Genomic DNA, 288,358 nt, shown 5'->3' with positions numbered 1-288,358 from the left:
CATCCCAACCAGCAAGGAATGAGAGTTACACTTGCTCTACATTCTTCTCAGCACTTAGTACTGTCAGTTTTTATTTTAGTCATGCTAATATGTATGTAGTGGTGTCTCATTATGGCTTTTGTTTGCATTCATCTAATGGTTAATGATGGTAAGCATCTATTTAGCAAGCTTATTTGCTATCCATTTGTCTTCTGTGGTGAAGTGTTTCTTCAAATCGTTCGATCATTTTTTAAAATTGCGTAGTGTATCTTCTGATTTTTGAGTTTGAGGAGTTCTGTATTCTATATATAAGTACTTCGTCAGATATATGTTTTGCAACTATTTTCTCCAAATCTGTGGCTGGATTTTCCATTTTCTTAACAATGTCTTTCAAAGAGCAAAAATTCTTAATTCTCATTAGTGCAATTTATTGATTTTATTTATTTATTTTTTATGATTCATGCTTTCTCTGTTTATATAAGAAAGCTTTGCCTGAACCAGAGTAATAAAAATTTTCTTATACATTTTCTCACAGATATTTTGTGGGTGTAACACTTATACTTAGCTCTATGATCTATTTTGAGTTAATCTGTATGTTGTGTAAGGTAAGGGCCAAGTTCCATTCCTTCATCTATAGATTTCCAGCTGTCTCAGTACCATTTGTTAAAAAGACTACACATTACCCATTAAATTATGTTGGCACCTTTATCAAAATTGTTTGACTATATGTATGTGGGTTTATTTCAAGTGACTTTATTCTATTCTGTTAATCTATAGGTCTATCTTTATGCCAATATCACATTGTCTGGAACACCATAGTTTTAAAATGTCTTAAATCAGTTTTCTAACTTTGTGCTTCCTTTTCCAAATAATGTTTGGCTATTCTAAGTCCTTTGCATTTCTATATAAAAGGCAAAAATCAGCTTTTGGGATTTTGATTGGGATAGTATTAAGTCTATGTATCAATTTGAGAGAATTGACATCTTAACAATATTGAATTTTCCCATCCATGAACATTATTTAAGTCTTCTTTAATTTCAGCAGTATTTAGTAGTTCTCTAGGTACAAGTCTTGTAATATTTTGTTAAATTTTCCCTATTTCATTTTTTAAATAATATTGAACATGATTTTTTATTTCAATGCCCAGTTGTTTTTATTTTATTTTATTTTATTTTTAAGATTTATTTATTTATTTCTCTCCCCTTCCCCCCCACCCCGGTTGTCTGTTCTCTGTGTCTATTTGCTGCATCTTCTTTGTCTGCTTCTGTTGTTGTCAGAGGCACAGGAATCTGTGTCTCTTTTTGTTGCGTCATCTTGTTGTGTCAGTTCTCTGTTGTGTGCGGCACTATTCCTGGGCAGGCTCACTTTCTTTTGCATTGGGCAGCTCTCCTTATGGGGCGCACTCCTTGCCCATGGGGCTCCCCTACGCGGGGGACACCCCTGCATGGCAGGCACTCCTTGCGTTCATCAGCACTGCGCGTGGGCCAGCTCCACACGGGTCAAGGAGGCCCGGGGTTTGAACCGTGGACCTCCCATGTGGGAGACGGACGCCCTAACCACTGGGGCCAAGAACGCCGCCCCCAGTTATTTTTATTGACTTTATATCCTGTGACCTTGATAAACTCACTTATTAGTTCTAGCAGCCTTATTTGTAGATTTTTATGGATTTTTATGTAAACCATCATGTCATTTATGAATAAAGACAGTATTATTCTTCTTATAAAATCTGTATGTATTTTACATTATTTTCTTGCCTCAGTGCTCCAGCCAGGGCTTCTAATACAATATTGAGTAGACGTGATGAGAACTGACATCCTTGTCTTGTTTTCATTCTCAATGGTAGAATATTCAATCTTTCACCACTAAACATGATGTTACCTATAGGTTTTTTGTAATGCCCCTAATCAGATTGAGAAAGTTACCTTCTACTCCTACTTTCCTGAGAGATTTTATCACAAGTTGATATTAAATTTTGTAATATTCCTTTCCTGTATCTATTGAAATAACCATATGGTTTTATTTTCTCATCTATCAATATGGTGAATTCCATTGGTTGACTTTCAAAAGTTGAAAGAACTTTGCATTCCTGGTGCAACCCCATTCATGATGAACATATTGCTTTACTTTTTTTCCTAATATTATATTAAGGATTTTTTGCATCTATGTTCATGAGAAATATTGATGAGTACTTATTTTTCTATAATATTTTGTCTTGTTTTGTTATTGAGGTAATACTGGCCAATTTTTGGAAGAGTTTATGTAGAATTGGTATCAATTTCTTTCTTAAATGTCTGCTAAAATTCACCATTGAAACCATCTGAATCTGTAGTTTTCTTAACTACAAATCCAATTTCTTTCATTCAATTTATTTAATTGAATGCTATTTAGATAAGCTATTTCTTTTTAAATAAGCTTTAGTTGTTTGTGTCATTCAAGGAATGGGTCCATTTAATCTAAATTATCAGATTTATTGGTGTATTTTGATGAAGTACCATTTATCCCTTTTTTTCATTTATTGCTTTTTTTTTTTTCATTTAAGAAACCATTGCCTAACACAAGGTCCTAAAGATGCTTTCCTAGGTTTGCTTCTAGGATTTTTATAGTGTGGGTTCTTATATTTAAGTCTTTGGTCATTTTTTAGTTAATCTTTGCATATGGTGTGAGATAGGGGTCCTCTTTCACTCTTCTGTGTATAGATATTTGATTCTCCCAGCACCATTTGTTGAAGAGACTGTTCTTTCCCACTGAATGGACTTGACACCCTTGTCAAAAAACAATTGCCAGAAGTGGCTGTAGCTCAGCAGTTGAGTACCTGCTTCCCACGTATGAGGTCCTGGGTTCAATCCCCAAAACCTCCTAAAAAAAAAATCAATTGCCCAACTTGCAATAAATCACCTTCTCACTAAAAAAAAGAAGAAGAAGAAGAAAGAAAGAAAAGGAAAAGAAAAGACAAGACTTGCCCATAGTTGCAAGGGTTTATTTCTGAAATCTCAATTCAATTCCATTGGTCTATACATCTGTCCTTGTGCCAGGGCAATGCTGTTATGATTACTGTAGCTTTGTAATAAAATTTGGGAAGTGTGACTCCAACTTTGTTCTTTTTTAAGATGGTTTTGGCTGTTTGGAGGCCCCTTACACTTCCATATGTTTTTGTTTTTGTTTTTGTTTTGAGATATTGTGACCGGTGATTGAACCAGGACCTCACATATAGGAAACCAGCACTCAACTATTGAGCCACATCAGCTCCCCTGAGTTGTTTTTTTCATTTGTTTGCATGTTGTTTGTTTTTGTTGTTGTTTTTAGGAGGCACCAGTGACCAAACCCGGGACCTCCCATGTGGGAAGCAGGTGTTCAACTGCTTGAACCATATCCACTCCCTCCATATGAATTTGATAACTGGCTTTTCCATTTCTATGAACAGGGGAAGTTTTACTTCTTCCTTTCTAATTTATATGCCTTTTATTTATTTTTCTTGCCTTATTGCTCTGGTTAGAACTTCCAGTACAATGTTGAATGATAAATAGTGCTGATAGTGGCCAACCTTGTCTTGTTCCTGATCTTAGAGGGAAAGTTTTCAATCTTTCACCATTGGGTATGATGTCAGTTATGAGTTTTTCATATATGCCCTTTATCATGTTGAGGAAATTTCCTTCTATTCCTATTTTTCAAAGTGTTTTTATCAAGAACAGGTGCTGGACTTTGTCAAAGGCCTTTTCTGTGTCAATTGAGATGAACATGGGTCTTTTTCCTTTATTCTAATCTATGGTTTATTAAATTAATTGATTTTCTTATGTTGAACCACTCTTGCATTCTTGGATTAAATCCCCCTTGATCATGGTATATAATTCTTTTAATGTGTCATTGGATTCAGTTTGCTAGTATTTTGTTTAGAATTATTGCATCTATGCTCATAAGGGATTCTGGTCTTTAGTCTTACCTAATTTGTTGGAATAAAGTTATTTATAGCATCCTCTTAAACTCATTTTTATTTCTGTAGGATCAAGAGTGATGCAACCCCCTTACATTTCTGATTTTTGTTATTTGAGTTCTCTCTTTTTCATTGCCAAACTAAAGGTTTGTTCATTTTATGATCTTTTCAAAGAACCAACTTTGGTTCTTTGGTTTTGTTGATTTTCTTTATTGTTTTTATGCTCTATTTCATTTATTTCCACTCTTTTAAAAAATATTCTTTTTTGTTTGTTTTTTCTCTTTATTATTTTTATTCCTTTTTTGTATTTCCACTCTTACCTTTGTTATTTTCTTCCTTCTGCTCACTTTGTGTTTAGTTTGCTCCTCTTTTTCTAGACCCCCTAGTTGTGAAGTTAGGGCTCTGATTTGATAGTCCTCTACTTTTTTTTAAAATGTAAGCTATATTATACATTTATATTTATATTTTTTATATATAAAAATATTTTTATATTTTTAGAGCTATAAATTTCCCTCTCAACACTGCCTTTGCTACATGCCATCAGTTTTGGCATTTTTGTTTTTATTTTTATTTTCATTTGCCTCAAGATATTTCCTAATTTCCCTTGTCATTTCTTCTTTGATCCATTGGTTTAGAGTACATTGGTTAATTTCCACATGTTTGTGAATATTCCAGTTCTCCCTCTGTTACTGATTCCTAGTTTCATTCAATTGTAGTCAGAGAAGATGGCAATGTACAATTTGGTATATTTTTTAATTTATTGAGACTTGTTTTGTGATCTAACATGGTCTCTCCTGAAGAATCCATGTGCACTAAAGAACAGTTGTATTCTGCTGCTCTTGGGTGAAGTGTTCTATATAAGTTTGGTATAGCATCATTCAAGTCTTTTATTTCCTTACTGGTATTATGTCTAGATTGTCAATCCATTATTGAAAGTGGTATATTGGGATCTCCTACTAATAATGTGGTACGTCTATTTCTCTTTTCAGATCTGTCAATATTTGCTTCATATATTTCAGGGCTCTGCAATTAGGTGCATGTATATTTATAATTGTTATGTGTTCTTGTTTAATTGACCCCTTTTTCAGTATAGTGACTTTCTTTGTCCCTTGTAACAGTTTTTATTTAAAGTCTTTTTTATTTCATACAAGTATAGCTACCCAGCTTTCTTTTGGTTACTACTTGCGTGGTATATTTTTTTCCATCCTTTCACTTTTGTCAGCTTGTGTCTTTGAATTTAAGGTAAAACAGCATATAGTTGGGTCAAGCCATTTTATGACCTTTTGACTAGACAATTTAATCCTTGAATTTAGAATAACTACTGATAATGCAAGACTTTCTTCAGCCATATTGGTCTTTATAAGTCTTATTATACATTTTTTTATCCCCCAATTTTTCTGTTAATGCTTACTTTCATGCTTATTTGAATTTTGTAATGTACCTTTTTGAGTATCTTCTCATTTCTTTTTCAGTACATATATTTTCATATATTTTCTTTTGGTTACCATGGAGCTTTAATTTAACATAATAAATCTATAACAATCACATATTTGATACCAACTTAATTTCTATAGCATATACATATCCTGTTCCTGTATCCCTCAACTCCCTGCCTTTTTTATACCATTTACAAATTATATCTTTACACATTGTATTCCAGAATTGTAGATTTATCATTACTTTTTATGCATTTGCATATTAGAACCTATGAGAAGTAAAACAAATGGAGTCACATGACAAACAATATCACAGTATTAGCACTTATAGTTATTCATATAGCTACCTTTACCAGAGGTCTTTATTTCTTTATGCCACTTGCTCCACTTTCTACTGCCTTTTCTTGTCTGTCTGAAGAACCCCTTTTAGCATTGCTTGTGTAAGGCAGGTCTAATGGTGAAAACTCCTTAAACCTTCATTTATCTGGGAATGAATTAATCTATCCCTCAATTTTGAAAGACAGTCTTGCCAAATATAAAATTCTTGATTGGCAATTGTTTTCTTTCAGCACTTTAAATATTCCAATCCACTGCCTTCCTGTCTCCATGGTTTCTGATGCAAAATTGGCACTTAATATTATTGGGGCTCCCTTATACATAATTTGTTGCTTTTATCTTACAGCTTTCAGAGCTCTCTTGGCATTTAACAGTTTGACTACTATGTGTCTGGGCATGGTTCTCTTTGAGTATATCCTGTTTGGAGTTCATTTGACTTCTTGAGTGTGTATATTCATGACTTTCATTAGATTCTGGATATTTTCTGCCATAATTACTTTGGATATGCCTTCTGCCCCTTTCTCTCTTTCTTTTCCTTCTGGACTTTCATAATACATATATTGATACACTTGATGGTGTCCCACAGAACTCTTAGGCTTTGCTCACTTTTTTTCATCCTTTTTTCTTTCTGATCTTCAGCCTGAAGCATTTCACTTGTCTTGTCTTTGAATTCACTGAATATATTTTTTCCCCTGTCAGGTCCAATCTTTTATTGCAACCTTACAAGGCATTTTACATTTCCATTCTTGTGGTCTTAAACTCCAGTATGTGTTTGGTTCCTTTTTGAAATTTCTATCTCTTTATTGAGATTCTCATATTGTTCATTCATTGTTTTTCTAATAGGCTTTAGTTATTATATTTCTCTGTGTTTTTGTTTATCTCCTGGAGCATATTGAGGATCTTTTTTTTTTTTAAAGATTTATTTATGTATTTAATTCCCTCCCCTCCCCCGGTTGTCTGTTCTCTGTGTCTATTTGCTGCGTCTTGTTTCTTTGTCTGCTTCTGTTGTCGTCAGCGTCAGCGGCACGGGAAGTGTGGGCGGCACCATTCCTGGGCAGGCTGCACTTTCTTTTGCGCTAGGCGGCTCTCCTTATGGGTGCACTCCTTGCACGTGGGGCTCCCCTATGTGGGGGACACCCCTGTGTGGCGCGGCACTCCTTGCGCGCATCAGCACTGCGCATGGGCCAGCTCCACACGGGTCAAGGAAGCCCAGGGTTTGAACCGCGGACCTCCCATGTGGTAGACGGATGCCCTAACCACTGGGCCAAGTCCACTTCCCTTTTTTTTTTAAGTCTTTGGTAAGTCCAAAGTCTGGTCTTCTTCACTGATGGTTTCTAGATTTTTATCTTGTTCCTTGGATGTACTATCACATTTCCTGTTTCTTTGTCTTATAATCTTTTCTTGCACATTGTATATTTTAATATTTTAAAATGTTAACTCTGGGATTTAGTCCCTGAACTCTCTATTTCTTAAGTGTATAATAAACAAGCAAAAGAAATGAGTCAATTTTAGTATTAAATAAATAATATTACAGAGACAAAATAGATATAATGAAAATTTGAAGGTGGTGTGCAAATAGATGTTGTGGAAACACTGCTGACAAGATGAAGTTTGGCCTTATCCGCAGGACACACGGGGTGCTTACCTCTCCAACTTCATTTCTTGCCCCTCCTTGCCTAGCATTTATGCTTCAGCAACAAACACCCAAATTCTAGTGGTTTTCTACTCCCCAGTTGGGTCTTGCCTTCCTATGCCTACTCTTTTCTTCTCACCTACCCTCTTAAATTCAAATTATCCATTTTTGAAACAAAAAATAAGTAATATATTTAATTTTTTAATAAACTGGACATCAAACTTAGTTCTAGAGGATGGAAAGAAATTATAAAGACAGAGAAAAAAATCCAGATGAAAAAAATATAGGCACATTAGCAGGATTACCAATGAAGAAAACCAGATGGCTCAATCAGGGCTGTCCAAATAGAATCTTCTGTGCTGATGGAAAGGTTGCACATCTGCACTGCCCAGTACTAGCGCCTCTGGCTATTGGGCACTTGATATGTGGCTAATACAACCGAGGACCTGAATTTTTATTTTCTTTACTTTTAATTAATTTAAATAGCTACACGTGACCTGCACATATGATCTAGTGGCAGCCCAGGCCATTAGCTCAAAAGGTTCACACGAGTGAATAATGTAGAACAGGACGTAGCAAGGTTTTTCTGTAAAGGACCAGATAGTAATACCAAATTATCCTTTAAGGCAGTTGTCAGGCAGATTCCAGGAAGCCTTCCCTGAGCACTCTTCCCTTCAAGTAGACTAAACCCCTACACCTTCATGCTCCCCTAGCCCTGTACATCTGCTACAGTTGCACCTACCATAAGGTATGGGACTATTGGTTTGCATGTTTTTTAATCCATGGGACTATGAGCTCTTCAGGGGAAGGGCTGCCTTACTCATCTTTGTCTGCCCAGTACAAGCACAATAATTATTAACTCAAAATTTGCTTGCATGAAAGCTAGAGTTGGTGTGGAAAATGGTTAGTCATAAAATGTTGGTGCACTTATTGAATCTCATTTATATTTGAGGCACTATACTAGAGAATAGAGACCAAAAATAAGTAAAAAGAAACTGCATCAACACCTACTCTCCAGTTCATTGGACTCACCCAGGACAACTAACAAGAAGATGATGATGGACAACGACCATCCCAAGATACACAGTGCCTGCAACTATAAGCAACATAGTTCCATCCATCTGCCCCATGGGATCTAAGACCCGTCTCAGTTAGATGCAGAATGGGCATCACCATCTCCAAATCCTCAAGACTGGGGAATGAATGATGGACTAGAGTAGACTATTATTATTCTACTATAGATTTATTATTCTAGCAATGAAAAAACTTTTATCATTGAAATAAAGTCAGTGGCCACCAGAGGTTCTGAGGGAAAGGAGAAGGAAGAATAGGTATACTGTAGAGGCATTTTGGGGACATGAGAATTGTCCTGGATGACACTGAAATGACGGACACAGGCCATTGTATATTTTGTCATAACCTAAAAAATTCTGTGGACAGAGTGTAAACTGTAGTCCGTGGTTAGTAGCAATGCTACAATATGTGTTCAGCAATTGTAACAAATGTACCACACTAATGAAGGATGTTGTTAATGTGGGAAAGTGTGAGGGGTGAGGGAGAGGGATATCCCCTTTATTTTTTATGTAACATTTATGTAATCTAAAACTTCTTTAAAATTAAAAAAAAATAATTTAAAAAAGATAGATGGACACATACAGAGATAGTGGATGGATACATACAGAAATAGAAAGATGATAGTGTTTTGATAGAAATGATATACAAATGTAGCAAAATGTTAAATTGGTGGATTTGTTTATGTGGGTTAAAAGGAATATGTTTCAGTCTTCTGTATATGGTGTTTGTATTTTTGCAAATATTCTGTAAGTTTGAACGCATTTCGAAATAATGCACTTAAAAGGAATGAAATTAACTTAATAACAGATATTTAAAATTTTTTAAAAAGAAATTGCTTCAGGAAGTTTATAATGATCTCATTTGATCCTCAGAATAATCTCACAAATTAGGAATTATTATCTGTCTTACATACAGAGAATTTAAGGCGCAGAGTGGCAACAATGTGCATAATGAAAGAGAAGACTCTATCTTCCAATCCATCGATAGCCATGGAACTCTGTGCCATTCATCCTCTCCAAATCTTGGTTTTCTCTTCTGTCAAATGGAAGAAAATAATGACTGTCTCTTAGGAATAAATGAGATAACGTAAACAAGACACTTAGAACAGTGCCTGGTACATTGTATATGCATATTATAAAGGCTATAATTTATAGAAATATAAAAAGATTAAGTTGGGCTGCTTCATGGTCTGTCTTAAAAATAGAAGACATAAACAAATTATACCACAAAATAAGTTAAAAGCATATCTTTCTATCATTTCAGAAAGTGCCATAAGGCTTTCATTCAGAACACACAGAGAAATGTCTTTAGTATCCTCTTCAATCAGCATTTATCTTCCCAAAGGCCTACTGATCACAGCATGCAACGGCAGGCTTTTTCTTCTTGCTTTTCTCATCTCACCTGCCAAATCCATTCTTTCTTTTCTCCAAGTAACTTTCTGCCCTTTCTACTGTAAAACACACTACCTGAGACTCATCTTGAAGTGCTGAGGAAGGACAAGTTACCAAGGTGGCAAAGACAGGCATCCTCAGGAGGCAGGAGAGAAGACGATGGAAATGCTTCTTTCACCTTTCGTGTCTCCTTAAGTTAACCTCCCCAAATCACATAGCGGGTAGTGGAGAAGGCATTTCTACCTGACTCTGAAGCCTGCAATCTTTGCAAACTCCATGAGGATAAAAGATGAGATTATTCAAAGCAAAGCTACCTCTATAGTCACGGAGAATAGATCAGTAGTTGCCCCAGTTAGGGACCAGGAAGGGTATGACTACAGAGGGACAGCACGGGGAGTTTGCGTGGTGACGTAATGCTTCATGTTCTGATTGTGGTGGTAGTTACATGAATTTATGCATATGTTAAAATTCATACAATATATGCCCCCCAAAAGTCTATTTTACTGTATGATAATTTTCTTTTAAAGTAGGGCTGTTTCAACACTTAGAAATTTTCTTCTATAAAATGAGGATAAAATTGAAATGGACCTGAATTTTTTTTAAAATTAGGTTATCTTTCCTCCTTTAGAAGAGCTTCACTGGAGGTCAGTGCTAGGCAAAGCTATGACCTTAGCAAAGGCTCCCTTTCCCTTCCATCCTCCTTTCTGAGCACCTGCGTTCCTCTCTCGATCATCTCCCAACCCTGCAGAGTACCTATGGGCTCACATAGCCCTCCCCACAAATGCACAGGCCCACTGTGCCCCAATCCATTAATAATTAATTAATTAACTCACCCTTTTAAAGTGTACCTACAATTCAGTATTTTTAGTAAATTCACAAAGTTGTACAACCATCTATCTATTTTCAGAACATTTTCATCATCAAACCCTCAAGAAAAAAGCCCTGAGGTCATTAGCAGCCACCCCCATTTGTCTTTAGTTTGGGTCCTCCTAAACGACTATTCATATTATTCAATCACGTCTTGCCAGTTAAGAGGTTTATCTGCCTTCCTTGAAGATACAAACTATCCTAATTGCACTCATTTTTTTTCAACTTTTTTTTAAAAATTTCTCTCCTCTTCCTCCCCGCCCCAGTTGTCTGCTCTCTGTGTGCATTCGCTGTGTGTTCTGTGACTGCTTCTATCCTTATCAGCGGCACAGGAATCTGTGTCTCTCTTTGTTGTGTCATCTTGCTGCGTGAGCTCTCCATGTGTGTGGCGCCATTCTTGGGCAGGCTGCACTTTCTTTCGTGCTGGGCGGCTCTCCTTACGGGGCGCACTCCTTGCGTGTGGGACTCCCCTACGTGGGGGTCACTCCTGCGTGGCAGGGCACTCCTTGTGCGCATCAGCACTGCGCATGGGCCAGCTCCACACGGGTCAAGGAGGCCCGGGGTTTGAACCGCGGACCTCCCATGTGGTAGACGGACGCCCTAACCACTGGGCCAAGTCTGCTTCCCTTCACTCTCTCTTAAAGTATCAAAAACATGAGCACATTCTAATTCTTGTTCAGTAGCATCACTCCTGAGAATTTATCCAAAGATAAAATTTCAAAGAATGGGGGTGAAATCAAACTGTTTACTGCAGCATGATCTGTAAAAGGAAAAAACTGGAAACACCTTTTGTCCATTGTGGGGGATTAACTAAATCATGGCATATTTATGCATATACTAAAGACTAAATAGCAGCAATGAAAAAGTCTGGCATAATATTAAACATAAAAGCAGAATGTAAAATTAGCTTCTTCAACTATGTAAAATATGTACATATGAATAAGGATCGAAAGGAAATGTAGGAAAATGAGAACAGTTGCTGCAACAGGATGTTGGAACTATGAATTATTTTCATTCTTCTGAGTACCTTCATTATTGTCAAAATGTGGTCTTTATAATAAGTTAGAATTGTTGGGAACTATGCATATATTTACTCTTGCCAGTAAAACTTCTCATTCATAAGGGAAGGAAGTATAACAGGCAGCCTTTCTAGGAGCAAGGACTTTGGAGTCACATGAACTTGGATTTCACTCGGGCTCAAGCACTTCTGAGATGTGACCTTGGGAAATAACCTCACCTTGGTAAGTCACGTTTCCCACAGCTAATAACAGAGGGTAATAACAACAGCTGCCTCAACGGCTGCCGTGAGGACTGCATGAGAGGGTGGTGCCTACACCAGTTGATAAACGATAGCTCCTGCTAATTTTGTCGTGTAAGTTATGTTGGTGGGAGTGATGTTGGGTGTGGTTCTGGCAAGGAGACAGTGGACAGGGGCTTTTGTTTGTGAAAACACCACAAACACTGAAAAACTTGAATGGCAATGTAATTTATATTGAATACACAGAGAGGGTATTTTCCATCATTCCTATAAATTGATGACTCCAGTCCAGACCCTAGATTGGAGTTAGAATTGAGGGCTTTTTTTTTTCTTCATTGAAGATTTTAAAAAATCTGTACCTACAAGATACGCATTGATTTCTCTTTGAAAACTTCGTAGAAACTTAAGCACTGCTGAATTTGTTGTGACTCATTTTATTAATGAACCCAGAGTTCTACTAACTATTCCCATTGTTGTAATTGTTTATAGTTTCACCATCGTTAATAAAGATTCAGCGTGGCATGTTACCCAAGTCCTAGTGAGCCTCTACTCCAAGGCCCATCCCTCCCCTCCCCCACAGGATACCAGCCTTTCCTGCCCCCTCAAGGACTTTCGGTCAGTCCCGCTTACTCTTGTATCAATTTGTCCTCTTCCTTAATTGCATATAATTATATGGTATATAAATATACTGTATCCATCCTGCTCAATGAAAAACAAATATCCTCCTTGATCCCATATCCCCTTCCGGGTACATCCTGTTTCTCTGTCCCCCTTACAGCAAAACTCCTTGAATTAGAACAGCAGAATGCTGATAATGAAGCTGGGTGATGGGAATATAGATGTTATAGTTTTCTTGCTACTTTTTTTCATTAGAAGGCTTTATTGAACTAAATTAACATATAATTTATTGCACTGTAGTTAACAGAATAAACTACATATTTCCTATGTACAATTTAGATACAGTCGACATATGTACATACCCACGAAACCATCACTGCTTCAGGATAAGGAACGTATCCGTCACCCTCAATTTTCCTCATTACTTCATATCCCATTGAAATCACACCCTTCCACCCCTCCTCTCCAGGACACCACCGATCTGCATTCTGTCACTACACAATTGTTTGCATTTCCTAGAATTTTTATAAATGAAATCATACAATACGTACATTTTTTTGTCTGGTTTTTTTCACACAACTTAATAATTTTAATATTCGTCTATGTTGCAGCATGTACAATAGTTCCTTTTTATTGCTGAGTATTATTTATACCACAGATTTATTCATCCACTTGTTGATGGACACTTGGACTATTTCCAGTTTAAGACAATTAAAAATAAAGCTGCTATGAGCATCCGTGTACAAGTCATTGTATGAAAATATGATTTCATTTATCCTGGGTAAATACCTAGGAAAGGGAAACCTGGATCATATTGTAGGTGTACGTTTAAATTTTAAGAAACTGCAAAACTGTTTTCCAAAAGTGTTTTCCAATTTACATTCTCACCAGCAATATATGAGAATTCTAGATCTTCCACAGCCTGCTTAACACTTGTTATGTAGCCAGGTATTTTATTTTTACTATTAAAATAGGTGAGGCTTCAATTTTGCATTTCCCTACTGACTAATGAAGTTGAGCATCTTTTCTTGTGTTTATTGGCCATCTACAAACACTTTGGTGACATGTCTGTTCAAATCGTTTGCCCATTTTTTAATTGGGTTGTTTCCTTGTTGGTGAATTTTGAGAGACTTTATGTTCTGGATACAAATCCTCTACCAGATATATGATTTGCAAATATTTTCTCCTGGTCTGTGGCTTTCTTTTCATTATCTTAACAGTATCTTTTGAAAAGCAGAGGTTCTAAATTTTGGTAAGTCGAAGTCATCAATTTGTTTTTTATGGATAGTGCTTTTGGTGTTCTATCTAAGAAATCTTTGCCAAACCCAAGGTCAAATATTTTCCCCTATGCTTTCTCAGAGAAGTTTCAAAGTTGTAGGTTTTATAGTTTAGATCTATAATCCATTTTTAATTAATTATTGCATATGGTGTGAAGTATAGATGAAAGTTCTGTTTTTGTTTTTGTTTAGCATATGGATATCTCATGGGTTGAAAAGACTATCCTTTCTCCCCTGAATTGCTTTTGCACCTTTGTCAAAAATCATTTGTACGTATGTGTGTGTGTGTCTGATATTTCTGGTCTCTTTTTTTTCTGTTCCACTGATCTATTTGTCTGTCTTTAAGCCAATATCACACTGCCCTAAGTATTGGACCTCTGTAATAACGCTGGATATTAAAAAGTGTTAGCTCTCCAACTTTATTCTTCTTTTTAAACGTTGTTTTGGATCTTGTAGGTCCTTTACATTTCCATATGAAATTTAGAGTTTTTCAATTTCTACAAAATTTCTACAATGCCTTATTGTACAACAGGTTTTTCACATCTTTGTAAGATTTATTCCAAAAAAAAATTTTTTATGCAATTGCAAATGTGACTGTTATTTTACCCTTCTATTTTTGATTATCTGTTTTTATATAGAAATAAAAATAGATTTTTTTATATTGGTCTTTTATCCTGCAACATTTCTAAACTTACTAGTTCTTGCAACTTTTTTGTAGATTCCAGTGGATTGTCTGCATAAACCAAGGATAAGCAAACTGCGGCCCATGGACCAAATATGGTCTGATGCTGTTTTTTAAGTAAAGTTTTACTGGAACAGAGCCAAGTCCATTTAGTTATATACTTTCTACAGTGCTTCCAGACCACCATGGCAAAGTTTAATAATTACAATAGAGACCACATAACCTGTGAAGCCTAAAATATTTACTATCTGACCCATTTACAGAAAGTTTGCCAACCTCTGACACAGATGATTACGTCATCAGCAAATTTTATGTCTACAATCATCAGTACAATACTGAATAGAAGTGCTGAGTGTAAACATCCTTGTCTTGTTCCCGATCTTAGTGGGAAAACATTCAGTCTTTCACCAATAAGTATGATGATGGTGTAGAATTTTTGTAAATGTCCCTCTATTAGTAGTTTGCTGAGAGCTTACTCACATCAGGAATGGATGTGGGATTTTTTCAAATGTTTTTTATGTCTACTAGTATTAAGTTTCTTTTTTTAGTTTGTTGAAAGGTAAATTACATTGATTTTGAACGTTAAACCAACCTTGTATTCGTGATAAATTAAGTTGGTCACGATGTATTATCTTTTTTATATGTTCTTGGATGCAGTTTGCTAAAAATTGGTTTAGAATTTTTATATTTATCTTCATGAGGGATATTGTACTGTAGTTTCCTTTTCTTGTAAGGTCTTTGGTTTGGACGTCAAGGTAATGCTGGCCTCACAGAATGAGTTGAAAAGTAGTTTCAACTTTTCCAATGTTCTGGAAAAGTTTGTGTAGAATTGGTATTATTTCTTCTTTAAGTGTTTGGTAAAATTCACCAGTGAAGTAGTTTGGGCCTGGAATTTTCTTTGTAAGAAGATTTTTAACTACAGATTAAATTTCCTCCATGCATATAGTACTATTCAGGTTATCTATTTCTTCTTAAGTGAGCTTTTGTCATTTGTGACTTTCAAGGAAATACTACTTCAACTAACTTGTTGACTTTATGGCATAAAATTGTTCTGGCATTGTTCTCTTGTCATCCTTTCAATATCTGTAGAATATGTAGCAATGCCACCACTCTCACTCCTGATATTGTTAATTTGTGCCTTCTCTCTTTTTTATCCTGATCAGTCTAACTTAAAAAATATATACCAATTTTTATTGATCTTTTCCTTGATTTGTTCTGTTGTTTCTTCTGTTTTATATTTTATTGACTTCTGCTCTTTTATTTATATTTTTATTCAACTTTCTTTGCGTGTAATTTCCTCTTCTTTTTCTAATTTCTAAGGTAGAATCTCAGGTCATTCATTTTAGATCTTTCTTCTTTTCCAATATAGGCATTTAGTTCCATAAATTTCCTCCCAGAATGTTAGTGGCATCTTACACATTTGAATAGAATTTTTTTTAGTTCAAAATACTTATTTTATTTTTTATTTAGTTCAAAATACTATTTCATTTCCCTATTTGGAATTGTTTTATGGGTCAGGATATTGTCTATGCTGTTGTAATGTTCCATGGGCAACTTGGAACTTAAGAATGTATATTCTGCTGTGGTCAGGTTAAATATTCTATGGATGTTGATAGAATATTAGTTAGGTAATATTGGGTAATTAGGTAAGGGCAAGAACGCACATCAGAGTGTCCCTGGGATTTGGCAGCAATCTTAGGAATTCAATTCCAAATTTACTGATAAAGTAACCTCAGCTGGCACATTTCAGGAACGAAAAGATTAACGTATAAATAGGATCTGATCTTCTTTCCCCCGTTTAAGAAAAATCAGGGCTTCCTCCATGAAAAAGCTTCAATTTGATGGGATTGTCTGGTACGAGGTCTGAGACTGTGAAACAATGTTAAAAACAGAAGGTGAAGCTTCCCTCTCTGCCAGATACTTTAATATAAGACAGGATACAGATTTGGAAATCTCATCTCTAAAATGAAACAAAAAAAGTAAAGCGTGGGTTCTGCTCAATTTTATTCTAGGCTATTCTATCAGGAGAGAACTTAAGATATTTTGATGTTTTGGACAAGATATGAATCAGGCATACTTATATATTTATTTACTTATTTTTGAGATACTGGGGGCTGAAGATTGAACCCAGGACCTCATATGTAGGAAGCCTGTGCTAAACCACATGGGCTCCCCTGGACTGGTTTTTTTTTTCATTTGTTTGCTATTTGTTTGTTTGTTTGTTTTTAGGAGACACCAAGAAGAAAACCCGGGACCTCCTATGTTGGAAGCAGGCACTCAAACGCTTGAGCCACATCCACTCCCTAGGTATACTCTTGATTTGAAAATAATAAACTTGAAATTACTCTTTTAATTCTTTATTATGAATATCTAAAAGGAAATATATAAAAGAGCATGAAGTAATTATATTTAAATCTCCATTTTTCCTGTTTGGTGCCTTCTTAAAACAGTACAGAATGTAGTGATCCTTTCGTGATCCCATCCATAACATTTAGGCCAGAAACTATCTTGTAATCTTGGAGGAAGGTCAAAGTGACCACTATTCCCCATCAAAGTACTGTCAACAAATTGGATGACACTCAAAAAAAAAAAAAAAAATTACTCCAAATTTTACAATTTTCTCTATGTGAAGAAATGGCCATGGATCAAAAAAGAACTGCTGAAAGAACCTATCATTTTTAAACTATGGCCTTCCATATGATTTATTTCTCATAACAACAGAGCAAAGCAAAAATCAAGAAGCAAAAACGGCTCAGAGGGCTACAGCCAATTGTCTGTTTTTTCAGGATCTGTCCACACCATAAATAAACATGAAACATTATAACTAGTTTAGTTTTCTTTAGTCAGAGTCTACCGGAAACAGACCATAAGAAAAAACGCAAGCATCCAGCCATCATTTTTCTTCTATATGAAATCTACTTTTTTTTGTGACTATAAGTATCTTTTCACAAGAGGTTAAAACCAGGCATGGTGTCATGGAACGACCAGATCCACACTATCCCTTCTGCATTCGTATTTTTCTAATTCATAACAGAACATTAACAACTTTTATCAGAGGGACAAAATAGTATAAAGTCTGTTTGCATTGATATGAAAGCAATGGAACACGATTTTAAAAATCTCTTTTGCTGTGTTTGGTAACAATTATGGTGGAATCGCGTCAGGGTAGTTAACGAAATTTTGTTGAAATCTAACATCTCCTTTGTTATCCAACGCAACAACTTCAGGAGAAAACAGAGTGCACATTTTCTCTCATGTGTCCATAGGAAGCAAATGACTGGAGCCTGTAATCGGGAACCAATTAAGCCTACATTTAAAATGGCAACTTGGGACAAACTGAAAGGTTGACATCTATTACTTTTGCTTTCTGGGCTATATATGCTGAAAGATTTTCATTCTATGTTGAAATAAAGTTAGACACGTTCTTACCATCCTGAAGCTTAGAGCTGAGTGAGAGATACTGCTTTTGGACCCCATCCTCTCCCAGATTCTTGGCCTTTCCTAGATGCACTTACTTTACTTTTAGCCTTGACCCCATGGTCATAGGTTTCAGCTTTTAAAAAATTGGCATTCCTATGTGGCCTGGCCTTTAATTACACTTACTACATTTATTACTATTATTCCCAATTAACTCTTGGGTTCACATACTTTATTTTGAATTACCTTTATAAAAACTGTGAAATGAGAAGGACAAGCAATATCATCTCCCTAATACAGATGAAGAAACTGAGAGTCAAGAGGTTAACTAGCCTGCATGAGACTACAGACTTAACAGCTCAACTGCATCTTAAGCCACCACATCATCTTTCTCTTCAACAATAAAACTTTTGAAAAAGTAGTTTACGATCACTTCTAATTTTCCACTTCCCATTCGCCACTCACTCTTAACCCATTTCACCACCCACTCTTCAAGGAGTGACATTACCCTCACTCGCTGAATGCAAAGATTTCACTTTTTTTTTGAGGGTGTGTGGCCACCAATTGCGTTCTCGATTGCGACCGTCAGTCACAAGCACGGCTAAGCCTTCCTTGATGCTACTTTACTGTCGAGTATGTATTCAAGCTTTAGCTGGTTCTTCTTTCTCCAACTGTCCTTTAAATGTTATTTCCCCAGGAGTTCTCTTCAGAACACATTAACAAACCATTTGGGAAAAAATCATAAAAATGGGGATCCCAGGCCTGTTAGCAAAGTATATACCTAGGAACAATCTTTGGTGCGTATGAGTTTCCAGCGTAAAATATCTGATTTACAGCCCACTAAAATGCCCGTGAAAACAAAAGAATGCACCTCAATAGAAACCGGGATTGGCAGCCCACCCTCCCATTCCGGAAGGGATTTCTGACAACTCCAAGGCCGATTTTGACCAAATGATCTAGAGCGGCCGCGCACTTCCCGTGTGGTGCTTGCCTGAAGCGAGGTGCAAAGACCCTTCTTCCGGCCCAAAAAAGAGAAGTGTGCACCCCAGAAAAACTAAGCAGCCATCTCTCTGGCGTGGGCCTACTGTTTTGGGGGAACAACAACAACAAAAAGTGAAGCGATGCCCAGTCCCTCCCTCGCCAGCCGCAGGTGCCCGCCGCCCCCCACTGCTCCCAGGACTCGGCCGCGACAGAGCGCTCAGGAGACGCCCCGCACGGAGCGGGGCGGGGCTAGCGGCAGCCCGGCGCCTCCTGGGAGACGGCGTCCGCGTCGGAGTGCGCACGTGCAGGGGGCGGGGCGAGGCAGCCCGGCGCCTCCTGGGACACGGCGCTCGCGTCGGAATGCGCACGTGCAGGGGGCGGGGCGAGGCTCCCCGAGGCCTCCTGGGAGACGGCGCCCGCGTCGGAGTGCGCACGTGCAGGGCTGCCGGGAGCCGAGCAGCCGCGGGGCTGTCGTTTCTCGGGAATGACGGCTGTTGAGGGTGGCGGGAAGCGGCGGTTGGCTAGCCGACTGCTCTCTTCAGACAGCTAGCGTCTTCTCCATGTTGAGCCTCGGTCTGGAAACGGTCTGCCACGGCCTCGTCCCGCTGTGGATAGGAGATGACGATGGATTTAGATAGCCCCCAAGCGGTCGGAGAGGAACGGAGAACACGCACGCGGTCTGTTTGCAAACAAGATTGTGGAACAATAAGAAAATAGTGTAGGATCAAGAGAGGGAAGCCGCCCCAAAGTCTCAGTGAAAGAAGAGACCTCAGGATCATGCATCTCACGAATCAGAAGAACATCTTTGAAAAAGTTTGGCCTCTTCAAAAAAGATACCCCCAAAATCCTGTATATGGCATGTAGGCCAAGGAAATAGGGCGCAGTCAGGTATATACAGCAAAATGCTAAGACTTTTTTTCTGTATGGGAGCCCACTTTTTTAAAAAAAGCACTTTTATGTATGTAATGTTTACAGTGACTCAAGCGTCCTTTTTTAGTACAAAATAATTCTTAAAGTATAAAGTATAGAGCAATATATTTAACAACCTGGTAACTAGCACACAGCTTTACCATCTTTACCAGGTCCTTCCTACTACTTCCCTCCCTCCATTCCCTTCTTCCTTCTTTCCTTCCTCCTCCCTCTCTCATTTTTCTAAATGTGTGTATGTGTATACATAGCGTCTAAACTTCAGAAAATGGTGTCATACTTACTATACGTATCATGAATTTGCTTTTTTCACTACTCTGTACCCTGTTTTTGAAAAATTTCCAAGAACAGGTTCGTGTTCATATTCATTCATTTTAACTGCTATGTTCTGTGGCATTCATTATTTGACAATGACAATTTTTTCTGATAAGGGATATTTAGGTTGTTATGAGCATACTTAAACCTATGTGCAAGAGTTTCTCTTGGGTATTTATCTGTTAGTAAAGTTAGGTCTTGGAAGTATACATATATTCAGCTTCACGAGATGCTGCTAAATTGGTCTGTAAAGTGGTTGTACCCGTTTTCACTCTGTCAAAAGTGATTGCGAGTTTCCTGTGGTCCAAATGCTTGCCTTCATTAAGTGTCGTTATAACTTCCTTATTGTCTGCTGGACAGATTTAAAATAGTATCTTACGTAATTTTAATTTGCGTTTCCCTGATTATTAGTTAGAATTTTTAAAATTTGAAAATGCAGTTTTATTGATTTCGTTTTTTAAACCTATGTATGGTAATTTTTCTTCAAGAATCATGTATTATTTGTATTGTAAAATTTATTTTAGATTTGATTGGGTTTAGATAATAATGACTAAGTTTTAATACTTTCTTATTTCTATATTTTAATTATTTCAATTACACCATTTACCAATATCCTTCTTTATGTATGCCAAAGATTAAGAAACATTTTTCTGACTGTGTAGAGACGATCACCTTTCTAAGGAATTCCACCTAAGACTGCCTTTAAGGTTTTTGCTACTATGGCAACAAACACAGCATTCAATTCATATAGCACTTGTGTAACACTGAAAGCCCGAGGTCTTTTTCTCCTCAATGTCTTCTCATCACAAACTAGCTTTTCTTATTTTTCTTCACTGTTAGCTTTTCCGATTATTTATCTCATTATCTGTCCTTTGGCTTTGCCTGTTTGCTGCTAAACCAATTCATTCTTCCTTTCAACATTTTAAATCATTGATTTGTATCTTGCTGTCATATATAACATTTTGGTAGGTCGGGTTTATTGAGGTATAATTTACCCACAATAAAAGTCACTTTTTATGTATACTTATATGAGTTTTGAAAACTCAACATAGTGATATAACCACCGCCATAATTAAGATAGAGAACAGAGCCATCATTCCAAAATATTCCTTTGTGCTCCATTGCAGGCAACTCCTCCAATCTGAGGTCCAGGGAACCACTTTCCTGTTTTCTGTTCCTATAGTTTTATCTCTTTTGAGACTGCTAATGAATGGAATCATACAGTATGTAACTTTTTAAATCCCAGCATAATGCATTTAACATTCAATCACGTTATTGCATGTATCAGTAGATTTTTCCTTTTTTTTTTCCACCAGTAGTATATGGATAGATATACTGCAGTTTGTTCATCTATTCACCAGTTGAGAGAATGTATGTGTCTATTCTTTCACCAATGCCTGGTATTTCTTACTGTATTTTCATAGTAATATTTGAAATCAAGCAGTGTCTGTTCTCTTGCTTTGTCTATTGTAGTTCCTTTGCTTTCCATATACATTTTAGAATCAACTTGTCAGTTTCTACAAAATTTTTTGCTGAGATTTTGATTGGGATTGTGTTGAATCTATAGGTGAATCCAAGGAGAACTGACTGTTAGCAACAGTGTGGTCTTTGAGTTAATGAGGAAATTCTAACTATGGACAGCAGCTTCTACCTGCGCCCATGGAGTTCCATCCTGCTCTTGATCTTACTTTTCCTCACTGCCTGTGGACAGTAGCTTTGGTCTGTACTCTTTGGTACTTGCCATCTGTGATTCTTTCCATCTTGATTGCCATTTCTAGGGAATTTGGACTTGCTTAGCTACAGACCCCACAATCACATAATCCATTTCTCAGAAAATCTCCTCCTCTTCTGAGAGAGATACTTTTCTCCCTATTGATACAGATATAAAGATTTTATACTCTCCATTTATTTAGGTTTTCTTGGATTTTTTAAAGTAGTGTTATGTTTTCAGCATAGGGAACTTGCACAAATTTTGTTAGGTTTATACTTAAGTATTTCATGGTTTTGGGCCTATTGGTAATTTTCACAAAATTTTAATGTCCAGTTATTTGTTTTTAAAATGTAAAAATACTCTTGATATTTGATATTAACCTTGTAGCCCATGACCTTGCTAAACTCATTTATTATTTCTGGTAGATTTTTATAGATTCTTAGCATCTTTTTTTTTTTTTTTTTTTTTTTAATTTTTTTATTTTTTATTGACTTTGTAATAATATTACATTAAAAATATATATGTGAGGTCCCATTCAACCCCACCCCCCCACCCCCCCTCTCCCCCCCCCAACAACACTCGTTCCCATCATCATGACACATCCATTGGATTTGGTAAGTACATCTTTGGGCACCTCTGCACCTCATATACATTGGTTCACATCATGGCCCATACTCTCCTCTATTCCATCAAGTAGGCCCTGTGAGGATTTACAATGTCCGGTGATTACCTCTGAAGCACCATCCAGGGCAGCTCCATGTCCCGAAGACGCCTCCACCTCTCATCTCTTCCTGCCTTTCCCCATACCCTTTGTCCATTATGTCCCCTTTTCCCAATCCAATGCCACCTCTTCTATGTGGACACTGGATTGGTTGTGTCCGCATCTTTTTTTTTTACATGAACAATAATATCATCTGCAAATGGAGTCAGTTAATTTCTTTCTTTCCAATGTGTCTTTTTTCTTGCCTTATTGCAGTGGCTAGGACAACTTGTTTATTACTGAATAGGAGTGGTAGGAGTGGACATCCTTAGCTTGTTCCTATGATTTAAGGGGGAGGGATTCAGTCTTTCACAACTAAGTATAATATTAACTATAGGTTCTTATAGGTGCAAATTGAGTGTGTTCTATTCTATTCCTAGATTACTGGGAATTTTTATCATGAATGACTTGAGTTTTGCCAAATGTTTTATTGGCATCTATTGAAATGATCTTATAGTTTTTCTTCTTTTGTTTGTTGATGTGGTGAATTACATTGCTTTATTTTCAAATAGCAAGCTCTCCTTATATTACCAGGATAGACCCTATTTAGTCATAATGTATTATCCTTTTGATTTTTTTTGCTAATATTCTGAGAGAATTTTTATGTCTTTGTTCATGAGGAATATTGTTTGATAGTTTTTTTTTAATGTAAGGGCTTCATCTAATATGGGTATCAGGGTAATGTTATCCTCATAATATGAGTTAGAAAGTGTTCCCTTCTCTTCTATTTTCTGCAAGAGTTTATGTAAAATTGACATTATTTTTTACCAGTGAAGCCTTCTAAGGCTGGAACTTTCTTTGTAGGAAGGTTTTAAACTATGAATTGAATTTCTTTAATATTTATAGAAACAATCATTATTTTTTCTTGAGTGTACATTGATAGTTTATTTCTCTTAAGAAATGTGTCCTTTCATTTACATTAAGGAAATTATTAGAATAAAGGTGTTTACTTATTATCCAGTTAATCTCTATAGGTTCTTTAGAAATATCTCCAATTTCATTCCTGATATTGATGATTTGTATCTTCTCTCTCTTGTTGTTTTTTTTTTCCCTAGTCAGTCTGGCCAAACCTTTTTTTATTTCTTTAAAGAACCACTTTTGGTTTCATTGATTTTTATGTTTTATTCTGTTTCTCTTTTATCAATTTCTGCTCTTTATTGTTTCTTTTCTTCTGTTTATTTTGGTTGAATTTTACTCTTCTTTTTCTAGTTTCTTTAGATGGATGCTGGCATCATTGGTTTGAAACCTATCCCCTTTCTAAAATAAGGATTTAATGCTATCAGTTTCCCTTTAAGTACTGCTTTCAGGGCATCGCATACATTTTGATATGTTGCATTTACATTTTCATTCAATTAAAAATATTTTCCAATGTCACTTATGACTTTCACTTTAACCCAAGGGCTAGTTAGATGTGCTATTTAAATTCTAAATATTCAGGGATTTTTTTTTGGCTCCATTTTATATTCTTAAATCTATTTGCTACAGTTTAGCTTACCCTAATAAATTTATTTCTCTTTTTTTTAAGTTATCTCTTCAGTTGTTGGATTAAATCCTCAAGTTTTTTGAAGATTATGTGTGTTATATTTCCAGAGACCTTGCATTTAAGAGTAAATTTGCATAATCTTTACATATATTTTACTTTAGTAGAAATTTTTTTTGGAGTTTTCTGTTATGAAGTAGAAGCCTAAGGCCTGTCTGAGTTTTATTCATTTGTAAATACAGCTTTTCTTTTTTTCTTCTGTCAGTGCTTTTAGGATACTTTTCTTTATTCTTAAAATGCAAACATTTCACTGGTATATATGAAAATAGAGTTCTCTATCATTAATTTTTCATGGAAAACTGCCTGGCCTTTTGATATGTAAGATTGTGTGTTTTTTCAAATCATCTGTCATATCCTTAATTTTTACTTCTCCTCCACTATTTTGGGGGTCCTCAATAATTTTTTTTTCACTTTGGCTTCATCATTTAATAATTTCCCAACTGCTAAAACAAAATACCATATAGTGGGTTGGCTGTTAAGCCAGTTGTTAAACTGGAATTTATTGGCTCATGGTTTCAGAGGCTAGAAGGCTTGCTTTCTCCTGGAGTGAGTATTTTCTGGCTGGTTGGCACATGGTGGTGTCTTTGTTCTCTTTTGCGTTCTTGACTTTCAGCTCCCTGTCTTCTCTGTCTATGATCTTCTATATAAGGCCTTGACAAATAGGATTAAGATCCATCTTGATTCAGTTGAGCAACACATTAACTAAACTACCTTCATCAAAATGTCCTGTTACAATGGATTCACACCATATGGATAAGTTAAGAATAAGAACATGTTTTTCTAGGGTGCATATCTCCAAGCCACCACAGGGTTCTTCCTCCATGTTATTGGAGAGTTTCTCAAGCTTACGGTCTGTGTGGTTGATTAAATACTTTCCAGTGTGGATTCTGCTCTTTACATAATGTACTCTTTCCCTTTTTATTTACTTTTTTATTGAGATTACACACAGTAGAGGACATAAGGATTTTTTACATACATCCATGCAATTCCTACATATATCACAATATGAAAACTTCCAGCCTGCAGAAGGCTCCCCAATGCCTTTCTTAGTGAACCCCCAGCCACTCCCCTGCTCACCAAGGACATGACTTTTGGCCACTATCACCTTATATTTGCTTTTCCTGTTCTTGAACTTTATGGAGTCAAATAATACATATTCTTCGCGTGCCTTGCTTCATTGTTCAATATTATATTTGTAGGAGTCTTCTAAGTAGTTACATACAGCTTTAATTCATTTTCATTGCTGTGTAGCATTCCATTATATGAAAAAACCACAATACATTTATGTTCTACTCTTAGAAGACACTTAGGTTGTTTCTAGTTCTTGGTTATTTTGAATAAATATGAACATTCTGTATATACCTCTTGGTGAATATAAGTGCTCATTCCTATTGAGTAAATACCCAATAATGAAATTGCTGAATCATAGCATATACCTAATGCAACTTTTAAGTTTTTCTTATTTTAAGTTTTACTTCCTTACATTCTTATAAGATTTCAGCCTGTTTTTATCTGGGCCCACAGATTTGTTTCAAGGATCACTAAATGTAAGTTGCCAAATTTTTTGGAAATTCTTTTCATATTTAGTGAAAAATTCCTCACAGATTTTAACAAGTGATGGTTTGCTATGTTTTGTTTCAGTAATTTTTGCATCTTCCTGTGAACGTTCAGTGTTACTGTAATAGGATGTTGGGAGATGGTAACTGGACCATCTTAAACCAGAAGTCAAATTTTGGTTTACTCTGTCCTATAAATAGTTATTCTTTCTAGTGTTTCCTCCTTCCTCCCTTCTCCTTGCTTTCCCCATGGGCATCCTCAACCACTCCCTTGATTTTTGCTGAACACTGATGACCTTTTACTCATTAGCTCCCACCCAGACCTCATTCCTGTTTTTCTTCCTTGTATAGCTATCAAGGCACCCACTACACATTTCTAAAGTTTGCCCCGTTTACCAGACCAAAGTCATTATCTTCATCCCTGTGTTTCCTTTCTGTGATTGACCCCATTCATGAAAACCAGTCATCCAAACCATTAATCCAAGAAACATTCTAAGCTTCTCCCTTTCACAATTCACAATCATTAACTTCTGTGAATTCCATATCTTAAATAACTCTTGATAGTCTCCCTTTTTTTTATGTGTTCCACTATCACTGCCTTAGCACAGAACTTACATTACTGCACTGGCCCATTTACTAATCTCCCTACCTGAAACTATCTCAGAAGCTCAGTAACATCCTTGCTGGGTGTATCTCTAACCTGCATGCCTCTTTAGCTACCTCTTGCAGTCTTGCTTACTTTATTTCATGTGTCCAGGCACATGTAACTGCTAGCAGTTCTTGAACAAATTATGTTGCTGAAATTCCATGTCATTGCATATGCTGCACACACTGCCCTGAGTGCCCCCTATCCTGGCCATCTCATTACCAGTAGGTAAATTCATATGCCTTCACAGTTTCCTTCTTCTATGTTACCATCAAATTGTAATTGATTTAAAGATTTAATCTTTTAAACTTGTCTTTTATTTATTAGCCTGAGGAGCCCAGTATTTTTAATCAGTGTCTGAATTCCAGTGACTGGAATTCTAGAATTGTGAAAAAAGTTTCATATTATGTTAAAGTTTGTAAAAATATTTAAATGCACTATAATTACTGTATGAGTTGTTTCTTTAATGTCTTGCAAAAATACTATAACCAATCATAGTATCCATCTGAAAAATCAAAAGTTGTTCTTTTTGTTTTGGCTTTTATAACTTTTTGGAAAACAAAGATAAAAAAGGAAATATATTGGTGTCACCACTTATACCTTATAAGAAAAATATTAATCACACATTTCATAAGCTCATATAATCCTACAAAGACATATTTCATTACTCCAACTCTTTTAAGTTTTCACTGAAGATTACATTGCTGAAGATGTGAAGGTCTTAATCAATTTTGGCAAGATCTTTCTTTGCTTAAATAGAAGGATATCACAAAAGAAAAAACCTACTACTTGAATAGAATATAGATAAATTGTCTTTTTGGGGTTGTACTTTAACTTAATCAGCTGTTTGCAATTATTTATTTTGATTTCAATGTTTCTATCATGTAGAAGTAAACCCTTTTACTGTAAAACATCTATACAAATGAGATATCTCTAGATTCAGAGAGACTATTACATTACCATTACATCTCTGTGCAAGATCCTTCATGTTGATTAGATAACATGGCAACTTGCATAATTTCTTTATTCCAAATTTTTTCTTAATGAAAGGAAGACTTTTTTAAAAGTCCAAAAAAAAAGTAGGCATTCAAGAGCTAATAATAAGTGGGTAAATGAATGAATTACCATGTTGATTTTTTATTTGTAAATTCTAGTTTACTGGAAATCCCCTGGGAGGGAGCAAGGTGGGTAATGACTGGAGGAGATACAAGGTGAGCTTCTGAGGTGTGAGTCATGGTCCGTTTCTTGATATAGGTGGTGGATGTTCACTCTGTGATCATTCATAGAATGATGCATTTATGTCCTGTGTCCTTTTTTTATATTGCTGTTCTCCACCATAGGAAAAAACTTTTTAAAAAACTAAGGCATTTTCCCCCCTTTATTAGAGAAGTTGTGGACAGAACAATCATGCATAAAATACAGGATTCCCTTATACCACCCCACAACCAACAGCATGCATTGCTGTGAAACATTTGTTATAATTAATGATAACACAGTTTTATAATTGTATTATTAATTAAAAGTCCATGGTTTAACTTTGGTTCACTGTGTGTAGGGCAGTTCCATGAATTTTTTAAAGAAGTTTTATGTATAAGTATATAGTCTAACATTTCTCCTTTTAATCATTTTTAGATATATATATGTCAGTGCTGTCTGAGTTCACAATGTTATACTACCATCACCATCATCCATTACCAAAGCATTTCCATTATTCCAAATAGGAACCCTGTACAATTTAAGCCTTAATTTCCCATTCCCTATCCCCACTCCATCGTCTGGTAACATATATTCTAGATTCTGACTCTCCAAGTTTGCTTATTCTAATTGTTTCAAATCAGTGAGATCATACAATATTTGTCCTTTTATATCTATTTATTTCACTTAACATAATGTCTTTAAGGTTCATCCTTTTTACAGCTGAATAATATTTCATTATATGGATATACCACATTTTATTTATCTTTCATTGGTTGATGGCACTTGGTTTACTTCCATCTTTTGGCAGGTGTGAATAATGCTGCTATGAAAGTGGTGTGTAGCTATTTGTTCAATCCCAGCTTTCAATTCTTTTGTGTATATCCCTAGTAGTAGATTGCTGGGTCATATGGTAGTCCTATACTTAGCTTTCTGAGGAACAACCAAGCTGTCTTCCACAGTGGCTTCACCGTTTCACTTTCTCACGTTAATGTGTAAGTGTTCCTATTTTCCTGCATTGTCTCTAACCCTTGCCGTGTTCCATCTTTTTCAATAGCAGCCATTCTAACGGGTGTAAAATGGTATCTCATTGTGGTTTTGATTTGCATTTCCCTGTCAGCTAATGATGTTGACAGTCTTGTCCACTTGCTTATCTTCTTTGGAGAGATGTTTATTCAAATCGTTTGCCTTTTTTTTTTTTTAAAGATTTATTTATTTATTTAATTTCCCCCCCTCCCCCGGTTGTCTGTTCTTGGTGTCTATTTGCTGCGTCTTCTTTCTTTGTCCGCTTCTGTTGTCAGCGGCAGGGGAAGTGTGGGCGGCTCCATTCCTGGGCAGGCTGCACTCTCCTTTCATGCTGGGCGGCTCTCCTCACGGGCGTGCTCCTTGCGCGTGGGGCTCCCCCACGTGGGGGCCACCCCTGCATGGCAGGGCACTCCCCGCGCGCATCAGCGCCGCGCATGGCCAGCTCCACACGGGTCAAGGAGGCCTGGGGTTTGAACCGTGGACCTCCCATATGGTAGACGGACGCCCTAACCACTGGGCCAAAGTCCGTTTCCCTCGTTTGCCCATTTTTAAGTTTCATTGTTTGTCTCTTTGTTGTTAAGTTGAAGGATTTCTTTATATATACTGGAGATTGAGCCTTTATCGGATATGTAGTTTCCAAATATTTTCTCATATTGTGTAGGTTGTCTTTTTATTTTCGTGATAAAGTTCTTTGAGAAACAAGTTTGTGATTTTGATGAAGTCCCATTTATCTATTTTTTTCTTTTATTGTTTGTGCTTTGGGTGTAAAATCTAAAAAATAATTGCCTAACACAAGATCCTGAAGATGCTTCCCAACATTTTCTTCTAGGAGTTTTATAGTTCTAGCTCTTACATTTAGGTCTTTGATCCATTTAGAGTTGATTTTTCTATTTGTATGAGATAGGGATGCTTTTTTTTTTTTTTTTTTGCAAATATAAATTCAATTTTCCCAGCACCATTTGGTGCATAGATTATTCTTTCCCATTTGAGTAATCTTTGCTACCTTGTCAAAAACCAGATGGCCCTATATGTAAGTGTTGATTTCTGAGCTTTCAGTTTTATTCCATTAATCTATATATCTGTCCTTGAGCCAATACCATGCTGTTTTGATTACTGTGGCTTTGTAATAAGCTTTAAGATTGGGAAATTTGAGTTCTCCAAATTCATTCTTTTTCAAGATAGCTTTAGCTATTTGGGGCATCTTACCTTTCCATATAAGTTTGATGATTGACTTTTCCATTTCTGCAAAGAAGGTTTTTGGAATTTTTTTAAAAAAAGATTTCTTTATCCCTCCCTCATTATTTGTGCTCACTGTGTCTGTTTGTTGTGTGCTCATTTTCTTTTTAGGAGCACTGGAACCGAACCCAGGACCTCTCGTGTGGTAGGTGGGAGCTCAACCACTTGAGCCACATCTGCTTCCCATGTTGGAATTTTTTATTGGAATTGCATAGAATCTATAAATGGCTTTGGGTGGTATTGGATCTTTATCAATAGTCTTCTAATCCATCAACACAGAATATCCTTCCATTTATTTAGGTCTTCTTTAATTTCTTTGAGCAATGTTTTATAGTTTTCTGTGTATAAGTTCTTTACATCCTTGGTTAGTTTTATTCCTAGATATTTGATTCTTTTAGTTGCTATTGTGAATAGAATTTTTTCTTGTTCTGATTCTTCATTGCTTGTGTATAGAAACACTCCTGATTTCTGAGTGTTGATCTTGTTCCCTGCCACTTTTCGTTAATTCATTTGTTAGCTCTAGGAGCTTTTTTGTGAATTTTTCAGGATTTTCTGTATATAGGTCATATCATATTTATATAGTTCCTTTGTCTTTGAATATTCAGTAAACATTTATTGAACACCTACTATGGAGAGTAGCATTATGTGCTAAGTGCTAAGGAAATGCAATTCCCATGCAGTACCTCTCAGCTGCTTTTGTAAGGGGCTGGAAAATCTTCCTTGCAAGTGTATTGATTTTATCAGTTAATGGATACTTAGAGGACAAATATTTCCTGCTCACATGACTATTTTATTTTTAAAGGGGTCTTCTCAAAAATGCTGTGGATCACAAGAATGAACAGGGTGTGATTCCTTTCCTTGGGAGCACATCATCTACTAACATATATTCTGATTATCAAAATAATGCTATTTAGTTAGTAAGTACATCAGGAATTGTCATTCCTATCTAACAAAAGAGAAAACAGAGATGCAGAGAGGTTAACTAACTTTTCCAGTATAATATAAATTATCTTTAAATCAAAGGCTAAGAGCCTGTTCTCCTAACTTTTACGTCTAGTTTCTTTCCTCCCACTAAACTCTTCAGCATCTTGAGTCCATGGTATCTTTTTTACCTAAGCAATCAAAGCAGTTTGGCCACATTATTCAAGTTTTTAATCTGCACCTAGTTACATTTTAATTATTTTCTCAGTTCATGGGTTCCAAAAATAATTTTTATCCCAAACCTTCATTTTTAGTGTATTTTATAATATAATATATGCCACTTAATTGACTCACCAGGTTGACCTATAATACTACTCAGGAAATACCTGATCCATGTAATTGTGAACTTTATTCTTCAAAAATTGAAACTTAGTTGTTACTGTAAGTTCTGAGGGGGGGAGGAGGGAAGAATAGAATAGATGGAACATTGGGCTTTTTTAGGTCATTGGAATTATTCTGCATGATCTCACAATGACAGATACTGGCTATTATAAATTTTGTCAAAACCTATGAAAGCATACACTGCAAAATGTAATCCATAATGAAAACCATTTTGACCATGGTTAGTAGCAGTGCTTCAATATTTGTTTATCATTTACAACAAATGTTCCATACTCATAAGATGTTATCAATAGAAGAAAATGTGAGAAGGGGAGGGAGTGGGATAAAAGGGATCCCCTATATTTTCTATGTGACTTTTCTGTAACCTAAAGCTTCTTTGAAAATAAAGTGAAAAAAATAAGACATTGGGGGAATATGCAAAAGAAATCATCACTGTATATAAAAAGTGACATATCTTATGGTGATGAAAGACAGTGAAAAAATTATTTTTTTATTTTTGTATTTCATTTTTAATTATATTCTTATTATTTTTATTCATTTATATTTTGGCTTTGTTTTGGGATAGTTTTGGATTGCAGAAAAATTGCAACTGTGGCAGGGGAGGATCACTGGTGTGGAATGTTAGTGATAGGGGTATGTATGGGGAGGGATGCACCTGGAGCATGCTTCTGTGGAATATGAAAATGTTCAGATGTTCATGGGGTACTGTCTGGGTCAGTGGAGAGCCACACAATAACCAAAAGAATATTGAGGGAAGCGGACTTGGACCAGTGGTTAGGGCGTCCGTCTACCACATGGGAAGTCCATGGTTCAAACCCCGGGCCTCCTTGACTCATGTGGAGCTGGCCCACACACAGTGCTGATGCATGCAAGGAGTGCCGTGCCACACGGGTGCCCCCACATAGGGGAGCCCCACGTGCAAGGAGTGCGCCCCGTAAGGAGAGCCACCCGGCGCGAAAGTAAGTCCAGCCTGCCCAGGAGTGGCGCTGCACACATGGAGAGCTGACACAACAAGATGACGCAACAAAAAGAAACACAGATTCCTGTGCTGCTGACAAGAACAGAAGCAGACAAAGAAGAACATGCAACAAATAGACACAGAGAACAGACAACTGCGGGGGGGGGGGGGGGTGAGGGGGTGGGGAGGAAGGGGAGAGAAATAAATAAAATAAAATAAATATTGAATTCCCATCCTGGGAAGTCCTGCTACATTCTCTATTAATAGAGCAGCAAGAATCCCTAGAGTATATGGGTAATGCCTAGCAAAGGAGGACAGACCAATATACCAGGCCCTTGGCATTGATGGTTGTATTTAATGAACCTTGTTCATGTAAAATTGAAACTTAGCTTAGTATTATATATTGCCTAAGAATTTCCTCCTGAAAGCCTCCTTGTTGCTCAGATGTGGCCTCTCTATACCAAATGCATTATATAAACATACTACCTTTCACCCGTCATGCGACATGACTCCCAGGGATGAGCCTCCCTGGCACTAAGGGAATGTGGAGAAATGACCAGAGGTTAAAATGTTTCCATGATGGGCCAGAGATTAGAATGTTTCATGATGCAAATGAGAGTACAGACCTTAGAACATTAGGTCCTTTCAAGATGGAACACTATCCTGAACAACCCATAACTTTGCAGAAAGAAACATTTGAGCCTTGCACAGCATGGGAAAGATACGGACATGATTACTCTGGCAAAATATTACCAAAGGAATAAAAAAGTAACTATACTCCCATCCCTGAACTATTCAATAAATACGATGTGGAAGCTTGGGTCAAGGCTCTTAGTCCTTGAGACTCTGAATCCCCTGTTCCCATCTTTTCCTACTTCTTATGTCTCTTAAGTTCTGCAATGCCTTTTAATTGAGCATTCCTTATGTATATTACCAAGTGCCAATTAGCAATGCATTTGGAAAAAGACTTTACCAAAAGGGGGAAATATTAAATATAAATGAATTTTTATGGCTGAGATTTCAAAGTGAGTCAGGAGGTCATTCCAGAAGTCACACTTATGCACATCTCAGCAGGATTTCATTGACTATTACAATAAACAGTGCCTCAAATATTGGGGCTCCTGAGGGTACTAGAGACATCTAGATGATAGGCAAGGCAGATAGGCTCTGCAATTCAGTACGTTGTCAGTGGGCTGTATACTCAGGAGACCTGAAACTCTGGACTGTCCATGTGACAGCCAGGCCCTGAGCCTCAGCAGGCTTGCAAGTCCTACTGTCTGGTTGCTTGGACTTACCCTGGCCAGCCAACAGGGAGGTGAAGAAGATCAACCACCACACTAGGGAGCCAAGAGTGCCTACAGCTGCAAGCAGGAGAATTGCATCCATCATCTATGTGGAATCTAAGCCCCCTCTTGATATAGAGGGGGAGTGGACATAACCATCCCAGGGTCTACAGAATGAGGAATAGTGTATGGATTAGAGTGGACTTACTGATATCCTACTATGGAACCATTGTGATTAGTAAAGGAAGAAATTGTAGCATTGATGTGGAGAAAGTGACCATGGTAGCTGCTGAGGATAGGGAGAGGGAAGAAGAGATATGATGGGGCATTTTCAGGACTTGGAGTTGTCCTGGGTGGTATTGCAGGGACAGTTGCTGGACATCGTATGTCCTGCCATGGCCCACTGGGTGGACTGGGGGAGAGTGTAAACTACAATGTAAACCACTATCCATGTAGTGCAGCAGTGCTCCAAAATGTATTCACCAAATGCGGTGAATGTGCCACGATGATGAAAGAGGTTGTTGATGTGGGAGTGGGGTGAGGGGGGTTGGGGGTATATGGGGACTTCATATTTTTTTAATGTAACATTTTAAAAAAGAAAAAAAACTATAAAAATATGTGATGCAAAGTGTAAACTAATGTAAACTATAGACCATGGTTAGTAGCAGTGCTTCAATATGTGTTCATCAATTGTAACAAATGTACCACACTAATGAAAGATGTTGTTAATGGGGAAAAATGAGGAAGAGGGAGGGAGTGGGGCTTATGGGAATTATCCTATATTTTCAATATATCATTTATGTAATCTAATGCTCCTATAAAAAGAAAAAGAAAATATCTGACTGGTGCCATTGGAAGGTGGAAGCATCACTCTAGTATGCCACCTTCCATCCCCTTCCATTAATTGAGATGTTGGCTTTCCACAGTCATTTGTGGTTGTCCTCAAAGTTATAGGTCCCAGTTATGTTTATTATTACCATGTAATTAAATTTTACATGAAGAAAACATAAGTCCAGAAAGAATAACTCTTTGTTCCTGTTTCTAATATAAACCAAATTGAGTAGTTTGAAAAAATGCAATAAAGGTTAGTGGCTAAGAAATGCTGTTGAATTCGACTCCACTCAGAATGCTTTGCAAGTATACTTAAGTCTTCAATCCACTTTAAAGAAACAGACACTGGAAAGTGGACATGGCTCAACTGCCTACCATATGGAGGGTCCAGGTTTTGATACCCAGGGTCTCCTGACCCATGTGGTAAACTGGCCCATGCTCAGTGCTGCCATGCGCAAAAAGTACCATGCCATGCAGGGGCACCCCCATGTAGGCCCCACATGAAAAAAGTGCAACCTGCCCAGGAGTGGCACTGCACACATGGAGAGCCAGTGCAGCTAGATGACACAACAAAAAGAGAAACAGTTTCCTGGTGCCACCTGACAATACAAGTGGACGCAGAAGAACACACAGTGAATGGACACAGGGAGCAGACAATGGGTGGGAAGGGGAGATAAATAAATAAAAAATCATTTTTTAAAAAGTAAGTATCTCAGAGTAGATCTATTTGGATTTGTTCTGTTTGGGGTACATTTTCCTTCTTGGATATTGATATTAATATCTTTCATAAAAGTTGGGAAATTTTTGGTCATTATTTCCTCAAATGTTTTTTCTGCCCTTTCCCATTCTCTTCTCCTTCTGGGACACCTATAGCACATGTTTGGGCAAGCAGATGTGGTTCAAGTATTGAGTTCCCACCTAACATATGGGAGGTCCCAGTTCAGTTCCTGGTGCCTCTAGAAGGGGACAAGCAGGATAGTGAGCTACCATGATAGGGAGGCACAGCTAGCTGACACAACAAGGTGACACAAGAAAGGAGATACGAAGAGGAAATACAATGAGAGCCACAACAAAAGCAGCGAACTGAGGTGGCTCAAGTGATTGAGTGCTTCTCTCCCATATGGGAGGTCCCAAGTTTGGTTCCTGGTGCCTCCTAAAGAGAAGAGGAGAAGACACAGCACACAGCGAATGGACACAGAGAGCAGACAGCAAGTGCAAACAACCAAGTGGGGGAGAATAAATAAAATAAATCTAAAAAAAAAAAATCCACATATGTTTGTGTTTGTGCATTTCAAGTTGTCATTCAGTTCCCTGAGATCCTGTTCCATTTTTTCCATTCTTTTTCTCTTCTCCTATCTTTTCAAGTTCAGATGCTCTGTCCTCCAGTTCACTTCTTCTGTCCTCAACCAATTCAGATCTGCTATTTTATTCTCTAATACATTATTTTATTTTTATTTTTTCTAATACATTTTTAATCTCATCCATTGTGCCTTTCATTCCCATAAGCTGTTACTTTTCTTTTCAGGCTTTCAAATTGTTCTTTATGCTCACCCCTGTCTTATTAATATCTTTTATCTCTTTAGCCATATTTTCCTTTAACTCCTTGAATTTATTTAGGAGATTTGTGTGAACATCATTGATTGGTTCTCTTAAGTCCTCTGTCTTATCAGGATTTTAAATTTTGTCCTTTGGCTGGGCCATGCCTTCCTGTTTCTTAGTATGGCTTGTAAATTTTTGCCATTGTCTAGGCATCTAGACAATAGAATTTACTCTAATGGTCAATTTCCCTCTCTTGCCTTGTGGTTTTGTTTCATGGCATTTATTTGATTTTTGCCTTAACTTATTCTAACTCTTTAAGATTGCCCAGCTTAAGTTATCAAAACAGATCCAGGGATCCACTTTCATTGCTTTATGGTTGTAGTCATGAAATTCTGAAAACAACCTAAAAATCTGTCAATAGGAAATATTTGAATAAATTATGGCACAACTATAGAATGAAATATATTGTAGCAATTGAAAAGACTAATGCTCTTGATGATGTGCCATTTACGAGGGGGGCAAGGGAAAACAATCTGTGGAATAAAATACATAGTTTTTTTGTATGGTTTATGGTTTATGTCATCATTTATATTTCAAAAAATATTTGTATGAACAAAAATAATTTTGTATGAAAATGCACTGGAAAAGGTCTGGAAGAATGCATTTCCAACTGGTAACAGTGTCTAGCTCCAGGGAGAGAATTAGGATTAGAGTTGGTGGTCAAAACAGATTTGCTTTTCCTCATTGTTTGATTTTTAAAACTGGAATATCTTCAAGTATTACTGATATATTTTTTTACTGATAACATTTTAAAAATTTATAAAATAAAAAGGATGAGGAGGAAAAGGCAAAACACTCAAAACTGGTGAAGCACAAAAGGTGAAATATAAATGGGAAAAGGTGTGAAAAAAAGTCTGAAGTTTTTTTTTAAGAAAATGTATCAAATTAATAATGGATTTCTTTGGATGATAAAAATGATTCATTTTTATCTTCTCTTTCCATTTTTCTGTATATTTCAGATTTTCTATAATGGAAATACATATATAAGAAATGTTTAAAGGACTAAGGAATGGCTTCTTAGTACCAACTGGCATACTGCCACTTTTAATTCTTACTCTGGTAGTGTATTAGTCAGAGTTCTCTAGGGAAACAGAACCAATAGGAGATATCTGTAAATGTTATGAGATTTTATAAAATTGTCTCATGCAACTGTGGGGATGCACAAGTCCAACTTCCATGGGGTAGGCTGCAAGCTAGGAACTCTGATGAAGATTTACAGTGAGTTCCCTAGGGAGAAGCTGGCAGGCTGAAGAAGAGATGAAAATTCTCTCATCTGACTACTGAAATAATCACTTCTCCTTTTAAGCCTTCAACTGATTGGGTGAGATGTCTCTCATTGCTGAAGACAATCTCCTCATTTGATTGCATATGTAATCAGCCATTGATGCAATCCACTTACTGATGATTTAAATCCATGAAATGTCCTTACAGTGACTATTAAGCCAGTACTGTCTTGACCAAACATCTGGGCACCATGACCTGGCCAAGTTGACACATGAACCTAACCATCACAGTCCACCCATTGTTAAGTTGACAGCGATACACATCACCCTAAAACATACTTAATCTCTAAGTAAAAAACAATAACAGATATACTTTTCACCTAACAATACTCAACTCTACTGCATACAATGGGAAACACACTAAATCTCTCCAGTATAGGGTGCAAGTCCTTGGATAATATTCACTCTTAAACTTGATAACCTATAACTTAAATACTATGACAGGAAGCTAATGCAATTTACGTTATATGATAAGGCATAAGAGGGAAGAAAACAGATACTTGTTTTATGTACATATACGAACATACTCATAACAAAATAAGAAATATTCATAACCATTACAGTCCTCATTTCTGTAACTGGTCATGTGGTCATAGTTCATATTTATCACTACTTTCTTGCAGTACCCATTCCATGTTCCCTTTACTCTTAGTAAGCACTTAAGCTGGCCCTGATGATTTGCCTGGTGGGGTGACCCAAACCTTCATTCCTGAAGTTTCTAAGACATTGACAGTCCTTCCTGGATTGGGTTGATGCAGTTTTCCATTGACTTTAATCACAGGGCATGGTAAGTACTAAAAGATGCCCTAGGAGACCTCTGTATTCCAGGCAAATTCTTCTTTGCCTCCATTGTGTAGGTGCAGTCTATTTCCCCCTGATAGTCAGGATCGATCATCCCAGCCAGTGCAATAATTCCCTTGTTTGCCTGTTGACTTTTAGGAGCCCAAAATGGCCAGGTGGCAGTCCTAACTTCCAGTTCAGTGGAATCATTGTTCTGTTCCATGGTAGAAGCACTCCTCCTTTTGGAACTAAGATGTGTAGACTAGCAGCACTTAAGTTTGCAGGAAGGGGAAGCAAAAATTTTGCTAGTGGATCACTAGGCATAATAGTGAGTGGTGCCACTCCCATTTCCACCCCTTGATTCCTAGATATGTGAATTCTGGTTATGAAACAAACAGCACCATAAAGAGGATACTGATTAAGAGAATAGATAGCCTTTTAGAGAACATTGCCCCAGCCCTGCAATGTATTGCCACCTAGTTAGTGCCGTAATTGTGCCCAAAGGCCATTCCACCATTCTATCAACCCACATGCTTCAAGATAATAGGGAATATGGTAAGACCAGTAAATTTCAAGACTGTCGTGCCTATTCCTGCACATCATTTTCTGTGAAATGGATTCTTTGATCAAAACCAAAGCTGTGTGGAATAGAACCATGATGGTGGATAAGGTATACTGTAGGTCCAAGGTGTTGAGGGAAGGCAAACCCATATATGGAGTATGTGTCTACTCCCATTAGAACAAACCACTGTCTCTTCCTTGATGGAACAGGTCCAGTGTAATAAACCAGGTAGCAGGTTGATCACCTCTGGGAATGGTGCCATGTCAGAGGCTGAATGTGGGTCTCTGCTGCTGGTGATTGGGCATTCAGCAGTGGTTGTATCCAGTTCAGCCATGGTGAGTGGATGTCCATGTTGCTGAGTGCAGGAATAATCTCCATCCCTACCACCTTGGCCACCTTGTTCATTAACCCATTTGTTCAATTTCCCATTTGGCTATGGAAAGAGGCCAACTGGCATCCACAGAATGGGTCATCTTATCCGCTTGATTATTAAAATATTCCTCTGATGAAGTCACTTTGATGAGCATTCACGTGGGACACAAATATCTTCATATTTTTTGCTCACTCAGGAAAGTTTATCTACATACCTCTTCCCCAGACCTCTTTGCCACCAATTTTCCAATCATGTTCCTTCCAAGTCCCTAACCATCCAGCCAAACCAGTATACAAATCAATATATAAACACACCTTGGGTGAACAATGAGGTATACTGCTCAAAGTTCCACCCACTGGGGGATATCCCCTCACCAGTATCCTCAAAGGATGTACCAGAAAGTGCTGCAGCTGTCCACTTTTGGCTGGTGCTTGCATATTGTACAGAACCATGTCTAAATCAGGCCCAAGTTTTCTCTTCCTCAGTCATCTGATTGTAAGGAATTCACCAAGAGGCCATAGCTGTGGACTAAGAAAGAGAAGGTAATGTGGCAGCAGCAGGGGCGATGGACATTTGGACCACTTCCTCATGTAACCTGCTTGTGCTTTCAGGACCCACTTGAGCCTCATATATTCAACTTCCATTTTATGATGAAGTGCTGCTGTGCATGCCCAACTTTATAGTTTTGTGGATGAGGCAACACCTAGCTCATAATAGGCAACTTGGGTCTTGCGGTAATTTGATGGCCCATGGTTAAACATTCAGTCTCTCCTAAGGCCTAGTAGCAAGCCAAAAGCTGTATCTCAAAAGGACAGTATTATCTGCAGAGGATGGCAAAATTTGCTCCAAAATTCTAAGGGTTTGCATGGTGATTCTCCAATAGGTGCCTACCAAAGGCTCCAGAGAACATCTCTGTTTGCCATAGACACTTCCAGCACCATTGGATCTACTAGATCATATGGCCCCAGTGACAGAGCACCTTGTACATCAGCCTAGACCTGTTACAGAGTCTCCTCTTGTTCCAGTCCCCAATCAAAACTAGCAGCTTTTCAGGTCATTTGGTAAATAGGCTGGAGTAGTACACCCCAACGAGCAATGTGTTGTCTCCAAAATCCAAAGAGAACAATTAAACATTGTACATTTTTTTTTGGTTGTAGGAAGGGCCAGATGCAATAGCTTATCCTTTACTTTAGAAGGAATATCTCAACATGCCACACACCACTGGACACCTAGAAATTTCATTGACATGGAAGGCCCCTGTATTTTTGTTGGATTTATCTCCCATCCTCTCTCATGCAAATGCTTTATTAATAAATCTGAACTCTTCACTACTTCTTGCTCACTAGGTCCTATCAACATGATATCATTAATATAATGGACCAGTGTGATGTCTTGTGGCAGGGAGAGATGATCAAGATCCCTGCGAACAATATTATTACATAGGGCTGGAGAGTTGATATACCCCAGAGGCAGGACAGTGAAGGTATATTGCTGGCCTTGCCAGCTGAAAGCAAACTGTTTCTGGTGGTCCTTCATAATGGCAATTGAGAAAAAAGCATTTTCCAGATCAAGAGCTGCATACCAGGTACCAGGAGATGTAATGATTTGCTCAAAGCAATGATACCACATCAGGGACAGCAGCTGCAATTGGAGTCACCACCTAGTTAAGTTTCTAATAATCTACTCCATGATCCATCTATTTCTGCACAGGCCAAAAAGGAGAGTTGAATGGGAATGTGGTGGGAATCACCACCCCTGCATCCTTCAGACCCTTGATGGTGGCACTAATCTCTGCAGTCCCTCCAGGAATCCAGTATTGCTTTTGATTTACTATTTTTCTAGGCAGGGGCAGATCTAGTGCCTTCCACTTGGCTTTTCCTATCATAATAGCCCTCAGTCCACAATTCAGGAACCAGTGTGGGGCTTCTGCTAGTTGCTGAGTATGTCTATTTCAATTATGTATTCTGGAATGGAGGAAATAACTACTGAATGAGTCTGGGGGCCCACTGGACCCACTGTGAGAGAGATCTGAGCTGAAACTCTATAAATCACCTGACCTCTATAAGCTCCTACTCTGACTGGTGGACCACAGTGACATTTTGGGTCTCAGGGAATTAATGTCACTTCTAAGCCAGTGTCTAATAATCCCCCAAATATCTGGTCATTTTCTTTTCCCCAATGCATACTTAGCCTGGTAAAAGGCCATAGGTATGTTTGAAGAAGGCTGGAAGACTTAACAGCATAAATTTTTGGCAGTGTAACAGGGTCCTTCCCCAAGGGGGCCCGACCGACTGTCTCAAGTCTGGGAATTAATTAAGGGTCCTTGACTATCTGTTTTTGTAATTCAAGTTAGACTTTTGTTCACTTGACCTAGAACTCTTCCGCTTATATGAATCAAGTAAGATTTTAGTAGACTGAACATCTATGATCTGCTAGACAACACCATAGTTCTCTGTGACTCAGACTATTTTGATTGCTATTTTGAATCTGCTGTGCATTATAGTGGCCATTCCCACCTTGTCTTTGGTGACTAAGTGCTGCTACTTGGCTTCTGCCAACTTGGGATCCAGTCATCCCCTTTGTGTCATGGATCCCAGCTAAGTGACAGAAGTTACCACGGTAATGCCTGACCTACAGAGAAGAGCAACAACAGAGCTCTTCAGGGAAGATGGTGTTAGTCTCACAAATTTATTCCTCACAGTCTTGCTGAAAGGTGTGTCCTCTGGACATTCCTGGGGTGGGTGAGCAGGTCTCACATGACATATACATTCTAACGTTCTCATTTCTCTAAGCCTCTGGATCACCTCATCTACATTATACCAGTTCTGGCATTTTCTCTTCAGGTAATGTTGGCCATCTTTCAGTCCATATTTCAGCCAAACACTAGAACAAACTATTAGAGCCCTTTCTAACCCCAAGAGCTAAAACACTGAATCCAGAATTTCTAGTTAGTGGGTCCATATCAACAAATTTTGCCTTATACAACTTCATATTCCTTCTACCATTATCCCATACTCTTAATATTTATCCACACACATATTCCACTGATTCCTGTCTGTAGAAATTGGAAAACTCATGCAGTTCTTTTGGAGTACAGCATATCTCCTTTTGGGTCATACTTTGTTCCTCATCTTTTGGGGCCTGTTGGTACTTCAGTCTAGTTATAGGTCTGGAAGAAAAGAGGGATGGTGGGGGTGGTTAGCAAGAGGAATTGGAAGTGCCTAGGAAGCAAATTACCTCAGGGCATTCTGTTGCAGTATCACTAGTGAAACAATTAATTTCTTCAGACAGAGAAGTGAGGGCTGTTTGCTTAAGGGAGGTGATTACAGGTTTTCAGGCAAAGACTTAGCAGAATCTAAGGTTTCAGTATCCCCATGACCATCATTAGCAATCCATATGCCCCAACTGCAATTTTTCAGGATCCTTTCCAATCAGTGCCCTCAGTTTAACATCAGACACCCTGCAAGGTTAAGAGTTTAGTTTTATATTGTAACTCTACCACTCACACAGTGAGACTCTGGGTCTGGTTTACAGAGATCGTAAGTCTGTAGCTACATGCAGTAAGATTTTCTTTCAGGACACATGTAGAAGCTTTCATATCCTTCACACAGTGCTTAAGTTGTAAATTTGAAGCCTTCAGCTCATTCCTTTCTTTTATAACTGTATCCAGCATATTTAGGAACACGGCCAACATCTTTATACCTTTTAACTCCACAAAACTCTGTTAAAGTATCAAAAACAGCCTCACTTAGAGCCTTGCCTCTCATAAGCATGTTAGTAGCTGTATCCACTGGTGACATTTTGTGCGGCGGCTTGCTCGGTCGGTAGAGGTGGGGTCTGGCTGCGGACGAGGGGTCGGTCCAGCTCTGGATGAGGGGTCGGTCCAGCTCTGGACGAGGGGAGGGGTCGGTCCCACTTGGGACGAGGGGTCGGTACGGCAGCAGATGAGGGATCGGTCTCACAAGGGGTTGCGCGGTTCGGCTGAAAGGGGTCGCCCGGAGAAGCCGGCGACGAAGGGGTCACCCGGAGAAGCAGGCGATGAATTGGGGACAAGGGAGGCCAGGCCCTTGTCGGGGGCTCTCAGGACTGGAGGGCGCACGGCAGAAGAACTACCGCGGAGACAAGGTAAACACCCAAGTCCACTTTGTTGAGGGAGAGGCAACAGTTTTATAGGGGCTGGGGAAGGCTGATTGGTCGAAGCCATGCCCTGTTCTGATTGGTTGCCGGAGACAGGTCAGTGGGAGGTACTGGACGGAGGAGGGGTGGTGGTTAGGGATTGGCTGTCGCTGTTGCTGGGGGAAGTGGCAGGATTTAGTGATTGGTGGCTGCTGTTGCTGGGGTGGAGGGCAGACTTGAGTTTCCCGCCCACGCCTGGCTGTTGCTGCTGTCGGGGGAAGGGAAAAGGCAGACTGGAATTTTCCGCCCTGCGCCTGCGCAGGGAGAAAAAAGAAGAAGGGTGTTGCCTCATAAGGCATCGTGTGGCGCTATCCGGGAGGAGGGGCGGCCGCGGAAGCATGGCTGCCGAGAAGGGGAGACCCGAGGGCACTCTGCGCCCATGCCGAGCTCCCTTCAGGGGTGGCGGTGAGTCCGACCAGCCACCCTATGATGGGGGCAGCGGCTTGGATTTAGGCCTACTGCGGCTGCTCCCCCGCCAGGCCAGCAAACCACACTTCAGCCCGAGGGGTGACCGCAGATTGTGGCTCAAGCAGTTGAGCACCTGCTTCCTACATGGGAAGTCCTGGGTTCAGTTTCTGGTGCCTCCTGAAAAAAAACAAAAAACAACTAACAACAAGCAAACAAACAAAAACAACCAACTGTGGCTCAGTAGTTGAATGTCTTCTTCCCACTTGAGAGGTCCTGGATTAAATCCCAAGCCCCAGTACCACACATGCACAAACACAAATTGCCCAGCTTAAATTATCAAAATCAGAACAGGGACTCACTAATGGGGCACAGATTTTTTTCCCAGGAGTTTGGGTTATGAGACCAAAAAGCAATTTTTCTCTGTGTAATTCCCAGCCCAGTCAGTGGATGACACTCATTGGTGTATCTTTCCACAGAGATGTTTCTTTCTTTCTTTTTTTTTTTGGCTTAAACAATGGGAGTTTATTAGCTTACAGTTTGAGGCTGAGAAAATGTCCAAATCAAGGCATGATCAAAGCGATGCTTTCTTCCTGAAGACTGGCTGCTGGCATTCCTGGGCCCGCTGTCACATGGCAAGGCACATGGGAGCATCTACTGAGCTCTCTCTTCTCTTCTGATTGCCATTGATTTCACCTTCTTCTCTGGTTTTCTCTCTCTCTGTATTTATTCCTGTGGCGTTTGAGGCTGAGAAAATGTTGCAATCAAGGCATCACATCAAGGCGATGCTTTCTCCCCAAAGGCCGGTTGTCAGTGAGCCCTGCCTCCTCTGCAAATGGCAGGCACAGGATGGTGTTGGCTGGTCTCTACTGTCTCTTTGAGGTTGTTGATTTCATCTTCTTGCTTCCATGGCTTTCGAGATGTTTCTTTCAATCTTGGCTTTCCTGTGCTTTGTTCTGGCCGGAGCTGAGATTCACAGCAGGCTCTGCTGGCTGAATTTACTGAAGAGAAGCCCTCCAACTTCCCCTCCCTTTTTCCTTGTGACAGCTGACAGAGAGGAACACATCTGTTCCCCGCACATGTGGCTGCAGTGAGCCAGGGGTTTCATCCAGGCTTATTATCTTTAGGGTGGGGGAGGGAAGCCCTTCCCAGCTGCTGCAGGGATTTGGTAACTCACGTTTGTTGTTTCAGGTTCTTCGTCTCTCTGTTGCTTGCCCTCCTGGCAGTTGTGTAGTACTGCCCTGGTCTGCTGACCCACAAAGCAGGTCCCTTGGACAGCTTTTGACTCTTTCTCCATTGTTTGTGTGAAAGAGTTGAGCTGCCCTGGCCTACTCTGACACCATATTCCTTAAATTGTGTTTTGGACTTGGTTTCCAGCACAGAAATGTGGTCTGCTACATGACATTAGGAGGTATCAACTCAACTCAAATACCACTCTTCCATAGGGGGCTTTTTTATCATAAATTTGGATATACTTCAAATGGCATATACCTTCCGTACCTGTAATGGTTAGGCTTATGTATCAACTTGGCCAGGTAATGGTGCCCAATTGTTTAGTCAAGGAAGCACTGGCCTAATTGTTACTGTGAGGACATTTTGTGGACTTAAATCACCAGTTACTTGATTTCATCTCTGGCTGTTTATATATGCAATCAAATGAGGAGATTGCCTCAGCAATGAGAGACATGTCATACGATCAGTTGAAAGCCTTAAGAGGAGAAGTGATTATTTCAGCAGTCAAATGAGATTTTCATCTCTACTTCAGTCAGCCAACTTTTCCTGGGGAGTTTATTGAAAATTTTCACTGGGTTGCCAGCTTGCAGCCTGCCCTATGGAATTTGGACTTGTGCATTCCCACAGTTGCATTAGACAATCTTAAAAAAAACTCATAATATTTGCAGGTTATCTCCTGTTGGTTCTGTTTCCCTAGAGAACATTGACTAATACAGTTTTGGTATCAAGAGTGGTTCCTGAGATACAGAATCTTAAAAATGGGATTTCTAAATTGGTTCTGGGGTTTCTGCAATTGACTCTCTACTCTGATTCAAAGGCACTAATGACTCTATTTCCAATAATCGAGGTGGCACTGATAGTCCATAGTGTGCTCTGGCAATAGAGATACACAAAATTGCGGTCACCCCTCGGGCTGAAGTGTGGTTTGCTGGCCTGGCAGGGGAGCAGCCACGGTAGGCCAAGCCGCTGCCCCCATAATAAGGTGGCTGGTCGGGCCCACCGCCACCCCTGAAGGGAGCTCGGCATGGGTGCAGAGTGCCCTCGGGTCTCCCCTTCTCGGCAGCCATGCTTCTGTGGCCACCCCTCCTCCCGGATAGCACCACACGACACCTTCTTTCTCCCTGCGCAGGCGCAGGGCGGAAAATTCCAGTCTGCCTTTTCCTCCCCCCGAACAGCAGCAACAGCCAGGCACAAGGCGGGAAACTCAAGTCTGCCCTCCACCCCAGCAACAGCAGCCACCAATCCCTAAACCCTGCCACTTCCCCCAGCAACAGCAGCCACCAATCACTAAACCCTGCCACTTCCCCCAGCAACAGCAACAGCCAATCCCTAATCACCACCCCTCCCCCGTCCAGTACCTCCCACTGACCTGTCTCCGGCAACCAATCAGAACAGGGCGTGGCTTCGACCAATCAGCCTTCCCCAGCCCCTATAAAACTGTTGCCTCTCCCTCAATAAAGTTGGACTTGCGTGTTTACCTTGTCTCCACGGTAGTTCTCCAGTCCTGAGAGCCCCCGACAAGGGCCTGGCCTCCCTTGTCCCCAGTTCATCGCCTGCTTCTCCGGGCGACCCCCTCGTCGCCGGCTTCGCCGGGCGACCCCGTCAGCTGAACCGCGCAACCCCTGTGAGACCGCCCCTCGTCTGCTGCCGGACCGATCCCTCGTCCCAAGTGGGACCGACCCCTCATCTGCTGCCGGACCGACCCCTCGTCCAAAGCTGGACCGACCCCTCGTCCGCAGCCAGACCCCACCTCTACCGACCGAGCAAACCGTCGCAACAATCCACTCCCCAAGTTGGGCAATTTTAAAGACTTAGAATAAGTTGAACCAAATACCAAAGAAGAGCTATGGGAAAAGAAAATAAAACAAAAATAGGCAAGAGAGACAAATTGGCCATCAGAGTAAATTCACCAACATATTCAGATGCCTAGACATCAGCAAAAAAAATATAAACCGTACTAGGAAATAGGCAGAGATGGCCAAGCCAAAGGAACAAACAAAATATCCTGAAGAGATATAAGAGTTAAGACAATTAATCAATGGTAAGCACACAGCAGTCCTAAATCAATTCAAAGAATTGAAGGAAAATATAACTAACGAGATAAAGAATATTGAGAAGAAACTGGGTGGGCATAAAGAACAATTTGAAAGCCTGCAAAGAAAAATAACAGAGCTTATGGAAATGAGACATGATGGATGAGATTAAAAATACATTAACAAATACATTAGAGGCACATAAGAGCAGATATGAATTACTCAAAGACAGAATTCGTGATTTTGAAGACGGAACATCCAAACTGGAAAAGGAGAACAGAAGGAGAAGAGAATAAAAAAAGAAAAAGAAAAAAAGGAACAGGTTCTCAGGGATTGAATGACAATATATGAAGCACACAAACATACACATTTTCAGTGTCCCAGAAGGAGAAGAGAATGGAAAAGGGGCAGAAAGAATATTTGGGGAAATAACTGAAAACTTCCCAACCCTTATGAAAGACATAAATATTAATATTCAAGAAGTACAATGTACCCCAAACAGAATAAATCCAAATAGACCTACCCTGAGATGCCTACTATTCAGAATGACAAATATCAGAGATAAAGAAAGGATTCTGAAAGCAGCAGCAAGAGAAAAGCAAAGCATCACATACAAGAGAAATTCGATAAGATTAAGTGGTGACCTCTTATCAGAAACCATGGAGGTGGGAGGAAATAGTAATCATACTACTATTTAAGGCTCTGAAAGTGAAAATTGCCAGCCAAGAATTCTGTATCCAGCAAAACTCACCTACAAAATGAGGTGAGTTCAAAGTCTTCAGAGACAAACAAAAACTGATAGACTATTTTTCCAAATGACCAGAATTACAAGAGATACTGAAGGCGGTGCTGCAGCCTGAAAGGGAAAAAGAGGGTGGGAGACTTGGAGAAGAGTATAGAAATGAAGATTATTAAGAAGGGTAAATTAAAGGGTTAAAAGACAGACAATAATAAGCAATGACAACAGAAAGCCAAAAGGCAAAATGATGAACAAAGTAATGCCTTTATAGTAATAATATTGAATATTAATGGCTTGAACTCCCGAATCAAAAGACAGATTGATAGGATGGATTTTTAAAAATAAGCCATCTATATCTATCTACAAGAGACATCTCAGACATAAGGACCCAACCAGGCTAAAAGTGAAAGGTTGGCCATGTGCAGCTGGCCCATGTGAAGTGCTGATACACACAAGGAGTGCCCTGCCACGCAGGGGTGTCCCCACGTAGGGGAGCCCCACGCACAAGGAGTGCGCCCCATAAGGAGAGCCGCCCAGAGTGAAAGAAAGTGCAGCCTGACCAGGAATGACGCCGCACACACGGAGAGCTGACACAACAAGATGACCCAACAAAAAGAGACACAGATTCCCATGCCGCTGACAACAACAAAAGTGGACAAAGAAGATGCAGCAAATAGACACAGAGAACAGACAACCAGGGTGGCGGTGGGGTGGGGGGTGGGGAGTGGGAGAAAGGGAGAGAAATAAATGAATAAATAAATCTTAAAAAAAAAAAAGTGAAAAGTTAGAAAAAGATATTCCATGCAAATAGTAACCAAAAAAGAGCTGAAGTAGAAATACTAATATTGGACAAAGTAGATTTCAAATGCAAAACTGTTATAAGGGATGGAGAAGTTCATTATATATTAATAAAAGGAGCCATTCAAGAAGAAATAACTGTACTAAATATTTATGCACCTAACCTGAGTGCCCCAAGATACATGGGGCACACCCTGGCAAAACTGAAGGGAGAAATAGATGTCTCTGCAGTAATAATTGGAGACTTCAATACACCGCTCTCAATATTGGATAGAACATCTGGACAGAGCATAAATAAACAGAGAGCTTGAATAATATGATAAATGAACTAGACCTAATAGGCATGTATAGAGCATTGCACACCAAAACAGCAGGATACACATTTTTTTTCAAGTGTTCATGGATCCTTCTCCAGGATAGACCATATGTTGGTCACAAGACAAAACCCAATAAATTTTATAAGATTGAAATTATACAGAACACTTTCCCTGATTATAAAGGGATGAAACTGGAAATCAATAATGGATAGAAAAAGGGGAAATTCATAAATATATGGAGATTAAACAATACACTCTTAAATAATCAGTGGGTCAAAGAAGAAATTGAAAGAGAATTCTGCAAATATCTTGAGAGGAATGAAAATGAGAACACAACATATTAAAACCTGTGGTGGGGTATATCAGAACCTCTTATATTTTTTAATGTAACATTTTGTGTGATCTATGTATCTTAAAGAAAAAGAATGTCCTTTCATGAATTATAGCAAATGTTGACACTAATACAAGTGTGAATAATAGGGTGGTATATGGGAAAAATATTCCTAATGCAAATTATGGACTATTATTAATAGTACTATTTTAATATTATTTCATCAAATAAAAAAAAGGTACCACAATAATGGCAAGTGTCAATAATGGGGGTATAGGTAAACACTGTTTTTTTTCATGAAATTTCTGTAAATCTACAACTTCTTTAATAAAAAAATTAATAGTAATAATAATAAACCTATGGGACACTGCAAAGCAGTGCTGAGAGAGAAATTTATAGCCCTCAATGTTTACATCAAAAAAGTAGAAAGAGCTAAGATTGAAGATTTACCTAAACACCTGGAAGAACTAGGAAAAGAACAGCAAACTAATCCCAAACCAAGCAAAGGAAAGAAATAGTAAAGATCAGAGCAGAAATAAATGAAACCAGTAACAAAAAAATAATGAGAAAGTCAACAAAACCAAAAGTTGCTTCTTTGTGATCAAGAAAATCGACAAACCCTTAGCTAGACTGACAGAAAAAAAGAGAGAAGACTCTAATAAAATCAGAAATAGAGGTGGGCATTACCGCTGACCCCATAACCCGTAAGAGGGTACTATGAACAACGGTATGCAAATAAAACTAGAAAATGTAGACAAGATGGACAAATTCCTAGAATCACACAAACCCCCTGCACTGACCCAGAAGGAACAGAAGACCTCAACAAACCAGTCATGAGTAAAGACACTGAGAGAGTCCTCAACAACCTCCCAAAGATGAAAAGCCCAGGGCCAGATGGCTCCAGAGGTGCATTCTACCTATCATTCAAAGACAACCTGATACCAATCGTGCTCAAAGTCTTCCAAAAAATGGAACAGGAAAGAATGCTACCAAACTCATTATATGAAGGCCAGCATCTCCCTAATACCAAAACTAGATAAAGATACTACAAAAAAAGAAAATTACAGACCAATTTCTCTAGCGAATATAGATGCAAAAATCCTCAACAAAATGCTTGCAAACCAAATTTAAAAGCACATTAAAAGAATTATATACCACAGTCAAGTGAGTTTTAACCCAGATATGCAAGGGTGGTTCAACACAAGAAAATCAGTTAGTATAATAAACCACATTGATAAATTGAAGAGGAATTTATGATCCTCTCTATTGATGTGAAAAAGGCATTTGACAAATTATACTACCCTTTTTTGATAAAAAACATGATCCTCTCTATTGATGTAAAAAACCATTTGACAAATTACACTACTCTTTCTTGATAAAAAACAGTCCAAGAGACAGGAATAGAAGAAAGGTTTCTCAATACGGTAAAATGCATATATGAAAAACCTACAGCTAGCATTGTACTCAATGGTGAAAGACTGAAAGCTTTTCTGCTGAGATCAGGAACTGTAACTGTCGCCACTATTATTCAATATTGTTCTAGAAGTTCTAGCTAGAGCAATTAGGCTAGACAAAGAAATAAAAGGGACCCAAATAGGCAAGGAAGAAGTAAAACTTGTACTATTCACTGGTGATATGATCCTATATCTAGAAAATCTGAATAAACACACAACAATGCTACTAGAATTAATAGATGAGTTCAGCAAAGTGGCAAGATTCAAGATTAATGAGCAAAAGTCAATAGTGTTTCTATACACTACTGATATGCAATCTGAGGAGGAAATCAGAAAAAAGTTCCATTTATGATAGTGACGAAAAGAATCATACATTTAGGAATAGACATACCCAAGGAATAAAGGGACCATATTAGGAAACTACAAAACATTGCTAAAAGAAACTGAAGAAGACCTAAATAAGTGGGAGGACATGCCATGTTCATGAATTGGAAGGCTAACTATCGCTAAGATGTCAATTCTACTCAAACAGATTTACAGATTCAAAGAAATCCCAATAAAAATCCCAAGAGTAATTTTTGCAGAAATGGAAAAGCCAATTGTCAAATGTATTTGGAAGAGTAAGGGGCTCCAAATAGCCATAAATGTCTTTTAAAAATGAAGAATAATAATGGAGAACTCTTTCTTCCCTATTTTAAAGCATATTACTTAGTTACAGTGGAAAAACGCAGCTTGATACTGGCATAAAGATAGACAGATTGACCAATGGAATAAAATTGAACATTTAGAAAGAGATCATCAAATTTACAGAAAGTGATTTAAGAAAGGAGGACCCCTATCTCACACCTTATACAAAAATTAACTCAATATGGATCAAAGACCTAAATATAAAAGCAACAACCATAAAACTCCTAAAAGAAACATTAGGGATACATTTTCAAGTTCTTATGGTAAGCAGTGGTGTCTTAAACCTACACCCAAGAAACAAGCAACAAAGAAAAAAGTAGATAAACGTGACCTCCTCAAACTTAGACAGTTTTGTGTTTCAATGGACTTTATCAAAGGGTGAAAAGGCAGCCAACTCAATGGGAGAAAATATTTGGCCAGAGTTTAATATCCATGATACATCAAGAGATGCTACAACTCAACAATAAAAAGACAAACGACCCAATTAAAAAATGGGCAAAATTTTCAATAGATATTTGTCCAAAGAAGAAATACAAATGGCAAAAAAAAAAAAAAAAAACCATGAAAAAATTTTCAACATCACTAGCAATTAGGAAAATGGAATTCAAAACTACAATGAGATATCATTTCATACCTACTAGAATGGCCACTATTAAAAGGTCAGAAAACTACAAATGTTGGAGAGGATGTGAAGAGTTAAATAGGAATGCTTATTCACTATTGGTGAGTATGTAGAATGGTACAGCCACTGTGGAGAACTGTTTAGCATTTCCCAAGGAAATCGAATATAGATTTGCTGTGTGACCCAGCAATACCACTACTGGGTATATACCCAGAAGAACTGAGAGCAGAGACGCAGACAGACATCTGCACACCAGTGTTCACAGCGGCATTATTCCAACTGTCAAAAATTGGAGACAACCCAAGTGTCCATCAACTGATGACTGGATAAACAAACTGTGGTACATACACACATTGGAATATTATTCATTGCTAAGAAGTAATGAAGTCGTGAAGCATATGACAACATGGATGAACCTGGAGGACATTATGTTGAATGAAGCAAGCCAGACACAAAAGGACAAATATGGTATGATTGCACTACTATGAACTAATCACATTGTGAAAACTCATGGAATTAATAATTAGAATATAGGACCCCAGAAAACAGAATGAGGGTAGAGAAGAAAGCTGATGGTTGATCTGTGCAGAATTGGTAAAAAGGATGTTTGTAAATCTTTGGAAATGAATAGAAATGGTGAAAGTATATCATAGTATTTGTGCCTAGCAGAACTATTACATGGGTGTGACTGGTTGAAAGGGTAAGTCGAAGGTCATGCACATCACTAGAAGGAGGCTAAAAAAATTAGCATGGCACTGTATAGCATAGTGAAACCTCATGTAAAATATGAATATGGGTAATATTGTATATATAAGACTGTTTTTGCAAAATTATAAATACAAATAAACTAGGGAGAGGGAAACAGAATACCAGCTATGTAGGACAGGGGAAGCATAGAGAGATTGAGAGGTGATGAGTTTTTAATTTGTTTTATTATTATTATTATTATTGGAATAATGAAAATGCTATAAAATTATTGAAGTGAGAATGCATAACTATGTGATTATACCAAATACCATTGATTGTACACTTTATTAATATATATCAATAAAACTAATTTGTTGAAAAAAATTGGGTGACTGAAAACAACTTACCCATATTTCCCATCATTTCTAGAATAAAGTTGATACTTCTTAAAGAAAAAAAAATTTAAACAGCTCTGATTTCTAGCATTGCCGATATCCATGGTGTAAAAATTTCCATCACAGCCAGCCAAGATGAGTGCATTGAAAGAGAGCTGGGAAGGGCTGCACGGTAAATGATCCTGAGTCCACGCAAGCTGCCCCAGCACACCTCGAACAGCATGACGTAGGTTTGAGACCCTCAGTGTGGAATTATCATCAGCTGACATTCCTATTTTCTATGCATTTTACCTTTTTAAATCTCCATGTTGGGTTCAAGAAGTACATTAAACTTACTCGTTTCTAGAGATGCAAATGAGATCACAAATGTGAAATCTGGTAACTACTCAAAATCAATGACTGCTGTTAATTATGTTCACACTGAATTATGTATTTGAATGTGACTGAAAGGGGAAATTTTAGCTTGTACATATAATAGCTTGTATATATATAAAAATAAAAAATTTAAAAACAAACATAATACTGTAAATACAAACACAGAATCCTAATTTATACCATGGACTATAGTAAATTATAATATTCTTCCATCATTCGTAATAGATGTACCACACTAATGCAAGGTATTAATAATAGCAGGGGTATGTAGAAATTTATATTTTCTGCAGGAATTTTCTGTAAACCTACAACATCTCTAATAAAAAAAAATCAGTGACAACACGAAGAAATACAGTTCAGTTTACTCAATAGAGACAAATCCCTTGAATATTCAGATTGATTCAGACAGGAGTTTTAAAGCCACGCAGCATGGCTATATCCTAGGTCAAGAGAGACAGCGCCATGGGGCACTGGAAAACCTCTCTCCTCGCCATCCCCAGCAGAAGAACTGGGACTTGGGAGTTAGTCAGCTCTGAGTTCACATCCCAGTTTCTAAGACTTATGTGACCGGAGACAAATTACTTAACCTTAAAAGCCTCAGTTTCGTCATCTGTGAAAAAAAAGAAATGGTGATAATGATACTTGAATGGGCTCGGGAGCTCTGGCCTTGCAGGGAGGCCTCGGCCTGCCGCGCTCCTGGCCAGGCTGCTCCGGCTGCTGCCCGCTCAGCCTCCGCGCAGCCCACGGAGCCTCTTCAGGACTCCCTGACCCCCCCAGGCAGACTTCTTCCACACTCACTTTGCACTTCGTTGATATCTCTGTTATAATATTTATCTATTCTTATTACAATTGTTTGTGTTTTTCCCACCCAGAAGAGGTCAACTTCCTAAACACAGGTGATTTCTTTTTCTTTTTGTACCCTGAGTGCTTGGCACTATTTGCGTTTCGTATTTAATGAGAACCCATCATTTATTAGGTGATTGGCAGTTTTATTTCTTCTGATATTTGAAATAGCTCAGTTTTTACCTCTCATTAGCTATTATCATCACTGCATTCATTTCGCAAATGAGGAAGTTGAAGTCAGGGAGAGTAAGTAACTTGGCTTAAGCTGTTCAGCTGCGAGGTGGTCAAGTTAGGGCTTGACGCTTGGGCTCTTCTGACTGCAGAGAAGAGGTATTGAATGAGCAGCCTAAGAATGGAAACCTCGGCAGTCTAGAAAGCACATCATATCTTTTTTTTTTTCCCCTCTCCCCTTCCCAGCCCTCCCCCCCCAGTGGTCTGCTCTCTGTGTCCATTCGCTGTGCGTTCTTCTGTCGCTGTGTGTTCTTCTGTCACTGCTTCTATCCTTATCAGCGGCACTGGGAATCTGTGTTTCTCTTTGTTGCGTCATTTTGCTGTGTCAGCTCTCCGTGTGTGCGGCACCATTCCTGGGCAGGCTGCGCTTTCTTTCACGCAGGGCAGCTCTCCTTATGGGGCGCACTCCTTGCGCGTGGGGCTCCCCTACGTAGGGGACACCTCTGAGTGGCAGGGCACTCCTTGTGCGCATCAGCACTGCGCATGGGCCAGCTCATCACACAGGTCAGGAGGCCCTTGGTTTGAACCCTGAACTTTCCATGCGGTAGGCGGATGCTCTATCCATTGAACCAAATCTGCTTCCCACATCATATCTTTTTAATTTCTGCCCTGTCAAGGGAGTTAGAGGACCTGGGGACTGAGGCCTCACTAGGTTTAGCATTTTTAAACCTTACTGGACCTTGGTTTTCTCTTTTATGAAATGAAGAAGTTAGACTAAAGTGATTCTCAGCTATTCAATATTTTATGTCCACTAATATTTCTAATCCAGAGATTTCCAGACTTTCTTGATTCGTGACATTCCTAGTCCAAAGGAAATACCTATGAGTTCTCTTTATGAAATAGTTAGGTCCAAACAACTTAGGAGCAGTTTGTGTGGCATCCAACTGATATCTGTTTGGGTTTTATTTTTATTTTTATCATTATTTTTACCCTCCCCCCCCGATGACTCCCTTGTCTATCTGCTTGTTGTCTTGCTCTTCTTTTAGGAGGCACCGGGACCTCCCATGTGGGAGGCAAGTGCCCAACCACTTGAGCCACTTCCACTCCCTGCTGGTTGCGACGTCTGCTGGTTGTGGTGTCTGCTTGTCTTCTTTAGGAGGCACCAGGAACTGAACCCGGGACCTCCCACACAGGAGGCAGGCACCCAGCCACTTGAGCCACATCTGCTTCCCTGGTATCTGTTTTGCTTGAAAATTTAAATAACTCTCAGTGCGGTGAGTTTGCTGTGGCATCCTGGAGTACCGCAGCACACAATTGGAAATCCCAGTTCTAATAAAGGAAACTAGGCTCTATTCTGACAGAAATAAATATGCTCCATTTTAGAGAAGGACGTTTATATTATAATTATTTAAGTTTTAAAGACAAACATTATGACGATATTTTTGAGTGTATATTTTTAATGCCATAGTTTTAAAACACAGGTAATTCTAATAGTAGTCTTGAACATTGTAAAAATATTGCTGAGAATGTATTTTACTGATACCATCATTCTAGAGAATAAAACAGATTCTGATACTAACATTAGGAATATTTTGTTCTAGCACATGAGTATAAAAATTATTCTACTAGAAATTAAAGTTGGAATAGTACTATCAACAATCACTCTTACAGCTATCACTATAAATTCAAAGATGAAATAATTTCATCATCAGAAAACATATAATATTAATAATTATTTAACCTTATTGTTAAGAAGCCTGTAGTTGCACTTCATTGAATAATAGCATAATCAGTTCTTGGGATAAAATTTGAAACAGCAACTGGAAAAACTGCTTTAAGTTTAAAATAGTTTTATTTTTAGACTTGTCATGGTATAAAAGCAACCCTTATATAGCTAAATTGTTGGAAATTGTCTGTTTTGCGAAAGTTTTTTATTAATTGTTCCATGTTGTCCCTACTTTAAACCCAAACATCTGCAAACTCTTAATAAGCTGTTTTAATGCTGGTTCACATAATAAATTAATAAAACTCCCCTTCCTTAAAATTCTAAACCACAAAACATTTGTGTCACTGCTACTATGGATAAATGGACTTGGATGGGCCACCCAAAGATTGTCCTATTCCAGGATCATCTACCAAAAAAATAAATAAAAATCAATTTAATTGTGTTTCCTGCTACTCTGGGTCAATAGCTACCAACTCCGAGAGGTCCGACCCCACAGAGACGGAGCCTAGCGCGGGGCAGAGCGCAGGCGGCGGGGGGCGCGCGGGGCTGACAGGGGGCAGCGCGGTCCGCGGGACGTCTGGCCCTTTTCTCCAGTCCATGTGTATTGGGACGGGAACCGTGATTGATCCTGCAGGCTTACTGTGGTCCATCTGGCCCTTGGCCTTTGGCCCTCCGCTTGCCCTTGGCCTTCGGCCCTCCGCTGGCCCTTGGCCTTTGGCCCTCCGCTTGCGCTCTGCCTTCGGCCCTCCGCTGGCCCTTGGCCTTTGGCCCTCCGCTTGCGCTCTGCCTTTGGCCCTCCGCCTGCCCTTGGCCTTTGGCCCTCCGCTTGCGCTCTGCCTTTGGCCCTCCGCCTGCCCTTGGCCTTTGGCCCTCTGCTTGCGCTCTGCCTTTGGCCCTCCGCTTGCGCTCTGCCTTTGGCCCTCCGCCTGCCCTTGGCCTTTGGCCCTCTGCTTGCGCTCTGCCTTTGGCCCTCCGCTTGTGCTCTGCCTTTGGCCCTCCGCTTGCGCTCTGCCTTTGGCCCTCCGCCTGCCCTTGGCCTTTGGCCCTCTGCTTGTGCTCTGCCTTTGGCCCTCCGCTTGCGCTCTGCCTTTGGCCCTCCGCCTGCCCTTGGCCTTTGGCCCTCTGCTTGCGCTCTGCCTTTGGCCCTCCGCTTGCGCTCTGCCTTTGGCCCTCCGCTTGCGCTCTGCCTTTGGCCCTCCGCTGGCCCTTGGCCTTTGGCCCTCCGCTTGCGCTCTGCCTTTGGCCCTCCGCTGGCCCTTGGCCTTTGGCCCTCCGCTTGCGCTCTGCCTTCGGCCCTCCGCTGGCCCTTGGCCTTTGGCCCTCCGCTGGCCTCTGCAGCCCGCATGCCTAAGAGCAGCGAGCGCACGGTGGAGTCTGCTCCCTCTGCGGGCTGGGGAGCTGGCTGCGTGAGGGTCCAGCCGGCACCCGCGGAGCTCTAGCAGGACGACCCCCGTCCTCGCGGAGCCCGGCCGCAGCAAGGCCCTCGGCCTGCGTAGCCCGTTTCCTCCCGCCGTGGTCCTCCCCGACTCAGGACACGGGCCCTGGAGGATCTGGAGCCCGCGCTAGCCCCGCGCTCCTCATCTCCAGGCGTTCCTGCTGAGAACGCGCCCCGCTCCTGCACTGCGAGAGCCAAGTCCTCTCCAGGGCGCGGACCCGAGCTGCTGCACAAACGTGGGCTTTGCCGGCAGAGGAGGCGGCGGCGTGGCCGGCAGGGACCACGCGCATCCAGAGGGTCCCGTCACCCTCCTGAACGCGCTTTCCTCGCCAGTGCTCTGCGCAGGTGGGAAATGTTCCCACCGAGGACAGGATGCGCAGCCTGGCGTGCCTTCTCGTCTCTGCCCTGGTCGAGAAGGAGCTTCTGCGCGGACTCCTCGCTGGAGCAGTGCGCGCTGGCCACTGGAGAGAGCCTGGAGCCGCGCGGAGGCCGCTCAGCAGCAGGGGGCTCTGCACCTGCGCGGCCCCCAGGGGCAGTGCCCCTCCCTCCAGGGCAGGAGTGGGGCAATGGGTAGGCGCAGGGGGCCTTAGGTGTGGAAAAAGCTCAACGTGGTATTTGCTTTTAAAGATTTACTTTTTATTTATTTCTCTCCCCTCCCCCAGTTGTCTGCTCTCTGTGTCCATTTGCTGTGTGTTCTTCTGTGAGCTTCTATCCTTATCAGCGGCACGGGAATCTGTGTTTCTTTTTGTTGCATCATCTTGCTGTGTCAGCTCTCCGTGTGTGCCGCCCACTCCTGGGCAGGCTGCACTTTCTCTCGTGCTGGGCGGCTCTCCTTATGGGCGCACTCCTTGCACGTGGGGCTCCCCTACGCGGGGGACACCCCTGCTGGCATGGCACTCCCTGCGCGCATCAGCACTGCGCATGGCCAGCTCCACACGGGTCAAGGAGGCCCGGGGTTTGAACCCTGGACCTCCCATATGGTAGGTGGACGCCCTAACCACTGGGCCAAGTCCACTTCCTGGTATTCACTTTAAATATTAGCCAGCAAAAATGAATCATGACACCTTGAAACCTGGGGGATTTACTAAAATCAGTCTGTTGTAGAGCATCTGTGACTTGTAAATTTTTTTTTCTTTTACCAAAACGTCCATGTAGTCAACATGATTGAGACTGGGAAAGTTGTGCCAGCCTAGTGACTTGTCCCAGTCTCTGGATTGGGAATTTCAGCCAAATGTCCATAAAGTAACTATGTCCAACTTTTATAAAGTGTTAAAAGGTAAAATCTCTGACTTCCTGTCTTTGACCCTGCACCATAAAAATGTGTCTTTCCTGCCTCTTTCTCACAGTTAGTCCAGAAGCTTTATCTTAAAACTCAATTTGCAGGGGAGCAGATGTAGCTCAGTGGTTGAGCGCCTGCTTCCCGCGTACATGGTCCTGCGTTCAATCCCAGGTTCCTCCTAAAAAACAATTGTGGGTCGCCTCCAGGTCATTGGCCTTGCTCTGTGGTCTGTGGCTGCTGGAGGGTGGTCAGGAGAGCAGGTGCCTCTGCGCAGCTTCCCTGTGGCGGGAAGCCCCTTCTCCATAGGACATCGGCGCAAGCCTGAGTAAGAAAAACCATCTCTTCCTCCAAAGCTATGTCACATCAGTTATACAGAAATACCACCTTGGGAAACAGTCTTCAGGAGAGCCTAGACGAGCTCACACAGGCTCAGCAGATCACCCCCCACTTGCCCTTCTGTTCTACTCCAGTTTCATAAGGCTATAAACTCATCATTGGCTCAGAGGGTCAGGAACAGAGTTTCAGGAGCTGTCTAAAGATGTGCAGATTATGTAATAATGTGTGGACTTTTGCATTGAATAATGTTGAATTAAGAGAGGTGACAGAGCTTATTTAAGTGGATAAAGTGAAAATTTTAGCCTGTGATAGTAAAAATACTGACTCAGATACTACAGAAAGAACAGGAAAGAAATGGCTTTTTTATGTCATCTTTTGTTATTATTCATTGCTCTTTGAAGAGAAGCACAGAGGAGACTTTTCAATTATTCAAGCAATGCAGAAATGGCTACATAGTGCTCTACTATCAGAGAACTCCAGTAGAAAGAAACTTATAGCTGTGTGGCCTCTTAATTGTATTCATTATATGGCATGAAGAAACATAACTTTTTAGTGACAAATCAGAAGCTGTTGCCTTCCTAAGGACATTCTTTAATAAACTAACTTAAAAAAAAATTTTTGTGTCCCTTTTTATTTGAATCAGAGCCAAGATCTCTGGAGGGAAAGCAATAACTAAGCAGCTCTTAAAAATGGAAAAAATTATAAATGTTGGCCTTTGTTTACAATAAAAAGCAAGCATACCACAAACAGTAAAAATGAATGATAATAAATCATATTGCATGCAAGTGAGTTCACCAGAAATTTTTACTGCTATTTTTACAATATTTAACAAAGGAAAAAAATAGGTGTGGTGCTATAGTTCCCATTTTACAGATAGAAAACTTTATAACATTCTTCCCAAAGTCATACTGTTAAAAGCAAATTGAACTAAATACAAATAGACAATGCAATGTGAAAAATGGGCAAAGAACTTGAATAGGCATTCTCTAAAGAAAAACATACCAATGGACAATAAGCACATGAAGAGATGTTCAATATCATTAGTCATAAGGGAAATGTAAGTCAAAATACAATAAGATGCTATATCACATACACTAGGATGTCTACTAAAAACAAACCAACAAAACAGAAAGTAACTGTGGCGAGGGCGCAGAGGGATTGTGCTGGGAATGTGCAATGGTGAAGCCACTGTGCAGTACAGTTTGGCAGTTACTCAGAGAGCTAAGTATAAAATTACCGTATGATTCAACAATCTCACTTCTGGGCACAGCCACAAAGAAATTGAAAGCAGAGACTCAGACTGATACTTCAACACTGATATTCACAGCTGCATTATTTACAAGAGCCAAAGAGGCGAACAACCCTGTCCATCCACAGATGGATGGATAAACAAAGGTATTATGTCCATTCAGTAGGATATTATTCAGCCATAAAGGAATGAAGCAGTTCTGATACATGCTAAAACATGGGCGAACCTTAAAAACATCATGCTAAGTGAAATAAGCCAGATACAAAAGCACATTGTACGATTCCACTGATATGCCATATCTAGAATAAGCACATTCATAGAGACATAAAATAGATGAGAGATTACCAGGGTGCAGGCTGGGCAGGGATGGGGAATTATTGCTTAATAGCTACAGTGTTTCTGTTTGGGGTGCTGAAAAAGTTTTGTTAGTGATTGTTGATAATGGTAGCGCAACATTTCTGAATGTATTCAATACTATTGAATTGGACACTTAAAAATGATTATAAAGAGAAATTTTGTTATGTATGTATTACCACATAATTTTAAAAAATAAAAAACAAAGCAAAACAAATTGATTGCTTTGATATTATATAATTTTTGGAAGTCTATGGAGAATAAATAAATAAGTAAAGAAACAACCCTGTTTGTGGAAGCTAAGTCTTCTGACTTCAGATCAGATTCAGCTTAAAAATGCTATTGTTTTTACATATGCTTCAGTCTTCATGTCAAAATTTAGATGCACGTTGAGTTTCAACAAATTAATTGCTGTTTCATGCTGATTACAGGTTTATGACTCATTCATCTTTGAAAATCTTATCTACTTGTTCAAGTCAGTTGGTTTCCCTGAAACCTTGCCTTATAGTCACCGTTTATTTTCTTTCCCCTTCCTTCCTTCCTTCCTTCCTTCCTTCCTTCCTTCCTTCCTTCCTTCCTTCCTTCCTTCCTTCCTTCCTTCCTTCCTTCCTTCCTTCCTTCCTTCCTTCCTTCCTTCCTTCCTTCCTTCCTTCCTTCCTTCCTTCCTTCCTTCCTTCCTTCCTTCCTTCCTTCCTTCCTTCCTTCCTTTTTTCCTTCCCTCCCTTCCTTCTACTTCAAGAGATAGCAGAGAAAATTACATCAGTATTTTAGGGAGGGTGGGTTGTATTTGCCCTTATATAAACATTATCTATTTTTGTTCATCCCAATAGTTTTTTCATCCCAAATAGAACTAGCAAACTCCATAGCAATTCGAATTTATTTCTACTTAATTACACCATACTAGGTTCATCTTAAAGAAACTTCATAGCTTTCTTCAGTTGAGATTAGACTATCACAAATCTCTAGACTGAGTAGTAGAATACCCGCTATTCAAATGAAACAAATTACTGTAATGTTGTTGCACTTCCAAGGACTAAAAGTAGACTCTCGGATGTTAAGTTGAGATACATAGAGCAGTATTACTACTTATTAGGTTACGTATTCTCCTGAGTCACAACTTCCTCATGTGTAAAATGGAGATTAGCACCTCATGTTAGGGTTGATGGGATGTTTTGGTTTGCTAGGCTGCTGAATGCTGATGCCATGAAATACTGAGTTGGCTTAATGGTCATTTATTTGCTTAGAGTTAAAGTCCAGGAAAATGTGCAAATCAAGGTGTCATCAAGGCGCCGCTTTCTTCCTGAAGACTGGCTGCTGGTGATCCTTGACTCCTCTGCCACGTGACAAGGTGCATGGAGGTTTCTGCTGTCTCTCCCTTCTCTTCTGCGTTTCACTGCTTTCTGTCTCTTGGCTCCATGGCTTCTCTCTCTCTCCCACTCTACGCCCCACATGTGTATATTCATCTGGTTTTTAAAGGACTCCAGTAGTAGGATTAAGACTCACCCTGAATGAGATGTGTCACAGCTTAAGTGAAGTAGCCTTGACAAAAGGTCCTGCTTCACAAGGGGTCCACACCCACAGGAATGGATTCGATTTAAGGACGTGGTTTTCTGGGATCCATACAGCTTCAACCCACAGCAAGAGCCAGCCCCAAATACCATGGCAGTGACTGCCCCATAGAGCACGTGACATTCAGCAAATGTTAGTCTCCTTCCTGCCTTCTCTTTGTACTACAAAATTGGAAATAGGCAGCTATTAAAAGTAGTCTTGGAAGAGACTGAATTGGAAACTTAGGTATGAAAAAAGGGGTTGGAATGATGTCAGATTTTGTGACATGAAGATTTGTTGGCATATACTTGGAGGTTTATTCCTATGAGATGTTTGTAGAAGCTTAACAGCTTTAAGATGATGGATTACTTGCCATCTTCTTTTCAACTATAGAACTTTCTCCCTTTTCTGAAATTCCTGGATACTACCCTTTATAGCCCTAATAATGCAATTATCTCCCTATTTTGGACTATTTTAATAGTTACAAAATGGTATTTCACCAGCAGGTGCTACCACAGATTATATGAAGACTACAAACTGAAAACTCCCCTAAGACTATATTATGGGTTTTGGAGGAAAGACAGAGGAAATACTTTAAGTTTAAAATTCTATGAAATAAGTTTATAGAAAAATGAAGATTACTTGCTACATGTATCTGTCACACTATATTGTATTCAAAAACACATTAATTTCTTATATTAGATTTAGATAATATAAGGGCAGAGACTATATCATACATTTCCTGCACTCTCGACACCTAGCTCAACAGATGTTACACAGTAGATACTCAATAAATATTTGACTAAAAAATGTACAGGGTGACTTGGAGTTTTATACCCCAGAGAAACATGCTTACAATCTTAATCCGTTTCCATGGGTGTGAACACTTTTGACAAAGTGATTTCAGTTAAGGTGAGACCCAACTGAGTCAGGATGGTCGTAATTCTATTAGTGGGGGCCTTATAAAGAAGGCCGCAGAGAGAGAAGCTACAAGGAGCAGCCAGTCTGAAAGTCAACAGAACTTGGAAGTGAAAAGAGAAAAGGCCCCCATGTGCATCGCCACGTGAAAGAAGAGCCAAGACAAGGATCACCAGCAGTGCGCTCCACAACACACAGTCTCAGGGGAGAAAGCATCTCCTCACTGGTGCCCTGACTTTGGACTTCTCCTGGCCTCAAAACCATGAGCCAATAAATTCCCATTGGTTAAGCCAACCCACTGTGTGGTATTTGCTTTAGCAACTAGGAAACGAAAACAAGTTGCTAGGAATAAATCTTGGTAGACATAAAAATATGTGTGAGTACAGTCTGCTGGCATGGCCAGAACCTCACAATTCAAAATCACGCCCATCTTTTGAGGCTCAGCCTGGGAGGAATGGGACTTCTCTGAAACGCTCCATTCATTCCACAGCCAGAAATAATCTTCCCCAATTTTAAATTCTCATAGCACTTTATGCCTATGTCAGAATATTTGTTACTTTCTGCCTAATTATAATATGTTTAGTGACTTAAGCATAAATTATTATTAACCCTGTCTATTCATTTTGTGTCTTCCTAAGTCTCCCACAGTACCAACAGACAGTGGGTACTCAGGAAATGCTGTGAATTTTCTCACCCCTTTTCAACTAAACTTGAAATCTTAAAATTAAAAAGAAAGTATGTAGCTTCAAGCCTTTTGGAAATAGACATACTCATAACAAAGTAAATATTATAGAATAGCAGGATACTTCCTGGATTTGCTTCTGTGCTCCATCATGTATTCGCTGTTCAACCATGGTCAAGCGCCTTTGTGTCTCAATTCCTTCATCTATAAAAATGGGAACGATAATAAAATCTAACACATAAGATTGTACTGAGGATTAAATGAGACAATATGTGTAAATACCTTTAAAGAGAGGCTGCCACGTAGTGAGCCATCAGTAATGACCAGCTGCTATTAATGATGATGATGATGATGATGATGTTGATGTTGAGGATAGTAATAATAATGCATGACTCAAAGATGTCTACTTGGATCCAGATTCTCAAAAAAATGAGAGAGGTGAAAGGAAACTTTAATCTTCAATGGCATTGAGATATATTTTTAAGTTGCTAGATTAGGTCTTTCTCTTTACCATTTAATTTCCACGGTCCCCACTCCAACCACCGCCCCCCCACAGTCCACCATTTTTTCCTTCTTCCCCTCCCCCTTCCCCTCCCTGCTGTTTTTGCTGTCTGTGTCCCTTCACTGTGGGATCTTCTGCATCTATTTATCTTTTTGCCTTCTCTTCTTGTCTTTCTCCTCTAGAATTCACAGGGATTTGATCCTGGGGACCTCTGATGTGGAGAGAGGTTCCCTGTCAATTGCACCACCTCTGTTCCTGGTCTCTGCTGCACTTCACCTTGACTCTTCCCTTCATCTCTCTTGTGTTGCATCATCGTCTTGCTGTGCGACTCACTTGACGGGCACTGGCTTGCCATGCGGGCACTCGCGTGGGCACTTGGCTCGCCATGCAGGCACTCAGCTTGCCACACGGGCACTGGCTCACTGCACAGGCATGTTTTCTCTTCTTGTTTTTCAACAGGAGAGCTCAGGGATTGAACCAGGGTCCTCCCATATGGTAGGCGGAGGCCTTATCACTTGAGCCATATCCGCATCCATACGCCATTTTTTTTTCCTGCTAAAATTTTTGTCTTCTCATAAAATTGACCTTGGCCCATAGCAGGGCCCATTTCTTCTATCTTCCCTCCCACATTCCTTAGTGCCCCAGATAAGCGTTGCTGCTGGCACCCTCCTGCCCTACCTTCAGCCAGCACTGAGTGAGCAGCAAGAATTTCATACTTAAAATGCTGGGATTCAAACTTCAGGTAATAATTCTCTTTCTTTTAGTCACTCATATCCTTTGTTCACAGAAACTCTGAATCTAGTGCATCCTAACTGCTGACCTAAATAATATCTCTTGATTTTTTTAAAGTTTATTTTAGTAACAAACATGAGTCATTACAGAAGCTACTGGACTTGGGAATTCTATGAAAACATCCAAGCATATAAAGGCTATTTTCCAAGGTCCCTTTTTCTTAGTCAAGGCCACAGAAATTGGAACACAGAGGAACTTGACTTTCAGCCCACATTTGTATATGTCTAAGCAATTACAAGCTATATACCAAGCAAAAAAATTGTCAAATAAAATACATTCTGTTTCCCTACCTTGACAGGTATTCCTCCATAACAACTTAGAAGGCCAAGGTCAAATTTAGAATTCACTGACGTAGAATTATTACAGCAATGTGGTGACAGAGAGCCAGTCCCAGACCCCCTCCCCTTTCCTTTCGTCCAAGCCCTGTCCCTCATGATGGGGGCTTTCCATAATCCCCTGTGGGTTCCCGGGACCCCCATTCAAGCTCCACCCGCACACCCTCGGCCTCCTCCAAGAGCAGCACCTTGGGTACTCTTCGGGCAAACACAGATGTCCTTTGAGGGTAGATCTAGGAAAGAGGCCCATGAAGGTCCTGGAAGCTGGCCTGGCAGGGACAGGTTACCCACAGTATGGTCTAAAAGAGAGGGCGTGATTTTCATGCAAGCATGTCTCTGTCTCTGGAACCCCTTGCCCCATGGCAATGCTCAACATCATTAGCCACCAGAGAAATGCAAATTAAAACCACAATGAGATACCATTTCACACCATAAGGACTGCTATTAAAAACAAAAAGAGTTGGCAAGGCTGTAGAGAAATAGGAACCCTTGTATTTTGCTGGTGGGAAGGTAAGTGATACAGCCACTGTGGAAAACAGTGATTCCTCAGAAAGTATGACCCGGAAATCCCATATCTAGGCATATACCAGAAATAACTGAAAAAAGTCACTCGACAGCTTTATTCACAATAGCCGAAAGGTGGACATAAACCAAGTTTCCATTACAGATGAATGAATAAATATAATATAATGTGGTATATACATGCAACAGAATATTATTCAGCCACAAAAAGGAATGAAGTTCTGATACATGTGACAACATGGATGAATCCTGAAGACAACATGTTGAGTGAAATAAGCCAGAAACAAAATGACAAATATTGTATGATTTCTCTTATGAAATCCTTAGAGTAAGCATCATAGAGGCAGAGGGCAGCACAGTGGCTACCAGGGGCTGGGGCAGGGATGGGGGATGCTAAGCTGTAGCTTATTGGGTAAAATTTTCTGTTTGGGATAATGAAAATGTTCTGGAAAGTTATGCAACGTTGTGAATGTACTAAATGTCAGACACTCGTACACTTAAAAATGTTAAAATGATCTTTATATGATGTATCTCTTAGGGACCAGGGCAGGCGCCCTGTTGCTGAACTCTATGGGTGGAACTGCTCAACCCGATGGCACTGTGGTAGCCACCCCTGGTGCCTGCCTCTTGTCTTCTCAGTCCTTAAATTTCAGCCTCAGCCACAGTGGACAGGTCCACTGAAGCTAAGACTTTCTTTGTGCAGCCAGCATCCCACCTCGCGCTCAAACTGAACTTTCTGCCCCAGGGCCATCTCCAACATTGCAGGAGTTTGCCACAAACAAGTGCATTACCCAAAATTACTCGGAAGTTAACTTCCTTAGGGAGAGGGAGGACTCAGCTAATGCAGGACAGGAATTAGTGGGCAAATGCTCAAGCTTCCCATTGTTTCAGGTAGACAACTCTGGACAATTTGTGTGAGCGTCTCAGGACTTCTTGGTAGAAACAAGCCTATTGCTCACAGCAGTGACTTCAGAAGCATCCCCTTATTTTGGTTCCTTCACTGTCTCATTCTCCTTGCTCCCTCCCTCCCTCTTCCTGGCATCAGCTCCCCAATAAATAACTCTTCAGGCTCTGCTTATAGCGGTAATCAAAGGAAGGTAGGGACAAATCCAGTCCATTAAAAATACAGCCATCCTATCAATGCAGTTCACTGAGGTCTTTGTCCACAACTTCTAAGAACTCTCCTAGGGTGAAGGTAAACTAAGCTCCTATTAAAATGCTTTTAGTTTTTGTGTTTTTTGGAGGGGGAGAACCTTTGTTCTTTTCCTCTGTATTAATGTCTAAATCCCTTTCTATGGAATCTCACTTTCATGGTTAAAATTTCCTGAATTGACTATGCCCTGTTGGGAGGCAAGGTGTAGGAAACCACTTATAGAAACTGAATGAGGAAGGAATGGACCAGAAGCTGTTGACTAATTCTGACATCAGGAATTTCCTAGACAAGTTCCAATTTCAAATGTTTTTGATCTATTATCTGTAAATTCTCTCTTTTGTGGCTTGTCTCTGAGCCAAACTCAAGCTCACTGCCTAGCCCCACCTCCCAGGGATGTCCACCTCCCATAGGACATGTCTCCCAGGGATGGGCCTTCCTGGCGCTGAGGGATTATTACCAAGTGCCAACTAGTGATGCATCTGGGAAAAGACCTTCATCTAAAGGGGGAAATGGTAGATACAAATGAGTTTTTTTGGCTAAGAGATGTCAACGTGAGTCAGGAGGTCATTCAGAGGTTATGCTTATGCAACATCTCCGGAGGCTCTCACTGATGCCACAGTAAACAGTCCCTCAAGCAGGAGTGCTCCTGAGGGCTCTAGAGACACCTAGGCACCATAGGCAGAGCAGACAATACCAGGAAATCAGCATCCTGTCGGAGGGCCTTACCTTGGAATACATGATAGCCTATTTCCCCAATGTTTCAGAATTAGACTCGGTTATGATTTTCCTACACATGGTTCTTCTGCCCTTTTATTTGAGCCTATAATTAGTGCTAAACCCATTAAATATATATGTCCCAGAGACTTAAATATTTCAACTGTTCATCTGCTAGCTGAGCCCTGAATCTCAGCAGAGTTGCAGCCAACACTTCATGGTACCCAGGACAATTACACAAAAAGATGATGACGAACAATGCCCATCCCAAAAAACAGAGCATCTGCAACTGCAAGCAAGACAGCTCCATCCATCTGCCCCGTGGGATCTAAGCCCCCTCTCAATCGGAAGCAGAGAGGGCATCACCACCCCCAAATCCTCAAGATGAAGAATGAACAAACATAAGGGGAAATGCAACTATGGACTACAGTAGACTTGTTATTATTCTAGTAATGAAAGAACTTGTAGCTTTGATAGAAAGACAGTGGTCACCAGAGGTTCTGAGGGGAGGAAGTGGGGTGCAACATGGGACATTTTGGGGACATTGGAATTATTCTGCATGATATTGCAATGATGGATATACAGGCCATTATACATTTTGTCAAAACCTATAAAATTGTATGGTGCAAGGTAAAAAACCATAATGTAAACTGTAGACCATGTTAGTAGCAATGCTTCAATATGTGTTCATCAATTGTCACAAATGTGCCACACTAATTAAAGATTAGTTGTTAATGGGGGAAAATGTGAGAGGGAAGAAGTAGGGTATATGGGAATCCCCCATATTTTTGATGTAGCATTTATGTAATCCAAAACTTATTTAAAATAAAGAAGAAAAAAAAAACACACAGTAAGGATGGGGTTGGGTGACTGAGAGAGGGTCAACCTGAAAAATCATAAACCTTAGACTAACCCCTGTTTTAACAGATGACACTCTGTCTCTAAATGTATTGGGCTTTTCTGTAGATTTGGGGCAATCATTCCTAAAAGAGTCATATGTACTAGAACCATTTGCTGTTTAATAATATTTACTACAGACAAAATACAGTATTTTGTACTGTGATTTGGCTGGAGGGATTCTGCAAGCTGTGCACTTAGGGGGTTGATTTCCTTATCTGTGCTGACCCCCAGTGGTGGAAGTAAAGACGGCAACCTAGGGTGGGGCACTGGTGCATCCGGGAAACAGACATTTACAGACGAGAGAACAGTAGATCATTGCTGTGGAGAAAGTGGCCGTGGTGGCTGCGGGGGTAGGGAGTGGAAGGAAGAGATGAGATGTGGGAGCATTTTCGGGACTTGGAGTTGTCCTGGGTGGTGCTGCAGGGACAGTTACCGGACATTGTATATGTCCTCCCATGGCCCACTGGGTGGACTGGGGGAGAGTGTGGGCTATGGTGTGGACCATTGACCATGAGGTGCAGTAGTGCTCAGAGATGTACTCACCAAGTACAATGAATGTCTCATGATGATGGAGGAGGTTGTCGTTATGGGGGGAGGAGTGGGAAGAGGGGGGTGGGGGGTATCTGGGACCTCATACTTTTTAAATATAGCATTAAAAAAATAAAGACCCAAAAAAATAGATCATTACCAGTCCTTGTAGTCAGTGCTACAATAACCTTATAGATTTGGCCCTCCTTTTCAGAAATTAGCATGCCACCCCTGTGGTTCCGAATAAGCACCCTTCATGTACAAGCACTGGCAAGTCGAATTTGAACCTGCAGATAAAAGGCCATAGAAAGGTAATTTAATGTACCATGCGTTATTCAGCATCCTGAAACCAACCGTGGGCCGGGGACTGTTCCAGGGTGTGGGAACCGACAGATCAACTACACGGGGCCTTTGTCTGGAGGAACTCAGTACGTGACCTGGAATGAACAGTAAACAAATCATAGCGCTATTGTGTGCACTGAAATAGACATATTATATTGATCTCTTACTTCTGCGTATTTTTCCCCAAGACAACAAAGTATAAATGGAGGAGAATTAGAGGTACTCAGTGCCCTCCCCCAACACCTACAACAGACCGTGAAAGCCTTTCCAGACTCCTCTTTTGAGATGCAAATACCTGATGAAGGATGTGTTTATCAATCCTCTGCTTTTTCTTACCTGAGGGCAACCTAAGGTCACAGAATGAAACTTTTACCAGATAACCTTGCCTGCCCCATTCTCCATAAACCTTTAAATTTATTCTATGAAAGGCTGTGAAGACAAGACAAAATCAACAACAAAATCCTATTATTTATGTTTGTAAAAATACCTATTCCTCTCATCACTTTATTCTCCAGAGCCAGTGAAGAAATAATAAATTGGCTTTTACACTAATATAATTCACAGCTATTAATATCAGGAACATCAGGAAAGAAAAAAAAAACCTTGATGACTATAGGTTAGTCAGAACAAAACAATAGAAAGGGGAAACTTTGGAAACAGCTAAATTCATAAGAAAATGATAGAAAGTATGACCATGAAGTAAATAGAAAATACTTAGTGAGCAAAATTATGAAAAGGAAACAAACACTGTGATCTCGATACTGAGCAAAAGTGAGTTCTTTTCTCCTGATGTGTCTTATTTTTAGTAGCAATGCTTCAATACTTATTCATCAATTGTAACAAACGTATCATCCAATCGTAAGATGATGTTAATTGGGGAAGATGTGGGGGGCGAGGGACGAGGTAGAAGAGAATCCTTTATACCTTTGATGTAAGTTTTTTGTAATCTAAAACCTTTTAAAATGTTTATTTTTTTAAAAAAAAAGAACCTAGAAGCCTCCTTTGCCCACTCTCCCACCATGATGAAGCCCTTGAGTCAGAGGTGATGCCGCTTTTTTTTTTAAAGATTTATTTTGTTTCTGTCCCCACCCCTCCCCGTTCCCCCCATTGTCTGCTCTCTGTGTCCATTCGCTGTGTGTTCTTCTGTGTCTGCTGTTTTCTCATTAGGCAGATCTGGGAACCGATCCTGGGACCTTCTGGAGTGGGAGAGAGGTGATTACTCTCTTGTGCCTCCTCAACTCCCTGTTCTGCTGTCTTCTTATTTTCTCTCCTCTGTGTCTCTTGTTGTGTCATCTTGCTGTGCCAGCCCTCTGCATCAGCTGGCACTCCTGTGCGGGCGGCTTTCCCTCATTGGGCGGCATTCAAACACAGGGCAGCATTCCACACGGGCCAGCACGCCGCGTGGGCCAGCTCGCTGCATGGGCCAACTTACGCTCACCAGGAGGCCTTGGGCATCGAACCCTGGATCTCTTTTGTGGTAGATGGGAGCCCACTTGGTTGAGCCACATCCATTTCCCCAGAGGTGACTTCTGATTACAGATGTGACTAAGGGGACTTGCACACAAGTATGAAATCAGCCAAGGAAGATACAGACATTTTTCATTTTTTGTTTTTCGAAGAGTTCTTTTATTTGTTTATTTCTCCCAACCCCTTCATTGTTTGCATTTGCTGTATCTGTTCATTATGCGCTCATCTTCCTTTTAGGAGGTATGGGGATGGAATTAGGGACTGAACTGGGGACTGTTAGGAACTGAACTGGGGACTGAACCAGGAACCTGCCATGTGGCAGGGAGGCACCTAATTGCTTGAGTCACCTCCGCTCCCTGCTTTGTTGTGATCTCATGTTTTCCTCCTTGTGTCTCTTGTTTCATCATCTTCTTGTGTCAGCTCGCCGCATCAGCTTGTTGTGTCAGCTTGCTGTCTTGCTCCTCTTCTTTAGGAGGCACCAGCAACTGAACACAGGACCTCCCATGTCGTAGGCAGGAACTCAGTTGCTTGAGCCACATCTGCTTCCCAGATGTTTTTATTGGCCACCCATTCCCCAGAGGGTACACTGCTTCTGTTGCCTCAACACCTCAGAACTTGGGTGTTGGTCCCAGATACCACTTTGCCATCCTCAGACCTGTGAATGGTGGTCTTTTGGGTGGCTTGCATGGAGGTGATGCTGTCCAGAGCTTGAAGTCCTCCCCGTCTTTCAGCAGGCAGCGGTAGCTGGTGCTCTCAGCCTCTGCTCGACCTTGATCTTCAGCAGGGTCTCACACTCTTGGGCTGGGCGCCGCCCCTCTTCTTCAGTCTGTACCAGCTCTGATCCCTGGTGCACCAGCACCCCACTGAGGTGCTCCATCCGCAGGGTATGGTGGGCTTCTGTCCCCACAGGCTGTTCTCCAAGCAGGCCTCCAGATTTTTCATGGAGTCCAGGTCGGTTTCCAAGGACCGTGCTGTCTGTCCCAACCCTGCGAGCATCATCTCAGCAGCCTCTATCTCAGTGGACTGAGAGATGACCACTGTGGTGATCTCTTCGGCCTGCTGAGACCAGTACTTGTCCAGCTCCTCTTGGTTCTTCTGAGCCAACTTGTCATTTTGGGCCTAGACATTTGCCATCCTCTTGCTGAGGTCCTGAGATTGGGGGCGTCCAATTCCACAGCCAGCCCGTAGCTGGCAATCTGGGCATACAAACCTTTTAGTTCCTCTTCACGGTTCTTCTTGAAGAGCAGCTTCTCCTTGAGAGCCTTGAGCTCAGTCTCCAGCTGCAGTTGGGTGACACTGATGTCATCAATGACCTTGTTGAGCCCATGCCGTGCTGTCATCATGACCTTGCAGAGCCCATGGGTGTCACTCTCCGCAGACTGGAGTATGGCTAGCTCAGTCTCATACTCGACTCTGAAGTCGCCAGCAGCCAGCTGGGCTTTGTTGATCTGCAGAATGATGTAAGCGTTGTCTACAGAACTTGCAAAGATCTGAGCCTACGATTCCCAATGGTCGTGAAGTAATGACCCCAGTCTCTGACCTGGGGCCCCTTCTTCTCCAAGTGTTCCCAAATTTTGCCTTCCAGTCTCTGATTCTCAGTCTCCAGGCTCCTCACTCTGCCCAGGTAGGAGGTCCAGTACTTGCATGGTCTCCTTCTTGCCCTGGGTGCTCCCCATTCCTGCTAGACCCCCAGCCATCCCAGTGGCCAGGCCACTGGACCGCAGCCGCCCTGGGAGCTAGAGGAGCAGGACCCTGAGATCCAGTAAACTGAGCCCCCAACAACCACGCAGACGCTGGACCCGTGGCTAGGCATCTGGACGTAGCCCAGCGACCGGGAGTTGGTGAGTAGGTGGTGGGTGGTGACGCTCATGTTGTCTTGGGGGAAGGCAAGAGGCCAAGACTCAGAATACAGCTGCAGATCCCTCATGTGCCTTTAAAGTCGATTCCTTTAAGTAAAGATACTGAGCTTTCAAAGAGAGAAAGTTTATTTGGTTGCACAAGCAAAAGGGCAGAGTAGGCCTCATGACACAAAACTGCCTCTCTGATTTGCAGAAATGCTAGTATTTTATAATATCAGGATGCTAATGAGTAATTGGGGTGCAGATAGGTGTTTCTAAAAAGGACCAAAAATGATAGTCTTTACTATTTAAAAAAAACAGAAGACTTTTCAGGAAAGATGACAGAATGAAACTACATAAACAGCTCCTCTTCCCTCCATAACTACCACAACAGAAGCAACAACTCACCTGGAACAACCAAAGAAAAGCATACAATGCCAGGATATAAACTTCAGAAGGAGGTGACGGGGAAGCAGATGTGGCTCAACCAATTGGGTGCCCGCCTACCACAAGGGAGTTCCCAGGTTTGGGTCCCAGGGCCTAAAGAAGAAAACGAGCAGATGCTGCACCTGCTGCAACAAGCAGATGCCACAAGCCAGCAGATGCTGCAGGCTGCTCGGGCCATTGGGCACTCACCTTCCATGAGGGAGGTCCCAGGTTCAGTTCCTGGTGCCTCCTGGAGAAGGTGAGCAAACAACGGGCAGACAGATGAGAGAATCACCTGTGGGGGGGGGGATAAATTTTTAAAAATTAATTAATTTAAAAAGAAGATGATGACCAATGAAAAAGAAAGGAAATGTTGGCAAGGGTCTGCCGGGTGCCAAACCCACTCCCACCAACAAAATGACTCTAGAACCCCCACTGGGCAGTATAGGTGCAGCGCTTGGGACTAGGAAAACCTCCCCAAATACTGCAGAACTGAAAAAAAAGTTACTGTTGCAAAATGAAAAACTAATTATAAAAATTAATAAAATTTGCAATGTTGTATTAAAAATTATTTCAAACATTTTATAAGTAAATTGTATTTAATGTATGATCACTTTAATATGTTTGATATGATAAGGAGTGAGGAGTTTCTAAAAACATGGGCATCCTTGGCCCATTATTTTTAAATGGCATTGCTATTAGGTACCAACATGAAGAGAAGTGGGCTGAGGGGTAAGCTTTATCCTGTCATGGAGTGAAAATTTATAATTTCTTTAAAATTCAGACCTGATTTCATTTTCTGTTATTTTTTTTTCTGTTAAATTCAAACAAAATACAACAACAAACTAAAACTTGCTGGATGGAATCAATAGTAGAGATGACACAAGATGAAAGCCCTGACTTGAACCTAAGGACAGTAAATAGAAATTACCCAATCTGAGCAACAGAGTAAAAACAGACTGGAAAAAAAAAAAAAAAAATGAACAGAGCCTCAGAGACCTGTAAAACAACAACAAAAGTTCTAATGTTTGTATCATTATAACCTCAGAAGGAAAGGAGAAACAAAGTGGGGGTTGAAGAAATGGTTGAAGAAATAATGGCTGAAAACTCCCCAAATTTGGTGAAAGACATTATTCAAAAAGCTGAATGAACCCCAAATAGAATAAAAAGTAATCCATGCCAAGTTGTATCACAATGAAACTTCTGAAAACTAAAGACAAAGACAAAAGTCCTAAAAGCAACCAGAGAGAAAAATACCTATAGGGGAACATGACTATGAGTGACAGCCTTTTTATTATCTGAAACCATGGAGGCCAGATGAAGTGGCACAGCATTTTTCATGTGCTTAAACAATAGAATTTTCAGATGTGAATTCTGTATCTGGAGAAACTATCCTTCAGGAAGGAAGGGGAAATAAAAACATATTCTAACAAAAGAAAACTAAAAGAATTTATCACTGGCAAACCTACCATTAAAGAATGGTCAAAGAAAGTTCTCCATATAGAAAGGAAATGAAAACAGAAGAAAGCTTGGCACTTCTAAAAGGAAAGGAGAACAATCGAAAGGGTATAAAATTGGAGCAAATACAGTAGACCACCTCTCATGAGATTCTTATATTTGGTGGTTGAATAAAAAATTATATCATTTCTTGCTGTGCTCAGTATATTTAGAGGGAGTGCCTGAGACAATTATATTTTAACATGGGGAGAAAAATGGGATCGAAATGGAAGTAATTTTTCCAGCACTGCCCTCAAAGTAGTAAAACATCAGAACAAGTAGAATGTGATAAGTTATCTATGTATATTGTCATACCTAGCAACTACTGAAAAAACTATATAAAATAATATGCTCAAAAACAGTTTAAATGAAACAAGATGGAATTCTTAGAAATGATTTTTAAAAACTCACAGGAAGGCAAGTGTTATGGGTTGAATTGTGTTCTCTCCAAAAGATGCTGAACTCCTGACCCCCAGGACCTGTGACCGTGACCTTATTTGGAAATAGGGTTTTTGTGGATATAACCATTTAACATGAGCTCATACTAAGCTGGGATGGATCGTAATGCAATATACCTGGTGTCCTTAGAGGAGGAGGAGAGGATAAGGACACAGAGAGAGGGAAGAAAGCCATGCGAAGGTGGAGGAGAGATGAATTACATCGCTAAAAGAACATGGAATGCCAAAGAGAGTTGGCCACCACCAGAAGCAAGGAAGAGACAAAGAAGGATTCTCCCCCAGAGCCATCAGCGAGAGCATGCCCACACCTTGACTGCGGACTTCAAGTCTCCAGAAATGTGGGAGAATAAATTATTATTCTGTGTTAACAATGATTAACTCTAGATAGTGGAGTTTGGATTGGCTCTTTATCTTCTTTGTCTTTTATTATATTACTTGAATTTTTAGATGAACATCTTTTAATTTCAGAAAGTCATAAAATAAGTGATTCAAGTAAAATAACCTACATCGAGTCTAATGTTTAAACTTTTTTTTGGCATTTCGAATTAGATGTTGCAACTCAGAAAGTAGATATTTCAACTTAGGTCAACTGTGTATTTGCCTGTGGTTTAGTTTCAGCAATATAATTTGTGAAAGGACAAAAAAATCCAACCAGATTTTTAAAATATATAAATGTTTATTAATATAATTAAAATGAAAGCGTGTCAAACTTTTCATTTGAATAAAAGATGAGTAGCCCACTCTCTGTTCTGGAACATGATGTGTTATGGAGAGTGGAGATACTGATCCCCTCAGCCATCAGGAAATCTCAGTAGGGCCTGAGCAGCTGGAGCCCTTGGCCACTTGCCTCTGGCCACAAGTACCACTGTCCATTTACCCCAATATGCTTTGTAAATATTATTTTCTGTACATCCTGTGATGCAAAATAGGAATTAGGAGATTTGTTACACACTTATAGCTATTATATCCATAAATGAAGGTATAAGGTCTTCTGGCTTAACTAAGAAATCTGGAAATATTTTCAAAAAATAGAGATGCCAATTTAAATGTTATTAAACAGAGTGACCAATTATTAAGTTAGACAACTGTGGTGACTTGAAGCTTTATGTACCCCAGAGAAAGCATGTTCTTAAGTCTAATCCATTCATGTGGTGTGGACCCAGTGTACGCAGGACCTTTCAATGACCCGCCTCACTCAGGATGGGCCCTCTGATGGAGTCCTTTATAAATGGATGAAGAGAGAGAGAGAGAGAGATGGTGCCATGAAAGCAAGAAGCTGAAAGTGACAAAAGCAAGAAGAGAAGGGAGAGACCAGCAGACACTGCCACAAGCTTGCCATGTGGCTGAGGAGTCAAGCATTACCAGCAACCAGTCCTTGGGAAGAAAGCATAACCTTGATGATGCCTTTATTTGGACATTTTCCTGGACTGTAACTGTAAGCTAACAAATTCCCACTGTTAAGCCAACTCATTTCATGGTATCCGCTTTCAGCAGCCTAGCAAATTAAGACAACAATCACTTAGAATTGCACAATTGTAGGGGTTATATGTTATATTTCATAGAACATAGCAATAGTCTTTTGTCTAGGTGTCTTAAAAGACCCGATTGTTAAACAAGATAGACAAACTAACCAATGAAACTAACTAGTTGGAAAACAGATGTCCACATAGGTGGTCTATCATAGATAGCAATGGCGTGGCAGATCAGCAAAGAAATGAGGGACTTTTCAATAAATATAATTGGGGAAAAAATAGCTACTCATATAAGGAAAAATAAAATCATATCCTTACCTCGCCCTATATACAAAAAATTCTAGAGGAATCAACTTAAATGTCAGAAGAAATACTTTAAAGTATTTAGTAGAATGGGAAGTGCATTTGGCTCAGCTGATAGAGTGTCCGCCTACCATATGAAGGGTCCAGGGTTTGATACCCAGGGCCTCCTGACCCACCATCTCCTGGTGAGCTGGCCCACGTGCAGTGCTGATGCGCACAAGGAGTGCCCTGCCACGTGGGGGTGTCCCCCGCATAGGGGAGCCCCATGTGCAAGGAGTGTGCCCCACAAAGAGAGCCGCCCCTTGTGAAAAAAGTGCAGCCTGCCCAGAAGTGGTGCCACACACACGGAGAATTGACACAGCAAGATGACGCAACAAAAAAAAGAGACACAGATTCCTGGTGCCACTGACAAGAATGCGAGCAGACACAGAAGAACACACAGTTAATGGACACAGAGAGCAGATAATGGGGGAGAAGGGGAGAAATAAATAAAATTAATCTTAAAAAAAAAGTATTTAGTAGAAAACATAAGTGAATGAGAAAGAACCATTTAGCCATTAAAAAGCTTGGGGGGGGGGGTGGTAGACTTGGCCCAGTGGTTAGGGCGTCCGTCTACCACATGGGAGGTCCATGGTTCAAACCCCGGGCCTCCTTGACCCGTGTGGAGCTGGCCCATGCGCAGTGCTGATGCGCGCAAGGAGTGCGCCCTGTAAGGAGAGCCGCCCAGCGTGAAAGAAAGTGCAGCCTGCCCAGGAATGGTGCCGCCCACATGGAGAGCTGACACAATAAGATGATGCAGCAAAACGAAACACAGATTCCCGTGCTGCTGACAACAACAGAAGTGGACAAAGAAGATGCAGCAAATCGACACAGAGAACAGACAACCAGGGTGGGGGAAGGGGAGAGAAATAAATAAATAAATAAATCTTTTTAAAAAAAGTTTAGGGGAATGGATGTGACTCAAGCAATTGAGCACCTGCCTCCCACATGGGAGGTCCCAGGTTCGGTTCCTGGTGCCTCCTAAAGAAAAACTAGCAGACAACAAGCAGATGTTGAGCAAAAACAATGAGCAGACAACAAGCAAGCAATGAGCAAATGAGCAAAGAGATGACAGAGCCAACTTGGGATCCAATGTGGCTCAGTGGCTGAGCACCGGCCTCCCACATACAAGGTTGTGGGTTCAATCCATGGTCCTGGTACACCCCCCAAAAAATTAAAAAAATTTTTCTATACCAAAATTAAGAACTTCTATCATCAAACACACCTTAAAGAAAAGTGAAAAGACAAACTGTAAAGTGGAATAATATATTTACAAAATGTTAAATTGACAAAACATTAATATCAACAGATTAATATCAACAGAGACAGAATAATGGCCTCCCAAAGATGTCTATGCCCCAATCCCCAGGACCTGCAAGTACGTTACCTTACATGGCAAAGGGACTTTGCAGGTGTGATTAAAGAAAGACTTTTTATGTAGTGAGATTATTCTGCATGACCTAGGTAAGCCCAACATAATCACAAGGATCCTTATAAAAGGAGGCTATACTAGTCAACCAAAGAGGTGCTGATGCAAAATACCAGAAATCTGTTGGCTTTTATAAAGGGTATTTATTTGGGGTGGAAGCTTACAGTTACCAGGCCATAAGGCATAAATTATTTCCCTCACCAAAGACTGTTGCCCCGTGTAGGAGCAAGATGGCTACTGACATCTGCCAGGAGTTCAGGCTTCCCGGGGTCCTCTCTTTGCAAGGTCTGTTTCTCTCCAAGCTCAGCTGCTCTGCTCCTCTGTGTGCTTACTTCCTAGGCTCCAGCTCAAAATTCCTAACTCTGTCCTTTGCCCTGTTTTTCTCTGTGAGTCCTGCCCACCAAGGGGTGGGGACTCAATGCCCTACTGATGTGGCCAAATCAAAGTCCTAATCATAATTTAATCAGTTGAAAGTGATACCTCCAACAGACCAGTTCACAAACATAATCCAAGAACTGTTTTTGGAATTCATAAACAATGGCCAAACTGCTATACTCCACCCTCTGAATTCCAAAAAACTTTATAATACTCAAAAAATCTTAAATCAGTAATAATGGAAGTACAAAATCAATATATCACAATCAACTTAAAGAAATACAGTTTGTTTTGGGGCAAAGTCCCATCTGCTGAAGACCTCTGAAACCCACAAAACAATTTATCTGCTTCCAATACACAAATGGATGGAAAAGGATACACATTCTCTTTACAATAAGGAGAAATTGGGAGAGAAACATGAGTCATAGGTCCTCTACAGTTCAGTAAACCTGCAGGATATACTTCATTAGATGTCAAAATCTGAGTGTCCTTAAGACGAGGGTTCCTTCCTCACTGTTGCTGCGAACACATTCCAGACAGGCTTCCGACCGAGAGGGCTGCCAAAGACCACCGCCAGCCGGTTCCCAGAAAGTGCATGTGAGGAAATTAAAAGTAAATGAATAAAAGGCTTTTTCAGGCCTTCACAGCCTCCCACCCCAAGGCCCTTGGAAGCAAGTCTACAATACATTACTGGATCCATTGCCAGGATTTGAGCAACAGGGACAATTCCTAAAGAGCTAGAATAGGTTGAACCTAGAGTCAAAGGATGGCAGTAAAAGATGCCCTTCTGACACTAACTCTCTATGCAGGAATGAGAAATTAAGCATCAGAGTAAACTTACCATCACAACCAGATGCCTAGACATCAGCAAAAAATTATAAGCCATGCTGAAAAATGGAAGATATGACCCAAGCAAAGGAATATATCAAAACCCCAGGTGAAACACAGGATTTGAGAAAACTAATCAACAGGGTTCATACAAATTTCCTAAATAAAACCAATGAATTGAAAGACAATATGACTAAAGAGATAAAGAACATTAAGAGGACACTGGGCAAGCACAAAGAAGAATTTAAAAGCCTGAATAGAAAAATAACAGAGCATATGGGAATGAAAGACACAATAGGTGAGATAAAACTATATTAGAGGGAAACGAACTTTGGCCCAGTGGTTAGGGCGTCCGTCTACCACATGGGAGGTCCGCGGTTCAAACCCCGGGCCTCCTTGACCCGTGTGGAGCTGGCCATGCACAGTGCTGATGCGCGCAAGGAGTGCCATGCCATGCAAAGGTGTCCCCCGCGTGGGGGAGCCCCACGCGCAAGGAGTGCGCCCGTGAGGAAAGCCGCCCAGCGCGAAAGAAAGAGCAGCCTGCCCAGGAATGGCGCCGCCCACACTTCCCGTGCCGCTGACGACAACAGAAGCGGACAAAGAAACAAGACGCAGCAAATAGACACCAAGAACAGACAACCAGGGGAGGGGGGGAAATTAAAGAAATAAATAAATCTTAAAAAAAAAAAAACATATTAGAGGCACACAACAGCACACTCAAAATGACAGAAGAAGGAATAAGTGATACAGAAGACAGAACAGCTGAAATTGAAGAGAGAGAACAGGAAGAATAGAGAATGGAAAAAGTGAGCAGGGCCTCAGGGAGTTGAATGACAAAATGAAGTACAACAACACGCCTGTCATGGGAGTTCCAGGAAGGAGAGGAAAAGGGAAAAGGGGCAGAAAGAGTATTTGAGGAAATAATGGCTGAAGATTTCCCAACTCATGAAAGAAATGAATTTATATGTCCAAGAAGCACCCAATGAGAATAAATCCAAATGTACATACCCCCAGACACATAATACTCAGAATGTCAACATAAAGGATAAAGAGAAAATTCTGAGAGGAGCATGGGAGAAGCAACCATCACATACAAGGGATACCCAGTAAGACTTAGAAACTATGGAGGCAAGAAGACAGTGGTAGGATATGTTAGGATACTGGGGAAAAAAAATTGCCAGCCAAGAATTCTCTACTATGCAAAATTGTACTTCAAATATGAAGGTGAGTTTAAAATATGAAAAAATAAACAGAAACTAAGAGAATTTATAAAACAAATCTGGCTTTGGTGGAAGCATTATGGGGAGCCTTCCAGCCTGAAAGAAAAAAACAGGAGAGAGTCTTGGAGGAGATTGTAGAAGGGAGGACTCTCAGAAAGGATAACCAAAAGAGTAAAAAGACAGATGAAAGTAAGAAATGACATATGAAAGCCAAAGGATAAAATGGTGGAAGTAAATAATGCATTTACAGTAGTATCATTGAATGTGAATGGATTCAACACCCCACTCAAAAGATACAGACTGAGAGAATGGATAAAAACATGAGCCGTCCATCCATATTCTGCCTACAAGACTCTCACCTTAGATCCAGGGATACAAATTGGCTGAAAGTGAAAGGTTGGAAAAAGATACTCCATGCAAATAATAACCAAAAAAAGAGGAAGGGTAGCTATACAACTGATGAACAAAACATACTTTACATGCAAAAAAAAAGTTACAAGAGATGCAGAAAGCCATAATGTATTAATAAAAGGGACAGTCCACCAGGGAGTTGTAACAGTCATAAATATCTACGCACCTAACCAGGGTGCCCCAAAATATATGAGGCAAACTTTGGCAAAACTGAAGGGAGAAATAGACATCTCTCCAATAATCATTGGAGACTTCAGCACACACACACATCATTAGATAGAACAACTAGACAGAAGATCAACAAGGAAACAGAGAACTTGAACAATATGATAAACGAGTTTAACCCAACAGACATATACAGAATGCTGCATCCAAATTTAGCAGGTTATACATTCTTCTCAAGTGCTCATGAATCTTTCTCAAGGATAGGGCACAATGCAGCTCTTAAAAAATTACAAAAAGATTGGAATTATACAAAGCACCTTCTCAGATCATAATGGAATGAAGCCATAAATCAGTAATAGACGGGAAAGGGGAAATTTGCATTGCATGGAGGCTAAACAACACACTCCTGAAAAATCAGTGGGTCAAAGAAGAGATTGTATAAGAGAAATTAGTAAATATCTTGAGACGAATGAAAATGAGGACACATCTTATAAAAACTTATGGAATACAGGGAAGCAGATGTGGCTCCACAACTTGGGTGCCTGCCTATCACATGGGAGGTCCCGGGTTCAGGTCCCGGTGCCTCCTAAAAGAAGACAAGCAGATGCTGCCTCCCACTGCGACAGAGCCAGACGCTGTCTCCTGCCACAACGAGCTAGACTCTGTCCCGCTGCAACAAGCAGAGGCCACAGGCCAGCAAATGCAGTAGCCCCTGGGGAGCGGATGTGGTTCAGTCTGTTGGGTACTTGCCTCTCATGTGGGAGGTCCCAAGTTCAATTTCTGGTGTCTCCTGGAGAAGCTGAGCAGACAATGAGCAGACAGATGAGCAAACCATCTGGGAAAGGAGGGATAAATAAAGAAAAATAAAAAGTAAATGAAAAAATAAATCTTAAAAAAAAAATTATGGAATACAGCAAAGGCAGTGCTGAGAAGGAAATTTATAGCCCTAAATGCCTATATTAAAAATTAGAGCTAAAATCAAAGCCTTAACTAAACAACTGGCAGAACTAGAAAAAGAACAGTGAACCAATCCCAAAGCAAACAGAAGGAGAGAAATAACAAGATTAGAACAGAAATAACTGGAATTAAGAACAAAATTACAGTAGGGAAAATCAACAAAACCAAGAGCTGGATCATTGAGAAGAGCAGTAAAACTGACAAACCCCTAGCTAGACCAACAAAGAAAAAAGAAGAGAAGATGCAAATAAATAAAATCAGAAATGAAAGGGGGGATGCTATGACTGACCCACAGAAAATAAAAAGGATCATAAGGGGATACGATGAAAAATTGCCAACAAATTAGACAACGTAGATGAAATTGACAAATTCCTAGAAATGCACAAGCACTTACATTGACTGTACAAGAAATACAAGAACTCAACAAACCATATTAAAAGAAATTGGGGAACAGATGTAGCTCCGTGGTTGAGCGCCTGCTTCCCATGTACCTCCTAAAAAAGAGTGAGAGAGAGATTGAACTGGTTATCAAAAATCTCTCAACAAAGAAAGTGCAGGACCAGATGGCTTTGCAGGTGAATTCTACCAAGTATTTCTAGAAGAATTAACACCAATCCTGTTTAAACTCTTCAAAAAAATTGAAAAGAAGGGAAAATTACTCAACATATTTTTGGAGCTAACTTCACCCTTATACCAATCCAGATAGAGATACTACAAGAAAAGAAAATTACAGACCAATCTCTAATGAACATAGATGCAAAAATTCCAAAAATTCATGACAAAATACTTGTAAATAGAATCCAACAGCACATTGAAAGAAATATCACCATGACCAAGTGGGATTTATTCCTGTTATGCAAGGGTGGTTCAACACACAAAAATCAACTAAGGTAATGTAGCAGTTTGATATGGTTATGAATTCCAAAAATAGATATTGGATTATACTTGCAAACTGATCTGTACCTGGGCATGATTGAGATATGATTAGGGTGATGAGTCCCCACCCCTTGGTGGGTGGGGACTCACAGATAAAAGGCATGGCAAAGGACAGAGTTGAGAGTTTTTCTGTTGTTTGAATTTTGATGTTGGAATTTGATGCTGAAGACTGAAGCTGGAGGCCCGGGAAGTAAGCTCACAGAGGAAAAAGAAGCCAGCCCCAGGAAGAAACCTTGGACCCAGAGAAAAGCAAGCCCCAGGAACATGGGAACTCAAGAAGCCTGAACACTCGCAGACTTGGCAGCCATCTTGCTCGAAATAGACTTTGGTGAAGTAACTTATGCTTTATGGCCTGGTATCTGTAAGCTCCTACCCTAAATAAATACCTCTTATAAAAACCAACCAATTTCTGGTAGTTTGCATCAGCACACCTTTGGCTGACTAATAAAGGTAATAAACCACATTAACAAATTGAAGGGGAAAATAAAACTATCTCGATCGATGCAGAAAAGGCATTCAACAAAATCCAGCATCCATTCTTGATAAAAAACCCTTCAAAAGAAAGGAATAGAAGGAAAGTTCCTCAATTTGATGAAAAACCCACAGCCAATATCATACTCAATGGGAAAAAGTTGAACACTTTAGCTCTCAGATTCGAGAAGAGGACAAGTATGCCCAATGCCACCACAATTATTTAAAATGTTGCTTGACGTTCTAGCTAGAGCAATTATAGAAGAAGAAAAAAGGTGGGGGTGGGGGGGATCCAAATAGGGAAAGAGGATATAAAACTCACTATTCACAGATGACATGATCCTATATTTAGAAAATTCCCAAAATGTCTACGACAAAGCCAATCGAGTTAAATGAGTTCAGCAAAGTGACAGGATACTAGATCAACATGCTAAAATCAGTAATGCTTCTGTTCACTAGTACTGAAAAATCTGAGGAGGTAATCAGATTCCTGTTATGCAAATTCCATTTACAATAGCAATACGAAGACCCAAATACCTAGGAGTCTAATTAACCAAAGTTATACAGGAACTATATTCAGAAAACTACAAAACACTGCTAACAGAAATCAAAGAAGACCTAAACAAATGGAAGGACATTCTGTGTTCATAGATTGGAAGACTAAATACTGTGAAAATGTAAATCCTACCCAAACTGATTTATAGATTCAATGCAATACCAATCAAAATTCCAACAGCCTACTTTACAGAAATTTAAATGGCAATTACCAAATTTATTTGGCAGGGAAAGGGCACCTGAATAGCCAAAAACATCCTAAAAAAGAAGAGTGATGTGGGAGAACTCTCACTGCCTGACCTTGAAACATATTACAAAGCTACAGTGGTCAAAACAGCATGGTATTGGCATAAAGGTAGACACATTGATTGGTGGAATAGAATTCAGAGTCCAGAAATAGCAACTCTCACCTCTATGGCCAACTGGTTTTTCACAAACCTACCAAGTCCATGTTACTGGAACAAAATGGTCTCTTCAACAAATGGTGCAGGGAGAATTGTGTATCCACAACCAAAAGAAGTTAAGAGGATCCCTGTCTTACACTCTATGCAAGAATCAACTCAGAAAGCAGATTTGGCTCAACCTCCCACATAGGAGGTTCAGGGTTCAAACCCAGGGCTCTTGTGGTGAGCTGGCCCACACGCAGTGCTGATGCGCGCAAGGAGTGCCATGCAGGGGTGCCCCCCGCGTAGGGGAGCCCCATGCGCAAGGAGTGCACCCCATAAGGAGAGCTGCCCCATGTGAAAAAAAGCACAGCCTGCCCAGGAGTGGCGCCGCACACACGGAGAACTGATGCAGCAAGATGATGCAACAAAAAGAAACAGATTCCCAGTGCTGCTGACAAAAATGCAGGCAGACACAGAAGAACATGCAGCAAATGGACACAGAGAGCAGACAACGGGGGTGGGGAGGTGAGGGGAGAGAAATAAATAAAATAAATGAATCTTTAAAAAGAGGAATCAACTCAAAATGTTATCAAAGCCCTAACATAAAAGTCAGGACCATAAACCTGCTAGAAGAAAATGTAAGGAAACATCTTCAAGCCCTTGTGGTAGGTGGTGACTTCTTGGCTCTTACACTCAAAACAAGAGGAAAAAAAAAGATAAATGGGAACCCCTCAAAATTCAACACTTCTGCACCTGAAAGGACTTTGTCAAAAGGGTGAAAATGCAGCTTTCTCATTTCCAATGGGAGAAAATATTTGGAAATCACGTATCCAAGTGGTTTAATACCTATGAAATATAAAGAAATGCTACAACTCAACAATAAGAAGACAAACAACCCAATTTTACAATGAGCAAAAGACTTGAATAAACATTTGTCCAAAGAAGAAATAAAAATGGTGAAAAAACACATGAAAAAAATGTTAAGTATCACTAGCGATTGGGGAAATGCAAATGAAAGTTACAATGAGATATCATTTCACACCTATTAGAATGGCCACTATTAAAAAGTCAGAGAACTACAAGTGTTGGAGAGGACGTGGAGAGATAGGAACATTATTCACTGTTGGTGGGAAGTAGAATGGTACAGCCACTGCGGAGGTCTGTTTGGCAGTTCCTAAAGAAGTTGAACATGGATTTGCCATGTGACCCTGCAATACCACTGCTGGGTATATACCCAGAAGAACTGAGAGCAGTGACTCGGACAGACATCTGCACACCAATGTTCATAGCAGCATTATTCATGATTGCCAAAGTTGGAAACAAACTTGGTGTCCATTAACCTGTGAATGGATAAACAAATTGTGGTGTATACACATGATGGAATATTATGCAGTGTTAAGAAGAAATGAAGGCATGAAGCACATGACAACATGGATGAACCTGAAGGACATCATGTTCAGTGAAGCAAGCCAGACACAAAAGGACAAATACTATATGATCGTGCTATTGTTAACCAAATATATGGTATAAATTCGTAGAGTTAATAATTAGAATATAGGTCATGAGAAAATAGAATGACGTTGGAGAATGGAAAGCTGAAGGTTAATCTGTGCAGAATTCATAAAAAAAGGTTGTTTTGTAAATCTTTGAAAATGTATAGAAACAGTAAAAGCATATCATAGTGTTTGTAACTAACAGTGCTAATATATGGAAACGACAGATTGAAAGGGAACATCTAAGTCATGTATATTATTAGAAGGAAAGCTAAAAAATGTAACATGGGACTGTATAGCATAGGAAATCTGATGTGAAATATGAATGTGGGTAATATTACATATATAAGTCTGTTTTTCTTTGAAACTGAACAAATGTACATTAATGTCACAAGATATTAATATCAGGCAAAAATACAATCAAAACAAAATATGGACAATAGTGCATAGTAATGTATTAATAATCTTCCATTAAGGGTAAAAATTATACTAAGTGAAAGAAACTAGACAAAAGATACTATATATTGCTTGACTTCATCTATACAAAATATAAATACAAATAAATTAGAAAGATGGAAACAGAATATCAGCTTTGTACAGCAGACGAAGCACAGAGAGATTGATTGGAGTTTATTAAGGGGTAGGGCTTTTTTTAAATCTGTTTTTTGTTTATTATTATTATTAGAATAATGAAAATGCTTTAATAATAATTTAAGTGATGAAGGCAGAACTATATGTTCAGTACTAGATACCACTGATTGTACCCTTTAGATCAATGTATTGTATGCTTTATTAACATGTATCAATAAAATTACTAAAAAAAAAAAGCTGATGGAGTTACCACATTACCACTAGACCTACCTTATAGGATATGCTGAAGGGAATCCTTCATGTTGAAAGAAAGGACCATAGACATTAACTCAAAGCTGTATGAAGAAATAAAGACCTCCAGTGTCAAGGTACAGGGCTAACAATTAACAACAAAATAAAACAGTATTGATGCATTTTTCTCATTTATAATACTGCATTTATTATATTGCTTAAAACTCAAATTCAGGGAGCAGATGTGGCTCAAGCAGTTGAGCACCTGCCTCCCCCACAGGAGGTCCCAGGTTAGGTTCCTGGTACCTCCCAAAGAAGACAAACGAACAACGAGCACACATTGAGCAAAACAATGAGCAGACAATGAGCAAAAACAATGAACAAACAGATGAGAGAGCCATCTTGGTGGGGCGGGGAGAATTCAAATTCATTAAAATAAACAAGCATAAACCTTTGTTCCTGGACACACAATGTATGAAGATGTAATCTGTGACAAGAACAGCATAAAAAGAAGGGACAGAGGGATATAAGAACAGAGTATGTTTATGCTATTGAAATTAAATTGATACCAAGAGAAACTAAATTGTAATAGACCTAGGATGTTAAATGTCATCCCCATGGACAAAATATCTAAAAGTTCTTCACAAAAGGAAATGAGAGGAGATCCAAACTCGCTGAGCATAAAAGATCATTTTAAAAAAAGGAAGGCAGTGATGGAGGAAAGGAGGGACAAAAGGAAGTATAAGACTTACAAAAAACAATGAGCAAAATGATAGAAGGCATGCTGTAGCAGTTTGATATAGTTATGAATTCCAAAAATACATATTGGATTATGTTTGTAAACTTGTCTGTTCCTGGGTGTGATTATGATTATGATTTTGATTGGGCCATGTCAGTAGGGTGTTGAGTCCCTGCCCCTTAGTGGGTGGGGACTCATAGATAAAAGACATGGCAAAGGACAGAATTGGAGTTTTGATGGTGGAATCTTGAGCTGGAGCCCCAGGAAGTAAGCACACAGAGGAGCTTGGTTGTGAGGAAAGAGAAGCAAGCCCTGGGAAGAAAGGAACCCTGAGCCTAGAGAGAATTGAGCCTGGAGAGAATCAAGCCCCAGGAAGAGAGGAAAAGACTTTGATGAGGGAAGTAACTTACACTTTATGGCCTGGTAACCCTTTATAAAAGCCGATCGATTTCTGGTATTTTGCATCAGCAACTCTTTGGCTGACTAATACTCATGTCTTATCAGTAAATTTTAAATGTAAATGGACTAAACTCTCCATCAACAGGCAGAGATTGGCAGAATGGATAAAGAAAAATGATCCAACTATAAGTCTGTTTACAAGAGACCCATCTTAGATGTAAAGATACGAAGAGGTTGAAAGTGAAAAAAACATTCATCCAATAGTAACCAAAAGAGAGCTGAGGTAGCCATGTTAGAATCAGACAAAATATATTTTGAGAAAAAACTGTTACAAGATGTATTGTATGGTGTGTGAATAAAAGTACTTTAAAAAACATGAGATAACACTTCATACACACAAGGATGGCTATTATTAATAAAAATGGAGAATAACAAGTGCTGGAGGGGATTTTGAGATATTGGAACTCTTGTGCATTATTGGTGGGAATGGAAAATGGTGAAATGACTGTGGAAAGCAGTATGATGGTTCCTCAAAAAGTTAAACTGAGAATTACCATATGACTCAGCAATTCTACTTCTAGGAATATACCTAACAAAAGGGAGAACAGAGTCTCGGGTACACCAATGTTTATAGCAGAACTATTCATAATAGCCAAAAGGTGGAAACAACCCAAATGCCCATTACAAATGACACGATCTTCAAAATGTGGTACCTACACACAATGGAATATTATTTGGCTATAAGAAAGAATGAAGTTATGAGACACACTGCAACAAGGAAGAACCTTGAAAACATTATGCTCAGTGAAACAAGCAAGGTACACAGGAATAAATATTATATGATATCACTCATGAGAGATGGCTAGAAATAGCAAATTTTCAAAGGCAGAAAGTAGATTCGAGGTTACCAGGTGATGGGGGGAGGGTGGTAAAGCAGTGTTTGTTTCAGGGGTGGTGGGATGGGAAACAGTGGTCACTATTTATTAGTACCCAGCTGAGAAATTTCATATTTCATTCTTTAAAGCATTCAGTTTCTGCAACATATTGTATGTGTTATCATTTCATAATAATAATCACAATTGTGATTGTTATCTAAAAGCAAAGGGGCATTATGCTCTGCAAATGTTAGGGTTAATTTTTAGTGTATGGTTAAATGGTGGTCCCGAGCAACAGATTCATCAATGGTTTAGACACTAATCTAAGACATCGGTTGTAGGTATCTCTGTTTTTCCACTGAGCTGGAAAGTGAAAGCTCCATTTCTGTAAAGTTAGACCACTAGTCATACTCATAACATTTAGGGACTTTGTTTCTTTAACCTCTAGCGGCTTAACTGTCACACATAGCCTCTCAGGTGTCAGGCACTGGTGTAACGGGGGATTTCCCCCAGTGCTCTGGGCAACATGGGAGCAGACCCTTCATTTAGAAGCATTTACGTCTTTCGTATGTCAAAGAAAGAGAAAGAAACTACCGTTGTATCTTTTAGTCAAGCTACAATAGACAAGACAAGAGCATAGTGACCATCACCGGCTCAGGGCTGGCGCTCGCGTCTGTCCTGGTCTCTGGCGTGAATCCCCTCTACCTCTCTGCCCTGACGCACTGACCAGACCACAAAGTGCAGGTGCAGCGAGGCAGCAGCGAGCCACCCCGCGGTGCGCGCACCGCCGCGCGCTGCTGGGCTTGTCGGCAGGCTGGTCTTGTGCACAGGTAGGTTGATGATCTCCTTGGAGATTTTCTCGAGTCTTTCCAATTGTAGCAGGGTGAACTTCTGAGAGTTCAGAAAGATTGTTGGACAAATAGGAACCCAGCTTGAATTTTGCTTGTTTAGAGGGACGCCTGAGTTAGAGCAGCAGCGTGGCTGTTTGTCCTTGGAGCTGGAGGCCACTCTCAGGACACATACCACTGCTCATTTGGAGATTGTGAAGAGTTGGTTGCTAATCCCTGCTTCTAGAGAGACTAAGAAATTAATAGCAAAAGGTTTCAAAATGAGTGGAACTGATCTCTGCTTGGGGGAGGAGGGGGCTTAAGACATAAGAGTAACTTCGTACTGACACCTATCATAGTAGTTAGCAGAACTTGATATAACACTTGATACTGAGGTTTAAGCAATGTTTTCCACTAATAAAACCCAATGTGAAACCAACATTATGTTGTTGTAGAAGTCGAGAGAGGTTCAATTATTTGCATATAGAAAGGCCAGGACTCAGGAATAATTTTGGGAAGGAAAAGAAAGATTTATTTACCGCGGACTGGACTCAGGAGGTTTCTGTTCTAAATCCCAAGCCTCGAACAAGATTTTCAAGTTCCTTTTATACTGGGTGGAGAGTCAAATGGTGCTTTTATCAAAGAAACTACTTTCTTTGTTAGTTAACTGCTTGTCCAGTACCAGATAGGTTTTGAATGAACATATCGCCCGCATTCCGTCTGGATGCAACCTGGAATACACATCCTTTCTGAGCATTAAAAGTCTAAAGGGCCTATGTTACTTAATTGGATTTCTAGGCACACTTGGACACAGAATTAGATGATTTTGAATTTATGCACAGGCTATGTTATATTCCCCATGCGAGGCCAAGGCCAAGTCCCCTTAAGCTTCGGCATCACCACCGTCAGAGCCTCCCTGGACTGCCTGGTATGTGTACAGAGTTTGCATTGCTAAATGGCCCCCCCGGGACTGGAGTCGTTGCCATGGTCACCAAGGGAGGACTGCAGCCTCTCACTGTCCCACACCCACAGCCCAGGACACATAGAGTTTAGGTTAACTACGAAGAGACGAACAGCCTCCCACCCACAACCCACATCAATGTCATGACACTGATCATCCAGATTAACTGGCAGAGCCTTTCTTACTTATGAATAAAATGTTACATCTCATATACATTGCGTTATAATTCAACACAACACCAATTAGCACATGTATATTCTGCCAGAAGTGCTCAGAAGACTCAAAGTCCTACAAATTAATATTTCCTATGGAAAGAGTGCCAGTCAGTCTCTTATAAGCCGCAGATTTCACATATATATATAAGAGCTATGGGGGAGCTGGTGTAACCAGCTTCCTGCATACGAGGTCCAGGGCTCAATGCCCAGCCCTGGTACCTAAAAAAAAAAAGCTATGGGCAGGATATCTGGCCATAATAGCCAAGTTTTAACATATATCATGGCAAGTTTGTTTCTCAAAATGCCATTTTGATGCTTAACGCTTGCTATTCAGTCTGGTTGGACCGGGGACGGGGAGTGGAAGCCTTGTTGATTCCACAGGAATTTCTTTAAACGCCTTGTTTACACTGTCCTGTAACAAGTCCCTTCCCTCTTCATGCAAAAGGCGGTTCAAACACTGGGATAAAGACTTTTACCACTTGTTGACAGTCATTGTGTCAGTGTTTGCAAATGAATTGCTCCAACCCATTTTGAAAAGATACCATTTTTATTTGAATGAAGTCGAAATAAGTATAAATGTCCTCAAGGAGAAGACAAACTGCTTTCTTTGTCTCTAAACTTTTCCTCACACTCTGGGCCTAAAAACAGGGCAGTTCTTAGAGTACTATTGGGCCACACTGGAAAAATGTGGAGCATCTTACTCATGTCTGATTAATTCTTAAAATCCCGTCATTGTTCCTGTGTGTCAGGCCATGGTTACATTAGTGAGAAGTGGAAGTAAATCCTTTGGCAAAATGCCAAAGAGAATTTGGGTAAAAAGTCACCCTGTTTCCAAAGCATTTTCCCCCTGGATTTGGGGTTTTCAAAGAAAACTAGATATTTTTTAAAAACCAAGAGTCCAATCTAAAAATAAAGGATAATGAAATCATGTATGAGATAGCTAGCAATACAAATTGTTTCAAAATTGTAGCAGCAGTAATATTCGCATATATTTGGCCTTTTGGATACATTAGCTCTTCCAGAATGAAGCACCCTTATGGATTTCTAATTGTCAATAGCTGTACATTACCCTCAAAGAGTAGCCAGTCATTGTAAAGAGCAGTTTTTCTTAGTGAAGCAGTACCCACTTGAGGAAAAACAAATTCTCCCTTGGGGTTCCTTTGCTGACAGGGGTGGGGTGGGCCAGGTTTTTCCATGGGGTCTGGAGTAGGGTGATTATTGCCAAAAAGTTTTCTGTCTTGCTAGGATGCACCATTCCTGGTCCTTTGGCTAAAGCGAGCAGGTTTTTCCTGGACTTCTTGGTGTCTGCACCCATTTGCATTTCCAGGCTGCCAACTCCTCCAGCACCCAATCTGGGTACACGAAACGGAAGGAAAACTTAGAAAATTCAGCATGTCTTTGCTTGGATCTCAAGGTCCCTACCTGGTCTGCTTCTTTCAGATAGACCTTTCAGAGTCTCCAGAGTTCATATCTTTGTTTTATATATAATGGCTAGAGTTTTGGTCTACACTTAGGAGGAATAGAGAGAAATGTATCTCTTCCAAATGGTCCTGATAGTGTTTTTTTCTTTTAAACGTTTATTTTATTTATCTCCCCTTCCCCCCACCCACCCCAGGCCACTTGCACTCGCTCTCTGCCTTGTGTCTATTTGCTGTATATTCTTCTATGTCTGCTTGTCTCCTCTTCTCGTCTTCTCTTTAGGAGGAACCAGGAACCAATCCTGGACCTTCCAATGTGGGAGAGAGGTGCTCAGTCACTTGAGCCACCTCAGCTCCCTGGTTTGTTGTGTCTCTCACTGTCTTTCCTCTGTGTCTCTTTTTTGTTGTGTCAGCTTGTTGCATCAGCTCTCCATGCACCTGGGAATTGGACCCGGGACCTCCTATATGTTTGACAGGAGTCCAATCACTTGAGCCACTTCTGCTTCCCCTGACAGTGTTTTTATGTCAATTAACAGGCTTTTCCCCTGGAACTGAGAAACACAGCACAAATCTTAGATGTCTCTAGAGCCATCTAAAAGCATTCTAGATCAATGTTTTCTCTAGTAGAAACCCTGCACAGGGACCATTTTTAAAAAATCAACTTTATCAAGGCTTAATATTCATACAATAATGGGTATTTTACCAAAAATAAAATGTATTTATATTAAGATGTCAGTTTGATGAGTTTGAAAAATGTATGCACTTCTGCAGATATAACCACCATCAAGACACAGAGCATTTCCTTTGCAACAAAAGTCATCCTTCACAGTGGAAATGCCCCAATCCCTGTCCCAGGCAAGTACTAATCTGCTTTCTCTCACTAGAGTTTAGTTATTGCCTGTTCTAAACCTTAATATAAACAGAAGTGTTAGTACCTACTCTTCTGTGTCTGGCTTCTTTCACTCAGCAAGATGCTTCTGAAATTCATCCATGCTGTTTGTATTGGTAGTTTATTCTTTTATTGGTGAATATAATTCTATTGTATGACTCTTCACGGATATTTGTGTTTTTTCCATTTGGGACCATTATGAAGAAATGTGCTATGAGCTTATGAACATGTACACGTATTTTGTGGACATATGTTTTCATTTCTCTTGAATAAACACCGAGAAGTGAAATGACTGGGTTGTGTGGTAAGTGGATATTTAACTTTAAAAGAAAACGCCAAAACAATTTCCTAAGTGGCTGTCCAATTTTGCATTCCTAGCAGTAATGCGTGAGAATTCTAGTTACTTCACATCCTGTGGCTGGGGTTCGTGACAATCCCTCCCAAGCCTGCAAGTTTCAGCCAAAAGGTTTTCACTAAAGCTGACCCCACTTCCCACTGTTCCAGCCCCTTAAACTCCCTGGCACTGGAGCGGGTCGGCAGCCTCGGGGCTCTGCCCCTGCACGCGCCCAGCATTTGACACTTGACTTCTGTGGCTGAGTCCCCAAGCCTTTCTCAAGTCTAGCCCCCATGTTTGGCAGAAAGGGAGGATCCTTCCTTATGGGAAAATTTCACAAAGTTTCTACTGACGGGTTACACTGAGAAGCTTAGGCTGCAAGAGATGTGAAAATCAGTTGGAGGGGCAAGGGTAGCGGAGACAGTCACGTGCCAGGAACCTGGGTGTAGGGTAATGAACGAGATAACTTTGTGGCCGTTTTAATCCTAATTGAACCTGAAAGACTTTCAAAATGCATATTATCTAAAGTAGACTTAATATAAACGCAAGGTTTTTTGGTCTTAATGCAAATGAGATAAAGGTCTTTATACAAAAAAAAATTTCCTCAATTCACTTAATTTGAAAACAATTTTTAGTCATCTCTTTCTCTTTACAATAGCAGTCACGAAGGAATTTAACTTTATTTTTTAAATGCCCCAACGCACCCACACTGGCTAGTACTTTCTGCATTTTCTAGATGTCAGTTACTATTAGACCCTGTCAGGATGCCTAATCAATTGATATGTCTTTCCTTTGACAGCCAGATCCAACCAGTCCAGGGAAATCTTGTTCAAGATAGCACTGCAAGAGCCCCAGAGCATGGGGCTAGAGGAGTTTGAGATTGTCTCAGCCTTAGTTTCCCCATATCTAGATTGAGGGTATTTCCAAAAGATAACAGGTTGTCTTAGTTTCGAGGGTCTCTGTGACAAATATTACAAACCAGCTGGCTTAAACTTCATGAATTTATTGTCTCACAGTTTGGGAGGTTAGAAGTTGAAAATCAAGGTCTTGACCGGCCATGCTTCCTCTGAGTCTGCAGCATTCTAGTAATGGCTTGTTGGCATCTTGGGGTTCCTTGACTTGTAGTTGCCTTTCTGCCTCTGTCACATGGAGCGCTCTCTCTCCTTCTCTGACTTCCTCGTTCCTGCCCAATTTTCTTTGCTTATAAGAACTTCAGCCTATGGGATTCAGGCCCACCTCATTCAGCTTGGCCACATCCTGACTGACAACAGGTTCAAAGGTCCTATTTATAAATGGGTTCACACCACAGCACTGGGGTTAGTATTTGAGCCTGTCTTTTGTGGTAACATGATTCAATTCCCAACACAAACCATGAAGCCTGCTCTGTAGGACAAACAAAGAGAATGGAAAGGGGAGATGGAAGGAGATGAGTCCTCCAGCGAATAACATTTCCCAGAAGGAAATGTTCCGACAGGGTATGTTTGAATTTTTGCTGAGATTCTGTGGAATATGTGTTTGTCAATAAGGAAATTCACCTAGTGAATTTCCAAGTGAGTCAGGAGCTGATTCACAAGGTTCCTACCAAGAGCCACTCCCCGCTTGTGAAGGCTCTGCCCTCAGTCTTCCCTGGAAGCTGGGGTGACTCAGCAGGGTAGGTGGGCAGAATGCCTCTCGTTCTCTGCAGCAATGGCTTGCAGCTTGATTTCCCGGCACTAGCACAGTGCCTTGCACGTAGTAGGACACTGAGTCCAAGCTGTTATGAGTTCTAAGAATCTGATGAACACCATGGAGGATCCCTTAGGAAATAAATGAGCGTGGCTGCAGCAAAGAAGCTATCGCTTTTCAAGCCCTAAGCTGTACACTTTATACATATCATCTCTAATCTTCACAACTACTCTCCAAAGATGATCTTATTTATGACGATCGTTTTCCAGATAAGAAAACCGAAGTTCATAGAAGTCAAGGAAAGTGCCCAAGGTCATGTAGTTAATGAATGAAGAAGTCAGGGTTCAAAGACAAATCTTGCTGACCCCAAAGTCCATGAATTTTCCCTTGTACAATACTGCCTCCTCTTTCTCTCTGAATTCATTTTAGAAAGAGTTCCTAAGATCACCACAATCACTAAGTCTCTGGCATGTCAAAGCCTGCTGCAAGCTCATGTAGTTACTCCCTGCCCAGTGCAATGCTTGTAGCTAAAACTCTCCTCTTTGCTCTTCTTGCTCTGTGTTTACTGGTACCTACACACTTTAGTTCTGTTGCTTCTTAAGTTTCTGGATTCTAAGGTGACAGATACATAAGAGAAGAATAGAGTTGGACAGAAAATCACGAGGAAAGTGAAAAAGAAATCTATGGTGTTTTGGCCTGCCTTCCTCCCTCCCTCCCTCCCTCCTTCCTTCTTTCCTTCCTTCCTCCCTCCCTCCTTCCCTCCTGATTTATTTATTATTTATCCACCCCCCTCGTTGTCTGCTCTCTGTGTCCATTCACTTTGTGTTCTTCTGTGTCTGCTTGTCTTCTCTTTAGGCAGTGCTGGAAACCAATTCTGGGACCTTCTGAAGTGGGAGAGAGGTACTCAATTTCTTATACCACCCCAGCAACCTGGTCTACAGTGTCTCTTATTGTGTTTCCTCTGTGTCTCTTTTTGTTGTGTCATCTTGCTGCGCCAGCTCTCTGCTCGGGCCAGCTTGCCACATGGGCTGGCACTCCTGCATGGGCCAGCACTCCATGTGGCCCAGCACTTCGGGTGGCCCAGCACTTGGCATGGGCCAGTTCTCCACTCAGGCCACCTTGCCACGCAGGCCAACTTGTCTTCACCAGGAGGCCCTGGGAATTGAACCCAGGACCTCCGATATGGTAGATGGGAGACCAATTGCTTGAGCCGCATCCATTTCTTTAAATGATTCAGTAAAGCACAGTTCTTGACCATCTTGAAGGTAGATCTGGAAAAGTGAGTCTCTGCCACTTGTTCAGATTGTTTTTAAGGACCTGAGATCTGTGCTTCTCTCTTGCCTCCAGCTACTCCCAAGGAGAGGCCAAGGTCTGGTCCTTTCTGTCTTCTTCAGTTTGATGGACACTCCCCACGTGCTGCCTTGATAGCTCAGCAGGAAGAACCAGGAGTGAGGTGGCTGTACGGACGCTTGCTCTCTGCTGTATCCTGGATCATGCTTTGGCTTCTGCTTTATCTTTGGTAGCCTTTAAGGAAGCAAGCACTGGGGAGTAATGAAAACAGCAGAGTTGAGAGTCCGAAATACCTGGACTTACACTCAGGCACCACCACCTAGGCTGTATGACCTAGGCAAGTTGTTTAGCCTCTGAGCCTTCATTTCCTCTGTCGTAAAATTGGGATAATAAAACCTGCTTCATAAGGTTCTTATGAGAATTAAGGGCTGTGATGTTTTTTAAGTGGTTGGGATAGAGAAATTACATAATAAGAGTACATAGCCCTGCCTCCTCCACCACTGCCACCTTCTTCTGTGGCTCCTATTGCTTCTTCTTTTTTTTTAAAGATTTCATTTATTTCTCTCCCCTGCCCCCACCCCACCCCAGTTGTCTGTTTTCTGTATCTATTTGCTGCGTCGTCTTCTTTGTCTGCTTCTGTTGTCAGTGGCACAGGAATCTGTATTACTTTTTGTTGCGTCATCTTGTGTCAGCTCTCCGTGTGTGCGGCACCATTCCTGGGCAGGCTGCACTTTCTTTTGCGCTGGGTGGCTCTCCTTGTGTGTGGGGCTCCCCTACGTGGGGGACACTAGCCCTCAACTTACTGGATCAGAATCCCAGAGCATGGCGTGCTTCCATTTCTACCTTGGTGACTAAGATGCATGCTCAAAATTTTTTGTATAGAGATTTGTATTGAGACAATTCTATGCCATTTCTAGTCATTGCTGCTTCTTACTGCCCAAGTGTCACAGTGAAGGAAAATTTAAGAATAAAAATTTATTTCAAGTGTCAAGTTAAATTTTGTTTTAATGAACTAGAGTAATACTTCCTAAAAGCTAGCTCAAGGACCATTTCAACCTGCAAGAGGTTTGGTCCCGGCAACTGAGTAAGTTAAGGATAATGGAGTGTATTTATGTGTGTGTGTGTTTACAGTCATAAGCAAACTACCCTTCCTTGGGAAGGATTATGTGCCTTCATACTTTGGAGTTGAGTGGGAAATTAAAAGTCTCTTCTTTTATCAATAATACTAATAGGTGGCAGCTTAAAAAATGTTATTTGGCAAAAAGAAAAGATGGATTTTTTAAATTCATAAAAGTCAAAGGCTTGTAAACACATCTAAAGTTTATCACATTTTCTTATTGCTACACTCCCACATAATGAAGCCCATTTCAACAAGAAATCAACGCCCATAAGGTGGACATAGCCGGCATTCTCGCCTTAGTTTCAAGACCTCATTTTCAAGTCCTTTTCATGCTACTTCATCCTTCTTCAGTAGCATTTTTTTCATGCCCAAATTTGCCCCACCTCCAAATTTGGCTAGTCCCAAGAATATTCACGTTTTCCGTGTACTGCAGGTGATTCTCATGCTGTTGTTTCAAGGACCACACTTGGGAGAAACTCTGTTGGGCGTCTGTTTCACCCATGAGTCAAATGCCAAAGGGAAGCCATGGCCAAATCACTTTTCTGCTACACTTGGGTGACAGGAAATAAGTTCTGGAGAGCAGGCAGTCCCAGTCCCGCCCAGTCCAGTGGAGGATGTGATTCAGAAAGGCCTCACCTTGAGAGCAGGGGCCTGAGCTCCAGAAGCCATTCATAAATATCCAGTGAACCAATGCCTGATTGCTTTTTGGAACGGAAAGCAAGAGTGGTGATGAGGACAAACCACAAAGTGCTTGCCCAATAAATGACAGCTATTATTAATATTATTGTACTATTATAAAGAACATAATGGAAGCTGGAGGAAGCTAGAGGGTTGGAGGTATCTGGTCCCCCTTTTTCATAGGACCCACTGGTTTCTGCTGAGACACGTGCCATTCCATTTGGTCGCCCTCATCACCTCTCCTCTCTGGTATCCACTGAGGAATATGCATTCCCATCTCGTTTCTGGCCTTTCCGTCCACTCTTCAGCCTCTCTATACCCCTTAGTCCAATGATAAGGCCCCTCAAAGTCTGACGGGTCTTGGACCATGAAGAACAATTGTTGAGCTGCTTCCTGAGATCTGCTGGGCAAACATAGTGTCTGTGCGGCTACCTCAAGCTCACTCCCAAGTAGCCTATTCTGGCCTCTCAGGCCACCACAGTGGGGAGAGTTCCAAGCAGGGAATGGAGCCCCAGTCCCTTTCAATACGCAGAACCCCAAGTCCAGGGAGTTGGAGGGAGAGGCCCTTCTCAGAGGCCCTTCTTCGTGACTCCCTTCCACGCTCCCCTCACCAGTTCTCCTCTCGTCCCCAGCTTGGAGAACTTTACGCTAATGGTAGGGAGGGCCAGGATGGGAAGAACCAGCTCTGCCTTGTCTTTCTATGTCACACCTCACCTTCAGCCGATAAACTTCAGAACCTAAGAACTGAATGCCCTTGTTCTCTAGTTCTGCTGTGGCCGTTCTGGGGCCATGAAGGCCTCCTGTCCAGTTGAAAGTGTGGGACAGGGGGTGGTAATAGGGTAAAAGGAAGTAGGGAGGGGAGACAGACAATGGGGACGTACCAATTAATGTTTCCTAATATCATTTTGCCACATCTGCTTATAACACTACTTGCTCTTTTTCTAAACCAACACACAGAAAAAAGAAAACAAGAAGTTTATTTAAACAGCAATACACTTGAAGGAAAAACTATTTAGGATTAATTTCTTTTAGGGTAATTTATCCCCACTTAAAGGCACATTGCCCTACATGTAACCGTTTCATTTACAAAGGTAATAAAATTGGCCTGGGCTTTACAATGATAAGTGAAAAATATTAAAATTCCCCAATCAAACAAATATGCCAGGAATTTTTTTTTTTTAATTTATTTAATTCCCCTCCCCTCCCCCGGTTGTCTGTTTTCTGTGTCTTTTTGCTGCGTCTTGTTTCTTTGGCCGCTTCTGTTGACGTCAGCGGCACAGGAAGTGTGGGCAGCGCCATTCCTGGGCAGGCTGCTCCCTCCTTCGTGCTGGGCGGCTCTCCTTACGGGGCGCACTCCTTGCGCGTGGGGCTGCCCTACACGGGGGACACCCCTGCGGGGCGCGGCACTCCTTGCGCGCATCAGCACTGCGCATGGCCAGCTCCACACGGGTCAAGGAGGCCCGGGGTTTGAACCGCGGACCTCCCATGTGGTAGACGGACGCCCTAACCACTGGGCCAAAGTCCGTTTCCCAGGAATTTTTTTTTATGTTGTTCGTTTTTGTTAAGCAGTGAGAGCAAAATAATTTACTGGAATATAAAGATAAGACTTGAATGTGTATTATGGAAAATGGGGATGTTTTCATCTCTATTTGATGTCAAATCATAGCATTGGCCGTTTAGTAAAAAAAAAGAGAGAAAAGAAAAGCAATATGCTTATGCACATATACCAGTTACTTTACGTTCAAAAAGGAATGAGGAAGGGGGAAATGGCAGAGCAGAGAAAACTATATTATAGTAGTCAGGGTATGGTGGAACCAAATTTCAGTTTTTCTCATTGGAAATGTATTCTTGGTCTGTAGGAACAGATTTCTGGAGTAAAGTAGTAGGCTCCCTTTTTAGTAGGCACCTTCTGTCTGTTGCCGGAACATATCAATTGCGTCTTCATCCTACAATTCCAACTGTGCAGGTGTGTGTGTTTCATTGATTGGCTGCAAATCGGAATCTGATCCGCCTCATTGACAGACCCTGTCATTCACCATAGACCTTCTTGGTGCTTCGTGGTGCTTCCCTCAGTTGTAAACTGCATTACAGAGCCATCCTGCCCTGCCATCTACACATTTCATCATTGTTCTCAAGCTCGACTCTCTCCTTTTTTTTTTTTAACTATGTTTCATTTTATTTTATTTCTTTAAAGATTTATTTTATTTATTTATCCCCCCCTCCCCCACTGTTTGGACTCACTATCTGCTCATCTTCTCTTTAGGAGGCACCAGGAACTGAACGTGGGACCTCCCATGTGGGAGAGAGGCTCTCAATCACCTGAGCCACCTCTGCTCCAGGCTTTGTTGTCTCTCTCATTGTGTTTCCTTTTTGTGTCTCCCTGTTGTGTCATCTTGTAGCATCAGCTCATCGTGCCTGCCTGTCGCACCAGCTCACTGTCTTGCTCATCTTCTCCAGGAGGCACCGAGAACCAAACCAGGACCTCCCATGTGGTGGGTGGGAGCCTAATCGCCCGAGCCACATCCACTTCCCCTTCCTTGGGTTTATTTTGGCCGTGATGAGAGCTGGAATCTCCTCAGCTGCCACTTCACAAAAGAGGTGTCAGGTCCACATGGAAGGAGACACAAGAAGCAATAGGAGGGCAGCGAACTTGGCCCACCTCCAAATGACTAATGCAGAGAACCCGTTCTCTTACCATGATCTCCCGTCATGTTAGTCTTCTTGCTCCACTGTTATTACAAGGGATTTTCAGCTTCATCAGGGCCACCAAGTCGTCAACCACTGTTCTTATTTCCTATCATTAGCAACTTCCGTTGTCATGTTCTTCCCTATCCAGTTTACATTCCATGATACGTCCACTCAGTAACTCATTTTGCAGCATCTGGAATCTTTGGCTCCTGGCCTTTTTTTTTTCTGGGTGGTACTGGGGATTGAACCCGGGACTTCATACATGGGAAGCAGGCACTCAACCACTGAGCGACACCCGCTCCTGGCTCCTGTCCTTTTGTTACAAATGTCGGCAAAAGCCCAAAGCTGGATAAACCCAACCCTTTCAATGTCCATGCCATGTTCGGTAATAGATAAAAACTACCCTACGGAGCAGATTGGCACCACAGCTGACTGATGGGCATCAGTTTCCACTGGACTCTCAGCACTGCCCAGCAATGTTAATAAACCTCTCTGGTCAACTCTCTGTCTTGACAAGGATTGTCCCAAACTTTTTTACTCTTCTAAAATCCTTGATACCACTATCATCTCCCTAACTTTAAGCAGGGCCCCTGTCTTTTACATCACAGAAAATAAAACAAAACAAAAGCTATCATAAGGGAAAGTCCTCAACTTCCTGTCACAAAAACGACAAACCTAGTTTTATTTGCCCCCGGCCTCTCGTCCTTTCCCCCACAGGGAAAAAGGTGCCCCCCCACCCCCAACTTACTCTCTGATTCCTCTTCTCCCATGTTTTTTCAACACAATCTTTTCAATGTCTTTTAACTGGATGCTTTCCATCAGCATTTCAACATCCTGAAATCTTTCCCCATTAAAAAAATTTTTCTTTTAACTCACATACCCCTCAAAGCTGCTCCCTCTTCTCTCCTCCCATCCTTCAAAGTCAAATTTTTCCAGGTTTCGTATACTTTTTATTTATTTCCATTTCTTCACTTTTCAACTCTTTATCAATCTATTCTAAGCTGCCTTCTGCCTCAATATTTGTACAAAATCCCTCGTCAGAGACACCTCTACCCTTCCATCACAAAATCAATGCATATTTTAAATTTTTTTTCTCTGAACTTTCAGTAGCTTGTCACAAACGATCACTTTTTTTTTTTTTGAGGTACTGGGGCTGGGGATTGAACCTAAGACCTTGTATGTGGGAAGTTTTGGCGCTCAGCTCCACCAGAGTCACATCGGCAATGCTGAATTGGTTTTTTCGTTTGTTTTGCTTGTTGTTTGCTTGTTGTTTGTTTTTAGGCGGCCCTGGGAACCAAACCTGGGACCTCCCGTGTGGGAAGCAGGTGCTCAACTGCTTGAGCCACATCCACTCCCTGGTCGCTTCTTATAATGGATTCGTTCTCTTGGCTGATTTCCCCATCACCCTAACAGTCTTGTTCCATCCCTTTTCCCAGGTCCTTAAATGTTGGAGCCTCTTCTCTTTCCACCCATCCTTTCTCACCTAAGTGAGATTTCTAGATGTGGAATCTACAAGAAAGGCCCTGCGTGACCTGGCCCCTCTCTGACCTCATGTACTCTCCCTCCAAACCTACCAGGCAGAAAGGAGTCTTTGGAAATATTTTGGTAAAATTAGTGAACTAGCTTTCAACAAATTGACCTGCTTCCTCTAAGGGAACTGTAGTGTTATTAGATTCCTGAGTTTACATTTAAGTTGCCCCAAAACATAGAGCATAATGAAGTAGATTGGACAATGGATTCTCTCAGCTCAAACAGGCCCCGTAAGAGCTTTTACACCGAGTTTAAATTTGGCAAAGGCATCTTCTTAAAAGGGTGATGGATGCTTTTTCTGAACATCATTCCTAAAAATGTCAGCTTATCAGTTCATTATCAATGTGATAACAGTAGTTATTTTGTGCAGGAAAATTCTTGTGTGGCTATTTGTTGGCCTGCTCGTGAGGTAATAACTTAGTATAACCAATTTGCAAGGGATAAAGATGGAAGGGAGAATGAATTAAGAAACTAATATGAATATTATGTTTAGTTTGCAACGTCAACTAAAAAAGCTAATACTTATAATTACTTTAGGTTCAAGTTCTAGTAATATACATGCCATGATTTCTCAATATTTACAGTAGTATTAAAGTAAACAAGCCAAACAAACCCTCATAATACAACTATTTGAAAGTTTATGGTACCTTCTCCACGTCTACACTCTTTAGTAATCCATTTTTTTTCATTAGTAAGTTAGTTTTGTCCCCCTCATTTTAATCCCATCTTTTAAGTCAGGCAAGACATTGACATGGTTTAAAAAAAAATAAAAATGATAAAGAAAGGTAAACACTGAAAAGTCTCACTTTCATCTCTGTTTCATCTACCTTTTACATTTTATCTTTTCTTTTATTCTTTTGGTATTTCTTTATGCAAATATCTATTACCCCCAACTGCCCACTTTTACAGAAAATACCATGTACTATGCCTCATTTCTACCCACATAACCACGTGTTGGAGGCCTTTCCGTATCAGTTGAAAAGGATCCTCCTTATTCCTTTTTATAGCAGGATTGTGCTCCATTGAATGGATAATACCATAAATACCATAGGGTATTTAAACTATTTTCTTGACAGTTGGGTTGCTGTCATTTTCTTGACCATTAAAACAATGTTGCAATGAATAAGCTTCTATGTATTTTGTACATGTGCAGGTACATAGGTGTTGGGAGTGGTCAATACGAGTATACACTGAGTTCAGCAATGCCGGCAACATGGCCACCAGAGCAGAGCCCACTTCCTTGTTCTTCTCCCTCCCTGCTCCTTTGTTCTCCGTTTCCCGCCACTGCCCAGACTGATAAGATAGTGCAAGGCACAAAACTAAGGTCTGCCTCCCACCCCGGCCGCGACAGCAACAACCAATCCTTAGCCTCTACTACCTCACTCCCCGCTCCTCCCCCACCCGAGGGCATATATACTTTGCCCCCTTTAATAAAGTTGCAGTTTGATCAGAACTCTGTCTTGCTGTCATTCTTTGTGTCTCTTGTCCCACCATTCTTTCTCGGCAGGTTTCGGGTCTCCGTTGCCGTCCCGCGGGCCGGGGCACATAGGTAGTTGGATTCCAATAAATGAGATCACTATCTCAACGCAGTTAATAATTTGATAGGTATTGTCAGATTCCCTTCCACAGGAAATTATACCATTTAGCACTCCCGCCAATGCATGAGAGTACTCATTTCCCCAGAGCCTTGCCAACAGAATATGCCATTAAACTCTTGGATTTTTGCCAGTATGAAAGCTGACATTTGATATACCTTAGTTTTAACTTGCATGTCATTTATTACAAGGAGGATGTGCCCCTTTACCTGAGTTTAAAGGGTACGTGTGTTAACTTTGACCCATTTTTCTATTGGATTATTGGGTTTATTTTTTTAATATTACATTCAAAAAATATGAGGTCCCCATATACCCCCACCCCCTTACCCCCGTCCTCCCCCCATAACAACAACCTCCTCCATCATCATGAGACATTCATTACACTTGGCGAATACATCTCTGAGCACTGCTGCACCTCATGGTCAATGGTCCACACCATAGCCCACACTCTCCCACATTCCACCCAGTGGGCCATGGGAGGACATACAATGTCTGGTAACTGTCCTTGCAGCACCACCCAGGACAACTCCAACCCCCGAAAATGCCCCCACATCTCATCTCTTCCTCCCACTCCCTGCCCCCAGCAGCCACCATGGCCACTTTCTCCACACCAATGCCACATTTTCTTCGATTACTAATCACAATAGTTCATGAATAGAATATCAGCAAGTCCACTCTAATTCATACTCTGGTCTTTTCTTTTTAATACCCAAAACTTCTTTATATAGTAGGGAGATAGACTGAGCTGGATTTTCTCCATCTATTACTTAACCATAGTTTTAAAAGATACATTAACGGCCTATTGCATTCTCTTTAACCCTTCCAAACTGAGCTCTTGGTAAAAAACATTTCCAGTTAGTAGCACGATATCAAAAACAACAAGGGCAAAACACTTGAACACACTGGTAATTTTAAGTTAAATTTGTATTTTGCAATAAAAATTCAAAATAAAACTTTACAAAATGGTCACACAGGAGCAGACTTTACTATACATGCCACATTTACTTAGAAAAAGTTACAGAACTAATCAAAATGAATAGATGTCATTTATAAATGTGCGTTCCTTTTTTTGAGCAAGAAGAAAGCTCACCTCAAATGTCAGACCAAAAGCCATGAGCCATCAAGGGGCAGAGAGAAGAGGCTTGGGGTCTGTCTTCCCTGGCTGTGTTTCCTTCTGCTTCACCTCTCTGGCCTTCAGCTTCCCCATGCTCCAAAGGAGAGACTCGATTGGGTGATTTCTGAAAGCCTGCATGCCATAGTCTTTTCATTTCAGAGAACAGTATAAAATTTTACCGCTATTTTCCTTTGATTACAAACTTCAACAGAAAGTAACATAATTAAACATCTCACTACAGAGAGCACTAGGATTTTCACTGTGACTCTGACCACCTTTGGGGCGGTTCCTTTCCCAAGGTCTCTGATTTGGTCACTTTCTCACTTGGAGATTCCTGCCTGGGGGCATCCTCCACAGTTGCCAGCAGGTATGAAGAAACAGGCTGACAGTCCTTTTTCCAAGCCGTAGTCTATGACTCTGCCTTCTTTGCATATGCTGTGCCATGTCTCTCTTCAGGATCAAATCACTTTTTCTCTAATTAGGGACTGCCCAGATGACTGATTTAGTCTACTTTCCTTACATTCTACTTATGTTATACAAGTTGTCCTTCAGTGTGTCCTTATACAATTTCTTCATCCACTAGGGCTATAATCAACCACTGAGGTTTTTCCATGACAGCTCTTAAAGTATTTTGCTGGTATCTGAAGTCCAAATGATTTGTATAGAGACGAATGAGGCTACTCATGCCAGTGGCCTTCTAGCACCTTATTATTTGTAACTCTATCCCTCTATTAATGTTGCATTTGGCCTTAAAAGAGTCAACTCAGTTTGCTTACAACCTTCTTTCAAATAAAATTTCTAGCTCCTTTTTCAATACTAAAAATGATTTTTTTACAACAAAGACATGCTTGGGGACAAAACACAAAACCATGAGCTCAGATAAAACATAGTTGACTTATCTCCAAATACCATTTCTTTGTTTTTTACTATTTTTTAGGCTGTATCGGGGTTTGAACCCAGGACCTTATACATGCAAAACAGGTGCTCAGCTACTGAACTACACCTGTTCCCTCCAAATGCCAACTTTAAAGGTAAAGGTTTTTGAGCCTCAATAATGCCCATGGATCCCCAAGTTCTAGGATACAGCATTCCACATCATCATTTCTATAGTTTGGCAAAAACTAGAATGCATAGTCTTAATATTTTAATATTACATTCAAAAAATATGAGGTCCCCATATACCCCCACCCCCTTACCCCCGTCCTCCCCCCATAACAACAACCTCCTCCATCATCATGAGACATTCATTACACTTGGCATATCATTGAAATTCATTAATGCAATTTTAGCTTTTTTCATAATTTTTGACAATTCACAGCATAGTATCACTAAAACTTGCTAATTATGAAAGTTGAAATTTACAATAATTTCCTCTCATAATGATTCTAACATTGTCCATTTTTTCATTCCTAATTTAAGTTCAATTTCAACTACCAGATTTTCAGTCTGAGGTAGTTTTACAGTGATTCTATTGCATGAAAATGGTCTGTTACAAAGTATTTCTGAAGTCCTTAGGCTACATTTAAATGACAGAGGAAAATATTGTATCAAACATTTTCACACTTGGCATACAAATTAAAAAAAAACAAACATTTCTTTAGTGATAAAAATACAGTTCCTTTGTGAGCATGGACACAATACATGGAATCTGCTTCTTTGCATGAAAAGAAGAGTCAAGGCAATAGGACTCAAATTCTATTGCTACCTTTCGATTAACCCGGGTAAGGATGTGCATAAGTTCAAGCTTGTGAGCGTACAGTTTCAGCATAGCACAAAGTGACTGGATAAACCAGGATCCATCCTTTGAATTTCGCCAGGAATAGTAACCTAAAAGCAAATTATAAGCAAAACACCATGGTTTTCTGATTTTAACTGATTCTACAGATTATTACATTATCACAAAGGTAAAAATAAGTATGAACTTCCACAGGTCTTAAAAGCCATAAATAATAAATAAATAAATAACTGAAACCTTTGGTTTCAGGGGGGATGATGCCAAAGAGAAAATAAAAAATGTGTGCATCTACCTCTACTTTCAGTAAGAAAGAAGGACCATTCAATTAGTGGGGGGTTCTACTTTTCTGGCTCCCCTTCCAAAAGATAAGAACAGGTAAACATACAGAAGATAGTAAGATGCAAAAGCAAAGATCAATAAAAAGGAACTACAAGTTGCATGGTATTTCACTCAGATTTACTCTTATTTAAATATTAGCTTATCCAAGAAATAAATTGCACATGTATGCACAAATTTGAGTGTCCTTAATTTGTCTACAAAGGAACTAGGAAAAGTGTATTAAATATATTGCAGAGTATCTAAAAAGTCCAAAAAGGGAAGACTGTATTTACTGAATTTTTTTCAGATTAACTCTTAGACTCATTGCTTTAAATTCAGGAAGTACTTCACACCTGCTGGAAACCATACTAAGCTTATTTGAAAATGTAACACAACAGTTCAAAAATATACTTAGCCTACATTTCTAAACTTTGTGACAACCTACACTAGTTGTATTATAAATAAGTAGTTTGAGGGGGGAAGCAGACTTGGCCCAGTGGTTAGGGGTCCGTCTACCACATGGGAGGTCTGTAGTTCAAACCCCGGGCCTCCTTGACCCGTGTGGAGCTGGCCCATGTGCAGTGCTGATGCACGCAAGGAGTGCCGTGCCATGCAGGGGTGTCCCCTGCGTAGGGGAGCCCCACACGCAAGGAGTGCGCCCCGTAAGGAGAGCCGCCCAGCGTGAAAGAAAGTGCAGCCTGCCCAGGAATGGTGTTGCACACATGGAGAGCTGACACAAAGTGACACAACAAAAAGAAACACAGATTCCCGTGCTGCTGACAACAGAAGTGTACAAAGAAGAACACGCAGCAATAGACACAGAGAACAGACAAGTGGGGCGGGGGGGGGGGGGGGGGGGGAAGGGGAGAGAAAATAAATTAATCTTAAAAAATAAATAAATAAAAATTAAAATAGGGAAACGGACTTTGGACCAGTGGTTAGGGCGTCCGTCTACCACATGGGAGGCCCGCGGTTTAAGCCCCGGGCCCTCCTTGACCCGTGTGGAGCTGGCCCATGCGCAGTGCTGATGCGCGCAAGGAGTGCCGTGCCACACAGGGGTGTCCCCCGCGTAGGGGAGCCCCACGCGCAAGGAGTGCACCCATAAGGAGAGCCGCCCAGCGCGAAGGAGGGAGCAGCCTGCCCAGGAATGGCGCCGCCCACACTTCCCGTGCTGCTGCCGACAACAGAAGCGGACAAAGAAACAAGAAACAAGACGCAGCAAAAAGACACAGAAAACAGACAACCGGGGGAGGGGAGGGGAAATAAATAAATAAAAATAAATCTTTAAAAAAAAAAAAATTAAAATAAATAAGTGGCTCAAGTGATTGAGCTCCTGCCTGGCACATGGGAGGTCCGGGTTCAGTTCCCAGTGCCTCCTAAAGAAGACGAGCAAGACAGTGAGCTGATGCAATGGGCTGGTGATAAGCTGACACAATAAGGTGATGTGTAACAAGAGACACATAGAGGAAACCATAATGAAGACACAACAAAGTAAGGAGCGGCACCTCCCTCCCAACTGGGAGGTCCCAGGTTCAGTTCCTGGTGCCTCCTAAAAAAAAAAAAAAAGACTAGCACACAACAAACAGACACAGCAAATGCAAACAATGAGGGGGTGAGGAAAAATAAGTAAATAAAATAAATCTTAAAAAAAAAGCTGTATGATTGAAAAATATTTATTTATATGCATTCATATACAACTGGTAATACAATCACACAAAGGTGGAGGTTATAAACTATTAATATTTTTTTACCTTCGTTATTTTCCCCCCATTCTATTTCTATCCTCTCCTGTACTATTCATTTCTATTTCTGAGAAATGTAAAGGCCGCATAAAAATTAGGATGAATCTTTTCGCTGTAAGTCTAAAATTAAAATTTATTCCAAGAAGCAGATGTGGCTCAAGTGGCTGAGTGCCTGCTTCCTACACCGCAAGTCCCAGGTTCAGGTCCTGGTGTCTCCTAAGCAATAACAAAACAAACAACAAGCAAAACAAACAAAAAACCAACTCAGTAGAGCTGATGTGGCTCAGTGGTTTAGCACTGGATCCCCACATACGAGGTCCTGGGTTCAATCCCCCAGCCCTGGTACCTCAGGAAAAAAAAAATTCCATAGTTTTTAAGTGGTGGTTTAAATGGATAAAAAAGTAACAATAGTGCAGTAACCTTGGGAGAAAAAAAATAAATCCTTTCACTAATTCATAATTGAGTAAATTAATCTCTGATCAATCTCCAAGAAACAAGGTGACTTTAGCTCATTTATACATTACCTGAAAAATGAAGTTTGGGTTTCCCAGTTAGACTTCTACAATTATCCCTTCTGAAGAAAGTTTTATTTCCTATCTGCCAAAGGATGCTGGAAAACACCTCTCTCCTGTTCCTAGAAGTGGGCAAAGCTCTGACCTGCCTACATATATGCAGTCCATCTGGCATTAGGCTCATGAATGACACTGCTAGTAAGCTCACATCTACCCATCTAACTACATGAAGTTTTCTAGCCAAACTTTTGCCAAAGGCAACTATTTGAAACTTCTCTCTGTGGTTAAGGTGCCCTAAAATCCAGGAAGTTGGCTGTTCTTCAGGAACATCAAATCTTGACAGCCTTTCTAACACTCTTCATTGTTTAATTCTACAATCAGTCTAAATATAACTAATTTAAAATTGACATAAAAAATTGTGTGTGACTTTCTTACCAGGTGCTGTAGAATATGCATACAAGAAGTCTGCCTCAACTGGTATTTTCTGACAGGCCATGTCCTCATCAGTACCACTGTCTGTCTCAATGCCACAGTCCAATTCTGTACCTCTGCAGGCCTGGGTATTAGAAAACAAACTTTTATTTAAAAAAATACATGTATATACAACTTGGTGTTATTTCTGAGAAATGTAAAGCCTGCATAAAAATTATGCTGAATCTTTTTAAGTCTAAAATTAAAATTAAAATTCATTTCATAATTCTTAAGTGGTGTTTTAAATGAATTAAAAAGTAACAATAGTACAGTAGCCTCATGAGAAAAAAAATCCTTTCACTTATTCATAATTGAGTAAATTAATCTCTCATTAATCTTCAATAAACAAGTTGAGTTCAGCTCATTTATACATTACCTGAATAATGAAAAGTTTGGGTTTCCCAGTTAGACTTCTACAATTATCCCCTCTGAAGAAACTTGTTAATTTTTTCAGGTCAATAGGTCCATCTGTTCCAAAAATTATTCCTTCCTCACCATGGCTTAGAATCACACAAATAAAACTGCTCCTTTTGCTATGATCTTCTTTAGAAACTTAAAAGACATTTACAAATAAGAAAAAAAAGGTAACTTTACTCAAGAATCTCAGATATATTGTATAGTGATGAAGAAATCAAGGCTAGAACTAAGAGATAATCTAAACCAAATATGAGGCAGAGCAAAATACCTCAAACTATTTTAGGGACTTGGTGTGAATAAGTTTTTTTAAATTCCTACCAATATTTGTAAGCTGAGGATTATGTACAGTATAATTCTACTTTTCATACTTTGCTATATCCATAATTATAGCTAAACTAATATAAAATTGGACAACAAAGATTAAATTATTTCTTACCATTGCGTAACAATTCCATAATTTCTTCACGTGTAAGATCATTTTTATTCCTGACTTGATAATTCAAGTTACCGAACGTTTGCCTGAGGTTTGCTGCATCTACATCTGTACCAGACCGAGATGCCATTCCTTGGAACAGAAATAATTGCTTTTAACTGCAACAGACGCAACCCACAAAAAATGCATCCTTTTAAATGCTAAGAAAATTCTAATTATTTTGCTCATGGTGACTGAAAGTCTCTTTAATTTCTTAGGCATATAAGACAGTTGATAAACTTTATCAGTGTTATAGCCACACAAGGGTGTCTTCCACAGTTGCTTAGATAATGGAAAACAGAAACAGCTTAAATGCTAAACCATGGGCATTTGGTTAAATAAATTATGATTCATTCATATAATGGAATACTATATTGACATTAAAATCTTATAGGTAGATTAAATTTTGTCATGGAAAACAATGGCCACTATTTAAAAAACAAAACAAAACAAAACCAGAAAATGTGATCCTATTTTTGTTAAAATCCATATATAGAGAAACTCCATTTCCTTGAGTCTAAAAGCTCCTCACCACTTTCATAATACTCTTTTCAAGGGAAAGAAAAACCTACCACATTAAAACTGTCCACAGCAGACATTTGGCTATGAGCAGCCTCCGTTAATTCTTCTAATCACAAGATAGTTATCACTGCCTTATTTGTGGAGATGTGAGAAATGTAGCACAGAGGAGTGAAGATACTTGTCCCTTAGAGCTGCATCCAAGGATCCTGTGCATTGTATCACTACAAAGTACCTTCCCGATAAATGTACATATTAATTACATGATGTTCCCACATCTCAAAAATGCCAAGATGTGAGGGAAACACACCTTAGAACGAAGTAAATTTATTATGTATGAATATAAAATAGACCAGATGTCTACACCTCAAAAATATTACTGATTATTTCTGCGTAGGTGGCTTTCCCTTTTTTCCATCTTGTTAATCTATAATTTCAGAAGTTTCTATAAGGGACCTATGTTGTCTTTTTATAAAATTAAAGTAAGCTCACTGAGGCTTTGACATGGAAAAGCGGAGGACACCACACTGACCAGGTGACTGACTTCTGCTGCAGTGAGCCACACCTACGGCTGCCAGGAATTTCAAGCCAGAAAAGGAGCTCAATCTAAGGCAAATGCTTATCTTTCCACTATAATCCAGCTTTTTGCCATTTTTATTACCTGGAACTCCTCTTCTTTCCTGGATTCCTTAAGAAGCCTTCTAAACTGGATCCAGTTTGTATAATTAAAAATTCATTCTAATACTATTAAGATACCAATTCAAAGAATTACCACGGCATCAATTTAAAAATGAAAACCAGTGAAACAGCCAAAATGCTCACTCATATAATAAATTATGTAAAGTAAGCAAATGGTATATTTCCAGAATGGAGTATGATATAATGATTAAAATAACAGATACACATGCAGCAACATGGAAACATGCGATAAATTGAACAGGCAAGATATAATACTGATTGCACATTAAGAATAAAAGTAAGTTAAAAAAACTGACAAGGCAAAAATATTTGGTAGAAAGACATGAAATACATCAAAATGTTATTAGGGATTGTGAGACATTTTATTTTCTATATTTTCTAGAAAAATAATCTGAAATGTATAATTAGATTAAAATCTTATATAGTATAGAGACTGAGGAGATTTGGCAATCAGACCACGGTGAATTTAAACAGCAGTTTTAAGGAAGCACACTTGGCCCAATGGATAGGGCGTCCGTCTGCCACATGGGAGGTCCCCGTTTCAAACCCCGGGCCTCCTTGACCCGTGTGGAGCTGGCCCATGCGCAGTGCTGATGCGCGCAAGGAGTGCCGTGCCACGCAGGGGTGTCCCCACGTAGGGGAGCCCCATGCGCAAGGAGTGCGCCCTGTATGGAAAGCCACCCAGGGCGAAAGAAAAGTGCAGCCTGCCCAAGAATGGCGCTGCACACATGAAGAAGCTGACACAACAAGATGACGCACCAAAGGGAAACACAGATTCCCGGTGCCACTGATAAGGATAGAAGCAGTCACAGAAGAACACACAGCGAATGGACACAGAGGACAGACAACTGGGGGCGGGGAGGGGAGAGAAATAAATTAAAAAAATAAATCTTAAAAAAATAAACAGCAGTTTTAATAATGTAGGAAAGGTAGAACACAAAAAACAGGTTCAAGAGGGAATGAAGGGAAGCGGACTTGGCCCAGTGGTTAGGGCGTCTGTCTACCACATGGGAGGTCCACGGTTCAAACCCCAAGACCTCCAGGGATAGAAGCAGTCACAGAAGAACATGCAGCAAAATAAACACAGAGAACAGACAACTGGGGGTGGGGGAAGGGGAGAGAAATAAGAGAAATAAATTAAAAAAAAAAAAGAGGGAATGAAAAATGAAGATGACAAGATTAAACAATAGGTATTCAAAATTTAGGGAATAAAAGAAGGTGACAAAAATCAGGTTAAGAGTTTAAGAAGAAGAGTAAATGAAAAGTTACTTTAAGATGGGGGATTGGTCTTTGCCATCTTTATAAGGTAAGAGACAGATTGAGGTTTAAATCCCAGCTTTGCTACTAAATTATCTGTGTGATGCTGCAAGGTTTTTAGCCTTTCAGCATCTAATAGCAGCTACTTTTTTTTTTTTAATAGTAGCTACTTTTGAATGTCATTGCAAAAATTAAATGAGACAAAAACTGTGACTGTCTCGCACAGATCCTGAAAAGTAAAACTATTACTTGTATTTGTTGAGAACCTTCCATTAGCGAAAAGGAGGGATGAGGAGAATAAAGAAGTGAGATTACAGGGAAGCCAGCACAGAGGAGATCAGGCATTCAGATAGGAGGAGAGCTCTTGGGAGAGGGGGAGATTTAAACAGGTAGAAGAGGTAAGAGTTCACACTGTACTATGTGACCTGCATGGTCCGACCCTGTCTTTCCCTCACGGTTATTCTGTCATAGTTTTCTGACAAATAATATATCTTTTAGGGAGTGGAGGTGGCTCAAGCGATTGAGCAACTCTCTTCCACATGCGAGGTCCCGGGTTCAGTTCCCAGTGCCTCCTAAAGAGAAGACGAACAGACAGAGAGAGCAGAGAGCAAGCATAAGCAACAAAGTGGGGAGACGTGAATAAAACAAAATAAAAAACAAACACATACTAACATACTAACAGCTTATATGATACAAAAATTTGAAAAGGACTAAAAATTTTCTAAGATACATACCAGTGCTTTTGTGAAAGTTTTTGTTATTAATTATTATACACAAACCCATTTCAGGGTAATCCATTTTGTAACTACTATCCAAGGATATTCCAGAGTCCACTGATTTGCTTCCAAGTGAGATTTTTCTGTTTGGAAAGTTCACAAAGGTAGGAATGATCAATACTATCATTCACATTAATAAAACTGAAAAGAACAGCTAGTATTTGTTGAATATTAGGTGTGATAGCATGCTGAAGAATTTTCCTCATTTTATTTCACAATGACCCAATTTACAAACGAGGAGGAAACGACCTTCTGCAGGGCCATGCTGAAGGTTAAGCAGACACTAAGCACGGGAGCCAAGGCTGAAAGCATCTCTTGGGCTTTAGAACTCTGACTTGTGACCTCTATAGCTTGTATTTTCCTCTAAATTTTAGTACATCTTCAAATAGATTTTATATTTTAATAATTTCTTATCTTTGTGAAGTAGTTTAACCTTTAAGGTAAATCTTAAAAAATACTCTGAAATTAGAGGAATAAAAAAAATGCAAATATGACTAAAAGTACAATATCTATCAAAATTCCTAACTACTCCTTAAACTCTGAGCTGAACAAATTAATAACCTATTAATATTAATATATAGAAACAGTATTGTAAATAATTCAAAGTAGCTGACTAGAGTCACTTATCTAAAAATCTGCTCTCTAGACTAGGGGTCAGCAAACTTTTTCTAGGAGGGTCAGATAGTAAGTATTTTAGGCTTGTAAATCATATGGTTTCAGTTGTAGCTAATCCCTTCTGTTGTGAAAACAGCCCTGGGCAATGTGTAAATAAAGGGACACAGCTATGTTCCAATAAAACTTTATAAAAACTGACAAAAGCCTAATCCCAGACCTAGACCAAGAATCAAGAAACAGAATGTGTAGTAACAGCCAAACACCAATATTCTAAGTCCATGTACTCATGTACTTAACCTAAGCATGTTTCATATTATACAAAATTGTTGGACCAAAATTAAAAGTAGTAAATTAAAGAGCCCAGGTTGTAAAATAAAGATGACATTTAACTAGAGGTGAGGATCAACACATTTTATGGGAGAGAAAATTAAAACTCTGTAAGGTGAGTGAGTTGATGAAGGTCATATAGATAATGGATCACAGAGGTGTCACTCCCTTTCCCAACTCCCTCTTGCTGCCTTCTTAGCAGGCAGGGACACAGAGCCAGACTGTGTGTGGATGAACCTAATAAAGAACAGAGATCAAAATGCTTAGTGGGGAGCGAATGTGGCTCAAGTGTTTGAGCGCCAGCTTCTTATCTGGGAGGTCCTGGGTTCAATACCCAGTGCCTATTACAAAAACAGAAACAGAAACAAACAAACAAAAAAAAAACAAACAACAAGCAAACAAATGAAAAAACCAATTCAGGGAGCAGATGTAGCTCAGTGTTTCCCATTATATGAGGTCCTGGGCTCAATTCCCAGCCTGGAAGCTCCCCCGCCCCCACCCCACCCAAAAAAAAAAAAAAAAAAAAAAAAAAGGGGAAAAAGAGAATGTGAGGGCAATTTATCCTAGGACCAATATAGTCCTAGACCTGTTTTGGGCTCTTATGAGATTTGCTATTTAAATGATGCTCTGTATGATATAAAAATGGGTAAATCACTTTAAAAGGGTTAAAAAATATGTTTTAAAATGGAGTTGTATTCCAAACATTTAATTTCTAGGAAAATTCCTTTGCCTGTAACCTAAAGGTGATATTTAAATGAAATAGTGCTAAATCTTTATTGTTAAGTACTAAACTTAGTTTGTAATTCCTGGGAGGGCCCAGAAGAAAAATGCTGAAGAAACTTTTAAAATTAACAGTATCAGGAGCAATACAAATTGCACTATAAAAGTCATGAATTAAATTAAGAGTGTTTGAGTTTTATTGTTTTCGTTCTCTAAATACTAGTTAGTAGAAGCATTAATAAGTAGAATACTCTAAAAAGGAAGGCAGGAGAAAAAAAAAGGATAAAATACAATCTTTAACTAGAAAATTGTTCCTCTGAATAATGGAAAACTGGTATTTCATTTTAGTCTGAAAACTCAAAACTCCCCCTAAACCCAAAACCTCTAATCTTCTGTGGAACAATTTGGGAAGGGACAGAAGCACCTGAATTCGTGAGCTCTGCCTCTCCTGGGCATCCTTCTGGCTCTAGGAATGGGTTTTTTACTATGGGTCAGATTCTGTGCTGGGTCTTTCTAGAAGCTTCCCTTAATCCTCCCCAGAATCCCTTGAAAGTTTTATCATCTCCGTTTTAAAGATGACATGCCGAGAGGTTAAGTTAACTGGAAGCCACACAAGAGTGATCAGAACTTGATGTTTTTGGCTTGAAAGCCCATTATTTCTCCTGCTTCCCCAGTCCTCAAACTTTGCTTTATTAAACATATCGCTTTTTCTTTAATTATCCAGGATTCCACATAAACACTCACGTTTCTGAATTTTTAATGGATTTCGAATCCACTGAGTTTTCAATGTTCTCCATGGATACTCTTATCAACTAGAATATAAAGAAAACAGAATTAATCAAACCCATCAGTACAAAACCACTGCATTATATTCATTATCCCAGTCGTTATTTCTCCAAAATAATTCTTTATATGGTATTTTCATATTAGCATTACCACCCCTCCCCCAGCACTGCCTCTAATGTTAAAGGTTTCTATGAGTTAAATCTAGCAACAACAATCCTTTGTAAAGTATGTACAATGTAGTCCATATGTCTTCCTTTCTCTCTCTCTCAACTGTGATTTGCACTGTGTGTAGGGAAGTATATAAAGTGTACAAATAAGAAGTGTGCGGCTGGACTATGTTTTACATTTGAATACCTCTACCCAGACCAAGATAGTTTCTCTTACATTAGATTGTCATTTGCAAGAATACAGCTCTCCAACTCAACATAGTTCCTTATGTCATTTTCATCTTGTTAAAACCAAAGTAAAAAAACTCCCCCCCAAAACGTGGTATACCTCACAAAATACTATTCTACAGCACTTAGATTCCCAAGAGGTAAGAAACAGCATTATGAAGTTCCAACTCACCATATAACTTTTGTTCTTAAACTGGGCTTTGGAAACCCAACTTCTCATTTAGGGTAGGGGAATGGCCTAGTAAAATCTAGAAGAAAAAACTAAAGTTTCTGCTCTCATTCTTCCAGTAAGTAGACAGTTATATTCTGTCTCACACAGAATAAACCTTATCATGAAGTAGCTACCACTTATTGAGAACTTACTACATACAATATACTGTGCTTGGCAGCATACTCTTTAATCTTCCCAATAATCCTAAAAGCCAGGAAACCCAACTCCTACTGATTAAGTTAGCTTTGTCCGCAATTAGAGCTAAGTGATAGAGGCCCAGGGCCTTCTCTCACTCTGTTATTTGGCTTCTGAAGAAGCCACTCCTTACTACTTGTTTTTGGAGTTCTCCCAAATCTTCTTTAAGCTTCCAGAAGCAAAGGTATTTTCTATAGTAACCTACCACCTTAAAGAAGAGAGAAAAGCAAGGGCAACGATGAAACAAAAACAAGAACAATAAAAAATCTTGAATGATGTTCTCCAGCCTCTACAAGTCTGGGCTACCTCAAAAGTTCCAATCCAAGTGACTTTAACCTAACTCCTACACTAAAATTAGAAAACCTAAAAGAATACACAACCCTCCCAACAGGACTCATTCAGCTACAAAAGCCTATATATATAAACTCCTAAACCCCTCTTTGCAGTGTCTCCTGGAAAACATAATCTCTTCTCTTTTCCAAAGCCAACGTGCCTCCTCCTCTCCTCTTAGTCTTGAGTGCACCTTGATGGATGAGGAGAGCAAGAGGAGGGCAAGGTTCCCTACTGCTGCTCAACAGGGAGCAGGGCCACCTTCCACCTCATCTCAAAGCCAGGCTATATTTTTGCATTTCTATTAAGACTCTTTGTTTTTCTACTATTTTACTTCCTGTAGGCTTTCTAGAAAACCAAGGGAGGTTGGTAAGTACAATTGAGATGTATCACCTTTTAGTCATTAAGCAAATCTTTAGTGAGCAAATGCTACTTGCCAGGTACTGGTTCTAGGCACTAGAACAGAAGACAAGATAAAATCCCTACTTTCAAGGCACTTTCTTTCCACAGAGGAAGAACAATTATGGATATAAGCTTTCAGATCCTGATGGGAGCTATGAAGAAAATAAAGTATACTAATGTAATAGATACTGGGGGTGTGAGCTAAAAAGCAAAAGTGGTCATGGAATTTGAGTTGAGATCTAAATGATGACAAGGAGGCTGCTGACAGAAGATGGGGTGGGGGAAATACCAGGAAGTACAAAGGCCCTGGAAAAGTCAGTGTCTTCATGGAGCAGAAAGAATACCAGTGCGATCAGTGTATAGTAAAAGTGAGATGAAGTAGCAAAGGCAAGATCACATAGGGCTTTATGAGCCCAGGAGAGTTTTTATTTTATCCTAATTGTAATGAAAAACCACTGAGGGTTTTAAGTAGAGGAGAAAGTATGCTTTAAAAAGATCACTGTGGCTGCTGGGTGGAGAAAGAACTGTACAAAGTCAGAGTGGAAGCATGTAGGCCAATGAGAAGCCTTGCAACAATCCAGGCAAAAGATGATGGTAGCTTGGACGAGAGATGAGCAGTGGGCCCATAGGTAGCCAAGAGTCTGGAACCAGGGGAGAGGTCAGGGCTGGAGATCTATTAGGGCACTATGATATTTAGAGTGTTACTAGCTAGACAAGTGGAGCCAGCAAAGGAGACTCAAGAGAAATGAGTGAAGTGGTGGGGAAACCAGAGGAGTGTGGTGTACCAAAATGTACTTTCAGAAGTCTTTCAAGGATGACATTCGACCTTTTCAAATCTTGCTGAGAGGTCAGTTCAAGTGAGGACAGAGAACTGACCACTAGTTTTGTTAAGAAGGTCATTGGTATAGTGGGGAGTGCTGCAAGTAGGACTTGCAAATGGGCAAAAGAGATGACCGGGCTTCCTTTCATTGCAGTGCGGGGCATTTTCTACAGGAGTCCCAGGGGTTCTGACTAAATGCCTCAAGACTACTTCTCTCACAGGAAGTATAGGAAATTAAGGCATTGAAAATGGATTGTTATGCAAATGATTCTCAATAGCAATGAAAAAGGCATTTTGTTTTGTTAGGATCCAACTGATTTACACTCCATAGAAAAGATGATACCCCTCCCCAAATTACAATTTTTGTCCCATAGTATACTAACAGATTTTGCATTTATTAGCAAATTCATTTCATCATACTGTTTTCTACACATACCTCTTCTTCAAATTCTCCATTGAATTTGTCTTATTGGTTCTATTAACTAATTAACTGAATAAATAAAATATTTGATATGTGTTCATTTTATATTTTCATAACAGTCAACTTTTTAACATTTTAGAAGAACCAATATTATTGTTCCTACTGCTGTGAACTGAGAAGAGAATCCCAGTACAAAAAAGTGAGAAGTAACTCTTCCAGGTTTTGCTAAGAAGGGGATAGGGAAAGGAGAAATGGGAGGAGACAAAGGGCCATGGTTTCCTGCTTTGTTTTAAAGACTGGTCCTATGAAGGCATATTTATATGTTGACGAGAATGGTCCAGTGAAAAGGAAGAAATGAATAAGGGAAGAGAGAAAGGAAATAATTTTAAGAGTGAAATTCTAACAGGGATGGAAACAGTTTGGCAACCCAGCTCCCACAAAGAGAGGCATTAGCTTCAGATAAGAAAAGGGGAAGGAAGGCAAAGTATTGTGGCACAACACAGGAAGGATGGTGAATTTGATAGAGGTAGGTTAAGGTACTGCACCTATTTTCTATATATCTATAAAATAAATGAGACAAGAATCCCAATAGCCTCTATTTACAATTTCTTGTGTACTTACCCATATTTTAATCAAGAAATACCAAAAACTAATCATGCACAATGCTAGCAAAAATGCATGAGATAAACACTTTCATACATTATTGGAAGGGCTATAAATTGGAATAAATCTCTTGAAAGCATTTGACAATATGTCCCCCTCACGCCCGAAAGGCTTTTAAATTTGACATAGTGAAATTATACTTCTAAGAATACAGCCTAAGCAGCATAGCCAGGGGTGGGGTAGCATGGGGTGGGTTGCAGGTTATATTTATTAAAAAATTGAGAATTTGAGAACAGAGAAATAGTTACGTTACGGAGCTACAAAAATTTTTAAAAGAACTTAATGGGAAAATGCTCACAATAGAAGGCTCTGTGTAAATAGGCTATAAGGTTATATAAAATGCTATGATCTCAATTAAAATATACACAAGAAAAAAGACTGAAAATAGAACCTTTACACATTAATATATTAATACTGACTGAGTGATCAGATTACCAGCAATTTATATACCCCTTAATATTCCTCTATATTTTCTAATTTTTCTGTAACATCTTTGTTTTTAAAGTTAGAAAATAGTAAAAAAAGATTATTTTATGAAATAATATGTTCACTAGCAAGCAACATCAACCAGCATTATAGTTTCAGCTCTCAGCTCTGTTTTTAGAGTGACAAAAAGAGGGACACTTTCCTATGATGAAAGTAGCAAGCCTCTGCCTACTCTACACTACGTCCCAGTCTATCTACCTTTTTCTTTTTCTTTCATTTATTAGGTTCAAGGAAATCGCAAACTTCATTCAACCACAAATATCACAGAGACAAACTTGCCCCTGTACACATCAATCTGAAGTGGGCAGACTTATAAGCCAAAATAATTATTCATCTATGGTTGAGAAACCAGGCTGGGGTTAACTTGATTAACTGAGAGAACAGTCTGCTAACAAGTATGGAAACACAGGTAAATATATGATAAATGGCTTATTGATATTATATTACAATCCATGAGAAAATATTACCTATGTTTCCACACTTTATTGCAAGCCTGTAGAAATCAGTGGAAAATAAGACTTAAAAATAAATTCTGAAGTGTAACTTGGCACTCTTGCCAGTGCCGTTCCTGGTACCATGGTTTGCCCCGCACTGGCCCTTTTAAATGAGTCTGACAATGTAGGTCACAGTATGTGTTCAGGAACCCCCTAAACATTAAAAGATTCCCATCAATAATCAGGGCCCTAAAAATCTCTTATCAAACACTTTCTTTTGCAAACAGTGCAATACTCTTGGACTGAAATAGTCTTACATCTTTGCTAGCAATAAAGCTGTGGGGTAAAGCTATTCTCCTTGCAACTGGTAATAGAAGGTTTAGATTTAAATAGTGGCCAGCTTTCCAGAGTTTTAAAATATTTACTTTTTTTCTAGACCAATGTAAGATTTCATTGAAATAAGTGACTTTTATAGTCATTTCATTTTTATACTGTAAATAAATTTTCTCTAAAACAATCAGTTCTTAAAAGTTAAAAATAACTTTAGAGTAGTCTTAATTGAAATAATTATTATTTAATCATGTCTGATATTTGGCATCAGATAGATATTTTATTTCAGTAAATGAGTGGGTGGCTGGAAGGAAAAAACATGAATTCTTTTAGAATAGGATTTTTAAACTGAGGTGTCTTGGTGTTTGATAAGAATTTCTCAGGGAAAAAATGCCATACTATAGTGTCCTTCATTATTAGTATCTGGATAATATGAATCACAAATAATAGTTGACCTTGATATACTAAAATTTTTCTATATTGGTAAAATTCTCATAGCAGCAGACATCTGCACATTTGCTTGCCACTTGTCACCACCTGCTTTTTCCACGTGAAAGCACCAAATTCAAATTCTTGAAAGCAGAGCTTTGGTTCTTGAAGAATCATTAAAGTGTTAAACTAAGCATTACCTCACCTCCATTAGATAAAAAGCCCAGCTGAATAACATATTATTCTGGGGATGGTGATCTCATCTTAGAAGGATTAAAAAAAAAAAAAGGATCTTCTAAGGGAAATATATGTAACAGCTCTAACTTATAAGAGGAGTTTAGGTTCTTTGATAATATTCATTTGACAAAACATAAAGAGGGAAAAGAAACGATGGGGGTGTTAAAATATATATCCTGCCGAGGCTATGGACTTAACACTAATTGTTTCTTTTGTACTGCATATATGTAAATCTTTGTAACATTTCAAGATGCTGATAACAGAGTAAATTTTTGATATTAGGTCTTGGGGAAGTTCTAGTAGACCAACTGGATGGCAATGTGGAGCTCGGGTGTTATAATCACTTCTCTAGTCCTAGATCCCTTTACCTCGTCATTGAAGCTACAACAGTCAGATCTTGAAAAGTTAAAAAAAGCACACATTGGGAAGTGGACTTGGCCCAATGGATAGCGCGTCCACCTACCACATGGGAGGTTCAAACCCCGGGCCTCCTTGACCCGTGTGGAGCTGGCCCACATGCAGTGCTGATGTGCGCAAGGAGTGCCATGCCATACAGGGGTGTCCCCCACGTAGGAGTGCGCCCCGTAAGGAGAGCCGCCCAGCGCGAAAGAAAGTGCAGCCTGCCCAGGAATGGCGCCGCACACATGGAGAGCTGGCACAACAAGATGACACACCAAAAAGAAACAGATTCCTAGTGCTGCTGACAAGGATAGAAGCAGTCAAAGAACACACAGCGAATAGACACTGAGAGCAGACAATTGGGGGGGGGGCTAGGGGCGGGGAAGAGAAATAAGAAAAAAATCTTTAAAAAACAAACAAACAAACAGTCAATATAAATTTGCTGTCACTCTATTTCAATTGGATTCAAACCAGGATCTGTCTAACTTCATAGGGCAGACTCCCACTATTGTATATGGCTTTGTATCAGACAGGAGTGATATATACTGGATATGATTTCAAGAAACAAAACAAAAATCTATAAACCTCAGAAACTCTAAGATGAAACAAAGAGCCTTAATAAGATGACAGAAACTGACAACAGAGACAATGAAACAGTATAAATGTACTTATGCTAAGTGATGAAGTAGATGGGAGTGATGGTTATAGTGTGGCTGATACCACTAGGTAATTCATTTCTAAGAGTAAAAGTAATTGGTTTCACATTAAGCCTTCAGTATAAATCAATAAAACAAATTTTCTATACCTCTAGTTGCCTCTAAAGGAAAGGTGAAGCCTTTTCAGGATGACTGTCTTTGGGATATTTTCTTCAGTCAAAGAACCTGAAAAGTATCAGGATTGTATTTATTACCTGTCAGGACAAAGTCTCAAAAGCAGTCATATTTTCAAATTTAACAAGTGATACAGAAAAAACATCCTATTCGCAACAGTTTGGATAAGAAAAGATTTCAGCTGACATCTTTTCCCATCTGGTCTCTTCTTTTGGGACGTCCAAGAATTACGAAACTGGATATTGTCAGAGGCATGGTGAAGTCAGTCTTTCCTTTTTATGTAATTAAGGTAAAAACATGTGAAGGGGAAATTAAAATCAAACAAAAAGTTCAGTTATGCCATAAGAACAAATAAAACCCTTCCTTTTCCCAGCATGGGCCACATAACCAACAAAGACAAGCTGGCATGCTCCCCACTTCAAAACCCCTGAGTCTATACCTCAAGCCAGAAAAAGGACAGTACTTACTTATGTGCAAAAGATCTGTCTGTGCTTCCCCCAACTCAAGTCTGAAGATGACTTTCTGGAGGAACAAAAGGAAGAAAGAGATAAGTCCTTACAGCCCTACATAGTTTATATAAAAGAAATCTGGATGCTTTTGTAAGCTACAGTAACCTATAAATTCTCCTTCCTCCTATTGAGAATCACTGCCCTGTAGAATCGGATTTGGGTTTATAACCATCAGATTAAAAATGTCCTGCCTGCCAGAAGAGCTTTAAAACTGCCAAGAGTCAAAGGTCAGTAGCATTTATTCATTTCACTTTTGTGCCATAATAATTGACTGAACACCTACTGGGTACAGAGTACTATATTAGACTCCATGTAAATAATGATTGAAACAAAGTCCCCAATCACCATGCAGGGCTTATATCAATAGTCATTGATTATTCAAAAGTGGCTCAAAAAAAGCAGATGCCCAACAATCCACATCAGGTAATTTTTATCTTCCTCTACCCTAATTCAGGAACTTATTAAGCTTATATTCTATAAGCAACATTTGAAGACAAGAAAAAATAACATTATATAGTTTCACCTTTGTAGATATTACCTCATGGATTCTTACAACAGTCTTGTGAGGTATATTTATATACCAATTAATGAATGACTTAGTAAGTTGTCCTTGGGACTTGGTCTCAGGTTGTCTGACAGAGTATGTTTTCCCCTCCATTATAGTTCTATTTGTTAAGTTGTACAAAGCCCCCCCCCCCAAAAATCACCAAAAACCAAAAACATAGCTAAGAGTCTAAGAATTCCCACAATTTTTTTAAAGGCCCAAACAGTAGTGATTCCCATTTGCAGTAGAGCTTAAAGAACGATCTATTACTGGGCATGAGAATTAATATAAATGCCATTCATGAAAATAAAGATTGCCCTGTAGCATCAGAAGGGAGAGGAAGCAGTAGGAGATTGTGTTAAATTAGGTTTGAAAGCAAAATAGTAAAGAAAGATTGTAATTGCCTAAGTCAGATGAGATGTCAGTCTAAAATGGCTGGAGGCAAGGTTTTATTTCAGGATAGTAAAAACGAGCCTGATTTAATTAGGTACAATGTTTCATTTCTTTTACTTGGAACCAGGTCCTATTGCCACTCTGTAGTAGAAGTACTCATTCATTCTTGACAACACATTTTCACTTTCAAAAGCCTTCATTTGCAAAAGAGCAGAGCAAAATCAAAGTTCAAACACCAGGCTGTTAATAGGGATGGTTTAAATTTTACATTCATTCTTGCAGATCATGTCACCACACATTCAAAGTGCCTGAGTACATTCTGATACAGACTGGCCTAACCACCTTGCTTAGCACTTCTGCTATCTTGAATATTCATACTGTTACTGTGACTCCAAATTTCACCTCTACCAGTCCTTTCTTAATCCACATCTTTTAAATGTTAATTTCCTGTGTAATCCTAAAACTATTGATTTTTTCTAGGTAGGGCATAATTGTTATTAAGCATGATACTGTAGTAACAACACAAACAGATGGGCATTCACTGAGACAATCATTAGTGGGAGGCCCTGGATATAGTAAAAGACAATGAGGAACACCAAGATAAGCAGTCCCTGCCCGCGTGGACTTTGCAAACAATCTAGTAGGAAAGACAGGTTGAGAGAGAAGTGGTGGATAGGCGAGAAACACAAGCAAGAACAGAGCAGGACGACGTGACCTTTATTTAACTACACAAGGCTACGCAAAAGTGAGGGGGGAAAGAAGAGAATGCAAGTCACCAGCAAAGAAAAAGTATGAGTGAAACAGTGCAATCATAAAACAAGGCAAGGGCCAATCTGCGCTTGGCTTTGTTGACATGCTACAGGGCTCGGATTTATCCTAAGGACAACGGAACAAAGGCATGGCTTCCCAGAATTTCATGTTTAAAGATCCCTGTGCCAGGAAGAATGGATCAAAGAGGGGGAAGCGGGGAGACCAGTCAGGGGGCTGCTCTATCGAGGACAGGCTTACGGCGGCAGCTCTCAGATGAGGAGCGAAGGACAGACGTGGCAGGCTGCGGCTAGGGAAGGCCTGGAGCGGGTGAAAGGCAGCAAGAGAAAGAGGTCTGGGTTCCTCCCTGGGTTCCGCCTACTGAGAATGGAGCCAGAGGCAGCTTGGGAAGCAAGGCTAGAGAAGGGGTCTCACCGAGTAAGGAGTGTCCAGTATTCTGAGAAAGGCAGTCTTATTCAACGTATGTCCGGAGGGTATTTCAGAGCAGCTCCTAAGTGACCGGCCAACGAGCCGCAGGCAGAGGAAGGAGCAGGAGAGCCTTCGTTCTGAAAAGGAATTTGAGTTGAATGCTCTAGGTAACCTCTCTGGAAACGCTAAGCCATAGTCAGCACGGGAAGAGCCAGGTTCCAAACTCCCAAGGCAGCACAGGCCAGCCCAGGTCCGCGCAGGCGCCACCGTCCCCGGGCGCCCGCCCTCGCTCACCTCCCGCTCGGACCCAGGACTCGGCCCCGAAACCCCGCGCAGCCCCGCCGCCCAGACCGCGCGCACCCCGCCGCCGCACCAGACAAAGGACCCGAGCCCGGCCGGCGCGGCCAACGCCGGCTCGGCGAGCGGCGGCGCGCGCGGGACCCCGGGCGGGCGCCGGGGAGCGGCGCGGGCTCGGGCCGAGGCGTCGCGGAGGGAACCCGCGAGGCCGACACTCACCGCGCAGCTGCCACAGCCGGCCCCACGGCGCTCTGCGCTCAGTCTCGGGCTAGCTCGGCTTCCGCGGACGCGGCGAGAGGAGGCGACCGCTGAGGAGGACCCGCCGCTGCTGAGGAGGACCCGCCGCTGAGGAGGACCCGCGCCCGCAGCCCCGCCCCTCCGGGCCTCCCGAGGTGCCCTGCGGAAGCCCCGCCCCCTGCAGAACGCCCCGCCCCTCCGGGCCTCCAGAGGTACCCTGCGGCCGCCCCGCCCCTCCAGGCCTCCCCGCATCGCGGCGGCCCGCCCCGCCCCCCTGTGGAACATCCCGCCCCTCCAGGCCTCCCGGCTCCCTGCGGCCCGCTCCGCCCCCCGGTGGAACGCCCCGCCCCTTCAGGCCTCCCGAGGTGCCCTGCGGCCGCCCCGCATCCCGGCGGAACGCCGCTCCCCCTGCGGAACACCCCGTCCCTCCAGGCCTCCCCCGGCTCCCTGCGGCTCCCTGCGGCCGCCCCGCATCCCGGCGGAACGCCGCTCCCCCTGCGGAACGCCCCGCCCCTCCGGGCCTCCCCGCTCTCCTGCGGCCCGCCCCGCCCCCTGCGGAACGCCCCGCCCCTCCGGGCCTCCCGAGCTCCCCTGCGGCCCGCCCCGCCCCTGCGGAACGCCCCGCCCCTCCGGGCCTCCCGAGCTCCCCTGCGGCCCGCCCCGCCCCTGCGGAACGCCCCGCCCCTCCGGGCCTCCCGAGCTCCCCTGCGGCCCGCCCCGCCCCCTGCGGCCCGCCCCGCCCCTCCGGGCCTCCCGAGCTCCCCTGCGGCCCGCCCCGCCCCCTGCGGAACGCCCCGCCCCTCCGGGCCTCCCCGCTCTCCTGCGCCGTACCCAGTGCTCCCGACCCGCCCGCCTCGCGCGCTCCGCTCCGGCCGTGCCTACGGCTGGTGCGCCTGGGCTCCGCCGCCAGCCCTTCCTCCCACCCCGCCGCGCCCCGCGCTGAGGCCCCGTCCCCGCGCCCGGTTTGAAGTCTTGATCCCGCCTCTGCGGCAGGTCCCGCCCTCCCCCGGGATCCCGCGGCTTCCCACGCGAGCGCGCGACTCGGGAGGTGAACTGAGGGAGACCTGCAGGCCGGTTCCCGCCCAGGGGCAGAGAGAAGGGGGCCCGGGCCGGGCCTTCGGGAGGAGGGGGAGCAGGCCGGGGCCGCACTCGTAATCTCTCTTTTTCCACGGGTGACCCGAGGCCTTCCCGTAGGTTGCCCCCAATTCCCTGTCTCTAATTCAAAAGCCTTAACTGCCGTCCTGGTTCCCGAGCGATTTTCATTTCAGACCTTGAGGCAAATCATGAATAGATTTCCTCGAAGAATTTAGTAACACACATGAAATGTGCGCGAAATTGTGCACAACCTTTCAGAAAGTTCCTGGCAGCCCGACGCCAAGTCGAGGACCTCGCGTTAAGAACTAGCGTACCACCAACACTTTGCCCATTCGGGTGTGAGTAAGGGGCTGTATTCTGTACATAAATATGCCTTGCTATATATTTGACTGCCATTTGTTGAGTGCTTATGCCATGCTCTTGTATTTTCGTGATTTTCTTATTTTTCAGCAGCCCTTCGAGGTAGGCATTCCATTCCCAGGCTTAAAGAGATTAAATAGTTTGCATTTGATCATAGCACAGGCACATGTATTAAACTAAGATCCCATGAATAGACTGTTATCTGTCCCCAACCAAGCGCAAACCCGTGTTTTGCAATCCTTTTTCCGCCATAAAAAAGCTTGAGAAATAGGACACACTTTCAACCTTAAGCGTGGTTCAGGGTGGTAGTAAGCTCAAGAGATGAACAGTATAAAGTCCTCACTCCGATCCATTCTCATGCCCAAACCCCTTCCTTGCTAAACGTGCTTCCCAACGGAAAGCAGTTTTCTGTTTTCATGGAGGTTATACTAATTTACTAAGTCTAGGAACATTTAAATTACTACCAAATAGTGGGTTGGAGGTAATGTCTTCTGAGTGATCCAGTAATTTCTCTTTACAGGTGGCAGAACTTGATCTAGACCTTGAAGCAGAAGATTCTGGGAAAGGAAACCTGGGGCATTCCAGGTGAGAGAAATATTTGCAAGAGGGCTCTTGGATTGGGCCAGGAGCAAAGAGTAGTCATTATCGTTTATTTGGTGAGCAATGGGAAATAAAATGAGTAAGTGATTTAGGGCCAGATTTTGGAGGGGGATTTCTACTCCATGAGGTAAACTATAGTGTGTCTTGAGTGATGCTATGAGTCATTAATAAGTGTTCTTATGAAAAGTTATGAAAATGGTTTTAAGGATTGGTCTGAGAGTTATCTGGTTGGGATGGGAGATCCTGTGGGAACGGGAGATAGGAGGAACTGGAAAAGAACAATATATTGCTGTATGTTTCTTTTCCCTTTTGGTAGGTTTTTGGGAAATTGAAATATTTGTGTTCAAGCATAGACAAGCAAATTGAAATGGGAAAAAAATTAATATTGCTTATTCATCTGGAAAGTAAACTGATTTTTACTATAAAATGAGTTTTTAAAATGTTTATTTTAAAAAGATACTTAGATTACGTAAAAAAAATATAGGGAAGCGGACTTGGCCCAGTGGTTAGGGCGTCTGTCTACCACATGGGAGGTCTGTGGTTCAAACTCCGGGCCTCCTTGACCCGTGTGGAGCTGGCCCATGCACAGTGCTGATGCGTGCAAGGAGTGCCCTGCCACGCAGGGGTGTCCCCAGTGTAGGGGAGCCCCACGCACAAGGAGTGCGCCCCGTAAGGAGAGCCGCCCAGTGCAAAAGAAAGTGCAGCCTGCCTAAGAATGGCACCGCCCACACAAAGAGCTGACACAACAAGAGGACGGAACAAAAAGAAACACAGATTCCCGTGCAGCTGACAACAACAGAAGCGGACAAAGACGCAGCAAAATAGACACAGAACAGACAACTGGGGGGAGAGGGGAGAGAAATAAATCTTTAAAAATATATATATATATAAGGGATTCCCATATGTCCCACTCCCCACACCTCCCACCTGTCCCCATGTTGTGTGGTACAGTCCTTGCAATTGATGAACACATTTTGGAGGATTGCCACACAGCATGGATTATAGTTTACATTGTAATATAAATGAGTTTTAATTACATACTTTACCATGAAAACTTTACCAATAGTTAAATAGTTTCAATGCATTCCAAGAGACCAGTAAACAGATAAAACATAAAATTAAGAAATCATTGCCAAATACCAGAACAGAACATGTAACATCAGAAAATACAAAATACTGGTGACTGTAATTTTGGGGCAGAGGGAGAAGTTGTAATTGGGAATAGGAATTGATCAGTGATGAGCTAAGTAGAAGGAAGCCAGGAGAAGTAGGCTAAGGACAAGGCATGCTTCAGATCTCCCTAGAAGCCAGTGATTGTGAAGAAGATACCCCCTTGTCCAGCTGCCTGGGAACAGATCATCAAATGTTATTGTTGGGCAAGCCTGGGTATAAACCCAGGGATGAGGAATGTAATAGTCACAAACCAGAATATGATCTGTGATCCTGTTCTCATTTCCTTTTTTTTTTTTTTTAAGCCATCCAGTTCCCCCTGCTCACATAGTTCAAGCCCCAGTTGTCTTCTAAGCCTCACTCCAGCTGTTTAAATTTTTCAAGCTGTGCAACAGAACATAGCGACATGATATATACTAAACTTTTCTTTCCCTTCTGTTGAGGTCCATGGTTTCCCCGTTGCAGTGATTCTTAAACTGGTTTTCCATTGTGACTCCACAATTTTCATGACACGTTCCCATAGTCATGTCTAGATTTTTATAAAATCCTGGTATGATTTTAGTGTCATAAGTGTAATCATCTATGTGGTTAGTCCTAGTTAGTCATTGGTGAGATACCACTTTTGCTTTGTATCTGATTATATTTTGTGTTTATTTTCTTCATTAAGTTATCAGTGGACTTTGTTAAAAGTTAATATACATCATAAAGGAATGTGAACATCTCAGATTTATCTAAATGTAGAGGACTTTTATCTTTAGGTTAAGCAGATTAAAAGTAACTGGAATACTCTATCTAGCAAGAAGGAGCCATATCTCTGCATTGAAAGCAGTTTTGTTTTTTTTTCAATTGCTTCATTTCCTCAATCCTATGAAATTATATTCCTTTTCCAGGTATATCTGTTAAGAAATTTATATTGATACATTTAGAATTTCTATTTCTTGGTTTATAATTTTCATGTGGATTATGGGTGACTCTCAAAGGATAATCATTCCTAAATGTTATGGTTGAAGTCAGACTTGAAATCTATGGATAATATTGGGAACTGAGTGATGACCCCCACAAGAGATCAGGGCCCAAACCCTAGTTCCCTGGTATGAACCCCTTTGTAAATAGGGCCCTTGAAGACGTTATCAGTTTGGGTGTGCTCAAAGTGAAGGAAGGTGGGCCTGGATCCTGTATGACCAAGTTGGAAGCAAAGGAAGTTGGACAGAGAAGCCATGGGGAGCAGCCAGAGTCTGGAAGTCAACAGAATGCAGAAGAGAAAGGAGATGATGTGATGGAAAAGCCGAGGATCCTGGATTGCCACTCGCCAGCCCCAGAATGCCTCATTCTTTGGAGAGAAAGCATGGCCTTGCTGATTCCTTGCTTTTGCACTTCTCCTCCCACAAGCCATGAGCCAATAAATTCCTATTGTTTAAAACAGCCAACTCATTTTATGGTGTGTGTTTTAGCAGCTAAGAAACCAAAAAAGGTAATATACCTTTTTAGAAAACAAAACAAAACACAACACTTACCATGTTATTCCTACACTCTTTCAATCTTTTAAGATGATTTTATTTTTCCTTCCAGGAAATATATCATTCGCAGTAAGTTTGTTGTTGCCTCAAAGTTTATACTGAACTATTTCCCACATTTATCAACTTGATAAACACAGGTACTATAAAAGCATTGCCTAAGGTAAGTAGGAATTTACTCTCAAATGCTTTAGTATATATATATTTATTTCACTTTAAAAAACCTAATGTATCTGTTTCCACATAGACGAATTATGACATAGATGCTATTAATAAAAAGGGAAATTTTATCAGTTGTCTATTTCTGTGCAAAAGCCAGCTCAAAACTTACTGGCTTAAAAATAGCTGAGCAGTTCTTCTGCAGGTCTCACCAGGATGTGCTGGCTGTTCATGCAGTTGCGTTCAGATGCTGGCTGGATGATCCAGGTGGCCTAACTCCTATATCTGTCAGGTGGCACTGGCTGTTAGCTGGGTGCTCGGTTCCTTCGTACTCTGTGAGGCTACAGTAAGACAGTCTCAGGGCAGACTTCCAGATTTGCAAAATCTGATGCAAAGGGACTTATTTAATCTCTGTTTTGTTTACACTTGTCAGTGTTCTGTTGGCCATAGCAAGTCATGTGGCTAAGACCAGAGTTGTCATGGGAGTAAGTTCAAACTGCATTACTTAATGGGAAGAAAGATGAGGAATTTGTGGCTTTAAAAATTTTTTTTCATTAGGGAATTTGTGAGTTCACAGAGCAGTCATGCATAAAATATAGGATGCCCATATACCACCTCAACACCAATACCTTGCATAACTGTCAAAAATTTGTTATAACTGATGATAGCACAATTTTATAGTTGTACTATTGACTGAAGTCTATGATTTAACTTAGGGTTCTTTGTTTATGTAGTGTGGTTCTATGGATTTTTTTTTTAATTCATTCTGTTACCATATAAACAATCTAAGATTTTCCCCTTTAGTCATATTCAGATACATATTCAGTGCAGTTAATTGCATTCACAAGGTTGTGCTACCACCAACATTACCAATGGTAAACATTTCCATTGTTTCAAATAGGAACACTGTTCATTTTAAGCCTTAACTTCCCATTCCCTATTCCTACACCAACCTCTGGTAACCTATTTTTGAGCTCCTGACTCTTTGAGTTTGCTTATTCTAATTGTTACAAACCAGTGAGATCATAGAATATTTGCCCTTTTGTGTCTGGCTTATTTCACTCAACATAATATCTTCAGGGTTCATCCATGTTCTTGCATGTATCAGGACCCCATTCCTTTTCATGGCTAAATATTCCAGAGATAGGTATACCATATTTTATTTATCCACTCATTGGTTGGTAGACATTTGGGTTGCTTCCATCGTTTGGCAATTGTGAATAATGCCTCTGAATATGAATGCAAATATCTTTTCCAGTCTCTGCTTTCAGTTCTTTCGGGTATATACCTAGTAGTGAGATTGCCAATCATATGGTAGTTCTGTTCAGCTTTCTGAGGAACCGACAAATTGTTTTCCACAACAGCTGCACCATTTTACATTGCCACCAGAATGAAAGGGTGTTCCTATTCCTCTACATCCTCTCCAGCACTTATTTTCCAGTTTTTTAATAGTAGCCATTCTAGTGGATTTAAAATGGTTTCTCATTTTGGTTTTGATTTGCATTTCCCTGATGGCTAATGATGTTTTTGGGTGCTTTCTGGCCATTTGTATAACTTTTTGGGAGTGATACCTATTCAGATCTTTAACCCACTTTTTAATTGAGTTGTTTATCTTTTTGTTGTTAAATTGAAGGATTTCTTTATATATTTTGAATAGTCAAATGTAGTCAGATGTAGTTTCCAAATATTTTTTTCTTATTGTATAGGTTGCATGTTACTTTCATGATAAAGTCCCTTGAAGAACAAAAGTTTTAAATTTTAATGTGGTTCCGTTTATCTATTTTTTTCTTTTGTTGCTTGTGCTTTGGGTGTAAAGTCTAAGAAACCATTGCCTACATAGAGTCCTGGAGATGTTTTTATACATTTTCTTCTAGGAAATGTTCTGGCTCTTATATTTAGGTCTTTGATCCATTTTGAGTTAATTTTTATGTACGGTGTGAGGTAGGGATCCACTTACATTCTTTTGGATATGGATATCTAGTTCCCCCAGCACTGTTTGTTGAAGAGTTATTGCTTCCCAATTGAGTGGTCTTTACCCCCTTGTTGAAAGTCATGTGGCCATAAATGTGAAGGTTAGTGCGTGAGCTGTCAGTTCAATTCCATTGGTCTGTATGTCTGTCTTTGTGCCAGTAACATGGTGTTTTGATATTTCTGTGGCTTTGTAATAAGTTTTAATATCAGGAAGTGTGACTCTTCAAACTTCATGCTTTTTCAAGATGACTTTAGCTATTCAGGGCCATTTACCTTTCTATATAAATTTAATGATTGGTTTTTCCTTTTCTGCAAAGAAGGTTTTTGGAATTTTGATTGGAATTGCATTGAATGTATAAATCACTTTGGGTAGTATTGACATCTTAATGGTATTTAGCTTCCCAGTCCATGAACACAGAATGGCCTTCTGTTTATATATAGGTTTTCTTTGATTTCTTTTAGCAATGTTTTGTAGTTTTCTGTGTACAAGTCGTTTACATCTTTGATTAGATTTATTCTTAGGTATTTGATTCTTTTAGTTGCTATTGGAGTGGAATTTTCTTCTTGATTTCTTGTTCTGATTAGTCATTGCTTGTATATAGAAACACAACTGATTTTTGGGTGTTGATCTTGTCCCCACCACTTTGCTGAATTCATTTATTAGCTCTAGGAGCATTGTGGTTTTTTCAGCATGTTCTGTATATAGAAACAAACCATCTGCAAATAGGGAAGGTTTTACTTCTTCATTTCAATTTGTTTTGTTTTTTTTGCTTGTACTGTATGGGCATCTGGTTAGGACTGTTTCTTTTTTTATTTTTCTCCCCTTCCCTGCCCCACCCCCCACAGTTATTTGCTCTGTATGTCCATTCGCTGTGTGTTCTTCTGTGTCCACTTGTGTTCTTGTCAGTGGCACCAGGAATCTGTCTCTTTTTTTGTGTGTCATCTTGCTGCATCAGCTCTCTGTGTGTGCAGCACCACTCCTGGGCAGGCTGTACTTTTTTTTTTTTCACGCTGGGCGGCTCTCCTTACAGAGCGCACTCCTTCTGCATGGGGCTCCCCTATGCAGGGGACACCCCCTGCGTGGCTTGGCACTCCTTGCGTACATCAGCACTGTGCGTGGGCCAGGTCATCACACAGGTCAGGAGGCCCTGGGTTTGAACCCTGGACCTCCCATGTGGTAGGTGGATGCTCTGTCTGTTGAGCCAAATCCGCTTCCCTCATTTCCAATTTGGATGCCTTTTTTTTTTGGCCTCATTGCTCTGGGAAGAATTTCCAGTACAGTGTTGAATACCAGTGGTGACAGTGGGCATCAGTGTCTTGTGCCTGATCTTAGAGGGAAAGCTTTCAGTCTTTCACCATTGGGTAAAATGTTAGCTGTGGGCTTTTATTTGCCCTTTATCATGGTGAGGAAGTTTCCTTCTATTCCTCGTGTTCTAATTTTATCAAGAATGGCTGCTCTGTTTGTCACATGCCTTTTCTGCATCAATTGAGATAATCATGTGGGTTTTTCTTCTTCCATTCTGTTAATGTTGAATATTGCATTAATTGATTTTCTTGTGTTGAACTACCCTTGCATCCCAGGGGTAAATCCTACTTGATCATGGCAAATAATTCTTTTAGTATACTGTTGGATTTGGTTTGCTAGTATTTTGCTGAGGATTTTTATATCTATATTCATAAGAGATATTGGTGTGCAGTTTTCTTTAGTTGTGGTATCTTTATTTGACTTTGTTATGAGGGTGATGTCAGCCATTTGCAATGAATTTGGGAGTGTTCCTTTCTCTTCAGCTTTTTAGAAGCGCTTGAGCAGAATTGCAGTTGTCTTCTTGGAATGTTATGTAGAATTCCCCTGTGAGGCAATCTAGTCCTGGGTTGTTTTTATTGTTGTCGGGAGGCTTTTCATTACTAATTGGTTTGCTGAGATCGTCTCTTTCTTTTGGAGTCAATGCAGATAGTTTGTGTGTTTCTAAGAATTTGTCCATTTCATCTAGGTTATCTAATATATTGGTGTACAGTTGTTCATAGTATAGTCTTATAGGCCTTTTTATTTCAGCAGTGTCAGTAGAAATATCCCCATTTTCGTTTCTGATTTTGGTTATTTGTATCCTCTCTTTTTTTCTTTATCAGTCTAGATAATAGTTTTAACTGTTCTTTTCAAAGAACAAACTTTTGGTTTTGTTGATTCTATTTTTTATTTTCTATTTCATTTATCTCTGCTCTAATCTTTGCTATTTCCTTCTGCTTGCTTTGAGTTTAGTTTTCTCTTTTTCTAGTTCTTCCAGTTGTTTTTTTTTGAGGTATGGGTGCTAGGAATTTAACCTGGGACCTCATATGTAGGAAGCCAGACACATCAGCTCCTCTGAGTTGTTTTTAGAAGGCACGGGAACCGAACCTGGGACATCCCTTGAAGGAAGCAGGTGCTCAACTGCTTGAGTCACATCCACTCCCAAGTTCTTCCAGCTTTGAGGATAGGTCTCTAATTTGAACTTTTCCTTCTTTTTTAATGTAAGCATTTAGAGTTATAAATTTTCCTCTCAGCATTGTCTTTGCTGCATCCCATAGTTTTGGTATGCTGTATTTTCATTTTCATTTGCCTTAAGATATTTCTTAGGAAATTTCCTTCTGATTTCATTGTTAACCCACTGGTTGTATAAGAGTAGTTGTTTTAATTTCCACAGATTTCTGCATTTATCATTTCTCCTTCCTCTTGATTTCTAGCTTCATTCAGTTGTGGTTAGAGAATATGCCTTGTGCAATTTCAGTTCTTTTGAATTTATTGTGACTTGTTTTCTGACCCAGCATCCTGGAGGATGATCCATGTGGATTTGAAAGAAATTTGTATTCTGTTTTTGTTGGGTGAAATGTTCTATACATGTCTGTTAGGTCTAGTTGGTTTAGAGTATCATTCAAGTCTTGTGCTTCCTTTTTGAATTACTGACTAGATGTCCTATCCATTATTGATAGTGGTATATTAAAGTCTCCTACTGTTAATACAGCACCATCAATTTATTTCTTCAAATCTGCCAGTATTTGCTTCACAGTTCTGCTCTTAGGTGCATATATATTTATAATTGTTACATCTTCCTGATGAATTCTGTTACTTACCAGTATATAATAACCATCTTTGTCCCTCTTAAGTGTTTTCGACTTAAAGTCTATTTTATCTGATATTAGTGTAGTCATCACTACACTACACTACAGCTTTCTTTTGGCTACTACAGGTAGCAGTTTGATGTTATTTATGAATTCAGAAAAAGATATTTGATTATGTTTGTAAACTGATCTGTTTCTCTGGGCATGATACCCTTTGATTGTATTAGATTCAGCTGAGATGGCTTTGATTAAATTATGTTAAGGTTAGGGAGGCAAATGTGGCTCGTGTAATTGAGTGTCTACCATATGTACAAATATATAAGTCTACCATGTACAAATATATAAATATATGTGCAAATATATAAAATAACAAGTACCAAAAAAAAAAAAAGTGAGGGGACAGAGGGGTATAGAAAAAGTATACATGTATGCTGTTGAAGTTACATTGGATTCAATTCCTGGGGCCTCCTGCTGAAAGCATGCTGGCCCATGCGGCTAGCTGGCCTGAGCTGAGAGCTGGCGCAGTGCGATGATGCAACAAAAAGAGACACAGAGGAGAGACAATAAGAGATACAGCACACCAGGGAGCTGAGTTGGCATAAGAAGGTCCCAGGATCCAGTTCCTGGTGCTGGCTAAAGAAAAGACAAGCAGACACAGAAGAACATAAGTGAATGGACACAGAGAGCAGACAACAAGGAGGCGGGGGAGGAGGGATAAATAAATAAATCTTTTTAAAAATTATGTTAAGATTAGGGCTTTAATTAGACCACTTCATTAAGGCGACTCAGTTTGAGTCTCTGTCCCCTTTGTGGGCTATTTAAACAGACAATCAAGGAGACACACAGAGAATTAGATGTGCAGAAAAAGACATGGCAGGGGAGAGAACTTGGTTTTGACGCTGGAGCCCAGGGGTGAGATGAGCCATTTGCTGGTAGATTACAACTGACTTTATGAAGAGACCAGCAGCTGAGAAGCCCTGAGAGACTAGCCTTATGCCAGCCTATAGCTGAGATGAGAAGAAGCTGAGCACACAGAGTCTGAAGAAGAGCAGGAAGACTGAGCCCTTGTAGAGATCAGCAACCATCTTGCTCTAACATGTGGCAGCAGACTTTGGTGGGGGAGTACCTTTTATGGTACCTTAAGCTGGACTCTTTGGGGCTTTGCTTTTACCCCAAATAAGCACCCTTTATAACAGCCAGTAGATTTCTGGTACTTTGCATCAGCACCCATTTGGCTGGCTAATACATTATGCATGGTATATTTTTTTCCACCCTTCCACCCTCATACTTCTTGTATTTTTAAATTTAAAGTGAGTCTCCTCCAGACAACATATAGGACAACTATGCTTTTTTCCCATTCTGTCAATCTCTGCCTTTTGACTGAAGAGTATAATCCATTTGCTTTTTTTGTTTTGTTTTTTTAATTGTTTTTCTTTTTTCCCATTTACTTTTTTTTTTTTTAATATTTATTTATTTATTTAATTCCCCCCTCCCCTGGTTGTCTATTCTCTGTGTCTATTTGCTGCGTCTTGTTTCTTTGGCCGCTTCTGTTGACGTCAGCGGCACAGGAAGTGTGGGCAGCGCCATTCCTGGGCAGGCTGCACTTTCTTTTGCGCTGGGCGGCTCTCCTTACAGGGCACACTCCTTGCGCATGGGGCTCCCCTACGCGGGGGACACCCCTGCGTGGCAGGGCACTCCTTGCGCACATCAGCACTGCGCATGGGCCAGCTCCACACGGGTCAAGGAGGCCCGGGGTTTGAACAGGGGACCTCCCATGTGGTAGACGGACGCCCTAACCACTGGGCCATGTCCGTTTCCCCCCATTTACTTTTAAAGTAACTAGTGAAAATACAGGACTTCTGCTGTTTTGCTATTTAGCCTTTGTAGGTCTTATACATCTTTTTTGTCACTCACTTTTATATTTAATTTTTTTGTGTTGTACCATATTGAGTGCCTTCTCATTTCAATCTCGATATATTTTTATCTATTTTCTTTTTCTTACCATGGGGTTAAAATTTAATATCCTAAATATGTGACAGTCATATTTAGTTTGATATCAACCTAACTTCAATAGCATACATATATACTTTTCCTATACCCCTCTGGCCCCTTACTTTTTTTTTGGTACTTGTTACCATTTATATATTTGAACATTTTATGACCAAAAACATAGATTTCTTTTTATTCATTTGTATTTTAGCACTTGTAGGAAGTGGATTTATGTACCAAACAATACACTATAATTATACCGGCATTTATAAATACAGAAATGGTAATCTTTACTGCAAGTCTATTTCTTTGTGCCACTTTAAACCACTGTCTAGTGTCCATTCCATTAAGCCTTAAGAACTCCCTTTAGCATTGCTCATAGGGCAGAGAATGTCTTAATCTCTCATTTTTTAAAAAATTGTTTGCTTCTGCCCCCACCCCCCAATGGCTCCCTCCTCTGTCTGCTCATTGTCTGCTCATCTTCTTTAGGAGGCACCAGGAACTGAACCTGGAACCTCCTGTGGTAGGCAGGCACCCAATTTCTTTTGAGCCACATTTGCTCCCTCTCCCTCATTTTTCTTTTATAACTGCTTTATTGAGGTATAATTAACATACCATAAAATTCACACATTTAAAATATATAATCCAGTGTTTTTTATAATTACAGAGTTGTGCAACTTCATCACTTTTGAAGTGATGATGCCCCCCCAAAAATTCCATACCAATTACCAATCAATCCCCGTCTCCCTTGCTACTCTGCTCATGGCAGCCTCTAATTTACCTTCTGTCTCTATGGATTTGCCTATTCTGAACATTTTCTATAAATGGAATCACATATAATTTTTTTTGCGTATGACTGATTTCTTTTACTCGACAATGTTTTCAAGATTCATTATACATACTGTAGCATATATCAGTATTTCACTTATTTTTATTGCCAAATAATATTCCATTGTTTAGATACATTACATTCATAAGTTGATGGGCATTTTGGGTTGTTTCCACTTTTGTACTATTAAGAATAATGCTTGAGATTCCTGATCAAACTTTCGTGTAGACATATGTTTTACTTTTTCTTGATTATATAATTAAAAGTGGGATTGCTGAGCCATACGGTAACTCTATTTTTAACACTTTGAGGAGCTGCCAAACTATTTTCCAAAGTGGTTACCTTATTTTATAATCGCACCAGTAATGTACTATGGTCAAATATTTCACATCCTCACCAATTCTTGTTATTGCAGGGTTCTATTATTTTTTTGTTTATGCCTCATTTTTTGAAAGGAAGTTTCGCCCGATATAAAATTATTGACTGGCACTTGTTTTCTTTCAGAACTTTAAGTATTTCACCCCACAGCCTTCTTGCCTCTGTAATTTCTGATGAGAAGTAGGCACTCAGTCTAATTGGGACTCCCTTGTATGTAACACCTTGCTTTTGTCTTGCAACTTTTAGAGCTCTCTCCTTTTCCTTTGAATTCAGTAGCATGATCAATATATGACAGGGTGTATTTTTCTTCATGTGTATCCTATTTGGTGTTCTCTGAGCTTCTTGAATGTGTATATTCACATCTTTTGCAAAGTTTGGAAAGTTCTCTGTCATTATTTAACTATTTCTTCTGCCCTTTTCTCTCTTTCATCTCTGTCTGGAGCTCCCATTATGCATATATTGGTGAGCTTGATGGTGTCTTATAGCTATCTTAGGCTCTTTTCACTTTTTTTTATTTTTACTACTATTGGAATAATGAAAATGCTCTAAAAATAATTGGAGTGATAAATGCACAACTATGTGATTATACCAAATACCATTGATTGTACACTTTGGGTGGACTTATGCTTTATGATTATATATCAATAAAATTGTTAAAGTGATCTCCAAGGGTCAGTGTTTTGAGGTTATGTAAATTAGCATAAATATTCAGAAAATGGGATCCTCTCCATGTCTGCAGTATTCTTCCATTTCCTCATTTCCTGTAACCTATATGTCATTATAAACAAAAGCCCCTTGTCAACAAAAATTATTTTCACTTTTAATAATTCTTTTTTCTTTCTGCTCCTCAGCCTGACTCATTTCACGTGTCTTCAGGTTCACTGATTCTTCTTCCAGCTCCCATATGCTCTTTTTTTTTAACTTGAGAAGTTGTGTTTATAAAACAATCATACATACCATACCCCACCACCAACACCTTATATTGTTGTGACACATTTGTTACCACTGATGAAAACATCATCATACTATTACTGCTATCTATGGCCCATAGCTTATATTTGGTATATTATTGCCACAAACTATCTATTTTAGTTTGTCAGAGGGCTGCAGATGTAAAGTAACAGAAATGTGTTCGCTTTTATAAAGGGTATTTATTTGGGGTAAAAGCTTACAGTTCCAAGGCCATAAAAAGTCAAACTCAAGGCACCGTAAGAGGTGCTTTCTTACCCAAGTCAGCTGACACGAGTTGAAGTAAGATGTCAGGCATTTCTGCCTGGTCTCTTCCTTCCCCCTCCAGGCTGTACCATTTCCCAGAGCTCCACAGTAGACAACCAGGCACAGGGCTTGTCTCTTACTGGGCCTTCTCTCTCAGGCTCAGCTACTACACTTTCTTTCCAATTTCAACTGCGAGCTCTCAGGCATATGGCTCATCTTCCCCAGGGCCTCAGCTCTTTGAGCCTCTCCTTTCTCTCACATGCCAGGATCAAAAATGGCAGAGCTCTTTTTCCCGATATGTCTCTGATTTCTATTAGACCCAGCAAGAGGGTGGACCCTCAATGTGAGTTATGCCTCATTGAGGTAGTCCAGTTGAAAAGGTCCCACACCCACAGGAGTGGACTAGCCCAGAAACATCATTTTTCTCTTTTTGGGATTCAGAGAATAATTTCACCCCCTCCCCCATGCTATTATTAACACTATGTTTTAGTGTTGTATATTTGTATAGTCAGTGAGTGAATGTTCTCGTATTTGTACTGTTAACTACAGCCCATCATTCAGCATGGGGCTCACTCTGATAGGTGGTCCCCTTCCTTGTACAATCTGTCCACTGTGTACTTGCAGGGTCTCTCAGCTTCACCACAGAGATGTGCCGTCATCAGCTCATTGCACCTCTGAACGCTTTCATTACTCCAGAAAGAAAAACCCCATACTTCTTAAACACCCCCACTGTAGACCTTAGCATTGATATGCTACCTTCTTTGCCACTGCTGTAAAAATATTATAGTATTACTACTAAATATAGTCTATACAAATATAGTCTATACAACTATACAAATAAGTTGTATTTTTCCATGTATCTCCATATTCTTAACACCTTGTAATAGAGGAAAATTCTTTTGTTTATACTCTTAACCACAGTCATCATCCACTACTGAAGTCATTATATTATATAGTCACTAGATTATCCTCAAGCATTCTTTCAATTGACATTAACCTCCCTAGACTACTGCATTATACTCACTGTAGTGTGTTACCATCAACTCTATCTGTTTCCCCACATTTACAATCTACTTATTAAACATTCTACGTACATTCAGCATCAGCTCCCCCTCTCAGCCTACATTCTTTTTTTTTTTTTTTATTGACTTTGTAATAATATTACATTAAAAATATATATGTGAGGTCCCATTCAACCCCACCCCCCCACCCCCCCTCTCCCCCCCCAGCAACACTCGTTCCCATCATCATGACACATCCATTGGATTTGGTAAGTACATCTTTGGGCACCTCTGCACCTCATAGACAATGGTCCACATCATGGCCCATACTCTCCTCCATTCCATCCAGTGGGCCCTGTGAGGATCCACGATGTCCGGTGATCACCCCCAAGGCGCCATCCAGGGCAGCTCCACGTCCCAAATACGCCCCCACCTCTCATCTCTTCCTGCCCTTCCCCATACCCATCGTCCACCATGTCCACTTTTCCCAATCCAATGCCACCTCTTCTATGTGGACATTGGATTGGTTGTGTCCATTGCACCTCTATGTCAAGAGGAGGCTCAGATTCCACATGGATGCTGGCTGCCATCCTCCCATTTTCAGTTGTAATCACTCTAGGCTCCATGGTGTGGTGATTGTCCTTCTTCAACTCCATCTTAGCTGAGTGTGGTAAGTCCAATAAATCAGATTGTAGGTGCTGGAGTCTGTTGAGGCTCAGGACCTGGCTATCACATTATCAGTCCAGAGATTCAAATCCCCTAACTATATCTTAAACCCCAACGTTAACTGCACCTCCAGCAGATTAGTATGAAAGTCTTATGAAGGGAGATCCCATCTGAGTCCAGATTCATCACACATAAACACCATTTCCAGAGAGGGGCCATCTGCCCTGGTAGTAAACCCCATCGGCCATGACCATAACTCTCATGGGTCTCTTTAGCCTTCATAGGAACCAATATCTGGGGGTTGTATCTGCTTTATCTGTCTCTCTGACTCTGCTCAGTTGTGCATGAGGGCAATCCTTCTGCCAGCCTCCAGACTCTTTTTTAGAAACTCGTAGCCATATAAACTCATTTCTCCTTTCCATTTCCCCCTTACTTTAGGTCAAACAGCATTTTAAAGTCATGTTATTTTATGTAGACATGGATATTCTGCTGATCAGCCTACATTCTATCTCCTAGTAACCTATACTCTAAAATTTAACTCTATGAGTATGCTTACCATAATGAGATCATTTTAATGAGACCATACAGTATTTGTCCTTCTGTGTCTGGCTTATTTAAATCAGCATAATGTCTTCAGGGTTCATCCATGTTGTCATATGCCTCCTGACGTCATTGCTTCACAGAGGCTGCACAATTTTTCATTGCCACCAACAGCGAAGGAGTGTTCTGATTTCTCAGCATCCTCTCCAGTACTTGTAGTTTTCATTTTTTTCCCATAATGCCCATTTTGTAAGGTGTGAAATGATATCTCATTGTACTTTTTTTAAACAAATCTTATTGATACATATTAATAAAGCATAAATCCATTCAAAGTATACAATCTGGTATTTGGTATAATCATATAGTTGTGCATTCATCACTTCAATTATTTTTAGAGCATTTTCCTTTTTCCAGTAATAATAATAAATAAAAACAAACAAAACCTCATCACCTCTCAATCTCTCTATGCTTTGCCGTATACAGCTGCTATTCTGTTTCCTTCTCTTTAGTATATTTTTATTTATGTTTTGTCAGTCTTATATGCAGTACCAACTGTATTCATATTTTAAATGAGTTTCACTGTTATACAGTCCCATGTTACATTTTTTAGCTTTCTTTCTAATACATGTCCTCAGACTTTCCCTTTTGACCATTGTCATACCCATTTAATAGCTTTGCTAGTCAGAAACACCATAATGTGCTCTCTCCATTTCCATTCATTTCCAAAGATTTGCAAGCAGTCTTTTAACCAGTTGTGTACAGATCAACTGTCAGCTTTCCATTCTCTGCCCTCCTTCTATTTTCTGGTGACCTAGATTCTAATTATTGATTCCATGACTTTACATCATGTATTTAGTTCATAATAGCGTAGTCATACAGTATTTGTCCTTTTGTGTCTGGCTTGCTTTACTCAACATAATGTCCTCCAGGTTCATCCTTGTTGTCATATGCTTCACGATTTCACTTCTTACTGATGCATAACATTCCATCGTGAATACACCACAATTTCTTTATCCCTTCATTGGTTGATGGGCACCTGGGTTGTTTCCAACTTTTGGCAATTATGAAAACGCTGCTATGACATCGATGTGCAGATGTCTGTTTGTGTCTCTGCTCTCAGTTCTTCTGGGTATATACCCAGTAATGGTATTTCTGGGGCCCATGGTAAGTCTATATTTGACTTCCTTAGAAACTGCCAAACAGTCCTCCACAGTGACTACCATTCTACCTTCCCACCAACAGTGAATAAGGATTCTTAACTCTTCACCTATTTCTCCACATCTTCTTTAACATTTACAGTTTTCCAGCTTAATAGGGGCCAGTCTAATAGGTATGAAATACCTCATTGTAGATTTGATTTGATTTGATTTGCTAGCGATATTGAACATTTTTAAATGTGTTTTTTGCCATTTGTATTTCTTCTTTGGACAATTGTCTTTTCAAGTCTTTAGCCAATTTTTTAACTGGGTAGTTTGTCTTTTTATTGTTGAGTTGTTGATCTCTTTGTATATCATGGATATTAAACCCTTATCAGATATGTGATTGCCAAATATTTTCTTCTACTGAGTCAGCTGCCATTTCACCCTTTTGACAGAGTCCTTTGAGATACAAAAGGGTTTAATTTTGAGAGGGCCTCCCATTTATCTATTTTTTCTTTTGTTGCTTGTGCTTTGGGTCCAACGTTTAAGAAATGCCGCCTCCCACAAGATTTTGAAGATGTTTCCCTACATTTTCTTCTAGGACTTTTATGGTGGTTGCTTTTATATTTAGGTCCTTGATCCATTTTTACTTAATTTTTGTATGAGATATGAGCTAGGGGTCCTCTTTTTTTCTTTCGTATGTGGCTATCCAGTTCTCCCAGCGCCATTTGTTGTGGGCTGTTCGGGCCCACCTGGGAAGGCTTGATTGCCTTGTCAAAAACCACTTGACTGTAGATGAGAAGGTCTGTTTCTTAGTTCTCAATTCAGTTCCATTGTTCAGTCTGTCTATCTTACTGCCCATACCATGCTGTTTTTACCACTGTAGCTAAGTAGTATGTTACAGTAATATGCTACAAAATGGGAGTCCTCCAGCTTTGTTCTTTTTTATGATATTTTTCGTTATCTGGGGCCCCTTACCCTTTCAAATAAATTTTGAAGACAGAACATCTGAATTGGTAAAGACAGGAGAATAGAAAGAGAAGAGAATGGAAAAAATGGAACAGGGTCTCGGGGATTTGAATGACAACAGAAAATGCACAAACATACACATTGTTGCTGTCCCAGGAGAAGAAGAGAATGGAACAGGGGCAGAAAGAATATTTGAGGAAATGATGACTAAAAACTTCCCAACCCTTATGAAAGATATAAATATCTCATTGTACTTTTGATCTGATTTCCCTAATAGCTAGTTGTATTGAGCATCTTTTCATGTGCTTTTTGGCCATTTGTATTTCTTCTATGGAAAAATGTCTGTTCAGGTCTTCTGCCATTTTTTAATTGGATTGCTTGTCTTTTTATTGTTAAATAGTATGATTTCTTTATATATTGTGGAGATCAAACTCTTACTGGATATGTGGTTTCTGAAAATTTTCTCTCATTGAATGACTCCTTTTTACCTACTAAACAAAGTTGAAGCATAAAAGTTTTTAATTTTGAGGAGGTTCCATTTATCTGTTTTTTCTTTCATTTCTCATGCTTTCTGTAAGCTTTAAGAAACCACCATCTACTACAAGACCTTGAAGATGTTTCTCTACATTTTCTTCTAGGAGTTTTATAGTTATAGCTTTTATATTTAGGTCTTTGATCCCTTGTTATTTAATTTTTGTAGAGGCTGTGAGATAGGGAGTCTTCTTTCTTTCTTTTAGCTATGGATATATGGGTCTTCCAGCACCATTGTTGAATAGACTGTTCAGGAGAAATTTCACTGCCTGACCTTGAAACATTACAAAGCTACAGTGGTCAAAACAGCATGGTACCTGCATAAAGATAGATACATCGATCAGTAGAATAGAATTGAGAATCCAGAAATGAACCATCACCTCTACGGTCAACTTGTTTTTGACAAACCTACCAAATCCATCTTAATGGGACAAAACAATCTCTTCAACAAATGGTGCTGGGAGAACCGGATATCTATAACCAAAAGAATGAAAGAGGACCTCTGTCTCACTCTCTATTGAGTCAACTAAAAATGGATCAAATTGGGCAAAAGACTTGAATAGACATTTGTCCAAATAAGAAATACAAATGGCAAAAAAAATACATGAAAAAATGTTCAGCATCACTAATGATTGGGGAAATACAAATCAAAACTAAAGTGAGATATTTCACACTTATCAGAATGGTCACTGTTAAAAAGACAGGGAACTACAAGTGTTGGAGAGGATGTGGGGTGATAGGAACACTTATTCACTGTTGGTGGGAATGCAGAATGGTACAGCCACTGTGGAGGACTGTTTGGCAGTTCCTAAAGAAGCTTAAAGACTGGCCATGTGACCCTGCAATACCACTGCTGTGTATATACCCAGAAGAACTGAGAACAGTGACAAACGTTTGCACACCAATGTTCATAGTGGCATTATTCATGATTGCCAAAAGATGGAAATAATCCAGGTATCCATGAACAAATGAATGGGTAAACAAACTGTGCTGTATTCACATGTTGGAATATTATGCAGCTGTGAGAAGAAGTGAAGTCATAAAGCACACGACAACATGGATCAATTTGGAGAACATTATGTTGAACGAAGCAAGACAAACACAAAAGGACAAATACTGTGTGATTGTGTTACTATGAACCAAATATATTGTGTAACGTATTGTATGATTAAAAAATTCATATGTATCCAGTACTCTTAATTGAGAAATGTATATTTTTATTCAACTGTGTTTTGTTTTTCTTTTTTTTTTTAAAGATTTATTTATTTATTTAATTTCCCCCCCCTCCCCTGGTTGTCTGTTCTTGGTGTCTATTTGCTGCGTCTTGTTTCTTTGTCCGCTTCTGTTGTCGTCAGCAGCACGGGAAGTGTGGGCGGCGCCATTCCTGGGCAGGCTGCTCTTTCTTTTCACGCTGGGCGGCTTTTCCTCATGGGCGCACTCCTTGCGCGTGGGGCTCCCCCACGCGGGGGACACCCTTGCGTGGCACGGCACTCCTTGCACGCATCAGCACTGCACGTGGGCCAGCTCCACACGGGTCAAGGAGGCCCGGGGTTTGAACCACGGACCTCCCATATGGTAGACAGACGCCCTAACCACTGGGCCAAAGTCCGTTTCCCTTGTTTTTCTTATTAAATTATATTTTCAATTATTAAATGTACAAAATAAAGTTTAAAAAAAAGAAAACTGTTCAGAGCCAGCTTATCAAAAATCACTTGACTGTAGATGTGAGGGTGTATTTTCGGTATCATGCTGTTTTTACCACTGTAGCTACATAATATGCTTTAAAATCAAGGAGTTTTAAAGACTTTTTTGCTATTTGGGGTCCCTTACTTTTCCAAATAAATATGGTAATTGGCTTTTCCAGTTTTGCAAAAAGGCTTTTGGAATTTTTATTAGGATTACTTTGAATCTGTAAATCTGTTTGAGTCTGGATAGAATTGACATCTTAATGATATTTAGTTTTCCAGTCCCTGAACACAGAATGTCCTTGCATTTATGTATGTCTTCTTGATTTCTTTTAGCAATGTTTTGTAGTTTTCTGAGTATAGGTTTTTTTTGTTCTTGGTTACATTTATTCTTAAATAATTATTTCTTTGAGACACTATTACAAATAGAATTTTTTTTCTGACTTCCTCCTCAGGTTACTAATTAGTAGTATATAGAAATATTATTGATTTTTGTGTGTTTATCTTGTATCCTGCCACGTTTCTGAGCTTGTCTGTTGGTTTAGCAAATAACTGAGCTTTATTGTGGATTTTTCAGGATTTTCTAGGTATTCTATATTATCAGTGAATAGGGAAAGTTTACTTCGTCCATTCCTGTGGGATACCTTTTACTTTTTTGCTTGCCTAATTGCTCTAGCTAGAACCTCTAGCAAAATATTGAATAACAGTGTTGACATTGGGCTTCCTTGTCTTGTTCTTGATCTCAGAGGGAAGCTTTCAGTGTTTTATCATTGAATAAAAGGTTTGCTGTGGGCTTCTCATATATGTAGTTTAATATTGAGAAAGCCCTTCCAAAAAACTGAACAGGAAAGAATGCTACCAAACTCATTCTATGAAGTCAAAATCACCCTAACACCCAAATTAGATAAAGCTGGTATGAAAAAAGAAAATTACAGACCAATATCTGTAATGAATATAAATGCAAAAATCCCCAACAAAATACTTGCAAACCGAATCCAAAAGCATATTAAAAGAATTAAACACCATGATCAAGGGTCTTTTATCCCATGTATACAAGTTTTTCCAACACAAGAAAATCAATTAGTGTGATAAACCACATTAATTATTTTGAAGAAGAAAAATCAAATGTTCTCTTGATTGATGCAGAAAAGGTGTTTGACAAAATACAGCATACTTTCTTGATAAAAACCTTCAAAAGATAGAAATAGAAAGAAGCTTTGTCGATATGGTAAAGTGCATATATCAAACCCACAATTAACATTATATTAGTGGTCTCCTGCTGAGATCAGGAATAAGCCAAGGATACCTGTTGTCACCAGTGTCATTCAGTATTTTGCTAGAAGTTCTAGCTAGAGCAATTAGGCAAGATACAGAAATAAAAGGCACCCAAGTAGGAAAGGAAGTAAAACTTTATTTGCTGTTGATATGATCCTATATCTAGAAAGTCCTGAAAAATCCACAACAAAGATATTAAAACTAATAGATGAGTTCAGCAAAGTGGTTTTAACAAGATTAATACACAAAAATCAATACAGTTTCTGAGCACTATTGATGAGCAGTCTGAGGAGGAAATCAGAAAAAAAAATGGATATATTTTAGTGACTAAAAGAGTGAAATATTGGAACATAACCAAGAACATAAAAGACCTATATTCAGAAACCTAAAAAACATTGCTAAAAGTAACCGAAGAAGACTTAAATAAGTGGAAGGACATTCTGTGTTCAGGGATTTGAAGACTAAATATTGTTAAGGTGTCAATTCTACCCAGACTGATTTACAGATTCAATGCAATCCCAATAAATTTCCCAACAGCCTCTTTTGCAGAAATGGAAAAGCCAATTATCAAATTTATTTGGAGAGGAATGGGGCCCAAATAGCAAAAAATGACTTTTATTTTTATTTTTTTTAAAGATTTATTTTATTTATTTCTCTCCCCTTCCCCCCATTGTCTGCTCTCTGTGTCCATTCACTGTGTGTTCTTCTGCATCCACTTGCATTATCCGGCGGAACTGGGAAACTGCGTCTCTTTTTTGTTGCATCATCTTGCTGTGTCAGCTCTCCATGTGTGTGGCACCATTCCTGGGCGGGCTGCGCTTTTTTCACATGGGGCGGCTCTCCTTGTGGCACGGACTCCTTGCATGTGGGGTACCCCTACGTGGGGGCGCCCCTGCATGGCACAGCACTCCTTGCGTGTGGCAGCACTGCGTGTGGGCCAGCTCACCACATGGGTCAGGAGGCCCTGGACTCTCCATATGGTAGATGGATGCTCTATCAGTTGAGCCACGTCCGCTTCCCAAAAAATGACTGTAAAAAGTATGACCTTGGAGGGCTCTCACTCCCTGACTTTAAAGGATATTACTTAGCTACAATGGTAAAAATGGCATGGTACTGGCATAAAGATAGATAAATTGACCAATGAAACCGAACTGAGAACTCGGAAATAGACCCTCACATCTACAGTCAAGTGATATTTCAGAAGGCTGTTAATTAAGCCCACCCAGCTGCATTAAGAACAGTCTGCTCAATAAGTGGTCCTGCGAGAACCAGATAGCCTTATCCAAAGGAAAGAAAGAGTCCCCCTATCTCACACCTTATGCAAAAATCATATAAAATGGATCAACGCCTTGCAGTTCTCTTTTTAATTACGACTTTTTTTGTTTGTTTTCATTTTTGCGGCTATTCTAATAAGTGTGAAGTGGTATCTCATTGTAGTTTTGATTTGCATTTCCCTAGTCACTAGTGATATTGACTTGTACAAAATTGGTAAAAAGAATGTTTATTAATCTATGGAAATGAATAGAAAATGTGAAAGTCCAACATGATGTCTGTGACTAGCAATTCTATTATGTGGGCATGTGGGTTTAAAAGGAAAGACCAAGGTCATGTATATTACTAAAAGGAGAGAAAAAATATATAACATGGAACTGTATAGCATAGTAAAACCACATGTGAAATATGAATATGGGTAAAATTGCGTATATAAGACTGTTTTTCTTTGAAATTGAACAAATATATGTTAATACTACAAAATGTTAATATCAGAGGAAAAAGCCATTATGCTAAGTGAAAGAAACCAGATACAAAGTACTACAATTGTATGATTCCATTTATATGAAATGTAATTATAAATCAATTTATAAAGAAGTTAGATCAGTGGTTATGTAGTGCTGGGGAAGGACTGCTAAGGGATGTGGAGTTTTTCTTTTTGGAATAGTGAAATTATTCTAAAATTTTTTTGTAGGGATGAATACATAACCTTGTGATTATACTGAAAGGCATTGATTATACACTTTGGCTAGATCATATGGTATATGAATATATCTCAATAAAACTGCTTAATAAAAAATAAGTGATTGTGCAAAAATAGGCTAAAATAACCACTGTGTACAGCAGGGGAAGCATAGAGAGATTGAGGGGTGAAGAATTTTCTTGTTAGTTTTTTTATGTAGTTTTTAGAATTATTATTGAAATAATGAAAATGCTCTAATGATGATTGATGATGAATGCACAACTGGCTGATCATACCAAATACCATCTAATGTACACTTTGGCTCAATTGTGTGCTTTAGTAATATGTATCAATAAAATTGATTTATTAAAAAAAATGGGTGAAAGACCACAATAAAATATCTACAACCATAAAACTCCTAAAAGAAAATGTAGGAAAGAAAGAGAACCCCTATCTCACACCTTATAGAAAAATCAAATAAAAATGGATCAAGATGTAGGAAAACATTGTCAAGATCTTGTGGTATGCAGTAGTTTCTTAAACTTTACATCCAAAGCATGAACAACAAAAGAAAAAATAGGTAAATGGGACCTCCTCAAAATTAAACACTTGTTCTTCAAAAGACTTTGCCAAGAGTAAAAATGCAACCTACTCAATGGGAGAAAATATTTGGAAACCACATACCTGATAATGGTTTGATATCCGTGTTTATAAAGAGATCATAAAACTCAATGATTAAAAGAAGCAACCCAATTAAGAAATGGGCAAAGTACTTGAATAGGCATTTCACCAAAGAGGAAATACAAATGAATGATAAAAAAGCATATGAAAAAATGTTCAACATCACTAGCTGTTAGGAAAGTACAGATGAAAACTACAATGAGATACCATTTCACTCCTTATAGAATAGTCTTTATTTAAAAAAACAAAAACAGAAAACTACAAGTAGTGGAAAGGATGTGGAGAAACAGGAGCACTCCTTCACTGTTGATGGGAGTGTAGAATGGTGCACTTGGTGGAACACAGTTTGGCAGTACTTCAAGAAGCTGAATATAGAACTGCCATATGATCCAGCAATCCTGTTACTAGCAATATTCTAAGAAGTGAAAGCAAGGATGCAAGCAGACATTTGCACACCTATGTTCATAGCAGCATTATTCACAGTTGCTAAAAAATGGAAACAACCCAAGTATCAACTAATGAATAAACAAAATGTGGTATACACACTAGTGGGATACTTATTTAGCTGTAAGAAGAAATGAAATTGGGATGTATATGGCACCGTGGATAAATGTAGAGGATATTATGTTGGAATGAAGTAAGCCTGACGCAAAAGGACAAATGTTGTATGGTCTCACTAATATGAACTAAATATGAGTAAACTCATGAGGTAAACTCTGGAGTGTAGGTTACTGGGAAATAGAAGGTGGATTGAGAATGGGAGGAGATGCTTAATGTATGTAGCATTATTAAGAAGGTTAATTGTAAAAGTGTGAAGTGCTGGAGTTGGTGTATACCCAGGAGACCTGAATCTCTGGACTGTCCATGTAACAGCCAGGCCCTAAGACTTAGCAGACTTGTAACTCTTACCCTCTGGTTTATTGGACTTACCCAGCCAGGTAACAGGGAGGTGAAGAAGATCAACCACCACACCAAGGAGTCAAGAGTACCTACAACTGCAAGCAGGAGAATTGCTTCCATCATCCATGTGGAATCTAAGCCCCCTCTTGATATAGAGGTGGAGTGGACATCACCATCCCAGGGTCCACAGGATGGAGGAATAGAGTATGGATTAGAGTGGACTTACTGATATTCTATTCTGAAACTATTGTGATTAGTAATGGAAGAAATTGTAGTATTGATGTGGAGAATGTGACCACAATAGCTGCTGAGGTTAGGGAGAGGGAAGAAGAGATATGATGTGGGGGCATTTTCAGGACTTGGAGTTGTCCTGGGTGGTACTGCAGGGACAGACGCTGGACATTGTGTGTCCTGCCATGGCCAACTGGGTGGACTGGGGGAGAGTGTAAACTACAATGTAAACCACTATCCATGTGGTGCAGCAGTGTTCCAAAATGTATTCACCAAATGCAATGACTGTGCCATGATGATGAAAGAGGTTGTTGATGTAGGAGGGGTGGGGTGAGGGGAGTAGAGGGTATATGGGGATCTCTTATATTTTTTGAATATAACATTTTAAAAAAATAGAGAAGAAAATTGTGAAAGTGTAGAATGAATATAGAGTTGAGAGTAACACATTATAATGACTATAACGCTGCTAATTTATAGATGTGATTGTTGGTGAAAGGGGTAGTCTGTAGATATAAATGTTAATTGAAAGGAAACTAGAGAATAATCTAGGGTATGTATAAGAGTGATATCAGTGGTGCATGAAGATTGTGGTTAACAGTATAAATATGAGAATGTTCTTTTACAAAGTGCTAAGAATAAGGTGATACATGGGAAAATTACAACTGATGGTAACTTATGGATGACGGTTAACAGTAATGTAGTAGTCTGCAGCAATGGCAAGAAGATATTTTTTCAATACTAAGGGACAACAACGGTGGTTGTATAAGGGAGTATGAGATTTTTCCCATTGGAATAATAAAGACTTTGTAAAACCGACTGAGGTGATGACGGCACAACTCTGGATGAAAATGAAAGCCACTGAGTGTGCATTTTGAATATATTGTACAAAGTAGGGAACTTCTTAACATAGGAAAGCCAGTGGTGGATGGTGGACTGAAATTAACAGGATAAATATGAAAACGTTTTCTCCTGAATGATAGCAAATATGTAATACTAATCTAGGATGTTAATAATTGGGTGGGTTAGAGAAAAATACACCAAATGTAAGATATGGGCTATAGTAATATTTTCACAATGCTTTTTCATAGTTTGTAACAAATGTTTGACAACAGTTCAACTTGGTGGTAGGGAGATATATGGGCACCTTGTAAGATGATATGCATATTTGTTTTGTAAATGCACAAATTTTACTATACATTTATTGTTAATGTATGCTCATGTATGAACGATATACTTCAATAAAATTTTATTTAAAAAAGATAACTACATGGCCTATTTAAGATGATATTAAACTTCCATTTTGAGATTAATTAAACTGAGATTTAGGGAGCTTCATTAACCTCTCCAAGGTTATAGCACTGTTAGATGAATATGTCAGAGTCTAAGAATTTCTAATAACCAGCCCTGCTCTCTTTCTACAGTACAGCTTTGTGAAGGAATAAAAAAAAAGCAAACAATAAAATAAGCTTTGAATTTTGAAATTTTGTTAAAATATATTCTAAACATGAAATTGATGTCATATTTGTTTTTTTTATTTGTAGTATTTGATAGAAATCTTGCATGGAATAGGATTTGTTCTTCCCATACTTCTGAGCCAATGGAAAAATGGAAAGCAAAACTAAAGCAAGTTGAAGAACGAGCATCCCATTATGAGAGGACACCTTTGTCCTCTGTGTATAGACCAAGGTTGTCTAAGCCTGAAGAACCACCCTCCATCTGGAAATTATTTTATCGACAAACTCAAGCTTTTAATTTTGTTAAAAGCTGTAAGGAGGTAATTGTCTTATCCCTATCCTTTTTTTTTTAAAGTTACTATAATTTAAAAACTCTTAAAGATCTATTATATGTCTTTACTTTCATACCATGTACAGGAGAATTTCATTGCAGTCTTAATATCACATGAATTAGGAAAAAAAATCCCTATAAATCATTAACCATTTAATTTATATTAATCATGAAGAAGAATGACATATCTAGTGCCAATTATTTTTAAAAATTTATAATGCTGTTGAAGTGAAGCTGTGCTTAAAGAAAGTGACCATATTTATGGAATGAAAAATAATAGAATGACTAAGTGAAAGAGTAAAACTAAAATAATAACCACAGAAATATGAGGAAATGAGTGAGTACAGTATGAGGTTTTTAGGAAGTAATTAGGGAAAACAGAATTGAATTTAAGAGGTAGGAAAAGAAAATGCCTCAATATTAATAGCTTAGAAGTACCCTAGAACCTAAATCATAGTGCCAAAACAGACTTGTTTTTCTTTCTACTGTTTCCTTTGTGTTTTATAGTAGTAAGTGGATTTATCATCATAATTGCCAACACATTAGGCAAGTGGGAGAAAGAAGTGCTTGCTATCTGCCAGCATAACACAGGTCATTGTGCTAAATAATAAATTAAAAGATATGTATGGTACATCATTTTTTGGTCGCTATGAAGAACATAAAGAAGTATAATGAAAAGATGCATATATGAAATCTAATATAAATGTATTATGATTCTGTTCATTGATGCTATATAAAAGCTATAGTGCTCTTTCCCTAATAAAGAGTTGTTCACTCAAATCTCATCAAAATAGTTTGGAAAATATAAGAAAATCTTTTCTTACTCATTTTGTGTAAATCTATTTCAGGCATCAGAAATTAAAATATTGACAGAAATCTGATTCATTTTAAACTGAATTTTAAAAAAGACTCAAGAGTGTGATTGTTGGACTTGCCGAATATTAATCTATAATGGTTTTTTTTTTAATAAGACCAGGCAACTGAGTCCTCCTACGGTTTTTCATATGGAAAGGGGAGTTTAGTTCCTTCGTATGCTCAATAGCTACCTTTAAGTGGAAACAAAAAGAATTTGTGTTTGTATTCCTTTATTAGAAGAAACGTTTCACAGGAGACACCAATAATTATATTTAATCAAGTATTGTAGTAATTAACCTTTAAAAAATTGGTTCCCACATGTATTTTCATATGTACTAGAGAATTTCTTTAATTAATCTTAGCCCAAACAATTTATAATAATGCTTAGGTTTTTTGAAAAATAAGTTTAATGCCATAAAAACTAGCAAGTAAAACTATAACTATAAAAAAAAAGTCAAATGAGTAAATGAATTACAAGTGGTTATCTTTTTTTAACCTCTTTTTAAAATCTGCATATTCTGATTTCTTCTTCCTTGAACATGTATTACTTGAGTGATTAAAAATAAATACATTTAAATAATTAGGTTTTTATTTTCATAGTGATTATTCTAGTGATTATTTTCTTGGTACCAGTGGTCAGATTTCTAGAATTTGGTAAAATTCTTTGTGAACATTGAATAGCAGCAGTTGAATTTTGTTTTGCATTTTCTTAATTTTAAAATATATTTTTGATTTTATAAAGGAAGTTCATGTATTTGCTTTGGAATGCAAAGTGGGAGATGGACAACGTATTTACCTCGTAACAACCTATGCTCAACTTTGGTTTTACTATAAATCCCGGTGGGTATTTTGTTATGGAAGAACTACACATCAAGCTAAAGTTACATTTCCTCTGTCTAGTAATTTTTGTGAAATTTATACTGACTGAATTGATTTTCACATTTCTTGACCACAAAATTAATTAATTCTTTGCAATTAGAATTCCCTTGTTATAGCAACTTTGAATTATCTCACCTGATGTTAGAAGAAAACCATATATAGTCAATTATACTTACGTGGTAATTATGTTCTAATTTAGAATACTGAACCATTGTCCCTAGGGGAAAAACAGGGTTAGATTTCTCAGAGACCCAGGCCACATTTCCTCAACTGATCAATACATAATCTTGTTTAGGTGTGTTTTTGTTTTAAGACACCTTATATATTTTTTGCTTCTTTTTTAAATTTGCACACAATTACTTCAGAAATTTTGTTCCACCAGCCTTTTAGAGACTGCTCCCATTTAATTCTATCTGAAAACAGTTATCATTGCACTCAGAAGATTTAGAGCAACATTTAAATAAAGGTGAACATAAATTTAAGCAAGTTTAGTCATAAATTGTATTGGGGCACAGGGAATTGGGACTCATTAAATAAGATGTTAATTTTTGCACATCGAACTCAGCCGGAGCAAAGCTTATCTATCATACCTATTTTCTCTGGACGGCGTATCATAGCTACTTATCCTTAGGAACAATGGGCCATTTAAAGCAGTGAAATTACCATCAGAAAGCATGAAAATGTGAAAAACCTGGTTACAAAATATACCATGAAAAGGACACTTGGTTATAGTATGAGAGTTGAAGCAAGAAGGCAGAACATTACTTGCCTTGTTTGATTTCAAATGGAAAAGTGCATTTTGGGCAACTGAAATTTTTGCTGCTCTGTGCATGTCTGTGAATCACTATGAAAGCACCACAAGAATTGAGTTTGAAGTTATGAATTAATTTTAGTGAGCAGGTGAATTCACAAATATAGAATCTGCAACTGAGTAAATGTATATATTTATTTATCCCCCCATTACCCAAAGAGAAGTCTAAAGATTGTCTAAAAAGACAATCTAAAGAGAAGTCTAAAGAGAAGTCTTTTGTAAAAAAATATTGAATTATACTATTAATCACAAGTGAATACTTACATTGTTAATTCTCCAATAATAAAAAAAGGTGCTTAATCTTATCCAGTCAAGTAATTCTCAGATTTGTGTAATAGGTGATAAAAGGTAAGAAATTAATATGGATGTCATGTATTGACTTAAAATATTGTTATTATAATGTTGCCTAAGTAGCTTCAAATATAAAACTAGGCTTGCTTACATTTATTTACGTGCAGTGCCATTTAGAGTTGAATTAAAATCATTAAAAATGTGACAGATGATGTTTTGCTGAAACTAATTCTTACATTGCTATATAAATATGGGACTTGGGAAGCAACTGTGGCCCAAGCACTTGAGCTCCCGTTTACCATATGGAGGACCTGGGTTCAATCCCTGGGACCTCCTGGTAAAAAGAGAAAAAAGGCATCCCAGACCTGCATGGAGAAGTGTAGGCCTCCACATGGCGAGCAATGCACAAAGAAAAGGGTAACTAAACCTCATAGGAAAAAAAAATGGGATAGACTGCTGCAGGGCATGCGTGCATAAGTGTGTGTGTGTGTGCATGTGTGTTTTGTTTTCTTGCACTAACTGTACCAGATGTTGATGCAGTTCCCCCACCACTTTTCCTTGTTGAAATTACTACAAACCCTTTATTTGTATAGAATGCCATTGTCATTTGTATATTAAGTCAGCATGGGTTTTTTCCAAGTTTTTTAACAAATCAATTGTATTGATACATATTAATAAAGCATAAATCCATTCAAAGTGTACAAATCAGTGGTGTTCAGTCTAATCACATAGTTGTGCATTCATCATTTCATTTTTAGAGCATTTTCATTATTCCAGTAATGAAACCTATATTAACCTATATCAAAGGCATACCTCTTGAACAAGGTTGTAACTGCCAACATGAGCAGTAAAAGCTCATGGAAGTCAGGTGATTCAGATTATTTTTTTACCCATTAGAAAAATATCTTTCCAATGAAAACACATTTTAAAATTCTCAAAGAAAATTCATGTAACCTCAGGAATATGTGATCCTAAAATGACAATTTGAGAAAGACATTTCTTTTCTCAAACAAAATTTGTTTCATGGTAACAACAAAAATAAATATAGAGCTGTTAACATGCAATCACAGTCATCTGTGTTTTTCATGTTACCATGTTTTTCAGTTAAATAATGCTAAGAGAATATGACTATTATGTTTTGTTTGAGTAAAACCCTTACTACTTTGAACCAAAAGCCTTTGGTGAATGGTTGTTCTTTTTCATGTCTTTTTTTTAAAAATTTATTTCTCTCCCCGTTCCCGCTCCCCAGTTGTCTGCTCTCTGTGCCCATTTGCTTTGTGTTCTTCTGTGTCCACTTGTATTCTTGCAAGTGGCACCGGGAATCTGTGTCTCTTTTTGTTGAGTCATCTTGCTGCTTCAGCTCTCCACGTGTGCGGTGCCACCCTGGGCAGATTTCACTTTTTTTTCTCTCCTTACAGGGTGCACTCCTTGTGCTTAGGGCTCCCATATTGCAGGGGACACCCCTGCGTGAAACAGCACTCCTTGCACACATCAGCACTGCGCTGGGCCAGCTCATCATATGGGTCAGGAGGCCCTGGGTTTGAACCCTGGAACTCCCATGTGGTAGGCGGATGTGCTATCTGTTGATCCAAACCCGCTTCCCAATCATGTCTTTGTTAAGGCATAATTAACACAGTATCTCTTGAGATATAAGATCAACTTGTATGATTTAAAATATAGAAGGTACACATCTAACAATCTTGAATTATTTAATTTAGCAAAACTCTCTTGCACTGCTATGAAGTTATTCCTGAAAATGCTGTATGCAAGCTTTATTTTGATTTGGAATTTAACAAACTTGCCAATCCAGTAGCTGATGGGCAACAGATGGTTGCATTACTCATTGAGGTAAGTTACAGACTCAAGTTTTTCACCTTATTTCTATCTATATATCTTTTCAGTCACTCTTTCATTAAGTGAATCCAACCTATGTAGATATGGCACTGTATTTCTCCTCCTTTTTCTTGCTACTCCTTCTTTTGCCTTTTTTCCCTTAATATCACTTCTATGAATAAACTGTTTAAACTGTGAAAAGGAGGGAAGGTTCACTTTATGTCCACATATTTTGTAATATTGCCACATCTGCTAGAAAGCTTTGGGAAAGATATCAATTTGGCAATTTTCTGTTTTTTTAAAATTATGTATTAATTATTTGACCTCCATTACAAATAGTTAGCTCTGGTAAAGGGTGGTAAGCTAGTTTTCCTGTAAAAATTGGGTACTGAAATGAACCTTAAGAAAACTTTTTTTTTTTAGATTTATTTTGTTTATTTCTCCCTGCCCCCTTATTGTTTGCATTTGCTATGTCTGTTTTTTTGTTGTTGTTGTGTGCTGGTCTTTTTTTTTTAGGAGGCACTGGGAACCACACCTAGGGCCCCCAACATGGGAGGGAGGTGCCTAATCGCTTGGGCCACCTCCACTCCCTGCTTTAGTTGTGTCTCTCACTATGTTTTCCTCCATGTGTCTCTTGTTGCATCATCTTGCCACACCAGCCTGTCGCGTCAGCTTGCTGTCTTGCTTGTCTTGTTTAGGAGGCACTGGGAACTGAACCCGGACCTCCCATGTGGCAGGCGGGAGCTCAGTCACTTGAGCCACATCTGCTTCCCTCAAGAAAACTTTTGATGACAATAGTATTGAAATTTTTGAGTTGGCAAGAATTTTGGAAATTATTTTATCTCACACCTTCATAAATGAAGAAACTAAGGCCTGAAGACAGTAATTCCTACCCTAGTCCTATAGCTAATTATTGGCAAAACCTGGTCTAGAAATAGAATTATGACTGTTTTCAATGAAGAGAAAAGTAGTATAGTTCTCATATATATTTTTTATTTGACAGTGCCAACTAGGAAGCTACTTCACAAAAGGAATGATGTGGGCTTGTACAATTCAAGGTCTACATAGAGTTTTCGCTATCAACATTTTGCATTAGAGTGGGTACCTTTGTTAAAATTGATGAAGCAATATTATTATAATTATACTATTAACTATATTCTGTAGTTTACATTAGGGTTTACTCTTTGTGTTGTAATTTCCATGTTGGGCTTATTTTTATTTTTTACTTGTATTCTGGTAACATATAACCCAAAATTTCCCATTTTAACTACTTTCAAATATACAATTCAGTGGTGTTAATTCCATTAAAATGTGGTGCTACCAACACCATCATCCATTACCAAAACTTTCCCTTCATCCCAAACATAAACTCTGTACCCAATAAGCATTAACTCATCATTCCCCATCCCCACTCCAACCCCTGGTAACCCTGTATTGTAATTTCTGACTATCAGTTTGCATACTCTCATTTCATATAATGATGTCATAAAATATTTGTCCTTAAACAGTCATTTATTTTTAACTTCTGGATTTTATAACTTTATTTAAATACCTTAAATTTTCATTTAAAGTTTAACTTCATAAAGAGTACTTAGATGAGTGTGTTAATCTTATATAAAGTCATTAAATTTATTCTCTGTAGCTCCAGAGTACAGAACTAGACTTTATTCATTTTTTCAAACATCTACTAAGTGCCAGTGCTAGGAATACAATGATGAGCCCCAAGAGACATGGTTTTTGCTCCATAGAATTTAATTTATAATTTAATGGAGAATAGAAATTAGGATAGATTCAGCTGCCATAATAAAAACCCCAAATTAAAGTGGCTTAAACCAGATGGAAACTTGTTTCTCTCTCATATGATATCCAAATGTTGCTGCATTGTATTATAGAGTAGGCTCCTTTTCTCTTGTTGTTTTGCTGTCTCTAATACATCGCCTTATTTACATTGTCAGAGATGTTTTACCACCACTATGCATTCTGATCAGTGGAAATTGGAGACAGAGAGGGTATGTTCCTTGCCATTAGAGTATAAAAGTGGGAAGTGGATGTGGCTCAAGCGATTGGGTGCCTGTCTACCGTATGGAGGGTCCTGGTTCGATTCCCAGGCCTCCTGGTGAAAAGCAAGCAGGCCTGTGCGGAGAGCTGGTGCAACAAGATGACACGACAAAAAGACGTGGAGGAGAGACAGAGAGAGACACAACAAACCCGGGATCTGAGGTGGCTTGGGCGATTGAGTGCCTCTTTCCCACTTTGGAAGGTCCTGGATCAGTTTCCAGTGCCTCCTAAAGAGAAGACAGGCAGACACAGAAGAATGCGTAGCAAATGGACACAGAGCAGACAGCGAGCACAAGCGGCAGGGGTGGGGCATGGGATAAATAAATTTTAAAGGAAGAATAATACTTGGAAATGACATACTTTCCTTTTGGTCATATCTCATTGGCCAGAACTTAGTCACATGACCACACCTAGCTTCAAAGGGGTCTGGGAATATAATCTTTTTTCTGAATGGCCATGAATCTAGCTAAAATTCATGGTTCTGTTTATGCACTAGAAGGAGAGAACAGTATACTTGGGAATAACCTCTGTAATACAGAGGAAGCATGGCAAAATAATCACAAAAATTAATGTAAAATTGCAGATATTTAAGTACTGCAAAAGGAGAGAGTATATGGGGTAAATTTAATGTAGATAAAGAAGTTGAGAAAGCATTCTTTGAGAAAGAGAATTTACTGAAGAAGAGTAGGATTGGAGAGCTTAAGAGGAGTATGGTGCCATAATTATGCCAACAATTATGTTAATAATAAATAAAATTTATTGCATAACTGTGGTTACGTAAGTGCTTGGCAATTTACAAACATTTTTGCTGATCTCGAGATAACCCTGAATGATAGTTCTTTGTAGCCTGAGGGTTAAGGAGAGATGACTTGTCTTAAGGCTTCATAGCTAATATTTTAAAGCAGTTACATGTGCCAGGTACTGTGCTAACTCTTTAATTTCATTTTCTCATTTACTACTTACAACAACCCCAAGAGGTTAGGTTCTGTTATTGTTTCCTCATTTTTCAGTTGAGGAAAATAAGGCTTAGATTTGACCAAAGTTACAGAACTGGTAGGTTGCAAAACCAGGACTCAAACGTGGGTCTGTCCCCAGACCTCGTGCTCCTAACCATTGTGCTTCCTTCCTTGCTCTGTGCACGGCTGCCTTCAGTGTGAGTGTCATCTAGCCACAGAGGCCATATTCTTGGAGCTATGTTTTTGGATTAATATAAATGAGGAATTTTCTGATAATTAGAACTATTCGAAAGTAGAATTAGTGATTTTTTCAATTCATGGATAAAAGGTGCTTAAAAAATATTTTTATTTGAATGTAGAAGATATTAATATATGAGGTAAATTGATGTCTAAGGTGAATTTAATTTTAAAAACCTATGAACTTTTGAACATACACGTGTAATAAATGATATTTCAATTCATAAGTACTTTGGTAAAATACGTTGTAAATATTCTAAGAGTTAACCCAAAATTTAAAAAAGCATTCATTGGACTTACTTGTATTAAGATATCTGAATACACTTTGTTCATGGGAAAATTTTTAAGTAAATTTTAAAATATAAGTTATTTGCATTTTACTTGTGTTTTTAGTATGTTTGTAAAGCACTTCAAGAATTTTACAATGTTAATTGTTCAGCTGAAGATGTTTTCAACTTGGATTCTAGCACTGATGAAAAATTTAGCCGCCATTTAATATTTCAGCTCCATGATGTGGCATTTAAAGATAACATCCATGTTGGTAAGTACCCAGTTTTTAGAAAACACAAACAAAACAAAACATGAAATTATATTAAAAACTCATTTTCCTTTTTCTCTTGAAATTTTGTAAATACTTTGTAAATAGTTGGTTTTTCATGTCTTCAGAGTTTGCCCTTAGCTCTGGACCTACCTTCCTATTCTAGACACAGTTAACCTGTTCAGGATATCCTTGGCATGATCACCTCTCACCATAGATACTATGATGGCCATTGATGCTCTGCTACTGGTTTCTCTTCCAGTTGAGTCGTTCCAGAAATTTTCTGGATAATATGTGAGAGGCCTCTCCCTTTCATGTCTTATCTTTGGTACTTCATATCTGAATTCTGACCTTTCTTTCAGCCTTGCCTTATCTTTTAGTACATAAGGACTGGAACTTGGGTCCATGCCATATCAAGGAAGGCTTGTTTATTGTGTCAGGTAGAACTTCAGGGGTGGGAAGAAGTCTAGATGTGTAAACCTGAAAATGTTACCAGAGTCTTGGTCCAGGATGGGGCATTTAGAGATAGAGGCCCAGGTATAAAACTGAAAAGTCAGTCCAAGGAGAAAACAAATAGGCAGAATGAAAATACTAAAAAATTGGTCTAAATAGAATCCAATCCAGAGTGTTTATCAAAGTAGGTTAGGGCAAATATTCCGTGTAAGTACAAATAGCAGGTGCCTGACTGAAGTTCAGGAAGTAGGTTATCAGTGTCAGAGCTGCAAGTGTTCTGCAGTTTCCAGGGCACTATGAGTGAGAGGCTTGAACGTGGTCACTGAAGGACTGGCATGAAAGGTAATTGCTGAATGAGGGTGTAACACTGAGACACAGAAGGCACGATTCCTTATTATCTCCCTGTTTTCTTTTTAACTGACCATTCCTTCTCTGTCTTTTTCCATCATTCCATAGACATTACTAATCCTAGACCCATCCTTGACCTTCTTCTCACTCTGTCCTTACCCTCGGTGATCATTCCTGTGCTTCGGTCATAAGCTACCTGTTACTGACCCTCAAACCTTTATCTACAGCCCAGATTATTCTCTGAGATTCAGATCCATAGAGCCAACTACCTACTCAACATCCCAAGCAGGTACTTTAGACTCAGCATGACTTAGATCAAGCTCCTCATCCTATACTCAAAACTTGTTCTTCCTTCTGTGATGTCAGTATCAGTGGTGGTCTCACTCTCCATTCAGTTATCCAGGTAGAAATGTTGATGTGTTGTCTTTGTCTCTATATCTCTCTCAACTTATTAATTTAGTCAGCTAGCGAGGGTGAGTGTACCACTTGTGTACCTCCAACCTTTAGTGATTATTCATACCTGCAGGAAAAAGCCCAGATGTCATAGCATACTAAATGAGGCCTGATTTCTTAGCATTCTGCCTTTCTTTCTCAATCTTTTAGTTAGTTCCCTCTGTAGGCATTTTCTTATGATGCTGCTGTCTGAATAGACATTCTTTCACTTCATCTGGAAAGGCCTTGCTGATCTAAGACTCAGTGGAGATGTCAAGTCATCTGAGAAGGCTCTTCTGTCACATCCCAAACTCTAAGACATTAGGTCATTTCCTCTGGGTTGCAGATAGCACCCAGTGCTTATTGTGTCAGTGCACTTAACCACTTCCTAAGATAAGTTCCTGTTGTTTTTTTCCTTCTTCTTCTTCTCTCTTCTACTTAATGTTTCTTTACAGAAAGGACTGTTTATCATTCACCATTGTAGTTCCAGAATTTAGTACCTAATATTTCCAGTAATGATATTCTCAATATAGCAGCAATAAGTAAAGTAGACATTTAATAAATATTTGCTGAATGAATGACTGAATGTAAAGTAGGTTCCACTAGTCAGGCTGTAGAAGCAGATTTCCAAGCAAGACTTTTGATTCCTAATTAATGTTTTTGTTTGTTCTATGACTCAGCCACACAGCTAAAAATTAGGAATCTGTTGCTAGGGAAAGAAGAGAGAATAGAAAATTGGTGGGTAACTAGCAGTCTGCTGCAGATATTTTCCGAAAACAGATAATATTTGAACTGGGCTTTGAAGAAAACCGTGTAGACAAAGGTAAAGTCTTGACCGTTAGAGGGAAAAGCATGAGCAGAAGTATAGAAATAGGAGTTTGAGGTTAATTTGGGGAGCAGTACATAGTCTAGTATGTCTAGAGGGAAAGTTATAATCAGACCTGAGAAGCGGAATATCTTTCCTCTAAAGTTATAACCAGAACCAGAGATGCAGAGACCATGTAGTGGTCCACATTTCCCCTCACTCCCCTCCTCCAAACCCCTTGACTGCATTTCTAGATCCTGTTGTCAGCCTTTCAGAAAGGAATCAGGGTAAGCGTGCAAGAGCACAGAATGGCAGCAAAATGTACACATTTGTTTTGCCTTAAAATACTCTTCTGCCAGCCTACTATATATAGTACCTGAAATTTCTATGATTGTCCCATTGATTATTCCTAGCCCAAGAAGACAGTCCGGTATTAATGACTAATGACGGAGGTGGTGGTGATAAGATTGGGGAAGGGAAAGAGAAAACAGTAGTTTCGCTGGGGGCCAGTGTGTATTACACAGCTTGACTATCATATCCTGTACCCACTAGCTCCCTTTTTGTTTGCCCTGTGAGAGCTTTCCCTGCCTCCTCAGCGCTGCCATTAAAACTGGCAAACATACTCTCACTTCTCTTGCTGGCTACTGTCAAGGAAATGCAATTTTAAGTTTCCTGGAAAATTAACTGTATCAGGTTATGTTTGTATTGCTTTGCCATGATTTCTTTTCAGTCATTATTTACCTTATCCCCTACTTCCAAAGATAATCATCTCTATATAACATAGCAAATCAAATGCTTTTGCTTCATTTTGATATTTATTGTTTTATAAGAAATTGGATTTGTTTCTTTGAGTAGGCAAGCAACTAAGTCTAAGTTGAAGAAAGAGAATTTTGAATTTAGATCATGGTATCTTATGATTTAAGGGTTCAAGCCTGTCCAATAGATAAAGTTACTAATAAACCCAGACTATAGATTCTAGAGATTAAAATTAAGTTTTCCTTATATTATTGCATTTCTCCAGTATCATTTTATATGAAGCAACTTAATAACTAAATTATTACTTGAGTTTATGATATAAATAATGTGAGTTTAAAGAACTTGCAGATTGTCTTACCAACTTTTCAGTGTAAAGCAAGGACCACCAATATTTGGAGCTCTTAGGATAAACATTTGAAATACAATAAACAAATGTATTGAATCTCTTTTAAATAATCATTAAAAGCCAATTTTTTTTTAACAGAAAAGATGACAGTAACCTATTGAAATATAAATTTATAATAATAGTAGTACTTATTGGGTCTGTGCTGAGTGCTTCACCTACATTATCTTTAATCCTTACAACTACCCTACACAGTTACTGTCTAATGTTGCACATAAGGAAACTGAGGCTCAGACACATTAAGTAATTTGTCCAGGTTTACACAACTGGTTAGTGGTAAAAGAGGAAATTGAATTCAAAGACCTTACTCTTTTTATTACACTGCATCGTAATTATTATTAAATATATTTTGCAAAAGGTACACTGTAGGATACTTGTACTAGTCAGATTTTCTTCTCCTCTTTCATTGTTAGCACCGATTTATCTTCTCCAAACTATCTTCAACCTCCCTTAGCTGGTAACCCTCTCACCCAATTTCTTCCACTCCAACTGTCCTTCCTGACAACTGTACCTTCCCAATCTGACTGTTAGTGACTTGAGTGTTAAGAAACCCAATGCTTAGTGCTGTGCTTCCTTGACGCTGGAAGAGGCTGAATGGAACAGAAGGTGGGCCTCAGTTACAGGCCTTGACCCACCTGGGCCCACCAGCCAGAGGGAGAGTCAGGAGTAGCAGCAGCCTTGGAGCGGATGGCGAATGCCAGCCAGGGCTGTTAAGGCACCTGGCAGACCCCGGGAGGGAGCAGGCTTCTGAGAAATGCTGATGCTTGACCCGAGGAGGGTGTGGCAGAGGCTGTCTGTATCTGTGCATCATGATGGCAGCAGACTGTTTACTCATATAAATCCTACATTCTTTAATCAGGGACTGTGGAAGATAATTCTACTCAATTCCCATTTGTAAAAATAGTGTTTTTTTTTTCCTTTCCCTTTTTGCTTTTGGTGATAGTACCCTGGGCTCAGGTCTAAACTAGTAACATTGACACCTCTTAAATTAGTATTCCTATCTAAAATGATTTGTTTACAAGTGACATCAAGTTCTCTTGTCAGTTGGAGTTGAAAAAGTTAAAGATTGCACAAGAGGAAGGAAGTAATAGGAGAAGCATGTTACAGTTTATCTAGATCTGTAGAATAACGACTTAATTTTTTTAACTATAAAGAAGTTTTAGATTCAGAAAAGTTACATAAAAAATATAGGGGATTTCCCTATATACTGCCCCCACCCCTCTCACATTTTCCCCTATTAATAACATATTACATTACTGTGGTACTTTTGTTACAACTGATGAACAAAGATTGAGGCATTGCTACTAACCATGGCCTATAGTTTACATTATGGTTTACACTTTGCATCGTATAGTATTACAGGTTTTGACAAAATGAATAATGGCCTGTATCTATCATTGTAATATTATACAGAATAATTCCAGTGCCGTTTGTTTCTACTATTCTTCCCTCTCCCACCCCTTAGAACCTCTGGTAACCATTATCTTTATATCAATGTTACAAGTTCTTCCACCACTACAATAATAATTGTCTACTTTGGTCCGTGGTTACATTCCTTCCGTATGTTTGTTCATTTCTCAATCTTGAGGATTTTGTGTGGCGATGCCCACTCTGCTTCAGATACAACTCAATTTTAAGACCAAAAAAATCAAGAAAGAAACCTTACTGTGTAAAGTCATTGTGTGTAGATTTATGTATGGACCTGGGCCCTTGTATGTGGGAAACTGACTCAACCACTGAGCCACTTCGGCTTCCCTGAGTTGGCTTTTTCATTTGTTTTGCTTCTTGTTTGTTTTTTGTTTTTTCAGGGAGCACTGGGAACTGAATCTGGGATCTCCAAAGTGCAGGCAGGAGCTCAACCACTCAAGCCACATCCAGTACCCCTGAGCCTAGATCTTAGTTATAGTTTACATAAAAGAAGAATTAAATTAATTCTAATGCCTTTTTCCCTTAGGTAATTTTGTGAGAAAAATTTTGCAACCTGCTCTTACATTAATTGATCATGAAGATGATTTGATTCCAGAGACAAGAAGCAATGGAATTTCCCATTTTTCTGAAGCAGCAATAAAACAAGCAATTTCCTTTAATAAAATGTCCACAGATAAGAATATAGGACAGAGCTCAACATTGGATTCAAAGAAACTGGAGAGGTTGGAATCAGCTAAGCAAAGCAGTTCTGATCTTTCATTTTTAGTTGTGAAGAATAGCATAGGAAAAAAGCATCTTTTTGTAGATCTAGGTAAGTAAAATTGAAAGCTCTATTAGACTGTTCCTATGTACTTTTGTAAGAGACCAGGCGGTGCCCACTTGGTCGCTGTGCTCAAGGTTCTTGCTGCCACCACTGCTCTACAGTGACAGTGGAAGTCACTTGCAGGATATGATTAATGCGCTCAGGTCTAGGAATCTACTTCAGAGTGTTTAGAGTGGTTCCCGTGACATGTAAAACCAGGCTGGCCTGAGTGCCAAAAGAGAATAGTGTATCTAGCTTCTGCACTGAAATACCCGAAGGATTCATGAGAGGGGACCATTGGGCCATCATTCTACAAAACTGCTAACAGGTTAGATTAGATTTACTAAATTTAATAGAATGACACAATATACAAACAGCCCTCTTCAGTGGCAGAGCATGGCTGGGTCTTTTCTTCACTGCAAGCTGTGTGGTCGTGGCAGGCTTGTGTGGCAGGGCCGTTTCATCAGTTTCTCTGATGCGATCCAGTCGGTGACTTCTACTGTACTCCTTTCTCTTCTGGTTTGTTCTGCTTTTTGAGCCTGAGGATAGGAAGCACGGGGCTGTCAAGCCTGCAGCCTTTGTTAGTTAACACACAGGCCAGTCAGGACCCCTAGTCCAACAGCTGCAGTGTGGTGAACTAAACCGCATTTTTATGCTCATGTGCTAGCTTGCGATTTGAAGTGTCATAAGAGCAGCGCTTTGATTGGCTCCTTAAGCACCTCATCGAGCTTCAGTGTCTAAAGGTGAAGGAAAGTCATTTTAAACTACAGACAAGATAGCTAGGCCTGCAGTGGTACCAAGAGTAGGCAAGCATTGTATGTCTTTCTAGCACTCCTGACAACCAAGTGCCAGAATTTGGAAATATATTCAGTAAGTACAGTGTACTAGTGTGGGTAAGCAGTCCTATGAGTTATGAGTAGAAGATCATTCTTATAAATGACAAATTTTGTTTTATTAGTAGAACATCCTCTCCAGGTAGAACTGTCCTGCAATGAACTAGTAAAATTGTGTAATAGGAGGTTATAAGGGAGAGTAGTAGTAGCCAATGACTATGCTCTACCTGTATGCAAGTAGAGAAATGGAATACCCCAATTCCTGCCAGTTAGCCTTGAAAGTTAGGTTACTGGAGAAACAAGAAAATACCCCTGATTTTCTTGAAAGAAATACTTAAATAGAATGTTCAGATTTATTTATGTACCGAAAGAGGGTGGAGAGAAGAAGCTGATCCTTGAATTCAAATAGAATTACAAGAGGCCCTGAATAGCTAAAACAATTTTGAAAAAGAAAACTAAAGTTGGAGGGCCCAACAGTTCCCTATTTCAAAACTCACTATAAAGCTACAGTAATCAAAACAGTGTGATATACTAGCTTAAAGATAGGTAGACCAGTGAAATAGAATTAAAGTCCAGAAACAGATTCTTACATCTGTGGCCCATTGATTTTTGACAAGGGTGCCAAATCCTTTCAATTGGGAAAGAACAGTCTCTTCAACAAAAGGTGCTGGGACGATTGGAAAATGATATACAAATGAGTGAGCTTGGACTCCTTCCTAATAACACATATAAAATTAATGCAAAATAGATCAGCTACTGTAGCAGTTAGGCATTGTTTATGAATTTCAGAAATAGATATTGGATTATGTTTGTAAACTGTGGGCCTGTGAGATTGTATTAACCTCAGAGGTTTCACTTTTGCTTGATTAAATTATGATTAAGGCTTTGATTGGGACATGCCAGTAGGACAAGGAAATAGCACGGCAGAGGAGGATTAATGCTGGAGCTCCGGGATGTAAATACACAGAAGTAGAAACGTGAGGAAAGAGGGAAGACTCCATGAGACATGGCAGAGGCCCTGGGTGTTCACCTGATGGTTTCCAGCTGGCCTTGTGGAGAGAGCAGAGCAGCTGAGCCTGGAGAGAAACTAGCCACCTTACAGCTGATCTTGGAAGAAGCTGGCTTGTCCATCCAACGATTGACTTGCAGACACAAGCAGCTTGTGCACAGCTAAAGCAGTGTAAGAAACACTTAAATCAAAGCAGCTTAGGACAAAGGATTACTGGCTTCAACAAATACAATCCAGTGCCCTGGAGGAGGAGGTAGGGAGTCTATTTCATAGGGACTGTAAACGGGAATTCCTAAAGCTACCAGTGCAAGCTCAGGACAAGACATATTCTCAGAAAAGACAGAAGAACCCTGCCCTTCACTTTTGCCTTAGGCTAATCTTGCTAGGAGGGGTAAACTCTGTAGTTCTGTAGGAGAGAACCACACAGAGCCACTTTGCGAAGACTGAAGGGTGTCTTGTATTGGTTTGTGGTTTTTTGGTGGATTGTTTTTTATTTTTTTTCCCAGCTCCTGGCCCTCAAGGAAATTTTTGTCATGTCACTAGTGGTATACAGACTTAAGGAACAGGGAGCCCACAGACCAAATCCCAGAGTTAACCCATGTGTAGCAAAAAATTAAAAGAGAAGCAGGGGTGGTGCAACAAAAGAAAATCAAGTAAGGTAATACAACAAATTAATAGAGAAAAAGGGGGAAAATCATAGCATTTGACACAAAAAATTCCTTTGACAAGATCCAGCACCACTTCTTGATAAAAACAAATATAAAATTAGGAGAAGGAAACATCCTCAACATCATAAAGATATATATGAAAAACCCACAGTTACCATCATACTCAGTGGTGAAAGACTAGCTTTCCTTCTAAGATCAGGAACAAGAAAAAAAAAAAGAAAAAGCCATCCAAATTGGAAAGGACAAAGTAAAACTTTCACTATTTGCAGATGACATCATCCTATAGAAAATACAAAAAAATCTACCACCAAGCTTCTAGAGGTAATGAGTGAATTCAGCAAGGGGGCAGGGCACAATGTGAATTGCAGAAATCATTAGGGTTTCTATATACACTAGTAATGAAGATTCTGCAGAGAAAATCAAGAAAAAGATTCCATTTATAACAGCAACTAAAAGAATCAAATATCTGGGAATAAATTTAACCAGGTTTTAAAGGACTTATACACAGAAAACTACAAAACATTGTTGAAAACATCAAAGAAGACCTATAGAAATGGAAGGACATTTCATGTTCACAGATTGTAAGACTAAATTTTATTAAAATGTAATTTCTACCCAAAATGATTTATAGATTCTATGTAATTCCAGCCAAAATTCCAATAGACTTCTTTGCAGAAATAAAAAAGTCATCAGATTTCAGTGGAAAGGTACATGGCTCCAATAGGCAAAACCATCTTGAAAAACAACGAAGTTGGTGGATTCACATGCCCTGATTTTAAAACTTAGCACAAAGCTACAGTAATCAACATAGCTTGGTGCTGGCACAAGGACAGACAGACCAATGGAATTGAATTGAAGGTTCAGAAATAAACCCCTACAGCTACGGCTGTGTGGTTTCTGACAAAGTGCCAGGTTCACTCAGCGGGGAAAGAATTGTCCCTTTAACCGATGGTGCTAGGAAAACTGAGAATCCAGATGGAGAAGCATGAAGGTGCTCCCCACTCACACCACGGCTGTGGAGCTGGGCTGCTTCCAGTCTTAAATCTACCTCCAGTAATGCTGCAGTGGGGTTCTCGTACGTGTTTCATACATGCACATGTGCATGTCTGTTGGGTATTTTGGAGTTGAATTGCCGGGTCACAGAATATGCATACGGATACCACCAAATGAGTGAGTGTACTGATTTATGTCCTCACAGTAGAGGATGTGAGAGCTCCAAGTGTTTCCTATCTTCACCTGTTAGTGTCAGTTTTTTAAAAGAAATTTTAGTCATTCTGGTGGGTACTTAATGATAATTTGCCTTGTCCTGATAAGTTTGAGCACTTTTTCATATGTTTATTACCCATATAGGTGTTCCCTTCTGTCAATGCCTGTTAGATCTTTGGGCCATTTTTAGTAACTTGTCTTTTTACTTGCTGATCTGGAAGAGTTCATGAAATACCCTGGAGATGAGCCCTTTGTCACTCAATATGTTGCACCTATCTTCTCCTAGTTTGTGGCTTGCCGTTTCCCATCCTTAATGGTGTCTTTGTTGAATAGAAGCTATTAGCTTTAATACTAAGCAGCTAATTTATCACTGTTTGCCTTTGTGGTTAGTGTTTCTTTTATCTTTAATTTTAATTTTAATTTTATTTTTTAGGAGGTACCAGAGATTGAACCCAGTACCTCAGACATGGGAAGCACTGAACTAATCCGCTTCCCACTGAGAGTTGGTGGTGTCATTTGTTTTATACCAGGAATCGAACCCATGACCTCATACATGGGAAGCAAGCACCAACCACTTGAGCTACATTGGCTCCTCTTTTGTGTCTTTTTAAAGAAATTCTTCCCTGTCGCACAGTCAAGAAGATCTATTTATCTTCTGTAAGCCTTATTGCCTACTTTTAATATTTAGGTCTACAATCCAGTTGGTATTCATTTTTGCATATTGGGTGAAGAGGGGTCCCAAATCAGGTTTTCCCTTTGTGGGTGTCCGTTTGTCCCCGCATCATTTGTTGAAATGACTGTTCTTTCCCTACTGTTCTGCAGTGTATCCTTTTTTGTAAACCAAGCATCCATGTATGTGCCAGTCTCTCTGTTCTGTTCCGTAGGTCTGCTGACCTATTCTGGTGCCATACCATCCTGCTTCAATTAATTAATACAGTTTTAGCCTGAGTCTTGATATCCAATAGAGTAAGCCCTCCATCTTTTTCCTTTGAAATTTCTTAGCTGGTCTTGGCCCTTTGCACTTCCATTTACATTTTAGAACCAACTTGTCAGTTTACACACACACTTCCGCTCTAACTTTGATTTGGATTGCACTGAATCTGTAGGTGAACTTGGGGAGAATGTTTGTAATGTTGAGCCTGCTAAACCATGATCATGCTGTGCTTATTTACTTGGGTGTTCTCCGAACAATGTTTCATGATTTTTTGAATAGAGATCTTACATATCACATGATAGGTTTTTAAAAAGTATTTGATATTTATTGATGCTGCTTCTCTCTTTTTGGGATTTTGATACCAAAAACCTCCCTGCTTTGGAAGCTTTTCATTAGTCTCAAATAGTTTTTTCTTTTTAATACATTTGGCCACCTTTTCTAGTTGTTTTCAAGGGAAGGATTGCTTCAAAGTAATCTAGCGTGCCATTTCTGGGTATGGTATTCTTCCATGCCAATGTTAACATATTTTTTATTTATGTGTTCTTTTCTTTACAGTCTTATATAGAAGTAATTGTTTCTTCTAATAATGCCTTACTAAACTAATTCAATATTTGCTGACTATAAAAGCCAATCAGGATAAATATACATTCATATTTTTTCCCTTAATCTCTGATGTAGGAGTGTATACAAGAAATAGAAACTTTCGGCTCTATAAATCATCAAAAATAGGAAAACATGTGGCTTTCGAGGTTGCTGAAGATAACAAATTTTTTCCTAAACAGTCAAAAAATATTTCTGAAGAAAAGCAGCATTTCCTCTCTTCTTTGGTCAGCAATATCAGGTATATAGTACCAGAATTAAATAATTGTATATTCGTTAATATAATAATAAGCAGTGAATGGTATAGCACATTACAAAAGTATGAGCTGTGTAAATTCTTCTATCTTGAAAAAATGGTCTTAAAATTCTAGGTTAATGCTTCTTTTTTCTCCACTAACTGAAAAATAATTGCAAAAGGTATTTTTTAACCACATAGTTTTCTCTCTGTGTCTTTTTATGGTTATATTTCATGAAATTTTCCAATTTTTCTAGAATTTTTCAGAACTATCTGAATTGCATTTGGAAATATAATTACTGTTAATGTGTCATTTTCTTTTCATGTATATATATGTGTAATTTATATAGCTCCTTCATTCAGAAACTGTTTCTTGAGATCATTATGTATATGATTATATCACCTGTTCTTTATGCAACATTATTCTGTAAATATTTTCCCAGGTTAATTTGCCACCAATTAATTATAAATGCAACTTCTAATGCCTATATAATTTTCCATTATATGGATATATTCTATTGTCGGTTTTATTGTTAAAGTATTAGACTCCCAGGTTTGGGTCATTAAAAAATGTTATGAAAAACATCTTTCATCAGAAATATTTGCCTTCAATCCTGTTGATTTTAAGCTGGGATTTTATGAGTTCAAAACGTATAATTAAGGAGTAGTCTAAATTGCTGTTAATTTACTATAATTATTTTCCCTTCTATTTTAAGTAAAAATGCCGTAAATAGCAATTTTAATAAATCTGTAAACTACATTGTGATTGGGAAAGTTGTATCAGGATATATACACTTGTTAGTGGTTACCCAGGAGGGTGGAAGATGGATTATTTTTCTTTCATACATCTTTGGACTGTTTGAGTTAATTTCATATCATAAATCAGAGGGAAGTTCCAAGTCTTAGTTTCCTCACCTTTAAAATGGAAATAATAACACCTATCACATGTGAGTATTTAAACTGAATATGTAGAGCATTTAGCAAAGTGCCTGCCACATTGTATCTGTTCAGTAAATGTTCATTAGTAGTGGTGGTAATAAAAGCAGTAGTAGTAGAGTTATAAAAATTGTATGACCTTCTTGCCCACAGTTTTCGACACTAGAATTTAAAAGCCACATTTTTTCTATCACATGTGCAAGCAACATGGCTGGTCTGTAGAAGAAAACTCTCCTGATTACCAATTCCCATTTCTTTTACTGTCTGAATATTAATCTCACTGAAATGCAGCATTCTTCTACTGAATAAAGTTACCTTGACAATTGCCTTTAATGTATCCACATAAATGCCAGATATTTTTCTTCCTGGAATAAAGATGTTGATTGTTCATCATCTTTCAGTTACCTTTAATCCATTTTCCCCTTTACTCTCATCCATCTTTCCTTCTTCATTTCATTCTATTATTCACTTCTTTTAAATTATGCAACAGATATTTCAAAGGCTCTGTATGTTTGGGAAATCGAATTATACTTGTCTCTAGCTTAGCATCCTGGAGTCTTCTGGTTCACTTGGTAATTGAGGAAAGTATTGTAAACAATCACAAACCTATTCTTTTGGGGGGGAAGGAGGTTAGGATTGGTGCTTTTGTGGGCAAATGTGGCATGAATTCCAGAACAGTTAGCTGCTGAGTAAAGGAGTTTAGTAGGGAGCAATTTGGAAGTTTTCCCTTTTTTGTAGCCATGCCTTGTTATTTCTAATACAACGTATTTTCTTCTCCAGATTCTCCGATACTTTACAAATTCTTACATGTAACACATCTGAGAGTAAACAAATACGAGGTGAATATTCTGTCAGTACCAGCACTTCAGGTAATTTTAAGAAAACAATTTCCTATCAGAATTTAAGGATACAAAATCTGTCTTAAAATTTTTTAAACTTGAAGTATTCCTTTCCTCTTCCTTTAAAAGTATTCCTTTAAAACTACCTCTAGGTTTCTATCCCAAATGGAGACAGTGTAAAAAAGATGTTTATTAAAGCATTATTCATTGATTTTCAGTGATGTGATTTTTTTAAAAATACAAAAACAATGTTGACTGTTGGTAAAAATTAAGAATATATATATACTAAAGTAAACACTGAAAGTTCCTCTTCACCCCTCTGCCTTCAATCAGAGGGTTAGCCACTATTAATAATTTTCTGTGTAGTCCAGCAGAGCTTTTCCTGTTTCTCCAATATACAGATATCTTTATTCTTTTAATGGCTGCAGAGTTTTTTATGGTATGGCTCTATCGTAATTTACCTGTTCCTGTATTAAAAAGCATGTAAGTTTTTTTTGCTAAGATTTCATACATAAATGCTACAGTAAACATTTTTATACATGTATTTTGTAAGTATTATATATAATAGTGAAAAACTGAAAATTTAATTGTACAACAAAATGAGATTGGTGGCATACTATGAAATACTATGTAGCCATTAAAATTAAACTTATCAAGACTATATACTAACAGGAAAAATGCATAGTCATGATGTTATGAGAAAAAGATAGGCTCTAAAATTATGTGTTTGAGGAGAGCAGTTGTAGCTCAGTGGCTGAGCTCCTGCTTCCTATGTATGAGGTTCTGGGGTCAATCCCTGTTATCGCCTTAAAAAAATAAAAAATAAAATTATATATTTGGTATAATTACAAGTTTATTTTTAAAATGGAAAACATATTTTCCTCTGTTTCTTCTGGTTGTTTAACAATTATTATTTCTTGGCATTGACTTGGAGTTTCTTTCCTTTATATTTTAACTTATTTTCCAGAATCCTCCACTTACATTTATTACTTTTAGAAGTGTAATATAGACCTTATTTTAAGAAAACTGGGTTATTTTGTCTTTAAAATTTAAGCGAGACTTTAAATAAATTATTCTGAATTATTACAGTAGATTGTTAAATACAAAATATGTTGACTTTTGAGTGCCCTCCAGCTAGAGGCACTGGAGAACATATCCATGTTTGAGCAAGCCGGGTCTGTCACTTGTGGCAGTGGGGAGAACACATTCCAGGGAGCACTGTGGGGCATTTCAGTAAGAGGACCTTATTAAGGACTTAGTACAGAATTTGGGCATTGGTTAGATGATTTGGGGGCATGTCCATGGAATTGGGGATTTGCTCTGGATTGGGTCCAATCATGGACATTTCTGTGATTATCTTAAATTTTACCTAAAAGGATGGCAGAGTAGAGAGAGACTAACGCTATTACTGGTAAAGAAGCAGCGGTCGCTCACATTAGCTAGGATAAGAAGCGTTTGGTCTTTTTTTTGGTTTGGATAATGTTCATGTTTTGCGTATGTTCAGATGTGATTATGAAGTCTTCTTCCTTTTTGTCTTTCTCCATCATCACCACAAAGTGGCCTTGTCTGATGTTAAAATTCTGTGAAGTAATTTATCTTCAACAAAAGAACACCAGGTCCATGTGAAGTACTAGGCTAGCAAGGGGTGACTTTTCTTTCTCAGAGTGAAGAAAGCAGTTGAAATTCATTTCAAATGCTTTTTATTAAGTTACTTAACATGTCAACTAATTGAGAGATTTGAATTTTTTTAAACATATCAATTTTATTGATACATATTAATAAAGCATACAATTTATCCAAAGTGTACAATCAGTGGTGTTTGGTATAATTTCATAGTTGCACATTCATCACTTTAATCATTATTAAAGCCTTTTCCTTATTTCAATAATAATAGTAAACAAAAAACAGACAAAGTTCCTCATTCCCCAATCTTTCTGTTTTCCTTGCTATACATTGCTGCTATTTCTGGCTATTCTTATACAATTATTTATTTTTTTATTAAGCAGTCTTATTGAGATAGTCACATGTTGTATGATCTTTCCAAAGAGTATAATCAATGAATTTTTTTAAAGCCTTTTTTTAAAAGTCCTTTATTGTAAAATTGTAAAATAAATAGAATAATAGATTGAAATTACAAATTTTAAAAAAGAGTGCAGGCCAGGTTAGATTTAATATAATCAATTATAAAAAACGGGTAGCATAGCAGCAAACATTTATAAATGTAAATAGTATTTCAAATATAATAGAAATTAATAATGATTCTGATTTTTATATATATATATATTTTTTTAAAGATTTATTTATTTATTTAATTTCCCCCCCCTCTCCCCTGGTTGTCTGTTCTTGGTGTCTATTTGCTGCGTCTTGTTTCTTTGTCTGCTTCTGTTGTCGTCAGCGGCACGGGAAGTGTGGGCGGCGCCATTCCTGGGCAGGCTGCTCTTTCTTTTCACGCTGGGCGGCTTTCCTCATAGGCGCACTCCTTGCGCGTGGGGCTCCCCCACGCGGGGGACACCCTTGCGTGGCACGGCACTCCTTGCGTGCATCAGTGCTGCGCATGGCCAGCTCCACACGGGTCAAGGAGGCCCGGGGTTTGAACCGCGGACCTCCCATATGGTAGACGGACGCCCTAACCACTGGGCCAAAGTCCGTTTCCCATGATTTTTATATTATATTACAGATCTAACTATTAGACATAATAATCTCTAAGAATAAAATGAATTACTGGTTTAGTTACTTATTTTCCATTTAGGCCATAATTCTTTCTAGATAATCAAATTCCTACATGGGAATTCTTCACATTTTATTGGAATGAAGTACAGCAGATAACAATTTGCCAAGTCATAATTTTATGAGACAGAAGAACTTAAAATTTTGTTCAACAGTAGTCATGCTAAATCATTATTGATCCAGATAGATTATTTTAATTAAAGAGTATGAATAAGGGGAAGAGGATTTGGCTCAACTGAAAGAGTGTCCAGGGTTCCAACCCAGGGCCTCCTGGCCTGTGTGATGAGCTGGCCCATGCGCAGTGCTGATGCGCACAAGGAGTGCCCTGCCACGCAGGGGTGTCCCCCGCATAGGGGAGCCCCCATGTGCAAGGAGTGCGCTCATAAGGAGAGCTGCCCCGTGCAAATAAAGTGCAGCCTGCCAGGAGTGGCACCGCGCACGCAGAGAGAATGGACACAGAACAGACAACGGGTGGGGGGGCAGGGAAGAGAAATTTTTAAAAAAATCTTAAAAAAAAAAAAAAGAGTATGAATAAGGGTTAAAGAAAAATGAAGTATCAAAAAATATCTCTCTTCTCCAGTCCTCCTCAATTAAAAGCAATCATTTATTTTGTATGAAAAAAAATTCAGAATACTGACAGGAACAATTTGCCAGTTGCACTGAGTATTTATTGTTCATATGTTATAATGTTATTTTACATTTATCTGGTCTACTCCAGCTCTTTTTTGGTTACTATTTGCATGTAATACCTTTTTCCAACTTTTCATTTTTAATCTGGTTGTGTCCTTAAGTCTGAGGTGGCTCTCTAACAGACAACATATAGATGGCTCATATTTTTTATCCATTCTGTCAGTCTATGTCTTTCGATTGGGAAGGTCAATCCATTAACTTTCAGTGTTATTACTGTCAAGGCATGACTTACTTCATCCATTTTGTCCTTTGGCTCTCTGTTGTCATATCATTTTATTGTCTGTCTTCGTATCCTTTAGTTTACCCATCCTAATAATCTTCATTTCTAAACTGTTCTCCAGATCTCTCACCCTTGTTTTTCCCTTTCAGGCTGCAGCACCCCCTTTGCAAATCTGGTCCTTTTGGTGACATATTCTATCAGTTTTTGTTTGTCTGCGAAGACTTTGAACTTACCCTCAATTTTGAAGGACAGCTGTGCCAGATACAGAATTCTAGGCTGGCAGTTTTTCTCTTTTAGTACCTTAAATACATCATACCACTTTCTTCTCTCCTCCATGGTTTCTGTGAGATCAGCACTTAATCTTATCAGGTTTCCCTTATATGTGATGCTTTGCTTTTTTCTTGCTGCTTTCAGAATCCTCTCTTTAGCTCTTATATTTGTCACTCTGACAAATATATTTGTCTTGGGGTAGGTCTGTTCAGGTTTATTCTGTTTGGGGTGTGTTGTGATATTGATATTTATGTCCTTTATAAGGTTTGTGAAGTTTTCAGTCATTTCCTCAAATATTCATTCTGCCCCATTTCCATTCTCTTCTCCTTCTGGGACTCCAATAATGTGAATGTTTGTGTGTTTCATGTTGTCATTCAATTCCCTGAGACTCTTTTCCATTTTTTTCATTCTCGTCTCTTTCTGTTCTCCTCTCTTCTCCAGTTCAGATGTTTTGTCTTCGAAATTACTAATTCTGTCTTCAAGCAGTTCATATCCACTCTTATGTGCCTCTAATGCATTTGTAATCTCATCCATGTCTTATATTTCCATAAAGTCTGTTTCTTTTCTTTGTAGGCTTTCAAATTGTTCTTTATGCTGTCCCAGTGTCTTCTCAATGTCCTTTATTTCTTTAGTCATATTTTATTTAAATCTTTTGAAGTGATTTAGGAGAGTTTTGTGATTATCACTGATTAATTTTATTAAATCTTGTATCTCTTCAGGATATTTGGTTTGTTCCTTTGACTGGGTCATCTCTCCTGTATCCTAGTATGGCTTGTAATTTTTTCTGGATGTCTAAGCATCTGAATATGTTGGTGAATTTACTCTAATGGCTAATTTCTCTCCTTGCCTATTTTTTGTGTTTTTTTCCACAGCTCTTCTTTGATATTTGGCTCAACCTAAAATCGCCCAGTCAAAAAAACCCAAAACAAAACAAAACAAAATTCCCCAACTTAAATTTTCAAAATCAGGCCAGGGACTCATTAGTGGGGTGCACATTTTCTGTATCCACCCAGAGAGCTGGGAGGACAGCTTTTGTTCCTGCAGTTTCCAGCCTAGCCAGCAGATGGCACTAGGCAGCACACTTTTCCACCGGGGTTCCTGTGTTGACTCTCCAGACTGGAGATTCCAAGTGGGCTCTGCTGGCCGAATTCCCTGCAGAAAACCACACTGGCCTCCCGCCCTTTCCCCTGGAAGCAGCGGATGTGCAGGAAGGTGCCTGCCCTCCTCTCCGCCAGCTGCAGCGAGCCGGGGTCTTACTCCAGCGTGAAGTCTTGGGAGTGGGGGAGGCGAGCCCGTCCCTGCACCGCAGGGCTTGGTGACTCGTGCTTGTCATTCCAGCCTCTTCGTCTCTCTGTCCCTCACCCTCCTGGGAGTTGTGTAGCACGGTCCTGGTCTCCTGACCCCAAAGCAAGGTCCCTCAGATAGCTTCTGGCTCTTTCTCTGTTGTTTATGTGAGAGAATTCAGCTCTGCCTGTTAGTCTGTTGCCATCTTCCCACAGTCCTCCAAGAGATTTGAATTTTTTCTGCTTCCTTGTGGGGTAAAAAGAATCCACGAAAAGGCTGAAAAGAAAAAAAGAAGAAAAAAAACCCTGGGGGATTGGTATGTATATGGGCCAAAGATGGTCCCTGTAATTTTTTCAATAAAAAGTTAATAATGATAATACGAATCCAACTCTGTTGACAGCAAATTATAATAATTACCCATTATCAGTACTACTTTGTGGATATTAAATGATAATGATTACCTAGTAATTTTGGGATTAGTTGTTTAGTTGTAAATCTCTCTAAATGAATGATCATCATTCAGCTCACAAATTTTCATATGTTCTTCACAAGGATCTCATGATAGACTTCTGAACCAGCTGATCTTTTTTATGGTTGGTAAAAGACCAGAATATCATGGTATTTACTGAATTTTTCTTTCAAAAAGATTCCTGGCCTTCATGTAAGCAAATAAAACTTTAGATTTTTCATTGACTATAGAAGAGTTGATGGGGAAACCATATCACAGTGTACATTTACCATCTTACTGGATTTTTTTTTTTTTTTTTAATTTAAAATCCTGATCAAAGCACCTTGCTTTAAAGAAAGTGCAGAACTCATCCCTCTGGAGGTATTTACTGTGCAATCTAGAAGAGTTCCACAGGAAAATTGACTGTACAACCTTCCTCCCTCCCATCCTGTTCTCGCTCTGGCAGTTTCGATGGTGTGTGGTGCTCGTTAGAGGGAGTCTTTGAACTGAAGAGATGCAGTCAGGCCTGACTCTGTAGTCAGTGTAGTCCTCTTCCTCCTGGGGCTTCACCCATACATAAATACATTATCATTATCTCTCTCAGATCAAGGCACATGCAGAGCCATCCACAAGTGAACTCTTGGTCTCCTTAAGTTTAGCCAAAGGCTTTTTTTAAATCAGATGGAGGGTGCCAGCTTTTTTTTTTTTTTTAATTTCTCTTCCCTTCCCTGCTCTCCCCCCGCCCCCCCAGTTGTCTGCTCTCTGTGTCCATTTGCTGAGTGTTCTTCTGTGTCTGCTTATATTCTTGTCAGGTGGCACCAGGAATCTGTGTCTCTTTTTGTTGCGTCATCTTGCTGCACCAGTTCTCTGTGTGTGCGTCGCCACTCCTGGGCAGGCTGTACTTTATTCGCGCTGGGCAGCTCTCCTTACAGGGCGCAATCCTTGCACATGGGCTCTCCTACGCAGGGGACAGCCCTGCGTGGCACGGCACTCCTTTCATATATCAACACTGCGCATGGGCCAGCTCATCACATGGGTCAGGAGACCCTGGGTTTGAACCCTGGACCTCCCGTGTTGTAGGTGGACGCTCTATCTGTTGAGCCAAATCTGATTCCCTAGCCAAAGACTCTTGAACACATTCCCCTGCATCTACTACAAAAGACATTGACAGCTCCCTTGTGCAGGCTTGTTTTTTTAAATTATTGGTTCTTTTTTTTATTAGAGAAGTTGTAAGTTTACAAAACAATTATGCATGAAAATACCAGAGTCCCATACACCACGCCACCACCAACTGCATTGGTGTGAAATGTTTGTTACTGTTGATGATAGCGCTTTTTAAAGTAATCATAGTATTTTTATAAACAGTCATCACCTTCATTACAATTAATGAAAGGCTGTTAAAATAGTTCTAATGTTCATTATTTATATTAGGTGTATTCTTCCCAAATGCCACCCTATTGCTACCACCTTTTATTAGTATTCTACCTTAGTTCTAATCCATGAAAAACATTCCTATACTTGTACTATTCCTATACTTCCTATACTTGTACTATACTCTATAGTCCATCATCTCCCAAAGGGTTCACTGTGTTGTACAGTCCTATGTTTTATCTTTTAATTTTTGTTCTAGTAATATATACATCCTAAAGTTACCTCCCTTAACCACATTGACCTATACAGTTCAGTGCTCTTTGTTAACCTCACTGCCTTCCATTTCCAAAACTTTACCATTACCTAAATAGAAATTCTGTACAAGTTAAGCATCCGTTTTCCATTCTCTAGGCCCAGTCTATCTCCTGGTAACTTACATTCTGGACTCTAACTCTATGAGTTTGCTTATTATAGTTAGTTCATAGAGTGAAATCATATAATATTTGTCTTTTTGTGTCTGGCTTATTTCACTCAACATAATTTCCTCAAGGTTTGTCCATGTTGTCACATGCATCAGGACTTCATTACTTTTTACAGCGAATAATGTTCCATTGTATGTTCTTACCACATTTTTGTTTATCTGTTCTTCAGTTGATGGGCACTTGGGTTGCTTCCATCTTTTGGCAGTTGTCCGTAATGCTGCTCTGAACATCAGTGTGCAAATATCTGTACAAATCCCTGCTTTAAGTTCTGTGTGTATACCTAGTAGTGGGATTGCTGGATCATATGGTAATTCTGTACCTAGCTTTCTGAGGAACTGCCAATCTGTTTTCCACAGTGGCAGCACCATTTTACATTGCCACCAACAATGAATGAGTGTTCTTATTTTTCCACATCCTTCAACACTTGTGTGAAGTTTTCTGTTTTTGTTTTTTTTTAAAATAGTGGCCAATTTTAGTAGGTGTGAAATGATGTTGTGGTTTTGATTTGTATTTCCCTAGTAGCTAGTGACGTAGAGCATCTTTTCATGTGCTTTTTAGCTATTCATCTTTGGAGAAATGTCTTTTCAACTCTTTTGTTCATTTTTTAATTGGGTTGTTTTTTTATCATTGAGTTGTATGGTTTTTAAAATATATTCTGGACACTAAACCCTTATTGAATATATGGTTTCCAAATATTTTCTCCCATTGAGTAGGTTGTTTTTCACTTTCTGACAAAGTCCTTTGATGCTCAAAAGTTCTTAATTTTTGAGGAGGTATGATTTATCTATTCTTTTGTTTGTTGCTTGTGCTTTGGGTATATAAAGTCTAAGAAACTATTGCCTAACACAATATCTTGAAGATGTTTCCCTATGTTTTCTTCTTGCAGGTTTATATTATACTTCTTGTTCTTGTATTTAGGTCTTTGGTTCATTTTGAGTTAATGGTGTGAAATAGGGGTACTCTTCATTCTTTTGCATATGTACATATGTATAATTCACTATATCCATTTCTCCTACCAGGTTTGTTGAAGAAACTGTTCTTTACTAGTTGACTGGGCGTGGCAGCCTTATCAAAAATCAGTTGACTGTAGATGTGAAAACAGTCTATTTCTGAAGTCTCAATTGGATTTATTGGTCATTATATCTGTCCTTATGCTAGTACCATGCTCTTTTGACCGCTGTATCTTTGTAATGTGCTTTAAAGTCAGGAAGTATGAGTCCTCCAACTTCATTCTTCTTTTTAAGGATGTTTTTGCCTATCAGGGCCCCCTTACCCTTCCAAATAATTTTGGTAATTGGCTTTTACATTCTTGCAAAGTAGGCTCTTGGAATTTTGATTAGGACTGCTTTGAATCTGTAAATAAATTTGGGTAGAACTGATATGTTAATGATACTTAGTCTTCCAATCCATGAACACTGAATATCCTTCCATTTATTTAGATCTTTGATTTCTTTCAACAGTGTTTTATAGTTTTCTGTGTAAAAGTCCTTTACATCCTTAGCTAAATTTATTCCTAGATTTTTTAATTCCTTAGATGCCATTGTAAATGGAATTTTTTTCTTAATTTCCTTCTCAGTTTGTTCATTACTAGTGTATAAAAACAGTGCTGAGTTTTTCATGTTTATCTTGTATCCTGCTACTTTGCTGAACTGTAGTTCAGCAAATTAGCTCTAGTAGCTTTGCTGTAGATTTTTCAGGACCTTCTATAATATATATAGGATCATGTCATCTGCAAAGAGTGACAGTATTTCTTCTTCCTTTTCAATTTGGATGTCTTTAATTTCTTTTTCTTGCCTAACTATTCTGGCTAGAACTCCTAACACAATGTTGAATAGTGTTATTTAGTATTGGTGACGGTGGGTATTCTTATCTTGTTCCCAATTTTAGAAGGAAAGCTTTCAGTGTTTCACCACTGAGTACAATGAGAGCTGCAGATTTTTCATATATGCCCTTATCATGTTGAGAAAGTTTCCTTCTATTCCTGTTTTTTGAAGTTTTTAAATCAAGTAAGGATTCTGGATTTTCTCAAATCTTTTTCTGCATCAATTGAGATGGGTCATGTGGTTTCCCCCCTTCATTTTGTTATCGTGTATTGCATTAATTGATTTTCTTGTGTTGAACCACCCTTGCATATCTGGGGTAAAACCCACTTGACCTTGTATGTAATTCTTTTAATGTACTGTTGCAATCAATTTGCAAGTATTTGTTGAAAATTTTTACATGTATATTCATATGAGAAATTGGTCTGTAATTTTTTCCTGTAGTATCTTCTTTATCTGGCTTTATTATTAGGGTAATGTTGGTCTCATAGAATGAGTTAGGAGTGTTCTCCCAGGTTTTTGGAAGAGTTTGAGCAGGATTGGTATTGATTTTTCTTGGAATGATTGGTAGCATTCACCCGTGAAGCCATCTGGTCCTGCACTTTTATTTTTTGGGAGATTTTTGATGACTGATTCGATTTTGTTACTTGTAATTGGTCTCTTCTCTTTCTTCTTAGAGTGAGTGTACACTGTTTATGTGTTTCTAGGAATTTGTTCTTTTAATCTAAGTTGTCTAATATGTTGGCATACAGTTGTTCATAGCATCTTCTTATGAACCTTTCTATTTCTGTGTGGTCAGTTGGAATGTTCCCCCTCTCATTTCTGATTTAATTTGCATCTTCTCTCTATTTTTTGTCAGGTTCATAAGGGGTTCTCAATTTTATTGATCTCCAAGAACCACCTTTTGGTTTTATTAATTCTCTCTGTTGTCTTTTTAATTCTCAATTTCATTTCTTTCTGCTCAAATCTTTGTTATTTCTTTCCTTTTGCTTGCTTTGGGTTAGTTGTTCTTTTTCTAGTTCCTCCAGGTATGCAGTTAGGTCAGGTCTTTGATTTTAGCTCTTTTTTTTTCTCTTAAATTTTTTTTCTTCTTTTTTAATAAAAGCATTGAGGGCTATAAATTGCCCTCTCAGCACTGCCTTTACTGCATCCCATAAATTTTGAAATGCTGTTTCTCAGTTTCATTCATCATGAGATATTTACTGATTTCCCTTGCAATTTCCTCTTTGACCCACTGATTATGTGTTAATTTCTACATATTTTTTAATTTTCTAGTTTTCCACCTGTTATTAATTTCCAGTTTCATTCCATTATGGTCAGAGAGAATGCTTTGTATAATTTCAGTCATTTTAAATTTATTGAGACTTGTTTTGTGACCCAACATGTGATCTATCCTGGAAAATGATCCATGAGCACTTGAGAAGAATGTATACCCTGCTCTTTTGGGGTATGTGTATGTATCTGTTAGTTTTAGTTCATTTGTCATATTATTCAAGTTCTCTATTTCCTTATTGATTCTGTCCAGATGTTGTATCTATTGATGACAGCGATTTATTGAAGTCTCCAAAAATTACTGTAGAGATGCCTATTTCTCCCTTCAGTTTTGCTACTGTTTGCTTCACATATTTTTGGGTACCCAGGTTGGGAGCATAAATATTTATGATTGTTCTTTCTTCTTGGTGGATTGCCCCTTTAATATTAAATAGTGTCCTTCTTTGTCTCTTATAAACAGTTTTGCATTTAAAGTCTATTTTGTTCATTATTAGTATAGAGTCCCCAGCTCATTTTTCATTACTATTTGCGTGGGATCTCTTTTTCCAACTTTTCACTTTTAACCTATTTTTGTCTTTGCATCAAAGGTAAGTTTCTTGTAAACAGCGTATAATTGAATCATACTTTTTTTAACTACACTGCCAGTCTGTGTCTTTTGATTGGTGAGTTTAATCCATTAACATTCACTGTTTCTTTTTATTTCTTTTTATTTATTCCCTCCCTTTCTCCCCACCCACCCCCCTCCCTGGGATGACTCTCCTGTCTGTCTGCTTGTTGTCTGCTCATCTTCTTTAGGAGGCACAGGGAAACAAAACTGGGAACTCCCATGTGGAAGGCAGGCACTCAGTTGCTTGACGCGCATCTGCTTCCCAGCATTCACTGTTACTATTTTAAAGGCAATACTTCAGCCATTTTATCTTTTTGTTTTTATGGGGTTTGTTTGTTTGTTTGTTTGTTTGTGGCTCTCTTTTTACCCTTTTTGTTCCTCTTAACTGTTCATCTTCATTTCATCACTCTACTCCCAGCCCCTCTCTCTTCTCTTTTCCTTTCAACCTGCAGAACTCCATTTAGTATTTCTTGTAGGGCAGGTCTCGTGGTGACCAACTCTCTCAGTTCCTGTTATCTGTGACTATTTTAAACTCTCCCTGTTTTTAAGGAGTGATTTTGCTGAATAAAAGATTTTTATCTGGCACTTTCTCTCGTTCAGTGTATTAAAATATATCATGCCACTGCCTTCTTGCCTCCATCGTTTCTGGCACTCAGTCTTATTGAGGATCCCTTGTATGTGATAAATCGCTTTTCTCTTGCTTCTTTCAGGATTCTCTGTTTATCATTTGACATTTTGATTAGTCTGTGTTTTAGAGTAGCTGTATTAGGACTTATTCTGTTTGGAGTACCTTGTGTTTCTTGAACATATTTATTTATGGCTTTCATAAGAATTGGGAAATTTTCAGCCATTATTTCCTCATATTCTTTCTCCCTTTTTCCCTTCTCTTCTTCTTCTAGGACACCCATGACAAATACACTTGTGCACTTTGTGCTGTCATTCAATTCCGAGACACTGCTCAATTTCTTCCATTCTATTTGTTATCTGTTCTTCTGTCTGTATGATTTTGATTGTCCTGACTTCTTGTTCACTGATTCTTTTTCTGTCTGTTCAGCAGATTTGAATGTATTTTTTTTTCTTAGTTAAGCAATGACTTTATTTTCTAAGTACAAAGACACATTTATATAACCAGGGCAGAGGCTATAGGTGATTCATATTTCTAATTGGAAGGGAGAGCTCATTTATTTGTTTGATTGCTTATTTTTCAGATATAGCAGAGATTGAAACTGGGACCTCATATATGGGAAGCAGGTGCTAAAACATTTGAGCTACATCTGCTCCTCTCTAATGTATTTTTAATCTCTTTTATTGTGCCTTTTATCCTCATAATTTGTTTCTTTTTATGCTTTCAAATTCTTCTTTATGCTCGGTCTCTTCTTAATATCTTTTATCTCTTTAGCCATATTTTCCTTCATCTCCTTGAATTGATTTAGGAAATTTGTTTGAACTTCTTTGATTAGTTGTTCCAAACTCTGTCTCCTCTGAAGTTTTAATTTGTTCCCTTGACTGGCCCATATCTCCCTGTTTCTTAATATGGTTTGTAATTTTTTGCTTATATCCAGTCAACTGATTATCTTCATAAGTTTATTCTGAAGGTCAGTTTCTCTCTCTTGCCTAGGGTTTTATTGTTGATTATCTTTGTGTTAAGGCTCTTCATTGATGCTTGGTTCAATTTATTCTAGACCTTTAAAATAGGCCATGTTTAACTGATCAGATTTTTTCTGCTCTTCTTCATCTGGTTCTTGCCCTGGATATGTGGTCCAATTTTTTTTTTTCAATACTTGTGAAATTTTTTATTTTAAAGATTTATTTTATTATTTCTCCCTCCCCTCTCGCTGTTTGCGTTCGCTGTTTGTCTTCTTTTTAGGAGGCACTAGGAACCAAATGCGGACTTCCCATGTGGGAGGGAGGCACCCAGTTTCTTGAGCCACCACTGCTCCCACATTTGTAAGATTGCATTTTTCGTGCAATTGTTTTACCTTCAAGAGATATCTTCCTTTCCTCTTTTCCTTCTCCAGAAATCTTGATCTGTTCTGTTCATTTTTGTTTTGCTCAACAGTTTTCTGACACTCCTTTTGTTGTCTCCAGCTGCTTTTGCCTGGAGACCAAATTTTGGGAGAAGGGTCATCCAGGAGAGGGCTTGCCCAAGTCAGTATTTCCTGGCCAAAACAGGTCAGGGACTCATAAAGGGAGCACAAATCAGCTCCAGAGTCCCCTGGGGAGGCTCAGGAAGGACACCAAAAGCCTTTTTGAGGGTTCTCTAAAGCTGTGGTTTCCTGGCCTGCCCAGAAGATGGCACCCGTTAGCAAATGTCCCTTCAGCCCCGAGGAGGTCCTGTGTCTTTAAATGTCTATCACCACCACCCTGTCTGGGCAGAGTTAAAACAGTGGCGGCCATCACCTCTATCGGGGGAGTTTGAAACAGTAGCTTACAGCTGGGACTCAGCATCCAATTCACCAATCAAAGCCAAAGCCATGATCAAAGAGAAGTAGGTGATCGGTGCTCAGCTGTGTCCACCCCTTTTCTTGGGGAAAAAGATTTTTATGTCCATTTTTGTCTGCAGCAGCTGTCCAGGGACTGGACCCCAAGGCAGTCTGCCACAAAAGTGAGGGATGGGCGCCAGCAGCACCAGAGAGAGCACTCCTCACTGTTCTCTATCGTAGTTTACCTATCTCTTGCTTTCCCCCAGACACTGCACAGCATTCTTCTCACCTCCAGAGTCCCAGAACAGTTGTTTTAGACAGTTGTTGCCTGTCCAGCAGCCATCTTGGTGGAAAGACTAAGTCCTGTAGGTCCCTGCTCTCCGTCTTCCCTGGAAGTCTAGCCCCTGTATACTGACCCCTATGTTGTTTACTTCTTTATGGGTGGACTAGGCACCCACAGGTGCCAAACACAAATTCTTACACATCCAGTTGTTTTAAATAGAGCCCAGATAAGTATATCTTTAGCCTTTTAGAGCTTGGGTACTTTTCATACCTTGCAAAACTGCATCCAACATTTGCTAGCCATAGATAAGACAAACCCTGGAGCTATACATGATCCCAAACTTCTGCTGCCCTTCAGGCCTCTCTGACCCATACTTCTCTCTGTGGTGCTGAGTGATACCAGCATTTAAACCCTGAGTCCTCTCCTTCCAGACCCCCTTGCCCTGTTCCCTTTCTGCATGGTGGCCTTGTGTCATTATGGGAAGGTCCCCTGCTAGAGGGACTGTCTCTCCAAGTTGCACCCATATAAAACTAGTGTGCTCCTGTCATCTCAAGGTCATGCCATTTCTTTAACCAACCCAAAACCGTAATGGTACTAAACAACTTCAAATGTAAGCCCTCAATTTTTAACCATTATAATTTATATATAATACTTCTTTCTGTTGCAGTGAAATCCATTGAAGGTTTTCAGTGTTCACCCTACCCTGAAATTGATCATTTTGTTCTTTCTTTGGTGAATAAAAATGGCATTGAAGGAGGTAAAGATACTCTTATATTCTTTATTAGCTCTTATATGATAAGGTAATAGAACCTTTAGAAAATATTTGCTTTTTAGGAATTCGGCGTTGGAACTACTTTTTCCCAGAAGAATTATTGGTTTATGATATTTGTAAATATCGCTGGTGTGAAAACATTGGAAGAGCCCACAAGAGTAATAATATTATGTAAGTAGTATCATTTATTAATAAGGTCTATGCATTTAACCAGTATTACATTTCAAATGTTTACAATCTTTAATAACATTGAGAAGATAAAAATGATTTTTTGGTAATAAATTTAGTTGTAATTCATTTTATGTTTGGGTTTGATGATATTTGAGTATCTTTATTATCACAGTACCCCAGCACTGACCAGCTTTGTTTGTACTTTATTTGGTAAAACAACCCCTTAGGTAGTATAGTCTGGAGAATATAGAGTATGGAATTGACATGGCCTGGGAGAACGGAGAGGCTTGAGGCAGCCATCTCAGCAGTGGTGGGAAGATCTGCCTCCCCTTCTGTGCCTCTGGCCCTTGACATCTTGAGAAGGCTAAGTCTAAGTTGGCAGCTTTGGGCAAGAAGGACATTTTGCTCAGTGTTAGGAGATGGAGGTCAAGACAAAGAATGGGCATTAAAAGGAACCAGTATTTATTGAATGCTTGTTGTCTATGTCAGGCCCTTTTTTAGGAGTTTTCTTTAAAATGCTCCTGGCAAAAGGAGTGGAAGTAAAGGATGAAATAAAGCCAGGAACTGAATTTTAAATAATATAGGGGTATGATTAGAATAGGGAGAAAACAGAAACCCAGTGGTTATCAGTTGATAGAAATTTTGTTTTATATTTAATGCCTATGATGAGATTTCTGTATAGTGAAGCGTATATAGCACATATGCCAGACCTAAGAACATGATCCTGAAGCTTTTGCTGGAAAGCTGAAAAAAGATGTCAGAAAACATGTTTAAATGCTATACTTGTTCTAATTATCTTAATTAATGGGGAAAACCCCCCACCATATGCTCAATATACAAAATGTAGAGTTGAAGCTGTGACAGATGTCAAGTACTGCTGTTTCCCTAGGAAGCTTTAAACTTCCTGCAGTGTGCAGGGCACCTCAGGGTGCAGGGTGGGAGCTGCGGCTTTAGTCTGTTTTGTTAAGAAGTCTGTGATCCGACTAGTCGTGAGGGGATGCCTGGGGCGCTTGCTTTTTCCTTTCCTGGGCGCACCTCCCTCCCTCCCTCCCCACTACTACTTGAACGTTTGCCATTTTATATTTCCTTTTCTGTGCATGTGGCAAGATTTTAAACTACATGAAAATTTCCCCTTTATTTTTAGTAGTTAATAGGATCACTTGGATTTTGTTACTTTTTAAGTCTGTTTTTTTCTAGTGATTTGTTCATTTTGCCCAAGTTTTCAAAGTTGCTAGCAAGTTATTCCCAAGATTCTTATATTTTAGTATATACTGCCTTTGTAATTAAATCTACCTTTAGTTTCTAACTTTAATGCAGAAATAACACTATTTTTTGACCAATCTTGCAATAATTTTTAGTCTTCAAATTTTGGCCATTGATAAGTTTTGCTCTGTTATTACTTCCCTGCCTCTTATTTATTCTTTCGTACATTTTCTAGTTTGTCATTTAACTCATTTATCTTTAGATGTCTTTCTTTTGTAATATACGCTTTTTAAGACTATGAATTTCCTGCTAAAGATTACTTTAGCTGCATTTCACATGCTTTAATATGTATTTTCTCATTTCTAATTTTTACTTGGGCTACTGATTAGAAATGTAATTCCAAATTATGGGTTTCTATTAGTTACCTTTTTGTTATTTATTTCTAAGTAAGTCACTTTGTAGTCAGATTGTGTAAACTAACACTTATAATTTTTTATGAGACTCACACTGTAGCCTAGCATGGAGTCAGTTTTTATAATTGTCTTATATGTGATTGTAAAGAACTGTTTCCACTTATTGGAAGCAGTATTCAGATGCTTATTAGATCAAACTTGTTAATTATTTAAAAATTGTTACTCAGATTTTCTAGATCCTTCCTGAATATTTTGTGATTATTTCACTCTTATTAATTACTGAAAGAATAAGTATTAAAATATCTTGACCTTTGGTAAATATTTTAATCTTATTCATGAAAATTTTCTTCCCCTTACATTTTGAAGCTGTATTATTCAGTGGATGCAGGTTGAAAATTTTTCTTTCTCCCTGAAGTAACTTTTGTCAGTATGTGCTTTGCCCTCAAGTCAATTTTGTGTGATATTTTTGGCTACCACGGCTTTCTTTTAGTTGGTGTATATGTATGTTTACTTTAAATTTTTCTCCATCTTTAAAATTTTGGCATATCTCTAATAAACAGAATATATAGTTGGGTTTTGTTTTCTACCCAATCTGGATATTAATACTTTTTTTTCTTAATGTAAAGGATTCTGGTTGATCTGAAAAATGAAGTTTGGTATCAAAAATGTCATGACCCTGTCTGTAAAGCAGAAAGCTTCAAATCTGACTGTGAGTTATTAGTTTTTACAGTGTTTACCACAAAGTAAAACTTAAGTTATCTATATAAAGTAATTTTATTATCTTTCTGATTCAGATTTTTCATTACCACCTGAAGTATGCCTCCCGTTTCTTTTCGAAGAAGTAAGTTTTTAGCTTCTCATCACAAATTAGTCCTTGATACAACAGTATAAATAAGGTATGAGCAGTGCCCAAATGCATCTAAGTAGCATCTAAACACAATGTTTTGCACCTAGTTTTCACTCAGAAATCTACTGTAGCAATTCAGCACATCTGGAAATATGTACCTCATTCTTTTTACCTGCTTCATAGTCACATTGTATGAATATCAGTTTATTCAACCAGCCCAAGACATTTAGGAAGTTTCTTATCTTTTGTTTTACATAGTATACCAAAATACCCATCTTTGTGTTTCTTTGAACAACTGTATCCGTAGGATGAATTTCTAGATTTGTGTCAGAGTATATGCATTCTTAAATTAGATATTACCAAATAGCCAAATCAAACTTTTCATTATTCAAACAATCCTTATTCATTGTAGAAAAAAATTATAAATTACATGAAAAGCAAATGGGAAAAAAATCATCCCCACTCATAATTTTCCCCCTCAGAGATAACTGATGCAATGTTTTGGTATAAATTTTCCAGAATTTATATTAATGCATGCTTATATTTTTAAAGCAGCCATAGTACACATTTTGTAGATTTTTTTCCTTCCTATGTCACATATTTTCAGTAATACATATTACCAAATTGTTCTCCATAAAATTTATAGAGTTTAGGTATACACAATATGAGAACAAGGAAATCCTCTATGCTTTTCACCTAGATTTCCCAATTGTTAATATTTGTCCATATTCTCTCACTGTCCACATACACATTATTTTTGATGAATCATTTGAGGGTAAGTTCTAGACATTAGTCCTCAAATCTCATAATATTTAAACATGTAGATGAAGAGTACGGACATTCTTATATAGCTATTCAAGGAAATTAAGTCCTTTGTCAATACAGCAAATACATGTTCAAATGTGTTTTCAGCTGGACTATCCACTTCTGTAAAAATTAAGATTTATCCATGCTGTAGCCCCATTGGGCAATATGGAAGAAAATGGGCCACAGGAACTGCAGACAGTACCAAATTTGGAATTTCAAAGGTGTCTGAACTGCAGTGGCAACAACATTTAAAAAGTTAGTGAAGTCATTCCCATGGTTACTATATTAGTCAGTATATTCATCTAGCAAATCCATTGTAAAGTTTTTTGAAGAACTGGTCTTATTAATATCTTAATTCAACAGATTAAGGATATGGTGGAATCATCACATGACTGAATAACTTTTATTTTTTTCCCTATCCTCTCTACCTCCTCTTCCCCTATGGAAACAAAGGAAGAAGAATTTACAACAGATGAATCTAGGCACAGTGAAACCAAGAATCCTCATAAACTGTCATCTAATAAGTTTTCAGAAGATGTAACTTCTAATGCTGACTGGGATAATTGTGTTGATGATCCTTATTTTTTAGAAGCTACTGAAGATGCTGAATTAGCTGAAGCTGCAGAGAACAGTCTTCTCTGTCACAATAGTGGGGTGGATGAAATTCCTGATGAACTAATTATGGAAGTATTACAAGAGTAGCTGATTAGCTAAGGAGAGTTGTTTTTATAAACAGGCCTTAATAACTTCGTTAACTTATTAAATCTGTTTCCATGAACTACGTTTTATAACTTTGTTTTCCAGTTATTTTTCACTTATATAAACCAATTTTATTGAAAATTAGCATCGGTGTACTTAAATTCAGTAGAAATCTTATTATCCAAAATTAGTTTTATGTTCACCACAGTTTAATTTTACAAGTTAGTTTATAGCTTAAGCCTCTTCTATATTGTCTGGCAATCAGCATGTTAGACAATAACCAAAAAAGATGATTCTGAACTCAAACTATTATACACTCAAATTGATGCCATTTAACATTGTCAGAAGCATTTGAGTGACAAAGCAGTATTAAATTCTGGTGACTACGGCACACTTTTACAGCCTGAATAATTAGACAAATTTATATTTTCATGTATCTGAATGCTGCTACTACAATAAAAAGAAATGTTTAACATGGAGAACTAAAGTAGAAGTCTCTCAAGTTTTTCAAAAAAAGAATTTTTATTTATAAAAGTACAGTTTCAGAAAATAAGAGACATTAAGCCAAGACTAATCTTAAGGAGGCATGTTTCAGTAGACTGGTCTTCTCATTCCTGGTCAAGGAGCTTCTCTAATTGATGGTTGATATTTTGCAGATGGCTTTCTGCTCCCAAAAGGCTTCTTGCCTTCAGTAACAAAGCTGGAAGGCTGGATGAATCATACTGTTGAAGGAAAATCTCATTCAGATTAACAAACTTCAAAAACTTTTACAAGCACTTACAGTATCTCTCTTTTAAGTAGCTCAATCTTACAGTCAAATGCCCATTATGATACAGCTTTCTATTAACTTTATTTTTAAACTAGAACCCTTATGAAAATTGGTTTTAATCCATTTTCCTTAGGATGTAATTGAATGTAAGGATGCAGAACTGTTCTGCAAAGCCTGGGCTAATCTCCTAAGCCCAGAAGACCAGTGGATTTAAGGTGCTGTGGCATCTGAATTATTTAAAACAGAAAATTATTCCTGGGACAGGTCAAGGCTTGGTTTGGGCAAGTCTGCCAGAGCTGTGTGGCGCCTCTTGATCTCAAGTCTATTTTAAAACAGAAAAACTGTTGAACACGTTTGCAAGACCTGAGACTTGATGGAATAATTCTAGGCCCATAAAGAAAAAAAAACCCAAATCTATCCTCACCTAGAAAAATTATTTATTTCAAATGTCCTATAGCTTGCCAATCCAAATGTTAATGATTAAAGCCAAAATCAGAATAAAAATCCAACATAAAATGGAACAAAAAACTCAACAAAACCAAACTTTCTATGGCTTTATTCTTTCCTGTTGCAAATTTTTTACCTAACGTTGAGTGATTATTTTACTGCTTTTCCCTTATAAAAATGTATCATGCTTCTGATAGTTTGTTGTTCAACATGTTTTCAAGATGGTTTTCTTAGTAACGAAAATTGAGCAGAAAAGCTTTTAGACTAATACCTACATAATAATGAACTCTTTCTAATATACAACCTACCATATTATTGGAGAATTCAATTTTGTAAGTACTTGAGAACTTCATGTAGTCAAGACACTAGGGGGTACCTGCTCTCAGGGGTCTAAGGAGAAGAACCAAACTTTGGTGCTAGATTTTTCATTTAGGAAAAAAAGGTTAGACATATACCCACATATCTACATTGTACAAGGCAAAAGGATAGCTGCTCCAAGAGAATTAGAAAGAGGCACTGAGGGCACACAAAAAACAAGATGTTAGAGAGAATAGAGTCCAAACAAGTTGAGTCACTACAGCTCAGGTTTCACTGTATTTGCAATTCCAGTCAGTATTTATTCATTTACTCCAAATTTAGTAACTAAAATGCCTGACTCCAAATAGCTTTAGACTAGCTTGGGCACTGTGTCATGTAAAAAATAATTTTAAAAACATTCTATTTCCATATCTCTAATATGTAAACAAACCTTAGGCATGTGTGCTCAGGGAGATTAACTTTTAGATCAATGTCAAAGCCTTAAAATTGAATTTAGAAGTGAAGAATACAAATGTGATAATGAGATAACTGTATATATATACCTAAATTATAATATGTAACAATTATTAAAAATATAATTTTTCTATAACATTTGTATTAATCTGAGCTAAGCTAAATGCCTTAAGTCTGAAGCAAAAATCCACAAGCAACTAATTTATTAAAACAATAATATGCCACATTTTCTTTTTTATTATATGCCTTTTTATATGCTTCTTCAATTATATCTACCATTTATAGGAGTAATGCTTGTTTTTCAAAGACACTACTAAAGAGATCACAAATATGGGCTAGAAAAAGAAAAGGAGATCCATAAAACATGTCTGAGTGGTCTTATATTGAAAAAGAAAGCAGAGCACAGTTCAACTGAGAATTTTATAAAGAATATACACTTCCCTTGATGAAATTCAGTTCTCTGAAACATAAATGCCTTTAAAATCCATGATCCTGGATTTTTCTTTACCCCTATGGCCTTCATTAAATAGCTAAAAAAGACGATACAACAAATTTTCACTGATTTATAGTGATGCTGATTGGGTTAGACTCTAATGTTGCATCTTCACATATCTTTCCTCAAAACTTCTGGCACTCTAACACGCATATGTCCTATTATCTTCTGCTGGTTGTTTTTGTTTTGTTTTTCGGAAGCACTGGGGACCAAACCCGGGACCTTCCATATGGGAAGCAGATGCCCAAACACTTGAGCCTCAGCTGCTCCCAAACACAACTTTTTTTTTTAGGAGGTGCCAGGGATTGAAGCCAGGACCTCATACGTGGGAAGCAGGCGCTCAACCACTGTTCTTTATCTTTTAAAGCACAATAAAAAGTAAAAATTCAACCTACCGTTTCCTTAATGTTTGGTTCTTTTTCTCGAACATCTGAATAATCCTGATGAAGCTGTTTTAAATTAGACAAGAAATATGCTGTGTTCCTAAGTGAAGATTTTCTTTCCTTAAGTTCGTCATATTTTGTTTGTAGCTGTTTCAGCTGTGGTTCTAACCTAAAACAAAAATATTATTTCCCAAAATAAATGGCATAAGAATAACAGCATATAGTGAATGAGATTGAGTATGTGAGTATACTGAAGTATGAAAAGGACAGGCAGAATACATGCCTTAAGAATTCTTTAGCTCTCAAATTATGAATGTGCGAAAGATTCCAGATTTCAATTTAAAAATACAGAAATAGAGACTTCCGGCAAGATGGTGGCTGAGTGAGCTTGCCTTGCCGTCTCTCCTGGTAAGAGGCAGCTGGGCACCGCTGGAGGTTCTCCGGGACCAGGCTTTTTCAGGATTTTTTCAGGGCAGGAAGTGTCTGGACATCAATTTGGTGGGAAGGTCCTACAGGAAATACCTCACATTTGCTGGGTTTCCTCACCCTCCACTGCTTCATTTCTCTGTGAATAGATTTAGCCTATCTACACTATCCCCTTTCCCCTACAACTTGATATCCTCCACCATCTGCTATCTCTCCTATATTCCATCTCCCTTTCTTTGATCCACAAAATGTCTAACTCTTAATTTCTAATACCTTTGTTTAGTTTTCCATCTGGTATTCGTCCCTGAAACTATTACCTTTCTTTTCTCTTTCCCTCTCTCACGAAAACAATAGCCTCTTAGTACGTACCACATTCCTCCCATATTCAGTCGTCTACCTCATTATAGGTACTTTCCTACTACTATAACTCTACACAATTTACATGATCTAACCTCCATCCTCCCAGAACTCATATTGTTGCTTTGTAAACATATATCACCAATACTACTTCACACTTTTTCCTTCCTTACACAATTGACTTTCCCCAGCACTAATACTTTCCTTTAAAGTGAGCTTAACTAGCAATAAGAAATTGGAATAAGAAGAACAAAGTGACAAAGAGAACATATAACACTTACGCAAAAACAACAGCTAATTAATCTCCAAGACTAGACAAAGAAGCTAAGGAACTGATTAAACCCGTCAAGAAAAAATGTTGACAAGACAGCAACAAAAATCTACAAACCAAACCAGTAATCAAGAAAACATGGCTGAATCCAATCAACAAACTGAAAATCAGGAAGGGGGCAGGACTTCGCACAAGCAATGAAAGATCTCAGAACATTTATCACTGACAAATTTGATGAAGTAATGAAAGAGGTTAACAGCGTGAAGACAACACTTGGAGGGGAAATTGCAGACATGCGCAAAAAAATAACAGATATGATGGAAATGAACACCACAATTCAAGAAATCAAAAATACACTTGCAGCAAATATCAGCAGACTAGAAGAGGCAGAGCAGAGAATTAGTGATGTGGAAGACAGTGCATTGGAAATCAAACAGATAGTAGAAGTGGTCAATAAAAAGGTAGAAAATATCCAGATAGGACTTAGGGACCTGAATGATAATGCAAAACGCTCAAACATACGTATTATAGGCATTCCAGAAGGAGAAGAGAAGGGAAAGGGGTCAGAAGGAGTGTTGCAGGAAATAATGAATGAAAACTTCCCAAATCTACTGAAAGAGACAGATGTACATATCCAAGAAGCACAGCGCACTCCACTGGTCATAAACCCCAACAGGCCCACCCCAAGACATATACTTGTCAAATTATCCAATGCTCAAGACAAAGAAAAAATTCTAAAAGCAGCAAGAGAAAAGAAAACCATCACATACAAGGGAAACTCCATAAGATTAAGTGCTAATTTCTCATCTGAAACGATGGAGGCAAGAAGGCAGTGGTATGATACAGTCAAGGTACTAAAGGAAAAAAATTTCCAACCAAGAATACTCTATCCAGCTAAACTAGCATTCAAAAATGATGGAGAGTTCAAAATATTCACAGATAAACAGAAACTGAAAGAGTATATCAACAAGAAACCTCCCCTTCAAGAAATTCTTAAGGGAATTCTGCAGGAAGGAAAAAACAGGACAGTCAGAGATGGAGGAGAGTGTAAAAGCAACAAGAAAGACAAAAATAGAAGGGGAAAATGAAATAATACAAACAAACTATAACAAACACAAATCCAACCAAAATATGGCTACCATAAATAACTCTCTAAACGTAATAACACTGAATGTCAATGGATTAAACTCACCTATCAAAAGATTCAGACTGGGACACTGGATAAGGAAATACGACCCATCTATATGCTGCCTACAAGAGACACATCTTAGACCCAGAGACTCATGGAGGTTGAAAGTGAATGGCTGGAAAACAATCATACAAGCAAACAACAACCAAAAAAAGGCAGGAGTAGCTATATTAATATCAGACAAAATAGACTTTAAATGCGAAACAATTGTGAGAGACAAAGAAGGATACTATATTTTAGTGAAAGGGACAATTTGTCAAGAAGATCGAACAATCATAAATATTTATGCTCCTAACGAGGGCGCCTCTAAATATGTGAGGCAAACGCTGGAAAAACTAAGTGAAAGAATAGATGCATCTACAATTATAGTGGGGGATTTTAATACACCACTATCAACTCTGGACAGAACATCTCAAAAGAGAATCACTAAAGAAACAAAACATTTGAACAGTATATTAGAAGAGCTGGATCTAATAGACATATATAGATCATTACACCCAAACACAGCAGGATATACATTTTTCTCAAGCACACATGGAACATTCTCCAAGATTGACCATATGCTAGGCCACAAAGAAAGGCTTAATGAATTCAGAAAGATCGAAATCATACAAAACAATATCTCTGACTACAGTGGAGTCAAGCTGGAAATTTGCAACGGACAGAGACCCAGACTTCACACGACAATTTGGAAATTAAACAGCACACTCTTAGAAAAACAGTGGGTCAAAGAGGAAATCTCCAAAGAAATTAATGACTACCTTGAAACAAATGATAATGATAACACAACATACCAAAATTTATGGAATGCAGCAAAAGCGGTACTGAGAGGGAAATTTATAGCCATAAATTCATATATCAAAAAAGAAGAAAGAGCAGAAATTGAAGAATTAACTGCACATTTGAAGGAATTAGAAAAACAACAACCAAGTAACCCAACAGGAAGAAGAAGGAAGGAAATAACAAAGATAAGAGCAGAACTAAATGAAATAGAAAATAAGAAAGCACTTGAAAAAATAAACAAGACCAAGAGCTGGTTTTTTGAGATCAACAAAATTGAAAAACCTTTAGCGAGACTAACAAAGAAAAAAAGAGAAAAGATGCAAATACACAAAATAAGAAATGAGAAAGGTGATATCACCACTGACCCCACAGAAATAAAGACTATCATAAGAGGATACTTTGAAAAACTATATTCCAACAAAAATGACAATTTAGAGGAAATGGACAAATTCCTAGAAATACATAAGCAGCCCATACTGACAAAAGAAGAAATTGATGATCTTAACAAACCAATCACAAGCAAAGAGATAGAATCAGTCATTAAAAATCTCCCAACTAAGAAGAGCCCAGGGCCAGACGGCTTCACAGGTGAATTCTACAAAACATTCCGGAAAGAACTAACACCAATCCTGTTGAAACTATTCCAAAAAATCGAAACAGAAGGAACACTGCCTAATTCCTTCTATGATGCCAACATTACCCTAGTACCAAAGCCAAACAAAGACACCACAAGAAAGGAAAATTACAGACCAATTTCTCTAATGAACCTAGACGCAAAAATACTTAACAAAATACTTGCTAATCGTATTCAACAACACATTAAACGAATTATACACCATGACCAAGTGGGATTTATTCCAGGTATGCAAGGATGGTTCAACATAAGAAAATCAATCAATGTAATACACCATATAAACAGATTGAGAGAAAAAAACCACATGATTATATCTATAGATGCAGAAAAGGCATTTGACAAAATACAGCACCCCTTCCTGATAAAAACACTCCAAAAGATCGGAATACAAGGAAACTTCTTGAACATGATAAAGAGTATATATGAAAAACCTAAAGCCAACATTGTTTACAATGGCGAAATCCTGAAATCCTTCCCTCTAAAATCAGGAACAAGACAAGGATGCCCATTGTCTCTGCTCCTATTATAACATTGTCTTGGAAGTACTGGCTCGAGCACTGAGACAAGAACCAGATATAAAAGGCATTCAAATTGGAAGGGAAGAAGTCAAAATTTCATTATTTGCAGATGACATGATCCTATATATAGAAAACCCTGAGAGATCTACAACAAAGCTCCTAGAACTCATAAATGAGTTTAGCAAAGTCGCAGGTTATAAGATCAATGTGCAAAAATCAGTAGCATTTCTATACACCAATAATGAGCAAGATCAGGAGGAAATCAAGAAACAAATACCATTCACAATAGTAAATAAAAAAATCAAATACTTAGGAATAAATTTAACTAAAGAGGTAAAAAACTTATACATCGAGAACTATACAAGATTGTTCAAGGAAATCAAAGAAGACCTAAATAAATGGAAGAATATTCCCTGGTCACGGATAGGAAGACTGAATATTATTAAGATGTCTATCCTACCAAAACTGATCTACACATTCAATGCAATCCCAATAAAAATCAACACAGCCTTCTTTAAGGAACTAGAAAAACTAACTATGAAATTTATTTGGAATAGAAAGAGGCCCCGAATAGCCAAAGACATATTGAAAAAGAAAAACGAAATAGGAGGAATCACACTTCCTGACTTCAAAACATACTACAAAGCTACAGTAGTGAAAACAGCATGGTACTGGCATAAGGAGAGACACACAGACCAATGGAATCGAATTGAAAGTTCAGATATAGAACCTCATGTATATAGCCATATAATATTCGATAAAGCCACCAAACCCTCTCAACTGGGAGAGAATGGCCTATTCAACAAATGGTGCCTGGAGAACTGGATAGCCATATGTAGAAGAATGAAAGAGGATTACCATCTCACACCTTATACAAAGATCAACTCAAGATGGATCAAAGACCTAAATATAAGAGCCAAGACCATAAAGACCTTAGAAAGCAGTGTAGGGAAACATCTACAGGACCTTGTAATAGGAAATGGCTTCATGAATATCACACCAAAAGCACGAGCAGCAAAAGAACAAATAGATAAATGGGACTACCTCAAAATTAAAGCCTTCTGCACCTCAAAGGAGTTTGTCAAGAAAGTAAAAAGGGAACCCACACAATGGGAGAAAATATTTGGCAACCATATATCTGATAAGAGACTTATAACTTGCATATATAAAGAACTCATAGATCTCGAAAACAAAAAGATAAACAACCCATTTAAAAAATGGGAAAAAGATTTAAACAGACACTTCTCCAAAGTAGAAATACAAATGGCTAAAAAGCACATGAAAAAATGCTCCAAATCCCTAGCTATCAGGGAAATGCAAATCAAAACTACAATGAGATACCATCTTACTCCCATAAGATTGGCAGCCATGAAAAAAACAGTAGAATACAAATGCTGGAGAGGATGTGAAGAAAGGGGAACACTCATCCATTGCTGGTGGGAATGCAGAAGGATCCAACCATTCTGGAGGACAGTTTGGCAGTTTCTCAAAAAATTATCCATAGATTTGCCATATGACCCAGCAATACCACTGCTGGGTATATACCCATCAGATCTGAAAACAAGGACACAAACCGATATATGTACACCAATGTTCATAGCAGCATTGTTCACCATCGCCAAAAGTTGGAATCAATCCAAAAGTCCATCAACAGATGAGTGGATCAATAAAATGTGGTATATACACACAATGGAATACTACTCAGCTGTAAGAACCAATACACTACAATCGCACGTGATAACATGGATGAACCTTGAGAATCTTATGTTGAGTGAAGCAACCCAGGCATTGAAGGACAAATACTATATGACCTCAATGATATGAAATAAGTTAACTGCCTCAGAGAGCTAGAGTCTGGAAAAGTGGCTTACTGGAAATCGGGGGGTGGAGGAAGGCTGTGAGTTAATGTCTGTAGGGGTGGAATCTGTGATGAGCTGGGGGTAAGTATGAGCACAAAGAAGGGACAAAATGGGGGCAAGGGGTTACCTTCGGGTGGGGTTTTCTGGGTTTGAGGGGGGCTGGGGATGGGAAGAGGGGTAATATGGTCCAAGAAATAGGTGGGAGGGAGGGGCAACATACAAACATGGGAGAGTGCCAGAAGTTCATTGAGAACTAAATGTTGAGTAAAACGTATCAAAGTATAAGTAGGAGGGTTACCTGGTTAGGACGCTCAGGGGGTATGGTCTGATGCGGGACGGACTCCGGAGGGAATAGCTGAAGGCTCATTTTGCCAAGGTGGGTTCTACCATTGGGTGGGGTGGACCCATATCCTGGGGAAGACTAATGCCGTCGAATAGAGAGAACTGTATCTCTCGTGAGAAAGGACGGCTCCCAGGGCATTAGATTGGCAGGCGTTGTGGGCCCTAAGGGGAGGGGAAAATGGACGTGCAATGGATGGAACAAAGGTAAATAAGGGGGCAAAAGAGGAGTTATGTGAGAGTACACGAGGATGAATATAAAACAGCTAATATTACACCAAAAACATATAGGGGACGACAGACTAATAATGAAAACCATAAGACAAAACATAGGATAACTAAAAAATTTAGAAAACTGTACAACCTAAAGTATGGACCACATAGTAAGCACAAATGTTACCTTGTTTGAAAACTATAGTTTCGGAATCTGTACATCAGATTCAGGAAATATGATATGAATAAGTTAAAAGATTATTGCTGTGGAAGGGAAAAGGTTTTATGGTGGATCTGGGGAAATACTGTATATTGTATATATGAATTTTGGTGATCTAAGACTCTTCTGAAGCTGGCATTATGTTGGGATTCACTTTACGGGAAGTTTTGGATCACAGAGTGGTTCAACAATGGCAGCAGAGGAATACTGATATGGGATGTTATTGACAGGATATATATGGTTGACAGGGAGTTATACAGGGCATATGCCCAGGGTATATGGTAATGTCTATATATACTCATAGTGGAAACAATTAAAAACAACAGCTGGGGGGGGTACTGGGCTCCTGGCCGGGGGGTCACTGTTGTGGGCCCTGGGAGAGCAGCGGCAATCCTCCAGGTGCAACGGCAAGAACCAGGAAGGAAGGAGGGCCCAACAGTGGGCTCTTGATACTAATGGCTACACTTTTGAGCCTATGCACCTGCAATAAGAACAAGGCCTAGAGTAGCATTGTGCCTGGGGGTTTCCTCCTGACAGCCTTCATGTTACTCAAATGTGGCCACTCTCACAGCCAAACTCAGCGTGTAGATGTGATGCCTTCCCCCCAGCGTGGGACACAACACCCGGGGATGAGCCTCCCTGGCACCGAGGGATCACTACCACATACCAGCTGAAGAAGCAACTAGAAAATGACCTTGAATTAAAGATTCAATGCGGAACAGCAGAATATACCTGTCTACATATAATAACATGACTTCGGGAAGCGGTTTGACCTAATGTAAGGGGGAAATGGAAAGGAGAAATGAGATTATAAGGCTGTCTCTAAAAAAGAGTCTGGAGGTTGTCAGAAGGAATACCCCTATGTACAACTGAACAGAGTCTAAGAGACAGATAAGGTAGATACAACCCCAGGTATTGGTTCTTTTGAGGGATAAAGAGACCCACGGGTTCTATGGTCATGGCAGAAGGGGTTCACTGCCATGACAGATGGCCCTTCTTTGGAGCTGGTGTTTCTGCGTGATGGAAATGGACTCAGAGGGGATCTCTTTTCACAAGACTTGCGTGCTACTTTATTGGAATTGTAGTTGGTGCTGGGTTTAAGATATATGTAGGGGATCTGAATCTCTGGACTGATAATATGACACCCAGGCCCAGAGCCTCAACAGACTTCAGCTCCTACACTTTGACTTATTGGACTTACTCCACTCAGCTAACATGGAGTTGAAGAAGGTCAACCACCACAACATGGAGCCTAGAGTGTCTACAACTAGAAGCGGGAAGAGTGCATCCAGTACCCATGTGCAATGTAAGCCCTCACTTGACATAGGTGTGCAATGGACACAACCAATCCAATGTCCACAGAGAAAATGTGGAATGGGTGTGGGAACGGTAGCCATAGGGGCTGCTGGGTGTGGGGAACGGGAGGAAGAGATGAGATGTGGAGGCGTTTTCGGGACGTGGAGTTGTCCTGGATAGTGCTTCACGGACAATTACGGGACACTGTAGATTCCCCCAGGGCCCACTGGATGGAACGTGAGAGAGTCTGGGCTATGATGTGGACCATTGACTATGGGGTGCAGTGATGCTCAGAGATGAACTTACCAGGTGCAATGGATGTATCACGATTATTGGAGAGAGTGTTGCTGTGGGGGGAGTGGGGGGCGGGGGCGGTGGGGTTGAATGGGACCTCATATATATTTTTTTAATGTAATTAAAAAAAAAAATTAAAAAATAAATAAATAAATAAAAATACAGAAATAACTCTGAAATATGATGCACAATGCATAATTGGCAATAAACCCAAAGAAGACTGCCTTATATATCCTAAAATTCACCATGTCCTTTTCATGGTCTCAGGAACTACTGAATTAAAACATACTTTTTAACATTTTACCGCCCCAGGTAGGACCAGGCAGGCAACAGTGAAGCCATGGATAAAAATCCTTTGTTTTGCACTTCCTCTTTTCAAAAATCTTGTCCACTTCCCAAGGTCTATTAAGACCCACAGAAAAACTGGCTTCATTGCCTGGATGAAGAATGAGTCTTTGTACAAAAATTGCTGCTGCTCAGTGCTTTGTTTTCTTCACTTACAAAATCAAAAGGGATACCTTGGCATTTATGGACCAATTAAAAAAGGGAAAGAGAGACCACAAATTTTTAAAGATATACATATAAAAAACTACCTTCCAATATAACTTTATAGAAGAAAGTCATTTTAACAGTTCTTTACATTTAACAAATGAAGCATTCTGGAAAACTCACTATTCTGCTGAAGGGCCTATTGCAGTCAGGTGGCATCATATCCTGGCCCCAGCACTTTCCTAGGTGTGTGACTCAGTAAATTACCCCCCTGCTCCTTAAGTTTTCATGTGCAAAGTTGTAACAATGATATATCACATTTTCCCTACAGTGCCCTTTCAAAATTATATTTTTTGAGTTCTAAAGTCATATCTAGATAAGGAACAAAAGAGGTCGGTCTTTAGAACATGTCTGAGTGGTCTCCCACTGATGACAATTACAGAGCCTTACTATCTAGGCACAGTGACCTATCTTAGGATTCTTAGGATAACTGTATAAAACATGTAGGACTGTGCCTGCCTACAGGAAGCTTTTAAAATGTTAGCTATCGTTATTATATTACCTTTATTTTCCTTATTTTGACCTGGGCCAATGAAAACTTGTAATCAATGGTTAACACTTGCCCATAGATTTGGAAACCCATGGACTAGACAGCCAGTTTCTCCCTCTTAAACACCCGTGGCAGTCTCTTCTTTAAAATTTAGTACTTAATTATACACTGGCTTTTCTGATATCACTTTACTAACTGCTAATTGGCATGTTGATGCTCTAGGCTCCAGTTTTCCTAACCAGGCCACAGGACCAGCCCTGGCTAGCGAAGCTTGGGAATGACTCAGAAGAGCACCACTCCAAGTACATGTTTCAAAAAACAAGACAACGTAAAACCATCTTTACTCAGCACTACTTACATGCTGGTGTCTGTGAAGCACTTTGTGTGTATTGACTCATTTGACTCTTACCCTGTGAGATGGACGTATTATTACTATGCCCGTTTTACAATACAAATGAGGGAGCTGAAGCACCAAGAGGTAAGTGACTTGTCCAAGGTTGGCAGAACCTGGACCCAGAACCAGATGGTCTGACAGAAGAGCCCCGCACGCAGTCACTCCCTCTGAAGCCGACACCAGGAGACCTGCAGAGCAGTGCTGAGTTCTCCTCTGCTGAAGGGGTTTACACCTAGGCAGTAGTATCACCTACATTCTGAGTTTCCAAGCTTAAAGATAACCTGGGGTTTTGATGCAACACAGCAGCAGGCTTTATTCCTCCCAAATGACATACCATTTTATCATTCTAGGTAAATTCTCAAAGATTTTGATATCTTACCCAAGTAGTTCATCCTGGACTTCAATCAAACGTTGCCTTTTCCTTTCAATATCTGAAATAATCTGAGTCATACAATAATTTCTTTGTTAAATTAATTTTGTAATGTTTGAGTACTGCCACTTGCTAAATATCTACCATATTGGGGAATAACACAGACCAAATTCTTGTCATCAGAGAACTTTGATCTAGCAGGGAAGACAGACATTACATCCAAATGGTATATAATTACCTACTGTGATTTGTGCTATGATAGAAAAGAACAGGGAACATCAAAAAAAAAAAAAAAAAAAAAAAGGTACATCTATATCTATGTCAGTTGACATTGAAGAGGAAGACAGGGCCCGATCTTACGAGACCCCATAGCAATAAAGTAAAGGGTTTAGATTTTATCTAAGTGCACTGGGAAAAGAGTGAAGCAGGAGTGTTGGCCAAATATATATTTTAAAAAGAAACTTTCAATATGGTAAGTTTTAGTATCTCAGCCGTCACTTTCAGTGACTACCTGATATCCCACTGCTGGACATTCAGCATGTTCCCCCTAGCTCATCAGCAATGCAGCAATGACCAACAGGAGGTGAAAGCTTCACAAAAGCTCTCATAACTGGGAGGAAAATGCATACATTTCAAATCCAATTCTCTAAATGTAGAGGGGAAGCCAGTCTTCCGCTCTCGGAAACCTGCAAATTCAGAGCCAGAACCCCTAAGGCCATTAGTCCAACCTCTTCAGTGCAGAGCCCGGTGCTTCCTGGCTTGTTTCCCACTGCACACCCTGTGGAATAGTCTTCAAGGTGGTACAACGTTAAATAGCAGAACCAGGACTAGAAATGAGATGTCCTGTAACCCAGTATTCTTCCCAGGCTGTTCTTTTAGTTGGGACAGTTTTTTATTCTAATAGGTTCAGCTTTTTGATATCCACAAAAATGATAAATACATAAGTGGTCATTTTAGAAGTTAGAGCCATTTTTAGGCTAATCTTGAGCATTAAAAACTTGAATTTTCTTCTGCTTTTGATTATGAAAACAATTATTTTGACATTTGGCAGCTTTAGCAAACAAAAGTGACTGGGATCTCTACTCCTTAGCTTGTATTATCAGCACTCATCAGAAGTCAACCACAAGAACAACCAAATAAAACCCTGACTAAAAAGAATAAAAAATCGTATTATAAACCCTGAAGGTCATGAAACCCAGAGTCCAGTCTTTACTTAACTCCACATATTAGTGTTGTATAACACATCATGTTAGTATTGTGTGATTAGACTACATGTCTCTAATCATCACATATTTACCTTAGAATTCTTCCTTTTCAGATTTTTCAACATCTGCACTTCTTTAAGCTGCACAAAACAAAAAATATTTTCACACATTTTCCACAATTAATATGTATAACTATTATTTTAGCATATATCCCATTTAGTTTAAAAACAGCATGCACAATATGTGTAGTTCTGAGTTCTTTACCATATTGCCAGCAAATGCAAGCTTTTCTAAGATGACAGTATGATGCTTCATGATTAGTCAAAAAAAAAAAATTAGAATAAATTTACGTCAATGGGCTTACCGATTTGATGAGTTCTTTTTTAATATTAGAATAAAATTTGTTGATGGCTTCCTTACAAATTTTGGATTCTATGCTTTGCCTATGGAGAAACAAAATAAAGCATCAACCTAAGTATCATAAAGGACTTTGAAAGATGTATTTGCTTAACACATGAACACACACAATTTGGCATATGCAATTTAAAACATCTAAGATGACAATGTTTAGCCTGCACCCCTCTCTCAAAGGCATAAAAAATACTGGCAATATATCTTAACAAAAGAAAAAACAACAGGAAATATTTTTCTCAAACTCTCTGGTATATGCGATTGATTATCATAACTCCCTGATATGGGTCACACCCCCAGTTGACACCAGTCGATGTTGAAATGCTTACAGCCAACTCCAGTGTTTTCCTGCCACCTCATCCAGTCACCAGCAGGTTTTATCTCCTCCCTCCATGCTAGCAACTGGAGGAATAATTGTTTAACAGGTTTGGACTAACTAATGAGTGCAGAACTCAACCATCCAGTCTTTAACCCCCAAAAAACTGGCTCAAGTTTCTGCTATGAGGGGGAAGAAATCTGGTGTGCAGGCTCTGACTCCCTAAATGTGGCTCACTCATGACTGGACGGCACAACCACAGGGACTGTGCAGCAGCAAACACCCTATGGGGACAGCAACTACCCCCAGCTCTGCCCAGCTCTGCCTTAGCCCCTCAGGATACTATAATTTTAAAACTGTCCTTTTAGTTGAAAGTAACACATTTCCTGTTTAAGCGATAGAGGTGATTATAAGGGTTTTGTTTTCTTGTTTGTTTGTTTTTTGCTAGAGGCAAATCTATGAGAAGGAAAAGGCAACCAAGAGAAGAAGACCAAGTCTGGGTCCTAATTCCTCAAAAGCCAAGCACACTTAGAGAAGGCTGCGCTATAAAACAGAGATCTTGCCATAGGTTCTCATTTTTTTAAATGGGGGTTAAAAGAAGTATTTATATGACACACCTCTCAGAATGGCTAAAATAAAAAAGTTACACCACCAAATTGTGACAAGATGTGAAGGAGAAAGGGAATCACTCTTTACCTCGTGGAAAACAGTTGGCTGTTTCTTATAAAACTGAAGATGTAATACCAATATGATGCAATTGTACTCTTGGGTGTTTATCGCAGGGAAATGGAAACTTATGTACATAAACAGAAATCATTGCTTGGATGTTCATAGCAGTTATTTACAAGAGCCAAAGCTGGAAACAACCTAAATGTCTTAAAATGGGTGAATGGTTATACTAACTGGTATTGCCAAAGCAGGGAATAATAGCAATGAAAAAGAAGGTAACAATCTGGGTCAGTCTCCAGAAAATTATGCTGAGTTTTAAAAGCCAATCCCCAAAGCTATATACTGTGTTTCATTTATAACATTCTTGAAATGATGAAATTACAGAAAGGGCGAAGAGGTTACTGGTTGCCCATGGGGTGAGAGAGGAAGGGGTGTAGTTATAAAAGGGCAATACAAGACCACAGGGTCCTTGTGCTGATGGAACCATGCTGTACCTTGACTGGAGTGGTGGATACATGCACCTACACATATGACTAAACTGCACAGATTTAAACACACACACACGAGTACCAGGATAACTGAGGAAATCTGAGATTAGTGGGTTATATCAATGTCAAGTCCTGGCTGTAATATTGTACCACAGTTTGGTGAGATGTTTCCATTGGAGAAATCCTAAGAAGATATTAATACACAGGGTCTCTGCACAGTACTTCTGACTACAGCTTGTGAATCTACAATTACTTCAAAATAAACAATGAACTTAAAAAAGAATAAGATGTAACTGATTATAAAACATTACATTAAACAAAAAAATCCACAGGTAAAAAAGTATTCCTAATATAATGTAAACCTCAAATCAAGATTTTAAAATGTTAAAAACACATGAAAAAATAAGAAAAAAATGGTTAGGCCTTTCTGTATGGCTTATAGTGATAATAAATTCACAGATTCTATCAACAACTATGGTGTTGGTCTACATAAAGTCCAGACACAGGAGCCTTCAAATTCTAGTACCTTAAAAATCTCACCACTTATCTACAGGTTAATACTCAGTTACAGGATATTCTAAGAGTCTGAAAGATTTTTAAAATTCTGTATTTATTTCTCTCCCCTTCCCCCTTGTTGTCTGCTCTGTGTCCACTCGCTGTGTGTTCTTCTGTGTCCACTTGCACTGTCAGTGGCACTGGGAAACTGCGTTTCTTTTTTGTTGTGTCATCTTGCTGCATTAGCTGTGTATGTGTGCACGGCACCACTCCTGGGCAGGCTGCTTCGGGAAAGATGGCATTGGCGTAGGTCAGCAGGACTCAACTCTATTACAAGGGTAAGGGAGGAAAGACCCCCCCCCCCCAGCTAGGAATGTCTCACACGCTCAGGTGAGAGGGCAGAGGAAGGGGAGGGTGTGGCTGAGGGCAGAGCACAAGGCTTCTCTGCAGTGAGCTTGGCCAGGAGAATCTCAGCTCCGACCAGCCCAGGAACACCAGCAAGTGGAAGATGAAAGAGACACCTCTGTGGAAATAGTCACCAAAGAGTGCCATCAGCTGGCAGACTGGGAAACTGCAAGAAGAAAAAAAGCTTTTTGGAGTTTCTCCTGTCTCAAGCCCCCTTGGATTGGTCTGCAACCAATTAGTGAGCCCTTGGCCCTGCCTTGATAACTTAAGCTGGGCAAGTTTATTTATTTTTTATTTTTGTCTTTACTTTTTAAATATTACATTAAAAAAATATGAGGTCCCCATATAACCCCCACCCCCTTCACCCCACTCCTCCCCCCTTAACAATCTCCTCCATCATCCTAAGGCATTCATTGCATTTGGTGAATACATCTCTGAGCACTGCTGCACCTCATGGTCAATGGTCCACATCCACCCAGTGGTCCATGGGAGGACATACAGTGTCCAGTAACTGTCCCTGTAGCACCACCCAGGACAACTCCAAGTCCTGAAAACACCCCCACATCTCATCTCTTCCTCCCATTCCCACTCTCAGCAGCTACCATGGCCACTTTCTCCACACCAGTGCCACATTTTCTTTGATTACTAATCACAATAGTTCATGAATAGAATATCAGTAACTCTACTCTAATCCATACTCTATTCCTCCATCCTGTGGACCTTAGAATGGTTGTGTCCACTCCACATCTCTATCAAGAGGGGGCTTAGATTCCACATGGATGCTGGATGCAATTCTCCTGCTTTCAGTTGTAGGCACTCTTGGCTCTCTGGTGTGGTGGTTGACCTTCTTCAACTCCATGTTAGCTGAGTGGGGTAGGTCCAATAAACCACAGTGTAGGAGTTGCAAGTCTGTTGAGGCTCAGGGCCTGGCTATCACATGGTCAGTCCAGAGATTCAGGTCCCCTGGGTATATATTAAACCCCAGCACCAACTACAGTTCCAGTAAAAGTAACAGGAGAGACTTGTGAAGAAAGGTCACATCTGAATCCAGCTCTATCACACAGAAACACAAACTCCAAAGTAGGGCCAACTAACATGGCACTGAACTCCATCTGCCATGACCATAGAACCTGTGGGTCTCTGTAGCCCTTAGAACAACCAATACCTGGGGTTCTATCTACTTTATCTGTCTCTGGGACTCTGCTCACGTGTGCATAAGGGCAACCCCTCTGATAACCTCCCGGCTCTTCTTGGAGACTCATAGCCAGATAAACTCATTTGTCCTTTCCATTTCCCCCTTTGATTCAGGTCAAAAAACATTTTTAACTCCTGGTATTATATGGAGATTGAGATATTCTGCTGGCCCGAGTTGACCCTTTTATTCAAGGTCATTTTCTAGTTACATCATCAGGTGGTACTTAGTAGTAATCCCTTGGCACCAGGGAGGCTCATCCCTGGGAGTCATGTCCCATGCTGTGGGGAAGGCAACACATTTACAGGCTGAGTTTGGCTTTGAGACTGGCCACATTTGAGCAACACGGAGGCTCTCAGGAGGTAACTCTTAGGCACCGTGCAGCTCTAGGTCTTGTTCTTATTTCAGGTGCACAGGCTCACAAGCATAGTCATTGGTATCAAGGGCTCATTGTTGGACCTTCCCTCTTTTTTGGTCTTTGCTGTTGCACTTGGGGGACTGTTGCTGTTCCTTTAGGGACTGTGATAGAGCTCCCATGGCTAGGAACTCAGCACTCCCTCAGTTGTTTTTAATTGTACCCACTATGAAAATATCCAAACATTTTTATGCACCCTGGATACATGCCCTGGAGAACTCCCTGCCAACCATATGTCCCCTGTCAATAACATCCCACACCAGTATTCCTCCCCTGCCATTGTTGAACCTCTCTGTGATCCAAAACTTCTTCAAAAGTGAAGTCCAATATATTGCCATGTTCCATTAAGAGTAAAATGGAATATAGTGATGAGTTTAAAGGTTAGATATAGAATACATATTAATTTAGAAAAATTAAGGTAAAAATAAATCTGGGTTTCAAAAAATTAAAAAATGCAACAGCTTTGTTTTTGATGTTTTGTCTTCCATCACTGCAATAAGTGTTGCCCTGTATGCAAATTGGCAAGGCAACTACTTTCGTCTTTTCCTCAGTGTCTATGTCCTATCTTTTTCTTTTCTTTTTTCTAATTATTAAGCTTATCTTCACAAAAGTTTTAGATCACAGTAATTCATATATACAATATACAGTACTCCCACATATCCAACATAAAACTTTCCACAGCAATAATCTTTTTACATATTCATACAATATTTACTGAAACTGATGTACAGATATTGAGACAATAGCTTTCAAACAAGGTAACATTTGTGTTTACACTGTGGTTTATATTTTAGACTATACGATTTTCTAAATTTTTAGTTATCTTATGTTTTACATTATGATTTACATTTTAGCCTATCAGCCCCTATATATTTTTGGTGTAATTTTACATATTTTATATACATCCTTGTGTACTCTTGTGGAACACTTCTATTGCCCACACAGTTACACTGGTTCCATCTATTCAATACCTCTTTCCCGCTCCCCTTAGGGTAAGCTGGGCAATTTTAAAGACTTAGAATAAGCTGAACCAAAAATCAGAGAAGAGCTATGAAACAAAACACTTGGCAAGAAAAAGAAACTGACTGTAAGAACAAACTCACCAACATAATCAGATGCCTAGACATGAGCAAAAAATTACAAGCCGTATTAAGAAACGGGAAGCTATGAGGAGCCAAAGGAACAAATAAAAAATCCTGACAGGGCACAGCATTTAAGACAACTAATAAATGACGTTCACACAAATCTCCTAAATCAAATTCAAGTAGTTAAAAGAAAATATGGCTACAGAGATAAAGGATATTAAAAAGACTTGGGGGGGGGGATGTAGCTCAAGTGGTTGAGCATGTACGAGGTCCCAGGTTTGATCCCCAGTACCTCCTAAAAAAAATAAAATAAAAAATGGAAAAAACCAACTCTCACTGGCAGTGGGTACAGCTCAGTGGTTGAGTGCCTGTTTCCCATGTACAAGGCCCTGGTTCAATCCCTGGTACCTCCTAGGAAAAAAAAAACATGGGGTAAGCCCAAAGAAAAATCTGAAAGCCTGCAAAGAAAACACAGCTTATGGGAATGAAGGACACAATGGATGAGATTAAAAACACATTAGAGGCATATAACAGCAGATTTTAATTGGCTGAGGACAGAATAAACAAATTATAAGACAAACCATGTGAACCGGAAAAGACAGGAGAACAGAAAAAGAAAATGGAAAAAATGGAACAGAGTCTGAGGGAATTGAAGGACAAGTGAAATCACAAACATGCATTGTAGGTTTCTCAGAAGGAGAAGAAAACAGAAAAGGGGCAGAAAAATATTTGAGGAAATAAAGATCAAAAACTTTCCAAACCTTATGAAAAACATAAAAATAGCAATATCCAAGAAGGACAACATACCTCAAACAGAACAAATCCAAATAGACCTACCCTGAGACATCTATGATTCAGAATGTCAAATACCAAAGATAAAGAGAGGATTCTGAAAGTAGAAAGAGAAGAGCAATGCACCATATATAAGAGATGCTCAGTAGGACTAAATGCTGATCTCTAATCAGAAATCATGAAGGTGAAAAGGCGGTGGTATGATACAGTTAAGGTAATGAAAGAGAAAACTGTCAGCCAAGAATTCTCTATCTGGCAACACTGCCCTTCAAATATAAGGATGAGTTTAAAGTCTTCACAGACAAAGAAAGATTGAAAGAATATGATACCAAAAGACCAGATTTACAAGAGATACTAAGGGGATACTGATGGGAGTGCTGCAGCCTAAAAGGAAAAGACTAGGGCAAGAGACTTGGAAAAAGTGTAGAAATGAAGCTTGTCAGTAAAGGTAAATAAAAGGGTAAACAAATAATAGTAAGATATGACAATGGAAAGCCAAAGATAAAATGGACAAAGCAATGCTTTTAGAGTAATAACAATGAATGATTTTTTACAGATTTATTTTATTCTATTTCTCTCCCCTCCGCCCTACTGTCTGCTCTGTGTCCATTCGCTGTGTGTTCTTCTGTGTCCGCCTGCATTCTTGTCAGGTAACACCAGGAATCTGTCTCTTTTTGTTGTGTAATCTTGCTGTGTCAGCTCTCTGCATGTATAGCACCACTCCTGGGCAGGCTGTGCTTTTTTTGCACAAGGTGGCTGTCCTTGCGTGCGGGGCACCCCTACGCAGGGGACATCCCTTCATGGCACAGCACTCCTTGTGCGTGGCAGCACTGCACATGGGCCAGCTCACCACATGGTTCAGGAGGCCCTGGGTTTGAACCCTGGACCTCCCATATGGTAGGTGGACGCTCTATCAGTTGAGCCACTTCCGCTTCTCAACATTCACTATTAATGCACTGAATTCCCCAGTCAAAAGACACAGACTGACACAATGGATAAAAAAAATATGAGCCATCTATATGCTGTCTACAAGAAACTCACATTAGACACAAGGACACAATCAGGCTGAAAGGCAGGAAAATGATATTCCACAAAATAATAACCAAAAAAGAACTGAGATAGCAATACTAATATTGGACATAATAGGATTTAAGTGCAAGCTAGATGAAATGTACAAATCCTCAGAAATACACGAACAACCCATACTGACTCAAGAAGAAATAGAAGACTTCAGCAAATCAAATGCAAGTACTAAGACTGAAACAGTCATCAAACACATCCCAGAAATAAAAAGGCCAGGATCAGACGCTTTCAGAGGTGAATTCTACCAATCATTCAAAGAAATACTCATCCTGCTTAAACTCTTTAAAAAAAACTTAACAAGAGGGAATATTACCAAGCTATCATCACCTTAATACTAAACACAAATATACTATGAAAAAAAATTACACACAACTTCTCTAATGAATATACATGCAAAAGTCCTCATCAAAATACCTCCTTACCTAATCCAAAAGAATATTGAAAGAATTACACACCATGATTAAGTGGGCTTTATACCAGGTATGGAAGGGTGGTTCAACACTCAAAAATCAATTAGTATAATACACCACATTAATAAATTGAAGAAGAAAAATCAAACGATCATCTCGATTGATGCAGAAAAGGGATTTGCCAAAATCCAGAATATTTTCTTGATAAAAATATCCCAAAAGATAGGAATAGAAGGAAATCCTCTCTAGATACATAAAGTAAACTTTCTCAACATGGTAAAGTACATATATACATACATTGTACTTGATGGGAACAGACTGAAAGCTTTCCTGCCAAGACTGGGAACAAGACAAGGATGCCCACTGTCAGCATTGTCATTCGAAACTGTGCTAGAAGGTCTAGCTTACAGGAATTAGGCAAGAAAAAGATTTAAAAGGTACCCAAACAGTAAAGAAAGAAGTAAAACTTTGGCTATTTGCTCATATGATCTTATGTCTAGAAAATCCTGAAAAAAATCCACAATAAAGCTACTAGAACTAAGAGAGGAGTTCAGCAAATTGACAAGATACAAGATTAATATGCAAAAACCAGAAGTGTTTTGATACACCATTAATGGACAATCTCAGGAGGAAATCAGAAAAAATATTTCCATTTACAATAGTGACTAAGAGAATCAACTACTTAAGAATTAGTAGTTATGTAGGGCTGGGGAAGGATGGATGGATTAAGAGATGACTGCTAAGGGGTGCAGAGTTTTTCTTTTTGGAGTAAAGAAATTATTCTAAAATATTTTTGGATGAATGCACATTATAATTATACTAAAAGTCATTCATTGTATACTTTGGATGGAATGTATATAGTACGTGAATATATCTCAATAAAACTGCTTTTACAAAAAAACTACAATGCAATATTTTGTGCCTTACACAATGGCCATTATTTAAAAAGCAGAAAATTAGAAGTGTTGGAGAATGTGCAGACAAATGGGAACACTCCACTACCGGGAATGTAAAATGGTGCAGCGCCTGTGGAGGACTGTTTGGCAGCTCCTAAGGAAGTTGAATATTGACTTGCCATGTGACCCAGCCATACCACTACGAGGTATAGACCCAGAAGAACCGAGTGCAGTGACATGAATTGACATCTGTACACCGATGTTCACAGCAGTATTATTCACAACTGCTAAAAGATGGAAGCAACCCAAGTGTCTATCAACTGATGAATTGATAAGAAAAAAAATGCTATATACAATAATGGAATACTAGTCACCTGTGAGAAGAAATGAAGTTGGGAAGCATATGTCAACATGGATGTACTTTGAGGACATTATCGTGAGTGAAATAAGCCAGTCACTAAAGGACAAATATTGAACTAAATACAGTAAGTAAACTCGTGGAGTTAAACTATTAAGTATAGGTTACTAGGAGATAGAATGTTGATCTGATGCTGAAATGCATGTAGAATGTTCGATAAAGGTGGATTGTAAATGTATGAAAATGGATAAAGTGGATGGTGTCACATTATAGTGAATATTACTAACACCGCCCATTTATAATGTGTATGTGGTCCTGAAAAGGGTAGTCTAGGGAGGTTAAAAATGAGAGAAGAGAGAAAGAGACAATGACAATTAAATGCAATGCATGATCCTGGAATGGATCTAATAATGGCGGTGAAAATGCCCAAAAGGACATTACTGGGACTACAATATCAACGTTAAATTTCTTAAACTTGATAGCTATACTTAAGATAGTTACATAGGTGAGTGTTCCTACACTAAGGAAATACACATGGCAGTGTTAAGTATTAGAGGAGAAAGATGTATGCAACCTATTCTCAACAAAGTTTAAGGTCACACAATGGTTGGTGGAAAAATAAAAGTTAAAACAAAAAGTAAAATCTAGCAAAAACTAACAAGAAAGCTAGTGATGTTATATTAGTGTCATATAAAATAGATATAAACACTAAAGTATTTTTAGGGAAGGAGAGGGTCACTACAAAATGATGAAGCTTTCAGTCCACAAGACAGAGAGGTTTGAAATAAGCTGTTTCTAATAAAATGGTCTCTAAATATGTACAGCAACACTAAACAAAAGTACCAGGAAAAATTAATAATTACTGATTACATATAGATCTAATAATGAAATTCACACAAATCATGTGCTAGGCCAAAAAGAAAGCCTCAAGGGAAGCAGACTTGGCCCAATGGATAGGGTGTCCGCCTACCACATGGGAGGTCCACGGTTCAAACCCCGGGCCTCCTTGACCCGTGTGGAGCTAGCCCACGTGCAGTGCTGATGCGCGCAAGGAGTGCCCTGCCACGCAGGGGTGTCCCCCATGTAGGGGAGCCCCACGCACAAGGAGTGTGCCCTGTAAGGAGAGCCGCCCAGCGTGAAAGAAAGTGCAGCCTGCCCAAGAATGGCACCACACACACGGAGAGCTGACACACCAAGATGATGCAACAAAAAGAAACACAGATTCCCAGTGCTGCTGATAAGGATAGAAGTGGTCACAGAAGAACACACAGCGAATGGACAGAGAGCAGACAACTGGGGGGGGGGGGGGAGAAATAAATAAATCTTTAAAAAAAGCAAGCCTCAAAATTTCAAAACATAGGTATCACTAGATCATGATCACAACATATTTAAAATAGGAGGTTAATACAAAAACACAAATTAAAAAGTCACATATTTGGAAATATAAAAACACACTGATAAAGAACAGAAGATTAAAGAAAAAATTATAATGGAAATGTAAAAATAGCTAAAAGCTGTGAGATGTGCAAAATTGGTACTCCAAGAAATTTGGTACATATATCACAACAACAAAACACTTACTTATACTCTAGGAGGGTTTCTTCAAATGCAGACAAAACAACATCCAACTCCATGATGTCACTAGTTTTCTTTCCTTCTAGACACCAAACATACTCACAGCCGGAAATATCGCTATCTAGAAAATTAAGATAAGTAAATTTTATATTTAGGTTATTCACAATTTGGCTCCAGGTCCAGGGCTCTGGAAGCCTAAAACAAAAAACAGTCTCATAAATTGCTTAAGATAGTTCTAACTCAAGATACTTAAGGGAGGAAACATACTCACTTCTCACTTCTGAGGCATTATCTCAGAAGCCCCCGTCTTCTCTGACTACTGTCTCCTGGGCTCTCCCAATGTCTCTGCTTACTTAGCCTTAAACACTGCTGCCACTGCTGTGCTTTCATTTAATAGTCTGCTGTTATCCAACACCACTAGAGATACTAGTCTTCTTTATTAACTGTATTTTCTGAATTTTAATCTACCCAATAGGCCACTTCTAGGCCACATCAAGATTACCCAGTGTATTCATTTAAATAGCTGTAGTAAGGTAGGGCTGACAGCACTGAGTTTGGCACCCTGCCAGTGGGCCCTACTTTGGAATTTATGCTCCCAGTGTGACAGAGTTGGACTCAGATGTGGTTTCCCTACATATGACTCTTCTGCCCTTTCTATTTGAACCAACAGTTAGTACTCAAGTTGACAGGTCTATGTCCAAGAGACTTAAATCTTCGGGCTGTCCATGTGCCAGCTGGACCCTGAATCTCAACAGAGTTGCAACACCTACTCTCCATTTCATTGGACTCACCCAGGACAACAAGGAAATGATGATGGGCAGCAACCATCCCAAGGAACAGAGAGTCTACAATTGCAAACAAGATAGTTCCATCCATCTGCCGCATGGGATCTAAGCCCCCTTCTCAATTAGAGGTGGACTGCCCATCACCATCCCAGAATCCTCAGGATTGGGGAATGAATGATGGACCAGAGCAGACTTACTGTTATTCTAGCAATGGAAGACCTTTTTTCTTTGATATGGAGGCAGTGGTCACTGGAGGCTCTGAGGGGAGGTAGAGGGAAACCAGGTGTAATATTGGGTCATTTTCAGGACATTCGAATTGTTCTGAATGACATTACAATGACAGATACAGGCCATTACATATCTTGTCATAACTTAGAAAACTGTGTGGGAAAGAGTTTATACTATAAACTACAATCCACACTTAGTGGCAATGCTCCAATATGTGTTCATCAATTTTAACAATTGTACTGCACTAATGAAGAATGTTGTTAATGTGGGAAAGTGTGGTAGGGATAGAGAGTGAGACATATAGAAATCCCATACATTTTTATGTAACATTTATGTACTCTAAGTATCTTTAAAAAATAAAAATAAATAAATAGCTTTAGTAATATATAGTAATAAAATGGACTAGGAATTTGAATACTTATGTCCTAGGTTGAGCTTCTTTACTTACTAGTCAAAAATCTTAGGCAAGTCACTTAACTTGGCAGTGTTTCAGTGTCATTATCAGTAAAATGGAATAAAACACAGTCTGCCTTTTGTGTTGTGGGGCTCAAAGCAAGTACCTATGCATTTCCAAAATCTATAAATTACTATACCTTTGTAAGGTGCTATCAATTTCTAAATAATACCTAAATTATTTTTTTTATAACAAGATAGTTTATTCTTCTTCCACAATTCCTTATTTAATAACAAAAATCTGATGAGCATATTGACTGCAAGTTCACCTTTTGATTCACACTTGGGCTCAATTCTTTGATATGGTGGAGTAATGACAGCTGCAAAGTCTTTGCCATTAGTCCCTATTTCCCTTCCCCCTTGGATCTGGGCTGCCACTAGGCCTGGCTTGATAAACAGAATGTGATGGAATGATATTTGCACAAGTTCCAAGGCCAGGTCTTAAGAGCCCTGCAGCTTCGGTTTTTCACCTCCTGAAATGGCTCCTTCTTAGAAGTTAGCCATCACACGAGATCCTGACTATCAAACCACGAGGATACCCCAGCTAGCAACATGAAGAGAGAAAACGGTCCCATGGAGGAGAAGGGGAGCACCAGACATGTGAATGCAGCCTTCTTAGGTCTTCTAGCATAGCCCAGCCACCAACTGAATGCAGCCAAATGGGCAGACTCACCAAACCAGAACCGAGCAAATAAAACGGCTGCTGTTTTAAGTTAGGGTCAGCAAATATTTTTCTAAAAAAGAAAAAGGCCATATGATAGTAAACATGTTTGGCTATGCATATATATTTTGTATACAACTAGTCAATTTTGCAGTTATAGAGCCAAAACAGGCAGAAGGAGCATGGCCAAGTTTCTGAGAATTGTAAGAGTCCAAATAAAATCTTCCTTACTCTGTCAGGACTAATAAATGTTTCAAAAGTTTAATTAAAAGCAATTAGGTTCAACCTCCTCCACTCTTACTTAAGGATTTTTATTTTGGTATTGGTGTTGATTTTTTATTATGAATTTAATTTTATACCCACAGTTATGCTTATATGTGTACGTATGAAATATTGACTGTCCATGCGACAATACAGCTATGTGAATACTGAACACTAACAAGACATTTGATGCACCAAGTGTACACCCACTCAAATATATCCCCTGCCAACCTCACAGGTAACCACCATTTTTTTTTAAAGATTTATTTATTTATTTACCCCCAATCATACCCCCTCCACCACCACCACTGTCCATTGTCTGCTATGTCCATTGGCTGTGTGTTCTTCTGTGTCTGCTTATCTTTTCTTTAGGTGGTATCGGGAACCAATCCTGGGACGTTCCAGAGTGTGAGAGAGGTGCTCAATCTCTTGCACACCTCAGCTCCCTGATCTGCTGTGTCTCTTATTGTCTCTCCTCTGCATCTCTTTTTGTTGTGTCATCTTGCTGGCCAGCTCCCTGCTCGGACCAGCTTGCCTTCACCAGGAGGTCCTGGGACTCCAACCCGAGACCTCTCAAATGGTGGACAGGAGCCCAATTGCTTGAGCCACATCCACTTCCCCATAGCCACCATTCTTAATTGTGTGTTTATCATTTTCTTGTTCTTTGCCATTATTGGCTGCACATGAATATATATTCCTAAATAATACATGGTTTAGCTTTGCATGTTTTTTACCTCTATATTTATGTTGCTGTAAAAGCATAAGTTTTGTTTTTGTACTCCATTCTATTGTGTGAATATACCACAATTTATCTATTAATTCTCCTGTGATGAATTGCTTTCAGTATTTTTCTATCACAAAAATGTTTCAGGACCACTCATATAAATGTTGCACAGGACATGTGTAGGAATTTCTGTAATTTATACACCTGCAAGAGACTGTTATGCTTTAGAGTCTGTAATATTTTCAGATTTACCAGAGTTGTCAAAATGACTTTCAAAGTGATTGTCTGGAAAAATAAAACAAACAAAAACAACGTGATTGTCTATCTCTAGGTCAGCACTGGTTAAGGATTTCCATTGACAACATACTCATGAAATCCAGAACACCAAGAGATTAAAATTTTTGCCAATCTAGTAGGAACAAAAAGGTGTCTCTTAGTAGTTGTAATTTAAATTTCTCTAACTTGATTACAAGTTAGCATTTAACTCTCTTCATATGTTAATTTTGTTTCCACTTCTGTGAAAATCTGCTGGTGTCATCTGCCCATTTTCGACTGTATTCTTTTATTGATTTTTAGAAGTTTGCTAATCATTTATATGCTTTCTAGTACTACCTCTCAGTTTGTTTCTATCCTGTATCTTTCTTTATGATCTCCTTGGTAAATGGAAGTTCTTGATCTGAATCAAGTCAAACATATTAATCATTTCCAATATGGTTTAAACTTTTTGCATTATTTAAGAAATCTTTCCTAATTCACATTCACAAAGATACTCTTTTCCATTTTCTCTAAAAATTGTCAACTTCTACCTTTCACCATTTAAGTTTTTGGTTCACCTGGGACTGCTGGCAGTCAGGTAACTCATTTCATGCTCCATATGGAAGACAGACTGTGGCAGCACCGTCCTTCCCCACTGACCTGCCATCCACGTCATGCATCAGTCAGGACTCCCTATCTTCAGGGGTCTGTTTCTGAACTACCAGGGCTCTTAACCAGGGACCCCTTGGAGGTCCTCAGAAAGATTTCAGGGGGTCCGTGAGCTACAACTGAAAATTCAAAAAAAAATCACTCTTGTGGGGATGTTTGGTGTAGTTATGACGTATTTATTAAGTAACACAGTATAGTGTGGACTCAGTAAAGGGTTTTCACCTGACTGGCAAAGGGGTCCATGGAACAAAAACAGTAAAGAAACCCTGATCTAGTCTGTTCCACTAGTCTATCTGTCCTTGTGTAATACAATATTTCCTTAATTATTAAGATGCAGTATCAAGTAGGGCAAATTCCTTCATTTTCTTCTTCATGGCATGTTATTTATTCTTGGTCTTTTATACTCCATACACATTTTAAGAATGAGCATGTCAACAAACAGTAACAACAAAATCTGTTGGAATTTTGATTGAAACTATTGAATCTATAGATCAGTGTGGGGAGAACTGACATCTCTATGATACAAACTTTTTAAATGTTTGAACATGGTTTATCTATTGATTTATACAGGCCTTAGTATCTTTTCAAATAGGGTTTATAAATTTCTCCATGTCTTACATGTCTTTTCTATATTTTTAGTTTTTTTTATTGCTATCACAAAAGGAGCATTGTAAAAAATATATTTTTCATTTATTTCTTCATTCAATAAACTTTTGAGTGTCCATCATGTGCTGAGCTATGCTCTAAATAAAATCAGGGAATAGAACAATGAATAAAACACACAAAACCCCTGCCCTCATGGAGTTTACAATCTAGTAAACTTTCTTTTCATAGTCTATAGCTGTACTGTTCAATATGGTAGCTGCTTGCCACAAGTGACAATTTAATCTTAAATTAAATAAAATTAATACTTCAATTTCTTAGTCATATAAGATATATATCAAATGCTGAATATCCACAAGTAGCTAGTGGCTGCCATCCTGGATAATGCAGATTATAAAATATTTCTAATATTGCAGAGTTCTCTACTTCATAGTCTTGGTATATCAATTGTTTTTATAAATTCATCCTGGGAAGCAGATTTGGCTCAATGGATAGGGTGTCCGCCTACCACATGGGAGGTCCGCAGTTCAAACCCCAGGCCTCCTTGACCTGTGTGGAGCTGGCCCATGCGCAGTGCTGATGCGTGCCAAGGAATGCCATGCCACGCAGGGGTTTCCCCTGCGTAGGGGAGCCCCATGTGCAAGAAGTGCGCCCCATGAAGGAGAGCTGCCCACATGAAAAAAGCGGAGCCTGCCCAGGAGTGGCGCCACACACAGCAACATGACACAACAAAAAGACACAAAAAATCCCAGTGCCGCTAACAAGAATGCAAATGGACACAGAAGAATACACACAGCGAATGGAGAGAGCAGACAATGGGGGAGGGGGGAGGGGTGAGAAAAAAAAATCTAAAAAAAAAAAACCCAAATTCATCCTTATGATTCTCTTACTAATTGTAATCATTTGTCTGACAGTCGGTTGGATTTTCTATGTAGACAATCATATGAATAATGGTCATGTTTTCTTTTACAATCTTTATATTAATGCCATTTAGTTCTTTTTCTTGTATAACTATGTTAGTTGGTACCTCTAGAACAATGTTAAATAGAAGTAGTGCGAGTAGGCTCACTACATTATTTGTACCTAATTTTCAAAAGGATTCTTTTAATAATTAAATCATTTTATCATTAGATACAGTATTTTTTAAAAGATCCCTTATGAGGTAAAAAGGTTTTCTTCCATTAGGTTCACTAATATAATTTACCTTTTACTCGAGATTCAAAATTTTTCATTAATTTTTATTAATGAGGTTGCCCTATAATTATCCTCTGTTATGTTACCTGGTTTTGATATTAAAGTGATATTTGCCTCAGATGAACTAGGGAACATTTCCTCTCCTTTCATTCTCCGAAAAATTTGTGTTAAGACTTGAATTAACTGTACAGTAGGCTATATACTTTTTTTTAAGAAGATTTATTTTTTATTCATTTCTCTCCCCTTCCCCGCCCTGAAGTTGTCTGCTCTCTATGCCCATTCACTGTGTGTTCTTCTGTGTCCACTTGTGTCAGCAGCACCCGGAATCTATGTCTTGTTTTATTGCGTCATTTTGGTGCATCAGCTCTCCATGTGTGCAGCACCATTCCTGGGCAGGCTGCACTTTTTTCACGCTGGGCGGCTCTCCTTATGGGGTGCACTCATTATGGGTGGGACTACCCTACATGGGGGACACCCCTATGTGGCATGGCACTCCTTGCATGCATCAGCACTGCATGTGGGCCAGCTCACCACATGGGTCAGGAGGCCATGGGTTTGAACCTTGGACCTCCCACCTGGTAGGCGGACGCCCTATCTGATCCACTTCCCAGGCTATACACTTTTATAAGTGTGTGTTAAGACTTTCCTATCTGGAAATTAAGGGTTTTTTGTTTGTTTGTATAGGAAGATTTTTAACCACTCATTGATTTTATTTTTTTTTGTAAAGATTTATTTTATTTATTTCTCTCCCCTTCCCCACTGTTGTCTGCTCTCTGTCCACTTGCTGTGTGTTGCTCTGTGTCTGCTTGCATCCTCGGCGGCACCAGGAAACTGTATCTCTTTTCTGTTGGGTCATCTTGCTGTGTCAGCTCTCTGTGTGTGCGGCGCCACTCCTGGGCAGGCTGCACTTTTTTTCACACGGGGTGGCTCTCCCTGCAGGATGCACTCCTTGCGCATGGGGATCCCCATGCGGGGGTGCCCCTGTGTGGCACGGCACTCCTTGCACGTGCAGCTCTGCATGTGGGCCAGCTCACCACACAGGTCAGGAGGCCCTGGGTATCAAACCCTGGACCCTCCCATATGGCAGGCGGATGCTCTATCAGTTGAGTCACGTCCACTTCCCACTCATTGATTTTTGATAGTTATAGGATTATCCTAGCTGCTTCTTCAAAAGTTAATTTTGATAGCCTTGCATTTTTCTAAACATTTGTCATTTTCATTTATTTTAAATTTATTGGCAGGAAGTTGCTCATTATGTTCTCATAAACATTTCAAACTCTGTAGCTTCTGGTGAGTGGGTAAAGTTACATAACATTGGGAATGTGGTTCAAAAACTATGGCAGTTTCTTGTATCTATCCTATGAGAGATCTATTATTTGACCCAGCAACTTCACTCCTTTATATTTATCCAAGAAAAATGAGAAAACAATTGGTCACACAAAAGAATGTGGATAAATACGTTCACAGTATCTTTATTCCTAATAGACAAAAACTGGAAACACCTCAGCTGCCCATCAATAGAGTCTGGATAAACTGTGGCATATATATAAAATCAGATGCTACAAAGCAATAAAATGACACAAACAACATGGATAAATAAAAAAGTTAGGGAGGTGGATGTGGCTCAGGTGACTGGGCTCCCACCTACCATATGGGAGGCCCTCGGTTTGATTTCCAGGGCTTCCTGGTGAAGGCAAGCCGGCCCATGCTGCCGCGGAGAGCTGACGGCAGACAGCAAGTGCAAACAACAAAGGGGGGGGTGGAAGAATAAAAAATATATATATATATGTATATATGCTGAAAGAAGTCTTATACAAAAGAGTATATACTATATGATTCCAATTACGTAAAATTCTAAAATAAGCAAAACTAGTCTGTTACCAAAAAAACTCTGTTACCAAAAAAATCCCAATGGCAAATGCCTCTTGGGAGAGTGGGGGTGGTAGGGACTGACATGGAAGGGGCACAGGGGAACCTTCTGGAAGGACAGTAAAAGTATTTTGATGGGGGTTTGAGTTACCAGGTGTTGCCAATTTCCCAAACTGAATGAATATTCACTTAAAATCTGGACATTTCATTGTATATATAGTTCACATTAAAAGAAAAAACTATAAACAAATATTGAACTTTAGTAAATGAAGTATATGGTGAAGAATTTCAAGGAAAGTATACACTCTACAATTTGTGTTCAAAATTTCATAATAAAATGTTGGAAAAAAATAACTTATTCCGAAGTCATATATTCTTAATTTTAAAAAGTAGAAATTTTAAGTACATAAAATTTACTACTTTAACAAATTAAGACATAGAAAAGTTCTGTTGTTTTTTATTTTAGTGAGATTCTTCTATCAGTGACAATGTACAAAACACCATTCTTTACCTGACTCTATGGCTTCACTTCTTGACTTCTTTCTTTTACCATGAGACATCTTCCTCTTTTCTTGAGCTTTCTTAAAAAAAAAAAAACCCCAAAAACAAAAAAACAGATTTTTAAGAAGTATTTTTTCTTTTAAAACGTAAGGAATAAAAGGATGGTATTATCAAATACTGTCAATTTCATTAGTTCTAAGTTAATATATTAACTAGTATGTTATATAGTAGCTAATACATTATGTACATTAGTAATCTAAATGAATATAAGGAAACATTGCAAAAATTAAACAGTCACAAAATAAAAATTAATACAGCTTTCAATTGACTAATGAAAATGCTTACTTTGCATGAAGTTGAATTTTTCTTAAGGTAATGTGTGAAGTCAGGTCAGATTTCAACTCCCAGCTGTGATGATAGAACAGTTTCTAGAGAATCTCTCTTATCATAAACAGCCACAAAATTTGTGGGAAGGGGGAAATGTGGCAACTTTATTCGGACACTACCCAAGAGGTAACACAAGGCTGAGATCAGTGAAAAAAGTGAAACTCAGAGGGCAAATCCAAGAACTATGACTCCCTGTATGCCTAAGGACAACTTCCTGACAGCAGAGCAGCAAGCTAGAGGTCAAGGCGATCACAGTGATCCAATCAGCAGAGGAAGCAGATAACAGACTATGGACAGTTGAAGCACCTGGAATAAGCTGCTCAGAGGGGAGCATTCAAAGTCTCCTGGAGGTCCTGGAAAGTATCTGGCCAGCCACTGCACAGGCATAGCATGGACACTATATTAAATTTATAAGAGAGCAGCTACCAAGGGATTTAGAACAGAACAGATAATAGAAGACAAGTTAGGCTAGGACACTGGACACAGAATACAGAGATCTCATTAACACCTTGTTAACACATGTCTACTGACCTGAGAAAGCAGAAAGGCCATACTGTAGAGCATGCAATCTCAACAGAAGCAATAGTGCCCCGAAGGAGACAACAATTGATTCTTAAGGGATAATATCTTAGATAGGACAATGGTTTGTGAATCTCCAAAGGGCCCAGTATATAGAGATATATAGTATACTTGTGGTATTAAAATTTAATGGGAGGACAACCAGCAAGATGGTGGCAGAGTAAGGAGCTCCCAGAGTCAGCTAGCGTTACAGGGCAGTTAGTAATCACCCAGAGCTATTGAAAGCACCTGTCTGGGTGCTCCAAGAAACCAGAAGAGCATCATCCTGCAACATTCTTTAAAGAATGGGAGGAGCCTGAGCACCTGCAGAGAAGATTTGTAAGTAGAGCACTCCACACCCCAGGAGTCAGGGCCATCCTCCACTGGAAGTGCAAGCTGCCTCGGGAGCTATTCTGTGGTTGGAATTGGAAGCTCCACTTCCCAAAAACAAGGGAGGAAGAGATAGTTGGGTACCAACTTTAGCTACTGATTAAAAAATTTGGTGGGCTAAAGTATAAACCTAAGAATGGATGAAGTTTGAACCTGTCTAAGTAAGACAGAGTCCGGTAGCCGCCATTTTAACTCTGCCCCCAGCATGAGGGAAAGTGGGGTGGACTGAAAAATCAGTGTAGGTAGGAACCAGCTCCTTTCTATACAGAATGGATTGCAGCTCTAGCTTAAGTCCCAGCCCCAAATATGGCAGGGAGGAAAATGGCAGGACCTGCACCAGCTTCTCCAGGTTACTGCAGGTACATTCAGCCTGCAGACTGAAAAGTCAGAAGTCTACCTGGGCAACTGCAGTCACCTTGGACCAACACGGCATTAATTGCTGCCCACACCTGCAGCTCCATCCCTGCCCCAGGCAGGGGAGGAAGGAGCCAGAAGCTTTATCCGTCTCTCAGTCACAGCTGGCGAGACTTGATTATACATGGCTGTGGCTCTGTCCCTACCTCTGGTAAAGGAGAAAGGTGGGAGAAGCTTCATCAGTCCCTGGGGCAATGAGGGCAGCTTGAGCCTCCACAGCTTACAGCACCAACTACATGCTTGGCTCCTACTGCATAGCTAGCAAGGAAGAAAGGGCAAGAAAGCCCTAAACTAAAGAGAGAAATTGTACCCAGAATAAATATATCAAGTAAGCCAGATGCCAAGACACCAACAAAAAAACTGCAATCTACACCAAGAAACAGGAAGACACCAAGGCCCAGTTAAAGGAACATGATAAGCCTCCAGATGACATAAAGGAGTTGAGACAACTAATCACAGATATTCAAACAAACCTCCTTAATAACAAGTCACTGAAATGGCTAAAGAGATTATGGATATCAAGAAGACACTGGATGAGGACAAAGAAGAATTTGAAAGCATACATAAAAACAGTAGATCTTACGGAATGAAAGGCATAATAAATGAAATAAAAAATACACTGCAGTCGTATAACAACAGATTTGAGGAGGGAGAAAAAAAGCATTGGTTTAGCTTTAAGAAATGGCCTCTGAAAGCAAGCATACAAAAGAACAGATGAAAAATAGAATGGAATAAACTGAACAGGGTCTCAGGGATCTAATTGATGGCAAGAGATATGCAAACATACATGTCAAGTGTGTCCTAGGAGAAAAGAGGGGAAAGGGGCAGAAGGGATATTTGAAGAAATAATGGTAGAAAATTTCCCAACCCTATTGAAGGACATAGATACTTGTGTCCAAAATGCACAATGTATTCCTATCCGAATAAATCTGAACAGATCTAAGACACCTACTAATCAGAATGTCAAATGCCAAAGACAAAGGAGCATTCTGAGAACAGCAAGAGAAAAGCAATGCATAATATATAAGGGAAACTCAATAAGATTTAGTGCCGATTTCTCATTAGAAACCATGGAGGTGAGAAGGCAGTGGTACGATATATTTAAGATACTGCAAGAGAAAAACTTTCAGATAAAAATCTTATATCCGGCAAGACTGTCTTTCAAAAATGAGAGCAAGTTTAGAATATTCACAAGTAAACAGAAACTGAGAGAGTTTATAACAAAGAAATTGGAAAAACTAAAAGGTGTGCTACAGTCTGAAAAGACAGGAGGCTTGGAAGAGTGTCTAGAAATGAAGATTATACCAGCAAAAGTAACTAAAAGTCTCAAAAGAGTGGTGAAAATATAATATGGCAGATAAAACCCAAAGGTCGAAATGGGTGAAATAAGCACTGCCTTTTCAGTAATAATAGTAAATGTTAACGGGTTAAATACCCCAATCAAAAGTCACAAATTGGTAAAATGGATAAGAAAATATGAGCCATCTGTACACTGTCTGCAAGTGACTCGCCTTAGACCCAAGGATACCAACAGACTGAAAGTGAAAGGCTGGAAAAAGATATTCCATGCATGCAGTAACCCAAAAAAAAAAAAGTAGTTTTACTTTTATCAGATGAAATAAACTTTAAAAAAACTAGTAATGTGGAATCTGAGGAGGAAGTCAGGGAAAAAAATTCTATTTACAATAGTGACTAAAAGAATCAAATATTTAGGAATAAACTTAACCAAGGATATAAAGCACTTGTACTCAGAAAAGTATGATGCATTGTTAAAAGAAATCTTAAAAAGACCTAAATAATTGGAAAAACATTCCAGGCTCATGTATTTGAAGACTAAGTATCATTAAGATGTCAATTCTACCCAAATCTATATACAGACTCAATGAAATTCCGATAAAAAACTCCACCAGCATTTTTTAAACAAATGGAAAACAATGATCAAATTTGGAAGGGTGAGGGGTCCTGAATAGCCAGAAACATCTAAAAAAAGGAAAAGTAAAGTTGGAGGATACTCACTTCTGGACTTGAAATCATAGCACCTAGCTACAGTAGTAAAAAAAGCATGATACTGGCATAAAGACACATAGACCAATGGAACCAGACTGATGGTTCAGAAATAGACCCTCACATGTATGGTCAAGTGATTTTTTTTTTTTTAAGACTTATTTATTTCCCCCTCCCCTCTGTTTTTTTTACACTCGCTGTCTGCTTTCTGTGTCCATTTGCTGTGCATTCTTGTGTGTCTGTCTTTTTTAGGCGGCACTGGAACAGATCCTGGGACTTTCTGGGGTGGGAGAGAGGCACTCAATCTCTTGCACCACCTCAGCTCCCTGGTCAAGTGATTTTTGACAAGCCTGACAAACACACCCAGCTTGGGTAGAAGAGTCCATTCACCAAATGGAGCTGGGAGAACTGGATACCCATAGCCAAAAGAAAGAAAGAAGACCCCTACCTCACACCTTATACAAAAATTAACTCAAAATGGATCAAAGACCTAAATATAAAAGCAAGAACCATAAAGCTTGTAGAAGAAAATGTAGGAAAATATCTTCTTCAAGACCTATTGGTAGGTAGTGCATTTTTTTTTTCTAAGATTTTAAAATTTCTCTCTCCTTCCCCGGCCCCCTGCTCCCGTTGTCTGCTCTCTGTGTCCATTTGCTGTGTGTTCTTCTGTGACCGCTTCCATCCTTATTAGCAGCATGGGAATCTGTGTTTCTTTTTGTTGTGTCATCTTGTTGTGTCAGCTCTCTGTGTGTGTGGTGCCATTCTTGGGCAGGCTGCACTTTCTTTCGTGCTGGGCAGCTCTCCTTACAGGAGTCCTCTAAGCGTGGGACACCCCTGCGTGGCAGGACATTCCTTGCGCGCATCAGCACTGTGCATGGGCCAGCTCCACATGGGTCAAGGAGGCCTGGGGTTTGAACTGTGGACCTCCCATGTGGTAGGTGGACGCCCTAACCACTGGGCCAAGTCCGCTTCCCTGTAGCGGATTCTTAAAGGTGATAAGAGAAGGGTTGAGAAGGACTACTGATGCTTAATATAAGTTTTAATTAATTTTACTGTAAAAGTGTGGAAATGTATAGAGTTGATGGTAACACATTAAAGTGAGTAACAGCTAGTTTATAAATGGGAATGTGGCAGCTAGAAAGGGTAGTCTAGGGATGTAAATGTCAAGCAAAAGAGAGAGAATAACCTAGGGACTGAATTACACAGTAAACCCAGAGGTGGATGAGAATTGTGGTTGCTGGTACAGATGCAAGAGTGTCTTTTGTGAGCTAGAGCAGAGATGTACATCACTATTCCAGGGTGGTAGGAATATGGAGAAGCATGGGGAAAAATACAATTGGAGTGACCTATGGACTGTTAACAGCAATACTGTAATATTCATGCATCTATGCCAAAGATGTACTGTGTTGATAAAGAGGGAGTATGAAAAAAGTGTGCTAAATTTACTCTATGGACCACGGTTAATGGTAATAGTCGATGATATTATCTCATAATCTGTAATAAACGTTCCACTGCAGTGTGGTGTGCTGCTGGGGGGTGTTGTATGGAAATTCTGCCCATGTGTATGATTGTTTTGTAAATTCGCAACTTCTGTAATAAAAACTCATTAAAAAAAATAAAAATAAGGTGGATTGGGGGAAAAATTCACCAAATATAAGATATTGGGCAGCGGATGTGGCTCAAACAATTGGGCTCCCTGGGAAGTCCAGGGTTCACTTTCCAGAGCCTCCTGGTAAAGGCAGGCTGGTCTGCATGGTGAGCTGGCCCAAGCAAAGAGCTGGTGAACCAAGATGACCAAACAAAAAGAGACACATGAGGAGAGACAATTAAGAGATGCAGCAGACTAGGGAACTGAGGTGGCGCAAGAGATTAAAGCACCTCTCTCCTTCTCCGGAAGATCCCAGGATTGGTTCCCGGTGCCACCTAAAGAAAAGACAAGCAGACACAGAGGAACACACAGCGAATGGACAGAGAGAGCAGACAGTGATTGCAAAACAACAATGGGGTAGGGGGAGAAATAAATAAATCTTTTTTATTTGTTGGTGGTGGTGTGATATACAGCACCCCTGTATGATGTCTGCTTTTTAAGTTCACAACTTTTACTATATACTTATTGTTTATGTATGTTCATGTATAACTGATAAAAATAACAACAGGGTGGGCTGGAGGAAAAATACACCAAACAAAAGATACTTTGGTTAGCAGTAATATTTTGAGGATACTCTTTAATCAATTGTTAAAAATGTTTCACAATAATGCAAGGTGTTGGTGGTAGGGTCAGGTGTGAGAACGCTGTATGATATTATGCATGTTTCTTTTGTACGTTCACAACTATTACTATATACTTATTGTTTATGTTTATGTATGAGTGATATACATCAATAAACTTTTTAAAAATATTAGGTATTATAAAATACTTAATGACAGGAAAATATTCTTCACATATTAAAAGGAAAAATACAATACTATCTAGGGTGAGAAAACCTCAGAAAAAGTATTAAAGGTAGAGACCAAAAAACATTATGGGATTTATTTGGGTGGTGGGATTATATATATTCTAAGTTTTCTAAAGCAAACATATACTGTATTAATAGTAAGAAAAATACAAAATTTATCTTTTAAAGGATAGAGGGAAAATGCTTTACTTTTCTCCCAAGTAATTTTCAATACACTTTTTTTCTATCTCTCTTCAAAGTGATGGCCAGCACTCTTACCTGTTGACTTTCTTTTGCCAGGGTCTCTTTTTCAACACAGGATTTAGCACTAGGGGATCCTATTTTTTTAGGAGTGACTGATTCAGCCGGTTTTTCTGAAAGCTCTGAAGATGCTGTAGCTGAAACAGATTCATGTTGTTGTGTACTTATTTTCTCTACGGGTTTAACTTTTCTTCTTATATCACTTTCTTCAGTGCTTTCAGATTCATCAATAATGGGCTTGTGTTTTTTTCGCGGCTATGTCAAGAAAACAGCATAATTGGTTTAGAATATGTAATTGCTTATAATGCTTAATTAAATAGTGGGTAACTATAAAGTCCACGTATCTCATTTCTAAACTTCAAAGTAAAACCATAATAGGATACAGCAACATGATTAATAAATAGGACAGGAAACCTGGATTAAGGACTCCAAATAAACATTGCCAGCTCACTGTGCCTTTGTAAATTACAATCAAACCACATTTCAGAAATAAGAAGAAAACTGACAAGGTCTGCAGAGATTGAGACCTCTTCGATAAAAAACCTTTCAGGTATAACATAAAAATATTTCCTTTTTTTTACAAAAATGTTTTCTTTTAAAACATAATACTCTTTCTCCGTATGCTACGGAACATTTCATTTTATTCAGATCTCATCTAAACAGGATATGAAGTTTCTTATGAAGATAGAAGAGGGAACATTCCTACATACCTTTTTAGCACTCTTTTTTAGAGATTCATTTTCACTTTCTTCATTTTCAGAAGTGTTCGAACTGTACCAAAAATACTCCATCAGTATTTTGTACATATTACATTTTTATTCATGTTTTCTGTAAGTTGTTTGCCCAACATAAAAAAGGCTCAATTTAATGAAGAGATTGCCTACTAGTAATGGGGAGGCCTACCACCACCCAGATTTAATGGCCATATCCTACATCTTCTTCTATCCAGGCTCCATCAGTTTATCTTAGGCAGGCAAATAATAGTGTCCTATTACTGCAACAACTTGTGGTCATGTCTGAGTCCTGTTAACAGGCCTAGGTATCTGGGCTCTCATTTGTACTAAAAGCTAATCTGCCACCATTATGCCCATCATTAGATGACATAAAAGGGAATACACCTTCTTCTGTACTTTGAAAAGGAAAAAGGACCCTAACTTCTGGTGGAAAATGAGAATTCTTTCACCTTTTAATTCAACTCAACACAACAAACATTTATTTAACAAAAACCTCAAAATGCAAGGTGCAAGGAATAAATTACTTTAAAAGAGAAGCCTTTCTTTAAAGGGTTCATTGTCTAGTAAGAAGGTTAAATGATAGTGCAATGTGAAAACTAAGCAAGCATTTGACAAAGAAGATGTAGATACATGGCTGGGGATTAGGAACGCACCAAAGTTATGACACTTGAGTTGACTTTGGAAAACATACAGGCAGGACATCTTGGGACTCAGGGAAAAGGCTGAACAAGAGAGAAGGGAAACAGTGGCCACATAGGTAGTTAAAACCATGGGAGTAAAAGTGGAAGGGGGAGGGCTAAGAGCAGAACCACCTACTGACAAAGAGAAGAAAGAAGGAGAAGATACAGGAAAAAAGAACTGAACACTCCTTGGTGAGGACTCTGGAGTCTGGATGCTGCTGCCTCCATGAGATCTGGGAAATTTGTGGATCCATCTCCCCCACCCAATGCATTCCTTCTGCCCTGACTTCTTTTTATATCCACATACAAACCTTGTCTGACTTATTCAAATGTCTTTTCTTGGGACTTAGCACTACGCCAAAACAACTTTTGCCAAAGCTACCAAGAACACGCCGTTAGGCAATGGACATGTTCACTCCTTACCTTACTCTACTTCTCAGCTACATCTGACCCTCCTGGGTATTCCCACCATCACCGCCCTACCCCCTCACTTCTGTGAACAAACACTCCCCTAGTTTTCCTGTTTTCTCTCTAGCCACTTTTCTTCCTTTCCTTCATAGGTTCCTTCTCCTCTACTCAGACAGTAGATGCCAGTTTCTCAAGGTTTAGGCCTAGGTCTTTGTCTTCTCTCAGGCTATACTCTCTCTGATTCACCCCATCCATGCTGAGTTTTCACTCCAGCTCAGCCCTCTCCTCTGAGCTCCAGACCCAAATATACAACTGTCACCTTGAGAGTGGCACATCAAACATTTGTTCTCCCTCCAAAATCCAGTATCCTTTCACCAACCTTTAGCTCAATGGCTTGACCCATTCCCTTCTTCCTATCTCTGCTACTAAAACAGCTTGCAAACTAGTCTCCCCATTCCATTCTAGTCTCTCAAATCCATTCTCCACATAGTACCCAGCGTGATAATTTTTAAACACAAATTTGACCGTGTCATCCTCTGCTTTGAATTCCTCAACTGTTTTCTAATAATTAATTAATCCCCTCCCCATTGTCTACTCTCTGTGTCCATTCACTGTGTGTTCTTCTGTGCCTGCTTGTATTCTCTTAGGCAGCTCTGGGAACTGATCCTCGGACCTTCCATAGTGGGAGAGAGGTGATGATTCTCTAATGCCACCTCAGCTTCCTGGTCTGCTGCATCTCTTATTATGCCTCCTCTGCCTCTCTTTTTGTTGTGTCATCTTGCTGTACCAGCTCTCTGCGTGGGCCAGCACTCCCACGTGGGTCAGCACACCACGTGGGCCACCTTGTCCTCACCAGGAGGCCCTGGGTATTGAACTCCGGACCGCCTATATGGTAGATGGGAGCCCAATTGCTTGAGCCACATCCGCTTCCCATCAACTGTTCTTAGGATAACAACAAAACCCCTAACCATTAGATAGGATAAGGAATGGCTGCAAATGGTAGAAAATATCTCCTATACCCTCAAATGGCTTAAATACGGTACTTTATTTCCCTTTCAATAAAACTCCAGAGGCAATTCATCATCAAAGACCCACCATTATCAAATACCAGGTTTCTTCTAAGTTGCTCAAGCATCAGCTATCACATCGTCATTCCAACTAGAAAGAAAAAGGAAGGAACAAAGGTACATTCATCCCTATCAAGACAATTCCGGAAACTGCAGATGCCACTTATGGCTAGAACTTAATCATATAGATATACAGGTTGTTCTTTATTCTGAGAGTCATGTGCCCAGCTAAAATCAGATATCTACTACCAAGAAATAAGGTAGGTTGATAATTAGCAATCTTTACCAATCACGCCATTCAAAGTACTTAACATCTTTTATATGTTTTGCCCCTTCCCTTTCTTTACTCTGGGTCTTACCACGCTCACAGTGCTGCCCCTGGTAACAGGACCCGTATATTCCTTGCCCGAAATGTTCCCCACTCATCCACATCAAACTAACTCCTATGCATAGTACCACATCCTTCCCCATGTGATTCATCACTATGATGCCTCATTAATATCTATTGCTCTGTAAACCCCATGAGGACAGAAGCTGTTCATTTTGAGTTCTTTTTTTAAACCCAAAGGCTACCACAGTGCCTGGTAACCTAGTCAGTGCTCAATAAATGCTTGCAATAATACAAAGTTAATATCTGAAAGTTTACTATGGGCCAACACTGTTTTAAGAGTCTAAGGGGTTTAACTCACCTTAAAACAATCATGTAAGATAGGTTATCTCATCATCCCACTTTCCAGATGAAGGAACACAAAAGTTAAATTACCCGTCCAAAGTAAAATACTTAGTAGCAAACACGAATTTGAACCCAGAACTCTGGGTCCAAGGCTAGTCACCTTAACCACAACGTTATACTGCATGGACAAGCATGAACTCAACAAATATTCACCAAGTGCCAACCATGTACCAAGTATCATTCTAGGATGAAGCAGAACAGTGAGCAAAACCAAGTCTTACTCTTTTTAAGCTACTTCTGTTGGGGAGAGATAGACAATGGACAAATAAAAAATGAATGCAATATTGGTCAGGCAGAGAGAAATGCTATGAAGAAGAGAGAAAGGAGAACATACGGCTGATATTTCCTCTGGCTGAGTGGAGTCTGAAACTAAAAGCAGGGGACAGGCCATGAGGACAGATAGAGGAGAGCAGCCTGGGCCCAGGGAATGGCACCTGCAAGGCCCTCAGGGGCATGTGTTTAAAGAGTTCAAGGCTCAGCAAGATGGCAAGCCAAGTAGGAATGCAAAGTGGTTTAATATAAGAAATCTACTACTAAAGTCAAAGAAGTAAAAACACCCAATTCTCCTGACAGATGAATTTTGATAAAATTCTTAACTCATTCTTAAGTACCTTTAATAGGGTATTCTTAGGGACAATGTATTTTTCACCTTTATTTTCCAATATCTAGCATGGTATCTGGCATATTAATAAATACTTAATATTTACAAAATTAATTAAAAAATTAATTCTTAGTAGTAAAAGATTAATATAAGAGATTCATAGCTTTCATATATATACAATCAACCACAAGAAGATAAAATGTTAAAGATCCTATTTATAATAATTACCAAAAACAAACAAAAAGGTAAATCACCTTGAAATAAACTTCAGAAATGTGCAATATGTATATGAAAAAAAGATAAACTCCACTAAAGGAAACAAAGAACTTGACTAAATAAAAAGCTATTTGTTCATCATCATACATTTATCAATTCCTTCTAGTCTAATGTATAAATATAACTGAACCCAAAAAAACCAGCAGTCATTGTTTTTAATGTGACAAAATTGTCTTAAAATACATATGAAAAATAAACAAGGATAGCCAAGAAAACTCTGTAGTGAAGATCAATGAGGGAGCAGTCGGATACTTAAAACACACTTAAAAACTTCCACCAAAACAAAGTAAAGTCCAGAAACAGAGTGAAGTACAGATGGAATTTACTATGTAAGAAAGGTATCTGAAACCAACTGAGGAAAGAAAGGCCATTTTATAATATGAATGACACTGAGTAGCCATCTAGGAAGAAGGTAATAAAGAAGGATCTTTACCTCACACCTTATATAAGATAGAAAGGACCAAAGACTTCAATATAAAAATACATCAAAAAAGTTCTAGAAGAAAACATGAAGAGAAAAGGCCTTCCAATTGTGATTCAAAATCCCTAAGCCATAAGAGAAAAAACAGAAAGGTATCACACTGGCAAAAATCCATTAAGTTTGCTAACACTCTGTTAGCAAGGCCATGCAGGACCATCAGGCACTTCTATACTGCTATCACAGCCAGAATTTTTTGGAAGACAATGAGAGAATTACTACACAAATTACTGAGACATTTCATTTGAACCAGGATTTCAGTTTTATTAATGTGTCCCACTGACAGATGGGACCAGGTTCCTGACTGCAGTACTACTGGGGACAGTAAAGGCTGGAAACAACCCAAATGCCATCAGTACAGGACTGTATAAATAAATCACTGACTACCCACACCATGGAACTCTTGCAACTGTGAATAGAACGAGAAAACCCCTGTGCACTGATATGTAAGTATTTCTTTCTTTCGTTTTCCTCTCTTCCTCCCTTCCCTCCTATTTATTTATCGCCACCCACCCACCCCCACCGCCCCTTGCGGCTTGCTTGCTGTCTTCTCTCTGCGTCCATTTGCTGCGCATTCTTCTGCGATTTTGCTTGTCTCCCTTTTTGCTGTATCACTTTGCTGAGTCAGCTCTCCATGGTGTAAAGATTTCTAAGATCTTTGTTAAACATCTTGTTTTGTAAAAATAAAACAAGGTATAGGACTGTTCGTATTTTTAAAAGGTTTAAAATAATTTGTGTTCTTATTTTTTAGTGCAGAGAAACTCTGGACTTCTTATGCACAGAGAAACTAGTGACAAGAGAGGGCAGTAAGAGCCAGGAGTGAGACTGGAAGACTTTTTTATTATAAACCTTTTCGTATTTTTTAAGCCACATGAATGTTACCTATTTTTTAAATTCCTTTTTAAAAATTAGTTACCATTCTTTAAAGCTGAATGAGTATTCTTCCAAATATTTGGCTTTTATTATTGTTTTTCAGTAGAATCTCATAAAAAAAACTGCAGTCTCAGGATAACCAAGATCAATAAAACTTCGTAATACAGATACCTTCAAAGAGACTTCCTACTTCAAATTTTTGCTTTATTATTTTTTTTTTAAGTACACTTTGCTACTTTCAAAAAGATTCTGTAACTATTATTACCTAATAGAGGTCTTTAAGTTTAAATCAGTTTTACATGATTTACCTGACCCATGCCTGTATATAAATATGTAGAAATCAAACCAATGCTCCTTAGGGACAAAATATCTGAACACGCCTGAAATAGATTTTGGATTTCCTCTGTAATTAGCCTTTCTCCCCTGCTCCCCCCTTGAACTGGATAATACCTCTTTTGTGATAAAAGATAATTTGTGATTTAAAGGGATCTCTCCAAAGTACCTAAAATTCTCTGCAAATAAAACACACATCTCCCTTATCTGTCTTACCTCAAAGCTAAACGACATTTACAGGCATGTTTTCTAGGACAACCGGGTATCAATTATGTAAATTATTATAATTAATGTCAATAAGTGAAAAATTAAATTCTTACTTCTCACTTCCCTTGAGGAAAAACGTAAGTTGGCTCAAAATATCCTAAAAAAGCTTTAGTTTCATAAGCTTCTATCTTAAAGAGCTTCTCAGAAATCCCATTAACCATGAATAAATGATTGCTTCAAATATAACCATACCTTCTTTCTGCTGCTTTTCCTTGAGGAGTTGAAGGGACAGATGACCCACAGTGTTGGGAGAGTTCATCATCAGCATATATAGCAGTGCTGTGTAAAGGAGGAGCTACAAAAAAAGTGCAACTTTAAAGTCTGGCTGTTAGGATAGTGTGTAAGATTATTCTCTTATGATAATCAGTACACAACAATCTTTGTTTAAAGGGCCCACAAAATCAAAATTGATTATGCAGGCTGCTTCCCGAACACTTTTTATCTCACCTCAACAATAAGGAATTTAAACCATACCATAAGTAAATAAATAAACAAACAAACTAGAAGACGTGTGCTACTATACTTAAAAGTATTACATGGAAAGATTTTAATGAGATAAAAAATAATTTCTTTCCTGGCCTCTATTGACTGTCAACACACACTACTTTGGAGACCACTGCATTAATTATGAGAGCTGCATGTTTACAGTTAATTCCTATGTTAACTCCTATGACTCTTAATTAGTTAACTCCTATGACTCTTAATACTGTACAGAGTGCTAGATACAAATATTGAGAGATACTCGATTTGTGAATCAATGGCCCTTTGGGGAGGAATTCCAGACCTCCTTCGCTTCCTTTTCTTTCTACTTTGGATTGCTAGAGCCTTTAGCAAGCCAAAATGTTAACTTGAATGAAGAAGGAGATAGTTTAATTGAAAGGTCTAAAAGGGAGATGATAAGAGGAGGAGGATGCAGTGACAGAGGAGACCCTCCACCCCAGCCCCTGCTCAGGAAAGAAGAGTAAAATTGGAGATCTTAGCACTCTAGCCTGGGCTTATAACCAGAGTGGCGAATTTGGGAGTATGAAGAGTGGTGGTAGTAGCGACAGACTGAATTGCCGCAGAGGGGACCTGGTAAGAGCCAAGCAACCACTTCTTCATGCTCAAATTTTAGCATAGCAGTGCAAATTTAACATTTTTTTCAAATAAACAACTAGTTAAATAATAAATATACCAGCTGTGCAATTCTAAAAATGGTAGTAAAATACTTTCCTTTTTTCTTTTTGTTTGTTGAGAAGTTGTGGGCTTACAGAACAATCATTCATAAAATACAGGATTCTCATATACCACCCTATTAACACCTTGCATTTGTTACAACTGACGAAAAGCCACTTTTATAACTACTATTGACACAGTCCATGGTTTCACTTAGGGTTCCCTGTGTAATGCAGTTCCACGGATTTTCTTCTGTACCATATATACTTTTATTTATTTTCTGTATCATACATACAACCTAAAATTTCACCTTTTAACCACACTCAGATATGTATTTCAGAGCTGTTAATTACGTTCACAGTGTTGTGTGACCATGACCACCATTCATTACCAAAACATTCTTATCGTTCCAAACAGGAGCCCTGTATATTTTAAGCCATACCTTCCCATTTCCTATCCCTTCCCCATTCCCTGGTAACCTGTATGTTAGATTCTGACTCCATAAATACACTTTTAATCCCTCTCAGTTAGGCAAGGATTTATTTACTCCACTGCTGTAAATAACAAGAAAAAAAGGAGAATTAGACCAATCCCGGATCTCCATTTACAAGCAATTATATAACCTGGACTCTTACAACTCAACAATACAAAGACAAAGAACCAAATTTTTTAAATGGGCAAAGGATTTGAATACACATTTCTTCAAAGACATACAAATGGCCACCAAGTACAGGAAATGATGTTCAACACCACTAGTTATTAGGGAAATGTAAGTGGAAACCACACTGAGATACCACTTCATACCCACTGGGATGGCTAGAATTAAAATGTAGATATATAACAAGTATTGGTGAGGATGTGGAGAAATTGGAACCTTTATACATTGCTGGTTGGAATGTAAAATTCTACAGTCACTTTGGAAAACAGTTTGGCAGTTTTTCAAAAAGTTACATAGGATCTAGCAATTTCATTAAACCCAAAAGAACTGAAAACATATGTCCAGTCAAAAACCTGTACATGAACAGTACGTTATTCATAATAGCCAAAAAGTGAAAACAACCCATATATCCATCAATTGATAAATGGACAAACAAAATGTGGTAGATCCAAGCAATGGAATAATTCAGCCATAAAAAGGAATAAAATGTGGCAACATAGATGAAACTTGAAGACATTATGTTAATTCAAAGAAGCCAGACATAAAAGGCCAAATATTGTTATGTTTCTATTTATATGAAATTCCAGAATAGGCCAATCTATAGAGATAGAAAGTAAATTAATAGCTGCCAGAGGCTGAGAGCAAGAGTGAATAGGGAGTGACTTCTAATGGGTATGAGGTTTCTCATCAGAGTGACAAAAATCTTCTGGAATTAAGATAGTGGTTATGGGTGCACAACTTTGTAAAATTACTAAAACCACTGAATTGTATACTTTCAAAGGGTGAATTTTATGGTATGTGAATTATATCTCCACTTTAAAAAATAAAGTAAAATAGAAAAAGAAAGTGAATTTGCAACATATTTCAATAAAAAATTTATGTGATTTCTTTTAGATTCAGGATACTTTAATATGTAATTAAAACATTTTTATCAAATCATAAGAGATATAGTCCAGTAATGATGACTTCCCATCTTATCTCATCATATAAAATATACAATATTTTCTGCCTTTATTAAAAATTAAGTTGATAACTTTAGATGCCAAATAAAAAGTATGTAAGAGGCTATGTAAATTTCAAAATTCTCTTAAAACATATTCCAGCAAAAATATTGGATTGCTGTTTTACATGGCTGCTGTTTTAAGGGACACTTTGTACTTGCTGTATCATTCTTGGTCTTTGGAATCACCAGTGACACTTCGAAACAGAAACACTCTGTTTGGACAACTCATTATTCTCCTGATCAGCCAGGTACCAGTCCTGTTTGCCTGACACTGCAAGGAACACAGGGGAAGTTCTCCACTGGATCTCCTGCAGCATCCTCTGCCTCAGTTGGTTTAAGATATGGGAAAAATTATCCCCTCTCTCCCTCCTAAGTTAAAGGCCCTTACCAAATGGATCTATTGGTGGTATAGAGTAAATACATTCTATATTCCTTTTGTTGCAAAGTACTGCAGTAGATGTCCTAACATGACTGCCTTGTTAATAAATGCTATTACAAGAATTCAACTTTGATACTCTAATTTAATAGAGTTCTTAGCTCCAATGTACCTAGAAATGAGAAAAATTAATTCATATCAATAACACTACAGAACTTATATACAGAAAACTGATTTTTTGTATTTGAAGATAGTTCTACACTTTTATTAGCATCTAACCTAAATGCTGTTGCTTAAGCTAAGTTGTTTTTAGCATAAAAATTTAAAATACTAACCAAAGGTTTCATAAGGTTCATCATCTTGTTCATTTTCACCCAGCCTGTCAATGCTTGAGATAACAGAATTATCAGGAAAATCAAACACATCTGGAGACTTGGTCTTTCGGTCAGCTTTCTAAAAGTGAAGAGAATGGAAGCCATTGAATTGGCTCTAAGAAGTAAAGAACATTACCAAGCTGCATTTATTTAGCAAAGATCCTCCTATCACTGTTGCCTAAAAGAATAATCCTTAACACTTTTGGGCGGCACAGACTCCTTCATGCATCAAAAAAGGAAGGCACTGGCAAATTTTTTCTATAAGGGACTAGAGAGTAAAGGGCTTTGTGGGCCACAGGGTTTCTGTTGCAACTACTCAACTTAGTCATGGTAGTATAAAAGCAGTGAGAATGCAAAAAATAATGAGTATGGCTGTGTTCTAATAAAAGTTTATTTACAGACAATGAAATTTTAATTTCACAGAATTTTCATCTGGCATGATAGCCTTATTTGCTTTTCCCCCAAACATTTAAAAATGTAAAAGCCATTCTTAGGTTACAAGGCTAAGAAGGGTAGACAGAAAATGGTCTCTGAATTTCTGAATGATCAAAACAAACAAACAAGCTAAGGCTGGGGTGGTAGCAGAGAGTTGAAACCCTGCAGAGGTATTCTAGGGTTCCAGAGAAAGCAAAGAAGCCACCCTCTGAAAACAGACAGAGAGAGAGCTCACCTAGAAAAAGCAAGCCAGGAGTTGGTTTGGAGAGCAAAGAGAACTCACAACTACCTGGCAACGTGAAAAGCACACACTCTCACACACTGCCAATGTCAACTCAAAGTTGGACAAGCCATTGGAAAATAATTTGGGGTTAGCTATCAAGAGTGTTACATAATGTACCTGCCTTAGAATACATTTTTATTCTAAGACTATCATCAAGGAATATTTCTATATACAGATAATACATTATACACAAATTTCTCAGTTTTATATACAATAGTGAAAAGCTAGAAAAAAACCTAAGTTATAAGGCATTGATTAAGTACAAGTAGAATGTGGACTAAGTGGGATACTACGAAGTAATAAACAATAGCTGAAAACTAGAACATGGAGAGATGGTTACAAGTGGGAAAAAAGCAAAATACAGAAAACTACAATTTTTACATGATGACAATTATCTAAACCAAGAAAAAATCATTTTTGATTCAGAAAAAAAGATGATTATTGGGAAAAGTGGGAGGAAAAGGAATATGCTTTTACACAGCAATAGAACCAAGTTCAGACTTCTAAATAATGCTAATTATTTTGTATTGTCAATTTTGAGGAAATTACATTAAAATATAAAAAGATAACTTACATCTTCCACGGAATGTGTTCTTCCCACAGTATTCTTTGACGGTCTTGCACTACTAAACAGCAAAAACACAAAAGGGAAAATCAGGAACCATTTAAAATAATTAGGAAAAACCTGTAACTTGCAAACCTTTTCCAAGCATTTTCTTTCCAAATTATACTCCTCATTAGCTACGCTGGTAGTATGCACTGGATGAAATTCATGTTACAATAAAATCCTTTTAGAAAGCAGGACCCAGATCCCATACATTTACTATATATTTTTATAGGTCAAATCATCACTAATGTATAATGTAATATACTTCTCTCCCTCAGAGACAGGGAAATTCCCTAATTCTGCAGTTACCATTGTCTCTGAAATCCTATGCAATTAGCAAACAATGACAATGTCTCAGCAGACAGAGAAAAGGGGAGGTACACTAACATTTATTAAGCACCTGACTCCTGTTCCATCACAGCTCCTGCATGTATATTTTATCATTTAACTCTACCAGTCCTATAAGAGAAGAGTGACTCCCACGTTATAAATGTAAATTTGTCCCAAACAACACACGGCCAAGAAAGAGAGATGCTTGCATTCACAACTGCATCAGTTCCAATCCAGAGCCTGACTTCTTTCTACCTCTCCATGTTTCCCTCATTTGGCATTAGAGTAAAAGGATAAAGCTGTTTATCTTCAACAAGCTTAAAGTAAACAGGATGTAAAAATAGTGATTAGAATACTGGAAAAAGAGTAAGAGTGGCAGGAAATAACATTATCAGTAGTCAGGAAATATGTGTGAGGATCCTTTGTGTGTCAGACATTGTCCAAGGGTACTGGGAAAACTACAGTACAATGGTTTAAAAATACGCCATGCAGATGTTACACAGTTCCAGAGGTTACAGTATTTTTCAAATACCCATTTGTAGGTAGCAAAATCAGTTGAGTGCATCTGAACAAATATTTTTGGAGAAACTATATTACAACTTACAAAAAAGTTGCAAGAATAGAATAAAAAACTTCTGTGTACTCTTCACTAATATCCAACAATTGTTTACATTTCCTCTCATTTGCTTTGTGTGTATGTGTGGGGGGGGAGGTAAGAGACAATGCATCCTAACCCCTAAACACTTCACACATGTATTTTCTAAGAGGGCGTTATGTAAACACAGCATAATTCCCAAAATCAAGGAATTTAATGCTGATATGATTATCTACAGTTCACATTCAGATTTCAACTGTCCCAAAATATCCTTTACAGTTTTTCCCCCAGTATATTAAAAAGGAAATACAACAGAATATAAAATATAAAATCGTGCTGCACCTACTCTTGTTCCCTGAACCTTTTGTTTTCCTTTTTTTGTGTGTACCAGTTGTGATGTAAAACATCCGTAATGTGAATCACTGTCAAAAAAGTTTGAAAACCATTCAGTGGTTCTCAAAGTTTAGTGGACATCAAATCACCTAGAGGGCTTATTAAAAGAGATTCTGAACCCCACCCCGTTTCTGATTCAGGAAGTATGGAGTGGGGTATGAGAGCTTGCATTTGGAAGAAATTCCCAGGTGTTTCTGATGCTGCTGGCTCCAGGAAGCACCCTTTGAGAACAGTTGCTGTATATGATTCTCAAAACCCAAGGAAGAAAATAAAACAAGTATTCATTTTCTGGCAGTTCTATAGATTATGATTCTGGGGTTCAAAAAAGTTAAGTAACTTGTCAACGGTTCCACAGCCAACTAACAAAAGCAGGACTGGAAACTAGATGGCAAAATTTAATCTAAGCTATATCCTATGCCTCTCTCTTACCCTGCCTGTGTTCTAAAAATAGGCAAGGTTCCTCCGTGCTTTAGAACAGATTTAAGGTGGGGCCAAAAACTCTTGATAACCGTAAGTAAAAATTTTGGTGTCTGTGCACCAGTACATTTTGATGGGGTGGGAAGGAAAAGATTTCAAGGAGCCTCAAACACAAAAACGTTAAAAATGAAAAAACAAAAACAAATACAAAACATTCGTCTATCAGATTAAGTTTAACTCTTTTCGGCTGACGTCCATAGCCTCTAGGTTCTTTTCCAGCTCTCTTTAGGGGCAGTCCTCACTTCTTCCTCACTGGTCACAGGAGTCTGGGTTTTCGCCTCCTTCCTGCTCCGTCCCGTCCCAGCCGCTCCCCACCCTCGCCGGCATCTACAAACACCCCCGTCTCCAGAAGCCTTCCCTCCAGAGTGCACCGTCCCGAGCACGGTCCTCGGCAAGCACAGACCTCTCCAGTCAGGCCCAGGGACCCGGAGGCGGATGCTCCTGACGCCGCTGCTAAAGAGGCATTCGCCAGTGAACGCAGTAAGCTTAAGGTTTTAGAGCGCAGTTTCGCATCAGGTTTGAAACGCAGGCCCCTCTAGATGAAATGCAAATTGCTTGACCTAGAGGATGTCTTCAAGAATAACAGTAACCGTCAGGGATTTGGTTGGGCTTTACAGTCCGAGTCTGCATCACAACAGCAGGGCCTTACGAATACCGACTAGCTACCAAAACAAAACCTCAGCAGAAGAGAACGCAGTAAGACTTTGTTGAATGAACCTGCTGTTTCAAACGATTCCGAGACTCACTCACCAAAAATACTACTACTAACACTCCTACACACCCGCCAGGCAAGGTTTTCAGCGCTCACTCCTCTCATCCTCACGGTAACCTCAGGACGTAGGTACTGTTCAGTATCACTCTCCTTTTACAGCCTGAAAAGCAAGGCCGGGAGCGACAAGTTCCCACGGGGAAGGGCAAACAGCCTCGCTACGCAGCACAAGCGGCTCCCACAGGCGGACGCTAGACCTGGGCAGGGCTCCGCTCCAACGGCCGAGGGGTCGGCGGAACTTACCGGGCGCGCCCGAGGCAGCGCCCCCGCCGCCGCGGGGCCATGCGCCGCTCTCCTCAGCCTCCCAGCCCGCGCCGTTACCGCCACGCCCCGCGCCGCTCCCGCCAGGCCCCGCGCCGCTCAGACCAGCCAATCCGAGCCGAGCACGCGCTCGCCCCGCCCCCGGCCTCCTGCCATTGAGGGCCCACACCTACACCCCGACTGGAGCGTGACGGAAAACCCGGAGTGCTAATTGCCACAGAGCGAAGCTGGAGCCCGCGCCTTACAAGCAGTACGACGATCCCCAGCAGCTCCGAAAAGATGCCGGGCTTTCCCTCCCACCCTTGCCCCACGCCAGTTTTCCGGGTCTCCTAAGCTTCCGGTTGGCGAGGGCACGCCCCTCGTCCGGCAAGGTTGAGACGTCACCACGCTGGTGCCGGGGAGGGCGGTGCTCCAGCTGCCCAGGCGCGGGCCCCGGGTGTGAGGTCACGGCTTGCTGGACGTTGTGTTCTAACCCCAACGCTGCCTCTAATCGTCTTGGCCTGTTATTTTACCACTGTCAGGTTTTTTCATTGGCGAGTCAACTCCCTTTCGAAGCTAATGTTCTTTTTGTTTAAAATCATATATAACACGTTTCATGCCTACTAAAGAATATGACATCCTGGGTGGTGCTTCACGGACTACGGGACATTGTAGCTCCCCCCAGGGCCCACTGGATGGAACGTGGGAGAGTGTGGGCTATGATGTGGACCATTGACTATGGGGTGCAGCGATGCCCAGAGATGTACTTACCAGGTGCAATGGATGTGTCCTCTTGACGGGAGAGAGTGTTGCTGTGGGGGGAGTGGGGGGTGGGGGCGGTGGGGTTGAATGGGACCTCATGTTTTTGAATGTAATATTTTTAAAAAAAATGAATTAAATAAAAAATTTAAAAAAAATTTTTAAAAACCCAAACAAACAAAAAAAGATGTATGGAACAATAAAAAAAATGTATGGAACAATAAAAAAATAAATAAAGAATATGACATGGTGTAAAAATAAAACGAACACGCGTGTTCCATAGCATAAACATACTCCTTTCTTACATCTCTCCACTTCTCCCTTTTATGCTGTTCTAGTTGAAAGTTACATCTTCATGCGCTGTGTGCCCAGTAACAAGTGCTTGTTTTTTATCTCCACCCAGCTGGGTGGCTTTTGTGTGCTGTCTGCTCTATGTCCATTTGCTGTGAGTTCTTCTGTGTCTGTGTTTATTTATTTCCCTCCCACCCTGCAGGCTTGCTGTCTGTCTGCTCTCCGTGTCCATTTGCTGCTCTTCTGTGTTTTTTGCTTGTCTCCCTTTTTGTTGAGTCACCTTGCTGAGTCAGCTCTCCGCAGCGCTTGCGGGCTGCTTGTGGGCAGCTTGTGGGCAGGGTATCTCTCCACACCAGGCGGGTGAGCCTACCTATACAAGGAGGCCCCAGAACTCGAACCCAGGGCCTCCCATATGGTAGACAGGAACCAAACTGATTAAGCCACAGCTGCTTCCCTGTTTGTTTTTATAAATTTGAGTTTTAAGTCATATAAAGAGTTAATAATGGCATTACAAATGGAAAATGAAATAATACTGGCATCTATATATATCCATATCTTTGCCTGCATGGGTAAAGCTTTATTTCTTCACCTGGCATCAAAATACTGATTAGTTTCCATTCTACAGGGAGGAGTCCTTTCAGCATCACACGGAAGAGGAGGAGGGGGGGAGTCTGGGGAGGGTAGACAAGGGCTGGGAGATGACTGCTAAACATTATGTGGGTGACGTCCCCAGCAATTATTTTTTAGGACTTCTTTATGTATTTGAGAAACAAGTCCTTCACCACATGTTTTAAATGACTTAAAGGTTTATGACTTCATCTGGAATATTCTGAACAAAAGTTGCGGCTACTGTCTTTTTAAAAAGATATTATGTATGAGTAATACATATTTTTGTATGGTTTATTAATTTTAAAGTAAAATTTGCATACCATGAAATGCACAGACCTCAAGGGTACAATTTGATGAATTTTCAAGTAGGCACACACCCATGAAAACAACACCCCAATCAAGATATAGCATATATCCAACAGCCCAGAATGTAGGGTGGGGCTAGTTCATTAATACACATTTAGGAGCTCAACAGGATGGGGTGCGTACCAACCACAGTGAGGCACAGAGCTGCAATCATTATCGGAGATCGAGGCTTCTGGGAGTGGGCATAAGGAAAACAAAGGTCATCTACAAGTTTTGGTGGTTGTTTTTAGGCAAAGGAGTAAAGAGTTTATTAAAAATCAAGAAAAGAAAAACAGTACACATAGTTGTGGATACGCTACAGCGAGAGAAAGGCAGATGGTGTCCCAGGTTGGGTCTTTTTAAAGCCTTTTCTCTTTCCCTCTCCTAAAGTTGCGGAGGAGCCCCGCCGGTTAGCTCCCGGGGCCAGTGGGGAAGCCTGCTGTTTGGAGTTACCCAGGGCTTCCCCTCGACTCCAGAAAGAGTTCTAAATGGGAGCCTGTGGCCAGGGTCTAGGTGCAGTCTTTCTGGCACTGTTGTTAGTAGCAGGGAGTTTCTGTGTGGGGCCCCAGCTGCCTTCCCACGTTCCCTGTCACAACTTCTATTTCAGAGGGCTTACGCCCTTATTCTTACGCGGGAGCTGAGGGGCAATTGTCATTCTTTTGAAGCTGCTTCCTGCTGGTTAGGAACAACAGTCCCTTCCTGATAGGGTGTAAACCCTCTGGCTGTTCTATTGAAGTTGAGGGAAGATGAGTCTGGCACTGTGGTTGGAGTTGGATTAAATTCCAGAATGACTACTTTCTTGTTCTGGAAGAAATAAACTTAATTAGAATTTAATATACATGGTCCTGATGTGGGCTATGGGTGGGAGGCCCTTTGTCTCTTCAGAGATAACCTAAGCTGTTTGACTTGTGGGTGTGGGATGGCAAGAGGCTGCAGTCCTGCCCTTAGTGACAATGGCAACGACTCCAGTCCCAGGAAACAGTTTAACAATGCAAGGGCTATAAACTTGCAGTATTTAGGGGAAATGCAAACCAAATATGTTAAAAGCTTATCTAGAATGTCTGGAGTCCATGCTAAAAGCTTACCTAAGATGTGGAAGATATATATGCTAATTGAAGCCTATTGAGAACTGAAACAAAGGGACCATTTGGCCTTTCCTCTCTGTATAAAAGACATTTGAAAATCTTGTTCCGGGCTCAGAATTCAAACAGAAACCTCCTGAGTCCGGCCAGCCATCAATAAACCATTTTTCCTTCTCAAAATCATTCCTGAGTCCTGGCCTCTCTATACGCACATAATTGAACCTCTCTCAAATTCTACAACAGTCCTACTAAAAGGGTAAGGAAGATGGTGGTAGGCAGGCCCAAAAGGGGGCCAGGCCTGACATACTGGGCCACAAGAGTGGAAAATGCCAGGTCTCTCCAGGGGCTCCATCCTCTTGAAGCTGTTGGGGAACAGCCTTCTTCCTTGAGTCCTTTTATGCTGTTGGTTAACTCTAGGGAGGGACTGTGGTAGATCTGCTGGGTTTGGTATAAATTGTGAACCCCACTTCCCATGGCAGTGGTTATGACTAGGATAACCACCTATGCTAGGAGAGGCATGAGGTGAGGCACTGCCTAGACATAAACATACAAAGACAGTATGGAAAACAAGATAAGCCTATGGCAAGCAAAATAAAGACGGTACTTAAGAAAGCCATTCTCTTATAGGCACGTTCATTAGCTACTTAGAAAATGAATTACGTTCACTATGACTTTTAGCCTGTTCAATATCCTTCTGCATTTAATCTAGAAGAGATAGTATCATATTCATCATATTCATAGGTACAGTACTTAATACTAATCAATGCATAAGTTCCTCTTTGAGCCGCAGTTAATAGATTCCAAGTTTGCAATACAATACGTGTTGTCTCTCCCTGGAAGCAAGCCATAATGCCAATTCTGTTTGTTTAAGTTCTACTCACAGAATTTTTTTTTTTTTAAGATTTATTTATTCCCCTCCCCCCCTTTGTCTGTTCTGTGTCCATTCACTGTGTGTTCTTCTGTGTCCGCTTGTATTCTCATCAGGCAGCACTGGGGACCTGTGTCTCTTTTTGTTGCATCATCTTGCGTCAGCTCTCCGTGTGTGTGGCACCACTCCTGGGTGGGCTGTGGTTTTGCATGGAGTGGCTCTCCTTGCACAGGGGCCACTCCTTGCACAGGGGGCACCCGGCATGTATGCTGGAGCATCCCTGCCTGGGCCGGCACTCCTTGCATGCAGCAGCACTGCGCGTGGGCCAGCTCACCACATGAGCTAGGAGGCCCTGGGTATTGAACCCTTGGACCTCCTATATGGTAGGCGGACACTTTATCTGTAGAGCCACATCTGCTTCCCGCTACTCACGTTATTGCCCCACTTGGAATGTCCTTCAGACAGCCAGCAGGCTGCAGCACTATTGGCTCTAGAGAGAAGCTAGGAAGGTAAGCTCCAGTATTTCTCCAGCCTGGTGCATAGTGCCCTTTGGCACTAGGAAACAGAGCCAGTCTAGAGCTTCTCTTTATATATCATGGATATTATATATCAAGCTTCTCTTTATATATCATGGATATTAAACTTCATCAGATATATGATTTCCAAATATTTTCTCCCATTGTGTTGGCTGCCTTTTCACCCTTTTGACAAAGTCCTTTGAGATACAAAAGTGTTTCATTTTGAGGAGGTCCCATTTATTAATTTTTTCTTTTGTTGCTCATGCTTTTTACTCTTTTGCCCTCTATACTCTCTTCTAAGACTCTCTTCCCTGTCTTTTTCTTTTAAGCTATAAGGCTCCCTTTAATATTTCCTGCAAAAGTGGATTCATGGTGAGACTGGAACAAGAATAAGAATACAAGTTTCCTGCCTCTGGTACTCTTTCTATAAATCATATTGTTTTGTTTACTCTCTTAGTTTCTGTTTGTTTGTGAAAATGTTAAAGTTGCCTTCATAGTTGAAGGTCAGTTTTGTTGGATAAAGAATTCTCAGCTGGCACATTTTCTCTTTCAGTATCCTAATTGTATCACACCACTGTCTTCTTGCCTCCATGGTTTCTGATGAAAAATCCATATTAAGTCTTACTGGGCATCCCTTTTATGTGATTGTTTCCTTCTCCCTTGCTGCTCTGAGAATTTTCTCTTTATCTTTGACATTTAACATTCTGAGTAGTATTAGTCTTGGAGTAGGTCTATTCACATTTATCCTGATTGGGGTACGCTACGCTTCTGGGACATGTAGGTTCATTTCTTTCATGAGAGTTAGGAAATTTTCAGCCATTATTCCCTCAAATACTCTTTCTGCCCCTTTCCCTTCTCTCCTCCTTCTGGAACTCCCATGGCACACATGTTGTTGTGTTTTGTGCTGTCAGTCAACTCCCTGAACCCCTGCTCATTTTTTTCCATTCTTTCCTCTCTTCAATTTCAACTCTTCAGTTTTCTGCATTAGTTATTCTTTCTTCTATCATTTTGAGTCTGCTGTTGTATGCCTCTAATGTGTTTTTCTTTCTTTCCTTTTCTTTTCTTTTTCTCCCTCTCCCTCTCCCTCTCCCTCTCCCTCTCCCTCTCCCTCTCCCTCTCCCTCTCCCTCTCCCTCTCCCTCTCCCTCTCCCTCTCCCTCACCCTCTCCCTCTCCCTCTCCCTCCCCCTCTCCCTCTCCCTCTCCCTCTCCTCTGGGGTCAGGGATTGAACACAGAAGCCAGCACTGAACCACTGAGTCACATTGGCTAGAGTTGTTTTTTTGTTTGTTTGCTTTTTATTTTTTGTTTTGTTTTTAGGAAGCATCAGGGACAGAATCCAGAACCATCCATGTGGGAAGCAGGCTCTCAACCACTTGAGCCACATCCACTCCCATCTAATATGTTTTTATCTCACCTATCGTGTCTTTCATTCCCATGAGCTCTGTTACTTTTCTCTTTAGGTTTTCAAATTCTTCTATCTGCTTGCTCAGTGTCTTCATGATATCCTTTAATCTCTTTAGCCATATTGTCTTTCAGCTCATTAATTTGAATTTGGAAATTTGTGTGAATCTCAATTAGTTGTCCCAATTCTTGTGTCTCATCTGGAGTTTTGATATATTCCTGTGCTTGGGCCATTTCTTCCATTTTTTTTAGTATCACGTATAATTATTTGCTGATGTCTTGGCATCTGATTATGATGGTGAGTTTACTCAGATGCTCAAGTTCTGTATCGTAGGGATTTAGTGGCAGGAAACTGTATGTTACTGCTGTTCTTTGATTCTTAATTCAACCTGTTCCAGGTCTGTAGGGTTGTCTCTGTGATTGCTCAAATCTGGGCCCTGGGCCCAGTAATGGTTGCAGAGCCACTTCCAAAGTCCTTGGGGAGGGAGGCTGTAAAGGCCCGAAAAAGCCTCTCATTTATTAATATGTTTAATTTCCTCCAGCAGATGGTGCTCTGTGGCAGCCCTCTCAGGTCAATACCTGTGGGCATGTGTTCACTGCAACCTGGACTGAAAGAGTTTGGTCATGTGGGAGGAGTGGGGGGGTGGGAGTGGGGGTATATGGGATCCTCTTATATTTTTTAATGTAACATTTTTTATGCTCTATGTATCTTTAAATAATAAATTTTAAAAATCTATTAAAAACAAAAAGAAAACCCAAAGTGATAGAGGTTCCTGCCTGGAGGCTAAGAGCCTTGTAATTCAATCTTTCTCAGAGGGAATTCTCCAGCCTTTGCTGGCAGCCCCCTCCCTTTTCCTGGGTAGGAAATAATTCCACTCCCCTCTGCATCCTCAACAACCAGTCTCAGTCAGTAGAGAGGGAGATTGAGAGGGTCAGATCTCTTTAGTCCAGCGCAAGCTCCCAAGGCAAGCAATGGCATGACCCCCCAGCCTGGAAGGGCTCTTGGGACACAGCTGACCAAATTTGTGGGTCAAAAGCTGAGTCAGCCTTGGGCTGTGCCCCTTTCTCTCCCAGTTCGTGGCCAAGTGGGTCCCTGAGGGCCCCTCTGTCTGTAGCTTTGGCCCTGAGACCTGAGAAGTCAAGTGTCTGTAGGTGGGGGAGGCTGCCAGCAGTTGCAGCTGCAGCTTATAACTCACAATTTTGCATCATGGTTGTTTTCCTTTGCCCCTCTCTCTTCTGGGTGGTGTCCAGCATTCCTCTGGTGTCCTAAACCCTAGCTGGTCTGTAGTTTTTTACCGGAATGTTCTTGTCAGGTTGTGGATTCAGGCTAATGCTTGTCTCATGAAACAAGGAGGAAAATTTTTCTCTTGCCTCCTCTGTTTTCCGAAGAAGTTGCATAATATTGGTAGTATTTCTTCCTAAATATTTGATAGAATTCACCACTGAAATCATCTGCTCCTGGAGTTTCTTCTTGGGAAGATTTTAAACTAAAAATCAGACAGAAAATTAAAAATAGAAAAATTAAAGGAAAAAAATATAAGGCTACTCAGATTTTCTATTTTTTGTGTCCATTTTTATAAGTTCCATTATTAAGGAATTTGTCCATTTTCATCGAATTTATCTATTCCTTTCATATTTTTAATGAGAACTGTAAGGTATGTCCTGACTTTTATTCCTGATATTCCTGATATGGATAAGTTGTCAGCCTCTCTAGGATTTTACCAATTTATTACCCTTTTCAAAAACCAACTTTGGGCTTTCCAAATTTTATTTTCTATTTTCATTGGCTTCTTCCTTTGGAGGCCCCAATTATGTGTACATTAAGTCACTTGAAGTTGCCCACAATTCATTATTTAATCTTTTTCTTTCTCTCTTTCATTTTGGATAGTTTCTATTGCTATATTTTCAAGTTCACTTATATTTTCTTCTATAATATCTAATATGCAACTAATACCATTCAGTTTATTTTCACTTTACATGTTATAGTTATCCCTTCCTAGAAGTTCAATTTGGCTTCCATGCCTCTGCTTAACTATTTAAACATATGGAATACATAGGATTGCTAGATAAAATATGCCTTATTAAATTTGAATTTCAAAAAATGATATTTTAGTTTAAATATTTCTATGAAAATATTGCATATTTATATTAAAAAGTTGCACTCATGTTAATCTGAAATTGAAATTTAACTGAGCTTCCTGTATTTTTATTTGCTAAATCTTAGGCAACTATAATATAGTCATAATAACTTTTAATGTGCTTGACTGCTAATTCTATCATCAGTGACAGTTTTGTGTCCATTTTGAGTGATGGATTTTTCTTCTCATTATGAGTCATATTTCCCTGCTTCTTTGCATACCTGATAAGTTTTTATTGGATGTCAGACATTGTACATTTTATCTTTGGGGGATATGTTAAATTATTTGGAAACAGTTTCATATTTTTGGATACTAATTTTAAGATTTGTTAAGGGGAACCAGAGCCATGTTTTGTCTAATGCTAATTATTTCTCACTACTGAGCCACAACTCTTCTTTGTACTCAATGTCCCATGAATCATGAGGTTTTTCCAATCTAACCAGCAGGCACAGGCAACCTGCTGGGACCTGTGTGGACAGTAAGAACTGTGGTTCCCAGTTCCCCGGGTGGTTCTTTCCCTGGCCCTGGGTAGTTTCCTCACATGCGGGAGCTAATCGATATTCTGCCTTATATTTGAAGGGGATCCTCTAGATCTCTGGAGTTGGTTCTCTGTGCAGCTGCCTCCTTTCTGGTATTCTGTCTTGCAAGCTCTGATTGCAGTGGTTTCCTTGGATTCTCACTTGAGTTCCCCCATCCTGCACAGCCTCCTGGAAACAGTTAAGTTAGTAATATAGGGCAATTGTAGGCTCACCACATTTGTTTCCTGTTTCTCAGGAATCATGATCCTTTGTTGCCTGATGTCCAGTTTCCTGACAACCATTGTTTAAGAATTTGCTCAGTTTGGGCTGTTTTTTCATTGTTTTACAGGCAGAAGGGAAAATCTAGTCCTTCTTACTCTATACTGACCATAAGCGGAAGTTTGCAAAATGGAAACTTACTTGAAGGCTAATGTAGAATTTTCAGGATTGAAGTAAAACCTGAAGAATCAGACTTGGAAAGAAAAGGAAATTGATAACTCTAGCTCTGCATAATCACATGGCCAAGTCTCGAAGCCAAACTCAGCATGTAAATGCAATGCCTTCCCCCCAGCGTGGGACATGATACCCGGGGATGAGCCTCCCTGGCACCAAGGGACCACTATCAACTACCAACTGATGATGCAACTGGAAAATGACCTTATACGGAAGGTTCAACGCAGATCAGCAGAATATCCCTGTCTACATAAAATAACATGACTTTAAAATGCTGTTTGACCTAATGTAAGGGGGAAATGGAAAGGAGAAATGAGTTTATATGGCTACGAGTCTCTAAAAAAGAGTCTGGAGGCTGTCAGAAGGATTGCCCTTATGCACAACTGAGCAGAGTCTGAGAGACAGATAAAGCAGATACAACCCCCAGGTATTGGTTCCTTTGAGGGCTAAAGAGACCCATGGGAGTTATGGTCATGGCCGATGGGGTTAACTACCAGGGCAGATGGCCCCTCTTTGGAACTGGTGTTTATGTGTGATGAATCTGGACTCAGATGGGGTCTCTCTTCATAAGACTTTCATGCTAATGTGCTGGAGGTGCAGTTAGTGTTGGGGTTTAAGATATATTTAGGGGATTTGAATCTCTGGACTGACAATGTGATAGCCAGGTCCTGAGCCTCAACAGACTCCAGCACCTACAATCTGATTTATTGGACTCACCACACTCAGCTAAGATGGAGTTGAAGAAGGACAACCACCACACCATGGAGCCTAGAGTGATTACAACTGAAAGTGGGAGGATTGCATCCAGCATCCATGTGGAATCTGAGCCTCCTCTTGACATAGAGGTGCAATGGACACAACCAATCCAATGTCCACATAGAAAAGGTGGCATTGGATTGGGAAAAGTGGACATGATGGCTGACGGGTATGGGGAAAGGCAGGAAGAGATGAGAGGTGGAGGCATCTTTGGGACATGGAGCTGCCCTGGATGGTGCTTCAGGGGCAATCACCGGACATTGTAAATCCTCACAGGGCCCACTGGATGGAATGGGGGAGAGTATGGGCCATGATGTGGACCATTGACCATGAGGTGCAGAGGTGCCCAAAGATGTACTTGCCAAATGCAATGGATGTGTCATGATGATGGGAAGGAGTGTTGCTGGGGGGCGGGGAGAGGTGGGGTGGGGGTGGTGGGGTTGAATGGGACCTCATATATATATATATTTTTAATGTAATATTATTACAAAGTCAAAAAAAAAAAATCACATGGCCATTCCTTGGTTAGGAGAGGGCATGGTTCCATGAGTAACCACTAAATTAAACCTAATCCAGGGAAGAGGATTTGGCTCACCTGATAGATCATCTGCCTACCACATGGGAGGTCCAGTGTTCAAACCCAGGGCCTCCTGACCCATGTGGAGCTGGCCCATGCACAGTGCTGATGCCGTGCCAAGCAGGGGTGTCCCCCACGTAGGGGAGCCCCACGCGCAAGGAGTGTGCCCCATAAGGAGAGCCACCCAGCACGAAAAAAGTGCAGCCTGCCCAGGAATGGCACCACAAACACAGAGAGTTGACACAGCAAGATGATGCAACAAAAAAGAGATGCAGTTTCCCAGTGCCGCTGACAAGAATACAAGGGGACACAGAAGAACATACAGTGAATGGACACAGAGAGCAGACAACTGGTGGGGGTGGGGAGAAGGGGAGAGAAATAAAAGAAACCTTTAAAAAAATTAAATAAATAAATAAACCTAATCCAACGGAGAAATGATCATCCACCCCCAGAAAACAAATTACTACCACTAAAGGCAGGAGAAATAAGTGGTTTAGACAGCCAAAGGAACAAAAGCTATTTAACTTTTAAAAATAAAATTGTTCCAGGGGAGCAGATGTTGCTCAATGGTTGGATGCCTGCTTCCCATGTACGAGGTCCTGGGTTCAATCCTGGTACTTCCTTAAAAAAATAATAAAAATAATAAAAAAATAAAAAATAAAATAAAATTGCTCCAAGGAGAAGATTTAACATCTGTCTCCTCAAAATAAGTATATTCAATACACTTGTCCTTTCTGTGGACTCTGGGAACCCAGCGATTCTGAAAAGTAGAAGTCTGACAAAAGGATTGAGAGGGGAGAGAGACACACAGAAATAAATTTGTTCTGTTTCACTTTTACTTCTTCCACCATTCCTAAATGATCTATATTGACATGATATCAAAAAACCAAATACCACTTTTTAAAACAAAAAGGAGAGGCATCTCTATCATTAGTCACTGCATGTCACTGACTGGAAGAGGCAGGGAATATCTACTTGCTGAAATGGACGTGAAATTAGACAACTTTGAAAGTCTTTTCCAATCTTGCAATTATTTGATCTGAGCATAATGGGGGCTGCAAAGATATGGATGAGACTCAGACTTATTATTATTGTCAAAGCCATAATCAAATTCTTGTTTTTAATTATCTTTGATAACATCCCATTCAACACAAGGTAGTCAGCTATGAGGAACAGAATTTAGACACACTCATTCCCTTTCCTATTCCAAATTCAGGATCTAGGGCAGGGGTTCTTAACAAGGGTCCATGAGCTTGCAATGAAATTTAGAAAAAAGCTATTCTCGTGGGGATGTGTTGATGCAGGTGTGATCTATTTATTAAATAGTACAGTGTGGACTTGCCGTGGAAGCAGAGAGTCAATGAAGGCGTACTGAAGGCCAGGACTCAGGAACACTCTTGAGAAGGAAAAATTTATTAACGACAGGCTGGGCCCGGGGACTCCTGTCCAAAAACCTGAACCCCAAATAGGATTTCTGGGTCCCTTTTATACAGAGGATGTAGGTGCATGGGAGCCAAATGGTGGCTTTTATGAAAAAAAGGACTTTTCTGTGTTAGTTTCTTGAGTACCAGATACGTTTTGAGTTAACATATCCCCCACATTCCAGGTAAACTTGAATTAACAGATTGCCCACCCTCCAGGGAAGCTTGAATTAACATTATCACCCACATTCCATCTGGATGCAACTTTGAATAAACATTCAGTCTACATCCTTTCTGAAAATTAAAGCCTATAGGGTCTGTATTACTTAATTGGCTTTTTAGGAACTAGGCACCCTTGGATACAGAATTAGATAATTTTGAATTCATCCACAGGCTATTTTAGACTTAGTAAGGGGTCCTTGGTTTTCACCTGACTGGCAAAGGGGTTGTGGAACAAAAAAGGTTAGGAACCCCTACTCTAGGGCCTGTGCAACTCATCTGGTGTTCTTTGTACAGGATACTCTGTTGTACATTAAACTTGTGTGTGTGTGTGTTTACTGGAAAATCACTGAGGAATAAGATTTTCCTGGGACTTTCCCAGTTTCAGCACTGAAAGTCCCATACCCCAGGATCCTCTCTGCTCCACCCAGCCCAGGGCGTGGGTCACCTGTCCAAGAACCACTGAGGGAGCTATTATAGAAGGTGCTGAAGGTAGTTCTCCACTGAGTGGTAGCAATACTGGGCAAAAGCAGTTTTTTTTTCTTCTGATGCATCTTTAAAGTCAATTCTCGAGTCACCAGGATTTCAAAGAGAAAAAGTTAATTTAGTTTATAAGCAAAGGAGCAGAGTAGGCCTCATAGACCAAAACTGCCTCTCCGATTTACAGATATTCTAGTATTTTATAACAGCAGGATGCTAATGAGTAATTGGGGTGGAGTTTGCACAGGTTCTTTCACTAATAAACATTAAGAGACTGGGCCAGGATGGGGGTGGGTACCGACTGGGGATGAGTTACAAAGTTACAACCATTATCAGAGATCAAGGCATCCGGGAGAGTGGGATACTGAAAATAAAGGTTAGCTACAAGGTCATTCATTTGAATAGCAAATAGAAGAAGGTGGAATTGGTCATCCTTTCAATAGAAATGCTCATATACAAAGGTAAGATCCATCTGGAGTAATCACTACAATGGCAGTTCTTTGGTTGGAAATACCAAATACAAAAAAAGTCAGTATAGCTGGTTTATCTAATTTCAGATATGAGCCCTTTTGGCTAATTTAAAAAGCATTTATATAGTGTTTCTTAACTCTCTGTTACAATACGATTCCTGGGGTCACTGAAGTTTCTCATCGCTAGGAGAACTGGACACGTAGCTCCATTTTCAGAAAGGCAGGGTATGGTGCCTTGGAGCGACGTGTCCCAGATAAACGTGCTCTTGATCCATTCCTGTGGGTGCGAGCCACTGTCAACAGGACCTTTTGATGAAGTGTCTTCAGGTAAGATATGGCCCAGCTGAATCAGGATGGGTCTCGATCATATTCTTGGAGTCCTGTTAAGCAGAACGAAATTCAGACACAGAGAGAAAGCCCTGGAAGAAGCCAGAAGTCAGTGAAACCCAGAGAAGCCAGGAGAGGCTGCCATATGCACTGCCCTGGGACAGAAAAGCCAAGGACCGAGGACCACAGGCAGCTAGTCTTAGAACACCATAGTTTTCTGGGAGAAAGTACTCCCTTGGTGCTGACTTGACTTTGGACTTCACCAGCCTGAAACCATAAGCCAATAAATACCTGTGGTTTAAGCCAATTCATTGCATGGCATTTGTTTTAGCAACTGGGAAACTAACCAGTGTGTAGAGCTGTATTAGTCAGCCAAAGGGGTGCTGATGCAAAATACCAGAAATTGGTTGATTTTTATAAAGGTATTTATGTGGGGTAGGAGCTTACAGATACCAGGCCATAAAGCATAGGTTACTTCCCTCACCAAAGTCTATTTTCACGTGTTGGAGCAAGATGGCTGCCGATGTCTGCGAGGGTTCAGGCTTCCTGGGTTCCTCCATTCCAGGATCTTGCTTCTCTCTGGGTTCAGGCTTCCTGGGTTCCTCTGGGCTCATCTCCTCTTGTTTTCTCCACAAGGTCAACTGTAGACTACCCACCAAACGGCTCTGTCGCTCTCCCCAGGGCTTGCTTCTATTTCTTCTGTGAGCTTACTTCCTGGGGTTCCAGCTTAAGGCTTCAGCATCAAACTCCAACATCAAAAACCCCCAAACTCTGTCTTTTGCCATGCCTTGTATCTGTGTGTCCCCACCCACCAGGGGGCAGGACTCAACACCCTAATTTTGTGGCCCAGTCAAAGCCCTAATCATAACTTAATCATGCCCAGGTACAGACCAGATTACAAACATAACCCAATATCTATTTTTGGAATTCTTAACTATATCAAATGGCTACAAGAGTCAAACCTTGTGTGCTTGAGGGTCTGAAAAAAAGAAGCTGTAAGATACAAGTTCAGCACTCTGATGGAAATAACAAAAACTCAACTGAGACAGGTTTAAATGGTAAAAGGAATTTATGAACTTATGTTGTGGAAGCAGAGAGATTTAGTGATTGCGTACTGAAGGCCAGACTCAGGAATATTCTTGAGAAGGAAAATTTATTAATGACCAGCTGGGCCTAGGGACTCCTGTCCGAAAACCCGAGCCCCAAATAGGATTCCTGGGTCCTTTTATATAGAGGATGTAGGTGCAGGGGAGTCAAACAGTGTTTTTATGAAAAAAGAACTTTTCTTTGTTAGTTTCTTAGAGTTGTAAGTGTTTGAGTACCAGATAGGTTTTGAATGAACATATCGCCCACATTCCAGGTAATCCTGCATTAACATATCGCCCACATTCCAGGTAATCCTGCATTAACATATCCCCCACATTCCAGGTAAGCTTGAATTAACGTATCGCCCAACTTCTGTCTGGATGTAACTTTGAATACACATTCAGTCTACATCCTTTCTGAAAATTAAAGCCTATAGGGTCTATATCACATAATTGGCTTTTTAGGAACTAGGCACACTTGGGTACAGAATTGGATAATTTTGAATTCATGCCGAGGCTATATTCATGTCACTGAAAAGTCCAGAGCCAGGATAAATGTCAAGCGCTGTGTGATCCAGAGGTTTGAGAAACCATGAGGGCTCTGAATCCATTTTTCTGAAATTTTCTTGGCAGAAAATCCTTTGCCATCTTGTACATCAGCTTTGTCCTCAGGCTGAGTCCTCTTGTCATCATCACTATTGCCTGGATTTATCGGGCATTTACTATGATCTAGGCATTGTTCAAAGTGTTTAATATTTATTAATCTCACTGAATCCCCTGAAAAACCCTGTGCCTTAGATACTCTAATCTCTACCTTACATATGAGGAAATGAAAGAGCAGCCCTGGTAGCATTAAACAGTGGTGCCTGGGTGAGCTCCTCAGTGTCTGGTCCAGAGCTTGCATTTGGCAGCTGTTCTAAGATTCAAGGTCTGAATTCCAGCAGTCAGAATGTAGCTTTATCCCCAGGCTTCACCGAAAAAGGCCTGAGATCCCCTCCAATTTGACCAGTTTAGATTTCATACCTACACACAAACCAATTCCTGCAGCCAGGGAAATGGGATGCACTCAATATTCACTTCACGGGAACCATATGGGTTTTCACTGGTGGGGCAATGGGAAAGTGGGATGGGGGAAATAGCAGTGGACACAGACAACTCAAGTTCACCAAAGAAACTTATCTAAGGGCATGGAGCTGATCATAGGGGAGCCAGGGTCCCAGCTGGGGGCTTTGATGCCCAAGCTCACATTCATTCCACTCCATCATTATGCTTTCTCAGTTACTCTTTGAGCTGAGAGCGCTGGCTCCCAATGCATGGGAGAGAAGGAGGAGGGCAAAAGGGGCACACTGCAACACCTCTGGGGTGTATGTAGCATGATAAAGCAAGCCAATAGCAAAACATTGAAAAAGACTCTCAGCTTTCTCTGGCCAGAGGTTGTGTGGAAGCTGTGCCTAAGAATTTCACCCAGAACAGTAATTTCAAGGCTTCTGCTGAGGCTGGAGACCAGAGCAACTCCCTGAGCTTCTGAAGATGCAAAGCCAGGGTAGAGCCTAGTTTGATCCCAGGGACCTCTGATGTGGAGAGAGTTTCCCTGTCACTTGTGCCATCTTGGTTCCTGATTTCTCTTGCGCCTTGCCTTGACTCTCCCCTTCATCTCTTCTTTGTTGCATCCTCATCTTGCTGTGTGACCCACTTGCGCCGGCACTGGTTCACCACGTGGGAACTCAGCTCATTGCGCAGGCATGCTTTTCTTTCACAAGGAGGCCCCAGGGATCGAACCCAGGTCCTCCTATATGGTAGGCAGAAGCTCTATCACTTGAGCCATATCCACTTCCTCTTATTTTTTATAGTACTAACTATGGAAAGTGAAGAACTACAAAAGATCTGAGGTTCTTGGGATAAATTGAGTGGTTGGGCAAAGAAATACATCTTCCCTGTGGAATGGAGTGATACATTCATCAGTTCCATGTTTTGGAATTTATTCATTTCATGTTTAAAAGACAATACTATTGTTTAGCTAATAGGATTGTCATGAAGGGAAGAGGTGAAGAATGTGATGGCCCCTAGAGTCATAGAAGGGCTTATTAGTCCTATTGCCCCTCGTTGCTTTTTCCTAGCAAGCAATTCTGTTACATTTTCTGTTCAGTGCTGTGTCCACCAGAGGGCAGATAAAGAAAGCTGGTGGAGATTTAAAAATGTATTTTCCCAAGAGTACAACTCTTATTCAGATCTTGTAAATATAGGCTAAAAGTCAGTTCAAGAGAATTAAGAAGACTCAGTATTTTAACTGCTTGCACTTAATTCATTTTCCCCTTTTCTGTGAATTATATTCTTCCATAATTTACCGAATCCATTTCTGTAAGTTTCTCTTAAGGTAAAAAGTATGATTTTTCATTGTGGAGAAGAAAATAATGTATTTATCAAAATTTCCTGCTTTCTTTTTTAACTTCCTACAGCAGCTATTAACTATTGGGTACAAAGGAATAACTCATTAAACTTGGCAGTTTGCATAAGGAAGAAATTAAAGTTATCTGTTTTAAACAGGCCAACTGCTCAACATCTGTAATCACGACCTTGTAAAACAACGTGAAATGTCCCAGGAGGGGCTTGGGTGGAGGAGAAGGGAAAGAGGACACCTTCTCTTGGATGTCTCCTTTAAGAGAAAGAGGAACTAAACTTCAGAGAGGAAGAGTTTGGTGTCTTAAATCTGGAGGCCGAAAGACTGTTCCATTGTAGCCAACGGCTGCAACGTCAGATCCCTTCAATATGGTCACATGATTTTCAACATTTCCCTTGCTCTGTTTCCCGACTATACTTATTTGCTCCATAACCTTTTCCCCAAACCTAGCCGGCACTGCTCCTATCCAAGCACAGGTCACATGGCTACATAGGTCTGACCGCTCCATCATGAGGATGCAATGTCACATGCTTCAGATTCCATCCCCAGCTCCCTGTAGGGCTCAGAGTCAGTGGAGGAAGGCTGGCAGAAGCATTCCAGCAAGTCCATGATTCTTCTAGCTAGGGAATGTCGGACTTGTAGCCTGCACAGAAAATAATTTTATAACCCAGCGTGATCTGATGCACTCAAGTTTGAGAAGCCCTGCTCTAAGCACATTAAGCAGTTCAGACTTGAGAGCAGCAGGAAGCCTCTGAGAGACTGAGCAGGGGAAGTCCCATAAGATTTGTGATTGAGAAAAATCATTCTTCCTCTTCCTCGTCTTGAACAAAGTGGAGGAGAAGTGGGGAGGTGAGTAGCAGCCAATACGGAGGGCAGGGGCCATGAGGAGGCGGTGCAGGCATGCCCGCGAGAGACGGACGCAGCCCTGACTGCGCAGTGGGATGAGGCAGGCAGAGGAGCGGGCACGTTTGACAGCCCATAGGAGAGAGCACCAGCAGGACTCGGCAGTTCTGCAGCAGCCCTGGAGTTTCTGCCAAACGCAGGGCCCGCGGACAAGAGCGGGTAGGGCTGGGATGCTGGCAGCGAGAGCAGCGCGCAGGGTGGGCGAGGCAGTATCAGAGGGCGTGGGAAACAGGAGGCTCAGGAAGGAGAGGCGCTGTGTCTGCACACGCTGCCCAAGCAGAATGCAATCCAACTGGTTCCACATATGCTCACCATGGCCTGTCCTTTCGGCCCATGTGTGTAGCGACCCTGGCTGCAGCAGCAGGGCACCTGTGCCGCTCCCATTATCCACCCTGCCAAGTTTAACAAGCCACATGCAAAGCTGGAAGCCTGCCTAGAACAGGGGACAGGGGGGGACAGAGGGGGAGGGGGCAGGGGGAGGGGAGGAACCCAGCAGCCTTAGCATTTAGCAAGGACAATTTGTCAGAGAAATTTAACAATTTCCTCTTTTAAGAAAATCTCAAATTAAAAAGGCTAGCAACTTAGCTACATAATACATTTGTGAAAAAATCCTGTTTCAGGCCAAGAACAGGATCCCTCTGAGCCTGAAGAACTCTGCTTAGAGGCAAAATTCACCTAGCAAGACTTCTACAGTGTGAGCACGTCAACAGTGTAAAGGAGTTAAAGTCTAAAGCTTACACAGAAATAAAAACTATAGTAAAAAGAAAAAAAAAAGCCCAAAGGAAGAACCCGGAGTGCTTTCTAAGCCAAATACATGGTTAATAGGGTGGGGAATTTCCCGGTGACCCGTGCTGCGTGGACAAGTGAGTTTAATATCAACCAGTCTTGGGGCATTTCCTCTAAGAGTGGTCAAAGGAAGCCCCCGGGGCCTGCATTCGTGGAGCTCACTTTCTGCAGGTTCCAGGCTGACTGGGAGCCGAGATTTCTGACGCTGTTTGGCCTAGAAGAGATAGAAGAGCTGCCTCTGTGTTGGGAAACTTGTGAGAGACCCCTGGCCTACAAATGAGGGGGCTGGAGTCTGTGTGCCTGGCCAGTTGGACTGCACCACAGCCCTCACCTCTCAGGGGCCGCCAGAATCCTCTGCCCTCCGTCCACCTGCTCTGCCAAGCCGAGCCCTGGGTCAGCTCAACCAGCAATCCGGGACAGGCAGGCAGATTTCTCTTCTGCCACAGCAGCTTATGCCACTGTGAAAAGAAGTAACAGCTGTAACGTGGGTGAAATTGTGAACGGAAAATTCCAGAATCTGTGCCATCCTTCCCCCACTCTGGCATGATGGACTGAAACCTGCAAACGGGCTTATTTGTGCTGGAGAGCTTAGCTGCACCTGTGAGTGTCTAGAAAAGAAAAGGTGCTCCGCACAGGGATTGGGCTCAGGATGCTCACAGCATTGGAGTTACATACCTTAGAGGGGAAGGGACGGCAAAGCAGATGATCTCAGAGAGTCAGAAGTCCAGTTCATTCACTTACTAGCTGTCCAACCTTGGTCTAGTTAGCTGACCTCTCCAAGCCTCAATTTTCTCATGCATAACATGAATCCTTAACTGGAAAAAAAACCCAGAAGCATTAAGAAAGACACTCCCTAATCTTCCACCCCAAACACTATGGATCGACTGTTCTCCATCTTTCTATTGTAAAGGAAGAAGTATCCTCTCACTGGCTGATCTCCTGGCTCGTCTGAATCTTAACTCCTTCCACCTGCTCAAGACTTGGCTCCCGTAGTCTTTCTCTCTTTCCTGAATCATCCATTTTTCTCTCTCTCACTCTACTGGATCATTCTCATCAGCATATTATACTCTTGTATCTCCCATCTTCAAAACCATCACCATCTGCAAACAAAAACAAGTCTCTCAACCTCACATCTTTCTGGTTACCATCCACTCATCTGATGTCTTTCAGAGCAAAACTGCAGGAAGGAGTTATCTCCTGTAGCAGTTTGATAATATTGATGAATTCCAAAATGAAATATTGGATAATGTTTGTAAACTGGTCTTTTCCTCTGGGTATATTAGATTATATTGGATGCTTGTGCCAGCAGGGCATTGAGTCTCTACCCTTAGTAGGTGGGCACTCAGATAAAAGGCATGGTAAAGGACAGAGTTGAGGGTTTTGATGTTGGAGTTTGATGCTGAAGTCTTAAGCTGGAGCCCCAGGAAGTAAGCCCACAGAGGAAAGAGAAGCAAGCCCTAGGGAGAGAGGAACCCTGAGCCCAGAAAAAAGCAAGCCCTCGGAAGAGAGGAACCCTAAGCCCAGAGAGAAGCAAGACCTGGGAAGAGGACCCAGGAAGACTGAACACTTAGCAGATGTTGGCAGCCATCTTGGTCCAACACGCAGAAATAGACTTTGGTGAGAGAAGTAACCTATACTTTACGTTCTGGTACCTGTAAAGCTCCTACCCCAAATAAATATCCTTTAAAAAAAGCAACCCATTTCTGGTATTTTTCATCAGCACCCCTTTGGCTGACTAATACACTTGCCTTTTTCTTGACTCCTTGCCTCGAGTCACTCCAAAATTGCCAAGGTTACCACCACTGCCAAATCTGGTGAGCTCTTCCTGTCACCACCTCATTCCACCTTTCAACAGCATATGACATAATTGACCACCCTCTCTCCTTCCTGAAACACGTTTCTCTCCTGGCTTCAGGGACACCATACTCTTGGTTTTCAAATTCCTCTGTGGCAGATAATTCTTAATCTTTGTCACTGGCTCCTTCTTTAATTTCCATTTAAACTTGGGCCCTCCTCTATTTCCCATTCACCCAACTTCCTCAGGTTACCTGATAAAGGCCCATGGCTTTAAGTATTTCCTTTTATAAATGGAATCATGCAATATATTACACAATATATTTAGTTCATCGTAGCACATTTATACAGTATTTGTCCTTTTGTGTACAGCTTGCTTCACTCAACATAATGTCTTCCATGTTCATCCATGTTGTCATATTCTTTTCTTGTCATGTTCATTTCTTCTTATGGCTGTATAATAATCCATTGTATGTATACACCACAATTTGTTATCCGTGCATCAGTTGATGGACATCTGAGTTGTTTACATCTTTTGACAATTGTGAAATTATGCTGCTATGAACATCAGTGTGCAGATGTCTGCTCGTGTCGCTATTCTCAGTTCTTCTGGGTATATACCCTGTAGTGGTATTGTAGGGTCATGTGGCAAATCTATATGAACTTCTTTGGGAAATTTTTTATAGCCTTTTTTTTTTTAAGATTTATTTTTTATTTATTTCTCTCCCCTTCCCTCCCACCTGCCCCAGTTGTCTGTTCTCTGTGTCCATTCGCTGCGTGTTCTTCTGTGTCCTCCTATATTCTTGTCAGCGGCACCTGGAATCCATGTCTCTTTTTGTTGCATCATCTTGCTGCATCAGCTCTCTGTGTGTGCAGTGCCATTCCTGGGCAGGCTGCACTTTTTTTGTGCTGGACAGCTTTCCTTACAGGGTGCACTCCTTGTACGTGGGGCTCCCCTATGTGGGGGACACTCCTGCGTGGCATGGTACTCCTTGCATGTATCAGCACTGCATGTGGGTCAGCTTATTACACCGGTCAGGAGGCCCTGGGTTTGAACCTTGGACCTCCCATGTGGTAGGAGGATGCTCTATCCATTGGGCCAAATATCCACTTCCCTTCTTTGGGATTTGATTAACAGTCCTCCACGGTGGCTGGACCACTCTGCATTTCCACCAACAGAGATAAATTTGTATCTCTCCACATCCTCTCCATCACTTGTAGTTCTCTGTCTTTTTAATAGTGGCCATTGTTGGTGCCTAATACGAGAGGACAAACCAGTTTGTCAAGCCCTCAGTGAAGATGCAAGTAACTATGACTCTCGTCCTCCAAGGAGTGAAACCTGGTTGTCACCTTGGGCCCAAAGGAGAGGGGTAGGGAAGAATGAAATAGATGGAATAGGGAGCAATTTGGGGGAGATGGGAGTGTTCCGCATGATCTTGCAAAGGTGGATATAGGCCACAGTAAATTTTATCAGATCTTATAAAACTATATCGTCCCAACGTAAACCACAATGTGAACCATTGACTATGACGATAGTAGCTATGTTTCAATATTTGTGCATCAATTGTAACAAAGGTAGTATTCATCTATAAAAGTTTATTGATGGGGGAAAGGGGTAAAGGAGAAGGATGTTGGGTGAATGGGAATCCTCCGTATTCTGGATGTTACTCTACTGGGACCTAAAACTTCACTGAAGAAAAAAATGAAAAAAAAAAAAAAGTAAGGCACTGGGGGAATAAATGGAAGAAAATGTCACACAGGATAATATTTTTACAGTGATGTAAAGCAAAATGTAAAAAAAAAAAGTTTCTTCTTCTTCAAATTTTTTTCATTATTATTCCAATTTTTAAAAATATTCTACTTTTACTTTTTACTTTTCTCTGAATTTTACTTCTTATGTATAAAGTATCATTACTATTTTATTTTCTTATTAATTGTATGTGGCTATATTATTGGCTTCATTTTGGAAGACGTTTTAGATCACAGAAAGGTTACAACTGTGACAGTAAGATCATTGGTGTGGGGTGTCAGTGAGCGGTGGGTACATGGGAGAAAGTTCACCTGGGTATACATACAAGGCATATAAATGTGTTCAAATATCCATGAGGCATTGTCAGTGGGTGGAGAGTTACAGAATAACCAAAAAATATCAAATTCCTATCCACGGGATCTCTGCCACACTCTGTAATGGAACAACAAGAATGTCCCAGGTACAGGGACAATGACTTGTGAAGGAGGATGTTCCATTGAAGGACCCTTGATATTGATGACTCCTTATTAGCCTTTGCTCTTGAAAATGGAAACTTAGCTTAGTGACATAGGGTGCCTAAAAGTTACCTATGGGAAGCCTCATTGTTGCTCAAATGTGGCCTCTCCTTTAAGCCTCACTCAGCATATAAAAGCAATAACTTCTCCCCAACGTGGGACATGACTCCTGGGGATGAACCTCCCTGGCACTGAGGGATTGCTACCAACTACCAACAAGCAATGCATCTGGAAAAACCAACAACAAAACAATATCTTGACCAAAAGGGGGAAAAGCTAAAGACAAATGAGTTTGTATGGCTAAGAGAATTCAGTCAGGAAGCCATCCCAGAGGTAGTGCTTATGCACACCTCAACAGGACCTCACTGACAGGTAAAGGAGATACTACCCCAAACAGCAAAGTTCCTCAGGGGTATGGAGACATGCAGACACTGTCATTTAGGGCAGACAGCTCAGGAATTTGGTCCCTTGCCAGTGGGCCCTAATCTGGTATTTATGCTCCCCAGTGTGAGCCTCAGCAGTGGTTTCCCCATGCATGACTCTTCTGTCCTATTTGAACCTATAATTAGTATTAGAGTTAGTAGGTGTACATCCAAGAGACTTAAATCTTTGGGTTGTCCATGTGCCAGCTGAGACCTGAATCTCAACAGAGTTGGAACACCTACTCTCCAGTTCAATGGACTCACCCAGGAGAACAGGGAGGAGATGATGAACAAACATCATACCAAGGAACTGAGAGTGCCTACAATTACAAGCAAGAGAGTCCCATCTATCAGATGTATGGGATCAAAGCTCCCCTCAATTAATGGTGGAATGGGCATCACCATCCAAGAGTCCTCAGGATTGGGAAACAAGCTATGGACAGAAATAAACTTACTAGTATTTTACTATAGACTATTTGTGAATCTAGCAATGGAAGAAATACCATTGTTGTGGAAGCAATGACTCATGGATGTTCTGGGGTTAGAGAGAGGGAAAAACAGATGTACTAGGGGAGCATTTTCAGGACTTGGGAATCATCTGAATGACATTACAAAGACAGATACAGCCATTATATATCCAGCCATAATCTAGAGTCAAATGGGACAGAGTGTAAGCTATAATGTAAACTATAATCCATGCTTAGTGGCAATGCTCCAAAATGTGTTTATCAATTGCAATGAATGTACTACACTGATTTAAAATATTGCTAATGTGGGAAAATGTGGGAGTTGTAGGGAATGGGGCATATGGGAATCCCCCATATATTCCCTGTAACGTTTATGTAATCTAAGTATCTTTTTAAAAATAAAAAAAGTGGAAAAAAATAGTGGCCATTCTGATAGGTGTGAAATGATATATCTCATTGTAGTTTGGATTAATGTTTCCTTAATCATTATTGATACCGAACATTTTTTCATGTTTTTTCACCATTTGTATTTATCTTTGGACAAATGTTTATTCAAGTCTTTTGTCCATTTTTCAACTGGGTAGTTTGTCTTTTTATTGTTCAGTTGTAACATCTGTTTATGTATCATGAATTTTAAATGCTTATTGGACATGTGATTTCCAAATATTTTCTCCCATTGAGTCAGCTGCCTTTTCACCCTTTTGACAAAGTCCTGTGAGGTATAAAAGTGTTTAATTTTGAGGAGGTCCCATTTATCGTTTTTCTTGTTGTTGCTTGTGCTTTGGGTATAAGATCCAAGAAGCCACCATCTACCACAAGGTCTTTAAGATGTTTCCCTACATTTCCTTCTAGTAGTTTTATGGTCCTGGCTTTTATATGTAGGTCTTCAATCCATTTTGAGTTATTTCTTGTTTAGGGGGTGAGTTAGGGATCCTCTTTCATTATTTTGGTTATAGATATCCAATTCTCCCAGCACCATTTGTGGAAGAGATAGTTTTGTCCCATCAACACGGATTTAGTAGGTCTGTCAAAAACCAGTTGACCTAGAAGTCAGGGTTAATTTCTGGACTCTCAATTCTATTTCACTGAGTGATGTGTCTATCTTATGCCACTGTTTTGACCACTGTAGCTTTGTAATGTTTCAAGGTCTGGCAGTGAAATTTCTCCCAGGTCACTCTACTTTTTTAGAATGCTTTTGGCTATTTGGGTGCACTTTCCCTTCCAAATGAATTTTTTTAAGGAGCATATTTATTGTGTTTGAGATGATACATCAGATGCTCTCTCAGCTACAAAGGGTAAAAGGAAATCCTCTCATTACAAACTGACAAAGGTAAAAGGTAAAACATTTTTCACAACAGCATTACCACATCCTCATAAGTAGATCTGGGTTTAATACAAATGACATATTGCCTAGTCATCTATGGCTACTTTTATAACTTCATACAAATAATGAATTAGGCTAAAATGCAGTATAATATTTGGTAGGCTTCAGGACCAGTATCATTAGTACATCACAAATTGCTCCCAAAGAAGCAAGACTTGGAAGCAGGCATTTTAAACATAATCTACAGCTACAAAAGTTCTACCCTTGATACCAGTGACCTTTCTGGGCAGTCTCTTAGTCTCTAAAGGATAAAAGCAGAGAGTAGAATCAGTATAACATATACACAGAAGTCCATATTGTAAAGGCTATGAAGATTTGCAGCACAGTGAGAAGATGCTGTCTGCTCCTTCACACCGCATAAAAATTATGGTGGTTGCTTATCTCTTGGTCCACTGTCTGGCTATCCTGTCACATTCTGCTCTGTTGGTCAAATACTGAGTGGCTATGCTTTGCAACCAGAGGATCTGCAGGGTTGCAATTTGTCAAGAGGGAACAAATAGACAGCAAGACCTTTGAGAGAGTCAAAGCAGGACTCCAGTTGTCTTTAGGAATGTCCAGACAGCTGACTCCCTCACTGCTGATGCTGCAGTGATAGATTCTGGTGTAAAAAGTAACCTTCAGTGGCTCAAATAGATAATCTGATGAAAATCTGATTCCCAGAAAATACACACCATCTTCATATACAGAACCTCATGGACCAAGAAGAGTTGATCTTCCTTTATAAGTGTTATCTCCTTTAGGTCCAGCATTGTAGTTTGGGGGGATCGAGGGTTATTTTAGCTACCGCCTTCTGAATTCTTTTAGCACTAGTGGATAGGTTTTGCTAGGAAGTTTGGTGTTTTTCTTCTGCTGGGTGGAAGAAGGTTTTCTTTTTTCTTCTTTGTCAGGCTGTGGAGTGGTTCTGTCTCGTCAATCCACATCAGACCTACCACTGCTGGTGCTGGGACTCTCATCATCAGACCTTTGCCTATTTTTGGACATCTTGGTGAAGTTATTTCTTGGAAAGCTTTGCTGCCTGCTTATTCATCTCACACACTGCTACGGTGTGGGGGAGAGAGAGAGAAAAAAACCCTTAAGGAAATGGAGGCAGCTTGCGGGGCGGAGGGGGAGGCGGGAGAGATGTGGAGGAGACTCTGACCAGGGAGTATGGAACATCGCAAGTTGGAGGGGGTTGTGTAGGGTGTGCTGTGGCTGGAGGGTGGCGCCTTCCAGTGCCTTCAGGGAAAAAAAGGAAGGGGCAATGGGAGCTCAGTGGGGCAAGGGCATGAACTCCTCGTGAGGTGGAGGGGACACTGGAGTTCCCTACGCACTGTGACCACCAGTTGCCACCTCCAGCATCAGCTCCTCCCAGCCGCACAGTCACCCAAATTAATTTGGTAATTGCCTTTTCTATTTCTGTAAAGTAGGCTGTTGGAATTTTGATTGGTATTGCATTGAATCTATAAATCAGTTTGGGTAGGATTAACATTTTCACTATATTTAGTCTTCCAATCCATGAACATGGAATGTCTTTCCACTTGTTTAGGTCTTCATTGATTTCTTCTCGCATTGTTTTGTAGTTTACTGCGCACTTCTTTGGTTAAACTGATCCTAGGTATCTGAGTATTTTTGTTCCTATTATAAATGGACTATTTCCCCTGATTTCCTCCTCAGATTGTTCAATACTTGTGTACAAAAACATTACTGATTTTTGCATGTTGATGATGGTGATGTTGTATCCTGCCACTTGGCTGAACTCATTTATTAGCACAAGTAGCTTTGTTGTAGACATTTCAGAATTTTCTAAAAATAGGATTATGCCATCCACAAATAGTGAGAGTTTTACTATCTCTTATCCTATTGGGATATCTTTTTTCCCCTCATCTAATTGCTCTAGCTAGAACTTGTAGTACAATGTTGAATAACATGATGACAGTGGGCATCCTTGTCTTGTTCCTGATCTTAAGGGAAAGCGCTCAACCTTTCCCCATGGACTGCCCTGTATCTTTTGAGGTTTCTTCCTTCTTTTCCTATCTTTCAAAGTGTTTTTATCAAGAAAGGGTGCTGGGTTTTTTCAAATGCCTTTTCTGCATCAATTGAGATGATCATGTAGTTTTTTCCCTTCAATTTGGGAATGTAGCATTACGTTAGTTGATTTTCATATGTTGAACCAGTCTTGCATACCAGGAATAAATCCCACTTGGTCGTGCTGTATAAGTCTTTTGATATGCTTTTGGATTCAATTTGCAAGTAACTTTCTGAGAATTTCTGCATCGATGTTCATTAGTCTGTAATTTTCTTTTCTTAGAGTGTCCTTATCTGGCTTTGTTTTTAGAGTGTGTTGGAGTCTTGGTTGGTGACTCAAGGTATCGGGAATGAAAGACAAAGAAAGATTGGGTTTAGGGGATCTGAGAGCATTGATTTCTCAAGCTCATCAGACAACTTTATTGAGTCGAGGGGCTAGTATATATACCCCTAACATACATTACATTCAGCACAAAATCAAGTTACCTATTACCCTTACCTCATTCTATATTAACTAGTGATTGATGAACACCAACAAACTTTACTGGAACTATTATTATAAAAATCAGTAACTATGCTCATAAATCTTGTTACTCAGGTTGTTCTGTTCTATATGTATTGTTCTGCCTGCAGGTGTACTTTCCCAGCCAAGATTATGATCTGCACCGATAATCACAAGGGACAGTTTGACTCAGTGGTCAAGGAGGTAACTTGCTTCCATGGAAACAACATGCCTTTGTTTCCCACATTTCCCCCTTTTTGTTTTAGTCAGGGTGACTGTGCCTGTCTTAGGTTGCCCCTCAGGGGGTTTTACCCGTCATTGACTACCAGCCAAGCTCACTGACTTCGGGGTACTATTGTAGTGTTTTAGCAAGTACTAAGTTATTAGCCTGTCCCATTGTGTGCAAACAGTGCAATCTCTGGCAAACACCTTTTCCCAGGCAAGCGACAACCATGAGCAACAGGATTAATACACATATCCCTATTCCTAAGGCAGACAAGAAATGCTGAGACTTCTACCAATCAACAGGATTAAACTTATTTAAATGTGAAATCAAATCATTAAAGATGTCCTTATCATTATCTACGTATATCTGATTATGAGACATTTCTAAAATCTTATTTTGCAATTCTTTAATTTCTAATGACATATTTCTTTTGTGTCCTAACAAATGATTTCTGATCTTATCCCATTGAAACATAGAAATGTTATAATCTAAAGGAGTAATACAAAAATTACTTTCATTCCAATCACATTTCAATCCTCTTAACAAATTCAAATTATAAACTTGATCTCCTAAGTGTAAAACAGCAGATTCCAAATTACTAACTCTGTTATTAAGTCCTTCATCAATATGCTCTTGACTATGCCATAAGTCACTTGCATTCTTGTGCCAGTCATGCACGTATTGCTGTGTTTGCACCGTCTCATGCAATGCAACAGCAGCAGTGGCAGCAGCAGTGATGACACTAATGAAGCCAAGAATGCCAGCAGCAGTGATGACACTAATGAAGCCAAGAATGCCAGCTATGAGAAGTCTCAAAAATCTCTTAGATCGTTTCAACAGTCTTTGAGCCAGGTGGAAAAGAAGATGACTTTCAGGAGATGACTGCCACATTCAATTCATTTTCACCGGGATCCACACTCCTCATCTTTGGTGAGCCATGGTGATAATATCTCCACTCTGTAAAATATTCTCAGACAAGCAAGTATACAAAGCCCCATCCTTATAAAATAAAGCATTTTCAATAATGGTAGCCTTCCCTACCACAAACACATATGGATTTCTGACACATGATTGAGAATGATGAATTTGATCTAATTGTAAATATTGTCCATCCATACTTTTATTACCTTTCCATTCAGAAGTAGATGCCACTCCTAAGAAGACTTTCCATATTTGTTTTTGATCATGGACTCCAGTGCTATTGCACCATGGAAGAGGAACCCATTTCCCTATATTATTCCAATTACTATTATTTATAGTAAAAATTATTTTTTCATCAAGAAACAAAGATTCATGGAAAGTATATCGTACATTACTAACTTGTTGTTCTTTGCTATTTAAACCATACCAAATAAATCTGCCCTTATATTTGTTGGGATTCCCCATAGGGGCACTTTCCCAAACTTTTCCATAGGAATCATTAAAAACGACAGATCCTCTTCCCATATGGCATTCATACCATCTTTGCATATCACCAGCATTCCTCTTAGGACAACTATAACTTGGATACTTATATTTTCGGTATTGATAGGATGTGAATAAAGTTACCAAAGTTTTAGTATTATTATGGCTAAAATTGATCATAGTTCTATTTTTCACAGCCATACATGGTAGGCGTTTGCCAATGCAAAGAGGTTAGAAATCAAATGGAAGAAGGAGATTATAAATCCTTTGTCCTTCTTTTCGTGGCTTAAGTGGTAGTCTATCATCCATGGGTCCAGGAAATATATGAGTTCTATTTAAATAGACAGGAAAAGAAGGATCTTTCCAGGTTAACACTTGAAGTAATGGGGGATTAGGGATATAAGCCCAATATGTGTAATTACCATTGCCGGTTTCACACACTGTCAGTAGGATCCATATGTGTAGAAGACTCCACTTTTTCAGTCCTAGGTTTAATCCTTTTTGCCGGAAGCCAGATTTCTTCTCCATTTTCTGAAATGATAAGAGCATAACCTCACCCCCATATTTTAACCCTGCCTTTCTTCCATTCATTACTTAAAACGTCTTTCCAAAATACTGGTTGATTCTCAGATTCTGCAATTTCTGTGGATTTTTGAGAATGTCCAAAATGACATTCAGCCGGTGTCATAGAATCATAAATGTTAAGAAAATTTAAGGTAAATAAAGCTTTAGCCAATTGATCTTTAGGTGATATCATACCATCATCTCCCCCTTTTTGTTTTAAAAGTATAGTTTTGATATTATGATTGCATTTTTCAACAATAGCTTGACCTGTAGGGTTATGGGGAATGCTGGTAACATGTTTAATAGCGTATTTCCCACAACAGGAAGCAAAGGACTTACTAATGTAAGAGGGTTTGTTATTAGTTTTAATTTTTAGAGGGCATCCCATTACAGCAAAAGCAGATCAGAGATGTGAGCAAACATGATGAAACCATTCCCTACTTTGAGCAGTAGCCCACATGAAATGAGAATAAGTGTCAATACAAACATGAACATATTGTAGTTTACTAAAGAATGGAATGTGAGTAACATCCATCTGCCATAACTGATTAGGAGTTAGGCCTCTGGGATTATTTCCAGCCTGAAAAGGCACTGCTGTTAGTGGTTTACAGGTAGGACAAGTACGAATAATTTCCTGCGCTTGTAGTCTTGTTAACTTTTGATATTTATTTTGCAGGCCTTTAACATTAATGTGAGTTAAAGCATGGTAATTATGAGCACTTTGTAAATACCCCACTAATAAATCAGCTTGAGCATTAATTGCTGTTATAGGACTAGGCAAAGAGGTATGAGAACGTATATGTGTAATGTGAATAGGATGCTGTCTTAATCTAATTAGATGTTGCAAATCAGCAAAAAGTTGAGATAATTTATCAGTAACAAAGATACGAACCATTTTAATATGCTTAACAGTAAGGCATACATATTTAGAATTAGAGACAATATTCAAAGGTTCCTTAAATATTGTTAACACCTTACTGATGGCAGCAAGTTCAGTATGCTGAGCAGATGTGAATGGAGTCTGCCAAGCCTGTTTTTTTCAAGAAGTAACATATGCTGCTTTTTTAAATTACTATTACTATCAGTAAATACTGTACAAGATAGCTGGGCTATGCACATAGCCCTGAAAAGCACTGCAGAAGTTTATTGTTGGGTTTTTTACAGATAGAGGAATGTAGCTGGCTTGATTTGTCTAAGAAGACACTAAAGAAAGTCTTAGCAAGTTTTAAAACAAAGTGATAGCAACACAGCTGGACATTAATTTTTTGCAACAAACTAGCAGTGTTTGGGATTGCTGCATACTACAGTGTTGTTAATTTAATCTATGCTAAGAGGTTGTTTTTGTGACACACACTCTTTTATAATAATTAAAACCATAATTAACTACATGGTACTTTTCTTTTTAATATTATGCTGAAATATTGGTAACTTTATACACTTTTAAGCATTTATAGAAACCTTTTACTCATACAACTTTAATTAACAGAGGGTTAAAGGAAAGAAAAAACTTGTTAATTTTATACACTTTAAAACACCTTTTATTTAACTTATAATTTTTCTTTTAAGGTAAAATAACATATTTTTTATAATTAGTTTGGAATGAAAGGCTACTTTTCAGGATTTGATTTTGAGAAAGCAGTTTTGAACATTATGTTCCTTTAAAAGAGATAAAACTTTTCCTTTTTGGAACACCAAGGAAATGATGAGGTTAAAGCACAAGAAGCTATTTTGATAAAACAGACTTTCTTTGTATACTGATTATTGAGGATAAAATCTTTTACCAAAACAGATTAATGATTTGAGAGGCTTTGAGAGAGAACAAAATTTTAACTTTGCATTAGTATACTACTTGATATTAAAGCTTTTAAAATTTTATAGATAGACTCATTAAATTTTATTTAACTTTAATTATAAAAATTTCTTTTCTATGAACCTTTTGCACTTTCAGTATTCACTCAGGTTTTGTTCCATATTTTACTCTTTCTTAATAACCAATCATTTTATCTTAGGACAAAATAATTTTTCTTGTTTCCTTAATAATAAAAACACATTTTATATAGCCCACATACGAAGTTATCAAGCAAACTTCTTATAACATAATAGATTAACACTTAACAAGCTTGTTAAAATAATAAATTTTTCTTTACTTTAAATACTTAGTAGCATGCAATATCAGAAACAGTTTCCTAGAAGCAAGTTGTTAAAGGAGGCTGGCTGCAGCCAAGCTTTTCTGTTATAAAATTACCTTTTATTATTATTATTATTAATTCAGGTTTGTTTAATAATGACCTTTTGGAATTAGCCACTTAAACACTTTAAACAATGCTATATAAGACTTTTTATAATTATTTATAACCATATAGACTATAATTATATTATTTTAAGACAAATTTTACTTTTACTGAACACATTTTTTTTTTTTTTTAAAGTTACCACAATATTTTTTATAACTTGCCACATGCATTTAAGTTCCAAGAGTTTATGAAAATTAGCCATCCTACTTTAGGGCAAAACTTTTTTTTTTTTTCAAAAACTTATTAAATTTCAATTAGCATTCTCACAAACTTTTAACCTTTTTAATATTCATTTAAGTTTTACATCCTTCATATTATCCTGTGAAGAAAAATAAGCTATTCATTTCAATCTAGGCAAGAACAACTTTTTATAAAAAGACTTACAGTAATTTTGTTAATCAAGACTCACAATTTTTATCATTGTAGAGATCTTATTAACATTTAAACTTATGTATTAATATAAGCGCTTATTTAATTTTTGGCTATTTGAGTAGAGCTCTTTTATAAATTTTTATTAATTTATATTACCATCCGGAGGTATCAAAATATACACTGACATTGAACCAACAAACACAGAACAATCACAACACAGTAACAGAAACATACAGTTTACAATTAACTCATAATTCTTACTTTCTTGGTATATCTGCTTTTAAGCTCTCCATTATATCTCATTTTAAATATCACTTCTTAAGATTTCTTCTGGAATCCATGTTGCCTGTAACATGCAAGCTTGTGCTTGGAAACATTTTTATTAGTTATCAGCAATCAGTTAAGATAACTTGAGCAGCATAAATGTAGTTAAAACTGTAATTTAGCAGTTTAGACAGACCGTTAACACACATTTTTGGATTATTACTCTGTAAGACTATTCTGAGACTTGAAGTTCAGGAGTAAACTATTGATTTAAAACTGAAAATTCCTTTTTAAACTTTGATAAAATTTATGTACTAATTGTATTATCTTGGTTAAATAAGCCCAATTAGAATTAGCATGGAAATAAAACAGAACACCAATGTTGCCATGTTTTCCTCTTTTTTCAGTGGCTTAACTCTATTAACCCCACTAGCCCACAGCTACATTGTCATGTAGACAGCAGGGGGGTTGCAGAGTTGCTGCCAGAATAGTTTCCTTATCTTAGTTAACACTTTAACAGAGAGTTTTCTTCCATGCCTGATTTCACTAACAAGGACATTATTTAGTATCTTTGCCCATTTTAAATCTTTCAATAGTTTAAAAGTTTTTGGCTCAGGATGAAACTTGACACCCCCTTGTGGGTGTTGAGCATCAGGAGGAATTTGTTGAATAGTTACGGGAAAAGCTGCTACAGCTTGCATAGCCAGAGGCTCACCTTGACTAGATCCCAGTAAAAGACATCTCATTAATGGAGTAACAGGCACAGGATTTGGCTTAAAGCTGCTACGAACATAAGGCAGGTCTGTAGAGAAAAGTCCACTAGGTACTTTTCCAGGTTCTGGAGGTGCAGAAGGAACCTCATGAGTCAAATTAGGATATATGTTTGCCTTAGAAATATTTAGTTCCGACATGGATTTAGTTAAGAACAGATTTGTGCCTTTAACTTTAAATAACTCCTCTTCTTCCTGATCCTCCTCCAAGTTCCTGTCTTTACTTGTATCATTCATAGCCGTTTCCTCCCTTGAGAAAAGAACAATCTCTTTGTCTTCATCAGACTGCAAAGGATCTAACGCAGCAGCAATATGCTGTCCTAAGGCCTAAACTGATACAGGTATATTCTCTCCTTTCTGATATGCTCTCCGCAATGCTTTCATTACTTGCCTCCACTGCTTACCATTCATCAAATTCTTTCCTTGTGGTTGAAACCAATAACAATGCTTTTGAACCAAAGCAAACAATTCTAACAAATCTGCAGTCTTAACTGTGATGCCTACACTATGCAACAGTGTTTTCAAAACCTGTGAATATTCTTCCAAGCGTCCTGGTTGATTACCCATACCCTGATGCTAGCGGAAAGCAAAACTTAATAATATGAAGCAGCAATCTACCCAGGTTAATTAATTTAGATGCTCCTTACCTTAAAAAAGGCTTTTCAGCTTTCCACGTTCCCGATCCAGAGGTGGAAGATCCTACGCTGCCGTGTCTTGATGAATCCTCTGCCTCGGGCCCCACGTTGGGTGCCACCTGTCGGAGTCTTAGTCAGTGACCCGAGGGTATCGGGAATGAAAGACAAAGAGAGATTGGGTTCAGGGGATCTGAGAGCATTGATTTCTCAAGCTCATCAGACAACTTTATTGAGTCGAGGGGCTAGTATATATACCCCTAACATACGTGACATTCAGCACAAAATCAAGTTACCTATTACCCTTACCTCATTCTATATTAACTAGTGATTGATGAACACCAACAAACTTTACTGGAACTATTATTATAAAAATCAGTAACTATGCTCATAAATCTTGTTACTCAGGTGTTCTGTTCTATAGGTATTGTTCTGCCTGCAGGTGTACTTTCCCAGCCAAGATTATAATCTGCACCAATAATCACAAAGAACAGTTTAACTCAGTGGTCAAGGAGGTAACTTGCTCCCATGGAAACAACATGCCTTTGTTTCCCACAAGAGTGATGTTGGCTTCACAAAATATGTTGGGTAATTTTCCTTCCTCTTCAATTTTTTGGAAGAGTTTAAACAGGATTAATGTTAATTCTTTTTGAAATGCTTGGTAGAATTCACCTGTGAGGCCATCAGACATTGACTTTCCTTTGTTGGGAGATTTTTTTTTGTCTTTATTTTTTTTAATGTAACATTTGAAAAATATGAGGTCCCCTTATAGCCCCACCCCCCTCACCACACCACTCCCACATCAACAACCTCTTTCATCACTGTGGCACATTCATTGCATTTGGCGAATACATTTTGGAGCATTGCTGCACCACATGGATAGTGGTTTACATTGTAATTTACACTCTCCCCCAGTCCACCCAGTGGGCCATAGCAGGACATAAAATGTCTAGCAACTGTCCTTGCAGTACCACCCAGGACAACTCCAAGTCCTAAAAATGCCCCCACATCATATCTCTTCTTCCCTCTCCTTACCCTCAGCAGCTACCATGGCCACCTTCTCCACATCAATGCTATATTTTCTTCCATTACTAATCACAATAGTTCCAGAATAGAATGTCAGTAAGTCCACTCTAATCCATACTCTATGCCTCCATCCTGTGGACCCTGGGATGGTTATGTCCACTCCACCTCTATTTTGGGAGGGGGCTTAGATTCCACATGGATGATGGATGCAATTCTCCTGCTTGCAGTTGTAGGCACTCTTGGCTCTCTGTTGTGGTGGCTGACCTTCTTCACCTCCCTGTTAGCTGGCTGGAGTAAGTCCAATAAACCAGGGGATAGGAGTTACAGGTCTGTTGAGGCTCAGGATCTGGCTATCTCATGAACAATCCAGAGATTCGGGTCCCATGAGCATACACCAAACACCAGTGAAAGTAACAGAAGAGGCTTGTGAACAGAGATCACGTCTGAGTTCAGCTCCATCACACAGAATCCCAAACTCCAAAGTAGGGCCATCTGCCATGACCATAGAACCTGTGGGTCTCTGTAGCCCTCAGAAGAACCAATATCTGGGATTGCATCTACTTTATCTGTCTCTGGGACCCTGTTGAGGCATGCGTAAGAGCAACCCCTCTGATGACCTCCCAACTCTTCTTTGGAGACTCATAGCCATATAAACTCATTTGTCCTTTCCATTTCCCCCTTTGATTTAAGGTCAAAAAGCATTTTTGACACCTGATATTACATGTAGGCTGAGATATTCTGTGGTCTGAGTTGACCGTTTTATTCAAGGTCGTTTTCTAGTTACAACATCAACTGGTACTTGGTGGTAATCCCTCAGCACCAGGAAGGCTCATCCCCAGGAGTCATGTCCCACACTGGGTGGAAGGCAACGCATTTACATGCTGAGTTTGGCTTCAAGACTGGACACATTTGAGCAACATGGAGGCTCTCAGGAGGTAATTTTTAGGCACCCTGCAGCTAGGCCTAGTTCTTATTTCAGGTGCACAAGCTCACAAGCATAGTCATTAGTATCAAGGGCTCATTGTTGGACTGTCCTTCTTTATTGGTCTTACCCATTGCATTTAGGGATTGTTGCTGTTCCATTGGGGAATGTGATAGAGATCCCCTGGCTAGGAAATCAGGACTCCCTCAGTTGTTGTTGTTAACTGTAACTACTATGAAAATAATCAAACATTTTTATGTACCCTGGATATATGTCCTGGAGAACTCCCTTCCAATCATCTGTCCCCTATCAATAACATCCCACACCAGTAATCCTCCCCTGCCATAATTGCACCTCTCTGTGATCCAAAACTTCTTCCAAAATGAAACCTAATATATTGCCAGGTTCAATTCATAATAAAATGGAATATAGTGATGGTTTAAAGTTAGATATAGAATACATATTAATTTAGAAAAATTAAAGTAAAAATAAATTGGAGTATCAAAAAATTTAAAAATGAAAAAGCTTTGTTTTTGATGTTTTGCCTTTTATCACTGTTCTAAGTGTTGCCCTGTATGTACAGTGGCAAGGCAGTTTCTTCCATTTCTTCCTCTAATTATTAATTTTGTCTTCACAAAAGTTTTAGATCACAGTAATTCATATGTGCAATATATGGTACTCCCACATATCCAGCATCAAACACTTTGTCCCTTTCCCAGCAATGAAATTTTTACATGTTCATATTATATTTGCTGCAATTGATGTATAGATATTGAGACAATAGCTTTCAAACACGGTTACACTTGGGTTTACATTGTGGTTTATATTTTATCCTATAGATTTTATGCATTTTTGGTGTAATTTAATGTGTCCTATATCCATCTTTGCATAATCTTGTGGAACACTTCCATTGCCCCACAGTTACACTGATTCCATCTCTTCAATACCTCTTTCCCCCTCACCTCAGGTCCCACAGTGACAGTCACTCTTTATTACTTGAAGGACCATATTCAGAGATACTTGCAACAATGTTGAGGGCTTGACATGCTCAGTTGCCCTAACCCATTGGGAGCCACCAATTCTCTTGAGAGATATAATTCCCTCGAGAGATATAATTCTCTCTATTTGAGATCATCAGTCCTCCTCAGAATGTGGGTATACCTTCGCTCTCATTGTATGGGTCTCCACCCAATGATATAACCCACTATGACAAAATGAGCACTCACACACTCCCTAGAAGCCTGCCCTGTGTCAAATTCTCCCCTTTAAGTATCTTAAACAGGTAACCTTCCTTATTATATTTCCAAAAAAGTTTTCTCAACATTATACTTTCAACCACATACATGACAATCTCCTATGTTCAAATGTTTCCCCACCCTCCCCCCTATTTCTTGGGCCATCTTACTCATCCTCCCATCCCTAGCCCCACTCAAGCTCACAAAACCCCACCCAGAGGTATCCCTATGCCCCCATTTTATCCCTTCCCTATACAAATACTTACCTCCAGCTTATCATAGATTTTACCTAGGTAGGTGTCAGCTTGCAACCTTCCTCTACCCCCCAAATTCCTTTAAGGTTATCATCCAGTCTCTAGCTCTCTGAGATAGCTTGGTTTACATATTTCATATCAGTGAGGTCATGTAGTATTTGTCCTTCAATGCCTGGGTTGCTTCACTCAACATAAGGTTCTGAAGATTCATCCATGTTATCACATGTGTTTGTACTGTATTCATTCTTATAGCTGAGTAGTATCTGTTGTTATGTATATACCACATTTTATTTATTCATTCATCTGTTGTTGGGCATTTGGGTTGATTCCAACTTTTGGCAATAGGGATAGTGCTGCCATGAACATTGGTATGCATATATCAGTTTGTGTCCTTGTTTTCAGTTCTACTGGGTATATGGCCAGCAGAAGAATTGCTGGGTCATATGGCAAATCTATAACTAGTTCTTTGAGAAACTGCCAAACTGTCCTCCAGAAAGGCTGGATCCTTCTGCATTCCCACCAGCAGTGGGTGAATGTTCCCATTCCTCCACATCCTCTCCAGCACTTGAAGTCTTCTGTTTTTTTCATAGCTGCCAATCTTATGGGAGTAAGATGGTATCTCATTGTAGTTTTGATTTGCATTTCCCTAACAGTTAGTGATTTTGAGTGTTATTTCATGTGCTTTTTAGCTATTTGTATTTCTTCTTTGGAGAAGTGTCTCTTCAAATCTTTCCCCCATTTTTGAAATGGGTTGTCTTTTTATTTTCAAGATACAGGGGTTCTTTTCTTTATATATGCAGGATATAAGTCTCCTATCAGATATATGGTTACCAAGTATTTTCTCTCATTGTGTAGGCTGTCTTCTCACTTTCTTGAAAAACTCCTTTGAGGTCAGGTTTTAATTTTGAGGAAGTCCCATTTATCTATTTGTTCTTTTGCTGCTCGTGCTTTGGGTGTGAAGTTCATGAAGCCATTTCCTATTACGAAATCCTGTAGATGCTTCCCTTACATGCTTTCCAAAGTCTTTATGGTCTTGGCTCTTATATTTAGGTCTTTGATCCATCTTGAGTTGATTTTTGTATAAGGTGTGAGTTGGTAATCCTCTTTCATTCTTTTCCACATGGATATCCAGTTCTCCAGGCACCATTTGTTGAAGAGGCCATTCTCTCCCAGTTGAGTGGGTTTGGTGGCCTTGTCGAATATTATATGACTGTATATTATATATCAGTTCTATATCAGAACTCTCAATTCACTTCCATTGGTCTGTGTGTCTATCCTTGTGCCAAAACCATGCTGTTTTCACTACTGTAGCTTCGTAGTTTTAAAGTCAGGTAGTGTGATTCCTCCAATTTCATTTTTCTTTTTCAACATGTCTTTGGCTATTCAGGGCCTCTTTCCTTTCCAAACACATTTCATAGCTAGTTTCTCTAGTTCATTAAAGAATGTTGTGCTGATTTTTATTGGGATTGCATTAAGTGTGTAGATCAGTTTTGGTAGAATAGACATCTCAATAATATTTAGTCTTCCTATCCATGGACAGGGAATATTCTTCCAATTATTTAACTCTTCTTTGATTTCCTTGAACAGTGTTGTATAGTTTTCTGTGTATAAGTTTTTTACATCTTTAGTTAAATTTATTCCTAGGTATTTGTTGTTGGGAGATTTTTGATGATGGATTCAATCTCTTTAAATGTAACTGGTTTGTTAAGTTCTTGTATTTCATGGAGCATCAGTGTGCGTTGTTTGTGCTTTTCTAGGAATTTGTCCATTTCATCTAGGTTGTCTAGTTTGTTGGCACACAGTTTCTCATAATATCCTCTTATGATTCTTTTTATTTCTGTGGGGTCAGTCATAACTCCCCCTTTCGTTTCTGATTGTATTCATTCTCTCTTTTTTTCTTTGTTAATCTAGTTTAAGGGTTTGTCAATTTTATTGACCTTCTCAAAGATCCTGCTTTTGGTTTTGTTGATTTTCTCTAACTTTTTTTCTCAATTTTATTTATTTCTACTCAAATCTTTATTATTTCATTCCTTCTGCTTGCTTTGGGATTGGTTTGCTGTTCTTTTTCTAGTTTCTCCAGCTGTTTAGATGTATCTTTGAATTTAGCTCTTTCTTCTTTTTTAACATAGGCATTTAGGGTTATATATTTTCCTCTCAAGACTGCCTTCGATGCATCCCATAAGTTGTGTTTTTGTTTTCATTTGTCTCAATATATTTACTGATTTCACTTGCATTTTCTTTGACCCACTGATTATTTAGGAGTGTGTTGTTTACTCTCCACACACTTTCGAATTTTCTCTTTCCTGTCTATTATTGATTTGCATTTTCATTCCATTATGATCGAAAAGGAGCTTTATATAATTTCAATCTTTTTATATTTATTGAGAGCTGCATTGTGACCTAAGATGTTGTCTATCCTGGAGAAAGATCCATGGGCACTTGAGAAGACTGTATAACCTGCTGAGTTCAGATGCAGTGTTTTGTATATGTCTGTTAGGTCAAACTCATTTATCATATTGTTCAAGTTCTTTGTTTCCTTGTTGATCTTCTGTCTAGTTGTTCAATCTAATGATACGAGTGGTGTGTTTAAGTCTAATAATGATTACTGTAGAGATGTCTATTTCTCCCTTCAGTTTCGTCAGAGTTTCCCTCATGTATTTTGGGGCATCCTGGTTTGGTGCATAGATATTTATGGCTATCATATCTTCCAGGTGAATAATCCCTTTTATTAATATGTAGTGCCTTCTGCATCTCATAACTTTTTTGCATTTAAAGTCTGTTTTGTCCAGTATTAGTATAGCTACCCCTGCTCTTTTTTGGTTACAATTTGCATAGAGTATCTTTTTCCAACCTTTCACTGTCAATTGGTTTGCATCCCTGGATCTAAAGTGAGTCTCTTGTAAGCAGCACATGGAGGCTCATGTTTTTTGACCCATTCTGTCAGCCTCTATCTTTCTATTGGAGAGTTTAATCCAGGCACATTCAATGATATTATTGTAAATGCATTATATTACTTACTTCCACCATTTTATTCTTTGGTTTTCATATGTCATATCATATTTTCATCTGTCTTTTTACTCTTTTCGTTATCCTTCTGCTATTACTTATTTCTATACTGTCCTCCAAGTCTCTCTTCTCCAGTTTTTTTTCTTTCAGGCGTTAAGGCTTCCTTTAATATTTCCTGCAAAGGTGAATTCTTTTTTATGAACTCTCTTAGTTTCTGTTTGTGAATATTTTATACTTCACCTTCAAGGACAATTGCTTGATAAAAAATTCTCAATTGGCAGTTTTTCTCTTTCAGTGTCCTAATTATATCATACCACTGTCTTCTCATCTCTGTGGTTTCTGATGACAAATCCACACTAAATTTTACTGGGTGTCTGTATTAGTCAGTCAAAGGGGTGCTGATGCAAAATACCAGAAATTGGTTGGTTTTTATAAAGGGTATTTATTTGGGGGTAGG

The 288,358-nt window shown here is 39.4% G+C and overlaps 3 protein-coding genes, 2 long non-coding RNA genes and 2 pseudogenes across 10 annotated transcripts; 2 read left to right on the top strand and 5 right to left on the bottom strand.

The window, feature by feature from the left end:
- Nucleotides 1-57,299: 57,299 nt before the first annotated feature.
- On the bottom strand, nucleotides 57,300-72,698 carry LOC101411658 (keratin, type I cytoskeletal 18 pseudogene; annotated as a pseudogene).
- Nucleotides 72,699-105,038: 32,340 nt separating this feature from the next.
- On the bottom strand, nucleotides 105,039-126,517 carry CASP3 (caspase 3). The gene is made up of 10 exons (XM_004481749.2): nucleotides 126,333-126,517; nucleotides 125,823-125,953; nucleotides 123,662-123,716; nucleotides 123,170-123,245; nucleotides 116,571-116,638; nucleotides 114,123-114,247; nucleotides 110,878-111,006; nucleotides 110,401-110,576; nucleotides 109,989-110,109; nucleotides 105,039-107,073 (listed from the first exon to the last, which is right to left on the bottom strand). Exons 5-10 carry the CDS (start codon nucleotides 116,621-116,623, stop codon nucleotides 106,844-106,846), a joined length of 834 nt encoding a protein of 277 aa, XP_004481806.1. The 5' UTR covers nucleotides 116,624-116,638; nucleotides 123,170-123,245; nucleotides 123,662-123,716; nucleotides 125,823-125,953; nucleotides 126,333-126,517; the 3' UTR covers nucleotides 105,039-106,843.
- A 625-nt stretch (nucleotides 126,518-127,142) lies between these two features.
- PRIMPOL (primase and DNA directed polymerase) lies at nucleotides 127,143-194,521 on the top strand. Of its 6 annotated transcripts, none has more exons than XM_071213862.1 (15): nucleotides 127,143-127,781; nucleotides 128,326-128,390; nucleotides 131,145-131,252; nucleotides 153,837-154,069; nucleotides 155,678-155,775; nucleotides 158,635-158,764; nucleotides 162,394-162,541; nucleotides 167,690-167,974; nucleotides 173,294-173,456; nucleotides 175,167-175,255; nucleotides 189,790-189,879; nucleotides 189,957-190,065; nucleotides 192,308-192,390; nucleotides 192,476-192,522; nucleotides 193,789-194,521. In XM_071213862.1, the coding sequence occupies exons 4-15, from the start codon at nucleotides 153,893-153,895 to the stop codon at nucleotides 194,035-194,037; spliced, it is 1,668 nt and encodes a 555-aa protein (XP_071069963.1). In that variant the 5' UTR covers nucleotides 127,143-127,781; nucleotides 128,326-128,390; nucleotides 131,145-131,252; nucleotides 153,837-153,892; the 3' UTR covers nucleotides 194,038-194,521. The 6 variants fall into 6 exon arrangements, with proteins under 6 accessions (XP_071069963.1, XP_071069977.1, XP_004481812.1 ...); XM_004481755.4 differs by having other exon boundaries at nucleotides 127,155-127,398; XM_004481754.4 differs by having other exon boundaries at nucleotides 127,369-127,540.
- Nucleotides 194,522-194,537: 16 nt separating this feature from the next.
- CENPU (centromere protein U) lies at nucleotides 194,538-247,794 on the bottom strand. The gene is made up of 13 exons (XM_004481750.3): nucleotides 247,695-247,794; nucleotides 244,855-244,906; nucleotides 243,524-243,641; nucleotides 240,189-240,291; nucleotides 234,257-234,317; nucleotides 233,565-233,801; nucleotides 227,108-227,177; nucleotides 218,901-219,015; nucleotides 208,669-208,747; nucleotides 208,397-208,444; nucleotides 207,109-207,170; nucleotides 196,910-197,066; nucleotides 194,538-194,756 (listed from the first exon to the last, which is right to left on the bottom strand). The coding sequence occupies exons 1-13, from the start codon at nucleotides 247,733-247,735 to the stop codon at nucleotides 194,643-194,645; spliced, it is 1,257 nt and encodes a 418-aa protein (XP_004481807.1). The 5' UTR covers nucleotides 247,736-247,794; the 3' UTR covers nucleotides 194,538-194,642.
- Nucleotides 247,795-264,885: 17,091 nt separating this feature from the next.
- On the top strand, nucleotides 264,886-267,790 carry LOC131279456 (uncharacterized). The gene is made up of 2 exons (XR_009186817.1): nucleotides 264,886-265,254; nucleotides 265,929-267,790. It is a non-coding gene; the product is annotated as an uncharacterized lncRNA (long non-coding RNA).
- A 4,941-nt stretch (nucleotides 267,791-272,731) lies between these two features.
- On the bottom strand, nucleotides 272,732-273,407 carry LOC101412106 (ubiquitin-conjugating enzyme E2 E3 pseudogene; annotated as a pseudogene).
- Nucleotides 273,408-274,803: 1,396 nt separating this feature from the next.
- Nucleotides 274,804-281,467, bottom strand: LOC131279448 (uncharacterized). Its single transcript, XR_009186803.2, has 2 exons — nucleotides 280,054-281,467; nucleotides 274,804-277,093 (listed from the first exon to the last, which is right to left on the bottom strand). It is a non-coding gene; the product is annotated as an uncharacterized lncRNA (long non-coding RNA).
- Nucleotides 281,468-288,358: the final 6,891 nt, after the last annotated feature.

This window comes from Dasypus novemcinctus, chromosome 1 (assembly GCF_030445035.2).
Source record: "Dasypus novemcinctus isolate mDasNov1 chromosome 1, mDasNov1.1.hap2, whole genome shotgun sequence".
NCBI lineage: Eukaryota > Metazoa > Chordata > Mammalia > Cingulata > Dasypodidae > Dasypus > Dasypus novemcinctus.
Note: the sequence above shows the minus strand (reverse complement) of the source record. Positions and strands in the feature narration are given on the sequence as shown.

Excerpts from the sequence above, each read along its gene's own strand:
- CASP3 (XM_004481749.2), bottom strand. The coding sequence starts at position 116,623 with ATGGAGAACATTGAAAACTCAGTGGATTCGAAATCCATTAAAAATTCA. Across the intron at positions 111,007-114,122 it reads AAACTTTCACAAAAGCACTG|GAATGGCATCTCGGTCTGGT; the intron begins GTATGTATCTTA and ends TTCTGTTCCAAG. Across the intron at positions 110,110-110,400 it reads CCAAACTTTTCATTATTCAG|GCCTGCAGAGGTACAGAATT; the intron begins GTAATGTATAAA and ends TCTAATACCCAG.
- PRIMPOL (XM_071213862.1), top strand. The coding sequence starts at position 153,893 with ATGGAAAAATGGAAAGCAAAACTAAAGCAAGTTGAAGAACGAGCATCC. Across the intron at positions 175,256-189,789 it reads TGTCAGTACCAGCACTTCAG|TGAAATCCATTGAAGGTTTT; the intron begins GTAATTTTAAGA and ends TTTCTGTTGCAG. Across the intron at positions 192,391-192,475 it reads AGAAAGCTTCAAATCTGACT|ATTTTTCATTACCACCTGAA; the intron begins GTGAGTTATTAG and ends TTTCTGATTCAG.
- CENPU (XM_004481750.3), bottom strand. The coding sequence starts at position 247,735 with ATGGCCCCGCGGCGGCGGGGGCGCTGCCTCGGGCGCGCCCG. Across the intron at positions 240,292-243,523 it reads TGAACCTTATGAAACCTTTG|CTCCTCCTTTACACAGCACT; the intron begins GTTAGTATTTTA and ends CTTTTTTTGTAG. Across the intron at positions 208,748-218,900 it reads GAAACCCTCCTAGAGTATAA|GCAAAGCATAGAATCCAAAA; the intron begins GTAAGTGTTTTG and ends GTTTCTCCATAG.